Genomic DNA, 243793 nt, shown 5'->3' on the forward strand with positions numbered 1-243793 from the left:
GGCTTTTGATATTCATACAAAACCTAAATGTGACATGTAAACAGGAAGAGAGAGATATAGAGAGGTAATTACCCTCTTATAAGGGGAGGAAAAACAGAAAGGTGGTCACCAGGAATAGCATCTCTCTCCCACTCACAGAAGAAACCCTAGCATTTCCCAAACCTATCTGACCAAATGATACAATAAGTTAATAAATTACATAACAAATGACAAATGATGCAGCATGTTAACACCAAGAAGGGACTCCTTCTTAAAAAAATAAATAAATTCAAGAAATATTGGGCTGGGCACAGCGGTTCATACCTGCAATCCCAGCACTTTGGGAGGCCAAGGCAGGCAGAGCATGAGGTCAGGAGTTTGAAACCAGCCTGAGAAACAAAGTGAAACCCCGTCTGTACTAGAAATACAAAAATTAGCCAGGCGTGGTGGTATGCGCCTGTAATCCCATTACTCAGGAAGCTGAGGCAGGAGAATCACTTGAACCCAGAAGACAGAGGTTGCAGTGAGCTGAGATCTCTCCACTGCACTCCAACCTGGGCAACAGAGCAAGACTCTGTCTCAGAAAAAAAAATATATATATATTGGATTAAAGAAGTCACTTCACTGCAAGATTTATCAGAGCCTCTAATGTATCACTGTGCCTCAATAACATTCCAAGAAAGCAAAGCATGTCTGAAGCATTTCCTAAGTATATTTTACTATGAAACACTTTGTGCACAGATTATGTAAGAAATCGGGAAAAGTTCCCTAGACCTATATGTTTTAAAATCCTATATATTCAAAGTGTTGCATTTTCCCACGATAGGTAAAAATTCAAACATGGAAATAAGCAAACCTGTTTTAGGTGAAAGAGTTTGCATTCTGGATCTACCACCTGCTAGCTAAGTGTCTCTTGGCACTTGTTCCTTTAAAACACACACAGTCATGAACCTGCTATCCCTCTCAGCCTCAAACTCCAGTTACCATTAAAGGCAGTAGTCTATAGCCCGCTGTTATGGGTTGAATCGTGCCCCTCTAAAATTCACGTGTAGAAGTCCTAACCTGCAGTACCTAAGAATGTGACACTATTTGGAGACAGGGCTTTTACAGAGGAAATCAAGTTAAAATATCATTAGGGTGGGGTCTAAACCAATATGACTCTTCTCCTCATAAAAAGGGGAAATTCAAATATACAGACATGGTTAGAGGAAAGACAATGTGAATAGAAAAAGAGAAGACGGCCGTCTACAAGCCAAGGAGAGAGTCCTGGAACAGATCCTTCCCTCACAGTTCTCAGAAAGAACCAACCCTGCTGATAACTTGATCCTGGACTTCCAGCCTCCAGAATTGTGAAGACAATAAATTTCTGTTGTTTAAGCACCCAATGTGTGGCATTTTGTTACTGCAGCTCTAGCAAACTAATGTACCATCTTTACAATCAGCTTTCACTGCATCTATTCATTCATCAAATACTTATTGAAAGCTTGCTAATTTCCAAGACTGTTCTGGGTACTGGAGACACAATGGTGAACAGCTGCAGGCATCTTCCCTGCCATTGTGGATCTTACAGTCTAATGAGAAACACAGATGTGAAATCAAATAATCACTTACAAATGTAAGATTACAAAAAGAAAACAACTATGAAAATAACTAAAAAGAGACAATGAGGATGCTAAATCATTCACATAAGCAGATGCCTGATCTCATCTGGAGTGTCAAGAAAACCTCCTTGAGGCAATGATATATGAACCGGGACTTGAAAGATTAGCAGGAATTGATAACGTGAAAGAAGGATGTGAAAAGTGTTTCCAGTCGGGTGCAGTGGCTGACACCTGTAATCCCAGCACTTTGGGAGGCTGAGGCAGGCGGTCACCTGAGGTCAGGAGTTCGATACCAGCCTGACAAACATGGAGAAACCCCGTCTCTACTAATAATACAAAAATTAGCTGAGCGTGGTGGTGCATGCCTGTAATCCCAGCTACTCGGGAGGCTGAGACATGAGAATAGCTTGAACCCGGGAGGCAGAGGTTACGGTGAGCTGAGATCACGCCATTGTACTCCAGCCTGGGCAACAAAAGTGAAATTCTGTCTCAAAGAAAAAGAAAGGAAAACTGTTCCCAGCAGAGGGAGCAGCAGTACAGGGATAAGAGGGCAAGCCGAAGTGAGTGAAAAGAAGCCAGGGGAATTGAAGTCATCAAGGCTGCAGATCAGCTTTCAAGCAAGTTCTTGCAATCCAATTTTAGAATTTAGATGTTTTTCTTAAGACACTCTTATATGACCTCAAATGAGTGAGGAATTCCATGTCTAAGTACATACCCAAGAGAAGTGAAGACATAGGTTCACCCAAAAACATGTTTACAAATGTTCATTGCAACATTATTCATAATAGACAAAAAGTAGAAAAAACTCAAATGTCCATCCACTGATGAATGGATACACAAAACGTAATGTCTCCATACAATGGAATATTATTCAGCCATTAAAATGGATGGATTAATGATATATGCTGCAACACAGATGAGCTCTGAAAACATGATGTTAAATAAAAGAAGCCAGTTACAAAAGACTAACATATTGTGTGGTTCTACTTATATTAAATGTCCAGAATAGGCGAATCCATAAAAACAGAAAATCAACTAGTGGTTGCCAAGAACTGGGGGAAGGGGAAATAGAGAGTGATTGCTAACAAGTATAGTTTCTTCTGGTGACAATGAAACTGTTTCCATTCAGATAATGGTGATGTTTACATAACTTTGTGCATACACTAAAAAGCACTTTAAAAGAGTGAATGTGGCTGGGCGTGGTGGCTCACACCTGTAATCCTATCACTTTGGGAGGCCAAGGCAGGCAGATCACCTGAGGTCGGGAGTTCAAGACCAGCCTGACCAACATGGAGAAACCCCATCTCTACTAATAATAAAAAATCAGCTGGGCATGGTGGTGCATGCTATAATCCTAGCTACTCAGGAGGCTGAGGCAGGAGAATTGCTTGAACCCAGGAGGCGGAAGTTGTGGTGAGCCGAGATCACACCATTGCACTCCAGCCTAGGCAACAGAGTGAGACTCCATCTAAAAAAAATTAAAACATAAAAGACTGAAAGTTACGCTATGTGAATTATATCTCAATTTTTAAATGTATGAATGAGAAACCCTTCTTTTTTTGGCAGTATGGCAGACTGAATCCATTAGCACTCCCACTGAAAACAAAATGATTCCACTAAAATATTCAAAATATCTTTTCAATATATTGATAAGTTTGCAGGAAACAAAGGAATAGTTAGAGGCCAAAATGAAAATGAAAAGAAGTAAACTGAATATTAAAGTTGGCTCTTCCCTTGAAGTCATTTGCCCAGTCAAGTTACTGATTTTCTGTTTACATACCCTCACAGAATATGGAGGATAGGTGACAAAACCCACAGCCCAACCAACGTGGATCATCTTATAACAAACACTTCTATCTAAAGCTGGGACTTCCCAAAGGTATCCAATTTGAGCATAAGGGTAGACAATTAGGTCGAGCTGTTAAGAAATTGCCAATATTTGATTATTTTTGACTTGCAAAAACAATTTCATATATTTCAACCTACATGTTAGCCCTCAGTGATCCACCTATCCAAACTCCCAGAAATTGCAAGGAAAATTGCACTTTAAAACTTGGAAATGGGTAAAGAGAAAAATAATTCCCTTGAGGAATAAATGTTCACTCAGAATTACATGCTAAGGAAAGACATTTTTGAAAAACAGGAACAAGGAAAGACATTTTCAAATGCCAAACAGATGGACCAACAGATTCTCACTAAAGAAATTTTTAATGAGTGTTCATCCTACAGAAGAAAAGTGAATCCAGATGAAATAGCCAAGGAGAAAAGAAATGTCACTACTATATTAACCAAAATAAAGCTAGTAGAGCTACATTATTGTCCATCAAGATAGACTTTTAGACAAAAAGAAAAACAAAAGATGATCAGCTCATATTATAAAAAGATGCATTCTCCAGGAAGAAATACTGGCTAAATTCTTTCTAATAAAATATTTTTCAAATGTATTAGCAAAGGTTGACAGAAAACAAGAGAAATGAAAAAATCTATCATCATGACAGTTTTTAATACACCTCTCTCTGTAATTGATCGATTAAGAAGACAAAAATCAGTAAGGACATAGAAAACTTGACTAAACCATAAGAAGCTTGATCTATTGAGGACTAACTGATGTATACAGAATGCCACAACCAAAATACCTAATCTTTTAAAAAACACAGAGAACCTTTATGTATTAGACTGGAAAGAAAGTCTCAAAAACTTTCCAGGAATTAGTGTCAAACACACTATCTCAGATCACAATGTGATTAAGTTAGAAATAAATACCAAACAGACGAAACCTCTTATGTACTGAAATAAACATACGTCTAAATACTTCACAAGTTATAGAAGAAATCTTCATAAGACTTACAAAATATTCAGCAATGAACAATAATGAACTACCTCATTTTTATAATTTATGAAATGCAGCTAAAATAGTAATCAAAAGGAAATACATAGCCTTATGTATACCAATTAGAGGATGAGAGAGACGGAAATAAATGAGCTAAGTCTCTCTGCTGATCACTTCTAGTGTACCGCTCTAGACCTACTGGTTGCCCTTCTGTCTGTGATTCTATGCTTCCAAAAGGCTTGCCTATAAAGACTACACCATCCCAGCTACTTTCCTGCTGACTTCCAATTGGGTTACTTAGTGGGTTATACTGATAAGACATCAGAGGTTAGAAAGAGAGATAAGGTTTTTTATTATATCTGCTCCCTCCTTACTGAGCCATGGTTTTAACAGAGGCCTAAGGTCATAGCTTTTTAAAGCAGCCCCTCTATTAAAGTTCTGGAAAGAGTCAACCTTCCCCTCACAATTTAGGTGTAATAATACTACTACTAATAATAATACTATTGCTAGTTCTGGGTAACTCATCTCTTATTGGTTTCTTTAATGCTGACACATCTATGCAAATACTCTCCTCCTTAAACTCTCTTAAGTCTTCCTTTGAATGTGCCATCTATTTCTTGCCAGGATCTTGGCAGACAGAGCATCCAACTTAAGAAATTAGGAAAGGAAAAACAGAATAAACCCAGCGAAGGTAGATGGAAGAAAAAATAAAGATAAGTAGAAATTAATGCAATATAAAGCACATATACAGTAGAGAGGACCAACAAAGACAAAAGTTGACAAACTACTCGCATGATTGAGCAAGAAAAATAGACAAACCCAAATACTATTAAAAATGTAAAGGACATAACTAGACACGGTGTAGAGATTTAAAAGATACCAAGAGAATAGTATAATTTTATGCCAATAAATTTGAAAACAAAGAAATGAATAAATTTATAGAAAATATAATGCAATTTCAATTAAAAATCCAGAAGGTACAGTCCTATAAGTGAGCGTCATGCAGCCATCTCACATGGGAATCCAGGAGTCAATTATTAAGGAATTTGAGGACCTGATTGTTAAACTCTTGGTAGCCTGATGTTGGCCAGGGTGGGAGTACTCACACTAGAAAAGTGAGTGAACATTATAACAATTACAGAATTTGAGTCACTAGTTAAAAATATGCCAACAATAAAAACTTCAGACTTCAAAGGTTTAACCAGAAAGCTCTATGAAACATTCATAAAACAAGTAATTCCAGTCTTCTATAAACTCTTTCATGTAAACAGAGAATCATTTGATGAGTTTAGCATGACTTTGATGTCCAATCTGATGAAGTATGAATGAGAAAAATCACAGGACAATCTTACTTATTACTAACCAAGGGAAAAAAAACACTGAACACAAAGCAAAGCAAATCCAGTGATGCGTATAAAATATAACATGAATAAAATGGATTTTTCCCAGACTTTTATTAGAAGGTGTAACACTAGAAAATCTTTTAATTCTCCACTTAATAATGTCATCATCTCAACAGATAAAAAAGAACTTTAATAATATTCATCATTTTAAAAAAGAAGAAAAACTCCTAACATATCAAGAATAGGGGATAATTTCTTTAACCTAATGAAGAGTAACCCCCGCAAACTCCTCATCCCCAGCAAAAAAATGTGGTAACACATTGAATCCACTTTTTGTAAAGTCAGAAACAAATCATGGGCACTCAACCACTTTCTCTACTTCTATGCAACATTGTGCTAAGGGTTCTAGCTAGCATTTTAAGGCATGAAAAAGAAATAACCTGAATAAAATAACAAGGCTTATTACAAAATATAGCATTGGAGAAGGTAGCTGTCACCATTCTCAAGGAAGAAGTTTAAAACCAGTATCTATACTACAACAAAACTTGAAAGCAAGGAGAGAAGATTTACAGAGAAAGGCCCAAGAAGTCAGAAAAAGCTTCCCTCATTCTTCTTCCATAATGATTTTTTCTGGCAGGTGAAGCCACCGCCACCACCACCACCAGGGAATTTTTTTTTTTTTTTGAGATGGAGTTTCACTCTTGTTGCCCAGGCTAGCAGTGCAATGGAGTGATCTCGGTTCACCACAACCTCCGCCTCCCAGGTTCAAGTGATTCTCCTGTCTCAGCCTCCCGAGTAGCTGGGATTCAGGCATATGCCACCATGCCCAGCTAATTTTGTATTTTTAGTAGAGACGAGGTTTCACACTGTTGATCGGGCTGGTCTCAAACTCCCGACCTCAGGTGATCTGCTTGCCTCCCAAAGTGCTTGGATTGCAGTATAAAGCCAGTGTGCCGGGCCCCACCAGGGAATTATTAAAGAGCCCTGAGATCTCACCAGGTGCCATAGAATCTGGAAGCACAATGAGCAAGAAACCTCATTCCATCATGCCCATCCCAGCCACCAGTAGCCATCCCAGGGTAAAGCAATTGCTCTTTCCCTCCTGGGACAATGAATCCCCTATTCTCTGCCCCCCTTGCATGGCTGGTGGTTTCAGATGTGAGTGTGCTGCAGTGCTGCTCAGAGTGTAGTCCAAAGACTGCTGTAGTTCTACTCTTTGTTACTGGCCACTAACAAGAAAAGTACAGAAATGGAGTCAGCAAACAGAACCTGAATAGCAACTTGACACAGTCATTTCACATCTGTTGAATCTAACAATATTTTTTTAAAACTGTGGCTTATATTTGCAAGTCTTTTTTCTCAATTTTATTTTTCTATTAATTTATTTTTGATGTTTTTTTTTTTAATCAAGAAGGGATTTAAAAATTTAAAACAAAACAACCAAAGAAAACAAAACTGATCCCTCACCTGGGCACTTTTAAAATTCTCAGTGCCCCGCCCACGCCCTGCGCCTACACCTCTTGCATCAGAATCTCTGGGTGGCACCAGACATCAATATTTCTTTATAACCCAGGTTATTCTAGTGTGCAGACAGGGTGAAGCCTTCCTCTCCAAAGCGTGCCTGTGGACCAACAGCATTGGCGTCACCCAGAACTCATTAGAACTACAGAGACTCAGACCCCACCCAGACCTATGGAAACATAATTGCATTTCAATAAGAGGATTGTATGCCCACCAAGTCTGAAAAGGTTGCATTTAGAGGATCGTATCACAGGTATTGGTCTGCTTGTCAAGGTCCCAAGAGCACAGAGATTTTTCTGGAGAGGCAGTGTGAGGTGGGTTATCACCAGCCCTAATATTACCACAAGGACTCCCTAATTGACTATCCTTCCCACTGCTGGCAGAGTGACCTTTCCTAAAGAAACCTGTTACTGCTCTCCAGTGGCCTACAAGATGAAGTCCAAACCCCTGACTGCACGGGACACTCACAATCCCTCACCCCATCCCCAGCATTTTGTCCCCTTCTTATCTGCTCAACCGCCTTCACACACACACATACACAATCCACATACATATCACACCCACTCACACATACCACACACACACCATGCACACACTCCCATACATACCGCATATACTCTACATACATACACATCATATACACACACCACACACACCCTCATACACACCACATATGCCACACACTCACACATATCACACACACATACACACCACAGATACCACACCTACTCACACACACACATACCGCACACATACCACACAGGTATACACCACACATACACTACACACACACCACACACACCCTACATACATATCACACACACCCTCACACACACACACACATGCACACACACACTCTGGACACAACTCTATTCCTCTGCCAATTCCCCTCTCTCTGCCTAAAATTCTACCCCCTCTCAACCCTCAATTAACCTCACCCTCTTGCCTACCTAAAGGACTTCTTTCCCTGGTGGCTCACACCTGTAACTCCAGCATTTTAGGACGCATGGGAGTCACTTGAGCCCAAGAGTTCGAGACTAGCCTGGACAACATAGAAACTCCCTGTCTCTGCAAAACTAAAATATCTATATTTATATCTAACTGGTGGGGTGAGAGCACTAACAAACCAGAAGAGATGCAAACCACATTATTTAAGGTCCTAGGGACTCCTGATGTGCCCGGCAAGAATACCTTGATTGCAGACTGCTGGGTCATGTGGAGCTCTAGCAAGAGTCCAAAGGAAGAGCTAGGCAGCGGGGATGTCATGGGGACAGCAGCTCTTTACCAATCCATTAGGGAAGAATTGCAATATCTTGTATTAATCACATTAACTAAACTGGCCCTTCCTGATACCAAAGTAATACCAGGCTGAGAAATTCCAAATTTTTCCTATTACTCATTATTTTATAAATCTGTTTGACCCATTTACATTGGAAATTTTATTACCCCTCATCCAGACAGAAAACCTAATTGTATCTTATAAAAGGGGAAATCTCCAGACACTGAAATGATTTTAATAGCAATCTGTTGGTACTAGCAAATTGATTACGTTTCATGTGGTACCACCTCCAGTCTTCATGGACAAGAACAGAATCTCCTCTGTAGAAACTGCAGTGTTGTCCAAATTTGCAAAATTGCCAGTTCAAGATAGTGTCACACAAATGCTGAGGGAAATGGAAGGAACAATCTGTTATCTTACTTCTGCTTCAGTGCTTTCATGACTGAGATGGGAAGAGTCATACACTGGCTTGGGCTCAATACTCTTCAAGGTATAATCTAGTCTGGAGCAGTGCTTCACAAAATACAATGGGCTTACAAATCACATGGGAACCTGGGTAAAGTGCAAACACTGATTTAGTAGGTTTGGACTGAGGCCTGAGACTTTACATTTCTAACAAGCTCCCAGCTACTGCTGCTGGTCCAGGGACCACACTGTGCATATCGAGGGTCAAGACTGGAGCAGTTGTTCTCAGTCACACTTGGGCATGCATCAGAATCACAGAGAGAAAACCTGTGAAAGCATACATTGCTGCCCCACCCCACCCCAGAGTTTCAGATTCAGTAGCTCTGACTTGGGCCTAATAATTTGCCTTTTTACCAAATTCCCAAGTGACAATAATGCTGCAAGTATGGGGATGGCATGTTGAGAATTACTGATCTAGACTAGTGAGACAAACCCTTAGAACCATGTCTCCTCCAGCATTTCCATAGACATAAAAATGCTAGCCTTTCATCATGTTAACAAAGAACTTAGATTTCCATAAAAGAGAGAACTCTAGGGCCGGGCGCGGTAGCTCACGCCTGTAATCCCAGCACTTTGGGAGGCCAAGGTGGGTGGATCACCTGAGGTTCAAAGTTCGAGACAGCCTGACCAACACGGTGAAAACCTGTTTCTAAAAAAAAAAAAAAAGAAAAGAAAAAAAAAAAACAAAGATAGATCTCTAATGATGAAGTTCCCAAGGACAGGGACCACATCTTATATTCATTTGGTACAATATGAATATAGTAAGAGCAATTCATACAATCTAGATTTATGACAATTAAATCATGAATTTTGCTATCTGATAGGACCTTTTACCCTTTTAGTGCTTTCTGTCTCAACTAAGGCAAAGCTAATCACTAGGTGCCAACTCTTGCTCTTCATTCATTTTTACAAATTTCAAAGTCTCTTCTCTCCCCTTTTTTCCAAATGAAAAGCCCTAGAAAAAAAGCAACTGGGAGTCAGGGGGTTATGGCTCCTTTGTATACCTCATGCCTAAAAAAGACCTGTCAAAATGTAAGTGCTCAATAAATACTTGAGGAAAAGGAAGGAAAAAAAAGAGTGAAAGAAAAAAGGGAGGAAGGAAAGAATAGAGGGAGGGAGGGAGAAGGGAGAGAAAGAAAGGAAGAAGGAAAAAAACAGGGAGGAGACATATACTCTTAGTTCCAGTTGTAGTTTGCCATTGGCATATCTTGAAAATGATTGAGCTGAATAGCTTTCCAAAGGCAGAATTTTTTTTCATTTCAGTTGGGCCTTTATTCTAGATGAAGTCCTTCCGGCAATAAAAATTCAAATGACTTCTTAATAATAATAATGATAATAAGTTTTCTAAGTCAAAGTGTTATGACACTGTTAGCTTATACAAAACAGTTGGCAACTAGGTCACCATATATAAGCATTATCGATAACATTCTCTTTCTTCTAACTAACTGATACATCAGCAAATCGATTTTCCCTGTAAAAAAGATGGCAACTACCAACCAGACACAATCACGGTCTATTTACCAAGCTAAATAATTAAGGCCAGATGTTTGCCCACAGCAAGTCAACTGCCCCTTAACTAAGATGTTCCAAGAACTGACGAGGCTTCGCTGCCTGCCCTGATGATGAGACCAAGGTCTACAAGCATTACAGGTGCCTACTGCATGCTGGTGATTTCTGGGAGTCGGCGGGAGGGGAGATTAAAGGAGAATCAGATGCAGCCTATAGTCCTAGTAGTTGACAGTTTATCTAGAGAGAAGAGCAGGTAAATAAGTAATGATATTTTAAGAGAAGTATGTACAAAGGCTATGAGATGGAGGAGATAGTGTCAAAATAACTTTTTGGGAGATTCAGGAAAGACTTGGGAAAGGGTGACATTTATGCTGGCTGTAAAAGAAGATATAAAAGTGAACTTAGAGCTGAGAGTCAAGACATAGTGTTTTCTAGGCAGAGAATAGACATGCAGACATATTGTAAGTACATTCTTAGAGAAAAACAAACATCATTAAACCAGGGAGGAGAGGGAGGTATCTTGTATCTCAGCATTGAGCAACTGTCACCTGGGTTCACCCAGGCAGATACTTATAGGTACAGTTTAATTCAGAGCTTAATGACAACAGCAAACAATTCCTTAAGAGTGACTATGAGGTCAGGCACGGTGGCTCATGCTTATAATCCCAGCACTTTGGGAGGCCAAGGTGGGCAGATCACTTTTTGTCTCAAAAAACAAAACAAAACAACAACAACAACAACAAGAGTGACTATGGCATGAAAATCACGTAGAATTTACTGCACAGCTCCAGTAGCATGTGCACAGTTCCATATCTACTGAGATGGGTTTGGCATTTATTTCTAGTTTCTCATCACCAAGGAACTGGTAAAAGTCCTTAGCCACTGGGACTGTTATAACAGATTTCAAATCTTCTTTCACTGTTTACAATCTGCTGATCCACTCTTTTGAGTCTCCTGCTGTTTTTATCCCAATACAATCTGCCCTGTTTTCTTGGACCAGAACCTGAACTTTCAGTGCCTGTTTCAACATATATTAGAGGGGCACTTTCATAACAGAGATTTCGCCAATAGTTTTGCCATGAAGAATTCTCCCACTAACTATGTGAATTGTTGGCCCACAAATGGCTTCTCTCTTCAGTGACAAAGTCCTGCAGCTTTCTCTCCCTGTTTCTTATTTAAACATTTACTTTCCAGAGCCTGCTTGTTCTTAGTGATTAGCAGTCTCCTGTGGTGAAATAAGGAGAAAAACATGACATATCTTGTGGCTTTTTGGTGAAAGAAATACTTTCTTGAATGGATTTGAGCTGAAAATGGGTCCCCCTTGTGGGTGAAGTTTTCTGCTAGGGGAGAAAAAAAACACATGGATTCACTCATTCAACAATATTTACGAAGCATCTTCTACGTGTCAGGCATTATCCCAGGTGTTAAGACCCACTTGTAAGCAAAACAGATTTAAAAATCTTTGCCTGTCTCAACTACATGATGCCCCTGTGTAATTTTGTAAGAGCTCAAGCTTGCACCTTTAAACCATTCCGAGATGACTGTCATGTAGGCTATGCAAAGAAGTGAAGAAATACAAGCGCAGAATGCATTCAAGGAGCTGCAGAAAACCATGCCTATTATTTCTGTGCTTCTCCCTTCTAACACAAGTGCCTGGTATAATTTGTTACTTTAATGTACATTTTAACCTGGAAATGCAAATTTTGATTCATTTGATATGAGAGTGGGGTTGGCTGTGGGGCACAGGGGCTTGGATTTTGTATTTCTAACAGCCTTCCAAGTGATGCCAATGTTGCTGGTTCATGATCACACTTTGATACAATCACCTACCTGGAAGACAGGTAAGTTAACAATTAGAAAATAGAAAGTTGAGGCTGGGTGCAGTGGCTCACACCTGTAGTCCCAACACTTTGGGAGGCCAAGGTGGGCCAAACACTTGAGGTCAGGATGTTTGAGACCAGCCAGGCCAATATGGTGAAACCCTGTCTCTACAAAAATACAAAAATAAGCTGGGAGCAGTGGAGTCCACCTGTAGTTCCAGCTACTCAGAAGGCTGAGGCAGGAGAATTGCATGAACCCAGGAGGCAGAGGTTGCAGTGAACAAAGATCTCACCACTGCATTCCAGCCTGGGTGACAGAGTGATACTCTGTCTCAAAAAAAAAAAAAAAAAAAAGGGAGACAGAGAGAAAATAGTAAATTGATATATAGAAGACACAGGGTAGCAGGAAAACTAGAAGAGGACCCAGAGTAAAAACTAAAGATAGAGAGAATGGGATGAAATTGGTCTCCTGAAATATAACTCTGAGTTCAGTATGAAGGGTAATAAGGGAGAGACTGAAGACATAAGCTAATACTCACACCAATAAGGACAACATTTACTGAGTATTTACATCATGCTAAGCATTGTGCAAAGTACTTTATGGCTGAAACTCACTGAATCCTCTCAATAGCCCTGTGAGATAGATACCTATGGTAGACAGAATAATGTCCCCCAAAGATGCTTATGTCCTAATCCCTGGAAACTATAGATATGCAAAAGAGAATTAAAGTTGTGTAGGAAATGAAGTTTACTTGTTGTTGGAAACAAATGCTTGGGTGCCACAAAGAACTAGCACTCAGGCAAAAAGTTTTCTCAGCAAGGCAATTTACTTCTGCAGAACGGTGCTGCCTACATCAGTCACGATCACAAGAGCATGATGAACAAAGGAAAGAAGGGGTTTTTATCCCTAACACAGTTCCTGTCCCTGTGTCCTTCCCCTATTGGCTAGGGTTGGACCACACAATCTAAGCTGATCCCAGTTGGCTAAGGCTTAAGCTTTTCTAAATATGGTTAGCACACAATTTGTAAGAGAAGGAAGGGATAGGAGTCATCTGTCCATTATGGTACAAGGCATGTCTGGACATGTCTGGGCATGTTAGGGCATAACTAGAGCAGAAGGGTGGTTTTGAGGCTGGAAACAAGAGTGTATAAGGAGGTTGGGCTTCTGAGCAAAGGATAAGAACATTACACAATTAAATCTTTTGAAGAGGAATTTATTATTCCTAACATTGCCATCTGATTTTAAGCTATGGAGAGTATCCTGGATTACCCAGATAGGCCCAATGAAACCATAAGACTCCTTACAGTGAAAGAGGGAAGCCAAAGAAGAGTCTGTATTCGTGTGATGCCATGTGAGAAAGACTCAACCAGCCGCTGCTGGCTTTAAGGACAGAAAGGGGCCATGAACCATGGAATACAGGCAGCCTGTATTATAGTGATGATAATAGCATTCCCTCTGATAGCCCAATGAGACTCAGGAGTAAGCCCAATGATTCTGACCTCTAAAACCATTAGATAATAAATTTGTGGGTTTTTTCATTTTTAATTTTTATGGGTACATAGTGAGTATGTGTATTTATAGGATACATGAGACCAATACAAGCATACAATGTGTAATCATCACATCAGCATAAATGGGGTATCCATCACCTCAAGTATTTATAATTTCTTTGTGTTACAAACATTCCAGTTACACTCTTTTAGTTTTGTTTTTTGTTTGTTTTGTTGTTGTTTTTTTTTTTGAGATGGAATCTCACTCTGTTGCCCAGACTGGAGTGCAATGGTGTGATCTCATCTCACTACAATCTCCACTTCCCAGGTTCAAGTGATTCTCCTGCCTCAGCCTACTGAGTAGCTGAGATTACAGGTGCCTGCCACCACACCTGTTGAATGTTTGTGTTTTTAGTAGAGACTGGGTTTCACCATGTTGATCAGGCTGGTCTCCAACTCCTGACCTCAGGTAATCCACCCACCTCGGTCTCCCAAAGTGCTGGGATTACAGGAGTGAGCCATCACACTTGGCTCTTTTAGTTATTTTTAAATGTACAATAAATTATTGTTGCTTGTAGTCACCCTTTTGTGCTCTCAAATACTAGATGTTATTCATTGAATTTGTATTGTTTTAAGCCACCAGGGTTGGGGTAATTTCTTACAGCAGTCATTGGAAACTACTACAGTATTCTTTAAAGATAAGGAAATGAATGCACAAATGTTCATACTAGTAAGTAGCTAGTTTGGGGTCTGAACTCCGGACTCATGTTAACTACACCATAGTAGACTCCGGATCTAAGAAACAGGACTTGACAGGTTTTGGAATCTAGTATGCAAAGATTCAGGAGATGAAGAAATCTAGGACACCACCAAGGTTTCTGGTTTAAACCACTGTTGGGGAAATGACACCAATCATTGATGGAAATAAAAGAAACAAATGTGCAATTAGTAATTATGGGAGATGCTTAAAACATATTTGTATTTAAATTGCACACTCAAATCCAGATTCTGCCAGTAGTCAAGCTAAACTATGTTAATTCTCCTGAGACATAATATCCTCAGTCTGATCTCTCTGGCTCCTCATTCAAGTTCAACAGATGCAGAGTTGGGATGAGGAGATGCTAAAAACATCATGTGAGATATATCGTCAAACAGGGTCAGCCTTTATCTTTCAAAAGAGGACATCTCTGTGGCGTGAGAATTATTATTCGATTGGCACTTCTCTTCAATGTCATCAACTTCTCTCAAGATCAATTTAGGAAATAGCTGCCTATCAAACATTCCTAATTCCCTCTGCTTCAACCCACTGTACAATGCAAAGATTTGAGGAATCTCCTTTGAAAGGTATTTTTAAATTTTAAGTTCAGAGGAAAATGTCCTACTGGCTAAGACAGCTAAAACTCCTTGCCTGAGCAAAGCTCTGTTGTATAAGCAGGAACTCATATGCTTTGAAGTTACAGTGACTTGGGTTTTAATGTTCGTTCTGCTGCTTACTATCTGTGTGATCTTGGACAAGTTACTTAACCTCTCTGAGCCTTCTTTCCTCATTTTGCAAAATGAAGATATAATTTCCATCTTTTGAGGCCATTATGAGGATTAAATGAGACACATATGTAAAATGCCTGGTACATGAAAGGCACTTAACATTTCCTTTAACTTTCAAATCAGAAAAATCTGTGGTAAAAAAGAGAGGAAAAAAATCTACCTGTAATGTATCATTACCTATTATGGGAAGCCACCTTTACACCGTACATTTTTATCACCTCTAAAATGTGCCTCAGTCTTGGCAGCTACTTACCAAGTAAAATGGAGATCTCTGATATCTACCACTATAACTCAGCTGATTTATTACCCAGGTTTAAATTCTGAGCTTCCAAGCTCTGCAGGGCTGCTGGAATGACAACTTCACTTATACACAAAGACCTGTTATCAAATTTCCCCTGCTCTTCTAGGGTCACTCAACCCAATCAACTCATCAGGAGTAACCCAGGTAAAAAGCAGGTCCCCATGAAGTCCATTCTCAAACCACAGTTGTACCAAAGACCTAAAGTTCACCAGGAAGATAAAATAGAAGAATCAAATATTTTCCTCTCTTTTCTAGATTATCTCTCCACCACAACTACTCATAGCTATGCTATTCTCTCAGAAAGTCACACTTTACTCCCTGACTTTATTCAGGTCTCTGCTCAAGTGTCACCTGTTCAAAGACACCTCCCTGATATCTCTACCTAAGCATCTTTTGTTTCTGTCCTTTATCCTATTTAATGTTTCTTCATAGAACTTGTTAGTATCTAAAACTATATCATAGATTTATGTTTGAGTATTGTCTACTTCTTCCACTCTCATGTAAGCTCTAGGAAGACAAGGTCTTTGTCTCTTTTGTTATAATAGTTATAATCATCATGATTGGCTGCTGTACTGTATACCTAGCACTTAAAACTAGTCTAGGCACATAACAGATACCCAATAAATTTTTGTTAGCTGAATATCAAAAGATCAGTGTTCTTATGTTATGGATATATAACTCAAGTAAAGGGCCAAAGAACAAACATGCTCCAGAAAGGACAGTGTTCTTTTAACCTGACCAGAAGAGCCAACATAGATTGACCGTACAAGGGTCTATTTGGGAACAAGAGAAACACCCTCTCCAAACAATCTGCTTTGTTCTTTTCCAAAAGGCATACAGTACAGATTATTGCTCAGAAAAGTGAGTTCATACTGAGAGCAGAGGGAGTAGACAGCAAACAATAGTTTATGTGAAGGTAACAAGTGAGTGGCTGGAACGAAAGTCGGTACAAAAGCACAAAAGCTTATGGTCACGTGAGGAAAGTAATTTCAAGTTCTGGGGTGGCTTTGCTTAAGAGGACATAGTTTTTCAGACAACAAGGGAGGAAGGTCTGTGAAGCTCAGGGCAAGACGTACAGAGCTAATTTCTCTCTTTTCTGCACACTTTGGGCACACACACAAGTTAGGTAATTATTAGTTTATCTGATTTCATTTGCCTCACTCTGAAATATTTCCCAAGAGTGAATGTGCTTGTTTTTCTCTATATCACCAGCTTCTACTTCAGTGCCTGGTATTCTTGAGGCTCAGAAAACAAATGAAGGCATCAGAATCAAAAGTTTTTTGTCTGGTCTTCTGCCTTCCTGTCTATCAGCTCCATTCTGTCCCAAGGCGGGCCATAGAAATTAGAATCCCTCTTCTCCAAGGCAGTTCATAGAAACCAGAACCCCCTTTCCCCAGTGACAGCCATAAAACCTAAAAATATTACTCTAATTTTCCCTCTGTTTTTATTTGTAAAAACTGGCCATAGAAAAATTACCTGACTTGCTTTGTTTGACTGCAGGTCATGTAACTGCCCAATGGGGTCACCTTGCCCTGCCTAGACAGAGTCGATTTATCAAGACGAGAATTGCCGTGGAGAAAGAGTAATTCACACAGAGCCAGCTATGCAGAAGACCGGAGTTTTGTTATTACTCAATCAGTCTCCCTGAGCATTCAGGGATTGGAGTTTATGCTGGACACAGTGGCTCATGCCTGTAATCCCAGCACTTTGGGAGGCCAAGGCGGGCGGATCACCAGAGGTCCAGAGTTTGAGACCAGACTGACCAACATGGAGAAACCCCATCTCTACTAAAAATACAAGATTAGCTGGGTGTGGTGGCACATGCCTGTAATCCCAGCTACTCGGGAGGCTGAGGCAGGAGAATTGCTTGAACCTGGGAGGCGGAGGTTGTGGTGAGCCAAGATCGTGCCATTGCACTCCAGCCTGGGAAATGAGAGTGAAGCTCTTGTCTCAACAAAAAAAAAGAGAGAGAGAGAGAGGGTCTTGCTCTGTTGCTCAGGCTGGTCTCCAACTCCTGGGTTCAAGTGATCCTTTTCTGCCTCAGTCTCCAGAGTAGCCAAGACTATAGGCATGAACCATGAATGCTTGGCTAATTTAAAAAAAAAATTTTTTTTAGAAACAGGGTCTTGCTATGTTACCCAGGCTGGTCTCCAAATCCTGGGCTCGAGCAATCCTCCTGGCTTGACCTCTCAAAGCGCCAGCATTACAGGCATGAGCTGCTGTGCCCACCATCCTCTGTACTCTTTATTGCATCATCATACAAAATTAATACTTAAATACACACACAACTTCAAATCTCCTCCATCCACCTCCCAGTTTTCAGCTCCCTTTCTTAGCTATTTTTTTCCAGAGTTCTTGTAGTTACTACTTTAACATCTTCAGCTCCCACTCCTTTTTCAATCAGTTGTGATTGTACTTCCATCTCCACCACTCCACAGGCCCTGCTCCCATCAGAGTCAACATGACCTCATCTTGCCAAATCCCGTGGTCACTTCTCTGTCCTTGCCTTTCTTCAGCAAACACTCAGGGCTTTCAGAAAAGCTGATCACTTCCTCATTTAAATACTCTCTGCACCAAGCTTCTGCAACACTTATACTCTCCTGTTTCCCTTCCAAGTTCTTCCTTCAGGTTTTCAGGCCCCTCCTCCTCTGTTTCAGCTCTAGATACCAGAGGACCAGAGGGCTGTGCTCTTGGTCCCTTTTTTAGTGATTTTTTTAGTTGTGTTACCAAACCAAACCGAGTTATGGTCACTCAGTGCAGTAAAGCCAAACATCTACACTAAGGTTTTGCAGCAGGAGGGAAAAAGGCATTTATTTGCAGGGCACCACCCAAAGAGAATCAGGCAGCTCACACTTAAGACCCATCCTCTGCAATAGCTTACAAGCAAGAGTTTTTAAAAGCAGGGGTAAATTTCAGAGAAGCAGAAGTTACAGGCAAAATTAGGTCGGATGCGGTAGGCTCACGCCTGTAATCCCAGCACTTTGGGAGGCCGAGGAGGGAAGATCACCTGAGGTCAGGAGTTCGAGACCAGCCTGGCCAACATGGTGAAACCCCATCTCTACTAAAATACAAAAATTAGCCAGGCATGGTGGTGCATACCTGTAATCCCAGCTACTTGGGAGGCTGGCATAGGAGAATCGCTTGAACCTGGGAGGCGGAGGTTACAGAGAGCAGAGATTGTGCCATTGCACTCCAGCCTGGGCAACAAGAGTGAAACTCTGTCTTAAAAAAAAAAAAAGGCAGTTACAGGCAAAATTTTAAGGCATATATGAAGGTTATACATTGATTTGGCCTAAAAAGGCAGTATATATTGAAGCAGGAACTTACAGGTCATAGATGGATTCAAAGATTTTCTGATTTGCAATTGGTTAAGGAAGGGAAACTTTGTCTAAAAACTTGGGACCAGCAGAAAGGAATGTTAGGCCCATGGGTGTAACGTCCTTTAGGCTCCTAAGGAAGAAATTTAGAAAAAAGAATGGGGTCGGGCGCGGTGGCTCACACCTGTAATCCCAGCACTTTGGGAGGCTGAGGCCAACACGGAGAAACCCCATCTCTACTAAAAATACAAAATTAGCTGGGCATGGTGGCATATGCCTGAATCCCAGCTACTTGGGAGGCTGAGACAGGAGAATCACTTGAACCCGGGAGGCGGAGGTTGTAGTGAGCCAAGATCATGCCATTGCACTCCAGCCTGGGCAACAAGAATGAAACTCCATCTCAAAAAATAAAAAATAAAAAAAAGCCTTCTCTGACCACTCATCTAAAGTATCCTCCACCTCAAGTCACTCACTGTCATGTCACCTTATTTGATTGTCTTCATTGTACTTCTCATTGTTATAGGACCAATGGGTTTGTATGCCTGCTGTGCAGTATCACACGGATAGACTGAGACAGCAGGGTTTGCAGCAGAGAAAGAGTTTAACAATTGTAGAGTGGCCAAGAAAAAGATAGGAGGAGACCCTCAAATTCATCTCCCCAAGGTGTTCTGGGCTGGAGATTTTAAGGGGATCATAGAGGACAAGGGCCAGAAAATTGGGGTCATTGACTGGTGAAGTAAGGGTGATAAAATCATCAGGATGTGGCAATTGCATTCCTTGTTAAGTCAACTTTTCATGGGGCATCAGTGAGGTCCTTCAGACCAGTTGACATCATTAGTTTCACTGGTATGCAGGACCTGAAAGAATATCTCAAATGGAAAACAACATTTCACAATGTTTAAGTAGTTATCTACAGAACATTTAAGGAATGACAAGTCTGTGTGATTCTAGGGTAATTGGCCATGAATAACTATTAGTAGGCACGTCAGAGAGAAAGCTGACCTCATGATGTAATGCTGAATGTGCTGCAAGCTTGCTTTATTTTTATTTATCCCCCTCCCTTCTACTCTGATTAACTTTCTAAAGTCTATAGGGATTGTTTAATCATTATCTGAAATTATCCTGTTTATTTATTTGGTTACTCATGTATTATCTCTCTCCCTGCTAAAATATATTTCATTTTAAAAAGAAACTTATCTATTTTGTTCACTTCAGCATTCTAAGAACCTTGAACAGTGCCTGACACATGTAGGCACTCCATAAATATTTTTTTGAATGAATGAGTATGAGGCAATAGGCATGGAAACAAAACCAGATCAGTTAGATTCTTCCCCAGGTTTTCTGAACTGAAGTTGAAGGAGAAGAGCCCTTTCTTCTTAGGTGAAGCTTAGAGTAGCTTCAGCCCTAGTTTCAATTCGAAAGATACATGGTTTAAGAAACAGAAGCCAAATTAGGAGAGAAGAAGAATAGAATAGATAAACGTCAGTGGCAGTTTTGTTCCAAGTTCTTAATCTTTTCCCTTACTTTTGTTCAGTAACGTGAAGCAAATAATTATTTTCTTTGCCTAAAATGAATCAGATTACATTAGATTTCTGTTACTTGCCTCCAAAGGAATCCTGAATACTGTAGTGGACAACAGGCTTCAAAGAAAGTTCCAACATCAGAGGTTGAGAAGGGGACTCTGGTCAGGAGCCAGTTACCTAGACTGAGATCCCGCTGTTCCTCCCATCAATGCCAAGCCAAGAATATGCAAAATGCTCTTCACAGAAACAACCAGGTAGATGTGATCCTCAGATCTGCTTTCAAAGCAAACTTGCCCGTAAGTTGCAAGGAGAGCAGTTAGCTAACATCCTTCAGTTGCAGTGCCTTTGGGATCTACTGTAGTGTTTGGCCTGAGGCCATGATCTTTTCCAGCAGCCCCAGATGACTGAGCATGGCAGGGGTACAAAGTCTGAGCATTTTTTGCCCGACTCAAGACTCCTCTATTGCACTGGAGCCCCCAATTTGCAGGCTGTCTTTCTCAGGGTTACACTATTCTGAGGCTTTCCCTACGCAATCCTCCTTTCCACCCTCCTTTCCCCGTTATTGGACCTGCATTATAGTCTGAAGGCTTCCCCTCCCTACTCCTTTATCAGCCATTATTCCTAACAAATTTTGTGTTCTTCAAATTCCGTCTTGGCATTTGCTTTCTGGAGGAGCCAACCAGCACACTAACCAAGTACAGGGCAAGGCCAACAGCTCTCATGCTATCTGGGGGCAGGTGTGAGGAAGAAAGCATGAGATACAGCTACAGTAGAAGGAGGGGAGACTCCTGGAAGATCAGTAATTCATGGGTCCACAGCAATAACCTGTTTGTGTTAACCTGTTTGTGTCTACTGAAGGAAAAACAGAGAGAAGAAGCTAAAGAAGACCATTAATAGCATCTATGGTTGAAACAAAGCAGAGAGAAGAAACATCTCCCGGGAACTTTCCTACTCCTTTCTTGCTGGAACTTTGTATAGACCACCATAAATCAGATGTTTATGGCTTGGAATTCATGCACTTTACTTATATTTCTTTAACTATGGCACTGATCCCTGTGATGCTGAAGGTACATTCACATAGCACTTGGCATTTCCTGAGAAAGGAAAGAGGAATTCTCTTTCATTATAAGAGGATGTTCTCTCTGTTGATGGCCATAGACATTCCTCTTAGGAAGCTGTCTCAGAATGCTGAAGACTGACTTGTCCTGTAGTTACTTTCCCCGCTCCAATACATTATGATCTTGTGCTGTTGGTGACATCCCCCTAACCTTCATATTTGTCTCTTTGGTTTCTGTTTCTAGATATCACTATTCCACTCTCTTGTAAACTTTTTTGCTTTGCATGGTAACATAAAAAGAATAAAGATTTTGGCTGTGCATGGTGGCTCATGCCTGTAATCCCAGCACTTTGGAAGGCCAAGGTGGGTGGATCATCTGAGGTCGGGAGTTCAAGACCAGCCTGGCCAACATGGTGAAACCGCATCTCTACTAAAAATACAAAAATTAGCTGGGCATGATGACAGGTGCCTGTAATCCCGGCTACTTGAGAGGCTGACGTAGGAGAATTGCTTGAACCCAGGAGATAGAGGTTGCAGTGTGCTGAGATTGCGCCATTGCACTCCAGTTTGGGCAACTGAGCAAAACTCCGTCTCAAAAAAATTTAAAAAAAGAAAAGAATAAGGATTTTGGAGTTAGACAGATGCCAGTTTGTGTTCTTGCACTGTGCTACTTAGCTATCTGCTTTTCAAGTATGTTGTCAGGATTAGATGAAATTCAATGTGCCATGAGACTGGCACATGCACAGCATACAGTAGGCACTCCTTAAGTATTAGTGCCCTCTCTTCCTCTCTTTCTCTTCTAAGGGGAAACACCTGGTGTTCACCCTCTGACCTTGCCTTCATAATTGCCATTCTGGACCCTTCTGCTGAAGCCCTTGCACAACCTCTGCCCACCTCATCTCCCACCCATATCATCTCATAACCACACCCATGACTGGAGTTTTACAATTACCCACCTGTCTTTCAGTTAGGATGTCCCATATTCCTCCTCCTCCAAAATGAGGAAACTGTAGTAACACCATAATTAACAATGTAGTACTAATGATATAGTAGATCCAGTGGTGTCCTGGGGCCAGTTTATACTGGTTTACAAGAACCAATTGCTAAACTTTCAGTAATTTTGCCAACTGGTTGTTAAATGCAGCCATTATTAAAAATTAAATTATATGTTGAAATAAATTATATTTAAAACTAAGGTAAGAATATTCAAAACTCATCACTTACAAATTATTTTACTGTATTTTATTATCTATGCTCTTGAGGTTATTTACACTTGGGTCTGTATAATGGGAATGTTGTATAATGGTGTGCTTGTCTCTTTGCAACACCATGTAAAGTCACATCATGTTGGTAGCTTCAAGTCAGCCATAATAGGAGTATTTTTACCATGGAAATTGAAAAATACTGCAAATTATAGAAAATTATAACTTTTTTTCAGAGCCAGTTGTTAAACATTTACAACATAGCACCCAGTGGATCCTTTTGAATATGATCCATTAATAATAATAACAGCAACAGTAACAGCAAAATGACCAATGATAGATAAAGAAATGAGCTTGTTTTAAAGAAATTAATCACCATCAAGATATCCCCATCAAACCATTTGCAATTCCCTAGACACATCATCTCTTTCATTCCTTCATGTCTTTTCCACTGATCTAACTACCAGGTTAATAAATGATTAAATGAATGTTTCTCTTCTCAGCAACCATAATATTCTGTGCTTGTTTTGTTGGGTTTATCTCATAATCGTTTATCTTTTCCTACAACATAGTATTCTCCTTGAGGCAGGAGAATACTATGTCTCTCAACTTTGGCATTCCTAAGGACTGCACATGGTAGAAAATCAACAAATGTTTGTTGAATAAATAAAACATTTGAATCATTAGCTTATCTATAGTAGTAGTTCTCAAACATTTAGTCTCCAGACCCCCTTATACTTTTTTAAATTATTGAGGATCCTTAAGAGCTTTAGTTACTATGGGTTGTGTCTATTAATATTTGCAATATTCAAAATTAAAACTGAGAAAATTTTCAAACACAAGAATACATAAGCACACATTCAGCTTGTCGTGAGAGTAATGATGTCATCACATTACATAACTTCTGGGAAACTCCAATGAATCTTCATGAGAGAATGAGAATAAAAATGAAAATAATATTTTAGTGTTGTTGTGAAAATATTTTGACCCCTCAAGACCTCTGACTAGATCTCAGGAATTCCCTGAAAGAGTCTCAGGGGCCCTCTGAAAGCTCTCAGGACCCCCAAACCACACTTTGAAAATCACTGCCTTATAGTAATTCTTCAACTAAATAGACTAACTCAGAAAAAAATATTTCACAGAGTTAAGTACAGTAAATTTGATGATTTAGGATTGAGCACAGTAACTCTATCCCACAGGGAACCTGGTGAAAGGTGGACTGGTAGTCATTTGATATGAATCATTGTTTTGTGGATTAAATAATTTTGTAAAGTGAAAACGTGGTACTAAGCATGTTCATCAATTACATATTTTTGATAGACCTTCTATAGGCTGAGGTATTTTTTAAATCAAGTAATTGGCATATTTTAGCAACTGATATTTCAGGGTGTATTTTATGACTCTTGACCTTAATTTTTGATAATGCTAGAAGCAGCACTAACTTTAAAATTCTCCAGCTACAAAACCCTAGTCTTCCATCAGGCTTGCTGAGACTGAGAAGAAGTGGTCAATAGTGCTTCCTGTGGTTTCCCTTTGAATCAGACTTTTCTGATTGAAACAACTATGTAGCTTTATAATCTGATGTGATTAGCCCATTCTCACACTGCTGTAAAGAAATACCTGAAACTGGGTAACTTATAAAGAGCTTTAATTGACTTACAGTTCCACAGGGTGTACAGGAAGCATGACTGAGGATGTCTCAGGAAATTTACAATCATGGCAGAAGGCAAAGAAGCAGGAGGCATGTCTTACGTGGCGGGAGCAGAAGAAAGAGAGTGAGGGGGAAGGTGCTATACACTTTTAAAGCATTAGATCTCGTGAAAACTCACTATCATGAGCGCAGCAACAGGGAAGTTGCATCTCCAGGATCCAATCACTTCCTACCAGGCCCCTTCTCCAACAGTGAGGATTACAATTCAGACCTGAGATTTGGGCGGGGAAACAAGTGGAAACCATATCACTAATCAAATCACTAATATCAAATCCACTAATGTCTCTATATTACCACAATAATTATTATTTAATTATTTAATTTCATACAGATAAGAAAAGAAAGCCACTACTTCATTTTAAAAAACTGAGACTACAAAAATCTTTTTTTTCCCTGTATCTATATAATATCCAAAATTATGTTAGGGAAGTATTTTTGTTTTTCTCATGCTAAGAATAACAGTTCTGTCTTCCACATTATTTCTAATAAGCAGTTTTAGATAAAGAGTATGAATGTCAAGTTACTCAGTTTCCACTCTTGTCAGACTCTATTAAGTTTATTTTGTAAAAAATAAATAAAATGATATAAAATTGATATATTTAGGATGTTTTGGGTGCCAAAACATTATTAATTTTACTATGACATAACAGGGATGCCCTAATGCCTTATCACAAAGCTTTTCTCATTAATCGTCACAAAGGGTCCCATTTTTTTCTTACAGTAATTCCCCTTTGTGGATAATATATTGCCATACTTCCAAAAGGAGGGTGTATTTATCTTAGATGACACATTCATCTAAGTTGTGTGTGGGGGGGGGGGCGGGTAGAGAGGTGGGAGTAACATCATCATAGAGTATGTACTCCATGATAGGTAATTTAAAATTTTATTTATATTAAAATAAACACACATATCTCAAATTAAGACATGTTAATTTTTCTGATGAAATATGGAATTCAAAAATGTCTCTCCTTCAGCAGATTAATTCTCCCAGAAAACATACCAATTGACAGAAAATAGCAGGGAGTCTAGGCTCAGCAGTCAAATTACTGAAGAAGACTTAGAAAATCACAAAGTTTTGAAAGTCACAGAACCAGAAGACAAAGATTGGCATGACTATTTATCCAAAGCAAGTCATCCAAGCAGGTAAAGTGCCCATCCTTCTGGTAACAGGATAAACAGATAAATACCATAGAGAAATTACAAGGAAATCTCAGAACACGTTGGGATATATATATATATATATATATATATATATATATATATGTATATCACAAAATATATATGATTTTTATGTATACAATATGTGTATACATATGTGTATATATACATATATGCATATTTTGTTTGATTTGATTTGTTGTAAATGAAGGGTTGATAAGTAAGGATGCTCATACTAAAAATTTATTCATTCATTCAACAAATATCTATTGAGCCCCGACTATGTGTCAGGTATTGTTCTATGAAATGAGGACAAAGTAGTAAACAAAACAAGTTCCTGCTTTCATGGAGTTGCATTCTTATGGGGGAGACAAACAATAAACAAGCAAAAAATAAATATGTAACATAATGTCTGATATTTAAAGCACTATAACAAAAATAAAACAGGATGGTATGATAGAGATTACTGGGGAAGCTGCTTCTTTAACTGGGGTGCTCCAGGAAAGCCATCTAAAGAGGTGAAGTGAGAGAATCAGCCCAACTGAGGGAAGAGTGTTCCAGACAGAGGGAACATGCAATGCAAAGTGCATCAAGTGGAAGCACGTGTAGCTCATTTGAGATCTAAGGGATCAGTGTGGCTAAAATGGAGTGAGCAAAAGAAGCCTGACGAGAGGTGAGTTGAAGAAGTCATAGGAGCCAGATTAAGCAGAGTTTATATATCATGGAGGGCTTTGGATTTTATCCGGTGAAATATGTTTAATAGGCCATTGACCTGGTTTGATTTAGGAAATTCTTAAGGACAAACAGGACTTTCTAAATAGTTACTGGGTTTTCTTGTGCTTTCATTCTACTACAAGAAGTTATCTGTTTAAAATAAGACATATCAAACAAAAGAGGAGGGGGCAGGGTCAGAAACTGGAACAGAAGAAAGAAAAAGTTCTCTCTTCAATGGCTTAGGAGTTGGCCCATGTGAAGGTAGGTGAACAGTGCTATGAAGTGAATTTCTTTCTAGGTCTACCTTCTATAACTCTGATACCCACTCAAATGAGAATTATCATGAAGTTAATGCTAGATATTTTACAATTTGTTTTCTGATTTTAATCAAAACATCTATTGATTATAAGAAAAGCAGAAGGAAGAAAATTAAAACACCTATAATCCCATCAACCCCCCCAAAAAAATCACCATTAAAAATATTGGCACATCTCTATTCAGTCTTTGCTTCAATACACCTTTATACAAAATGAGATTACATCATATTTTTGTAAGTTCATTCTGTAAGCCTGTATTAAAGGTGAAATAGCAATAGGCCAACATTTGCTTCCTGACTGTGAGAAAAGCAGCTTTATTACACGCAGGAAGCGTTGAGTGGGGCTGGCTCTATGCAAGTCATGACAGTCTAAGGAGTAGCTGGAGGTCAACTCTATTGAGTCTAATAGATAAAAAGTCTGACCCCCATTCAGTCCTGAGTTCCTCAGTACAGTCAGCCAAAGCTGGATTCATCTCATCCAAGCCTGCATTTGCTTGTAGAGAGAATCAGAGAAAGTTAGATCATTTTATCACAAAAGGAAAAAGTATGTTATCTCCAGCCTTCCAATTCTTAGAGTCATGGCTGGGAATTAGAGTGAGGTGAGTGAGGCACTCACCTTGGGCACAACACTTAAAGTGTACCAAAAACCTGTAAGCAAAAGAAGGAATATTTTAAGGCAAAATTTTAAAAAATAAAAATTAATGTTTAACAATTCTTGATAAACAACATATCAGAACTTCTTGTAATGACAGGATTGGTATTAATGATTTCTCCCTTTTGCCTTAGGCACCATTAAGTCTTAGCAGGACACTTTTCCTTATCTTACCTGAACCCACTGAATCAGAATTTCTGGGAGTGAGGCCAGGAGTCTATTTTATGAAGCTTTCCGGGAAATTCTCACAGATGATAAATTTTATGAAGTCCTGGAAAGGTGATCTCTGAAGTTTCTCTGTTGCCTTAGCTTGCATGCTCTGATGACTCAAACAGGCCTCTTGGAGGGACCCAGATAGCAAGGAACTGAAGGCAGCCTCCATGCTGCAGCCAGCAATTTAGGAACTGGGGCCCTCAAACAGCTTGCAAGGAACTGATTCCTGCCAACAACCACAGGAGCTAGCAGAGGATCCCAGGCCTGGCTAACACCTTGATCTGAGCCTTATGAAAAATCCTAAACAGAAAGGCCTTTTACGTTATACATAGACTCCTGATTCAGGAAAAAGATAAGAAATGTGTGTTGTTTTAAGCCGCTAAGTTTGTGTTAATTTGTTTCACAGGAATAGATAACTTTAATATTCTAAGTTTATATATATATACTATATTTTATAATTAATATTAATTTAGTAATGTTCAAACTGGTTCAATCATGGACTCCATCAGTGTTACATGTAATAGATGTTTATTTATTAAGGATATACTTCTATTGCCATTTTTATATTAAATATTAGAATATTAATTTTGTGGTAAATTATTTAGATAACAGCTTTATTGAGATATAATTCAGATGTCATAAAATCCATTCCTTTAAAGTGTACAATTCAATGGTTTTTAGTATATTCAGAGTTGTACAAGTATTATTACAATCAATTTTAGAGTATTTTTAGCAGTCCAAAAAGAGACCCATACCCCTTAGCCATCACCCTCCACCTCTTTTTCCCCTTGTCCTAGGCAATCTTTAAAAAGTCTTAGGCTGTTTCCTAAGATTTTTCTATTCTGAATATTTTATATAAGTGGCATCATACAAATGTGTAGTCTATTTAGAAGCAATATTAGACTAATATTTTAAAGGTTCATCCATGTTGTAGTAGCAGGTATCAGTTCTTGGATCCCTTTTTAATGACCAAATAATAGTCCATTTTAAAGCAGTCCATTGTGAATAAATTTCCATTATAAATCTTTTTTTTCTTTCTTAGGTAAAAAAATAAACAGAAATAAAAGTTTTAATTAACACTTTTTTTTACCTTTTAAAGTGTTAGACCATTTCATGAATCCCCTAGGTACATACACCTTACTTTGATGACATTCTTATGATATAGTCTTTGGTTTTATGGGGGGATGTATGCCTAAATATCAAACAATAAAATAGTTATTGTATGTTGAGGTCAACAAAAAATCCCACAAAATGATGGTTTGAGAGGAGGAGAATGTTTATTCTAAAGCCATCTTAATAAATGTTGCCTCAAAGCAATTCACATTGTAACAGGCTCTGATGCAATCATTTGCCTTTATATTGACAGTTGGTCAATCAATATTATTGAGTGCCCAATAGTTCATAAGTCCCCAAGAATCAAATAATACAATTATGAAGGCCATAAGAAGCCAAGTTAAACATAGTCTTCCCTGTGGATGCTGGTGAACAGTCATATACTTACTGATGGATCTCACCTCTACCTCAGACTCTTACTGTCAGAGGCATATTTAGTGCTTTCATAGACTGTGATATACTAAGGATCATACATTTTTTTCCTATAAGTGTTCATCATCATCGTGTCTATGGTACACTGCCCAAGTTCTTCCTCATGAACTGAAGGATTCACTGCTCCCAGCTCTTGGAAATTTGTTTGCACATCACTCAGCTAGCAACCCCTTTGGGAATTATTTTGTCAGAGAGAGTCTACTTTTGCCTTATCCATGGTCATACTCCCTATCAGGGGCAGACTGCATCCAATGACTGACTAATAAAAAAGGTCTGCCACCCTCACTTCAGTTCAGGACAACCCTGAAAGGCCCTCTGATCTTCAGAACTTGTAACAGGGTCAGCTAAGGTCTTCAATAATATTGCATTACAAATCAACTTCTCCCTCTGCCCAACCTTGCTTATTTCTCTTCCCCCCACTGGTGTTAATCCTGAGTGCACTCCCTAATAAACTTCCTCCATGCAAATCTCCATGCAAATCTCTATCTGGGGGTCTGCTTTTCAAAAATCCTAACCTCCATTTATGGAACTTTATAACACTGTTCATTAGAACAGCTCATTAGAGGTTGAACACTTGACATATAAAGAAGTACAACAAGAGAACACAAGTGATTCAGTCAGTAAGTCCTACTAATCATGGAAAAGTATTGATACCCTTAACTCTTACATAAAGACTTCCCAGTGTTTTTCCAAATCTCACTTTTGATGTTACTATGATATGGTTTTGCTGTGTCCCCACCCAAATCTCATCTCGAATTATAGCTCCCATAATCCCCCTGATTCATGAAAGATACCTGCTGCGAAGTAATTGAATCATGGGGAAGGGCTTTTCCCATGCTATTCTTGTGATAGTGAATAAGTCTTGTGAAATCTGATGGTTTTATAAAGGGCACCTGCCCTGCACTGCTCAGATGTGCCTTTGCTTCTCCTTCACCTTCCACCGATTGTGAGGCCTCCCCAGCCATGTGGAACTTTGAGTCCATTAAAGTTCTTTATAAATTACCCAGTCTTAAGTATTTCTTCATAGAAGTATGAAAGTGGACTAATACATACTATATCCATATATTTATCCCAGATGACCATTATGTCTTTGCAAAGATTTTGCTGAGTTCAAAGTTCAAGGGGCCACAGAACATTCTAAAACAGGCTTCATCTGAGCTGAAGATCTTTTAGACTCAATTTCATGGTGTTCAGGTTTTTCAAGACTCTACATTTATGATTTTGAATACTTCTCCTCCCCTTATAACTTGATAATCAAAGTGGAAGTGAGGGTGATGACTGAGATAGAAGTATAAACTTGGATTAAGTTTGAGTTGAGATGTATTCAATTCAAGCAGGCTTTTTCTGGTTTTCTCTCAAAGAAAACTTTATTGCTGTTGCCATTCTCACTTGGAGAGCTAAAAGGAGCCCAGAGGAGGTACCACAGAAAAATTAGGATTTGGATCAGGAAGAGGGTTTATCCAACCAGTGCAACATGGCATAGTTAGATTAAAGAATCAGTCATCATCAGGAAGGTCTAATGCTATTGCTAAAATAGTTCCAGACACCAATCTAAGAGTGAGACAAGGAAGGAGATAGAAGAACAAGGACCCAGGCAGACAGCTGAAAAAATAAGACATTCAACAAAATCAAGCACCTGGGACAATTTAAGGACAAATTTGGTTTAGAACTTCACCTGTGAATGGTACGTAGGTGCTGGAGTTTCCTTTCTCAGATTGCCTGGTGCACACAGCAGGGATTAATGTATCAACTTCATGTATGCCCTGGACTGGAAAACCTCCCAATTTTTATTTCCTTTTCCTTGCACTCATTTCCTCAAAATCTTACCCATTAAAATTGACAGTGTGGACTGGCAGGTGGAGAATGTGGAGAATGTAATGGCAAGGAGAAAGTTGCAAGTTCCCTTGAATGTCTAATCCTAATCACACATGCATTTATTATGTGCAGTTTTTTATTTTTTGAGACAGAGTCTCACTCTATCATCCAGGCTGGAGTACAGTGATGTGATCTTGGCTCACTGCCACCTCAGCCTCCTGGGTTCAAGTGATTCTCCTGCCTCAGCCTCCCAGGTAGCTGGCATTACAGGCGCCCACCACCATGTCTGGCTAATTTTTGTATTTTTAGTAGAGACAGGGTTTCACCATGTTGGCCAGGTTGCTCTCGCACTCTTGACCTCAAGTGATCTGCCTGCCTCAGTCTCCCAAAGTGCTGGGATTACAGGCGTGAGGCACCATGTCCAGCCTATTTGCACATATTTCCTTGTATCAGAAGAAGCAACACTTCTCCCATATACCACATTCCAGGGCATCCTATGATCACATAAGAACACAATCCTCCTGTCACAGGTAAGCACAGTGTACCAGGAAACAACTTGTGGGTAAACCATTGTACTCCCTCTGCCATTAGGGTAAAATTATCATGACAAGCAGCTCTGCCCCCAAATCTTGCAAAATCTCAATGTGCACCTCAAGTTTGTATTGTTTTAGGCTATGATGGAACTGACAGTTGGGAAAAATGGAAAGCAAAGTTCCATCAGTCTAGTCTTTTGTGGCATCCCCAAAGAGATCATAGCTGGAGAGGCAAGGATGCAATTCACTCAGAATGTAAGGCTTATGGCCAAAGTTGATGACTAATTACATAGAGCTGTAGGTTTGGGCTTTTTGCTTTCTTAAAAAACTCTATCAGTTTGGAAAGGGACCTCCACTCCTTATTTTTAGATGCCATAGGTAATCTCCAATTGTCTTAAGGTGTGACTAAAATTTTTCAAAATAAGCTTGTTCTTACTTTTTTTCTTTAATTTAAAAATACTTCTATAGGCTACATGAGAGTTTTGGAAAAAGTAGTCATGGAAATACGCCCAAAATATGTCAATATCTGTATTTCCTTCCAGATTTCACTTCCTACAACTTTGACTCCCAAAAGATTAAGAATCTAAGGTTTCTAAAGTTAGGGAAGATCCCTTCCCCAAGTGACAGCCACAAAGCCAACGCTGTATCATACCCCATCTAAAGAAAAGATAAAAGTAAACTGAAAACAAGACTAGAAATGTCTACTAACATGGTCTGTGACCCTGAGCAACAGCTTTCTCCGCTCTTGGCCTTGGTGTCCTAACTTAAATGAAGGAAACTGTGATTGCTCTCAGCTCAAAAATTACACGGCATTATTTACATACCAAACCTGCCCTACGCTTCCTGGAAACTTTACTGCTTATAAGTGTGGCTCCTCCTTCCCTTTCAATCCCTTAATTAAATAGCTTACCCCCTACAGGCTTTTGAAGTGGTAGCAGTTCCTCCTACCTCCTGCCAGAAACAGTGCTCCTCAGCATGAGAGCTGTGCCCCTCCTCGTGGCCAGGGCAGCAAGCCTTAGCCTTGGCTTCTTGCTTATGCTTTTTCTCTGGCTAGACCGAGGTGTACTAGCCAAGGAGTTGAAGTTTGTGACTTTGGTAAGTAGACTTTTCTCATTGCTTTTTCCTTAAAATTGTGTTCCCAGCAGAGACTGGTAAGGCAAGTGTCAGGTTTCATTTTACTCTTGGATTGTTCCCCCGGAGACCAGGCTCTGTTTAGACTCAGAAAGTGAATAATCAAGTTTTGCAAGTTCCTCTTAATGAAGACCTAATGTGTCCTAACAAAAAGGTCTATTTTTTTGGTCGATGTTTTTTTAGGGGTTGCTTTTTATTTGCTTTTGCTAATGTTATTTATTTACTTACTTTATAATTGCCTTGAATTCAGATTCCTTTTGACAGCCATACCAGTCACGAAGAAGCCACAGCTGGTGCTGTTTATGTACTAAGAGCTAAGCTGGCTTCATTCAATTTAATGATTATTTGTTTGCAAGCCAAAAAACAGTTAATTTCCGAATTAAGTAGTCCCTTCACCTTTGTTTATCAGGAAATTAGAACAAATATTTGTAAACAGCCTTGAAGCATAAAAGTGAATCTAAATTTGGAATTTTAGGATGACTTCCTGATATATAGATTTAGTTGATGATTAAAATCATTGGTACCTGTGACCAGTTATGAACAAAAGTGGAGGGGGAGGCTGATGCATGACGTCAGGAAAAGAAAATATACTATTGACGTTGTTTGAAAACAGATGGAAAGAGGGTTTGCAAAGTGAAGGGATTCATCATGTTACCTAAGAGTCTGATTTTCTGTTTCTGTATCTTTTTTTCCCTGTTTCATTCTTTCTCTGCCTCTAAGCTGCTTCTTGTCTTTCCTCTCATTTTCTTTCTCTTCCCTACATTTTTTTATTTGAGATAGTGAAAGTGGGCTGATACGTAGGTACATTTTCTTTCTATAAGTATACTCAAAAATTATTTTTTTAATTTGGAGGAAAGTCACTTTTTCCTTAAAAATTAAAGTTCCATTTTTTTCAGCATAGGATATTCAGAACTTTTACTTTCTACAAAATATATGATAGCCATGTGCTTATCTGAATCATGACTCTTATAGTCCAGCAAATCTTTACTAGGTCATGAGTCAACAATGACAGAAAACCAGAGAAACATACTATTAATTTATTTACAAATGATTCACCAGTTGTCAGACTTCTGTGCTAAAAAAAAATACATATATAATATTGTGTGCCTTCTTTAGGAAAACCCATGCAAGCTAGGCTTGTATTTCTATCAATAGTTTTCTTGCTAATGTGTACATGAAGGAAGTGTAGGGACTGTAGAAATTGTACTGTATCTGCCATGCTTGTAATACTGCAAACCTCTGACGAGCTGGTTGAGTGGCAATCCTCTGAGAATTCCAAGTTACTCCAAGTTCACTGTACATGGTGTATTCCCTCCTCCATATTTTACCCAAGTTAGCCCAGGCTAACTTCCCTTGACTCCCAAATTGTTTTGGGTTTCCTGTATTCAGGGACTATAAGCTAATTATTTCCTAAGGAAAATCAAAATACAAAGCTAGCTCTTTTAGAACTAAAAAAAAAATAAAGAATATTGTACAAAGCTGGTGTTAACTATTTTTTCCTACCACGGCTTCCTTCCATTAATGATAGATGAAGGGCAACTTAATACATCTTTCTTGGTCCTTATAAAACAACTTCCATCTAAGTACTTAAGCCAGAAAACATCAGTTTCTTATTTTTATTGACTAAAGAGAGTATTTGATTATAAGTAGTTAAATTATACAAATGAGAAAATTCTTAGAAAAGTATTAGGGGAACCAGAATTTTTTAAAAAGATGTCCATGATTAAAGTAGTCATATTAATAATAACCAATAGTCAATTGAGTGCTTACTGCATACAAGGCACTGTTCCGAGTGTTCAGTATGAATTGTATCACATAAGCCTCTCAACAATCCTCTAAAGTAAGGTTGTTAAATAAAATATGGGATGATCATTTGAATTTGAAATTCAGAAAATAGCAAATCATTTTTTAGTATAAGTATGTCCCATGTAATATTTTGGCATCCTGTATTTTTATTTGCCAAATCTGGCAACCATTCTACAAAGTTTTGTAAAAGGTATTATTCCTATTTTATAGATGAAGAAATTGAGGCACAAAAAGTTTAAGCAACTTGCCCATGGTCACACAGATGGAATGGTGGAGACAGGATTTGACCCCAGGCTATCTGACCCTGGATGCCTTTCCCTTTATCATTGGACATGGTCTTTTTCTGCTGTGTGTGTATAACCCAGCACCCAGAGCCGGTCTGAGACACCCCTGTAAGGTTTGCTGGATTAGCTTGACTCTGAATCAGCAGGTGGTTCCCTTGCTTCTCCTCTGTGATCCAAGAAAAATAAATCTTCCCCAATTCTGAAAAGCTGTTCTTGGCAGACAGAGCAGGAAACTGTCCTTGGTTCTTGTTCTCTCTTGTGAACAGTCACATCATGATCTTTTAAAACAGACTAACTGAAGTGCCTTGTCCCATGAAATGCTAGTTTGACAAGTTGTTAACAGGTGTGCATGGGGAAAAATCAGTCTCAATAGTCAAGTTAGCTTTGGGAATAGAACTGAGTTAAACTGTGTTTAAAAGGTCTCTTTAATGAAGTACTCCTCAGTCTTTAATATGCTAATACACACTGTGGCTTTCAAGGAGAAAAAATCTAGTGTTTCCCAAACAGTGCTTTCAAAACTTTGATTGTAGCAGTCACCTCCCTCTTTTTTTTCACAGTGTCCTACATAAATCACTGAGAAAATTTACATTTTTGACTTTATATAGAAAGAATACTAAGTATGATGAATCTGGATGTATACATCAACTAGCTTCAAAAACTATCACCCATGCAATCTTGATTCATCTATATACCCACTCGTTTCCCACACACACACCCACTTGAGTTTGGTTTTTTTTTTTTTTTGAGATCGAGTTTCGCTCATTGCTCAGGCTGGCGTGGAGTGGTACCATCTCAGCTCACCGCAACCTCCGCCTCCCAGGTTCAAACGATTTTCCTACCTCAGCCTCCCGAGCAGCTGGGATTACAGGCATCTGCCACCACGCCTGGCTAATTTTTTGTATTTTTAGTAGAGACAGGGTTACTCCATGTTGGTCAAGCTGGTCTCAGAACTCCCGACCTCAGGTGATCCACCTGCCTCAGCCTACCAAAGTGCTGGGATTACAGGCATGAGCCACCACTCCCAGCCACCACTTGAGTTTTTTAAGTTATTTCATGCATCACATTATTTCATCTAGAAACAGAAAAATGTTTCAAAACATTTCAAAACATCCTCTTTCCTTTAAGCCAGAGAAAAACCACAAGTTCAGCTGATCTAAGGCAGAAAAATTCCATCTCGTTTCAATAGTGTTTTACAAAGAAAGGGATGATGAGTTACAAGGTATACACTCCCTTATTCTTCATGGTTGACTTTCTTCATGCAGAATTCTTAATCAATTAATATGATATTCTTGATGAAAGTAGCCTCCAAATTCTCAGCACATAATCTATCCACTGGAATGGGTAACTTTCACATTATGGTGGGGAAAATTCAAATGACACCAGCCAGAACACATTTTCAGGGACAGCAGTCCTTCAGGTTCTTTCCTACTCCCACTCTTCAGGCTGGAAATCCAATCCTATACACCAATAACAGACAAATAGAGAGGCAAATCATGAGTGAATTTCCATTCACAATTACTACAAAGAGAATAAAATACCTAGGAATACAACTCACAAAGGACATGAAGGACCCTTCAAGGAGAGCTGCAAACCACTGCTCAAGGAAACAAGAGAGGACATAAACCAATAGAAAAAAATCCCATGCTCATAGATAGGAAGAAACAATATAGTGAAATTGGCCATACTGCCCAAAGTAATTTATAGATTCAATGCTATTCCCATCAAGCTACCATTGACTTTCTTCACAGAATTAGAAAAAACTTATTTAAATTTCATATGGAACCAAAAAAGAGCCTGTATAGCCAAGAAAATCCTATGCAAAAAGAACAAAGCTGGAGAAATAGTGGATACTATACTAGAAGGTTACGGTAACCAAACAGCAAGGTACTGGTACCTAAACATATATATATACCAATGGAACAGAACAGAGGCCTCAGAAATAACACCACACTTCTACAACTATCTGATCTTCAACAAACCTGACAAAAACAAGCAATGGGGAAAGGATTCCTTATTTAATAGGAATAAGGAATGGGGAAAGGATTCCTTACTTAATAAATGGTGTTGGGAAAACTGGCTAGCCAAATGCAGAAAACAGAAACTGGACCCTTTCCTTATACCTTATGCAAAAATTAACTCAAGATGGATTAAAGATTTAACCATAAAACCTAAAACCATAAAAACCCTAGAAGAAAACCTAGGCAATACCATTCAGGAAATAGGCCTGTTATTAACTTTCTAATACTGTTTGCTAGAATAGAAGTTTAAAGTCACACCTAGGAAAGCACTGAATTTTCATTAAGTCAAGCTCCAGCATCATTGACCAGGTTTTGCCACAGGCAGGTCATTTAATCCAGCTGAGTTTCAAGTTCCACAAAAATAAAGTTGAGGATAAGGATCATAACTATGCTTCCCACTTTATAGGGTTGTCTTTAGGATGAAATAACATGATATACAAATAAAAATGTGAAACATGATACAAATATCAGAAGTCATCAGTCTAAAATGGAAGCTTTCCAACTTTTTGTATAAAATCTAGATGATCATTAATATTTCTTTTCTGTTAAATTATAGTAAAATACACATAACAGGCCAGGCGCGGTGGCTCACGCCTGTAATCCCAGCACTTTGGGAGGCTGAGGCGGGTGGATCACGAGGTGAAGAGATCGAGACCATCCTGGTCAACATGGTGAAACCCCGTCTCTACTAAAAATACAAAAAATTAGCTGGGCATGGTGGCACGTGCCTGTAATCCCAGCTACTCAGGAGGCTGAGGCAGGAGAATTGCCTGAATCCAGGAGGTGGAGGTTGCGGTGAGCCGAGATTGCGCCATTGCACTCCAGCCTGGGTAACAAGAGCGAAACTCCATCTCAAAAAAAAAAAAAAAAAAAAAAATCAAAACTCCATGCCCATTAAACAATAGCTCCCAATTTCTCCCTTCCCCAGTCCCTCGCAATCACCATTCTACTTTCTGTCTCTATGCATTTGACTATTCTAGGCATGCCACATAAGTGGAATCATACAGTAGTTGTTCTTTTGTAACTGGCTACTTAGCATAATATCCTCGAGTTTCTAGATTATCCTTTATTATTCTCGAGCTTATAAATTTAACAGGTGCACATGTATAATTTGAAGGGAGCAAAGAAAGGAGAAGAGAGATATTAAATAGTTACCATCTCTACTAGAGCCTTAGGTTAACTACATAGTTTGTTTGTACTTAAGTCTTCCCCATATGTAAATTCTAACCTGTTTTCTCTTAGATAAACACATTTCTATGTGTCAAGTATGGCTTGAGGGGTAGGGCTGGAGGTGAGAACGCTGAGGGGCTACTAACACAGTTTAGGCAAAGCGTAATGAAGACCTGAGTTGGGTCAGAATGCAGTAGAATTGGAAAGAAAGGATAATTTTTTTTAAATATGTTAAGGCAGAATCCCTGTGGGTTGAATGTATTAAGGAAGAGAGAAAAACCAAATGACCCTGAGTTTTCTAATTTGGGTTACTGGAAAGACAACAATGCCATGGAAATAGAATACATAAAAGTCACTAAATAGTGGAAATTATTAAAAAGGAATGTGATAATATTCTGTACTACATAATATAATATAGCACAAATGCAGGCTCATGAACCAGACCACCTGGGTTTGAATGCCAGCTCAACCCCTTACTATCTGTGATTTTGGATGAGTAACTCTACTTATCTGTGCCTCCGTTTTATCATCAGTAAAATGAAGATAATAGTATCTAATGAAGTTATTGTGAGGCTTAATTGAGTTAATATGAAGAAAGTACTCAGAAGTCTCTCTGGGAAATGCTGCAAACATTGTTAACTATTATTAATATAAATATTCTAACACAATTACCCCTGTGTGTGTTTTATAATGTTCATATAACCAGTTAATTAAAATGTCAGATTGTTTTTAAATTTATTCCCTCTGTCCTCAAAAGGATGAAGTCTTGATACATCTCTGTTAAGTTTGATGAGCTTTCTTTCCAGCATCAGGCCCCTGGCCCAATAAAAACTGGAGAACTGGGCCGGGCGCGGTGGCTCACACCTATAATCCCAGCACTTTGGGAGGCCGAGGCAGGTGGATCACGAGGTCAAGAGATTGAGACCATCCTGGTCAACAAGGTGAAACCCTGTCTCTACTAAAAAATACAAAAATTAGCTGGACACGGTGGCGCACGCCTGTAGTCCCAGCTACTCGGGAGGCTGAGGCAGGAGAATTGCTTGAACCCAGGAAGCGGAGGTTGCGGTGAGCCGAGATTGCGCCATTGCACTCCAGCCTGGGTAACAAGAGCGAAACTCCGTCTCAAAAAAAAAAAAAAAAAAAAAAAAAACTGGAGAACTATACGTTCAAAATGTGACTCCAAGAATGAACTGGATTTAACTCATTGATTTACTGATCCATCAATGTACTGCTCCTTTACTTCATTTTGACTAGAATAAACTACTACTACTACGTTTTATGTGACTTCATCATCACTGTTCATGTTTAAACAATACCTTTGAGCACAGGCATGAATTTCTTAAGCCCTGTAAACCATTTTTTCACTTCTATTGAAGTGAAAATTGCAATTATAGCTATCACATTGTGAGTATCCACCAGATGTCAGGCTCTTTACTTTTCAGATTTTGAATCCTCCAAATTACCCATAAGGCATATAATATTGCCTTGATAATTACATAAGAGTCATAAAAAAGGAGCTGGGGTCAGGTGTGGTGGCTCATGCCTATAGTCTCAACACTTTGGGAGGCCAAGGTGGGAGGATAGCTTGAGGCCAAGAGTTCAAGATCAGTGTGGGCAACATTGCAAGACCCTGTCTTTACCATTTTTCTTTTAATTAGTGTAGTATGGTGGCATGAACTTGTAGTCCTAGCTACTAGGGAAGTTGAGGCTAGAGGATCACTTGAGCACAGGAGTCTGAGGCTACACTAATCTAGGATCACACCATTGCACTCCAGCCTGAACAACAGGGAAAGACCCTGTTGGCTTATAAAAAGATGTACCAGAGGCTGGATGCAGCAACTCACATCTGTAATCCCAGCACTTTGGAAGGCTGAGACAGGAGAATCGCTTGAGGCCAGGAGTTCAAGATCGGCCTGGTAAACATAGCAAGACTTCATCTCTACAAAAAAGAAAAAAAAGATGGACCAAATAAAACTCCACTGAAAAGCAAAAATCAGGTCTCCTCCCTCAGTTCACAAACAGCCTTGCATACAATCTCTCTCTTTTGCTGTATGGGTCTCTAATCACTACAGCCAAGGAACAGCCAAGCTGTCTGGAAACCACAGGTTTTTCAAAGACATTTGCCAGGGACAGCACCATGCACTAAGAGTTGGTGCTGAGCCAGTTCAGTTCAGTTTGCTTACATGAGCTTCTCCCCAGATTTACGCCAATGCATTTCACAAATTTTCAGAGTGCATTTGACCAAGACATTCCAGCCAACCAGGTTATTCCTATGGGTGCTTCAAAGTGTCCTAAGAATAGTTAATTATTCCTCTCAGCCAAGGAAATAAAAGTAAGGAGAGATGATTAGAAATTAACAAAGGTATGTTTTGAAGGAGAGGACTGTTTCCCATTGCTCGATAGGTAGTGCTCATTTGCCCTATATGCCACAAACTATTGCCAGCAGGAAAGAAGGTATATATGGTGGCTAAGCTAAATGTCTGAATATAATAACAAAAATAATTATAACAAATATAATAATAAATCCATATATCAAATGCATCCTTTGTGCTCAGTATTACACTGATGGCTTTATATATATTACATATTTAATTCTCATGATGCTTCTGCATGAGAAATAATGCTTTTTGTGTTTTACAGAGAGGGAAATTGAGACATGCAGAATATTAAGTTAAATCATTTTCCTAAGGTCACCCAGCTATTCGTTGACAAAGCAGGAGTTTGAACCCAGGTCAAACCAACTGAAAACCTAGACCTTTTCTGATATATCATACATCTTCTACACAACATAATGCACAGTTTTTTCAGCTTTCAGTTTTTGTAGGCCTCTGTGTTCTTCCCAGTCTCTGGATCAAAGTCTTGCCCTGATTTCTTCATGGGGAGTACAGAACATATTCTCATGCTGATTTCTTTCACAGTCAGTCAGCTTTCCTTCTAACTTGTGAAATGACACTCATTTACATTACTCAATTATTTTTGCCCAACGTAACAACATTAAGAGGTGGGGCCTTTAAGAGGTGGTGATTGGGCCATGAGGCTCTGCTCTCCTGACGGATTAATGGATTAATAGATTAATAGGTTATCACAGAAGTAGGTTAGTTATCACATCAGAGAGTCTATCATAAATACCAGTTTGGCTTTCAGTGTGCCCCTTCTTGTCCTGTCATGCCTTCTGCCATGTTATGACATAGCACAAGGCCCTCACCAGAAGCTGACTAGATGCAACTGCCTGATCTTGGACTTAACCAACCTCTAGTATTGTGAGTGAAATAAACCTCTTTCCTTTATAAATTACCCAGTCTCAGGTATTCTGTTAAAGCAACAGAAAATGGGCTAAGACAGAGGGGAAAGACAACAAGATGAAAGAAAGGAAGAAAAAAGCACATATAGCATATCTTACTGATAAATAAGGATGACAATCAAAACCCTCATGAAATGAAAAGATTGGAAAGAAATCTTTAATGTACCTGGAAGAACTAGACCCAATCCAAGATTCACCTATTCATCAAAACAGGCTTTTTTTCTGTTATTATTGTTCCAGACACTGTTTTGAGGTTATAGCAATGCTTGTGACAGCAAGGATTCTGCTTTCAAGGAGTTTATGGGGAGAGGGGGAGCCAGATGTTTTAAAGTTTTAGTAAAAAATAAAAAATATCAGAAATATGTCTTCAAAATAAAACAGTGAGATACAATAGAGATTGAGTGAGAGTTATAATGATGGTCAAGAGATGTCTCTCTGTAAAGGTCAAATTTTCAGGACAGACCTGAAATTAGTGAGTGGTGTGTATGCTGACAGAAGAAGCAGAGTTAAGTCATTCAAAGCAGACATGACATCAAGAACAAAGGCCCTGAGACTTGAGCAAACTTAATATATTGGATGTAACACCAGGGGGCCCACAGCTTAAAATGTGGGTAAGCTGAGGACATAAAGGTGAGGATATCAAGGTGAGTAGAAGCCAGATCAGGTAAGATCTTGTGAGTCCCTTGTAAGGACTATGAATTTATGCAAAGAGCAACAGAACATGATATAATGTCTAAAAGTGATGCAGATATAAAAGAAACAAGAATAGCCACATACAAGTTGATAACTGTTGGAGCCAGTGGTGGGCTCATGATAAAAATCTCCACTTTTGTATCCCTTTACATTTTCCACAGAAGAATGTTTAATACAACGAAAGGACATTCAAGGGTTCTAAGCAATTAAGTGACTTCTGATTGACATTTTATAAAGAACATGGGACTGCTGAATGGAGAGAGGGACTAGATATAGCCTCGACTGTACTCACCAGGTCCTCCACACCCTAAGCCACGTTCCAGATTTGTTTAGCAGATTCAGTGGAACAGGGTCATTCATGGGGGCACCAAATCAAAAGTCCTTTTAAAAACAGTTATCTGTGATTTAAAAGGTGAAGTGATTGTAGTGCAATGGGGAAACAGTGGGCCAACTATCATGAGAATTAGGAGAGCTAGACAGTTAGACAATCTCTTTGATTGTGTAGTTTTCTTACTTGCTCAATGCAGCGGTAGTACCAACCTGTCCCCACAGGGGATGTAATAATTAAAAGAGATAGCAGGGGAAAATTCTACAAACCATGGAGGGTTGTGCAAATGTAAGGAACTGTCATTATCTTAAATGTCTTTCTATTACAGTTACCACTACTACTGCAAATAATCCTAATTGCTAACAAGGTGTGTTAGGTTTTTAAAAGATTTCATAGAATATGATTGCTGGACTGAGAACAGAGGTAATAATTGGTGGAGCAGCAATTAAGAAGATTGCTCTACCACAGATTTAAAAGAATGCCTTGGCATAGTCCAAGGACTCCAGCTGAATTTTGAAACTTCAAAAGCTCAAGGAATACCAGCTTCACATTTGGCTGAGGGAGGAGTGTATGCACACATTTTGATTTCCAGCCCCAGAGGTGGGGAATGGTTTACTAAGTGTTTCTCTGGGACATCCCTTCCAAAGAGTTCATAGTGTGTTTGAGCAACACTTAAAACACTTAGGAAACACTTAAAACCTACTGAAATGTAGGGAAATACAGCTTGCCCAAGTCTCATGATTATGTTCCAGTTCTCTGCTCTTTAAAACACACTCAGGTAAGGTAACCATACTTGTTTTTCTCTCTCAGGCCATTCTGTCATTTAGTTGCATAACCTCGGTTCTATTCTTTCAATAATATACATAGTTCATGGTGCCCTCGGGGTAGTTTCTGTACCAAGGTTTTGGTTTTTTCCAATACAAAACACACAAACACACACACACACGCACACACACACACCCCTCTTCCAATCCTAGAGGAAAAGAGTATATTGAGTAGAATTAATAAAGAAGCGTTAGATCCCAGACCATTCAGATTTAGCTGGTGGGACTCTGAGGAGTGTGACCATACAGAAGTGAACCTGTCACAGGTGGTTAAGTATGCTGGTGTTGGAGGAATAGCCTGTGTTTGAATATCAGCTCTACCACTTACATGCTGTGTGAGTTTAGACAGGTCACTTAACTAAGGTAAACGTCATCATTTGTGAAACGGAAATAATAATAGTAACTGCTTTGTGGAACTAATGAGAAGATTAAATCTCTGAAAGGCATAGATTTCCAGAACAAAGTTTCCTGCACGGTTTCCAGGACAAAGCGAGTGTTCAAAAAATGTTAAGGAGTTACCGTTGTGGTTAAAACATTGTAAATTATTTTATTACAATGTCTCTCATCTGACTTCTCTTTGGCTAACTCAGTGGCTCTAAACTTGGGATGATTTTCTGCCCCCAAGGGCAGAAAATTTGCCCTTTTCAGCTGTCACAGCTGGGGAATGCTACTGGCATCTGGTGGGTAAAGGCTAGGGATGCTGGTAGACGAACTACAACACACAGGACAGCCCCCACAACAAAGAATTATCCAGCCCCAAATGTCAACAACGCTAAGGTTGAGAAGCCCTAGAAACTAAACAATGAAGGGTTTGTAATTTATTGAAACCATATAACAACTTTAGTTATTCAAAGACATATTTACCTAGGATCTAAAAAGTCTAAAATGTACTTCAGTTGTGGAAAGAGGCATCAATGATTAACCAGTCATTTCTGATCATGATCAAGTCGCCCCTAGAAACTAGTAACTGCAGGTGCTCACAAAAAAATATGCAGCTGCTCTTCCTGCCTTCAGGGGATCATTCATGACAGTAATTGCTCACCTGACCAAGATGATTGCTTAAGATTTTATTGCATCATTGCCTCTGTTTCTGTAGACTGTTCTACTGGAGTTTTAATTTCTCACTGGTTTAGGGGGCCATAAGATCTGTTTTTCTCAGATACTAGACACACAACCCAAGCATCTCCCACTTTCTTGGAATTTCTTCTCAAAAATGATTAAAATCTGACATTGTTTTCTTATTCAATGTCTATTAAACTGTTTTACAGAATTTCAGAACAGCAGGTTCTTGGCTTACTTTTCAATGGAACATCTTAGCCAGGTAGTATAAGTGACAGGTACAGGTAATCTCAAATGAATCAAGGTGTTATGTAGCCTTCTCTATGTTAAAAATATTTGCTGACATCAGTGTAGACTTCATCTTGTACTTCTTGAGTGTTTTCTTTCCTTATATTTTGCTCATAAGATAGCTTTGTGTTTGGTTTGATAGTCTACTGAGAAAGCATATTAGAATCAAAGCACCAAGATTTCAAAAGTCCAGACTATTCTTCCCAAAGAGAAATGTGCAATCACAATAGCATGATGTGGGTACAAATAGAGAAGTACGTTATTAAAGTATTAAGATTAGCTTTCCTAACCTCCCTACCTGCAATCTTTTACTCCTAACCTCCAAACAATGAACAAATCATTGGTTCAGAATGGTCAAAAATTGTAAGTGGTATTAAAAATCTATTATTTTTTGTTATATATAAAATGTTATAACGGCTGGGCACGGTGGCTCATGCTTGTAATCCCAGCACTTTGGGAGGCCGAGGTGGGTGGATCACCTGAGGTTAGGAGTTTGAGACCAGCCTGGCCAACATGATGAAACCCCTTCTCTACTAAAAATATAAAAATTAGCTGGGCATCGTGGCATGCGCCTATAGTCCCAGCTACTTGGGAAAAATTCGCTTGAACCCGGGATTCACCAATGCACTCCATCCTGGGCAACAGAGCCAGACTTGGTATCAAAAAAAAGTTATACCATTATTACTGTAATCATACTTAAGGGAGGAATACTTCTCATCAGAGTTTGTCTGCAATACTCTTTATGTTCCTTTCTGTCCTAGTTATATACAAACTGATCTCCATGTATGTGTCACCTGCCTTCTAAGGGCTGATCATCTGATTCTTATGTTACCTGAAACATAGTGAAAGTGTTAGTGAGCTTAGAACAGTGGTTCTTAACCAGAGATTTACCCAGGGAGATGTTTTAAATCCTGATGTCCTGGCCACATCCCAGACTAATTAAATAAAAATCACTAAGGTTGAGAGCCAGTCCTCAGAATCTTTTAAAATGCCTTAGGTGATTACAATGGGAAGCCAAAGTTGAAAACCAATGATTTAGGGGAAGAAAAATCTATTATAATGAGCAGAAGCAAAACGCCCAAGTGACGTTTATAACATCACTGTCTCACATCTATTTTCAGGTGTTTCGGCACGGAGACCGAAGTCCCATTGACACCTTTCCCACCGACCCCATAAAGGAATCCTCATGGCCACAAGGATTTGGCCAACTCACCCAGGTTGGTTGGACTTTTAGCTAAAGATTGTTGATAAGGCCAGTTGTGGTGGCTCATGCCTGTAATCCCAACACTTTGGGAGGCCGAGGCAGGTGGATCACCTGAGGTCAAGAGTTCCAGACCAGCCTGGCCAACATGGTGAAACCCCATCTCTACTAAAATTATAAAAATTAGCCAGGCATGGTGGCAGGTGCCTGTAATCCCAGCTACTCAGGAGCCTGAAGCAGGAGAATCACTTGAACTTGGTAAGCGGAGATTGCAGTGAACCGAGATTACGTCATTGCACTCCAGCCTGGGCAAGAAGATCGAACTACATCACAGCAAAAAAAAAAAAAAAAAAAAAGATTGTTGATGAGTTTCAAGGGGAAATGTATATAGAATTGTCTGTTTTGATATTTTTTACCCTTCTTACTTTATTTAAGGGTGTAAAAGATGTGCATGAACAAAGACTATATGAGCTTAGAAATGCTGAAGAGAACCAAGTGGTAATTATAATCAATAAGCTGAATCAACAGCATTGGGATACATGATTCCCCAAAGTGCTGATATTAGAATATGATTTCTTGTCAGCTGGATATATTGGGATTTGACCTTTTAAGTGGTCAGATAAACACAGGGAGCCTTTCTGAAGAGCATCTCTAAGGAGAAGGTGAATTGGGGAGCAAAGCCATCTTGAGTCACTGTTCCAAAGTCCTATTCCCTTTGCTTATAAGATTGAAAGATTCTTCTGTTTGGAGCCACAAGGCCAGGTGCATTGCTTCTGTCCTGACCTGTTTAAATATATTAAGAAAATGTCAAAGAATCTTTAGGGTAGAATGTCTCCAAAACTAATGGGTCTTAATCCTGCCCAAACATTGGAATTATCTGGAGAGGTTTAAAAAATATATTGATGTCTGCCTGGGAGGTTCTTATTTAATTGGTCTAGTATGTGTCCTGGGCACTGGAATTTTTAGAAGCTCTTTGGTGATCAGTTCACTCTAATGTGTAGCCAAGGCTGAGAATTACTGCCCTGACTATATTTCATAGAGGAGAAAACTCCAACAGGCTATTTGAGGCCAGCATCTTCTGTCTCCCAGGTCAGAGCTCTTCTCACCATAGCTTACCCATCTTCTGTCTCTTTGAATGAGAGAGAGGTTACAAAAATTCATGTTTGCTTCTTAATACCTATGGCTCTGTATAGACTCCTGTTCTGCTGTTATGTTTTTCCATTAAAAACAAAAGATTCTTCTAGGCTGCAGGATCTGAGTTCTTCTGAAGAACTTTGATTACCCAAGGATCTGTTCTATTAGGGAAGTATTTCTCAAGCTTCTATGTGCAAGTGAATCACTTGGGAATCTTTTCAAAATGCAGATTATAATTCAGCAGGTCTGATGTGGAACCTGAGATTCTGCATGTCTAATGTACTCCCAAGGATGACAATGGTACTGCTATGTGGACCATGTTTGAGGTGACAAGGTTCTAGGGCTCAGATTCCTACTCTTGTCTAGGTACCTTTTTTTTTTTTTTTTTTTTTGAGATGGAGTCTCGCTCTGTCCCTGCAGGCTAGAGTGCAGTGGCTTGATCTCGGCTCATTGTAGCCTCCGTTTCCCAGGTTCAAGTGATTCTCATGCCTCAGCCTCCCAAGTAGCTGGAACTACAGGTGAGCACCACCACGCCCAGCTAATTTTTTGTATTTTTAGTAGAGACAGGGTTTGGCCATGTTGCCCAGGCTGGTCTCAAACTCCTGAGCTCAGGCAATCCTCCCGCCTCAGCCTCCCAAAGTGCTGGAATTACAGGCATAAGCCACTCCACCCAGCCTTGTCTAGGTACTTTTAATCTGCATAATCAGAAGGTGACGGCTCTCTGATCAGTGATTTCAAAGTGTGGTCCCTGGACCAGCAGCATCACCATCATGCGGGAACTTGTCAGTAACATAAATTCTTTGGCTTCACCCAATACCCAGTGAACCATAAACTTTGGAATTAAAGCCCAGGAATTTGTGTTTTAATGAGTCCTGTCCTCCAGGTGATTCTGTGCATGCTAATGTGTGAAAATCATTGCTTTATGCAGATGACTATTTAAGTTAGAACACAATTAGACCTAAAGTACCTCCTTCTCCACTACTCAGGTCAGGGTACATCATTCCTTTCCCACCTCATCCCCATCCTAGATGGGAGATGATTATAGAGGTGCTCAAGCAAATGACAAGAGTGACAAGCAAATGACAAGTGAGACCAAGACCAAGCAGCAACCACAGTGACAACCTCCTCTCCAGTACCCAAAGCTCTAATAAGGCTCTGGATTAAAGGCAAACTTGAATGCTGGGTTTCCAAAGCATGGTGGTCTACTATCTGCATCTGAATCACTTGGGAGACTTGTTAAAATACAGATGACAGGGCCCCACTCAGGAACTAATGAACTGGAATCTGATGGACATGCTGAGGAATCTGCATTTCAACATGCACCGCCAGATAATTTTGTTTCTGATGCATAGTAATGGTTGTGAACAACTCTGCTAATGCAATGCATCTTAGTGATTACTGTCCATCAGAAGCTTGTTTAAAAAAGATTATTGAGCTCCACCCCAAAAGGTTCTGGTTCAGTAGATCAAGGGTGGGGCCCAAGAATTTGATTTCTCTCAAGTGATTTCTATCAAGTGATTTCTTTCAAGTGAAGCAAATACAGACCACACTTAGAGTAACATGCTCTAATTTTTTATGAACCAGGAATTAATAAACTTTGCAGATAATAAACCCTTGCACACAGAGGTTGAGACTTTCAGATTCATCAAGCCTAATCTCATCAGATGGTTGAACTTCTTCCACAAAATCCCCGCCAAGTGGGTCTCTTTGAATGCTCTACCAACAAGGATCCCACTACACCAGAGATGAACTTAAATCAGATGAACTTAAATCAGATCAATCACCCAGTGATCAACTAATCACTTACTATGTGCAAATCTCTATGTTAAGTGCTAATGAAGACAAATGAGTTTTCTCAGAGTCAGGAACTGTAACTAAAGATTACTACAGCTCTCTTGTTTTATTTAAATATGTGTCATTATTGTGGAACTATGAAAGCATACCATTGTTCATTCTACACATATATGATAAAAGTCAACAAATTTTTATGATAATGTGAATCATAGCACTTACTTTCATTAATTTTTGCTTTTATTTTCTTTCCTGTAGCTGGGCATGGAGCAGCATTATGAACTTGGAGAGTACATAAGAAAGAGATACAGAAAATTCTTGAATGAGTCCTATAAACATGAACAGGCAAGTTGGGGAGCCAAGAGTGGGAACTTTGTTCTTTGAAAGAATTAAAATAATTCTGCATATATAAAAGTGCTTTGCCTGTTTTCCAAGAAACTTATACAAGTCAGGGATCTTGTTTACAAATATATTCTTCTTTATGCTACTTTTTCTTACTAAAAATCTGTGAATATGAGTCAGGATTTTATAAACACTTGAATAAATACTTTGGTTTGACAAGTAGCCACGGCTTAATTGATCTCATTTGTCAATTCAACTATTGGCCAACCAGATTGCTTTGTACCATGATCATAATATTGCTAATTCCTTAACAAGTATTATGATTTTGATGTTACCACAACGTCTGTCATATTTCACTGTGCATGTCCTGTTCTTTCTCTAATACCTTGGCAGCTCTGCAGAAAAAACCTCATGTTCCCTTTATGTTCACTTCTGCTTTGATTTTCCTACTCTAGGTTTATATTCGAAGCACAGATGTTGACCGGACTTTGATGAGTGCTATGACAAACCTGGCAGCCCTGTTTCCCCCAGAGGGTTACAGCATCTGGAATCCCACCCTACCCTGGCAGCCCATCCCGGTGCACACAGTCCCTCTTTCTGAAGATCAGGTCAGTATTCTGGGAAAACCAAGAGATTTCAGATAGACCTAGAATGAGGAAGGCAGGCTACCCGGTAGCTGTGGATTTGGGAATCCGGACACTCCTTGAGCTGTGAAGTTTTAATTCTTTCTTAAATAAAGATACAAAGGACAATTTAGGACATGGAAAGCCCTAGTTAAAGAGAGCAGGAACCAAATTTCTCTTTGGATCTGTATGATCCACTTTGTTTTGCCACTCTTACAACTCTTGATAATTTGCCCCTCATTGTCACACACACACACACACACACACACACACACACACACGGAGGTGGAGTGGGGAGAAAGAGAGAGGGAGACTCCCAGTGTTCTGCCTTCAATGCCCAGAGATAGAGAGAGAAAGAGAGAGAGAGACTCCCAGTGTTCTGCCTTCAATTCCCAGAAATAGAGAGAGAGAGAGAGAGAGAGAGAGAGAGAGAGAGACTCCCAGTGTTCTGCCTTCAATTCCCAGGCTTTTGGTGCCCCACACAGGTTTCTCCTCTCTCCATATTATCCAAAGATCTCTACACTGCCAAACATTCCTCTGCTCATGAAAATCCACATTCCTAGGTAAAAGAAAAAAGAAAGATTTGAGTGCATAATTATTGCCCAACATTTTATATGAGTCATTGTGTTACTTTTCATAACAACTCTGAATAAACAATATTCTTGTTCTCCTTTTATAGTGAGGGAAATAAGTGCTTGGAGAGGTTAAATAACAAACAAATTGGTCCAAAGCCACACTGCTAGCAAGCATCACTCTGGGATTAAAACAGGCCTATTTCATTCCAGAGCAATTTTCTTCCGTATAAAATCGTGATTCTCAGGCTTAGCTGCATATTAGAATTACCTGGGGAATTTTTTAAAAAATCCTGATGCCCAGGGCACTCCCCATAAGAAATCAGAATGTCTGAAGGTGGACCCATGCATCAGTTTTTAAATAATAATCTCCCTCGATGATTCCAGTAGGGAGCCAAGTTTGAGAACCCAGTATTAGAAACCAAGCTGCCTTAATGGGGCTATTTGGGAGAAACTCTCAAATGTATTTGTACAGGGTGGGACCAATCAAGCACTCTTTAACATTTTCAGAGGAACTTATATTTTTAAAGTAGTAATAAATATACCTAATCTTCCAGGTGTGGAACTTAAGGCTATATGAAAGAAATAGTCTGGGACAAAGAATCCCTTCCTAATTTTCCTGCAGTCCCATCATAGGCATGACCATCTCATCTCGCTATGGCTGAAGCTTAGCCTGATTGCTGGACCCAGACTCTTGCCCAGTGACCTCTGGGATAGGTTACTAACCTCTTTGCCCTGCCAGAACCCCTAGAAATTTGACTTAATTGCTGCATCTAGTGACTTAAGGGTTTTTCCCAAATGCTTTGTAGAAAGTCACTGGAGGTAAATCTACTCCAACCACTTTTCTGCTATTTCTTGAAAAGACAGGATGATTTATTTATAGCTTTCCTTTCACAGCATCAGGAGGGAAGTATTATGATTACCAGTGTTCTTAAGCATTTATGAATATTTTATTCCAAAAAGAAAAAAAAAATCACTTTTACTAACCAGCCTTTTCTGCAGAGATGAAGACTAGATAGCAGCACCAAAATTCAGCAAAATATAGACCACAGCAGCTATTTAACCCTTAATCCTGAATAATAGTAATTAAGGTACGCAGAAAGAGAATGCACGTGCTAGTAGAAGAGGAGGAAAGAAACAGGGTGATGGAGGGAGAGAAAGAGGGAAGCAAGGAACATTATCTACCTATGGCTTCCATCTATCTGATTCACTAAGATCTAAAAAATTCTCTCATATCAACTAAGAAATCTAATGAAACCAATCAACACTAGCTTACTCCCAGCATTTAGCTGTGCTGAATGCTGTAGAGCAATATGAGGCCAAGTTTTTCTAATTATTCATAATTTATTTGATGAAAGCAAATTAGCATGTGCAAAATGTGTAGAAGATATGACAAGACAGCAGGCAATAATTTCAAGTACAAGCCACATATGCTGGGTGAAGTCAGAGAATGAGACATACATGTAGTTACCATAGGACAGTCATTCAGGTCTTCATAAGAGAGGGGGAACTTGAACCAGACCTCACGGCAGAGGGAGGAAAGGAGAGGAAGACAGCACAAAAACACGGCTGTGAGTGAATATGTAGATACTAGTTCTTCTGTGCCCTGAGTTCCTATTTAGAAAGAGAAGGAAAATAAAATTTATTACATTGGATTATATTGGACACAGATTAGAGAATCTAAATTTAATAGCCAGAAGGAATCTTGAGTTGAAAGGCAGTGGGATGTTAGAAGAAGGGCTGGATTTGAAGTTGGAAAACCTACGTCTGAGAGCCAACTGCCACTCCAGATAGATGAGCTTGAGTAACCTCTTTAAACCTCAGTTTCCTTTCTGTAAAATGGGAAAACAGCACCTGCCTAACTTCTTAAGAGATTTGTAAAAGTCAAGTTAGTTAAAAAAAAAAAAAATGGAAAACACACTGTAAACTGCAAAATTCTAGACAGATGTCTTGGTGATTATTCTGCTTATTTTCAGCCTGACTCAATTTATGGATGAGAAAATTAACATCCAGGAGGTAATTAATTAAAATCTAGGCCTTTAATGAACAGTCGTGTGCTTTTTCTCTCAACAATATAATTTCTCCTATGGAAAAATTTGAAAGCCATGCATGCAAATTTAGACTTAAAGCAATGGACATGAAAGAAACCTGTATACATTCTTCAGTATTATGCACATGTGGTGATTGGTACTCTTGGGCACCTGCCTGACAATAGCTTGGAAGAAAAAGACACTGGAGCCTCAGAGAATAACTATTGAAGCAATTCTGGAATTAAGAAATGAGGCCTGAAATGAGATGGTAAAAGATGTTAGAGGAAGAGAAGCAAGGTAAGACAAGGTGACACACAGAATCAGAAATGATGGACAGGAAATAACTTTTAAAATAAATGTTTTCTGAGTAGCTACCAAGATGCCAAGCCCTGTGCTGGGCACTGACAAAGACAGACACGATCCTGACTCTCATCAAGTTTACATTTTACAGGAAATAGATGATAAAGAAGTAAATGCAGCCAGCCAAGGTGGCTCATGCCTGTAATCCCAGCACTTTGGGGAGGCCGAGGCTGGTGGATTATGAGGTCAAGAGATCGAGACCACCCTGCCTAACATGGTGAAACCTGGTCTCTACCAAAAATACAAAAATTAGCTGGGGGTGGTGCGTGCCTGTAGTCCCAGCTACTCAGGAGGCTGAGGCAGGAGAATTGCTTGAACCCAGGAGGAAGAGGTTATAGTGAGTCGAGATCACACCACTACACTCCAGCCTGAGCAGCAGAGCAAGATTCCAAAAAGTAAATAAAATAATGCCATACGGTGATGAGTTCCTGGAAATAAATGAAACAGGTTAATATCATAGAGGCTGGTGCAGGGTGGCTGGAAGAGGGGTTGAAATCAATTGGGGAGTGTTCAAGGCAGGAAACAGTTAGTGCAGAGATCCTAAGCCAGTGCCTTCAGGGACAGCAAGAAGGCTCACAGTGTGGCTGGAGAGGAGTAACAAGGGACAGTAATAGGAGAGGAGGGCAGTGCAGTTCCTAGAGGCCAACTCATGCAGACTCTTGATGTGGTCTGTGTGGTGGTGAGTTTGGATTTAATTTTAGGTAAAATGGAAAGCCAATGAAGGTCATGAATCACAAAATGACATGATCTGATTGATACTTTAAAAAGAGTTGCGCTTAAAAAATAATAATAAAAGATATTAGTGTAACTGTTGTGTGAAGAATGAATTAGGATGGCTGAAAGAGTGAACGCTGATTTACCAAATGGAAAGCTCTCACAAGTTATGGTGGCCAGGACTGGGAGGGGACTATGAAGATAAAGAAAGAGATTATGAAGTAGGTTGATAAATTCTGTCATTGGCAGAAGCAGGGAAAATTACAAAGAGGGAAGGGTTAAAAATGAAGTTGAATTCATCTTAGTGATAGAGGTTGGAGAACGATGGCTAGAGGAGGAGCAGAAGTCAGTCGGGGAGTGTTCAAGGCAGGGAACAGTTTTATGCAGAGATCCTAAGCCTGTGGCTTCAGGGACAGCCAGAATGCTCTTGTAACACATGCAAGTTTAGCCCTGTACATGTTAAATTTAAGGAAAAAGAGAAACATCCAAATTAATTAAAATCCAGACCTGTAATGAATAGTCTTGTGCTTTTTCTCTCAACAATGTAATTTCTCCTATGAAAACATTTGAAAGCCATGCATGCAAATTTAGACTTAAAGCAATGGACATAAAAGAAACCTGCATACATTCTTCACTGTTAAGTGCATGTGATTAAGCGGTACTTTCAGGCACTGGCCTGACAATAGCTTGCCGACAATTGCCTGTACTTCTACCAAGGGCTAGAAATACAGGACTAGCCACAGATGGAAAGTAAGGGCAACAAAATAAACTTGAGAGCCACAAACCTGTGGCTTATAGTTTAAATTACAAAACACTGTCAAATTTTAACTAATTCTAGGATGATCACTTTGTCCTAACAACAGGTTTTTGAAGTATATTTTTCTAAGTATTTAACATGTACTCTTATTTTAACAGTCTGCAAATTTGCAAAAACCAAAGTCAATGAGTGGTTAATTGACTTAAGATTTTTTCTAGAATCAAATTCATTTCCCTGTACGTACATGTGTTGCGGGGGGGATGGGGTGCAGATATGCACTTAGTGCAAGAAATGAATACACTTAGTGCAAGAATGAATACACTTAGTGCAAGAAATGAATACATTTAGTGCAAGAAATGTGTACAGATATGCACTTAGTGCAAGAAATGAAAGGGATTGGGAAGAAAGTAAGATAACAGTTATTCACATGGAAGATCAAGAAGAGAAGTGTAAATATTTACCAACAGCACAGTCCTATTACGGCAAGTTTATGAAAGGAAAAAAAGGATTTTCAGTTCTGAATACATATCCTACTATTTTAAGACCTACAGATCATTTCATTCTTTCTCTTCAATTTTGGAATTTCCACTTGTCTCAAAACACATGTGAATCTTTTATTAAGGTTGCTTTGGACCTAATGAGGCTTAAAATATTGCTGCAGCATCTTTAGCAAAGTTTTTCTGACTCATAAAGGTTTTATGATTTTTCTCTTTCCTCAGTTGCTATATCTGCCTTTCAGGAACTGCCCTCGTTTTCAAGAACTTGAGAATGAGACTTTGAAATCGGAAGAATTTCAGAAGAGGCTGAACCCTTACAAGGTTAAAAGCTAGTTTTGTTTAGTGGTGTACTTGAGTGTCAGGGCCAAGACACAAGATGAAGCTTTGGCTTCTGAAAAGTATGGGATGAATGCATCTGTCAGTGGCTGGTTATAGCAATGGGTTAGAATATTTAATGAGGGAAGTCATCACTTCTGGCTTTCGCTCCCTGTACGGGGTTCACAAACCAATAGACAAGTCAGTCCTTTTGAATCCTTTACCCATTGTCTTGAAAGGAACCAGGAGTAAGTAAGTAGCTGGATGAGAATAAATACAAATCTAAAATCACCTGCCTTATTCAGGTTGAGTGGCTGGGACTATTGTCTTCATATACAAAGGACAGTCTCTTTTGTTTCTGTGTTTCTATTTTGCAAAATATCCATTTTCAGCACAATACAAAAGATAGATAAAATGCTGTGTACTTTTTAAAATAATCTTTTTGATGAATAATACATTCATACTGTCCAAAAATTAGAAAATACGTAAAGCAATACAGTGGAAGTCTCCATGGCCCCACAGGTACCCACTAGCATTATTTTCTTATGTAGTCTTCCAATTTTCTTATGCATATACAAACATAAAAATATATTCTGATAGATTCTCCTTTTGTTACATGAAAGTGGTATACTACTCATAGGGTTGAGCCCCTTGATTTTGTTTTGTTTTTTTCCATTTAACAAAATATCTTGGAAATATTTCTATGTCTATATGCAACGAGTTTCCTCCTTTTCTTTCTTTTCCTTTTTTTTTTTACAAATGTGTAATATTTATATTTATGCCATAATTTATTTAACCAGTCCCTACTGATAAAAATATGGGTCATTTTTCAATCTTTCATTTTTACAAACAGCATATATGAATACCTTGTGCATCTAAATAGTTTCACAAGAATACCTGTGGGATAATATCCCAGAAGTAGACATTCTGGGTCAATTTGAAATATTAAGTTACCTTCCAAAGAGATTTTACTACTTTCTACTTCTATCAGCACTGCATGCAAGTGCCCATTTCTCTGCAACCTTGCCAACAGTATGTGGACCACTCTGGGGATTTTTGGAAATCTGATAAGTGGAAAATAATATTACTAGAAGCATCCCCTCTAAAATTAGGAATAAGACAAGGAAGCTCACTATCATAACTATTATGCAACATTATACTATAGTACTTTTTTCTTGTGATGAGTGAGTTTGGGTATCTCCTAGTTAAATGCCATTTTTTGGTTTTTTGGGGGGGTTTATTTCTTTTTTAACTTTTATTTTAAGTTCAGGGTACAAGCGCAGGTTTGTTACATAGGTAAACACGTGTCATGGGAGTTTGTTGTTCAGATTATTTCATCACCCAGGTATTAAGCCTAGTACTCATTGATTATTTCTCCTGACCCTTTCCATCCTCCCACCCTCCACCCTCCCAGAGGCCCCAGTGTGTGCTGTTCCCCTCTATGTGTCCGTGTGTTCTCCTCAGTTAAATGCCATTTGTATTTCCTTTTATATCAATATCCCTTGACTATTTTTCTTTTGGATGATTGATTTTCCTTTTACTATAAGTTTTTAGAAGCTTTTTATATATATTTTAACATTTCTGTCTGTGATATTTTGTGTGTGAAAACATACTCACTCAACATGCTTTTTCCTATTTTTTTTTCATTCAACAACACCAATCAACATGAACAGAAGACTTCTGTGACCAAATATGGGTGATTTCTTCCCACCAATAGGCAGCTAGTTCTGTAGTGTGCACCAGCTGGCTGTCCTCCAATTCAGTTTTGACACCATCTATCTGGAGATAGCATCAGATCCCACAGGTTGAGGGCTCAGGCCCCTAAACTGGCCACCCCCAACCTGCCACCTTAGACACTAGACGCAAGTCCAGACCTCCAAACTTCTGACAGACTGGCTTTAAGTTGGGGTTTCTCACAAATTCCTCTTTGGGTTCAATTAATTTTGCAGGGGCAGCTCACAGAACTCAGGGAAACACAGTTACAGGTTTATTACAAAGGATATTACAAGGAGCTTGCCTGCCTTCTTCAGGACCACCACATTCCAGGAACCTCTATGTGTTCAGCCGTCTGAAGGCTTTCTGAACCCTGTCCTTTTGGCCTTTATATGGAGATTTCATTCCATAGCCATGATTGATTAAGACATAGGCTATTGGCTATCAATTTAACTTCTAACTCCCTCTCCTCCCCAGAGGTTCTGAAGCAGGAGAGAAAGTCCCAACCCTCTAATCCTGGCCTTGGCTTTCTGGTGATCAGCCCTCATCTTGAAGCTGGCCAGGGACTGCCAGCCATCAATCAGTTATTAGCAGGCAAAAAGCCATACTTCGGAGACTCCAAGGATTTTAGGAGTTGTATGGCAGAAAATGGAGATGAAACCAAATATATATATCACAATATCACAGATAATGAATGGCATTTTTAAAAAGTGTTCTATTGACTTTGCTTACTGTGTTCTTGCAATATAGGTTCTGTATCAATTTATTCTTATATGGCTTCTATATTTTGAGTCATATTTAGAAAAGCTTTCCCTACCCTAGGTTATAAAGAAGTCTGTAATGCTTTCTTCTAATTCCACTCTAGCTTCATTTCTACATTTATATATTGAATTCATTTATAGTTCATACTGGTAGGAAGTATGAAGTATGTATCCTGCTTAAGTTTTTTCTCAGAAGATTATCTAATTGCCCCATCATTATTTATTGAATAGTTCATTTTTCCCACTTATTTAAGCTATTATATATTAAAATCCCCATATGTGTGGGGTCTACTTATGTGATTTTTATTCTGTTTAATTTATTAGCCAAAATTTGGGTTTTAATTATTAAGACCTTATAATATGCTTTAATATCTAAAGGGCTAGTCATCCATCATTGCTCTACTTTTTCTGAGCTTCCATGACTATGTTTTAATTTTCTTTGTGAACTTGAGGGTCAGCTTGTCTAGTTCCAAAAGTATTTTTTAATTTTTAGTATTTTCATTAGGATCATATTAAATTTATTTAACTTAGGGAGAATTTGCAACTTTTTACTGTCAAATCTTCCTTTCTAGGAATATGGTACATGTTCCTACTTATTTTATTGTAAAGATTATTTTAGGGTTTTCTTCATATATATCTTTACATTTTTGTTGTCTGTTTCAGGTTTACAGTATCTGCAAATAATAATGGTGTATCTCCAGTTTTAAAAAATGTGTGCCTCTAATTTCTTTCTTTTGCTTATGTGCATTGGCCACTACTAACAGTATAATGTTATGGGCAGTGTTGGTAGTGGGTATTCTTGTCTTATTTCTGATTTCAGAGGAGTTTTCCTAATAAGCATACTGGCTTTTGAACCAAAATAGATACATTTTTATCAAGTTAAGGAAATACCCACCTTTCTTATTTTCTTGAGTGGTTTTTTTAATCAATATATGTTGTTTAATCTCCTGAATGATTGTTTTAACATTTTCAAATATAATCAAATTATTTTTCTCCTTGGATCAATTCAATGATTGATTACATTCATAGATTTACCAGTATTGAACAATCTTTACATTTCTCAAATCAAACCCATTTCCTTTTATGTGACATTGAATTTACTTCCTATTATTTTACTTAGGACTTTCCCATTGATATTTACAAGTGGCATTGAACTAACAGTTTTATTTTGGGGGGCAATCTTTGTCAGTATCAATGTTACACTTAGTTCATAAGAAGTTTTTGAAAGTTTTCTTTCATCTTCTATGCTCCAGAACAGTTGAAACAACATTAGAATAATTTACTTTTGAAAATCCTGGTAGAATTCTTCTATGATAGTCATCTGGCCCTGGAGCTTTTATGTTTGAAGAGATGGCAATAGGAGCTCTATAATAATAATTTCTATTTATTTTATGAAAATCTATTGGGGTTAATATTAGCAAATTGTAGTTCCCTAGAAATTTCATCCATCAGACAAACAATATCTTCCAAAAGGCTTTCCAGAAATGGCTGCCAATTTCAGCAGTCAGATAGCCGAACATTGGGTCTCATTATTGCGACAATCCAAGAATCATACAGAACCTAGCAAAAGATTTGCATTCCATCCAAATTTTATATGTATAGCTGAAGACCAAGTCCTATTTCTGTTGAATTTTCCTGGATGCGTTGGCCTGGAATATGCGTGCCTTTCTCACCTGGAGGTATTTACATGTAAGTTACACTTTACCCACTTCTAAAAAGAATCTGAGGCAGTACACTTCAATCCAATTCCAGCACAAACCAGGAACATGTGGCAGTCAGCCAGCATCTATCTACATTTTAAAAGTAATAATAAGGAATAATCAATTTGTGTTCGTAAAATTCTTTGGAACGGCATCATCGTAACCAATATTACTGGTGCATTTTTCTGTGAAGAACAGCATTTCTCAACAGGGGCACATATGCTTCGCAGGGAACATTTGGCAATGTCTGGAGACAGTCTGGGTTGCACAAGTGGGAGATTAGGAATGCCATTGGCATCTAGTGGGTAGAGGCCAGGCTACTGTGAAACAACCTGTAATGTACAGGACAACTCCTACAACAAAGAATTGTCCAGCCCAAAGTATCAATAGTGCTGAGAAACCTGTGTAGGAATTTTCCTTTCTCTGTTTGTGTTTCAGGATTTTATAGCTACTTTACCAAAACTTTCAGGATTCCATGGCCAGGACCTTTTTGGAATTTGGAGTAAAGTCTACGACCCTTTGTATTGTGAGGTAAAAGACAAAAAATCAAAGGTTAACTTGCAATCTGATTTCATGATTTATGCTGATTTTGAAACAGATGAGTATCTTTTCTTCTACTTCTTTATGAATGTATTACTTATGCTTCTTTTGACATTGAAACATAATTCACAACTTTCTTATATTAACTTAAAAATCCTGACTTCTTTTTTCTCTCTAGTATTATTTATGTTTGCATCCTTTAAAAAATTACAAGCAAAATTGCTTTTCTTCTATGAGTTTCCACTGTGGTTTTCTTCCCCCTTGGATTCAGTAGGAGCTTATTTATTTTGCAGCCACTCAAAAATGCTGGGTTCCTGTCCTGGGTCTTAATGAAAAGGCAATGTTGTTATAAAGAAAGATAGGGGAGGCTGAGTGTGGTGGCTTACGCCAGTAATTGTAGCACTTTTTGGGAGGCCAAGGCAGGTGGATCACAGGGTCAGGAGTTCAAGATCAGCCTAGCCAACATGGTGAAACCCCATCTCTACTAAAAAGACAAAAATTAGCCAGGCATGGTAGTAGGCACCTGTAGTCCCAGCTACTCAGGAGACTAAGGCAGGAGAATCGCTTGAACCCGGGAGGTGGAAGTTGCAGTGAGCCAAGATCGTGCCACTGCACTCCAGCCTGGGCAACAGAGTGAGACTCTGTCTCTAAATAAATAAATGAATGAATGAAATGAAGAAAGAAGGGAGGGAGGGAGGGAGGGAGGGACGAAGGAAGGAAGAGGGGGGAAATTACCTGATTTCTGAATGTAGAAATAAACAAGCAAACTATAAGCCAGTCTATTTGTATTTGCTTATCAAGAAAGAACTTCTTTCTTGCTTTGCGATGCATTTGAAGTATCCTTTGTGGCCAGATAAATGATTGTTTTTCAAGGTTACATGGTGTTTTTCCATCACCATGCTCCACCTTCTGGCCAAAAGGAGTACTCTCTATTCCTGTTTTCCCAACTAGTTCACTAAATACTGGGCAAGATTGTTACTACCCACCCACCTAATTCATATTGACTTCTAACTTTGAGGTCATCATAATAGTCTAGGGGGCAGCAATTACTTCCATAGTTCTATCTTAATAACAGATGACACAGTTTGCCTCCATCCATCTTAGAGTTAATTGACCCAATCACATGCTACTTTCCCATATTTTCACTTTATCATCAGTATCTATTTCAGTGAAAATTCACTGGCCTTGCGAAAGACTCTTCAGTGAAAACAAGAGCCCACATTTTTATTCCAGTCTTGATTTTTTTTCTTCCTTGCTACAGTTTGAACTGAGCTATTCCAAAACGTGGCCATGTTTCGTGATCTCTTTTCCAAATCTCTCACTTATTTCCTCTGTAGGTCACTCCACTCTGGTCTCCTTTCACGAACTCACTTTCTCGCTCTCTCTCGATCCTGCCCTTGAAACTGGAGGACTCCTAATTGACTCTTCCTAATGGGTAATAAATATTGGCACAAGGTCTCTACCTGCCCTGTTTGTACTTATTCATTCATTTAACACATATTTACCAAGTACCTACTGTGTGCAAGGTACAGGCTTTCATCAAGAGTTAGTGAACTACAGCCAGGTGTGGAGGCTCCTGCCTGTAATCCCAGCACTTTTGGGAGGCTGAGGCCGGAAGATCATTGAGGCTAGAAGCTCAAGATGGGCCTGGGCAGCACAACAAGGCCCTGCCTCTACAAAACACTTAAAAATTAGCCATGTGTGGCCAGGTGCGGTGGCTCATGCCTATAATCCCAGCACTTTGGGAGGCTGAGGCGGATGGATTGCCTGAGCTCAGGAGTTCTAGACCAGCCTGGCCAACATGATGAAACCCCATCTCTACTAAAAATACAAAAATTAGCCAGGTGTGGTGGCCCATGCCTGTAATCGCAGCTGCCCGAGAGGCTGAGGCAGGAGAATCACTTGAATACAGGAGGCGGAGGTTGCAGTGAGCAGAAATCATGCCACTGCACTCCAGCCTGGGCAACAGAGCAAGACTGTCTCAAAAAAAAAAAATTTTAGTCACTTGTGGTGGCATGCAGCTGTAGTCCCAACCACTCAGGAGGCTGAAGTGGGAGGATTGCTTGAGCCCTGAAGTTAGAGGTTACAGTGAGCTGTGATGGCCACTGCATTCCAGCCTTGGTGACAGAGCAAGACCCTGTCTCTGAAAAAAACAACAAAAAAAATGTCAGCAAACTAGACTCTGATGGGGGTAGGGCGGGAATATATTACTGAAGCCTCCAGAAATATAATGCCTTTCCTAACTGGCCTCTCAGGCAGCTCATTCATCTTTTTTGGGGAGATGGAGTCTTGCTCTGTCCCCCAGGCTGGAGTGCAGTGGTGCAATCTCGGCTTACTGCAACTTCCGCCTCCTGGGTTCAAGTGATTCTCAATGCCTCAGCCTCCCAAGTAGCTAGGACTACACGCACACGCCACCACACCGGGCTAATTTTTTGTATTTTTATTAGAGACGGGGTTTCACTGTGTTAGCCAGGATGGTCTTGATCCCCTGACCTTGCGATCCACCTGCCTCAGTCTCCCAAAGCACTGGGATTACAGGCATGAGCCACTGTGCTCGGCAGCTCATTCAGCTTTTAAGAAGATTTCTAACCCTTTTATAAAGGAATGAGATATTATTTCCATACTGCACCCTTACTCTACAAAATATGAGCCACCCACTGATCCAGAGTTAAACCAAAAGCTATGGACTGGGTAGGAAAGGGCAAATTCATTTATATAAGCTTCTCTTCTGAAAGTCAATACCACTACTTATCACAATATGAAATTCTCTTAGAAAGAAATGGCAGGACAAGAAAGTCTAGCCCTACTAGTTCTTGTGGGGTGAAAAAGGATAAAATAAGTCAACAAAGAGGACAGTCATAAGCAAAACTACACATACATTTTTCTTCCTTTTTCTTTGCTACAGAGTGTTCACAATTTCACTTTACCCTCCTGGGCCACTAAGGACGCCATGACTAAGTTGAAAGAATTGTCAGAATTGTCCCTCCTGTCCCTCTATGGAATTCACAAGCAGAAAGAGAAATCCAGGCTCCAGGGGGGTAAGTATTAAAAAACGAGAGGAGCATATTGGATTTGTGGTTGAATGATCCGGGTCTGAGTCCCAGTCCCTCCACTAATCAACTGTGTGACCTCGGGCAGTTCACTTAATCACTCTTGTACCCGCTTCCATTCTGCAAAATGGGGATATTAATGATTCCTACTTCATAGAGAGTGAGGATTAAAACGAATGTATGTATTCAAAGGGCTTAGAACAAACAGCACCTGGTATATAATACACTGTCAATAAACATCATATGTTATTATAATTATGATTATTACTCACTTGGGCCCTTAGTTTTCTATCTGGAAAATGAAAGCTAAAGCTAAATGATCCTTTCCATCCCTTCGAGATCAAAGAATCAAGGATCTATGTCTGAGCCCCATGAAAATCAACTGTGTCTTGTGGCCCATAGGGGAATCTCTCAAGTGTGAAGTATAACAAAAGTGGCCTGTTTTCCTAAAACCCTGAGATGGTCCAAGTCAGGTTAACACACATATTCTAGGCATTTTGAGATTAATACAATTGCATCATGATTCCTGCCATTGCCAGACACTATTCATCACAGTATCAGAACAAATTCATCAAACTCCCAACAGAATGCATAGAGGCAAAGCCTACTAAGGCTGAACCAAACTGGGAGGATATTTGCTAAGGCTACTTAACTAGGGAAAGAATTCAAATCACTGACCAGAAAAGGAGTCAATTATAGCTAGAAAAGCAGGGCCGCACACGAGGTACAACGAGTGAGGCAAGCTGTAACCAGGAGAATTAGGTATGAAACCAGGACGGTCAGGAGCAAATTCATGTGAGATGAATAAAGTAGGTTGGGGCAAAAAATTTAGGACAGTGGCTATTAATGACATGAGGGTGTTATAGACCAGCTATTACAGGAATCCTGATTGTATGGCACAGAGACAGACATGGTAGAAATGTGTAAGTCCTTACTTCACATTTAACACATGAGCAATGAGATCTAGCCCTTGAGGAAGGGAGAGGCTCCAGAGAGGAGTCTTAGACCGAACATGGAGTGTTGGAAAAAATTACCAGGCAGGATACAGGCTATGTGTATGGGCAGAACCCAGGAAGAAGCTCAATCGTAACAACAAAAGATGTAGAGGGTGCCTTGGAAGCCACATAAGCACTCAGCCTCATTTCGAGCCCACCAGGTGCCAGCAGTGTAACTCAGTCCCAAGCCCCATCAGATGGTGGAAGTGGACTCTTGATTTATTTCCCCCAACCTAGTTATGGTGGAATTAGGTATCTAGCCCCTTACGACTCAAAGTGCAGCCTACTTTTCAGCATCGGCATCAACTACCACCTAACTAGAAATATAGAACCTCAGGCCCCACTCCCAAGTGAGTTGAATCAGGATCTGCATTTGAATAAACTCCCAACAAGCTTTATGCCAGATGAGAGTTGACAGTAGTCTAATACTAGATGTAGGGATGTGTATATATGAATAAGAAATGGAATTGCTCCATTTTCCTCTTGTTTCCTCTTTTGTTCCCCTTTGGCTACCAGAAGTTTATATTTGAGAGAAGCCACTTCCCTTCTCTGGATCTCTGTTTCACTCCCCGATGAGGAGATTAAACTAGACTCTGTCTGTAAGAGTCCTTCTCTGAGATGTTCTCTGATCTTGGATTCTAAAGGCTGGCACTTGTATGAAACCAGCTGTCCTACTTTCTGGAAAAAGTCCAGCGCCATTGTTAATCAGGAAATTTTTTCCTGTGTGGTTCTGCCAAAACACAAGCTCAGACTATTGTTCAGATCTGGCTAGGCAAGAGAGATTTGTCAGCTACATGCTTGTTGAATGATGACACAGCTGAACACAGTCCTGCACAGAAAACCCACACTGTCTAGGTGACAAAGAGTGGTGTGGAAACATCAGGGCCATATTCCGACCTTCGCAGGTTTTCTTTGTTAGTTTGTTTTGTTTTTGTTTCTTTCTATTTTTTGTTTGTTTGTTTGTATGTTTGTTTTTGAGACAGAGTCTCGCTCTGTCCTCCAGGCTTGCAGCAGCATGATTATGGTTCACTGTAGCCTTGACCTCCCAGACTCAAGCAATCCTCCCACCTCAGCCTCCCAAATAGCTGGGACTATAGGCGTGTACCACCATGCCCAGCTAAATTTTTTTTTAATTTTTTGCAAAGACAGAGTCTTCCTATGTTGCCCAGGCTAGTCTTAAACTTCTGGGCTCAAGCGATCCTCCCACCTTGGCCTCCCAAAGTGCCAGCATTACAGGCATGAACTACTATTCTCAGTCTGGAATTTTTATTTTATCATTTAACTTCAGGGATGACACTGTTCAGTAACACCACACACACACACACACACACACACACACACACACATACACACACACACTCTCCAAAAAAGTCCCTGAGGCAAATTTAGGACCACATGGCTGGTCATATCAGTGAAAAGAGAGCTCTTTTTGCTCGAGGCCAGAAGTTGACAAACTACTGCCTGTATGCCAAATCCAGCCCACTACCTGGTTTTGTAAATAAAGTTTTACTGAAATGCAGCCACACTCATTCATTTATGTATTGTCTATTGCTGCTTTCATGCTATCACCGCAGAGTTGAGTAGCTGCAACAGATTTTATAACCAACAAAGCCTAAGACATTTACTCTCTGGTCTTTTACAGAAAAAGTTTGCCAGCCTCTGCTGTAGACTAGAAGTGAAGGAAGCAAAGTTTATATCTTCAGATCAATGATATGTTGTTTAGTTTATGAAGATTTAATAAAGGATACAACACATAACTTCAAAGCTAGCTTTCCACTATAGTGTGGTCTAATGATTACAAATAAGGGTTTTGAAGCAGGACATGCTAGACTTAAAGCCCTCCTTATCTGCTTACAAGTTGTATAATCTGATTAAGTTGCTGAGCCACTCCAAGCCTCAGTTTCCCCACTTATAAAACAGAATATTGGTATGCCAGAGCCTGAGGAGAATCATGATAGTCACCCCTAATCAATCCTGCAATAAGGGGGTAATCATCCCAGAACCAAGAATTGATATATTCATTACCAGAACTGCAGCCTGAACAAAAGGCACTTGTTGACAAAGGGCAAGTTGCTGATTGCAGGTGTCTGTCATGGCTCCCAAGAGCTTGGCCACAGAGTTTAGCACCAACATGGGATTCTAATCAAGCTAAAGTCCCTAATGCATTACACAGGGCAACCCTCTCTGAGATGAAGGGATTTAGACCTGTTAGACATGTACATCAGATTTTCCTATTCATCCTCAAGAAAATTCCAGCATCTACAGAAAGAGCAGATCACCTACCTCCTTAATTAACCCTTTTTTATACTTACTGGTGTACAGACCTGTCTCTTCTTACTATGTTATGAGTTTTTAGAGGGCAGGGACCAGGTCTGATTCTCCTAGCATAGTATCTGGCCCATCATAGCTGCTCAGTATGTGTTTGCTGAGTGGACTACAGAACCTGAGATTATAGTCCATCTATTAACATCAGTGGCCTGCTCATTACAAAACACATATACATACACACACACACACATACACACATACATTCTCTTTCTCTCTCTCTCTCTCTCTCTCTCTCTCTCCCCCCCCACCCCTCCCCGCTCCCCCGCTCCCCACAGTGGTCATTCTCAAGCCAGGAGAGCACATGCAGGGTAAAGAGACCAACAGACACACCAGATGGTTATAGACATCTCTGAAGCAACATGTCCTTAAAACAGGATCTGTTTTGGCACCACAAGGTACCTCACTGCCTTCAGTGAGGATAAATAGGATAAAATCTGCAAGCTCTGCATCTGCCTTTCACCACCTCAGAAGCAACAGCAGTTAGGTGTTCAGATGTGAAATGTGAAGAGCAAAACATTTCCTCTACTGCAGACAGACAGAACCTCAAATGAAAGCTAAAGATGCTGGCTGTCCCCCTAGTAGTGACATCTAGGGTAACTTGAAGAAATGGTCCACAGAGAATAGTCCATGACCTGTACAAACATCCAGAGAGCTGCTTTCTCCCATGGCCTCCCTCAGGTCTGACTGCCAGAGAGTAGAAGCAAGGGGGTGAAAACAGAGGTGTACCTGCCATGCTGTCATTTCAGGTCTGCTCTGGAGAAAAACATGGGCTAAAAATTCTCTTTTATGATCTGAAAAAGCCATCTGAAGTTCCATCCAAGCTTATCAGCCTCCTAACCAGACCTTTAACAAAACCTGATATGGTTGAGTCCTAGTGTGCCAATCCAGCTTTCCTTACCTGGCTGTGTGACTCACTTAATATCTCTGAACTTAAGATTCCTTACCTATAAATGAGGGTTGAGATGTAGGATTCAGTTAAAGAAAAAAGTATGTAAATCACACTATCTAACACAGAGCAGATGCTCAACAAAATTAGATCTTTGCTCCTCTTCTTAAGTCATGGTGGGGAGAGTCCCCAACTATGAATTGACAAAAAGCTAATAAACTAAAATAGAAGCTTATGTTTGCTTCAGCTTGGTTATTGATTTATCTCCTTTAAGGTGTCCTGGTCAATGAAATCCTCAATCACATGAAGAGAGCAACTGAGATGCCAAACTACAAAAAACTTATCATGTATTCTGCAGTAAGTATTTTTGTCTTCATTTAACATCTATTTGTTCAAGTGTGTGATCTCTTGGAGCATGGGACCTCATCTTCTTTATCTTCATTTTCCCATCACCTTGTATGTGGTAGGCACTTACACAAAGCTTTTAGAATTAAATGCATCATTCCGGCCTTTAAGGGATTTATAATCTAATACTAACAAGAAGACAAATATAAGCACCATACAAAACAGTATGGAAATGCCATTCAGCCAAGTGCTTTGGCACTTCAGACAAGCTAGCCATCCCTTGTGTTCCAAGAGGGTGGAGAAGAGAAACAGAAAAGCTTCTGGGACAAGGTAGCACATCCAACACATCAAGATGAAAGGCGTTAGTAAGTGCTCCTCACTAGTGTATAGGACAAAGAAAGTGAATTATTAGGTCAGAGGTGGAAGGCCAGTAATGTTGCATGGAAAAGGTGGTACGAAATTAGTGGATGCTAACTGTGCTGCTCAATATGGAACCCAGTAACCACAAGTAGCTATTTACATTTAAATGAATCATGATTAAGTAGAATGAAAAATTAAGTTCCTCGGTTATGTTAGCCACATTTCAGGTGTTCAATGGCCATACACAGTCAGTGGCTACTGAATTAGACAGCACAGATATACAACATTCCATCATTACAGAAAGTTTTTAGACAGCCCCTATATAGAGTGTCAGAAGTTTATGCTGGATGGCAGTTGTAGGGCCATCTAGTCCTGTTGCTTCTTTGTTTAGTTATAGAAAGAAGCAAGGAAGCTAGGGATAACTCTCTGTCAGTGTTTGCTCAGGGAAGGCAGGGCAGGGGTGACAGGATAGAAGCAGCATTTTAGAAATTAATTATTTTGTAGCATGACTGGATGTTGGGAACAGGATATGGTGTAGAAAGCTTTTGTGACTGTCTAGAAAAATGGGGGTGTGGCCTAAAAAAATTCCCTAAAATTAGGGAAGCAACAGGAGAGGAAAAGAGGTGAGTCAGGTTACAAGAAAAACTGAGTGTGCATTCTCAGTGATGAATTGGAAGTGGGTGGAGGGCAACGATGGGGAAGGTGAAGCCCCAGATGAAGGCAGGTTTTCAGTTCTCAATGGCAGGAAGGAGGTGGTCTTGGACCAGGTAAATGTACTGACTTGACAATGGGTTTGAAATACCATGGGGCATCCAAGCAGAAAACTCCAGATGGCAAAGGGAATAGAAGGAGGAAAGGGAAGAAGGACTGCAACTCAAAGTTAGAGCTATATTTTTGAGTAGAAATAAAAGAGAGTAAAAGATCTTAGAACAGGTTTTCATCTTGGAGAAGCCAGGGAAAGACACAGTGTTGGGGGAAAATTCTACAATTGTATTATACATTCAAATAGCTGCACATGGAGTCTGGAATGAGCAGGGAAACAGGACATAGCATGATGACTCCTCTCACTCATGTCTCCATGATGAAATGTTTCTCAGCTGTGGCTGGAGAAAGAAAGCCATGTTTTCATTTATGCAAGAAGGTAAAAGAGGTGACTGAAAATACAGAGAAGTTTGTCTATTATCGGGAGCCCTAAATGGTATGGACTAGGGAAATAGCCTCAGGTAGGCCTGGAATTAGTCAATTCTGCCAGTGTTTCTAGTGGTTAATCTGATTTTTAGTTTTAACTTGTGGTATGACTTCCAGCATGACATATCCATAGCTCCTTTTTTTTCTCTCTATTAGTTTACTTCTAGGCCCTTTTGAATATGTGCACATACAGTTTAGGCAGCCAAATGTTATCCCAATTTTGTAGATATGGAAGTTGAGGACTGCCTAAGATTAGATCACTAATCAGTGGCAGAAAGGAGACTGAAAACTACTCCCCTGCACCTTCCAGCCATTCTGGGGTAAACATTTAGCTTTACAATTATTTTTAAAGTGTACCCTATATTCCTTGTATTTTATCTTCCCTAAACATTTAAACTTCATATATTCTTCCACAACTTTAAATCACAGATGATGCTAATCTATAGAAAAAGATAATCTAGCATTAATGTATTTCAAAATATTTCAAAAAGGCATAACACTTAAGGAAACTTGATTCAAATTTACTTTCTTCCATTTTGGGGTTATACAACATTAAGCAAGTTGCTTGATTTCCCTGGGTCTCAACTTCTTTATCTTTTATTATTTTTTAAATTATTTTTTTTATTTTATTGAGATAGAATCTTGTTCTGTTGCCCTCTGAGTGCAGTGGTGCCATCTCGGCTCACTGCAGCCTCTGCCTCCTGGGATTCTCCTGCCTCAGCCTCTGGAGTAGCTGGGATTACAGGTCCGCACCACCATGCCCACCTCTTTTTTTTAAGTAGAGATGGAGTTTCACCATGTCGGTCATGCTGGTCTCAAACTCCTGACCTCAAGTGATCTGCCTACCTCAGGCTCCCAAAGTGCTGAGATTACAGTCATAAGCCACCACACCTGACCAATTTCTTCAGTTTTAAATGGAAATAATGATACATATCTAAATCATACTGTCTTATACACAGCTGATGCTCAACCAAAATTAGTTTATTTCTTTCTCTACTTATTAAGCCATGGCGGGGCACATGGGAAATGTAATTGAATTAGAAGCCATCATGGTGCTCCACAAGTGCGTCATACCTATTGAATGTGAATCTGAACAGGTGATAAAATGATTTGTTTCAAATCTCTATAGCATGACACTACTGTGAGCGGCCTACAGATGGCACTAGATATTTACAACGGACTCCTTCCTCCCTATGCTTCTTGCCACTTGATGGAATTGTACTTTGAGAAGGGGTAAGTGACGAAGTGCCTTTCAAAACCAGTATCACTGGACCTTAGGTTTCATTATTATTATTTTGGGTTAAGGGTTGTATGCCTGTTTGTCTTTGATTTGGTTTCATATTCAAAGGGAAGAATGATAGTTATAGGATGCTAGTTACATCTCTTTTTTCTTTTTCATGAAGACTTTTATTGGAAAATAACATACACAGTAGATGAAAAATTTGAGAAATAGCCTACGCAACAGAAATTACATTTTTTAAAAGGTTAAGGTATTCTAAGAAGTATGCATGTATTGCATATATATTTGGGAAGAGAAAAATTGATGGTTATATAATTTTTTCAATTAAATAATTCAAGCATATTCATTCAACTTCTGAAGATTTATGTACACAAGTCAAGATTATTAAAGTACAACTTCTAACTGGTGTTTATGTCTCTGTAACCCGGTGTGGCCCTCCCCAGATGACCACGGCTTAGCTTGAACCCATAAAAGGGTCAAAGTTAGAGTGGCCAAATTCCCAGTTCACCCAGAACTGACCCATGAAATCTGGTGTTCTCAGAACATGTGAATTTCATTGTTAAAACCAGGAATGTCCTGGAAAAACTGGAAAGAGTTGATTATCACAGTCAAGGTCATACCAAAAATGTTTATCTGCAGTGACAATGGCATTCTCATTGGGAGGAGGAGAAGGAGGTGTTTGGGACAAGTCGCCAGACTTCATGGGATATTATTAGTGGAATAAGAGCAAGGAAAGGGCTGACCCCATTAAAGCAATGACCCCAGAGTTTGTTTCAGGGTTGATCAGGGAGATCTATTTTGCCCTTCCCTCAAGGCATTCAGAATAGCTGCACACCAACCTGACTGTGCAGTTACATGGGGATCTGTGCTCAAAAGAGCCCATGCTGGTTTTAATGATCTGCTATTGCCATCTTTAAACTGTAATAGTTTTTAAACAATGGGTCCTGTATTTCATTTTGCAAATTTTGTAGTCTGGGATGTAGCTTTCTGGCTCTTGAATTTGTAGAATAAAAAAGTGACAGCACAGAGACCTCATTCTCAACCAATATCTTCACTGCTTACTAAGAAAGTGAGTTCTGCACAGCTAGGGAAGGGTAGATACATCCTTTACTGAACCTCTAACTGGGTGCCAGGCACAGTGAACTAGAACTAAAATGTGGTCTTAGTTAACCTTGCTCTCAAATATCTAGAGTCAGAGTGGAGAGGTGAGACCCACAAAATGGAGATTGACCAAATAGAGCAGAAAATGGGAATGAAAGGACTAGAGACATAAAACCCTCTCTTAATAACAAGCCCAGCACAAGTCTGCCCTTCAGAAGGCCAACTCTGGGCACAGAGTTAATAAGTCAACCAGATTCCAGGATCAGCTCCAGTGGCAGGCACTGTCTCCTTCAGGATAAGACAAGAGAAGCTACTGACTCTACTTATACCTTCCTGTTCTCTGGTTTCTGGACCCCAGGGGTCTGGAGCTTGCTTTCTTAGTGCACAGAAGCATTTTCTCCCACGGAATTCCTTCTCTTAACACCTGAGTTAAATCTATATTACAAATCAACTATGGAGTATTTCTTCAAATGAAAGGCAGTGACATACAGAAAAAATTAACCAAGGGCCACGTAAAGGTGAATTCCAATTTGTTATACTAGGATTTCTTTTATTGGCACTCCAGGGAAATATCAAAGGTTAAACTTGATTGCTTTTAAATTAGAAACAAGGAGGCTTCAAGTTAACAAATTCTGTCTAAGCCTGCTTATGACATGATCCTGACTGTGAGGTGGTCTCACATTTTCTTAGAGAAAATATGGAGAGAGACAGAAAGGAAGAATATTTTAGACTTCCAACCATCTTAAATCTGTAAACTGTTCAGGTTGTAGAAAACGTAGCCATAAATATTCTTTAAAGATTTAATTTTGGGTTTGATACAGAGATTTAAAATTGTAGACTATATAAAATAATTCATTAAGTTAATATTGCTTTGTTTCACTTTTACATTTTATAAAACGTTTTTACCTAAACTCTTTGTATGCATCTTTAGCTTGTGTCTTCAACATTAAAGCCAATTTTGAGTCTTTTAAAAATTGTTTCCCAAATATATTCACTAATAAGGGTAATTTTGTCTTCTATACAGATGAACCTCAGACTCTTGAAGGCTTAACTCAGTGAAAATTAATTTCACACTTATCTAACAGTACAGTGCAGGTGTCCTTGGTCAACAGATGTGATTCACACATGGTCATTCCCTACAATTTCAAGAATGCTGTGCTCACTTGCAGGCAGCTTGTAGAAAGCAATGAAAGGGTAGAGGCAGCAACCTGCTTATCAACTACTTCAGCCTAAAAGGGACACATCATTTCTGTTCACTTTCTGTTGGCTAAAATTAGTGACTAGGTCCCACCTAGGTACAAGGGAGTCTTGGAAATGTGGTCACTTCTGAGCCATAATTCAGTTCTATGGGAAGAGAATAATGGAGTTTGATGGAGTATTGGACATCTAGGCCTTATCATCTTAAGACAGAAGATGCTGTTACTGAAAAAGTTATTCTAAGATAGAAGTACCAATTCATATAATATTAGGGAAGTTGTTTACAAGTTTTATAGATATATTATAAGTGAATATTTGCAGTTACTATGTTTATATGGCTTTTTAAAGTGATGTTTTAAAAGGCTTGTTTATAATGACACCCAAAAGTTGCCATTGTAAGGTTACCACCAAAAGAAAGATCATTAAATTTTACTTGAGTTCCCCTCCTGCCTCCTTGATTGGCAAATGGATTCCATAAGCAACTCATGCTGGTTGAACTGAGGTTAGTTTACGCCATTGGACCTTCTCAAATAGTCCATTGTTTTTTGAGATAAAGCATTGAGAGAGCCCTCCTTAACATGACACAATGTAAGGACTTAAACACATACCCACAGCTTTTTTCTGATGGATAATTTTCTGATAAAGTCTTGCTGTATATTCAAGCATTTATGTTATACGTTATTTAGTTCCATATTTGTGGCCTAGTTAAAGAGAGGGGAGATACATTCAGAAGAAGGACTGAAAGAACTATTCAAGTAGGAAAAAAGAAAAGAAAAAAAGGAGCAAATGAGAAAACTAAAAAGAAGGGAGGAGGAGAAGAAAAACCCAACACCCTCACCTGCTTCTCACTTATCCAAAGGCTCAAAGTCACACTCAGCTCCCTGCAACCATCACTTCTCACCACCTCCTCTGATTTAGCATCCTGGTGCCTACCTCCTATGTCCCTATCCCTAACAAACCAGCCCTCCTGTTCCACCCTGCAAATCTGTCCCGCCTGCCCCAGTCTCCCCATTTACACACCTAAATTGACTAAAATCTCCTAGTTCCCATAAGTTTTTCCATTAGTCCCTCAACTAGCATGTAATAGTCCAGGTGGAAAGAAATTTAGTGGCAGTTCAACAACACAGAACTAACAGAGCTTTCTCCTCTACCTTTCTCTGCCAGGGAGTACTTTGTGGAGATGTACTATCGGAATGAGACGCAGCACGAGCCATATCCCCTAATCCTACCTGGTTGCAGCCCCAGCTGTCCTCTGGAGAGGTTTGCTGAGCTGGTTGCCCCTGTGATCCCTCAAGACTGGTCCACGGAGTGTATGATCACAAGCAGCCATCAAGGTACTGAGGACAGTACAGATTAGTGTGCACAGAGATCTCTGCAGAAAGAGTAGCTGCCCTTTCTCAGGGCAGATCATGCTTTGAGAATGTACTTTGGCCATTACCCCCAGCTTTGAGGAAAATGGGCTTTGGGTGATAATTGTATGTTTTACGGACCCCCAACTTCAGGCAATTCCTACCTCTTCACCTGGCCCTGCTCCCTCTTGCCATAAAACTTAGCTCAGTATTTTTTTGTTGTTCAGTGTTAATGTAAAGGGGTATCAGTGCCAAAATATAATGAGAGATAAAACTTAGGTCAAAGTTCATGGAGTGGTCATGAACTACATGACTGGCCACACAGGACCATTTTTATTTAAGGACTCTGAGATTTTGCTTGAGCAGGATTAGGTGAGGCTGTTCTTTAAATGTCTGAAGTGGAACAGATTTCAAAAAATCCACAATCTAGGGTGGGAGCAAGGAAGGAAAGATGTGAATAGGCTAATGAGCAAATTTACCCATCAGTTCCAGCATTCTCTCAAGGAGAGGCAAAGAAAGGAGATACAGTGGAGACATCTGGAAAGTTTTCTTCACTGGAAAACTGCTACTATCTGTTTTTATAGTTCTGTTAAAATATACAAGGCTACAGAACTAAAAATGAAAAACCTTTTTGTGTCCTTTGGTCCTGGAACGTTTATGTTCCTTTTAAAGAAACAAAAATCAAACTCAACAGAAAGATTTGATGCATGTAATACATATAGCAGTTCTTGAAGTATATATATCATAGCAAATATGTCATCTGATGAGAACAAGATATTTGATCACAACACATCAGGGAAGAGAGCACCACATGATGGAGTTTTCTAGAAGCTCCAGTGATAAGAGATGTAGACTCTAAAGTTGACTTAAGGACAGGCATGGTGGCTCACGCCTATAATCCCAGCATTTTGGGAGGCCAAGGCAGGCAGATGACTTGAGCTCAGGAGGTCAAGATCGGCCAGGACAACATGGTGAAACCTTGTATCTACATAAAATATAAAAAATTAGATGGACATGGTGGTGTGTGCCTGTAGTCCCACTATTTGGTGGGCAGAAGGATCACTTGGACCCCAGAGGAGGAGTCTACAGTGAACCAAGAGTGCACCACTGTACTCCAGCCTGGGCAAAGAGCGAGACCCTATCTCAAAAAAATAATAAATAAACAAATAAAAATAAAGTTGATGTAAGAAAGGAAGTATAGGCCAGGCACAGTGGCTCACACCTGTAATCCTTGCACTTTGGAAGGCTCAGGCAGCACAATCACTTTAGGCCTAGTGTGTTGAAGACCAGCCTGGTCAACATAGTGAGAACTTGTCTCTACCAAAAAGGAAAGAAGGAAGTGTTACATATCAGACTGAAACAAAATTAGAAATGTAACTATGTGCTAAGTGCCTCCAAGTTAAAAACTAATTGGAATGTTGAAAGTGTGGTTATGAAATCTGTTAGGAGGACAAAAGGAATGTGTAAATCTTTAATGCTGGTATCTTCAGAAAACCTAAGCAAACTTACAGGTCCTGCTGAAACTGCTCACTTTGCAAGAAAAAAATCATGTTCAAATGGCATTCTTAAGAGTCTTATAGCTTTGCCATGTGGCAGATCTACACATCTAGAGAACACCGTGCTCTATTACCATTATGGATAAAGATGAAATGGTTTCTAGAGATGGTTTTTACTGGATGCCAGAATCTAGAGCAAAGCTGTCCCTGCTCCTGATTGGTCACAGAATGACTGACAAAGACATCAATTGATACGATTCTTTGTGTTATTTCCTTCCCAAGTAAATGTTTGTTCTTGGATCCATTGTCTATGCTTGTAACTGTCTTCTAGCATTGATCCAAATGTAAAACAGGGAATAAAGTCATTATTAGGAAGTTCAAAAGCATTGCCTTTATATAATGAACTTTGAAAAACATATATGTGTGTGTTTAATTAGAATAAAATTCCTCTAGGTAGATTTCAGGAGCTCTCTTTGTGTTGGGGTTTTTGTTTTAATATAACAAGAGGGAAAATGTTAATATAAAGTAAAATAATTTGACTGGCTTAAATGAACATTTTACATTGAAAATATAGTTTGGACTTTTCCACTTCAGATAAAGGAAAAGCTGTGGATGGCTCTGCCTCATCTATTTAAGATGGAATTTGCTGAGGAAACACCCTCAGGAAGTATACAATATGCTAGGAAAGTAAAGAGATACATACTGTATAACACAGAAAAACCAGGGCTATGTCTTATGACTACACAGGTTCCTGTGGGAACAAGTTACCCAAATTTGAAGTGGGGAAGTAAGGTAGGTTGGGAAGGCTTTCTGCAGAAGGTAGCAACTGCATCATGTAAAATCAGTTTGAGGCCAGGCACGGTGGTCAAGAGCCCTTGACCTCTGTTTTCAGCACAGTTGTTTTGGCATTCTCATGTTCCACCATTGCTATTAAGAGCCCTTGTTCAGTGATGTCCCATCCAGCACTGCTCCTCCCTCAAAGATGAGGCCATCTGTTTATGACACCTGTAATCCTAACACTTTGGGAGACTGAGACAGGAAGATCATCTGAGATCAGGGGTTCAAGACCAGCCTCGTCATCATGTCAAAACCCCATCTATACTAAAAATACAAAAATTAGCTGGGCGTGGTGGTGCATGCTTGTAATCCCAGATACTTGGGAGGCTGAAGCAGGAGAATTGCTTGAACTCAGGAGGCGGAGGTTGCAGTGAGCTGAGATCGCACCACTGCACTCCACCCTGGGCAACAGAGTGAGACTTCGTCTCAAGAAAAAAAAAATCAGTTTGGATGGAGGACTTTAATGGTGTGGTCCAAGGTACTAGAAAGGCATTTATCAAATGTCCTATGGCTTGACGCTGGAAAGAAGAGGAGATTACTCATCAGGAAGTTCAGACTCCAAAGAGAGTCCCACAGAGAGTTATTCAAGGGGCCATTTCTAAAAAGAGAAAATATCAGCTCCACAAGGATTTTATCTGATGTGTTCCCTGCTCTATCTGTCCTCAATACCTGGAAGTGTCTGTGCCAGGGATGGACTGGCGCTCAATAAATATTTGCCCAATGAATACATAAATTTGTTACCTTTTCTCCCTTAAGCTATTCTTGCTTAGCCTGTTGAACAGCAATACTTAGTAAGTTAGGAGTTACTTTTTACCCTACTCTCTCCTTCATTCTCCATAGTCTCTTACCTCCTCTTGTCAAATCTACCTGTGGTATATATGTAGAATTCTTTCCCTCAAAACACAAGTAACAACTTAATATTCAGGTAGAGTGAACTATGATTAAGCAGCAAAAAATTTTAATAAAAAGAAACACGTAAGGGTTACACTGCAGTCTGCTCATCCAGATCTCAAGAGTGGAATGTGCACATCGGTTCCCAACTCTCAGTTCAGCAACTTCACTTGGGCAGCTCCAATGCAGCAGAAGTATTTTCACCAAAGAAATTAAATGGTACAAATCTTACCAGCACACCACTGGTTTGGGCTCATCAAAAGCTTGTTAAGAATCTATGACATGAGTTGGCCTCTAATGCAATAAGTTCAATATCTGAACTTCTGTAAAGTAAAGGATTACATTTATTCAGTATGATCTTAAAGACGGATGCTTGCGGCCACAGGTAAAAATTTCAGGGAGACAGATTGTCACTCAGTGTTGGGAAATTCCTGAGGTAAGAGTGCCTGTTAGGCTGGATAGCCACTCACCTTAGAAAAGAGATACTACAGAGAAGGCTGAAACATGGAAGATTGTAGGGTTTGGGTGGCTCATTAGTTGGGCCACCAAATCTAGCAAATAAAAGTACAGGATGCCTAGATAAATTTGACAAATGGCTCTAACTGTCAAATTTCTGTAATTCATTGAAAAAACAAAAAACAGAATACAGAACACTTAGGATGTTCTGAAAAAGGCAATACAGGAAGCAGGACAAAATCATTAAATATAGGATATGTCCTGTATATACAAGATACTTCACTACCCTACTCCTTAGAGTAGGGAGTTTCACTATGAAATTCTACCCATAACTGTAAGCAGTGTTTTTAGCTAGTGCTAGTAGGCTCACTTAGCCAGGTGCCACATCATATCAATTAAATTCACCAGAGTCTTTGCTGGAAAATGCATAAGTCTAAGGCCATAGCATGTTATTTGAAAATAACGAGGCCAGGCGCGGTAGCTCACGCCTGTAATCCCAGCTCTTTGGGAGGCTGAGGCAGGTGGATCACGAGGTCAAGAGATCGAGACCATCCTGGTCAACATGGTGAAACCCCGTCTCTACTAAAAAAATACAAAAAATTAGCTGGGCATGGTGGTGTGTGCCTGTAATCCCAGCTACTCAGGAGGCTGAGGCAGGAGAATTGCCTGAACCCAGGAGGCGGAGGTTGCGGTGAGCCGAGATCACGCCATTGCACTCCAGCCTGGCTAACAAGAGCGACTCTGTCTCAAAAAAAAAAAAAAAACTGCTTCTTTAATTCCAAAATTTTACTAACACATTCAGACTTTCTTCACTAGTGCTCTCCCACCCACTATCTCCATGGCCAACCCTTAATTGTTTCAGAAGAAGGAGACTTAACAGTGGGAAGTTCCAGTTTTCTCTCATTATCTTTGTAAAGTTGAGAATTTACAGTACAAATACATATCTCCAAGATTCAACCTTGAGTTTCTTAAAGGCAGGATCCATACATTTTTCCTCTTTAAGTCTTCAGCCAGTAGACAATGCCTAAAACCTTGTGCCTTCAATCAATATTTGCTAACTGAATATATGTTCAGCCCTGCATACCCAGCCTGACTTCCTTGTGACTGGGCTCAGATGTCAGAAGCCTGAAACTCAGCTGACTTAAAACTAAGAGAGAGAAGCTGTGAATGAGCCTCAAAAGTATACAGAGACCCAATCACTGGCCATATACACATTTGTATGTGCCAACATGTCTGTATTATTTGACCTCTGTTTTCAGCATAGTTGCTTTGGCATTCTCATGTTCCTCCATTGCTATTAAAAGCCCTCGTTCAATGATGTCCCATCCAGCACCTCTTCTCTCTCAGAGATGAAGCCATCTGATTATGACACCTGTTTCCTCATTCTTTTTTTTTTTTTTCTTTTTTTGAGACGGAGTTTCACTCTTGTTACCCAGGCTGGAGTGCAATGGCGCAATCTCGGCTCACCGCAACCTCCGCCTCCTGGGTTCAAGCAATTCTCCTGCCTTAGCCTCCCAAGTAGCTGGGACTACAGGCATGCGCCACCATTTCCAGCTAATTTTTGTATTTTTAGTAGAGACGGGGTTTCACTATGTTGACCAGGATGGTCTCGATCTCTTGACCTCGTGATCCACCCGCCTCGGCCTCCCAAAGTGCTGAGATTATAGGCCTGAGCCACTGCGCCCGGCTGTTTCCTCATTCTTATTGCCATTATCTTCAGTTTCTCAGGATATATCTCATCATTTGCTAAAGACATTGGCAACTTGCTTTGGTATGTTCCGATTTGCTCCTCACTCCACTCCTGCCCTAAATCTAGGCAATTCTGACAGCCATGATGCTGACCTATCCCATACACTGACCACCACACCAATATCTAAGCCTCTATCAAGTCAGTCACATGGTTTTTCAATTCTGATCTGTGAGTAAAGCTGAAGCAAACAAAAATCCAAGCCTATTGTCACCGTTTCAAATGATGAATGTTGACATTTCATTCCACCCTCACTGGGTCTCTCAATGTTTCGTGGTAAATGTATTCACCCCTACTTTTCCTACTCTCTGCAGGAAGGCCTGTTTTTCCCAAATGTCTTATTCCATTTTGTTTTTTTATTCTTATAAGCAAGATAATCCATTGATAACTCCTTTAAGTTCTACTCTCACAACCTCAAAAATATCTCAGTAGCTCAAACCTTCCTTTGCTGCTGTCCCTCAGGAAACCACATTCCCCCCACGTGGGCTGACCTCACTGTGTGTGTGAGCCCATCTCCACAGTCTCCTCAGGACCTCAGTGAATCTCTTGGCTAACTTCACTCTCTTCCTCTGCACTGGCTCCTTCCCTTCTACTATGAAAATGCTCAAATATCCTCTCATCAAAACACCCTTAAGGGCTTACTTCACCTCACTCTCCTCAATCTCAATTTTCTTGAACTAATGATTTATATGTTCTTATACTATTTTTTCACATCCTTCTTATGCCTTAATTATTCTGTAAAATATGTCTACCCTTCTGTCATCTCTTTTTTTTTTTTTTGGAAACTTCTCTTTCAAAACCATCAGTGTCTAATTCAGTGGCATTTCTTTCCTTGTGAAGCAGCTATTAACATCCCCAATTTACAGAGAAGAAAACTGAACCTCAGACTAATAGGGTCAAGATTCAAGCCACAAGTAATAGGGTCAGGATTCAAGCCTAACACTTTCCAACACCCTGTTTCTACCATCATACTCACTTTCATTCCACAATGTCTTACATAGTATTTTCTTAGACCAATTTCCAAAAATAGGGTTGATGGGTCAAGATATCTGAATATTTAATAAGCAATAGATTTATTGAGAACCTATTATGTACTCAATATTTTCCTAAGTATCAAGCATTAAGCTTGCCGAGTAAATAGCAGCAGACGAGAATGCTGTCCCCATGTGGCTTGTGGACCTTGTCGGGGAAGGAGGGGTGGACAAGGAGATAAATAATTAAATCAGCCCTAAGAGCAAAGTACAGTAAATTCTACGATGAAGGGCATACAGGAGAAAACACAGCAGAGGCCATTAGCCTAATGGGTCAGAGAAGGCTTCTTGGAGGAGTGACGTTCAAACTGGAACCTGAAGGAGAAAAGGTACTAAGCAGGTGAATGAAGGTGAGGAGAGAGGAGGATGTTACAGACAAAAGAGGAGAATGTATAAAGGCCAAGAGGCTAAAGGCAGCATAGAGCACTTTGGGAACTGGAAAAAGTTTAGTCAATGTGAGGAGAGCAGAGGCCACAAAGGCGAGCATTAAGTGCTCCATAGGTCAAGTTGAGCAGTTCTGATCATGGAAAGGTTTTAGGCAGAGGACAGATGCTGTAATTGGCTTTTTGTCTTAAGAAGATTCTTTTCAGTCATTACCTGTACTAGATCTCTTTGTAGTAAGATAGAATTGATCATGCTCTTTTCTCAGTGTTTAGGACACTGCTCTGCCAAACTCCTGAAATATTTTATAGTACAAAGGAGCATATCATTTAAAAATAAATAAATAAATAAGTATCACAGGGAGAGAAAGCACGTGCACTCCCCTGAGTCTTTCCTTTGTTCTTGGGTTCCTCATTCTACACTCAGTATGAGCCAGTATACCCAGGCCTCTGTCTTCTATGTCTACAATCCTTATTTCCACATCTAACTGTAGAATTCTTGACCTGTTTTGTCAAGGTGCCTACTGATAGTCTCTATTAGGATAATAACCTGTCTCAATCCCACAGTAGAGACAAAATATATTATCTTCTCGACTCCAATTCTTTTTTGTAGTCCCAAACACAATTTATCTTCTCAGTTACCCAAACAAAAAGCCATCAGATTGCCTTCGCCACAGCTCCTCCCTCACCAGTATATGCAGTCTGTTACTAAAACCTGTTAATTCCACTGCAGGAGCATCACCTCAATTCCCTCCTCTGCATTTCCAGGGCCACAATTCCAGTTCTAAGTCCCCGATGTCTTATCAAAGGTATTTTCAATAGCTCTCTATCAGGCCTAATGTATCTCCACCATCCTATCTTTTCCACAGTTTTTGTTTTGTTTAAACAGAGTGGGCTGTATCACTTCCATATGTAATAATTGCTGATGACTTCCATTTGCCCCATGTCAAACCAAGCACTCTAAAAACTGGACCCTGGCCAGGCACAGTGGCTCATGCCTGTAATCCCAGCATCTTCAGAGGCCAAGATGGGAGAATCGCTAGAGCCTAAGAGTTTGGGACCAGCCTGGGAAACATAGTGAGGCTCCATGTCTACAAAAAATACAAAAAAAATTAGCTGAGCATGGTGGCACATACCTGTGGTCCCAGCTACCCCTGGAAACTGAGGTGGGAGGATCACCTGGGCTCAGAAGGTTGAGGCTGCAGTGAGCAGTGATTGCACCACTGCACTTCCAGCCTGAGCAACAGAGTGACACCCTATCTAAAAAAAAAAAAAAAAAACTGGGCCCCCATTTACACATACGATTTCACCTCCCTGAAGCCTGTGTTCTAGTCATGTGTAACTTCTCATTTTGTCCCAAACATGCCCTTTAAAAACTCTTTCTGTCTCATGGCAAAGTCTTACTCACCTTGCAGGCCAGCTCAATTCTCAGAAGACTTTCCAAACTCTTTCTCTTTCAAATAAAATACACTCTGTTGACTGCAACTTTCTCTTTGTTCCAAAAGCATTTCTTTTGCACCTACATTTTAGTAGTGATCAAATTATCTCATAATTATCTATCTGGTTCTCCTGTTAGACGTTGGGCAGAGATTATGAACCTCAGCACCTAGTACAGCCTACCTGGTACATGTGCGCTAATCACATGTCTTAGTTTTAATGACTTAGAACTTATAGGTTCCCAACTCTTAGTCCAGTATTTTCTCATGATACCAGGATGCTTCTTAGCATCATGATAAGGTGATTTAAAATCATACCCTGAGAGATAATGTCATTAGAACTGCAGATGGATTTAATATAAGTTTAAGGAAACTAAATGAAATTGAAGAAGGAAAGAAAGGACTCAATGGAAATGAGGAAGGCAGATACTAGTGATTCTTAAAAATCTATTTTCATGGCTGACTGTCTGCATTTAGAAATTTATTTTTAGTTACTTTTATGGGCTGTGTTGTCATAGCAGTCCTATGGAATATGCTTTTCTACTTTTCACTTTGGCAGATGGAGGTGGTGGTGGGCAGATCACCTGAGGTCAGGAGTTCATGACCAGCCTGGCCAACATAATGAAACCCCATCTCTACTAAAAATACAAAAAAAAATTAGCCAAACATTATGGTACAGCTACTTGGGAGGCTGAGGCAGGAGAATCCCTTGAACCTGGAAGGCAGAAGAAAAAGGATTGTGGCCAGGTGTGGTAGCTCACGCCTATAATCCTAGCACTTTAGGAGGCTGAGGCAGATGGATGACTTGAACTCAGGAGTTCAAGACCAGCCCAGGCAACATGACAAAACCCCATCTCTACAAATAATACAAAAATTAGCCAGGCATGGTGGTGTGTGCCTATAGTCACAGTTACTTGGGAGGGTGAGGTGGGAGCATCACTTAAGCCTGGGTGATAAAGGCTGCATGAGTCATGATCGTGCCACTGCACTCCAGCCTGGGTGAGAGTGAGACTCTGTCAAAAAAAAAAAAGAGAAAGGATAAAAAGAAGGGAACAAGTTAGGAGGCCGTTGTAGTGATCCCAGCAAAAGATGATGGTGGTTCAAAGCAGGGTGGTGACAGAGAAGAAAAAAAGTCAGTGTTGGGATATATTTTTTGGTAGGACCAATAGGATTCCCTGATAGTGTAAGGTGTGAGAAAAATAAACGAGTTAAAGAAGACTCTAAGAGTTTTATCCTAAGCCAACAGAAGGGAGCTTCCATCAACTGAAATGAGGGAAGGCTCTGGGAAGAGCAGATTTGGTGTGGGGGAGGAGGATGGGAAGATCAGGAGTTCAGTTTTGGACTTGAGATTGAAAAGCCTATTAGCTATCTAAAGAAACATATCAAGCATACAATTGGATATGAGTCTTGCACTTAAGATAGATGTCAGAGCTGGAGATCTATATTTGGAAGTAATCGCCGAATAGATGGTTTTTAAAATCATGGGACTGGTAAGATCCCAACCCCAATACAATTATCTGATTAACCTTAACCAGATTATCTAATTGCTCTGCTTCTTATTTTCCTCATTTTCACAGTGATAATGTCAGGTGAAATCCATGATTTTCACCTGTGTTCTATGGTGCACTAGGGTTCTATAGAAAGAGCTGATGGGATCAGAGAGATGCTTGCTCTCCCAGTGCCTAAGCCAATAAGAAACCTTATATTTTTACAATGAAGAGACATACATTTAGAGATGGTATAAACTGGCATTTATGATGTGTATACTATAGTGGACTAGGGTGTGTGTGTAGGAGAGTAACTTTCCAGATGAAATAATGAATTAGCATCTTATTAAAAATTGGCCCCAAATATCTGCTTTTACTCATCAGCTATCAAAGGAATATGTGTAAATAAAGTTACATATTAGCAATAGCACACAGTTATGCTAAAAATGTTTGCCATAGTCAAAATGTGCTCAAGATCTCCTCCTAACAAATATTTACCTAAAAATCAAATTTTAAAATCAGAAGATTTCATTTCTTTTAGATCCAACTGATTGCAGGTGAGCATTCAGAATTTCCTTTAACCCTGAGAACATGAGCAATTGGTAATTTAACTACAGAAAAATGCATAAAGTTAGTGCTATAAGAGGGCTTAGAAATATTTCAGTCAATTACCCTTCCTTTTCAGTGGGGAGCTGAATCCCAAGGGTCAAAGGTCATGCTGGAACTGGAACCTAGGTCACCTCCTGACTCCTAGTCCTGTGTTCTTTTTACCACACACACAATGCTGATTTCAAGACCTTTTCAGAAACGCTTCTGAAATTTGCAATTAAGGCAGAAAGCAGCACTCATGTGATCCTCATATTTAACTAATGCATTAATTTTACATTAATACTTTTCCTATTTTCCCACAGTTCTAAAGTTCATCTTTGCTGTTGCCTTTTGCCTGATATCTGCTGTCCTAATGGTACTGCTGGTTATCCACATTCGCCGTGGACTCTGCTGGCGGAGAGACTCCTATGGGAACATCTGAACAGACAGCTGGACAAGCCAGGCCAATCTCCTGTGACACAGCATCTCTTAGTGGCGCCACATCTAAAGGACAGGCTTTTGTCATGTGGGCATTGCCGTCCTGACACGCTGCCTCTTGAATCTGCCTAGAGCAGGGTCTGAGCTCACAGTGACCCACAGACAGCTGCTGGACTGACAGATGAACAAACACTCAGGTTACCTAGGTCTTCTTATCATGGAGTGGTAGTGCACGCTGCTCATTCAACTAGAAAGAGGCTTTTATGATAGGATGGTTGTATTCTCTGACACAGATATCCAAAGAGAAATAAGAAGCCAAATTCCAATCAGCCTTTTACCTGCAAAGAGCAAAGGCTAAGAAGGTGGACAAAGACATAGATTAGAAAAACACTGGATATTGGGGGAAGTTAGACTAGAAGTAGTATTATACAGGGTGATTCTTATGAAAGAAGACCCAATCATAAATTACAAATAAACTTTTGATTTAGCTATTAAGTTGGTTTAATACACACACACATGCATATGTACACACACATACACACACACACACACACACCCCTGAAAAGAAATTTCTACCCAGTGTTTGATAGCAGAAAGATTTCTGTATGTGTGTCTGTATATTAACACATATACATACACATATCCATATTTAAAATGCCTTCAGAGGAGGTATTTAATTCTCAGAAACTGTAATATCACCTACTTTATATATGACTTAGGTCACCTGCTCACAATTTCTATAGTGTGGAGTAACTGGAAAATCCACATAGCTACGGTTCTTTTTTTACTTCCACTATCAGATCTGGATATTTTTAAAGTTTCCATTTTTATTGCATTTTAAAATTGTAAGATCTTACTTTGATAAGGGCTATTCAGAGCCCTAATGAAATGATAATGTATTCTAATTGCCAAAAATATGTCTCAATTTTACAGGTAGTGGAGCAGAAAAAAAGTAAACTGAATTTTACAAGTAGTGAGGTAGAAAGAAAAGTGGATGAGGGTTGACAACCCACTGTCTCAGCCCTGCATTGGCTTTGGGCTCATGATTTGGAACAAGTTTTTTTAATATATCTTTTTTTTTTTTTTTTCCAGAGACACAGTCTTGAGTCACCCAAGCTTGAGTGTAGTGGCATGATCATAGCTCACTGCAACCTCCAACTCCTGGGCTCAAGCAATCCTCCCACCTTAGCCTCCCAAGTAGCTAGGACCACAGGTGCACACCACCTATCCAGCTAATTTTATAAAATTTTTTTGTAGAGACAGGATCTCGCTATGTTGCCCAGGCTGGTCCTAAACTCCTAGCCTCAAGCAAACTTCCTACCTTGGCCTTCCAAAACACCAAGATTATAGGCATGAGCCATCACACCTGGCCTAGTTTTTTTTAATATCTTTTACCTTGGTCTCCTAACCAAAAAATGAAGAATCTGGATTAGATGAACATAGAAGTCACAGCTAGCTCTCACATACTGTGAATAATTTTTCACTGTATGCTCTAGATGAGTCATTGATCAAGCAAGCATTGTCAAGGATGGTACTATTGTGGCAAGGTAAAAATTTACACTAAACAATTTTAATCTGCCCTGAACCCCCAGCCATCCAGTTGGTGGGACATTCAATCTCACTCCTCAGTAGCATTCTCTACCTCCTCAGGTTCAACTAAAGGTCCCAGAGTGTAGCTGGTGGGAGGAGTCAGAGTCACAGAAGGGTCCTCTAGACCTCTGTCCATGCTGGTCTCTGTTAAGTTCACCATCCCTGCCCACATGGTTTTCTGAAGGTAGGCAGGGGATATCTGTGCCATTGCTCCCAGGACTATATTCTTGGAGTCCACCAGCCTGAGACTGTGCAATCCTGGGGTGATACTTTTGCCCAACACAGAATCGCCCACCACCGCCTCCCAGAACGCAAGTCCATCTGTTAGTCTCCGGAATCTTCCTCTCCCCTTGGGTCCCACAGCTTCTACCTGTTAAGTTTCAAGCACTTACTTTCTGCATAACTCTCACTGAGCCAAGGTTATTGCAAACAAAAGACTAAGAAGGAGTCATCTTCTCTTGCTTGGCAATGTCTGCTTCCTGATGCAACACAAAAACCCCCTAGTTAAAAACAAAAAGAAAAAACACAAGATGTAGCTAACTTCTTAGCTTGGGGAAAGGGAAAATATATCTACAGCAGCAAGAATAAAGGACAAATTACTGCCTTGATAAAGTAGCTAGCCATATCAGTACCTAAGCCACAATATTTTATGCTAATTCAACAAACATGGATGAGGAAACTACTATTTGCTAATTACTGACCTAGATGCTAAATTATCCATCCCAATTGTGATGATTAATTGCTTGGCTCCAACACTGACCTTCTACAGGGTTGGTAGAATGTAAAAGTAAGAGCTTTCATAACACTTATTCTGTATCTTTATTTTATTTTTTATTTTAATTTAATTAATTTATTTATTTGAGAGAAAGTTTTGCTCTGTTGCTCAGGCTAGAGTGCAGTGGCATTATCTCGGCTCACTGCAACCTCTGCCTCCTGGGTTCAAGCAATTCTCCTGCCTCAGCCTCTGGAGCAGCTAGGATCACAGGTCCGTGCCACTAGACACAGCTAACTTTTGTATTTTTAGTAGAAACGAGGTTTCACCATATTGGACAGGCTGGTCTCGAACTCCTGGCCTCAGGTGATCTGCCCGCCTCAGCCTCCCAAAGTGCTAGGATTACAGTTGTGAGCCACTTCACCTGGCCAATATCATCTTTTAATACTGCTGTCAGAGACATTTTGAGTGAGGGTTAAGAAAATGAGACTGGGATTTGCTGGGCTGCATTCCCAGAAAGTTAGGTTTTCCTAGCCTCTAGATGTTTACAGTTAAAGGAACAAATTAATAATGTTTACTAAACAGACTGAGACTTGGGAGTGTCCAGATATCCTGATATCTGGAGAACAAAGACATTTATAATTTTGCTTTAAAGATAATATTAATTCTTGCAAAATATAGTAATTGGAAAATTAATTCTTTTATCATAAACCCTTGTAGCAGAGCACATCTCCCTATATATACAAGCATTGTGCCTAGGGTGGACGCATTCCTTCTCTTACTTTTGGGGACATCCTACGCTGTCTATGGAGTAGCTGTACTTTCACTTCTTTACTTTCTTTATAAACTTACTTTTACTTGCACTGCAGACTTGCCCTGAACTCTTGTGTGAAATCCAAGAAAATTCTCTTGGGGTCTTGATTGGGATCCCTTTCCTGTATATATTTCTGGCAATCACAGAAGGGACTATAGTGCAGAAACCCCTGGTAAGTGGTGGGGTCCTGTAAGACTGCCAGTGGCTTAAAGAACCTCTACTTTTTGTTAGTTCTGAGGGCTTTTTTTTTTTTTTTCCCTGATACGGAATTTCACTCTTGTTGCCCAGGGGAGTACAACAGTGCAATCTCGGCTCACTGCAACCTCCATCTTCCGGGTTCAAGCGATTCTCCTGCCCCAGCCTACCAAGTAGCTGGAATTACAAGTGTGTACCACCATACCTGGCTAATTTTGTATTTTTTTTAGTGGAGATGGGGTTTCTCCATGTTGGTCAGGCTGGTCTCAAACTCCCAACCTCAGGTGATCTGCCTGCCTCGGCCTCCCAAAGTGCTGGGATTACAGGCGTGAGCCACCGTACCTGGCTGGTTCTGAGAGATATTTTAACATCCTTATTTCTCTTCCTTCTGTCATCTCTTTTGATTATTGTAAAGAAAGCTCTTACTCCCAATTTGGTTTGTTTTTTCTATCTTCCACAGAGCTACTTTGTTGATAAACACTGAAATTGTTTTTCATACTTCATGGCAAAATAAAATATCACAACTGACAAATACTCTATAGTGATAAAGCAGAGAACACGAATGTAGTACTGTAATGTTTCTCAGGAAATAAGTTAATCAAATCACTTCAATAAGAGAGAATGTAAATTCTTTCTGATGATAAAAGTAACTTTTTCAGATGGGTCAGGGATGATCAGTCCAGTTGCCCTGATAATAAATGCAACTTGAAAGACGATCACTAGAGCTGAGGTCACCTCTGCCTCGAACTGTATTTCTCATCTGAAACACTATAGAGGCTTTGAATAGGATGAGAAGGCAGTAATTATCACATCAATGGTGGGACATTCCCTAGCATAAAAAAGCCAGCAATGTATATACAGGAAAGTGCTAAAAAAGAGTTTTAGGTGGGATATCCCTAGCTAGAATGGCACTGCATTAAGAAAATATGATCATAAAAAGAATAATTTGTGCCTTTAGAAGAGTGCAGGCATTAGAGGCAAACATTTTACTGTAAGTCATTCAACTAACAAATCTTTTTTATTTTAGAACTAGTATTTCTTCTCCCTGAATTCAGTCATGTTTCCTATTATCCCAACTTCCTTTCTATCTTGTTCTAATATGTTAGCATTGATTCTTTCTCCACTGCCAGGGAGGTTTCTTGGTAAATGGATGCCAGAGTGTTACCATTTTCTCTTTTAAAAATTCTCTTTTCAGAAATTTCATTTGAGCAATAATGAATATGTGCAACATTTTGGTGTTTTAGACCAGGGCTGTTTAATAGAAGCAGAATGAGGGCTACAAATAAAAGCCACAAATGTAATTTTAAATTTTCTAATAGCCACATTTTTAAAAGGTAAAAATACAAAGATTAAATTAAGTATAATAAAATTGGTTTAACCCAATTCATCTAAAGTATCACTTCAATGTGTAATAAAAAATTGTTAATGAGATATTTTATGGTTTTTTTCACATGAAATATTTAAAATCTCTTGTGCAGTTTACCCTGCAGCACATCTCAAAGCACACTAGCCACATTTCAAGTCTCAATAGCCACATACGGCTGGTGGCTACCATATTGGACAGTTCTGCTTTTGATCATTAGATGACAATCTTTTTGAAGCGAAGAGAATGTGTTCCTTGTTATAATTTGTAAAATCCGCTTTCAGATTATTGCAAAGAAATAAAAATCATTTTTATTATGTGTCTATATCTTACCACTTTTGTGTGTGTTGAACTGATGAAGGATTTTTCTGAAATGCTTTTATTTGTAAATCTATCTTAGTAGCAGCCCAAACCTTTTCCAAAACTATTCTAAACTAAATGGACTAGCTCTTCTTCTTATGAAATGTCTTCAGAAGGAATCTGGTAACATGCTTAGAAAATAAGAATTACTAGATTTGGTGGAGGATGGGTAGATTTTAAAAGTTAAATTAAAATTTTGATTGTGGCTGGGCACAATGGCTCATGTCTGTAATCCCAGCGCTTTGGGAGGCCAAGATGGGCTGATCATTTGAGGTTGGGAGTTCAAGACCAGCCTGGCCAACATGGTGAAACCCCATCTCTACTAAAAATACAAAAATTAGTCAGGCATGGTGGCTGCCACCTGTAATCCTAGCTACTCGGGAGGTTAAGGCAGGAGAATTGCTTGGACCCAGGAGGCAGAGGTTGCAGTGAGCCGAGAATGCACCACTGCACTTCAGCCTGGGTGACACAGCAAGACCCCATCTCAAAAAAAAAAAAAATTGATTGTAAGTAATCTGTATTCAAAACAAAAATAAATGCAGATAATGCAGAAGACTATAAAATACAAAGTGAAAAATATTACTAACTAGTTTCTATCACTAGTGGCAATCCTGTCAATGATATCTGGTTTTAGTTCTAGGGAGAGGCATTAATTTTATAAAACATACCTTTATTTTCTGAAATTTTCACCTTTCCCTGCTTTTACAACCCATGGTGTCTTCCTTCTTGTATTATTTTTTTCATTTTCTTGAGGCAGTTTTTTGAAAGGATGCATGAAGAGTAAGCATTCTGATCCTAACATACCTAAACATGTCTACATTGTGCCCTCACACTTACCTATTAGTTGGCTGGGGATATTCAGGTTGAAAATAATTTTCTACCAAAACATTGAAGGCAGTATTCTGCTGTCTTCCAGCATACAGGATTGCTGATGAGATCTCTATCAGTCCGATTCTAATTCCAATGTAAGTAATCTATTTTGTTTTTCCTAATTCTTTTAAGATATTCTCTTTATACTTAGCGTTCTGAAATTTCACCAGGATATGTTTAAGCATGGGTATTTGGGTTTTTGTTTTCTGTCTAATTCTATATGGCTGGCATGATTTTTTTCCATCTAAAGACACTTGCCTTTCTCCAACTAGGAAAAATTGTGCTCTGGAACTTGAATTTCTTCGGTCTATCCTCCATGCCTCAACTTTTCTCTCATATTTTCCACCATTTATATTCTTTCTCTATATTCTAGTAAATTTCACTTTCCAGAACATTGATTTGGTCTTCAGCAAATCCATTATTCTTTTTTTACTTCCATGTATACTTTTCTTTGATATTTACTGTTGTTCTTTTTCACAGTAGCCTGTTTTTTGTTTGTCTGTTTTCAGAGATGGGGTCTCACTCTGTTGCCCCAGCTGGAGTGCAATAGCACAATCACAACTCACTGCAGCCTCGAACTATTGGGCTTAGGGGATCCTCCTGCCTCAGTCCCCCAAACAGCTAAGATTACAGGCACATGCCACCACACCTGGCAGTCTCATTATTTTATCAGTGCAATCTCCTCTTGAATATTTTTAAGGATACTAATAACTTTTTCAAGTTCTCCTCTGCTCCCTAAATTATCTGTTTTCTCTGGGCTCAGTTGTTTAGATTTATTAATCTTAGACCTTCGGTTTAATGCTATGGTTTTTTCTCAAATTCTTCTAAATCGTAATCCACAAATGAAGAGCTTCGAGGATTAATGGAGATAGTTGGTGTTGGTTTCCTTTTAGCCGTGTATGTGTTTCCTCAACAAAAGTTCTTGAATAGCTGCTTTAAAAATCTCACATGCTAATTGCAATATCTTAGTCGTTTCAGAACCAGTCTTTATTGTCTTTTCTAATATGGGTTCTGTTTTTCCTGTTTCCTTTCATGTAGACCAATTCGGGATTGTGTCTTAGACATTGTGAATAATACGTTGCAGAGACTCTGGATGCTATTCTATTATGTTCCTCTGAAAACTTTTTTTTTTAAAGCCGGCAGTAAAATTGGTTGAAAAAGCAATAAACTGTAATGGGCAGCAACTCAAATTTCAGTCCAATTGTTTTAGTCTTCACTTAGGCTGCTTGGAATCTTCACTGTGTATGGTTAGTTCAAAGTGTGGAGGTCAGCCACAGCATTTAGGCAGATTTTATATAGAGAGTTTGGGGTTCCATTTCCTTCTTACTTTTCAGAGGCAATGGATGCCCCCAAACTCTGTCCTCTGGTATCTCAAGCCAGTAAGATAATGGATTTTTTTCTTTTTTTTTAATTTTTTTTTTTTAAGATGGAATTTCACCATGATGACCAGGCTGGTTTTGAACTCCTGACCTCAGGTGATCCACCCACCTCGGCCTCCCAAAGTGCTAGGATTACAGGCATGAGCCACCATGCCCGGCTGATAATGGATTTTTTTTCAACTGGGTTTTTAGTCATCTGCCCCTCTACCACTGTATGACACAGATGAGCCTGGCCTGCGGCCAAAAGCACCATTCCCTTTTTTCAAATGTTGACTCCCTGCCAGTACCTTCTTGCAACTGCTTTCAACTACTTTCAACTAGCTGTATTCTACATTTTGCCCAAAGTGTACAGTTATCTGTGGAAATGTTAGTCTAAAGAAGGTAAAGACCATTGTCTGAAGTGGATGCTCTCACTTGAATGGAAAGAGCTGGTCTGAGGTTCTATATAAGGGCGGGAGTTATAGCAGCAGGTGCCCTGTAGTGTCTGTGAGCAGGGAAGTGGTATGGCAGCTGGGAACATATCAAAAAATAAAAGCAATTTACTCATGGCTGAGGTGAGTGTTTCTGTGTAAATATCTACTGGGTGGAGTGATTGTAACCTTTTAAAATTTCCCTTCCACATCTGTGATACGAGTCCCACAATGTCTGCTCTGCTTCCTCTTCAAGGCACAGCAGCCATACTAGGAGGCCTCCCCCTAAAACAGCACCCCTTTTCCACAGAGAGCACTCCTCCAGATTTTATCTTGAAGGAGGCTACCCTGTATCTATGGAGGAAGGTGGGAGATGACCAGCTGATAAGGAATGCACCCTTTAATTAGCTACTCTGACAAGTATTCCATTGTTCCCTAGTGTACGGATGAGCCAAGCTCCAAGTTTCCCCAGGGTTCCCTTGGGCATTCATCTGTAGTGGGTCTGACTTCAATTCCCCTGTTTTCACTTCTTCATTGGCTCGATCATATCTGGTTATCTTTGAAGAATTTCTCAAAATATCTGACCTGCTGATGTCCTTCTCTCTATCACTGTTATGATTTCATTCTTATTTTAACCACTTTTCTATTATTTCAGTAAAAGATTGGGAGGAAAGGAAGTTCAGTACAATAGGTCTTTTTACCCTAAATAGGTGTTGTGTCAAATCCTTATTGACTCTTTTTGGTAGAATGACTTATTCTCCTTTGGGTGTATACCCAGTCATTGGATTGCTGGGTTGCATGGTAGTTCTATTTTTAGTTCTTTCACTAATCATCAGAGAAATGCAAATCAAAACCACAATGAGACAACCTCTCACACCAGTCAGAATGGCTATTACTAAAAAGTAAAAAAAAAAAATAACAGATGTTGGTGAGGCTGCAAAGAAAAGGAAATGCTTATGCACTGTTGGTGGGAATGTAATATAGTTCAGCCACTGTGGAAGCAGCTGGAGATTTATTGCAAAGCTGAAAGCAGGGTTTCTTAAAGCACGGTCAGGAACTGCCTACAGTGGAATTATGTGTGATACCTGTTAAAAAGGCAGATTGCTGGATCCACTGTAGGCTTGCTGAATCAAAATTTCTGGGATTGAGGCCTGGGAATCCGAATTGAACACACATCCTAGGGATTCTGCCTGCTCCATGGAGCGGGAGGCCCAGGTCTGCAGCCACTGTTTGAGCGGCTGCAGCTGTGGCCAGAAGAGTGGGTCTCCTGACTCCTGCCTGCTCCGTGGAGCAAAAGGCCCAGTTCCACAGCCACAACTTGGGTGGCTGCAGCTGTGTCTGGGATGGTGGGTCTCCTGCCTGCTCACAGGCTGCAAAAGCACAGAGATGCCCAGATCTGCAGCCATGGCTTGGGTGGGTGCAGAGGCACCCAAGGAGCTCTCACCCTAACTCAGAAGGGGCAGGGCTTCCACTTAACCCCAGCTCCCACTGGCTCTATGGAGCATGCAGTCCTAGGGCTGCACCTTCCTACTGCAGCTGGCATTAGGACTACTGCCACTGCCACTGCCACTGCCACTGCCACTGCCACTGCCACTGCCACTGCCACTGCCACTGCCGGTATCCATCAACAGTGAATTAGATAAAGAAAATGTGGCATATATACATTATAGAATACTATGCAACCATAAAAAATGAATGAAATCATGTCTTTTGCAGCAACATGGATACAGCTGGAAGCCATTATCCTAACCAAGTTAATACAGGAACAGAAAACCAAATACCACCTATTCTCACTTATAGCGGGAGCTAAGCATTGGGTACACATGGACATAAAGATGGTAACAATAGACACTGAGGACTACTAGTTGGCAGAGGGAAAGATGAGGGTGAGGGTTGAAAAACTATCTGTTAGGTACTATGCTTACTACCTGGGTGATGGGATCATTTATACCTCAAACCTCAGCGTCACACACAATATCCATGTAACAAACCTGCACAGATCTCCCATGAATCTAAATAAAAGATGAAATTTAACAAAAAAAGAAAAACTATGCAATAATCCCTAAGGTATGTAGAATGTGCAGGTTGATCCACTTAATCAAGATTTTGTGAAGTGATTCAGAGATCTAAAACTATCTTAATTATGTAGGCATTAGGGTGTGTGTGTGTGTGTGTGTGTGTGTGTGTGTCTGTGTGTGTCTGTGTTTTAAAAAAAAGGAATCATAGAAGTTGGAAATTAGCTCAAAATTTTAAATGTAATCTTAATAAGTGTCACCTGAAGAGCAAAGACACTCAAACAATTAGGCCTGTTTTCAAGTGGTGGTTTGGAGAACAAAGAGTGATGGCTCCTTAAGAAGATCGACCATTCAAAATCGTGGTTCCCAAAAGTCATTTTATTATTAAACGAATAGTTGTATGTTTACTGTGATCATATTTGCCAAGTCCAAATATGGAAAAATAAACTTTAAAAATCCATAACAATTATAACAAATAGAAGCATTTGGCATAGCCTGGAAAATTTAAAGCCAAATTTTAAAATGTGACCCTTTGTTGTTGTAACATCCAAAGCTACTCGCCATCACCACTTCTCTCTTCCACCCCTCTTACAAAGGTTTTACAAAAGAAATCATATTTGAAGTAAAGAAAATGAATGGGGGAAAATATAACTTCTGTATCACTCCTTCAATCTTTAAAAAAAATGTATTTTTGGCCGGGCACGGTGGCTCAAGCCTGTAATCCCAGCACTTTGGGAGGCCGAGGCGGGTGGATCACGAGGTCAAGAGATTGAGACCATCCTGGTCAATACGGTGAAACCCCGTCTCCACTAATACAAAAAAAATTAGCTGGGCATGGTGGTGCGTGCCTGTAATACCAGCTACTCAGGAGGCTGAGGCAGGAGAATTGTCTGAACCCAGGAGACGAAGGTTACGGTGAGCCGAGATTGCGCCATTGCACTCCAGCCTGGGTAACAAGAGCAAAACTCCGTCTCCAAAAAAAACAAAAAAAAAAGGACACAAATCCTGAGTACAGTGGGCTAGAAAATTTTCCAAATTACTTAAAGTCACTTTTTCATCTCCTTTCTCCTTCCTACACAGATGTTCTTGCTGGCCTCTTGAGAGCACCATTCAGTCTAGGATATTTTTAATGCACAAAATTACCACCCTTGGTCTTCTGAAAGACTGACAGGGACAGACTAAGATGAGAAAAGAATGTGTTTCCTGTTTAGGATGAAGTTCAAAACATTAAACATATAAACACATAAAACAATTAGAGAAACCATATATAATGGTACAATCTAATACTGAATACTGTGGCACAGGCTTTAAGCATTATAGATTTCTTCTTTCTGATAGTACGATTCAATTCAACATGCCACTTTTTTGAATAATTATTACCACTTGTCTACCTGAGTGTAACCATGAACACAAGAGGAATTTTGTTTTTTTTTTAAACTCAAACAGTAGAACATTTTCAAGAAATTTCAGAACACTTTGGGCATGGAAAGCATTGTGAAAGATTCCAGAGGGGGAACACTATGTCCTACAAAGGAAAAAGGATGTAACTTCTTATTAGAACACCTAGGTGCTAAAACTTCAACTTTCTGAGAAAAATAATTATGGACCTAACATTCTACCCTCAGTAAAAATATCAATCAAGTAAGAAAGTGAGAGGGAAAAAATAAAGTCACTTTCCAGCATGCAAAAACTCAGCAAGTTGATTTCTCATGCACCCTTTCAAGAAAATTATTTGAAGAGGTTCTCCAGCCAGAACAAGAATTAAATCCAAGAAATATAAAAACTTGAGATCCCAGAACACTGACTCCAACCCAGGACTTGGGTGAAAAAAAGCAAGGATGACAATTTGGCAACCAGCCCAGAGAGCAGCTGGTTCAGATTGTAATAAGAAGTCAGACGGTTCTGGGAACTCCATCTTCAACAATTACATTACATTCCTTATCACAGATGGAATATGTTTAAGGAAGACAGATAATCTTAGTAATTTGATGAAGACATACAATAAAACATTTAAAAAGACACTTTAAAACCATAGGATAGTGAACAATGGTAACACAATCACAATAATAGAAATACTGTGTATTGACATTTTTTATTTTATAGTCAACCAATGAATAAACTATGCAAGGATTAATTATGATTACAGAAGAGATGACAAAAGCTCTGGGGGGTGGAAGAACAGTGCACAAAGAAGAGTGAGAAAATGAGTAGAGAGAAGGAGTCCTAATTTACTCATCTTACTAATAATAGCTAATATTGGGTACTTAACCATGTACTCATTCAGAGATAAACATGAATTAATTCAGCTAATCTCCCAAAATGAGAAAACTGAGATGTATTAGTCAGGGTTCTCTTAGAGGACAGTACTAACAGGATATATATAAAGAGGAGTTTATTAAGTATTAACTTACACAATCACAAGATCCCACAACAGGCTGTCTGCAGTCTGAGGCACACAGAGAGCCAGTCCAAGTCCCAAAATGGAAGAATGTGGAGTCCAATGTTCAAGGGCAGGAAGCATCCAGCACGGGGAAAGACGTAGGCTGGGAGGCTAGGCCTATCTCTTGGCTTTACATGTTTCTGCCTTTATATTCGCTGGTGGCTGAAGAGATAGTGCCCAGCCGATGAAGGGTGGGTCTGCCTTTCCCAGCTCACTGACTCAAATGTTAATCTCCTTTGGCAGCACCCTCACAGACACACCCAGGATCAATATTGCAACCTTCAATCCAATTAAGTTGACACTCATTATTAACCATCACATGAGACATAGAGAAGTACCTTACCTTCTATAATCTATTGCCTTGTGCTTCATAGAAAGTCAGAGAGATACAAAAGATAGTTTGTGATAGATCAGTAAACTAAGACTTGTATATATTATTTATTTATTTATTTTGAGGTGGAGTCTCACTCTGTCGCCCAGGCTGGAGTGCAGTGGCGCAATCTCAGCTCACTACAACCTCTGCCTTCCAGGTTCAAGCAATCATCCTGCCTCAGCCTCCCAAGTAGTAGCTGAGACTACAGGTGCATGCTGCCATGCCTGGCTAATTTTTGTATTTTAGTAGAGACAGGATTTCACCATGTTAGGCAGGCTGGTCTCGAACTCCTGAGCTCAGGCAATCTGCCCACCTTGGCCTTCCAAAGTGCTAGGATTAGAGGTGTGACCACTGCACCTGGCCTGTATATATTATTTCTAAAATCATTATATATCTACTAAGGACATAATGGCATAAAACAGTATGTATATGACCTTGGTGACTTTTTATAACTACAGTAATTAAATCAGTTTTGTACAGGCTTATCAATAAACAAAGCAATGAAGGGAACATAATATAAATTTTAGAAACATATTTAAATGCATGTAGAAAAATTAATATATGCTAAAGGTAGTATTTCAGTGAAGACAAGATGGAGTTAAGCAACTTGGATCTCGACAAAAAACTAGTTTTTAGACGAATCATATATTTATATTTTTAAATGAAATGATATACACTATGCCAAGAAAACATAAGTATGTATATATATAATTTTGGAGTAGAAAAAGCTTCTTAAAGTCTTTTTTAAACTTAGAAGTTATAATTGATGAGATAATAAAACTACATAGGTATTAAAAATTAGATCATGGAACAAAATACTATAAACAAAGGTAACAGATGAAAAACCAAGAAAAAAACTGAAACATATGAGAGTGGACTCTTTCTTTCATTACAGATAAGGAGCTATTGAAGTTAATAAGAAGAAGGCCAGCAACCCAATAAAAAACCAGTCAGGGATAGTACACAGAGAAGAATATAGAAGTCCCTTCTGAATAGAAATCTTGTTTGCAGTATGAAATGCAGAAGAACTATCCAGGGAATCAACAACTTTTTGTGTGCATTAGATGTGGCAGCTAAACCAATATTAACAACCCTCCTGAAAGCACCTTCAGTGGTTTGGAAGGAGAAAGCAAGAATCATTGGGATGATAGATAAACTAATGGAGCACAAGAAAGAAAAAACAGGCCAGGCACGGTGGTTCACACCTATAATTCCAGCATTTTGGGAGGCCAAGGTAGGTGAATCACAAGGTCAGGAGTTCAAGACCAGCCTGGCCAATATGATGAAACCCCATCGCTACTAAAAATAGAAAAATTAGCTGGGCTTGATGGATCTTGGATATCAGCTCAACCACAGCAAGACAGGGCCCTGGTCAGAGTTGTGAGGCCCCTGTTCCAGGCCTTGGCTCCCAGATGACATTTCTAGACACACCTTGGGCCCAAAGGGAACCCACAGTATTGAAGGAAAGGACCCAGAGCTCGCAGCATTCATCTCCTGCTAACTGAAGAGCCCTTGGGCCTCAAATAACCAGCAGCAATACTCAGGTACTACATTGAGTGCCTTAGGTGAGCGTCTTAGACTTGCTGGCTTCAGGCGAGACTCAGCAAATTATCAGCTGTGGTACCAGCTGTGGTAGCTACAGGACAAAACTCTTCTGCCTGAGAAAAGCAGAGAGAAAAGTAACAGGGACTTTGTCTTGCACCTTAGGTAGCAGCACAGCCACAGAGGAGTAGAGTACCAAGTGGGCTCTTGGAGTCCCCAATTCCTTGACTCTTAGATGACATTTCTGGACCTGCCCTGGGCCAGAGGGGAGCACAATGCCCTGAAGGGTGAGTCCTAGGCCAGGCAGCATTTACTATAAGCAGACTTAAGAGACCTTGAGCCCTAAGGGAACATCTGCGGTAGTCTGACAGTATTCCTCGTGGCCTGTGGTGGTGGTGGTGGCTATGAAGTGAGATTCCTCTACCTTTGAAAAGGAAAGGGTAAAGTGGGAAGGATGGCATCTTGTGGGATGAGTGCCAGCTCAGCCACAGTACAATAGAACACCAGATGGACTTCTAAGGTCTTTGACTCTAGTTTCTGATTCTGAGATGGCATCTCTGGACACACCCAGGGCCTGGGGGACCTCACCACCCTGACAGGTAGGACATAGGCCTGGCTGACTTTGCCAGTGGCTGATTGTAGAGCCCCAGGGCCTTGAACGAACATAGGCAGTAGCCATGGAATGGTTACAGCAGGCCTTAGGCGGGACCCAGTGCTCTGCTGGCTTCAGGTCTGACCCAGCATAGTCATAGTTGTGGTGTCTACAGGGGTGCTTGTGTTGCTCCACCCCCAGCTTTCAGTGGCTGAGAACAGCTTTAAGTGGCTCCATTTGTTTGGAGGAAAGAGAAGAGAACAAGAGTGCTCTGCCTGGTAATCCAGAGAATTCTCCTGGATCTTGTCCAAGATCATCAAGGCGGTACTTTTATGAGTCTGCAAAAACCATGGTGTCACTGGGCTCGGGGTGCCCTCTAAAGCTGCTTGACAAAATTCAACATCCCTTCATTATTAAAAAACGTTCAGAAAATGGGGATAAAAAGAGCATACCTCGGCATAAAAAAAAGCCATATATGACAGATGCACAGCTAGTATCATACTGAATGGGGAAGAACTGAAAGCCTTTCCTCTAAGATCTGGAATGCAACAAGAATGCTGTCACCGCTGCTATTCAACCTAGTACTGGGATTTCTAGCTAGAGCAATCAAACAAGAGAAAGATATAAAGGAAATCCAAATTGGAAAGGAAGAAATCAAATTATCCTTGTTTGCAGTTGACATAATTTCATATTTGGAAAAACCTAAAGACTCCACAATAAAACTATTAGAACTGATATACAAATTGAGTAAAGTTGCAGGATATAAAATCAATATACAAAAATCAATTGCATTCTATATGCCAACAGCAAACAATGTGAAAAACAGCTTTAAAAAGTAATCCCATTTATAATAGCCACACAAAAAATTAAATACTTAGCAACTAAACCAAAGAAGTGAAATATCTCTGTAATGAATACTATAAAATACTGATGAAAGAAATTGAAGAAGACATCAAAAAATGGAAAAATTTAATGTTCATGGATTGGAAGAATCAATATTATTAAAATGTCCACACTACCCAAAGCAATCTACAGATTCAATGCAATCCCTACCAAAACACCAATGACATTCTTCACAAAAATAGAAAAATCAATTATAAAATTCATATGGAACCACCAGAATAGCCAAAGCTATCCTAAGCAAAAAGAACAAAACTGGAGGAATCATATTACTTGACTTCAAATTATACTATAAAGCTATAATAAACAAGACAGCATGGCACTGGCATAAAAACAAACACATACACGAATGGAACAGGATAGAGAACCCAGAAACAAAGTCACACACCTACAGTGAACTCATTTTCAACAAAGGTGCCAAGAACATACAGTGGAGTTCAGTCTCTTCAATAAATAGTGCTGGGAAAACTGGTTATCTATACACAGAAGAATGAAGCTAGACCCCTACCTCTTTTCATATACAAAAATCAAATCAAAATGGATCAAAGACTTAAATTTAAGATCTCAAATTATAAAACTACTATAAGATAACATTGGGGAAACTCTCTAGGACATTGGTCTGTGCAAAAATTTCTTGAGCAATACCCCACAAGCACAGGTAACCAAAGTAAAAATGGACAAATGGGATCACATCATGTTAAAAAGCTTCTGCACAGCAAAGGATACAATCAACAAAGTGAAAACACAACCTATAGAATGGGAGAAAATATTTGCAAACTACCCATCCAACAAAGGATTAATAACCAGAATATATAAGGAGCTCAAACTCTACAAAAAAAATCTAATAATCCAATGAAAAAATAGGCAAAGATTTGAGCAGACACTTCTCAAAAGAAGACATATGGCAAACAGGCATATGAAAAGATGCTCAACATCATTGATCATCAAAGAAATGTGAATCAAAACCACAATGAGATGTCATCTCAACCCAGTTAAAATGGCTTATATCCAAAGACAGGCAATAACACGTGCTGACAAGGATGTGGAGAAAGGGAAACTTTTGTATACTAATGGTGGGAATGCAAATTAGTACAACCATTATAAAGAACAGTTTGGAGGTTCCTCGAAAGCTAAAAATTGAGCTACCATATGACCCAGCAATTCCATTGCTGGGTATATATTCAAAAGAAAGGAAATCAATATACCAAAGAGATATCTGTACTCCTATATCTGTTGCAGCCCTATCTACAATAGGTAAGATTTGGAAGCAACCTAAGTAGCCGTCAACAAATGCATAGAAAAAGGAAATGTGGTACATATATACAACGGAATACTATTCAGTCAGAAAAAGAAAGAGATCCCATCATTTGCAAACAACATGGAAGGAACTGGAGATTATTATGTTAAGTGAAATAAGCCAGGCACAGAAAGACATACACTGTATGTTTTTGTGAGATCTAAAAATCAAAATGATTGAACTCAAAAACATAGAGAGCAGAAGGATGGTTACCAGAGGCTGGGAAGGGTAGTCAGGGGTGGGAAAGAGGTGGGGATTGTTAGCGAGTAAATAAAAATTAGAAAGAATGAATAAGACCTACTATTTGATAATACAACAAGGTGACTATAGTTGACAATAAATTAATTGTACATTTTAAAATAACTTAAAGAGTGCAACTGGATTTTTTGTTACTCAAAGGATAAATGCTTCAGGGGATGGACATCCCATTCTCCATGATGTGCTTACTTCACATTGCATGCCTGTATCAATACATCTTACGAACCTCATAAATATATACACCTACTGTGTACTCACCAATATTAAAAATAAAAAAAGATAAAGTTTAAAAAAAGGGAAGAGGCTGACATTAAGAAAGTCAAGTGATTAGTTGTGAATTTCAAGCTGGGCAGGGGAAAAGAGAAGTGGAACTAATGTGAGGCTGACACAAAGGGGAAGATGGACAGAATAGTCAGATCAGAGGTTTTAATGAGGTTAAATGGAGTTTTGGCATGCGAAAGCCAAAGAATGAAAGGTTTGGTCAGTTACTGGAACTTTAGACTTTGATTTCTAAGATGATTCAAACTCCCATTTACAAAGCGTAATGCAATGAATGGGTAACTGAATTGAAGTGAAAACACAGTCATTGGAGTTGAATTCAAGCAACAATAATATTTTGGATGGATCAACTGTAGACCATTAGAAGTCTACACGGTAATGGTAGCAACTGAGGAGCTTAAAGAACTAAAACCCAACAGCTGACATCATCAGAGAGGTCAACAGATGACACAGAGAAGGCATTTTTAGCAAGGAATACTTCTTGGAGAAGAGCAGAAGTAAGGATCCTGAGCTTTGCAAGGTTATGATGTCTAGGATATCAGAGCTGGAATTAAACTTCAAATTTTCAAGTTTCTGGTAGTTAATAGATCTACTTACAACATCTATTTCATAAGGTTCTTGTGACAATCCAGTTAAATGACATATAAATAACCTAGTGCAGTGGTAGCTAGTATTATAATTAGTATAATTCACCTTGTTATGAACTCCTGGGAGTAGAGAGGAAACATGTCATTAATCACATCCCACATTTTCATTTGGGGGATAGGATCCTGGAAAACAGACTAAGGGACCTGCTGAATCATGTCACCACAGGTCTAGATTCTAAAACTGGTTCCTTATTCCCAACACTGAATTTAGTTTATTCTGAACAAGACAAGTTGCATTTGTTTAAAAAAAAAAAAAAACCTTCCTAAATGCATACAGGTAAAGAGAAATAAATCTGCTTGAGCTTCACATGGGCAAGAAAACACATCAGTTTAAGGAATAAAACAAATAAAACAAAGTAAGTCCTTAAAAAGTTTTAAGAGGCCGGGCGCGGTGGCTCAAGCCTGTAATCCCAGCACTTTGGGAGGCCGAGGCGGGTGGATCACGAGGTCAAGAGATCGAGACCATCCTGGTCAACATGGTGAAACCCCGTCTCTACTAATACAAAAAATTAGCTGGGCACGGTGGCGCGTGCCTGTAATCCCAGCTACTCAGGAGGCTGAGGCAGGAGAATTGCCTGAACCCAGGAGGCGGAGATTGCGGTGAGCCGAGATCGCGCCATTGCGCTCCAGCCTGGGTAACAAGAGCGAAACTCCGTCTCAAAAAAAAAAAAAAAAAAAAAAAAAAAAAAAGTTTTAAGAAATATAGTATAGAGCTATAAGACAGGATGATATAGCTCAAAATTGTTTTATTGGTCAATTTTACCATCTTGATACAAAATGTACTACTAGAAGCTTAAAAAGAGCATGTCTTTTGAATTTTAATGAATTCTTGTGAAATTTAATTACAGATTGAAGTTAGATAAATGGGTTGGTGGAATACAGGTCTAAATGCTCATTATGTGTCCATTAATTAAACTACTTATTATTAAATTAACTTGTTGATGAATTACAATTAAAATTTTTTTCATTTTGTGATAGACCTAGTTCATGGTCCCAGTTGTATATGATACAGGTAAATACTAATTCATAGCTCAACAACTATCATTTACTCTTTAAAGCATAAGTGTATATTATTCAATGATGTATCTATAAAAGAATTTGTCTTAAACTCACTCAATGGCTATCTTTTGATGCAATAAGGCAGAGACCTGAGCAAAAGTTGATCACTGTGATTGAGGGAGTGGATAATCTGGCTCCTTTTCTTCAAGAGCATCTTTTTTCTTCAACCTCCTCTTCTTCAAGGGCTTTTTGAAGAAAAAAGTCATTATTACTTGAAAAATCACTTTTATATTATTCTTTAATTTTAGAAAAATTGTTTTTTTTTCTTTTTGTGTACAGTTCTCTAAATTTTAACACATGTATAGATTCCTGTATCTACAGTCATAATCAGGACACAAAATAGTTCCATCATCCCCCTAAAAAATCCCTCATGCTATTTCTTTTTGGTCACCTCCTTTCCCATAATTCCAGACAACCACTAATCTGTTCTCCATCTTTATAGTTTTGTCTTTTTGAGGCAGTCATATAAATAGAATCATAGAGTAGACTTTTCTAAGTCCAAACCAAACAGAATCCCTAGGCTAGCAAATGAATGATGTCACAAAATCATGCCATTTATAAAAATGCCATTTTTTAAAGTTTTACTGCCTTTTCCTTACTATATTGCTTGAGTGCACCAGATATTGTTTTTCAATCTAGAAAGTACTAAGAACTCCAAAGACTGCCACTCCACCTGCTTTCTCTCAACAGTCTTAATCACAGACAATTGTCAGTATCTGTAAGATCCACATGTTAGCTTTCATCATGTAGGGCTGAGTCTGGGACGTTTTAGTCACTAAATTAGTATTTCTCAGAGCCCAGGGCCTCTTAAATGTCTCGTTACCATGAGGAGGTATAACTTCAGTGACATCAGTATATAGAAGCTTCCTATTGTTCCAACTCTTGTAAATATCCTTGTTATATATCCTTGTCACAATGGTCTAATCATGGTGACACAGAAGCTGGGGCCCACAGCCTTTCCCAAATGTTTCCGAGGTTGCTCAGAGGATTCAACCACTAGTTTGTGGGTATAGTCTGCCATCTACAGTCCACAGGTGGTCTTTGCATGCTTGCTTTCACAGCAATTTAAAAATGTAATTTGATGTAAATAATGTTTTGGTGTCTCTTGTGAAAGAATGCAATAGTGCAACTGGATTTCTCATCCAGAATCTGATAATCTGACTCCCTCATTCAAAACATTATACCTAGCTAAACTCACTGTCCAAATTCCCTTAATATTGGGCCAGAATTTCGGTATTATTGATCTAAAGAAAAAAAATATTCGGAAGTGAGTTACATCAGTCTAATTCTGGGGTAGCTTACATGGTTTGAGGTTTGTATGTTTAATTTACACACTTTTGAGTTTCAATTAAGGTCCCCAGCTGTTGGGGGAAAAAAAAAAACCTTTTCTAGTGTAGATTTAAATTCTGTGGTCAGAAATGCAGAAGGAAAAGGTAGAAAAACAAGTAGATCAAGTCTTTGCAATTTTATTTCTTTTTTCCTGAAACCTTCTGCCTCCTATTTCTTCACCAGATTCTTTTATTATCAAGATTCAGGCCTCAACTCAAATATCACCTTCTAGAGAGGCTTTCTCTGACCAACTGGGTAAATTGGCTACTCTGCCCTTCTCATCCCCATTACTTTTTAGCCCATTACCCTGATTTTATTTCTTCATACCACTTAGCACTAACTTAAACCATCTGATTCAATCAGATGTCTATATATTTATTGTCTTTATTCCCTCCCCCTCACCCACTAGAGCAAGGGCCTTTTCTTGTTCACTACTACATCTCCAATACTTGAAACAGAACCTGACCCATAATAAGGACTTTAAAAACATTGGTTGAAAAAAATTAATAGATACAATTATTTGGTGACTCCAGCCATCTAGAGATTTGGTTTGGTCTGGTTAGAAAAGTCTACAACATCATGAATGCTCACCTCAAGTATCTCTGAACTATGGGGAACTCCTGAAACCACAGCAATGTACTGGGAAGAGATTTATGAGCAGCCCATCCTGGGAGTTTTTGAGAGCACTGTTTTAATTGCTGGAGGAAAATAGCTTTGTATGCTGGGTTAAAAGCAAATTTGAGATTGTGATCTGATAAAAAATGTTAATGTAAGATTCAAAAACTTGGACTCTGATCCCTAGATTTAAGAGGAGCTCTAACAATAATTGTCCCCAGAGTGCCAGTTTCAGGTAAGAAGGAGTAAGCATGCTTCACACCTTTTCTCACACTGAATATAATTACAAAACCTGGACAGAAGGCAAGAACAAGTATTTGAAGACTGAAAAGTAACAGCAGCCAGATTTTGTAGTATCATTAATCTAAATTTACACATATCAATCATAACATAAATGTAAATGATCTAAACATACTAATTTGAAAATAGAAATTTTCCCTAATCTCATCAAGACACTTTTCTTTTTTTGAGACGGAGTTTTGCTCTTGTTACCCAGGCTGGAGTGCAATGGCGCGATCTCGGCTCACCGCAGCCTCCGCCTCCTGGGTTCAGGCAATTCTTCTGCCTCAGCCCCCTGAGTAGATGGGATTACAGGCACGCACCACTATGCTCAGCTAATTTTTTGTATTTTCAGTAGAGACGGGGTTTCACCATGTTGACCAGGATGGTCTCGACCTCTTGACCTCGTGATCCAGCCGCCTCAGCCTCCCAAAGTGCTGTTATTACAGGCGTGAGCCACTGAGCCCAGCAAGATACATTTTATATATACAAGTTATATGTAAAAACTTCTTTTATGGCTGGGCACAGTGGCTCATGCCTATAATCCCAGCACTTTGGGAGGCCAAGGTGGATAGATCACCTGAGGTCAGGAGTTTGAGACCAGCCTGACCAATATGGAGAAACCCCATCTCTACTAAAAATACAAAATTAGCTGAGCGTGGTGGTGCATGCCTGTAATCCCAGCTACTCAGGTGGCTGAGGCAGGAAAATTGCTTGAACCTGGGAGGCAGAGGTTGCGGTGAGCTGAGATTGCGCCATTGCACTCCAGCCTGGGCGACAAGAGCAAAATTCTGTCTCAAAAGAAAAAAAAAAAACAAAACTTATTTTACATGTCAATCAGACCTCAATAAAGTGAGTTTTTTTTTTTAAATAAATTGACAAAATGGATTTTTAAAAACCATGACCCAACTCTATGCTATTTACAAGAAACACACTCAAATATAATACACATTGATTAAAAGTTTGGATGTGTGCCTGTAGTTCTGGCTACCCAAGAGGCTGAGGCAGAAGGATCACTTGAGACCAGGAGTTCAAGACTGCAGTAGACTATGATCATGCCACTGTACTCCAACTTGGACAACAGAGCAAAACTCCATCTCTTACAAATAAATACATAAAATAAAATGATGGGAAAATCTACATATTCTCAATAGGAGAGTAAACACGTATTCCATATCAAGCAAGTATTACAGCATTCATTTGTGTATTCATTCATCAAATACTTATTGAAAATATACTAGGTTCAAGACGTAATGCTGAACATTTTTATATAACTCATAATCTTAAAAACCATATTTAAGAATGAATTATGTAGGCCGGGCGTGGTGGCTCACGTCTGTAATCCCAGCACTTTGGGGGGCCGAGGCAGGTGGATCACGAGGTCAAGAGATCGAGACCATCCTGGTCAACATGGTGAAACCCTGTCTCTACTAAAAATACAAAAAATTAGCTGGGCATGGTGGCGCGTGCCTGTAATCCCAGCTACTCAGGAGGCTGAGGCAGGAGAATTGCCTGAACCCAAGAGCGAAACTCCGTCTCAAACAAAAAAAAAAAGAATGAATTATGTTAGTCAGGAGACCAGAAGATAGTACCTGAATCAGAGTAGATAGGTAGAAATTGCAAAAACAAATAAATAAAATAAAATAAAATCCTATAATCCAATACTTGAGATAGCTTTTGATCTATAAAGGCAAAATCTCCATATGTGCATCAAGATTGTCAGGCAAATTCATTAAGTGGAAATAAAATGGAGAGAGCAAAATCAGTTGAATAAAGGAAATAATTACACTCTATTGAGTTGTACATCCTTCTTTTAAATAAGGATGTTTAACAAAATCGAAGTAGCAAATACAGTAATCAGTCTACCATTGTCACATGGAAAATAGTATTACAATTGGAGGAGAAGTTAAGACCAAGTTAGGAATCCTCATTGATGGGGGGTATTATGTGTATCCTCTATTCTGTGTTTTGTTAAATAGATATACTTTTCTTTAATGTATGGTTTTTGTTTTGTTTTGTTTTTACCATTTCTACCCCTCCCAGTCTGATCCAGTTACCATCATCTGGGCTCCTAACTAATGCATTCTTAAATATGTCTTTTAAGATTATGAGTTACTATCTAAAAATGTGAAGAACATATCATTATACCTTAAACTTAGTAGATTTTCAATAAATATTTGATGAATGAATTTTCAAATGAATGACATGATACTTGTTTGATATGAAATACATGTTTGCTTTCCTATTGGTACTTAGAGATTCCAGAAACATTAAGTTGGATATTGCTACAGTCCTAGGAGAATAATGGAAAACTCTTTCAAAGCACTCACCAAGTGTCACAGACTGTTCTAAGTGCTTCATAAATATTTACTGCTCTAGTCTTAACAAACATATTAAAAAGCTGTTATTACTAGCCCCATTTCTACATGAGAAAACTGAGGCACAAAGGGTTTTAATAACTTGCTTAAATTCTGCTTTCTTGCCGGGCGCGGTGGCTCACGCCTGTAATCCCAGCACTTTGGGAGGCCTAGGTGGGTGGATCACGAGGTCAAGAGATCGAGACCATCCTGGTCAACATGGTGAAACCCCTTCTCTACTAAAAATACAAAAAATTAGCTGGGCACGGTGATGCGTGCCTGTAATCCCAGCTACTCAGGAGGCTGAGGCAGGAGAATTGCCTGAACCCAGGAGGCGGAGGTTGCGGTGAGCCGAGATCGCGCAGTTGCAACCCAGCCTGGGTAACAAGAGCGAAACTCCGTCTCAAAAAAATAAAAAATGAAATAAAAATTCTGCTTTCTTAAAGAACTAGTATATGATAGACATGGGATTCAATGTCATGTAATCCAGTTCCAAAGTTCCCACTCTAAACTGCTACTGAGTTTGTATTCCAGTAGGTGTCTAAGTTGAAAGTGCATCAGAATCACGTTCAACTTGTTGAAACAGTTTGCTGGGCCCTCTTCACAGAGACTCTGGTTTAGCTGGTCTACGGTTAATTCTGAAAATTTGCTGATCTAACAAGTTCCCAGGTGATACTGATTCTTTTGGTCTGAGGTACTGATGTATACTTGAGAAGAAATCAAATTGCTACTGTGGGCATTTCTTCTGTCTAATCCACTCTGGCTGAAGATAGAGGTTTCTGATCCTGACTGGATATATTCAGACTTTATATGTACACTGAGATATGAGAGCCTAGTATATTTGAGTAAACTAAAGTATGATTCCGTATTCTTTCTCCCTACTATTTGATTTTCCAAGATATTTTCTTCCTTGTGATGATAACAAAGTCATGCCTAGATTCTGATCCTTACCCCCAAATAAAATGATACTATTGATATGGTTTGGCTGTGTCCCCACCCAAAATCTCATGTTGAACTGTAATTGCCATAATCTCCATAATCCCCACCTGTCAAGGGAGAGACCAGGTAGAGGTAATTGAATTATGGGGATGGTTTCCCCCATGCTGTTCTCATGATAGTGAGTGAGCTCTCATGAGATCTGATGGTTTTATAAACATTTGGCAGTTCCTTCTGTGTTCATTCTCCTTCCTGCCACCTTGTGAAGAAAGTGCCTTGTGTAAGTTTCCTGAGGCCTCCCCAGCCATGCTAAACTGTGAGTCAATTAAACCTCTTTCCTTCTTAAATTACCCAGTTTCGGGCAGTTCTTTATAGCAGTCTGAAAATGGACTAATACAACTATGAAATGACCACTGAGGCTTTCTATTGATTTCTTATTACCCATATTTAATTTTATCTAAGCTTTGCAGCAATTAGAAAATGAAAAAATTCTGAAAAATATTTCTTGCTGTTTTATTTTGTTCAAGATCAAAAATTTTGATACTATACAAAAGCACAGTGAAATTAAGAAACTTTTTTTGTAATGCTGCCACAAAATGTTAATTGTGGTAGATTCCAGTATAGTGCTTCTCATCATTTTTTGATTCATGCTTTTTTGTTAGAAAAAAAAGGAACAAGTTATATTAAAGGACCTCAGCAAATTATGTGTGAAAAGACTCACTGGAGATAAAGGTGAGCTGGCCTGAAGTTTCCCAGTGTTGGACTAAGACCCCTTTACAAATTGCGTCATTCAGGACATGACTGTGCCAAGAGGCCTGTTTCCAAAAGACACTGATCAACAAAAGCCCAAGTTTCCTTAATGTGACATTATGAATTTGCTGCTTGTTAAGGAGATAAGAATTATGCTGACTAACTAGTTACGCTTTCAGCCATGAAGAATTTCTCCTATTCTCAGTGTTCAGATTATCTGTCATTAATCTGATCAAAAAGTTTGGAGATATTCAGGTTCATACTAAGACGTGTCTAATGCCTAGATTGTTTTATTAATATAAGCATCCAAAGTGGGCTCTTGCTTTACATAATTTAGCTATCTATAGTAACTTGATCATCAAAATTCCATTTTGTGCAGTGACAAGTAGAAAGTACTGTACAAATTCTCTGACATGCTGGTCAATATCAGCTTTGAACTATAAACCAGAACACTGCCCGTGGCAGCATGAAGGTTACAAAGCAGTGAATCTTTTCCTTTCTAAATAGGCTTCTTTACAAAGAGAATAATTGCACTGAACAGATAGCAATGCAGAACAGAGTAGGAAGAGAAGAGGGTCATCAATGAAGGAAGTGAAGGGCTGGGAGAGAGACAATTATCTACTTTACTTATTTATTTTTATGAATTTTGGTTTTAAACCTTTACTACTGGAGATATTAACCAATTCACATTCTGGCTACTTAAGACTTTCTGATGCCAGAAAAGGGTGGAATAGGGAGAAAACACCTTCTTTTAATTAGAAATAGAAATGTCATATTGGTTTGTTTTCTTTGTTCTTTTTATCAGCAGAGCCAGTGTGCTACTATTGTTTGCTGCCTAACAAAAATGAAAACAAGGCTTTCACTGAACAGTCTGCCAAATGTTGAATCGACAGCCCAGCTTCTGCAACAGCTTGATTTAATGACCCTAGACAGCTTCTATTTGAATCATATACTGGGTTACAAGGAGGAAACAGGGATAACAGAAAGCAGGATGGAAGAGAAACTAAATTAGCGCTTTGAAGGCTATTTGGGCTGTTGTCAAAGCAGTTCCTCAGGGAAGCAGAATCATTTATTAGCTTCCTACTACATGTGTTTTGCAGTTATTTCATGTGTTATGGTAAAAATAAATGTTTTGTAAAAATTCCATCCTTCTCATTCAACAGAGTATATTCAATTAGTCTAAACAAATCCTTTTATGATCTTCATAATTTATCTGGGAATTTTGATTTATTGATTCTTAAAACTGTGGTGACCCTGACTAGTGCAGTCAAAGTTTTTATGTAAATCAGATAAGCAGCTTCTCTTCAGAGGCCTGTTTGAGTCCCAGGTGTTACATGGTTCACCTTGGCTCCACATTAGGCAGAAATGAAATTTGCCACTCACAGTCTGAGCTGCTAGAAACCTAAGTGAGATCCCAGGACTATGAGTTAACAGGAATGATCTGTAATAACGATTGTGGTGTGCTTGCTTCGGCAGCACATATACTAAAATTGGAACGATACAGAGAAGATTAGCATAGCCCCTGTGCAAGGATGACACGCAAATTCGTGAAGCGTTCCAAAATAAATAAATAAATAAATAATAATGATTGTGGTATTCCTAGCTGACCACTGGTGAACCAAGCAGAGGCAGTGAGGCTTTCTTTTGGACAGCCAACTCACTACTCCATTCCACCTGCTTGGTCATACTGGATTCATCATTTCCAGGAAAATATCAGTGGAAGAATTATTCAAGAGCATATCCTGATGAGAGAGCAACAAGGAATATTTGGTTCCCCTTCTCCATGAGAGCCACTCTAATAATCTAAAATTGTATAATCAAAATGGCACTGAAGTCAGCAGACTCTTAAGAATGACATTAATCGGGGTGTTGTTGTAATAAATGTTGGCTGAGAGATGGACTGACTATGAAGGAGGCCTTTTTAACTGTTGATGGTTGAATGCCTTTGATCATTTTCTATACAAAAGTCCCCTTGAGTAAAGTTGGTTAGGGTGATAAAAGTGAGGCAAAACGAAAAAAATATTAAAGCTGGAGACGAAAAGAAAGATAGGTATATTAAACATTTTTTGGAGATAAAACTAGAAATCCCTGCCCATATTTTGTATAGGTCATCACCACTGCTAACTGCCCAGGTTGTAATAGATCCACCTGCTCCCTTCTTAAAATATTGAGAGAGTGTTCCCATTGTTGAGCTAGGTTTTTCCTTCTCTTAAGACATCTTTTACCAAATGGAAGAGGAGGTATGTGAGTTAAGGGGTGAAGCTAAGGGAAAAAAGGAAAGAGCCCATAGCTTCCAGGACCTACCTGATTTCATCATCTACCTGCTGTCACGTAGACTTGGACCTGTGTTCATGTCAAATGATTATGTAATAAATTAACTCAAACACTAAGATATAGCCATGCCATTTTACTTAAAAAAAAATAAACTATGAAAATCCCCTCTTTAATCCATGAACTTCAATGCTACAATTTAATTTTAGTTGATTTTAGATTATTTTGCAGTTTTACTTCCCCTTTGTCATTTATTTGCTTTCACTAGAAATAGACCATTTACTTTCCATTTCTTTCAGTCCTAATTTAGCCTACAGATGGGCTAGAACTGAGGAAGACTACAGATGTGGGCAAGTCACATTTTCTGTTATTTAAAATTTCATACTCATAGACATGATGTTTTTGAGGAGATAATTTATTTGTAGGGCAGATTTTAATAAAAAATATAGTATTCTAAAATTTATATTTATAAGAATAAAACACCAGTTGTAAGTCATGATATTCTGAGAAAATGCTCTATGAACAAAGTGTGAAAGACTTGCACTGTCTTTCCTTCATTTGAGAATCTCAAATACAAGTTTTAGTAGAATGATAACCAGAAGTGACTACTGAATGACTAAGGAAAGAGAAAGTCATGGCTTCTAGAGCTTATGAACAAAATGAAATATAGTAATTTGGAGCATGGACTTTGAAATCCAACAGACCTGATTTGAAAAGCAGTACTGCTGGCCGGGCGCGGTGGCTCAAGCCTGTAATCCCAGCACTTTGGGAGGCCGAGGCGGGTGGATCATGAGGTCAAGAGATCGAGACCATCCTGGTCAACATGGTGAAACCCCGTCTCTACTAATACAAAAAATTAGCTGGGCATGGTGGCGCGTGCCTGTAATCCCAGCTACTCAGGAGGCTGAGGCAGGAGAATTGCCTGAACCCAGGAGGCGGAGATTGCGGTGAGCCGAGATCGCGCCATTGCGCTCCAGCCTGGGTATCAAGAGCGAAACTCCGTCTCAAAAAAAAAAAAAAAAAAAAAAAAAAAAAAAAAAAAAGAAAAGCAGTACTGCTTTCTAGTGATATGACTTGGGGAACACTCAATAACCTCTCTAAAGTATTGGGTTCCTCGTCTGTAAAACGGGGATAATAACAGTGTCTTCCTATGTGTTATGAAAATAAAATGAGGTGATGCATTAAAGTCCTTAGAAGAGTGCCCAGTACAAAGTAAACTGTTCAATAAATGATATATATGAGACAGGTTTGAGGAAGGAGACCCAGGCATCTGGGATCACCTCCCGCCTCAACTTCCACACTGCATCTCAATAGAAGAAAAGACTGGCCAACTGGCACCTCCTGAATCACCTTCCTGTAGATGGCAGGCTTGGTATTGGGGAATCTCTCCGGAAGACACTGTTTTCCCTTTAACAAGATCAAACCCCCACCCCACTCCTCCATCCAGAGACCAGAACCTTTTCACATGTGATTCCTAAAACTGTAAACCCGAAACCCTTTCATATGTGATTTCTAAAACTGTAAACCCGAAACTCTTTATGTGATTTCTTTTTTTTTTTTTTTTTTTTTTGAGACAGAGTTTCACTCTTGTTACCCAGGCTGGAGTGCAATGGCGCAATCTCGGCTCACCGCAACCTCTGCCTCCTGGGTTCAGGCAATTCTCCTGCCTCAGCCTCCTGAGTAGCTGGGATTACAGGCAAGCGCCACCATGCCCAGCTAATTTTTTGTATTTTTAGTAGAGATGGGGTTTCACCATGTTGACCAGGATGGTCTCGATCTCTTGACCTCGTGATCCACCCGCCTCGGCCTCCCAAAGTGCTGGGATTACAGGCGTGAGCCACCGCACCCGGCCTCATATGTGATTTCTAAGTTTGTAAACCTAAGATCCTTTCATGTGTAATATCTAAAGTGTAAGCCTATATAAAGACAGAAACTTTCTTTGTTGGATGAGCTGAGTTTAGACAAATCATCGCCCGGCTCCCGGCCATAATAATAATAAACCCCTTCCTTCCCCATTCAGTGTTCGAGAGCTCTGTTTCTCATGGCCGCTCCTACTACAGGATGATACATGACATATGACATTTCTTTAAAAATTGGCCCCAAACTAACCAGAACTTTGGATTAGCTAGACTATCTTTCCCTTGGTTATATGAGATAGTATAGAAAACTTTAATAAGAAATAGTGTATTTTCTTGGAAAGTGTTCGATAAAGAGAATTTTCCACATTTCACTTGTTTCAGAGCTAAGGCACAGTGAAACCATTGTCCCTTTGAATTTCTCACTGTATGTCAAGGATATTTTTGCTAAACCTGGGTTTGTTTATGTTTTATAATCAATTTGGTTGCTGACAGATTTAAATTCAAAAATAAATGCTATTTCATTTTCATATTTGGAAACAATCTTAAGTTATATGTTTAACATATATAAATACAGAAATAGCTTATGGCAAACATAGTTTTCTAATAGTTACATATTGCTATAGTCTGAGTGTTTGCAACCCCACAAAATTTTTACGTTGAAATCCTACCCCGCAAGGAGTATTAGGAGGTGAGGCCCTTGGGAAGATTAATGCCTTTGTAAAAGAGTCCTGAGAGAGACTCCTTACCCATTCCATGATGTGAGGACACTGCTACAAACCATCTAGCAACCAGAAAGAGAGATCGCACCAACACCAAATCTGCTAGCACCTTGGACTTCCTAGCCTCCAGAACTGGGAGAAATACATTCTGGGCTTTATTATTATCATTATTATTATTATTATTATTATTATTGAGACAGGGTCTCACTCTGTCACCCAGGCTGGAGTGCAGTGTGCCACTGTCACAGCAAACTGCAGCGTCAACGTCCCAGGCTCAAGTGATCCTCCTATCTCAGCTTCCTGAGTAGCTAGAACTAGGGTTTTTTGTTTGTTTGTTTTAGAGACTGGGTCTTACTATGTTGCCCAGGCTGGTCTCAAACTCCTGAACTCAAGTAATCTACCTGCCTTGGCCTCCAAAGTGATGGGAGGCATGAGCCACTGCATCCTTGCCCAGCAAATTCTGTTGTTTATAAGTTGTAAGTTTATGGTATTTTGTTACAGCAGCCCAAGTGAACTAAGACACGGTTTTCCAGTAATTAATGTTTACACACTGACACACAGGTTAAAGAAAACCATATTAAAGAAAGTATATGTCTTCTAAGATTATACAGAAAAAAAGGATAAGAAGGCAATTACATTTAATGATCTGGTATATTTTTAAAGAGTTCCTTAATCCAATCTATTCATATAATTTTTGAAAGATTCTGCTTTCAGATCATAAAGGAGAAGGTGATATAACTAAGCCTATAAATAAGACTACTTTACATGTTGGAAAATCCTTAGAGTGGAAATGATAATGAATCTCAGGAAAAACATAAGTACAATATTTCTAGATAACTATTAACATACACACTTTTTCTTCAGTGGAAATTCTCACTATTTATCACCTTTGTCATCCCCCTAAGACCATCTGTGACCTCCATATGTACACATCTTTTCCCCTGATAGTAATAATAATCACTACACAGTTTATGTTCTAGTCATAACAGAAAATATTAAGATTCCTTGAGGAAGGATCAAAAGAATATCTTAGTCAGTTTATTCCATTTACTCACAGTGTACCATTTGACCTATAAATAAAAACAGCAGTCAGTGGTAACTCTTGGAGAATGCTGAGCTATGGAATCAAGTGGATTTGGGTTCAAATTCTAACTCTGGCACTTACTTGACTACAAGGTTTTGGACAAATCCCATTAGCTCTCTGAACTTTGGGGAGAATCTTCAATTGTACAAACGGGGTTAGCAACAGGTAACGACAGGCCGTTCTAACAGAGCAGGGTGTGTGGTAGACTTTCAGTGTCCAGCAAAGCCTTCTCTTACAATTCTCCTTTGGTCTCTCATGCCTATCTTCAATTCCTGTTTTCAACATAGTTATATAAAGTGTCCTGTTCCATATTTTCACACATTTTTAAAAAATCTCTCCAATTCAGAGCTGGATTTATATCTTTACAGGTCCTCAATTCTATATTCATGAAATAAATGAAGGGAACAACAAAGTTCTAATTTCTCCACCATGATTATTATTTTGAATGCTTTTTATAAAACGTTAATTAGCACATCCTTTTCAAGCTTATTTCAGCTTGAGGGTCCTTGCTTTGCTGGTGCCCTAAACACTTACTTAAACTGCCTACTGCATAACATAGTACTGCTCCAAATGTTGCATTATCTGCTTCTAGAATTACAGAGGAAGAAAACAAAGGGTATATAAGGAAGGGAGAAAGTTAACACTTATGGAGAATGAATGGTGCTTACTAAATGATCCATAAATGTCATTTGCCTTCTACCCTTCATTCTTAGTTTTTAAAATCTGGGAAAGTATTAATTTACTCCCTATTATTAGATAAAATCCCCCTAAGACCATCTGTGACGTCCATATGTACATATCCTTTCCCCTGATAGTATTTCCCTTGATAGTAAGTGGTCTACATAAATTACTTAACTCCTGCAAATGTCTCTCAAGATAGGTATCAATATCCCAAATTTACAGAAGAGGAACTAAGACTCAAAGAGGATTAGGAACTTGCCTGTGATTTTTTTTTAACTATATTATATTTCCTTCAAATGCTGATGACTAAAAATGTCTGAATATTTACTCCCTATTATTAGATAAAGATTTGACACATTTAGACTATCTCCCTCTCCCTTATCCCATTTTTTAGAGTTTATGAGTTTTATTTTTCTATTATGTATATTTGTAATATAAAATAATATTGGTTCATCAATATTAGATAGCACGGCATATTTTCATTCTTGTATAATCTCAAAACAACTGTTTTTGACATGTATTATTACCTTCATTTCATTGATAAAGAAATTGGGCTGACGCGGTAGCTTATGCCTGTAATCCCAGCACTTTGGGAGGCCAAGGCAGGCGGATAATGAGGTTAGGAGTTCAAGACCAACCTGGCCATCATGGCAAAACCCCATCTCTACTAAAAATACAAAAAATTAGCTGGGCACGGTGATGCGTGCCTGTAATCCCAGCTACTCTGGAGGCTAAGGCAGGAGAATTGCTTGAACCTGGGAGGTGGAGGTTGCAGTGAGCCGAGATCATGCCACTGCACTCCAGCCTGGGCAAGAGTGAGACTCTGTCTCAGAAAAAAAGAAAAGAAATTGAGGCTCAAAAGTTAAGTGGCTAAGAAAGTAGAACTGGGATTTGAACATTTGCAAGGTAGAGCAAAGAGAAAAAATATTATGTCCCCTAGTAAGTAAATACATTGTCAGAAGACAGTTATAAATAAGAAAAAATATAATACCGTACTTGCTGTAACTAAACCTGTTTCTTTCTAGTATAGTATACTATTTTCTTTTTTTTCTATTTCAAATATTTATTATGTAGGTAACATTTAGAGATTCTAGTTCGTGCTGTACTCTGGTGAGGAGATTCAAAGGAATACCAAACAAAATTGTACTTTGTTCTGTGAAGCTCATTAATGTGGCTATTTTTATTGGTAGTCTCTTACTATATTGTGCTGAAATAGTAATATTCTACTAATTTCTTGTTATTTGCATGAATAACACAATGACACTCAATAGCCCAGCCCTTAGGAAATATAACATCGAGTGCTGAATTCAGAAATAAAGCAGAAGCCCAGAGACAAGCAGCTCTAGCCATCACAACTATGCTCTGCAAACAAAAAATAAATAAATAAAGGGTGGGGAAAAAAGGACACCTACTTGTTGGGAACCAGCCCAACGCTGTTTGTAGGTGCCCTGTGTTCCAGCAGTGACGAGGTGAGAAAAGAAATAAAGACAAAGACAAAAGAACAGAATTTTACAGCATGGGGTCCGGGGATCTAAGGCACTCTGGCGGGGTGATCTGTGTTGGCATGAAGCTCTGGGCTTCATGCACTTTTATTGGGTGTGTTATCTTGTTAATCTTGCAGGCTGTACGGAGGGGGGTTGAGGAAGAAGATAGCCGGAGGAAGCGCATGTGTCTGCAGCATTCAAAAGCAAACGAGGTTCTCCTAAGAAATGCTAACCAAGGACACTGAGATTTTACCACCCATCGTCTATCCAGGTGTTTTGGGAAGAGAGGTGCAGCAGATAAGGTGCCATAAGGTCTGACCACACACAATGCATCAAGGGGCTTTTATTTCCTGAGCATCATGGACACAGAGCAATCGGAATTGCTCCAACAGCTCCCATCTGCAAAGATCCTCCCAAGTCTTGTGAGCAGAGGTTGCATTACTTCCCAGAGTCTTTTGCATAAACTCCCTTTATGAGAGCCTCACACAAACTCTTCTGTGTTGGGAACAGTTGTGGGACCAAAGCAGTTTTTCGGGCTCTGCAACCACACTGCAGTGTTCGGCCGTTATAGGGTGCTCTCAGATGGTCTTTACCATAGGCCTCCTGTTACCGCTGGATCTCTGCTTTTATTTTACTGCACCATAGTTTGGATATGATCTGTGGCATAAATCTCAGTATATAAAAAGCAAAGCAAGCTTGTAATCATTTAACTATAAGTAACACAGGTCTGCCCCTGGCGATCTCTTCCCAGACCTACTAGTTGAATCTGGTAGCCCATATCAACAATGTCTGCTTACATTTCATTGGCCAGAATTATGTCATCTGTGATACAGTCAACCCAACTGAGAGAAGGTTGACAATGTGGTATTTGTAGGTGGCACATTGCCTCCTTCAATTTGTAAGAAAGAAGAGGAAAATGATATTGGGTAGGCAATAGTATTTACTTTGGAAATAAAGAAGGTTTCTAAAATGTAACATCTTCATACTTTTTTTTAAATTTTACTTTAGGTTCTGGGGTACATGCACTGATGTTATAGACTACTGCTTTAAAAAATTTTTTAGTTTAAGTTCTGGGATACATCTGCTAAACGTGCAGGTTTGTTACATAGATATACATGTGCTATGCCATGGTGATTTGCTGCACCTATCATCAACTGGTCATCTAGGTTTTAAGCTCCGCATGCATTAGGTATTTGTCCCAATGCTCTCCCTTCCTTCCCCCCACCGCCCCCCGCCACAGGCCCCAGTATGTGGTGTTACCCTACCTGTGTCCAGGTGTTCTCATTGTTCAGCTCCCACTTATGAGCGAGAACATGTGGTGTTTGGTTTTCTGTACCTGTGTTAGTTTGCTGAGGATGATGGTTTCCAGCTTCATCCACGTCCCTGCAATGGACATGAACTCGCTGCATAGTATTCCATGGTGTATATGTGCCACATTTTCTTTATCCAGTCTATTAATAAACATACGTGTGCATGTGTTTTTATAGTAGAATAATTTATAATCCTTCAACACTCAAAGTTTGTCTGACAGGCAGATTAGGAATAGAACCAAAGTAACTTTAACATTTGCAGTGACTAGTATATGTGAGTTTCTATTTTATATAAGATTTTTTTTTCAAATTGGCTTTGTTAGTATATGTCTTTTATTTTGGTTTACATTGATTTTTTTCTCAAAATTCACAGTATAGATTTCAGAAACAGTAACTTTACAAGCTGATTAGTTGAACTTGAAATACTACTTCTTTTATAAGTTTTAGTTTCCTTTATGCTAAGTAGGTGGCTGCCACCTCATTTATTGTTGCTCACAAGAAGAAAAAAATAGTCACCGTTTCATTGACAAAATAAAGTTTTGCATGGAAATAGCAGTCATATCATCTTTATATGCTTGAAGACCACAGTAATTTGTGTAATAAAGGTTTATGTTCTCAGATGAACATAATATGATAGACATCCTTTCTTTCTATGTAGTTGCAATAAGCTTTTTTTTTTTTGAGATGGAGTTTCACTCTTGTTACCCAGGCTGGAGTGCAATGGCGCGATCTCGGCTCACCGCAACCTCCGCCTCCTGGGTTCAGGCAATTCTCCTGCCTCAGCCTCCTGAGTAGCTGGGATTACAGGCAAGTGCCACCATGCCCAGCTAATTTTTTGTATTTTTAGTAGAGACAGGTTTTCACCATGTTGACCAGGATGGTCTCGATCTCTTGACCTCGTGATCCACCCACCTCGGCCTCCCAAAGTGCTAGGATTACAGGAGTGAGCCACCACGCCCAGCAGCAATAAGCTTTAACAAAATTAGTGGGAAGTAAAAGCTTTTGTTGCACTTAATGAACTCACCTTGATTTAGGTGTGAATGAGTCATTGACATTCTAAGAACTTCTTCATGGTCAAATTTTGGATCATCATTTCTCAAATATATTGTGACAGTTTAAATTGCATCCATCTAAGTCTCTTTTTGCATTAACATTCACATAACATTCATTAAGCAAGTCAACTCTGTGTTCTCTATAAGAAATAAAATGAACTATTTAGTGATTTTTCATGATAGGAGTATTCAAATATGGTTGTCAAGAATGAACACTTGAACTTTCCCCATTTTGCTAATAATATAGAATGTCTGCTTATCTTGTCATGGTTAGTCCTCTGATGATAAGAACTAGAGCAAACCTGTTTCATTTAAAAACTCAAACAAAAACATGCTGGAGACCCTGATATTAACTATAGTGTGTGCTCAGTAATGAAGTGGTCTACATAAGTTACTTAATTCCTGCAAATGTCTCTCAAGGTAGGTATCTATATCCCAAGTTTAGAGAAGAGGGAACTAAGACTCAAAGAGGATTAAGGAAATTGCCTGTGATTTTTTTAAAACTACATTATATTTCCTTCAAGTGCTGATGACTAAAAATGTCTGAATATAATAATTTCATAGCAAATCGGAAATCTTGTTCACTTCAAAACCCTTTATGGAAAAAAAAACACATAAGGGTCTTAACTTTTCTCAAATCTGATAATACAAGAAGTGTTTGAATTAATTAGTAAGAACACCTGAATTAGAAAACGCTCAGCATTGTATATATTGAAAAGAGCGGCTGGGGTTAAATTTAATAAGGAAAAAGAACACAGGCGTTTTTTTTTTTTAACCAGTTGAAATTTCAGTTATCGTTTAAAATTGTTAGACCACAGTAAGTATTTTCTTTTCCCTCCTCATCCATCTTTGAAAATATAGTCAGATCTAAATAATTTCCTGTAATTAAACGAAAGCAATGTTTTTGTTAGTAAAATGTTATAAATTCAAAATCCTTTATATACGAAGATCATTATACTATTTAAAAAATAATTTTCATTCACATTAATAATAGAACTAGTTCCTGGGGTAGGATTGAGTGAGCCGGGGAAGCCAGGCTATCATTTACAAAAAAAAAAAACAAAAATTGTGGAACCCATATATAGGCAGATACATATGTATATATATCAAGAAATTCTCAGGTCATAATTTGTCATATGTTGTAAATAATTTCAAGTCGATACAATTACAGTATAGAGAAACACAGAAAACTAAATACGTGTGGCCAGATAAATCTTGAGAAAAACTACTAAAGACAACCAACCAACCAACCACATAACAAATTAAAATGAAGTCCAGTAGAAGATTCCGTGGAGGCTTCAAGCTCAGCAACTCAACTCAGGTGTTTCCTGACACTTACTGTTTTTCTGCACAAGGTTTTCTAATTACAGTACTGTCCAAGAGAAATATAATGGGAGCCATATATTTAATTTTACATTTACTAGTAGCTACATTGCTAAAAAGAAACAGGCGAAATTAATTTTAATAACATTTTATTTAACCGAATATACAGTCGTAATATTATCATTTCCATATGTGACAAAGATTCTTCACTCAGCCAAATTTTAATCAGGCTTCTGAACCTTTCCTTAGACCCCTCTATGTGCTTCCTTGAAAAGTCTAGCCTGCAAAAGAACCCAGCTAAGTCAGTTTAGCCAAAATTCTCCATCCTTGATATCTGATCATCCTTGATATGTGATCAGATTTCTCCTCTTTCACCTCCCCCCAGGAGATGTCTAATCACTCTGGCCTGTCTTTAGCAAGAATCTTGTTATGTAAGTTTATCCATGATCACCCCTCACCCCTGATGTAAAATTCTTAGTAATTTTCCATCCGCTGATCCCCACCCCACTGTTCCGTGAAGATAAATGGGTACTTGTCCATGTTGTTTTCTGACTTGAGCCCAATCTTTCTCCCTTACTGCAAGCCCCTGTTGCAGTGGCTCCTGTACCTATTGTCATGGTCCTAAACAAACTGAATAAAATCTTTTTTGTGGGGAGCAGGGGGTTCAGGGTCTTGCTCTGTTGCCCAGTCAGGAGTGCAGTGACACAATTATGGCTCACTGTAGCCTTGAACTACTGGGCTCAAGAGATCCTCCTACTACAGCCTCCTGAGTAGCACTACAGGGGCATGCCCCCATAACCAGTTAATTATTTTATTTTATTTTAATTTTTTTGTAGCAAAGGGGTCCCACTATATCGCCTAGGCTGGTCTCAAATTCCTGGCCTCAAGGGATCCTCCTGACTTGGCCTCCCAAAGCCTTGGGATTACAGGTGTGAGCCATCATGTTTAGCCTATTACCAAGCTTTAACAAGTATCATTACTTTTTCTTTAACACGTGTAATCAATTTAACAATTGCTAATACAATCTTTTACATTTTTTCATAATAATTTTCATTTTATTCTGTATTCAGTAGCCACATGGGGCAAGTGGCTACTGTATTGAAAACATAGTTCAAGCATTGTTGAATGATATGAGTTCTTAAGGATTTATTTTGAATCTGGCCATTAATATAATTAGAAGGGCCAATTTAGCAACAATTCAAATCAGATAAGCAAGTGTTTGACTTTCTTGTGGGCTCTCTAAAGTCTTAGATCACTCCAGCCTTGTATGCTAACTTGGGAGACTGATAAAGGCTATTGGTCTCTAAAAGGCTGTGAAATGTATTTTTTCTCTAAAGCTGTGAAATATTGTAAGTGTACATCACATAATTTGGATTGTAAATTTGATACATCTGCACTATGAAAGTGTCAGAAAGGCTAGTGCAAACTTCAAGTTTGAATAAAAAGATACTCCAGAAAGAGAAGTGTGCATTAGCCACTCTTTTAAAAAAGAGGTGAGTGGGGAAAGGATCAAACTGATTTAACATAATAGGGAAAGAAGAGACAAGTCCTACTCTGACTCCTGTATTTTGTTGTGGCATTTTAAGAATGATTCATTGTACAGATCCAATTAAAAGCAACCAGTAGTTGTGAAAAGGCATGAAACTGCACCTTGTGAACAACGGTTGAAAGCACTTTGAATATGGTTTTTTAAAATGAGTATCTGTGGCAGGGCTAGTTAGAAGGATAAGCGTGGAAGAGGGAGTGGGAAAGAGTGATTAGCTGTGCAGTTAAATTTTTAAATGAATGTCACATATAAGAGGAAAAGAGCAAGAAACAAAGACAAAATAACTACTCATAGAAGAGAGCGTAAGTTAGCTGAAAACAGGAAAGTGGTTTATAAAAATGCAATGGAAAAAGATGTCTTGAGAGGCAGAGAAATTTCCACTAAAGAGTTTAGGAACAGTTCATGATGCCTAAGGCTTCTCTCAACACTGAGAATTGATTTTATTGGTCTCAAATATTCAACAGAGAATCAATGTGAGGGTTTAATAGTTCACTGGCCTTGATGTTACAGGCAGGCCCTGTGTCTTAATCTTAGCTCAACCTTTGGGAGTTACATCACCTTGAGCAAGTCTCCTGGACTCTGGGTTTGCTGCTTCTATAAAACTGAATTAATATAACCCACATTTACTTCTGGGATTGTTGCAAGGCTTTGTAACCACATAAACACGCGTTTTTGTTTCCATGGGATAAGCCAATAAGGCCCCTTAACACAGTCCTCCTGTTTCTTTTTTCTTCTCCTCCCTTCCTACTCTATTTCGGGTTCTGTCTTCCCACACCCAGCTATTCTTGGTACCTTCCCTAACATGCACCTTATTTTACTGCTGCATTACAGAAAAGTCTAAGAACAAACACAAATAGTCTTTTCTGCCCTAAGGTAGGGCAAAGGGTTAATACAGTCAAGAGGTAAAGTCTGTAAAAATCATTTTTCTACATTTTTTCATCCTGCAATCGCTATCTATAAAATGAGCTAACTGCTGAAGGGGATGCCAAGAAATCATAATTTCAGGACTGCCATGAAGAATGAGTATTAAACTCCTTACCAGAGACCTTTAACCCTTACCCATTCAGGTCACCCTACACTGCCTCTATTTTAAAGTTTGCAGCAGAATCACTAATTTTATACTGTGGTCTTTACAGCTCAGATCTGGGAGTGGACATTGACCTTTCTTATTTAAACCATTGCCCACAGATAACATATAATTTCTAGCTGAACCCTTGTTTAGTTCCAATATCCCCTCTTTTCACTGCCCTGATTCCTCTCAAGGGAGGTTCAGGGAGATGGTATCTAGAGAGCAAAGGTCTGGATTCAAATTACTTGAGAGCAAATACCATACCTACTACTCTGAGGCTGGGCCTCAATTTAGCTGCAAAGTGAGGATGATTCCTATCCCAGAGAGTTGAAGATTAAGTAGCTTTAAGTAAACTTCTAAACACCTAATCAGCATACAATCAATGGGGGCTACCAGAACTATCTTTCCAGCATTCCCACCTGCAAATGCCTTAGACGTCGCTGACAATTTGGTCTCCGAGACCTCCCAGAGCACCCGTCACTTAAACCCTTCTCTGCTGTCGTTCTGGGCGTCTCAATAGTAAGTGAACCTGCTGGCTCCCAATCCAGTCAAACCAGGAGATAGGCTGAGGCTTCATATTGCCTCGCGGATGCTCCATGGCACTTGACGGCAAGAGTTAAAAAGAGGTAATTTAAAACAGGATTTCCTCGGGCTTAAAGCTCAAGTACCAAGTTGCGCCTCTACTATCCGCAAGACACAACCCGAGGGGGCGCGGCCCTGAGGTACACGCCGGAGGCCGGAGGGGCGTGGTCATGGCCGCGCGCGCTCAGGGGCGTGACCTTTTCAGCACCCACTGAGGCGCTGATCCCTCCAGCGCTGTGTGGAATCCACATCCCACGGCCGGTGTCGTTACTCCGCGCATGTGTAACTGCTAGGGGGCGGGCCGGCGGGACGCAGAATTTCTGGGAAAGAACTAACTGGATGGGGAGGGCGGGGCAGAAGGCGGAAGAGTTGAAATCAGCTGACTGGGCCTCGTGACGGCCTGGGCGTCGGCGACGCAGGCGTATTAGAGCGCGGTCGCTCAAAGCCTGAGCGAAGATGGCGGCCTCCAGAGTGAAACTCTGAGAGGCAGAGGGAGGAGGCGGAGGGGGCGGGGAGGCAGCGCCGCGGCGGAGCTACAGGGCCCCGGCGGGAGAAAGGGGAAGTGGTGAGGGTGAGGAGGCCGGAGGGCGCCTCATCCCACTCTGGACGCTGAGCCGGCGACTGGAGGAGCTAGGGCTGGAGCCTCTCCAGCCTCCCGCGAAGGTAATGCCGACTCCGGGCACTGGACTCTGAGGCTCTGCCTCACCCCCTTCCCACGCCGTGGAGACTTTGTGGGGCTCAGAGCAGGGAAAAGGGGGTGGTCTTGGCCGCCGCAGCCTGGAGCTGCTAAGGAAGCAGATTACCCTCCCCCCAGGCTGCTGGTCTGGTTCCTTCCGTTGGACCCCCCCAGCTAATGAGTGACATTAGCTCAGGGCGCTGCCGTGTCCAGCCCCATCTCTCTTTCTGCCTGGTTTTTTTGTTTTCTACCTAGTACGCTCCTCCACTGGCCATAACATATCCTTACCCCACACGCTCTTCATTCCCCTGTGGGCTCCGCCCTCGGCATTCCCATCCAGTCTCCTAGTCTCAGCACCCTCCTGCTGAATGCCGGCAACTCTTGTTTCCTTGGGTCAGCGACCCTCCTTCCCCACAAGTCCTGCATAGATTGACTTTCCTTGCTTTGTTTCGTTTTGTTAGGAAATGAGCATCCGCGTCGTCTCTTCTCCAGTACTTTTTCCAAATTATTTTCTCCCCCAAGGCTTTTCCTTCCTGCAAGGCAGTTTATTCACGTGGCCTTTCTTCCACTGCTGTGATTTTACCTTTGAATGTGGCCTTGGAGTGGGTGAAAGACGCTCAGTGAAGTGGCTGTTAATCGCTTATCTGATACTTAACTATGCTTAAGAAGTGTGCCTTCTCTTAAATTTTCTCCTTTTGTAGAGTGTTCCGATAACCACTTTTGTCTTGAGATTGTTTCCTGTGTCCGTTGCTTAGAGAAGGAGAGAAGTAAAGATTTCACCCTAATGTGGCAGTGGTTTCCCAAAGTAATTATTACTCATTTTCCCTCTGCTTTTCCCTTTTACCCCATTCTGATTTCCTTCAAAAAGGAGGTTCTCTACCTGATGCTATTGCGTCTTCTATGAAGGGCTTTATAGTGTACAGTTAAGTTGAGGAAAAAAGTAGTAGTTCAGGACCTGCCCCCAGCAATTCTTACTGTATTTTCTTTCTCAGTTTATGGACTTGATAGGTTTCTAGGTTTGAAAGAACTGCCTGCAGGGAAAATGACTCACAGTGGTCAGGTTTTGTAATATATTACCAGTACTCTGAGTTTATGGGAGTATGAAACAGAATTTGCCTTAAAAAAAGAAATTCATAGAAACCACTTGTCAGAAATTGTCCTGAACACAATTCTTTGGTTTTTGGAAAGTGCTTTATTGACTTATTTATCATATAACATAAAACCTTGTTAACATTTTATGTCATGTGAAACACTTTAAGCTACTATATCTCAAACTTGTGCTATTAATCACAGTGCATTCAGGGAACACACGTCCTTGTGTAGAAATTATTACATTATACTCGTTTGAAAACAGGAAGTAGAACATATTAAGGGAGGAAAAGAGGAGTCAAAGGATTATGAAGAAATAAGAATGTAAAGAACCTTAAGGTTAGAGTCCAGTTCATGGAAAATATCAGTATTTGTATTCCACTAAGAGGCATTGGATATTCCTCTTTTTCTGAAGTGGTAGTAATAAATAGTCTAAAATATAGTAATGTCATTAGTTGCAAACAAAATATACTTAAGCTAAAAAATAGTATGAGCGAATGAATGAATTATTTGGAATAATTTAACTTTATCTACAAATAAATAGAAGATAGTTGCCCTGCCCAGGTGGACTGTAACAATACTAGCTTTATTAGATTTGTTAAAAAGTTGATCGTGGAGTCTGGTTCTCAATAGGTACTAAATTAGGGTTGAAATTGAAAAGATGTGTTTTAACTAATTGGGCTTAATTCCTCAACCAGTTCTGTTTACGCAGGTGAATTTGGGGTTTCTGCTACGCATACCTGTCCCCTGCTTCTGATTGAGGTACTTTAAATTAGTAAATTGAAACAAGGCTGTGCAGATAAACTGCAGCACAAATTTAGTTGCTACAAATAGGTTTTAACCTAAATGTTCACTGTCATGTTTGGCAGTAGTTAAAGGGGAGTTATTGATATTTTGAAAGAGATCCTTGAGTCAGTTGTGTCTCAACTTTATTAGACCCAATAAAGGTTCCCTTTTTATACAAAATAATTAGTAACACCTTCTTTGCTATCCTTAGTTTATAAATAGTATAACCACCTCTGGCTTTGGCCCTGAGACAAAAAGAAGCTTTGCTCTCACTTCTACGACAACAAAAAAAACCGTACACTAAAAATTCATGACTTTTTTGAAATCTGTTAAAGAGCTGAGTCCACAGAGCAAAACCACTGGCTGAAATTTTGAGAGATAGTGCTTACAGAGAGAGTAGATGGCAGTTTCTATTTACCTTCTTCAGACACAACTGGACAAAAAGCATGATAAAGGCTGAACGCACAAGCTTACAAACTCTTATCCACAAGCCTCACTGGGTCTACTCCTAGAAAACATTGGAAAGAACCCGGCAGGGGAATGTCTGTTATGCATATGGAGAGGGAGGGGAACAGCAACAGAACTTATAAGAGGGTCAAGAAACTGCCTGATTCTTCCCCTTTGTCTCTTCTGTGGAAAAAAGCTTTAATCTGGGGGGCGGGGGGCAAAGGGCGTCTCTGTTGGCCTCATTGGTGAACATTCAGCGGGTAGATGAGAACCGGGAGAGAATCTTATGCCTGAAGGAGGGGCCCTGAGCCCAAAACTGCAGCCAGAGATGGTCAACAGAACCAAGAAGTCTACCTTCATGAGATTCAGGAACACAGTGTTTGACCTAGACTAACCCTTAATCAGAACATCAGACAGTATCCCCCATCCCCTGCCACAAAGCTAAAAAGCTTTTAATAACAAGTAACCACAAAATCCTACTAGGAAAGGAACAAGTTTATGCAAAGAGGCACAAAACAAAGAATCTAAGGAGTATTGCTCTAGTAAACCATCCCCCATCAGAGAGACAAACTGTTCTGCAGATACATGAAGGCTGTAATACACTGAGGATAACTATGGCAGTAACAGATCATAAACTAAGTCCAACTCCTAACCAGATTAACACAAACCCTTCACCAAAGGCCTCATAAAGAATAGGTGTGCTCATTTCCAGTCATAAAAATTATTCGCCTCAGTCACTATTGGCCTACACAACATGTCCAGCTTTTAACCAACAATTGAGGCCCATGAAAAAGCAGAAAAAAACTCCCAAGAAAAAGAGCAGTCATGAAGATACATTTGTTAAAAAGGTAGCTTAAGAACAAGAGCACTGTTTTGTACATGTTAAATGGTTAAATACTATAATTACGGGATTTTGCCTTGAAAAAGTTTGCTTGAGGCAGTGAGCATTGGATGGAGTTGCAGTTAGTGAATTACTGTGAAGTAGTAGAAGGAAAAAAGTCGTAAAATGGAGTGGAAAGTTAGTAACATGTGAATGTGTGTGGTTCATGATCAGCTGAGTTTTGTGTATGTGTGTATTTTGTGAATTCCTACATGGCTTAGATCAGTTGGATACAGTTTTCTGCGTTAACTTAGTGTTGGGACAGAATCACTATAAGCAAATGTGAAATTTGCATCATGCTCCTATTGTTCAGTAATATACCAGTCCTGTTAGAATAGATTCACATGATCAAAAAGCATTATAGCAGAACTGACTATATACATTTCAGTATGTAAACAGTTAAGTATGATTATACTAAAATACACAAAGGATATGTCAGAAGCTTGTACCTTTACATGGAATCATTTTGAGTTTTGACAGAAATGTTGATGGCTACAGGTTTGTCACATTGGTGACTCAAATACCACAGTTGGGATTATCATGAGCATTGTTAGAAAAGAACAGGGTTAATAAAGTATAATCTCTTAATTTACATTATAGTTACATTCCTGAAAAAATCTGTGTATATGTATATTAAACCCTCCAAAATGTACTTGGTGAGTTACATATAAAACAGAATTAGATTCTGGGTTTCATTCACTATAAATAGGTTTTTGCCTACATGACTAACCATTTGGACTTTTGGACTTTTTTTTTTTTTTTTTTCTTTTTGAGACCAGATCTCACTCTGTTGCCCAGGCTGGAGTGCAGTAACACCATCATAGCTCACTGTAGCCTCGATCTCCTGGGCTCAAGCGATCCTCCCACCTTAGCCTCCTTAGTATCTTGGACTATAGGCACACCATGCCCAGCTAATTTTTTAATTTTTGTTTTTAGTAGAGAGGAGATCCAGTGTGTTGCCCAGGCTGGTGTTGAACTCCTGAGCTCAAGCAGTCTTCCCACCTTAGCCTCCCAGAGTGCTGGGATTACAGGTGTGAGCCTCTGCCCCTGGCTCACTTGGACATTTGAAAGTCGTATGGTGCAGACAGTACTTATCTGTGGGACTGTAATGTATGTTGAGTATCTAGTCTCATCCACTTAATGTTAGTAGTGCTCCCAGTCATAGTGCCTCAGATGGGATGGCATCGTACATACCCCAACCATTACTTTAGTTCAAAATTTTAATCAGTGGTTTTCAACATATTTTTTCTGTTTCAGCAGTGTTCACATGCTCAGCACGTGCCAGTCTGCAATATGTTATGTGGAGTGATTCTTAATCATAGGAATTCCTTTGAGAGTCATTGAGTTAGGAGATTTCTTTGTAACAAATAGCTAAGCCGACATGTTTATGATCATCTTTGCTAATTTGAGATAGTTACCTGTGCAAAGGTACATTTAGGTGTGGTTCAGTCAATAACACCATATAACTTGCTAGTAATTATTTTCAGATGCTCTTCAACAGTCTACATATGTGAGTTTTACTTGCACTTTATGGACTACTTGTGAAGAAGAGTGAGCTTTAAAGTCAGTGGAATTTTACAGTTTAAGCACTGGAGTTGCCCTTAAAGAACACTGCCTTTTCACATATTTAGCACATGCCCAGTGGTAATCTCATTGCAACTGATTAGTGTTTGATATTTTGATTATCAGATAGAAAAAACCTTTAAAGCAATGTAAAATAATTACTTTAGTTGGGTGCACAATAATCATACCTGTAATCCCAGCCCTTTGGAAGGCTGAGGTGTGAGGATCACTTGAGGCCAGGAGTTCAACGCCAGCCTGAGCAACCCATCTTTTCAAAAAAAAAAAAAAATTCACTGGGCATGGTGGCATGTGCTACTCTGGAGGCTGAGGCAGGAGGATTGCTTGAGCCCAGGAGTTTGGGATTCCAGTAAGCTGTGATTGTGCTGCTGCACTTCAGCTTGAGTGACAACAAGGCCTTGTCTCTTAAATTATTTTGATGCTTTGATTTTTGTCAACTCTAGTTGCCACAACTTAATGGAAGGATTGATAAGGTTATGAATGGAGGAGATATTCTCTAATATTTCATATATTCTGTAATATTTAAATGCTTATACATGGTGTTCTGACTTGTACTGTGTTCCTTAGTCATCTAAGGCTATGGGGTTTCTCTCCCTTTTAGTCAAGCTACAGAATGTATTTTGAATGTCTATCAAATCTTAGAGCAGGTAAGCTATTTTTTTTCCCAAACCTTAGAGCTAATGGCCTTAATTTTGAAACTGAAACTTTCCTTTTTTGAGATAATTTGGTAGTATTCTGTAAACTGTAATGCATTACAGGAGAGGTAGGAATAATAGGGATAGTTCAGAAAGAATTGAACTAGAAATGTATGTTGCTATTTTTCATTGAGTGAAAGGGAAATTGTAGCAAATTAAACTTTTGTCTTTTAATAGTATAAAGAGAACAGTGTTTAGGTGTTCAGGATGCTTTCTGTAAAACTGTCTTCACGTTGTGTTTGTTATAAGCTTAGGAAATTTAGTCCTGCATTATGCATTTGCTGTAGTGATAGGAAAAACAGCAACAAGTTAAAATATAGCTGCTAAAAATTTCTTTTGCTCATTATAGGGCATATTTACCATAGTAGAGTGTGATTATTAAGTGCCTGTTGATAAGCTGAAGAGCTTACAGAAATAGTATACTTTGTTCTTGCGTAAGCCAGGTTACGCTTCAGAGATAAAATGAAATAGAAATAAGGTTTAGAAAGTTACAGTAATATGTATAAACTAAAAATATGTAAATGATTAATAGCAGTGATTTCAAATGCTTAAGTGAACATGTTTCTGTAAAAAACTTTCAGGTGAATATTTTAAGGCATTAAGCTTTGGAAAGGGAAGGGTCATAGTAATACATGTTTCATAGAAAATTTAAAAAATTTTTAACAACAGATAAAGGTTTATTTTGTCAGAAATGCAAATTATTCTCAGATGAGATGAGCATACATGTGGTAGAAATAGAAGAGATGTCTCTTTTTCAATACTTGATTTATATTGTTGAATAGAAAAGGTCAACAAAATTAACTGCCGTGGTATGTATAGTTGTCCCCTCCTCCCATTAAATGTTTCTTCAGATTTAGGGGCTGCTTTTGAATTTCTCTTGCCCTTGTATTTCCTGAATATATACCCAGTTTGTAATGGAAAGAAAGCAACTTTTTAAAAAGAATGGGGGAGATCTCAGATTATTTCAGCTACCCTATGGTAGTGAAAGTAGTTAAAAGTTAATTTTGATGTGGCAGACAATGCAAATATTTCACGATTAAAATTTCTGGGCAGTTATTTGAAGATGTGATTATCAGATGAAATTTGATATTACCACTGGCTTTCTTATTTTTTAACATTTATCTCTGGAGGTATCTGGTTCTTCAGTAAGTTAAGGAAGGCTAAGATGGCAGGTGCTAAAATCTTACTTTGTGATATATTTATGGTTGAAGATTCCTGTCAGTATCATACACATTACACATACTGATGTTCATTTAGAAGAAAATGGTTTTACCTGTACTTGAGTCATTCCTTAAAATGAAGCTAAAATTTAAAAAGAGGGTTAAAGTTCATTTGGCAATTTCCCCCATAGACAGCACATTCTATTTAAACAGTTTAGTTGTAGCTTTGTAATCTGGGTAAAAATTAACCTTTTGTTAGCCATTTATATTTTTTACCATTTATTTGAAACCAGACTAATCTAGTACTATGATTTACTTAGATTTTGAATCCAGTTACAAACAAAACTAGATCCGTAAGTCAATATAAGGGATTCTCTCATTAGTTATTATTTTTTCAAAGGGTTAGTCTTTACATGGGTCTCCTTACATACTCTTCCCTTTTTGGTAAGATATAGCTGTAGAAAGTATTATGCTCGTAAATTAGTTCCTATGATGCGAGTGTCTACTACATTTTAAGTGTGTTTTTGGAATGTAGCATTGTTTCTGTTGTAGGAGAGTTTGATAGAAAAGGCAAACTCCATAATTTTTTCCCAAAATATTCTAAAAATTTTCACCTACAGCCAGGTTGAAAGAACTTTATATTAAATACCCACATGCCCAACTCCAGATTTTTATGTTAACATTTTGTTGTATTTGCTTTATCAGATCTTTTCATCTTTCCATCAGTCCATCTTATTTTTATGCATTCCAAGACAAATTCACATTTTTAATTGAGAGCAGAGCTAATGATGGAAGTAAGTTCTATTCTTGCATTTTACAGACTGAATTGGAAAAATTGGTATCTTACCTGTTCTCTGCAAGTTTTCGTATTTGTGTAAAAAGTACTTACAGTTGATCATGCTAAATACATGCTTTAAACAAGTGATTAGCCTTGATTAATGCCAGTTCTTTCTTTCACTAGCGTATTTTTTCTAAGTGTATTCATCCCTGGTTAAATGAGCGTTCTGTTTGAGGTTTTACTTAACACAAGCCATGCTTATCTACTTAATTTTGATGTGTGTGTAAATTCTTTTGCTTGTAGCTTGGCGGCAATCTGGTCGAGTATCTGTGGTGTTGAGTCCCTTCATCCTGCTTTTGTTCTTAGTGTCAACTTGATGTAGGCTTCTGCTCACTGGACTTTCAAATCCTGTGGTTTTCTGTCACAATTATGTATCTTCTAAAAGATCATTGTCATTTTAACCATAAATGATCATAAATGGTTTGCCACTATTACGGCCAGTAATAAATTAGAGAATTCAAGAATACTGTGTTGTTCGAAAGCAGCACACATTAGTATTCATTGAGAAAGGTGAATCTAGCCAAAATGCCTGTGTTGCTCTGAATTTGTCTTTTTATCCCATAGGGCAGTTCTATAAAAAGAACAAACAGATGTTTCTTTGGTGGTATAATGTCAGGATATAGAATGAAAACAAGTGAACCTGACTTGAAAAATTGGAGATGCTTTCAATGCAATTTAATTACAAAAGTCATTTAAATTTGAATTTTTCCTCATCAGAAAGAATTAAATTTCAAATTACGAGAATTTGAAATATGGAACACAATGGCAGGAATGGAGATGAAATTTTTTTTTTTTTTTTTGAGACGGAGTTTCGCTCTTGTTACCCAGGCTGGAGTGCAATGGCGCGATCTCGGCTCACCGCAACCTCCGCCTCCTGGGTTCAGGCAATTCTCCTGCCTCAGCCTCCTGAGTAGCTGGGATTATAGGCACGCGCCACCGTGCCCAGCTAATTTTTTGTATTTTTAGTAGAGACGGGGTTTCACCATGTTGACCAGGATGGTCTCGATCTCTTGACCTCGTGATCCACCCGCCTCAGCCTCCCAAAGTGCTGGGATTACAGGTGTGAGCCACCACGCCCGGCAGGAGATGAAATTTAAGTGATAGTTCGAGCAGAAATTCTTGTTGTTTTGAATGGCCTCTAAACAACCGGCAGAATGGCAAATGCTAATGATACAGCTGCTACCAAGATCTCATTCAAGATCCCATTCAACTGTTCACATTTTTTAGTTGGACAATTTATGGTTGTTTACAGCATATGCATATACATGACTGTTACTGATATTACCTGCTTGATACTGAGTTTCTGATACTACAAATTCTATAGATTTTTCATCATGGATAGTGGAAATTAATAGTTGCTTAAGAGTTTTTGCCTATAAGCGGTGATTTTTTTGAACCACTTTTAGAGCGTATTTGAAAAATATGTACAGAGGAAATATTAACTGGAGATTAAGTTAATTTTGTGAATTTTTTTTTTCTTGCAAGTTTCTCAAGCCATGATTTGTAGCCATCAAATTTAAAAATATTAGGTTGGATACATATAAGGAAACAATTCTAACAGTTGAAATTTCAAATAACTAAGTGGAAAATATTAAAAATGTAAGATTGACTTGTAATAGTATTTTGTAGGAATAAAGTTGAAATAAAGAGAAGCTTAAGCATTGGGTTATAACTGACAAGATGGTTTTTAAAATTTCATCTATCCTGATTACCTTGGTCGTTTATATGTGTGTGTGTGTGTGTGTGTGTGTGTGTGTGTGCGTGTAGACAGGGTCTTACTCTGTTACCCAGTTTGGAGTGCAGTGGCATGGTGAGGGCTCACTGCAGCCTCAACCTCCCAGGCTGAAGGGGTCCTCCCACCTCAGCACCCCCAAGTAGCTGGGACTATAGGTATGTGCCACCACACCTGGCTGATTTTTTTTGTATTTTTATTAGAAACATGATTTTGTCATGTTGCTTATGCTGGTTTTGAACTCCTGGACTCTGGCAATCTGCCTGCCTTGGCCTCCCAAAGTGCTGGGACTACAGGTGTGAGCCACCGCACCTAGCAATGTTTTTTTCTCTTTAAAAATGTTTTATGGGAAACATAAATTGTAACAATAAACTAATAATGACAGTAGGCCGGGCGTGGTGGCTGAAGCCTGTAATCCCAGCACTTTGGGAGGCCAAGGCGGGTGGATCACAAGGTCAAGAGATCGAGACTATCCTGGTCAACATGGTGAAACCCCGTCTCTACTAAAAATACAAAAAATTAGCTGGGCATAGTGGCGCGTGCCTGTAATCCCCTCTACTCCGGAGGCTGAGGCAGGAGAATTGCCTGAACCCAGGAGGTGGAGGTTGCGGTGAGCCGAGATCGCGCCATTGCACTCCAGCCTGGGTAACGAGCGAAACTCCGTCTCAAAAAAAAATTAAAAAAAATGACAGTAACAATAATAATAAAATGGCACCCTTATGTACATCATCCAGTTTAAGAAATATATATTGTTAGTTATTTTTGAATGGTTAAGTAAAACTGCATGTTGATTAAATTAATAGGATACTGTACTTTTGAAGGTGGAAATTCTAGGTGATACATATTTCATACTAGGAGGATTGAAATTAATAAAAGATTTAGAGAAAAATCAAGTAATTTAACAGAACTTCCCCCCAAAATGCCCTATAAGGTACAAGAGCTGGTAAGTTCTTGAAAATAAGATACAACAGAAATACTCAAAATAACTTTTTTCTGGTTATCTCATTTAGTCCCCCTATAGTCCTTTGGGACAGTTATTATCATTCCTATGTTATAGATGAACTGTAATTCAGTGAAGTTCAGAAACTTTTGTTCAAAGTTACACAGCCAGAAAAGGGCAGTTATAAGAATTCTCCAGCCTTACCTTGGTAATAGATTATTGAAATCACTTTAGTGGAATGTTAATGTAGCTTGTTGTGCTAATCCTTAGTTAACACGTAGCATGTGGAATGGCAGCTCTGTGACCAGTGCCCAAAGGAGGTATTCCAGGGTCTTCCCAGATTGAATGATACTTGACTACTGTACTTGGAGGACCTCTAGGCTTGTCTTCACTCATTTGCCAGTTATTATCTTGAAGTCATTCTACCTCTCACTTTGAATGATGCACCGTTGGTACATTTTGCTGATCTTTGTGCATTGCCATTACCCTCGTTAGTGAGTTATCTATGTGTCTAGAAGTATCTTTATGGTCTAAAAGAGTTAATGCAGTTGCCAGACCACTTGCCATAAATTGGATGAAGCGACTATCGAAGGGTAGTTAAGATTTTACTGAGAATGTAAAATAGATTTACCTAAAAATGTGGATGGGCTAATATTACACTGCTGAGAAACAGATCTCAGCCTCCAATCTCATTTATCTGGCTATCTCTCTCTTTTTTTTTTCCATGTAAAATATTAATTTAAATACAGATGGGGGTCTTGCCTTGTTGCCCAGACTGGTCTCAAACTCCTGAACTCAAGTGATCCTCCCACCATGGCTTCCCAAAGTTCGAGGATTACAGGCATGAACCACCATGCCTGGCCAGTCTGGTTATCTTAAAAGCTCAATGTTGGTTAGAGTAATTGAACTTTCTTTAAAGAGTATCCTGAGATCATATATTGGTAACAAATTTCTGTAATTGTCAGTTTGTTTTGAACACTTCGAAAAATGTCATCCCATCCCCCAGACAGAGTCCTACTCTGTCACCCAGACTGCGGCTCACTGCAACCTCTGCCTCCCAGGTTTAAGCAATTTTCCTGCCTCAGCTTCCTAAGTAGCTGGGATTACAGGTGCGCACCACCACACCTGGCTAATTTTTGTATTTTTAGTAGAGACAGGGTTTCAGCATGTTGGCCAGGCTGGTCTCGAACTCCAGACCTTGTGATCTGCCTACCTTGGCCTCCCAAAGTGCTAGGATTACAGGCATGAGCCACCGTGCCCAGCCAAAAAATGTTTTCTAAGCTTAATAAAGATGGAAATATTTTGAAAGTTTATTTATAGATGATAGAATATTCCAGCTTTGCAGACTACTTTTTATTTCTTTTGTCCTGTGTTGAATATGGTAATTTGTTTTACTGCTTAAAATTGTACATTTCAAAGTTATTTCTAACGAATGCCCAGTCATCTGTCCAGATGAAGATAATCACTGAAACTAGTTCTAAATTATTCCAGGAATTTGCTGTCAAATGATATGTCTTGCAATTACATGGTCAGGGTGGATTTTTTTTTTCTTCTTCTTCTTAAAGTTGAGGGAAGGCATTAAAGCTTAGGTTAAGAACCTTTTTTTTTTTTTTTTTTAAAAGATGGGGTTTCACCATGATGGCCAGGCTGGTCTTGAACTCCTGACCTCAGGTGATCCACCCACCTCAGCCTCCCAAAGTGCTAGGATTACAGGCGTGAGCCACCGCGCCCAACTAGGTTAAGAACCTAAAGTGTGAAGTTAAGCAGGTTGGTCCAAAGTCTGGCCCAATCGCTTACCAGTTGTGTGACCTTAGAAAAGTGATTTAATTTCTCTAACTATCAGTTTTCTTGTCAATAAAATGGGAATCATATCGGTACTGCAGTGTTGTTATGGGGACAAAATGAAATGAAATAAATGCATGGTAAATGCATGGCCTAATCACTAACATGTGATGAGTATGCAATAAAAGTTGTTGCATAATTTCAGGACATGTCATAGATTTTCAGATTAGAGTCACCTTGCCTCCCCAACTTCATTAAAGGCCATCTTTAATGGAGTTTTAAAATGAAAAAGAATTATCCTGATTTCTATTCTGAGGCTAGACAGACACTAATATAGCATTGAATTATTCCACTAGGGCTGACTTGGTACTTAGCGGGATGTCTCTTCCCTCTCTTGCCTCTTAGATATACCCCAACTTAAATATAACGTAGCTGAAGGCAAGCTTTTCAAATGGAGCAGTTTTCTTCCATAAATAACCCATTTTGCTAGGCTTTTATTGGATGCAGAGTAAAACATCACTTTTTAAAAAAATGATTCAGTTCCAATGCAATAAAATATCACTTTTTGCTTTCTTAAATATTAGAGAAAACTATCAGGTGTACTAATATTGGACGTAGGAACTTGTACTGATGGTAGGAACTTCCAGAGAGTTGAAGTACTACTTTCCTCCTATACTAGTTTTCTGTCAGCATTCTAATGTGCATCAGGAATACAGTATTCTCATAAGCCAGGTGGTTGGTAGTTTATTTTTATCTTAATGTGTTATATATCTTCTCATTCTGTTTTTATCCCAATCTAAGGACTCTGGAGTCTGGTGCTTTCATCACCTCCAGGTTTATAGACCTTAAAAAGCCTTCTTGATGTAAAGTTGTTTAATTCATCTCCAAAAAGGTCTTTTTGAGTTATATACCCCCAAATCAGTGATACCTATGAGGTCATTCTTTAGGTGTTTATTTTTTTAAAAAAAAAATTTTATAAAAACATTTTTAAAATTCTTATATTTCTTTTGTTATTGTGAGATTAGTTTGTTCTCATTCTCCTCTACGGGTTTATTAGGGATCTTTATTTCTTCTGGTTCATGCCCTGTGTTTTTTATGGTTGTCATTTTAAAATCTTTATTTTTCTCTGCCTTTCATTTTAATTTTTAGACCTTTAATTATATTAACTAATCTGTACTCAACACATTTTCTTATTTCTCAGTTTTCCCAAGATAAGCCCTTGATACAGAGTCAGTTATTCCAATATCTTCAGTTACGAACTAGGAATACAAACCCCATTCCTCAGTATCAGCCGTTAACCTTTTCTATCTGCCTTTCTCTTCCATTGTTCCAGTCTTTAATTTTATAAGGGAAAAATAACCATATGCCTAATATATATCCTTTTTTTGGTGAGTCCTTGGAGATACTGCCCAGGTTTCTTTTCAGCAATATTGTTTACTGCGAAAGATTCAGAAGGCAGGGATAATGCTTGCTGGGTTTAATAAATGTTAGTTGGGTGTCTTTGTCGTCCCAGGTATAAAATCCAGAAACAGACAGACAAAGCACCACATCAACTGTCAGGACTATATTTAGCTGTCCCTATACTCACTAGTAGGAAGAGATTAGTTGACTGTAAGAAATTTCTTCTTTTTGGTAACAATAAAAGTTTCTGTAAACTTGGTGTTACTTGTGGTTCCTTTTGTTATTTTTTCAGCTGATGCCTTTCCAGAAAGTTTGACAAGACCCTATTTGGGAGTCCCTATTAGAGCATCAGGTTTGAGGTAGACAACCTAATTGCCCATGGTTTTGCTGAATTTTATTCATTCACTCAAATACTTACTTTTGAGTACTGTTTTGTATCAGGCACTCTTGTGGCCTCTGTAGAAACATTAGTGAGCCGAACAACAAAAACAACCTCTCTCGGATAGTCTAGTAGAATTAGGTGAATAATAAATTGCAATTAGAATGTGAAAAGTGCTCTGTGGGGAAAAGAAGTAATAAGACCGAATTGGAAGTGTAGAATGAGGAGGAGGGTGGTTACAATTTAAAACAAGATGGTTAGGGTCGGCGTCATTGGAAAGGTAACATATGAACACAGATTTGAAGGAGAAAGAGGTATAAGCCATATAAATATCCAGGAGATGAGTGTTCTATGTAGAGTACAAAGGCTCTCGATAATTGGTAATAACAAAAACAGTAGGACGAATGAAGAAAGCAATTTCAAAATAAGGGTGTCTTTTAAAAAAATGTTTTTGGCCGGGTGCGGTGGCTCACGCCTGTAATCCCAGCACTTTGGGAGGCCTAGGCGGGTGGATCACGAGGTCAAGAGATCGAGACCATCCTGGTCATGGTGAAACCCCATCTCTACTAAAAATACAAAAAATTAGCTGGGCCTGGTGGTGCATGCCTGTAATCGCAGCTACTCAGGAGGCTGAGGCAGGAGAATTGCCTGAACCCAGGAGGTGGAGGTTGTGGTGAGCCGAGATCGCGCCATTGCACTCCAGCCTGGGTAACAAGAGCGAAATTCCATCTAAAAAAAAAAAAAAAAAAATGTTTTTACCACTCAGGTATATACCCAAGAGAAATGAATACATATACAAAAATTCATATATACTTGTTCATAGTTGTAGTATTCATAATAACCAAAAGGTAGAAATAACACCCATGCCCATCAGTTGATGAATGGATAAACAAAATAGGTATATCCATACACCTGAATATTATTTGGCAATATAAACCAGCATAGCAAACCCATAGTGACAAAGTAGATTAGTGGCTGCCAGGTGCTGAGGCTGAGGTATAATGGGGAGTGACTGCTAACAGAGTTTCTTACTGGGGTGATGAAAGTGTTCTGAAAATAGTGGTGATGGTTGCAGAACTCCAAATATACTAAAAATCACCAGAGTGTACACTTTTAAAAAGAGTGAATTTATGATGTGTGAATTGTGTCTCAAGCTGTTATAAAAATGTTTTTGCCTGAAAAGTTTTTCTAATTACGTAAAAAATACTTGCTGACTTAATATTCACAGTATAAAAAGGCATAAAGCAAGCTTTAACAAACATAATTGCAACTATTCAGTTTGTATTATTAGCGCTTTGGCATATATTCTACAGTTTGTTTGTTTTTTGTTTTTTTTTTTTGAGATGCAGTCTTGCTCTGTTGCCCAGGCTGGAGTGTAGTGATCTCGGCTCACTGCTACCTCTGCCTCCTGGGTTCAAGTGATTCCCCTGCCTTAGCCTACCAAGCAGCTGGGATTACAGGTGTCTGCATGTAAAATTACCATGCCTGACTAATTTTTTGTATTTCTAGTAGAGCAGGGTTTCACCACGTTGTCCAGGCTGGTCTTGAACTCCTGACCTCAAGTGATCCACCCGCCCTTGGCCTTCCAAAGTGCTGGGATTACAGGCATGAGCCACTGCTCCCTGCCTCTACAATATTTTTTAGAGTGTGTTTCTTTCTTTCTTTCTTTTTCTTTTTTTTCTTTACTTTTTTGAGACGGAGTTTCGCTCTTGTTACCCAGGCTGGAGTGCAATGGCACGATCTCGGCTCACCGCAACCTCCGCCTCCTGGGTTCAGGCAATTCTTCCTGCCTCAGCCTCCTGAGTAGCTGGGATTACAGGCACGCGCCACCATGCCCAGCTAATTTTTTGTATTTTTAGTAGAGATGGGGTTTCACCATGTTGACCAGGATAGTCTCGATCTCTTGACCTTGTGATCCACCTGCCTCGGCCTCCCAAAGTGCTGGGATTACAGGCGTGAGCCACTGCGTCCGTCTAGAGTGTGTTTCTAACTATTAAGGCAAGGGAGAAATAGGTAAGTCACAAAAGAAGAAATAATCATATTTAACTTTTATTCAAAATGAAGTGGTACAGTATTTTCAAAATCTTAACAATCTTTCATTAGCAGCTAGGTCCAACAATGTAAAATTAGCAAAGTTTACCTTTTTTTAAAAAATGGATTCTGAATTTTATATACTGGGTTACAGTCAATAAATACTGTACATAATGTGGTCTCACTGCATGTGACTGTTAGGCTGATTCCACATGTGAATCACACAGATTGAACAATGTTGATCTGTTCTATATCCTGTTCAGTCAGAGGAGTCCATTAGTCAAACTGCCGTGAAAGTTTCTAAATGCTTACTCTGTTTCTGTACTTCATGTGGCTTGGAAACAAACCATTTGCAACTATACTTTGAGTAGCCCTGTTCTGGAATATTCATAAAGTGCAATACCATATAACCTTAAAAATAATTTTCTCATAGACTATTTAATTACATGGGGAAAGGTTAATATTCTGTGAAAACAGGTTAAACAGTACAAATGCCAGTCTCATTTAAAACTGATTTTTCTCAATATAAAAAGCTTAAAATGATTATCTTCGGATGCAAGGATGAATGATTCGCTTTCTGAACATTTTAGATTTCTTAATATGGACATCACTTTTATAATGAGAAAATTATGTTTTACTTATTTTTAGAGACAGAATCTCACCCTGTCACTCAGGCTGGAGTATGGTGGCACAATCATAGCTCAGTGTAGACTTAAACTCCTGGGTTCAAATGATCCTCCCACCTCAGCCTCAGAATAATACCACACTACTCAATAGTGCTGATTCAGCCTTCCTCTTCTTAAAAGTAGCTAGGACTATAGGCACATGCTATCATGCCCTGTTAACTTCTATTTTTTGAGATAAGGTCTCACTGTGTTGATTAGGCAGGTCTCAAACTCCTGGCCCCATTGATCCTCCCACCTCAGCCTGAGAATGGCTGGGGTTGTAGGCATGGGCCACTGTGCTAGCGAGAAAATTATTTTTAAATTGCCTCATTTATAGTAGGTCCTCTTTAAAGTGGTAGTGTCAGCAAAATGACTAGCACTTAGTAGCTCACCAAAAACCTTTTGGAATTGGTTTGACACTTGGAAAATGTGTTTAGGTGTCCATTGTATGCCAAGGCATTATTTGGCAATGTGAGATTTAAAGCTTTCTTTATTTGACATTTTAAAAATTCCATACACTGGGGATGTTGATAAATGTCATTTCTGGTCCTCAAGAAACCCAGTTCAGTGTAGGGGAGAGAGTTGGACAGACAATCACAATATGGTGCTAAAGATTATGATAAAGAGTTGAATAGACCAGTCCCTGTCCCTAAAAACCTTACGGTCTTGCAAAGGACGTACAGCAAGCTATGAAAGAGAGAGATCATGCTACCTTTCTTATAGGAGACTTGGGAAGATTAAAAATAAATAACATGTACTAAGTGCCTCCATATTTTTATCTTCCAGGTTTGAGCACAATATGAACATAATTAGGGAGAATAAGGATCTGGCATGTTTCTACACAACAAAACATTCATGGAGGGGGAAGTAAGTATTCCTGTTGGTTTTATTTTTCTGTGCTTCTACAAAACATCATTTTAAACATTTCTCTGTTTCATAATCTTGAATAATGCTGCACAACTCAATAGACTCTGCAGCCCTTCTCTTCTGAAAAACATACATATTTTAAATGTGAACGCTACATTTAAATTATTTTTTTCTTTTGACATTTCCAGTTTTTTATCTTTCTTGGGAAGGAGTTTGGTAAACATTAAAAGCAACAGTTAGATGGAAAGTAAACCAGTTATCCAGCCTCTTGGATGCTATCAGTTAATGGTGAGGTTATGTAGTAGTAGCAGAGTGTAAACCCTACATCTTTGTTACCCAGAGACTAACCTTTCTGTAACTAACATTTTCATATCCGTTTGACTGTCAGAGAAAATACGCCATTCTAGTGAAGTCTAACTTTTTTTTTTTTTTTTGAGACAGAGTTTTGCTCTTGTTACCCAGACTGGAGTGCAATGGCGCGATCTTGGCTCAACCGCAACCTCCGCCTCCTGGGTTCAGGGCAATTCTTCCTGCCTCAGCCTCCTGAGTAGCTGGGATTACAGGCACGTGCCACCATGCCCAGCTAATTTTTTGTATTTTTAGTAGAGACGGCGTTTCACCATGTTGACCGGGATGGTCTCGATCTCTTGACCTCGTGATCCACCTGCCTCGGCCTCCCAAAGTGCTGGGATTACAGGCGTGAGCCACCACGCCCGGCCGAGTCTAACCTTTTTTTAGGCCTGTAATGAAATTTAAAAATTGGGTTTGATCTTTTATTTGGGAGGGAGGGTTGGCATTTTTTAGTAGCTTCCCTAGTCAGACCAATATGTAAGTGCTTCTGTTTCCTGTCTGTAAGATGGGTGGTTATTCCTACCCTTAAGATTGTTTTAAGAATGAAATGAAGTGATATGGCATGTATGATTATACCTTAAATTATACCTTAAATTATACCTTAAATATATTGAATATTCAATGAATGGCATTTGTTGACCATTAGAAAAGTTTAGTCTTTGGTCCTTTTCGTCACTCATGAGTAAAAGGAGCATGTCACACTTTGACAAATCAGTGACCACATTATTCTGAATTGTGCCACAAGGTAAAACGTGACACATGCACAAAGCCAATAAGTGTTTGTTCTCTCAACTTTTTATTTTTTTAGTTACTGGAGAGAGAGGTAACTCTTAGGATGGGGTAACATCTGAGCTCTCTAGTATTTCTGGTTTGCATTAGCAAACTGCCTATAATTTTGGAAGATTCAATTATTTGATTTTGTTGTCTAGTAATTCAATTGTATGAACTCCTAAATTAGAATAATTATTACTCTTGTAGAATACTTGTCTCTAGTTTTATTTTTCCCTAGTTAGTATCAGTGAGTGAAGTCTGGGAAAAAAGTGGCATATTCAGTGTTGTATGAGTCATTTTACTTCTTTGAATCGGTCTTAGAAAAGTATATCTCTAAATGATCCTTATTTTTTCCTCAAGTGGTAGATTACTCTGGTCATCATACTGTAACTTCTGTTTTTAATAATATGATTATAACATACTGACAGATTCTAAAGAACAAACTTACTGCAATGCTTTTTTGCTTTCACAGTGCTTTGTGAGCTTGTAAGTAACTGGTCATAAAATTTTTTTGTAATGTTTTTAGGGTAGTGACTAAGACTTAACAATCCTCTTCTTTCCTCCTTGTAACAAATCGGAGCACAACTGTTTGTGTTCTCTTAGCATAATTCTGTGCCTTGAAACTTTGTTTTGTTTTTATAATAGCTTTAAGACACAATTTATATACCATGAAATTCACTATCTTAAGGTGTACAATTCAGTTAATTTTATTTTATTCATAGAGTTGTGAACTGTCATGCCTGTTTTGAGAACACTTTGATCACCTCACCTTCCCTGCACAAAAATTCCTCTAAACACTGTGTTAGAAATCAGCAGTTAACTCCCTTACCCCCTTCTTTTGACAAGCATTAATCTACTTCCTGTCTCTGGATTTGTCAATTTGGAACATCTTATATAAATAGAACGATACAAAATGCTGTATTTTCTGACTGACTTCCATTAAGCATAATGTTTTCAAGGTCGTCTATATTTTAGCATGTATCAGTACTTAATTTGCTTAATGTCATATAATCTGTTGTATGGATATACCACATTTTGTTTATCCATTCTTCAACTGATGGATCTTTGTATTATTTTTCCTTTTTTACTGTTTTGAATAATACACTGTGAATGTTCCCATATTTCTAGTTCTTTTGTGTATATACCCTAGAGGTGGAGACTGCAGTGAACAGAGATCATGCCACTGCATTCTAGCCTGGGTGACAGTGGCACCCTGTCTCAAAAAAAAAAAAAAAAAAATGTAGCTGACAATTGAGTAGGCATTGCATTGAATCTGTATATACATTAGTGGAGTTTTGCCATCTTAACAGCATTGCCTTCTAATTCATGAACATGTGGTGTTTTCATTTGTTTAGATCTTTTAACATTTCTTTCAACAATGTTCTGTTGATTTCAGTGTATACCCCTTGAATCTTCTCCCTGAAAGAGACATTACGTTTTCCAGATGGTGATAGTTATCATTTTATTGGATTAGATACATTATTCAATGGCACTGAGACTTTTTATTATACTTGCCTATTTTATATGGCCAATTCTAATCTAGGTTTAAAGTACTCCTCAGCAATGTTAATATGAAAAATAAATGGTCAACATTAAAGTGTTTCACTATAGTTAATTGAACCTTGTCCCTAGAAACATGTCTATGTACAACAATTTTTTTATGTGATTTTTGGGATTTAGGTCCTCAGTTTTAAGACACTCCATGCCTATATCCGTGTTGCTAACCTAGCCCCACCATCTTAGAAAGATGTTACTGACAGTGGTAGTAAAGATGATTTTTCTTGTCTTCATATGCCAAAATTAAAGATAACCTCTCCAGATATTCCCCTTGAAGATATTTGTGTTATTTGTGAAGATATTTCTGTTACCTTTGTAGTAGTTTTCATTATACCTTACTTCGTAGCTGCTGAATGCCTTTATTCATGATCTGTTCTTCATTGGTATAGATGCCTTAGCTGGCAGAGTAGCTTCTTCTATGCTTGTCATTTTTCCTACTTGTAAAGTATATACATAATTTAATTGGATGTTTATTCTGAGAGGAGCAAGAAAAGGAGAGTAGATTCAGGGGGGGAAAGGCACTTTTCTTTCATGAAGGAACAAAATTTCTTTTTTGGCCTAAGTAAGCCATTTCAGACGGGAAGGTTCAGAGGTTTCAGTTAAAGCAGAAGTGCAGAATCACTGTGGAAAATTTCAGAGCAATATTCAAGGTACAGGTTCTTTTTTCCGGATAAAAATTTACCCATGGATCACCTTAATATTGCATACGTTAATTGTAGCAAATGCTCTGAAATTAGAATACCATTTTGGTATCTAAACAGGATTTTCACCTCAATGCATTAGGATATGTAATGATCAGTCTATGAAATTTAATGACAGAAGCTCACTACATTCATAGTCTGTGTAATAACTGGTTACAGGAAATTGAGAAGTGCTGAGGGAAAGAGAAGCTGGTGAATTTCTAGTACCTTTCTTATATGTAGGAATGGAGTTAGACAGGAGAAGAGATACCCTTTTCTTTGGCTGCCTGACATTTACACACCTCACCAATCCTCATAACCCCCCAGGAATTCTGAGAGTTTTATTTATTTTCCTTGCTCTTGACCCTGCCAGTCTTTAAACCTCAGATGAGCTGTCCTTAATTCTTTGTGTTTTCTTTGTATAATTTTTTGTAACTATTATCAGGCAACCTGGGACTTGAACATCTGTCACCTAGAAGTGCAAATTGGATCACATCTCCTTTATAGGCATCTTATATTTTACATACAATGTTGTGTTAAAAGCTAGCTCCATCTGAGCTGGAAAAATTATGGACATTGCATCATGGAATTTAAGGCCTTAAAATACTACATTTCATGGGATGCCCTTTTATTTCTTCTGAAATCCCTTACTGAGCTTTTAAGACAGAGATTTGCAGAGTATGTCCTATCAAATTCCTTTTTTTCTTTTCTGAGGAGTACAACTTTTTATCTGAATGAGCCCTCCTAGGTGAAACGGATCTTTCAAGTAAAGTTTTAACCAGAGTATCCTGGCAGTACAACCAGATGAACTATCAATTTGCCCATTAATTTTGTTATTTGTTTTGAATATGAATACACTAAAGCAGTCATGGGCTGGGTGCAGTGGCTCACAGTTATAATCCCAGCACTTTGGGAGGCCAAGGCTAGAGGATCACTTGAGGTCAGGAGTTCAGAACCAGCCTGGCCAACATTGTGAGACCCCGTCTCTACTAAAAACACAAAAATTAGCTGGTGTGGTGGCGCATGCCTGTAGTCCCAGCTACTCAGGAGGCTGAGGTGGGAGAATCGCTTGAACCCAGGAGGTGGAGGTTGCAGCAAGCTGAGATCCTGCCACTGCACTGCAGCCTGGGCGACAGAGCTAGACTCCATCTCAAAAAAAACCGTTATGGCTATTTTAAAACAAATATACTAATTAGAATTTGTTCAGTTATTCTGTTGGAGTTTTGGGATCCCCCACTCTCCATTAGTCAACTAGTTGAATAATAGTAATAGGAATAGCTAACATTTATTGACTGTTTTGCTCATTAGCTGGGCACATAAGTGCCAAGTAATTTAAGTAGATTATTTTTCTCACATTATGAAGTACATATACAGTCATGTACTACATAAGTTTCAGTCAATGATGGACTGCATATATGATCCATGTTTAGATACACAGATATTTACCATTGTGTTAAATTGCTTACAATATTTATTACAGTAACATGTTGTACACTAGGAGCAATAAACTATACTAGGTAGCCTAGGAGTGTAGTAGGCTATACCATCTAGGTTCGTGTAAGTACAAAACTAGTCAGTACAGAATGTTGGGAAGAATCTTGTGATGTTCACATAATGATGAAGTCACCTAATGATGCATTCTCAGAATCGATTCCCATTGTTAAGCAATGCATGACTGTATATATTATCCACATCTTTCAGTTAGGGAAACCAAAGCTTAGATAGGTTAAGGAAGTTAGCAGAGAAAACATAGCTAGTGAATAGTCCAGGCAGTGTGATTTGAGTTGGTGTGCCTAACTGTTAAGCTATAGTGCCTCCTTTACCAGTGCTGACTATTGATTGCCTAAGAAACCTTGTAGATCAGTTATCCCTAATTTCATTATTGGACTAAAATTCTAGTTCAAGTAACTGGATTCTCAAGCTTTTAATAATAAAAGGAAAAATTCTGGGTTCCATGAGGATCCTAAAGGCTTCGAGGAATTGGTGATCAAAACTTATTTTTAAATGGCCAAGGCAACTAGGATGTTCAGCCTAGGAAAAAGAATTCAAATTGAAGGTCTGACTGGCAGAAATAATTAGGTATGCTTTGTGTGCAGCTGAAAGACAGCACTTGGACCAGTAGGTAGAATTTGTGGGAAGTAGGCCGGGTGCGGTGGCTCAAGCCTGTAATCCCAGCACTTTGAGGGGCCAAGGCGGGTGGATCATGAGGTCAAGAGATTGAGACCATCCTGGTCAACATGGTGAAACCCCATCTCTACTAAAAATACAAAAAATTAGCTGGGCATAGTGGCGCGTGCCTGTAATCCCAGCTACTCAGGAGGCTGAGGCAGGAGAATTGCCTGAACCCAGGAGGCGGAGGTTGCGGTGAGCCGAGATTGCGCCATTGCACTCCAGCCTGGGTAACAAGAGCGAAACTCCGTCTCAAAAAAAAAAAAAAAAAAAGAATTTGTGGGAAGTAGATGTTGGCTTAGTTCTAGAGAACAGTTGTCAATATCTGCAATACTAGGACCCAAATAGAACTGCTTTCAGGGAAGGTATGTTAGTTCCCTTGCATCAGCCAGTAGTGAAAAATTATAACTACCCAACCTTGCCTACAGGGTTGTAAAGGTTTCTGCTGTGTATTATGAGGTCTAGAGTGGGTAACATAAAAGCCCTCTTCTAACTCGGATTAGCTCTGTTTGGCTTCTTTGAAACCTGGCTGCATAGATTGTCCACTGAAGGGATTGAGGATCTTGAACTTTAGAAATAATACGGGTACACAAAAATCTTCTGACCTCAAGAATTTGAGAACGATTATTTTATAGTAAACATAAACTTTCTCAGTTTACAACAATGTTGAATTTTCTCTATTATAATACTGAATTACATGGATTTTCTGTGCAGAAGAGTAATGGATATTATGATGGTGACCAGTATTTTTGTGGTATCTCTGTTGACACTATTTTACATGCCTGATTGATAAAAGCTAGTTAAATATTTGAGTTAGAAATTAACTTTCAGACAGTGACAAGAATCTTAGTTCTTATTACTTTGAAGTATATTTCAGATGTCTGAATTAGATAACTAAATAACAAAATCTTGGGAGGAAACCATAAGTCTTCAAAGGACTGACTCTTACTACTGTATTGCTGAACCCAGCACAGTGTCAGATTCTCATTCAATCCATTATAGTACCTTATGCAGTATCTGATCTAACACATTGTTTTTTTTTATTGTGCCTAAAGAAAAAAGCATATAGAAAAGTTATAAAATACCTTATATAAAAAAAATTATGCTATAAAATACCAGATGTAAAAAAAATCATGTCATAAAAAATTGCTGGGTTTTTGGTTTTTTCTTTTTCAAGACGGGAGTGGGGGGTTCTCACCATCTTGCCCAGGCTGATCTTGAACTCCTGGGCTCAAGCGACCCTCCTGCCTTGGCCTCCCAACATGATGGGATTACAGGCATGAGCCAGTGCACCTGGCAAAGAAAATTGTTTTAAAGAGGAAAGCACTATTCATAAGGACTAGAAAGTTAAGAATGCTGTAACATTTTTATTTTCAGGAGTTAAAATAATTCAGAAGTGTTTTAATATAAATTAATATAAATTTAATCTGTTAAAAAATATATGTACCACCTATCCAATCCAAAACTTGATAACATCCCCAGCTTTTGCCTCAGTGGTCTTCCTGTTCAGATGATCTTATCTCCACTGATACTATCATTAGCACAATGTATTTTTTTTCTTATTCTTTATCACCAATTGCTAGGGGAGTAAAATGTTCCATAGTTAAAGCAGTTGCCTCAAACACTTATATTTCTTTAAGCAGCTTTTGTTTCCTGATTCTAAATAACATTATACCTAATGGTAACATAAATTATGTTTCTTAATAAGCTATTGTATTACAATAAGTCTGTGAGTTGTGATAAATAATTCCTGTAGGCATTTCATGATGTAAGTTTAGATCTTGAATAAAAAGAAAACAGGTGTAGTAGGTAAAGTCAATAATAAATATTTTTCAGCTGGGGGCAAAGGTCTTAAAATATTTTTTCACATATATGGCATTTGTTATAAATTGCTCATATGTTCTGTTTACTTAAGTCTTTCATTTAATTTTATATGGCTGTATTTTTCTAATTTTTAGTGTGATAATTTTTAAGAATTAGCCAATAAATTAATCTCGAACTCAGAACAGCAAATTTAATTGTCATTTATAAATGGCAATATTTTTCTCAGCCAATAAAACGTGAATATTTTCTTCATAAAAATATGAACTTAGTCTTTTTCTGATGTTAAACTATGAATTTAAAAATTGGTGTAAAATTACTTGCTATCTGACATTCTGCTTTAAAGGCAAGAGCAGACTAATAGGTCATAGATTTGAATGTGTGTTGACATATTTTTGGATAGATTGTTTTATTTAGCTATTTATTAAGCATTTATTGAATATCTACTATAGTCAGTGCTGGGTACTATGGTAGGAGTTAGCCTCAAAGATGAAGATGACTTGTGCCTCCCTGAATCCATGGAATCTTTGTCTGTTCTTTGACTTGGGACCCTACTGACTTAGTAAAAGATAAAAATCTTGTATTTTTAACTTTGAGACGGAGTCTCACTCTGTCACCCAGGCTGGAGTGCAGTGATGTGATCTTGGCTCACTGCAGCCTCCGCCTCCCGGGTTCAAGCGATTCTCCTGCCTCAGCTTCCTGAGTAGCTGGGAATACGGTGCCGGTCACCACACCTGGCTAATTTTTGTGTTTTTAGTAGAGACAGGGTTTCACCCTGTTGGCCAGGCTGGTCTTGAATTCCTGATCTCAAGTGATCCTCCCGGCTCGGCCTCCCAAAATGCTGGGATTACAGACGTGAGTCATCGCGCACTGCTGATAAAAATCTTTTAGCTCTAAATGTTGTGACTAATATTCCATTCATGTGAGACATTTTAAAGATGTTCATCTCTAAATCTTATACAAGGGGACATTTTAGAAAATCATAAAAGTTTAGTTTTGTTATTCAGGGAGACTTTTTTGGTAATCTTTAAAAGTTTAGGGTTGCTAAAGATGTTTTAAATGACAAATATTTGCCCCATCCTGAAGCGGAAGTTCAAAGACCGCTCTAAAAAGAGAAGAGGCATGGGGTGTACTTACGGAAGGGAATGCTAAGGGAAGGGAATTCTCTTAAGAATTTTTTTTTAAATAGCTTTCTTAGGATGCCTTTAGAACTCAGTATTTATCTGAAAGATATCTCCCAGTTTACTAGTTATGACATTACTCTGCTGGGCCTAGCGTGCATACAACTCCAGGATCCTACTGCTGAAAAAGTGTGAATTCACGTCTCTTACCACACATTTGATTTCATTGTGCAGCTTGCAGCTTTTAAGTTAAAGATTGAACAAAATCTTATTTCTTCGTTTTAGTTCCTATTAATTGATTAAGCCTTTGAAGTTTTGAGACGTTTAAGCTCTTTAGATAGCTTGTTTACTTCACCAATCCCCTAACCCTCACTCCACTTTAAAAAGAAGCAAATGACTACTTTTTTGTTAGAGGGAAGTGCTATTATTCTCTAGTTTCTCACTCCGCTTTAGATATGTAGAGTTAGGAAAAAAAGCATTTACAATGTAGCAATACTTTTTATATGGATATGTGGTAAAGATTAATAAAATCTATAATTTCCTTTTTATCCCAATGGAAATACTTCCTCATTTTTATTATATAATATACTTATTTTAAAAAACACAATAGAAAAATGAAAATGTGAAAGATCTCTCTTGATCTTAATGGGAATACTTTTATTGGATTCCCTGTTGTATTACCTTTGAGTCTGATGATGGTTATTCGTTTAAGTAATTGATGTCTTTTTAGCATAATAATGGTTCAAAAGAAGAAAATATTCCATAGATGTCAAAAAGGCATTTGATTTAACCATATTTCATAATTTAAAAATCTTATTAAAATGCAAATAGATATTTCAACAAATATAACCAATTGTGTTAATCAATTTTTCTAATATTGAAGTGTTTACCTAAAATGAGCCTTCTTTTTTGGTCATGGTGTATTAGTATTTTAAAGTACAACTTGATTGTTACTGCTAATATTAGCTTTAAAAAATTGATTTGTGTATTTTTTTCTTACTGTGTTGTCTTTTTAGATTTTAGTAGTGAAAGAATTGAGAAGCTGTCTTTCTTCAGTTTTGGGGAACAATTTAAGAACCATGAGAGTTACTTGGTCTCAGTTTTCTTCTCCCTTGAAATCATTTGGGCCTGGTGCTTTGGGAGGATGTAATTCTTTGCAGCTTTCTTACATTCTTCCATATAAGGGTTGATTTATTCTTAATTTTCAAATTTGTCAGCATAGAATTATACACAGCATTTTTAAAAACTTTTACCTGTATCTAGGGTTGTGGGAATTCTTTGTTTACCGTAGTTTTTTTAAATATACTAATGTTTTACCCATTTTATTTAGAAATAACTTAATTCTTTTGCTTTAAATAAGTTTTTCTAATTCAATTTCCTCTTTTATGATCATGAATTCCTCTCTCTTCTGAAGGATTCCTGATACCCAAATGCTTTTTCTCCTTCAAATATGTTACTTGAAGGAAAGGAAGTGAAGTGAGAAGTGAAAACTGCTTGTTTGTGGTGTAGGCTTCCTACTTCTATAAAATTGCAACACTGAGATGTAATAGGTAGTTGCTTAAGTAGAAACTATTAAGATTCCAGGATATGGCTATGACTGATCAGTTGCCCCAGGCCATAGCTTTTCCTTCCTTTCCATATGACTTTGTTGTAAGGGTATATTGAAAGCATTGGTGTGCAGTGTCTTTTTTTAAAATAAAACTTTCCCATTTAATGTCTTTCAGCATCCTCAGCTGATGCTTTGCCAACTTAGTTTATACTAACAACACAAGGTTGCTTGCTTCTAAGTCATACTTTTCTACCTAGGTGTCAATAGTTCCTGGTAAGACAAGTGGGTGGATTTTAATACAAATTACATTTTAGAATATTTAAAAAGGTGAGATTATATAACTAAGCTGTATTTAGTCTCCATTAATCAACTAACAAATTTCTGTGTATTTATTGAAATGTTTATTTTGTGTTGATGTTATGTATATTTTCTTATAAAATATCTGTTTAAATCTAAGCACTTGTTTTCCTTTGTAGGTATAAGCGTGTCTTTTCAGTTGGAACTCATGCGATTACTACATATAATCCCAATACCTTAGAAGTAACAAATCAGGTAATCCTATTAGAAGCTGTTACGTGTTTGTGTGAGCTCTCTTTGAATTTTAAAAGCCAGCCTATGACCCATTATCCTCTGTCCTTAGATCGGTACTTTATGATAGAAATGTCAAATCTGAAAGAGATTGATGTGTTGATGTAATACTCTGCTTTGGGGACCAAAAATAAATAATAAAGGAGAAGGGGAGAATATGCTTATTTCTAGGCTCTCAAGGGTATAACTTGATGTTACTATTAGTTGTAGCCACCTCCTCTATGTAAAATTTGTAATTTATTTCTCTGTAATTTTTAAAGGCTTATACTTTTTTTGGTAATAAAAGCATATATAACTCATGAGTACAGTTAGTATAAAATACTTGTCATGGAAGTAGGATTATGTTTTTATAAAGGCAAGAGTAACCTGAACATTTATAAGTAAACATATTTAAAACATATTCTGGCCTATTTTAATTCCAAATTAGGCATGTTTCACAAACTTTTTAGCAAATTTATAAATAATCATAAAATTTCACTTTCCTGTTCACATCACTTTTTTGTTTGTTTGTTTTTTTGAGACAGGGTTTCGCTCTTGTTACCCAGGCTGGAGTGCAATGGCGTGATCTCGGCTCACCGCAACCTCCGCCTCCTGGGTTCCGGCAATTCTTCTGCCTTAGCCTCCCAAGTAGCTGGGACTACAGGCGCGCACCACCATGCCCAGCAAATTTTTGTATTTTTAGTAGAGATGGGGTTTCACCATGTTGACCAGGATGGTCTTGATCTCTTGACCTCGTGATCCACCCACCTCAGCCTCCCAAAGTACTGGGATTATAGGCGTGAGCCACCGTGCCCAGCCCCTCTTGTCACTTTTTAATTTTAGTTTCTTTGTATTAATGTCATCATTAAAATAGAAATACATACTAGATTTTTTTCTCTGACTAAAAACGTTTAAAAGAATTTGTTATAGAATTATTATGACACAACTTCTAGACCTCTATTTTATAAAAGTTTGCTGATTTAATCAGTGATTATGAAACTAAAATGACAAAAATAAGTGTTGCATTTTACTGTATTATAGTAGCACCAGTCAAAATATATATATATATATTTTTAAGTGGCCTTATGGAGACATTTGCAGCATCAGCCCTGTTGGAAAAGGACAAGGAACAGAGTTCAACCTCACGTTTCGTAAAGGCAGTGGAAAAAAGTCAGAAACTTTAAAATTTTCTACAGAGCACAGAACAGAACTTCTTACAGAAGCATTGGTAAGAAGATATCATGTTCATAAACAAAATTTTCTTCTCTTTTTAAAATGAAGTAGTTACATGTAAGTAGAGAAATTAATGTTCTCTGCCCCTGTACCCAGTATGCTTATTTTTTTTCTTACTGACCTTTAACTTGACACTGAAACTTTCACTTTTCTGTAACAGAAAGGCTGGAAAATCTTTTATATTTGAGAGTTTATTAGTTTTTTAAATTGCATATGCAGGAGAAAGCATTGTATGTTTAATCTGTCTTGTTCTTTAATAAGGTTTCATACTCTATTGAATATTCTTTTTTTTTTTTTAAGAGACAGAGTTTCACCATGTTGGCCAGGATAGTCTCAAACTCTTGACCTCAGGTGATCCGCCCGTCTTGGCTTCCCAGAGTGCTGGGATTACAGGCATGAGCCACCATGCCTGGGGTGAATATTATTAAACTGTAACTTGAATAACAGTTTTTAGTATCAAGGTTACCAAGTCAGGATTTTACTTACTTTGAATAGAAAGCACTTAGTCAAGCCTTCCTTACCAGTCTGTTGTCATTAACTTTGGTTATGTTTTCTCTTTCAGAGATTTAGAACTGATTTTTCAGAGGGAAAAATCACGGGAAGGGTAAATATTTAACGTTTATTAATATGTATTTTTATTTGTTCAAATGTTGCCCTTTATTGTAGAAATCATTTCATAATCTGTGTGTTCTGTTTGTAGCAAAGGTAAAGGGAAAAAAGGAAACAAAATTTTAATGTCTCCTGATACCATATTATAGATGATGTAGTTTAACAGGAAACTCAAATATGAACGATTAGATTTAAGAATGTTGATGCTGGTAGATGGGAAAAAAAAATCATCAGGCAAAAGATCCTTTGCAGCATTGAAAACAATACTATAAGCATTCAGGTAGTTCTTATTCAGTATTCCAAACGACAATACTAGTGAGCATGATATTGCTGATAGTGCTTGTTGGAACGTGCATTCGTTGTTTGGTGTAGGAGCTTCTTACTTCAGAAGTATTCAAGTTTTAAGATTTGAGCATATTGAAACTGTCTTCTTACATGTTCTTGCACTGTATCTGGCCCGTACTGAAGCTTGGCATGGTGCACTGACAGCTTTGGAGGAAGCTGTGGTAGCATATTAGACTCTTCTTAACTTTCCCAGGCCTTTTCCAGTAGTGTAACAGCAGCATTTAAACTAAATCAGAGACTTCTGGGAAAGAGGAACAGGAGTGTATGCTTTTTTCACTCTCTTGAAATATTAAATTTCTTCCCATTAGCAGGCATTACTTTTATAATGGGGGGAAATAATGCTTAAATTTATAGCACTGTTCAGAACCCTAGCTTCTGGCAAAAGACAAGAACTGAATTACGATATATGGGCAGCACCATTCTCCTATCTTAAGCCTTCTTTCTTTCTATGAATATTCTACTGCTTGTTTTAGCATCCCAGAAACCTCACTAATTTCAACTCTAGCAATTGGCTGGTTGCACAGCAGCCTTTTAAAATTGTTTAATGGCATCTGGCCAGCTGCTTATTTCTCGTTCCTGATGAGCCATGGTCAAATTTTTATAAATCCTAACTCTGTGTGCTTATTTTAATTGTTCTATATTAGCAGGTGACTTACCTCATCTGTTTGGAAAACATCTGCTTTCAAAAGCATACTTAGAGTTTTTATATAACCTGTGTTTTGTACCAGTTAACTTCAGCCGCTTAATACTTTTCAAAATCTTGTGGTAGAAACGGTATCTCTAGAAGATTCCCTAAAGAATAGTTTACCTAATTTTACATCAGGAGTGAGGGGCTCAAAGTGACACCTGTACTGACCTAAAAACAAGTTTAGATTCTACCCCAAATGCTGTGCTAGCTAAACGGTATCCTTCCTGCCTAAGTTGAATTTGGCTCTAAGACCTCCATTTGCCCTAGATACACTTCTAAATCAGAGTTTCTCAAAGTCCTTTTTGGTTGGCACCCACAATCCAGAAGGATAATGATGTTTCCATCAGCACATCTCATTAATGGCATTTGTTTATGAGCTGGGAGGAATGGAGAATATCCTATATAGTGGGCTTGAGGCATGTAAACAAGCATAGTTTGGAAAGCTGTACCATTTTTGTGCCCTGCCATCTACTCCCATTGCTGCGGGAGAGGTGTGGCATTGATTGATCTTTTAGTTCAGAATCAAGGTTCTATATTCTTTGGTTAATGCAGGCCCTTTGTCTGTCTGCATAATTACTTTTATGGGACTATGTGATGCATAGATCAGTAATGTTGAGGAGACTTGATGACCTGTGAATGTCATTGCTGACTTTAGTGCTGGGATATTGGTGGAGGTATTCATTACTTAGTGCCTCACTCTCTTTTCTAAAACCTACAAGATAATTTCTTATTTCAGTATTAGAAATAGTTGTACTCTAGAGCAACCAATTGATTTTTACCTTAAAAATTGTAATTGACTATGTATCCCACTTCATGTTGATGGTTAGAAAACTGTGGTGTTTGGGTCGGGGAGAGGATACTCATTTCACATCAGAAATTTTGTTATCCTTATTTTCTCTTTGCTTTAATTTTCTTTTATTTGAAATTTATTTTCTTCTGTACCACATCATTTTGCTTAGCAGCCTTGATTAAACCTTTTTTTAAAGACTAAAACTGGATAGTAAATAGATACTGACTGTTCTAATCATTTCTGATACTCAGTTACTTTAATTTATGAAGTAATGTTATCTAAATGGAATTTTACTTGCTAATATGATCAAACTCTTGAAGATAACTTTTTAATTGTGTGATTAGAAAAGCGTTAGTTCAAATGTAGGCTTCAGCTTTTTTTTGGTATGTGGAAATAAAATATACGTTAATATACTGAACTGGCTCAGGTTGTTTAAATTGAATATTGCAGTTTCCCTGAAATGTGACTTCGCTCAGTATTGAGCTTGGATTAAAAGAATCCATCAGAGAAAGTGGATCTTTTTCCCAATAAAACTTTGAGAATACATTTCTATGTATGATTTCCTTTTCTTTTTATAAATTGACATAGACTGGCTTAAAATAGAGTCACAAAAATACTGTAATCCAAAACTTTTGCCAATTAAAAAAGAATGTACTGTCTTCTGTTAGTGCAAACATTCTTAAACACCTCCAAACAGCTAAAATTAATCAAATTTTTAACAATTTGGATAATAGCTCTAAATATTTGTGATGATTAGATTTTTGGTTGTTTCAATAGTGACTGATACATTAAATTTTATTTTATATAGTTTTATGAACATGAAAGTAATACTGTTTCTGTCTCTAGAGATACAACTGCTATAAGCATCACTGGAGTGACTCAAGAAAACCTGTAATTTTGGAAGTAACTCCTGGAGGCTTTGACCAAATTAATCCTGCAACCAACAGAGTACTCTGTTCCTATGACTATAGAAATATTGAAGGATTTGTAGATCTCTCAGATTATCAAGGAGGATTTTGTATACTTTATGGAGGATTTAGTAGATTGGTAAGTACTGTTTTTTTAAAAAACACACACACATTTTAAAAAGGACATGACCATTCAAAGGAAAGCAAAGGTTTTTACACCTTATTTTGAAATTTCATGCGAGTCCTCTGGGAGGAAGAGTATAAGAGTGCAGGTTTTGGTATCAAAGATAACTGAGCTTGAATCCCAGTTTGCTGCTTTCCAAAATGAGGCAGGTGAGGATCTGGTGAGATAATTTATGTAAAATGCTTTACATGCAATGGATGGCTTAGTACTTTTCAGTAAATGGTGATTACAGTTGTTACTTTTATTGATATTACTGTCTGACCAAAAAGTTTCTAAGCTTTCTTTGAAAACGTAATTCAAGTCTGCACGGTGGCTCACACCTATAATCCCAGCACTTAGCGAGGCGGAGCCAGGAGGATAGCTTTTGAGCCTAGGAGTTTGAGAACTGCCTGGGCAACTTAGTGAGACCTCGTTCTGCACAAAAAGGAGAAAAAAAAATGGAAAAAGTAATTTAAAATCTTTTACTTTATGAGACTCTTTCATCCTTTGCTTAGCTGTTTATAATCTGAAATCTTAGTATTCATTGAAACTTCAATTTGGAATTCATTGCATATTTTTGTTTTGAAATTCAGAATTATATGTAAGTAAATTGTGGGGTATACCAGAAGCTATTTACGATGCTGAGTCCCTGTTTGTTAATCAGTGGTAGAAGCTGAAGTATAGATGACTATCTTTTTTTTAGAGATACATCCTGCCTTTCTGTCTCAAAGATGTGCAGTAGAGAAAGTCTCCAAATGGAGAGATTCATTTGAACTTAATTGCAAAATTCCTTTCTCTTGATAATTTTAATTATTGTAGCTACATTAGTTTTCTGGGAATACTGCTTCAATATTTAGTATTTTGTAGGTGAAATAGCCTTTTCTTGTTATCAGAGCCAAAGCAAGCCTAGAACTTTTACATCTATAAGAGAGTAGGTATTAGCAAAAGGGGAATAAACAATGGTGGGGCTAGATAATCTGATGCACAAAATATATTTTGTTCTTCAGAGTTGTAGGCCTTTTTCCACCCTAGATTTTACTTTTTTTCCATGTGATGGGTAGCATTCTAATTTCCCTCATCTAGGAGCACACAGGTAAACCTCTGTGTGTTACCTCTACGTCTAGATCTAAAAGATGATGGCCCAAAGAAAAAACTTAGTTTCTTCTCCCAGCCTAAAGTCTGCCGTCTTAGTGCTATCCATAGACTGTTTCTTCCCTGGCCAGTCGAAATTCGGAATGCTTATCATCTTGTTGGTAAACATACCTGATTACAAGAATATGGCCTGTCAGGCCTTAACAGGGTAACTGTATCACAGTAATTCAAGCCATAAAATAGAGTAATAGATAAACATTAAGGATGACAATTGTTTAATACTCTTCTTATTGACAACATTTTGTATTACTTGGTGGTGGCAAGAAGTTTTAATTTGAATTAATCCACTTTCTCACTGTAAGACACTAGCTAAAATGAATCAGCTTGCTAGAAATATGGTACTATAACAGATTTATTCAACAAATCTTTAATACCTTTTTCATCTATAATGACTGTAAAAAACTGCTAGGAATAAAATCAGGTTCTTAAACATGATGTGATACAGTGTTTCTCAGCAGGAGAGCTATTGACATTCTGAGCAGGACAGTTCTTTTTTGTGTGGGACATTCCTATTCTGCCCTTTATAGGACATTTAGCATTTTTGGCCTCTAGGCATCAATGCAAGTTCAGGTTGAGCATACCAATGGAAAAATGTCCAAAATATGAAACTTTTTGAGTGCCAACATGATGCGTAATTAAAATGCTCATTGGGGCATTTCAGATTTGGGATTTTCAGATTTGGGATGCTCACCTGGTAAGTGTAATGCAAATATTCCAAACGCTGAATAACTCTGAAGTCTGAAATGCTTCTGATCCCAAGCATTTCAAATAACAGATACTCATCCTGTAGCCCATTTCCTTACCTTTGTAAATAGAGGCCAGGAAGTTGATTTGCAATATCAGTAGGCCAATGACTTGTAAACATTCTTCAGCATCATCTTGCAAAAAAGCCTACTATGTAAAACAGATTAAATCAGAGCTGCCTTGGTTGAAACTGGGAATCCTACCAACACAGTACCCATCACCCCACTGACTTGGCTGGGGTCCCTCGGAGGCCCTCCTTGGAAGACCCAGCATGCTATTTTGTACAAGGTAATGAGAACCAGATCCTGATAAATTTTGAGATAATTGCCATTCAGTGAGTTAGTTGCAAGGCTCTTATCCCAGACTTTATGATTTTAATTTGGTAATAGTCTTTTCATTGTAACAACTGCTTATTTACATCTAAGATCTACCTCTTTTTTCTCTAGAATTGCTACTTTAATACATTGCTGTTGAGTTGGTTAGATACAGACACATTTCAGTTGTTTCAACTCTTGACTTTTTAAATTTCTAAATTTGCACAGCATTTATTTGCATCAGAGCAAAGAGAAGAGATTATTAAAAGTGCAATAGACCATGCTGGTAACTACATAGGTATTTCATTGAGAATAAGGAAAGAGCCTTTAGAATTTGAGCAATATTTGAATCTTCGCTTTGGAAAATACAGCACTGATGAATCCATCACGTCTTTAGCAGAGTTTGTAGTCCAAAAAATATCACCTAGACATTCGGTAAGACCCATACATTAAAAATGAAAATTTGTTCATGATTTTGATATTTTTAAAAATAACTGTTTAATATGTCTCAATTTTACTGTTTGAAGGAACCTGTGAAAAGAGTTCTAGCACTTACAGAAACATGTTTAGTGGAACGTGATCCAGCAACCTATAATATTGCCACATTGAAGCCTTTAGGGGAAGTAAGTTTCAGTGTTATTAGCTTAAATGAGATTTCTTTCTATTGATAAATTAGGATAATTTTGTATTTTAATGTTTACTCATGGCTAAAGAATATGAAATGGGTAGAATCTGTATTTAACTCTTAATATATTTATGTTCATTGATCTTAGAACAATGATTACAAAAATTATTTTCTAAGTATATGAAGAATGGAACTTGTTACTCAATAACTGAAAATTTGAATGAGGCTTTTAAGCAGCTTTTAAACTCTGATATCATAAACAAGTCATACCTTAAAATATTGACTTTTGTAAGCTAAGCAATGCATTTTGTAATGAAATACTATAAAACTATAAACTTTTTTTGTTGAAGCCGTTTTTTTTTGTTTTTTCATTAGGTATTTGCATTGGTCTGTGACTCAGAAAATCCACAACTTTTTACCATTGAATTTATAAAAGGGCAAGTACGGAAATATTCTTCAACAGAAAGGTATTTTTTTTCTTTAAGTTTTTGAAGTCCTAGTATGTGCAAGTCAAAGTGCTTGGTCAACAAGAAAAACCAAAGATTTGTAGTTTAGAAATTTAAAATTATTTAACTTTGGAAAAGACATTTTCTTGTATATTTAAAATGACCTTTCAGTTTTCAGAGTTTTTGTTTGTTTGTTTGGAGGCAGTCTTAACTCTGTCACCCAGGCTGGAGTGCAGTGGCGTGATCTAAGCTCACTGCGACCTCCACCTTCCAGGTTCAAGTGATTGTCTTGCCCCAGCCTCCTGAGTAGCTAGGATTACAGGCAAGCACCACCAAGCCCAGCTTTTTTTTTTTTTTTTTTTTTTTTTTTTGTATTTTTAGTAGAGATAGGGTTTCACCGTGTTGGCCAGGCTGGTCTTGAACTCCTGACCTCAAGTGATCCACCTGCCTTGGCCTCCAAAAGTGCTGGGATTACAGGCATGAGCCACCACGCCTGGCTTTTAACTACTGTTTTTATAGTATTTCAAAATGGCAGCATTTACTTTCATTGTTAAGTCATCGGATAACAGTTACAGGTTACTTTGATATAAATACACTTGAAGTTAGATATTTATACACTAATAGGAAGCTAGTTATCAATTTTTCCAGTGGAATATTCTTGCATGTTTTTATGTTACTGTAATATGACTCTTTCTATGAAAACTTTGAGCTGCTATAGTTCGTAAGTTCCTGTAAACACATAAGGTAAAACACATTTATAATACTTTTCTTCTGTGAATGACTGGATCTCCGTTTATGTACAAATCATTGTCATGAGATTGGCAGTTCTTAGATTCCAGATATTTACTTCATGCTGTTTTAAATTGATTGGGACTGAGTCTTTTTTTAAAAACAGTACCAGTACACCACTTTGCCACTGCGTACAATACAGCCTTATAAAGGTTTTTTTCACTTGCTATAGTATGACGAGTAGCTGTTTCTTAACTTACAAAGCTTTCAGTCTAAGGTCAACAAGACTGGAATCTTAAGCAATGGTTATATTTTTTTCTGTTCTGAATTCAAGGAAAAAGAACATCTGAAAAAGTACAGATGTTCTAATCAGCAGAAGGATCTTAACACTCAGTTTGTCAGACTCTTTATGTACATTGTTGTGCTTAATCTTGATGGTAGCCCTAGGAAGAAGGTGCTCTTATTCCCAATAACATTTATATGCAGAAAGTAAAGCAACTTATTTGTGACTTGGTGTTAGGAAAAGATTTCTTAGATATAATAGTAAAAACAGATTTAGAGAAAAAAAGTTAATTAGACTTCATTAAAATTTGGAACTTTGACACCATTTAGAAAAAAGACAAATCATAGAAAATCTTTGCAAAGCATATAGCTAATAAAGGACTTCTATCCAGAATATATAAAGAATTCCTACAACTCAATACTGAAAAGACCAAGCAGCCTAATAGTAAATGGGCAAAAGATTCAAATAGACACCTCACTAGAGAAATACAGTAAATACATGAAAAGATTACAAATCTTCAGGGAAATGAAAATGCAAACTACTACAGAGTCACTAAAATGACTAACATCAAAAAGATTGCCAGTGCCAGGTGATGGCAAGGATATGGAGAAAAGAACTCTCATACATTTCTGGTAAGAAGGTAAAATGATAAAACTAGTTTGAAAAACAGTTTGATAATTTCTTAAAAGATTAAACACATACTTACATGTCTCAGCAGTTCCACTTTTAGGTATCTATCCAAGAGAGATGAAAAGATGCCCACAGAAAGACTTGCACATGAATGTTAATATCGTTACTTCAGCAAAAAACTAGAAGCAGTCCATATCTAGATCAGACAGTGAATGAGTAGACAAAATCGTTGTCTGTTCATACAGTGGAATACTACTTAGTAATAAAAAAGGACTGAACTAATAGATGCAGCAACTTGGATGAATCCCAAAAGCCTATGTATGATAAGTAAAATAAGGAAGACACCTAAGACTACATATTGTACAATTCTGTTTTTATGAAGTTTCTTTAAAAAGCCAAACTATAGATATAGCAGATCAGTGATTTCCTGGGGCTGGAAAGTGTTCTTTTGCAAATGGGCACAAGGAAATTTTTTGGAGTGATGAAAATACATCAGAACTGGATTATGATTATACAGTTGTATAAATTTTTTAAAAATTACCAAACTATGTTTTAATTGGATGACTTTTGTGATTTGTGAGTTAGAACTGAGTGAAGATGTTAAAAATAATCTTAAAGGGAGAGAAAGAGACGTTAAAGTTAATGTTTAAGTAATTTATATACAAGGTCATGTAGCAGCACAGTGAAGAGCTGGTGTTAGAACTCTTCCTAAAGCTCTGCAGTTTGTGTTTCCCACTGTAACCATAGTGTGTCCCTGAGCAGGTTACCTGCTAAAGGGCCTATGCTCATGCTGGATCAAAATTCCCCTTAATCATCAATGCTAAAACCTTTTTTTACCTTTAATCTTTCTTAGAGATTCCTTATTAGCAAGTTTGCTGGATGGAGTAAGAGCCTCTGGTAATAGAGATGTTTGTGTAAAAATGACACCAACCCATAAAGGTCAGCGATGGGGGTTACTCAGCATGCCTGTTGATGAGGAAGTAGAGAGCCTTCACCTCAGGTTCTTAGCTACACCTCCAAGTAAGTATTGATTTAAATATGATTACATTTCCACCCATCTACTTAATAATTTAAGAATTCGAAATTCGTATCTTCTTTTCAAACCTCTTATTGTCTTTACAGATGGCAACTTTGCAGATGCTGTATTCAGGTTCAATGCTAATATTTCATACAGTGGAGTCCTGCATGCAGTAACACAAGATGTAAGATAAGTTTTATAGTTGTTTATTGTTACTAACTTTTGGTATGGAAACTTTTTTGAAATACTCTTTTTTCATCTAGGGTCTCTTCTCAGAAAACAAAGAAAAACTGATCAATAATGCCATAACAGCATTATTGTCCCAAGAAGGGGATGTTGTTGCTTCAAATGCCGAACTTGAGAGTCAGTTCCAGGCTGTAAGGAGGCTTGTGGCATCCAAAGCTGGTTTCTTAGCTTTCACTCAGCTTCCAAAGTAAGTTGTCTTCTGAAACTTAACTTCTCTTAAAGAGTTTGAAGTACTTAAAACTGCAAATAATGAACTATTTACCTCCTTTTCCTTGACTAAACCCTGATACCTTTTTTAATAGGGTGATATCATACTTTATTCATGAGAAATGAAAAAGGAAGGTTGAGGGGAGCAAAGGGGAATATTGGTTTCATACTCACCAGTAATGTTGCTGACTCTTGGTGAATTTGAATAGGAAATTACATTCCTTTTAGTTTTAGTTAATCTTAAAAAATATTTTTCGTCTCAAGGAAAAAACTTACAAAGATTGATAAATTTCAGAGGTGGAATTTAAAATACATCATTGTTCCAGTAATGCAATGGAAAGTTAAGATGACCTGTTTCAATAATATAACAATTTAAAATGTTCTAATGTTGCTATTATATGCTTATTTTTTGTTCCAAAAGGTTTCGTGAGCGTCTAGGGGTGAAGGTAGTAAAAGCACTCAAGAGGAACAACAACGGAGTAATCCATGCGGCAGTTGATATGCTTTGTGCCCTTATGTGTGTAAGTAGTTAGTTTTCTTAAAGACACTGGTTTTTCTTAAGTTGACTGGTGGTTTTGATTTCCACAATCCCAGATTTTCATTGTACCAGTAAGTCCCTGTTTCTGTGTCTCTTAAATTGTTCTCATAGCGTTTTAGTTACTCAAACCTTTGTTTAGCGCATCCTATATACCAGGCAATGTGCTGTGTGCTAGAAATTCAAATATCTTAAGACAAAAGTTCTTTTCCGTTACATTGTTGACAGTCTGGTAAGGTAGGCATATCTATGCAGGGTAAGGTAGTAGGGGCCATAGCATCTTGAAAAGCAGCCCTTTATTTTTGTTTGGTGATGAGGGGAAGATAAAAGATTCTTACTCTGTCTTTCTGGAAGATGTTAAATTTGATCTGAATTTTGAAGGACTGACAGGAATTTTCCAGCTCTGGAAAGGCAGCTATCCTGGGTGGGGAATAGCATATACAAAGGCATGTTTGGAAAGTAACAAATAATTAACTTGGGTTATAAGGTATGTATGGGGTTGTTAATTGGGAGTTACAGCTAGAGATTTATGCAGACAGTAATAAAAATCCTTCTGTATCAGGAGGAGCAGCTAGATTTGTATCCTTTTGTAAGGAGCACCTGAAGGATTTTTATTTTAAGCAAGGTAGCAGTAACGTGATCTGGTTTGAGTTTTTGAAAACTCACACTAGGAGTATGTGGAGAATAGATTAGAAGTAAAATTAGAGGGAGGTAGACCAAATTGTCATAAGAAATGAGTTGCTGAGCTAGGGCCTTGAGAAGAGGTATGTCTGAAAGCTGTTTGAGCAGTAAATATCTAACTTAGTGGCATCTTGTACAGAGGGAGAAACAATTGTTTAGTATAGTTTTGAAGTTTCTGATTATCTCACTTTAGTGTATAGTACCTGGGACTTTTCCTTATATAAAGCGTTTAGGCAAGCTTAGTGGTACAGAACAAACAAAACCTTGCATTCCCAAAAGTGAATTAATTATATTTACTGTTCCAAATAAGTGAGATAAGTAGAACGTAATTCACAATGATGTGGAGAGTTGCTTTTTTGGAGCAAAAGATGTTCCTATGACCCAGTAAATTCTAAGGATAAAGAACTTTGTGTCAGGCACCCCTATCATTCAGGAAATTGCAAAGGCCTTAGGAGCTCTGTGTCAGGAACCAAGGTTAAAGACCAAAATATTGCAACAAAAGATTCTGCTAGTGCCCCTTTCTGCAAGGGTTTTAGGTGCTCTATGTCAGGAGCCAGGGTCAGAGACCAATATATATATTTTTTAATATTTTATACATTCCCTCTGCTCAGAAGTCTTTCCCTGCTCATCATTCAGGAAGAACTCAAAAGTCAGCTTTTAAATGAAACTTACCAAATATACAAATCTACTGTGTACCCACAACAATTAAAATAAAAATTTTTATAATAAATTAAGCTTCCCTGTTCCTGAAGGTGGTGGTAGTGATTTATCCCTCCCTGAAATCAGATTACCCTTCATAAATACAACTTTTATCTTTCTTAGCAATTTCTTCTTTGGATTATTGCTGTTTCTAAATATGATGTGTTTTTCTAAATCTATCAGCTTCCTGAGGATAATATTCATGTTTAATTTTCATTTTTATCCTTAATGGGCCTTGTCAAGCTATTTAATAAACAATAACAACTAATTTTTTCTGTGTTTCAGGTACTATTCTATGAATTTTGCCTATATTAATTTATTCAATCTTCCAATGAACTATAGAAGTTGCTACTGTTACATCTGTTTTATAGAGAAGGAATTAGGGCCAAAGTAATTGGTTCAAGGTCATGTAGCTAGTAAATAGTAGGGGTTGCTTTAAGCCCACATTCTGGCTCCAAAGTTTATACAGTTAGCCATAGTAATGTACAGTGTTTGCTAAATTAACAGAAACAGGAAGGAAATTCCAGCACATGTTGAAATATGGATGAACCTTGAGGACATGATGCTAATGAAATAAGCCAGTCACAAAAGGACAAATACTGTATGATTTTATTTATATGAGGTCAAATTCACAGACAGAAAGTAGAATAGTGGTTGCTAGGGACTGGGAGGAAGGCAGAATGGTGAATTATTTAATGATTACAGAGTTTCAGTTTGGGAAAATGAAAAAAGTTCTAGAGATAGGTGGTGGTGATGGTTGCCCAACAATGTGAATGCTTAATGTCACTGAACTGTTATAATTTAAAATGGTTAAAATGGTGAGTTTTGTTATATATAGTTTGCCACAAAAAGTAAAAAACAATGCTATGAAACAAACATTGAGCCTGCATTACATATTAGGTGTTGGCTATGTATTTTACATGAATTATCTTATCTAAGCATCATAATCTTATATGAATACTGTTACTCCTATTTTACAGCCGAGGACAATGAAACTCAGAATTACATAAAGTAACTTATCTTGCTTAATGTCTCCGTTTTTGCCAGTAGTAAAATTAGGATTGGAACTCTACTCCTAACCATCATGCTGGAATGCTTTATACACTCAATAGTCAAAAGAAAATTCACCTTGAGACAAGCATTTGTTGTTAATTTTAGTACATGATTTTAAATGCTAAGTTTTATTTAAAATTTCAGTTATAAAATTCTGGGTAGGCAAATGTTGTTTGCCTTTTAATAAGATGATGTGTAACTTTTGAGAGAGTACCTTGTGTATATGTTGAGTTAATTGTTGGGCAAATTATCTGTGAAGTCTTACCAAAATCATGGTAAATCATCACTTCTGCCTGCTTATCATGGGTTTCCTTTTTGCCTTATACTTCAAAGGCAATGGTTTTTAATTCTTTCAGTGTGTAATGAATACTCTTTATAAATGACTTTGTGTGACGCTAGAACATGGAACTGCTTATGAATTATCACTGTTTTTTTTTTTTCAATAGCCCATGCATGATGACTATGATTTAAGGCAAGAACAGCTGAATAAAGCTTCTCTTCTCTCGTCAAAGAAGTTTCTGGAAAACTTACTGGAGAAATTTAATTCCCATGTGGTAAGTTATAATTAAACTTGTCTTCATGGTAAATACCATACCGTTATTGAAAGATATTCTAGAATTGCCACATGAATGATTTTGTTTTTTTATTACAGCCCCCAGCTGTGGTCAGTATTGGTCACAGTTCAGCTTGGTCACTGATGATAAAATATTTTGTCTTAGGACCGTATCCATTCATCTGGGAAGGATACATGGCAAAGCCTTTAGATTTTCATGATGATATCCCAAATTTTTGTTTTCTCTTTCTTTAAAAATATCATTATGAAATAAACTGCTCTTAAAAAAAATTAAGCCAGATATTTGTTCCTGGGTCCCTGATAACACTTTTGGAGACGATCATTCTATAGCATCTTGAAGGAACATGAGCAGATTGCTTGAATCTTGCAAGTATTGTCAAAGATTGCTTTTTATGCAAATAAACATTAGCCTTAGTTATATATATTTGAGAAGTCTTGGTCATTCTCTTGAAATTGGAGTGAATTTTGTTTGTTCCTTTTGAGGTATGATGGACAATGGATTCACTGTATGAATAAAGAAGTACTGAAGACTCCAACTTTGAATCTCATTTTGAGAAATTAAAGTCAGTGTTTATGTCTGACATATAGAATAACAGAAAGGAACACTTTACTGTTACAATTTAACTGAAACTCCCTATCTCTTAAGTATTTAAGGCAATTTGTTGCTTTGTTTCAGGATCATGGGACTGGTGCCCTAGTTATTAGTTCGCTCTTGGACTTCCTTACCTTTGCCCTCTGTGCTCCATATAGTGAGACAACTGAAGGGCAACAGTTTGATATGCTCTTAGAGATGGTAGCATCCAATGGAAGAACCCTTTTTAAACTCTTTCAGGTGAGAACTTGTATTTTTCTTACCAAATAACAGTGAATTTAAGTGAACCACTTTTAGGATCACTGTTGCTAAGTTAACATATGCATACTTCTATAGCAGAGGTGTCGAGCCGCACTGGAAGAAGAGGAGTTGCCTTGGGTCACACATAAAATACACTAACACTAACAATATCTAATGACTGAAAAAAAGAATCGCAAAAATGTTTTAAGAAAGTTTATGAATTTGTGTTGGGCTGCATTTAAAGCCATCCTGGGTCAGCCTTCAGTAAATACAAGCATCCATGTAGGCTGCAGGTTGGACAAGCTTAATCTGTAATATTGACAAATAAATGTACCTAGTATGTTATCATATTGGTACATTTTGAACGCACAGATTTATTGGTGGTTTTAAGTAGAGCTCTGTTGATGGGTGTTGACTGCAGTTTTGACACTCTGCCCATCTTCTCTATCTTGCTTTTTTATTTTATTTTTTGAGGCGAAGGTCTTGTTCTATTGCCCAGACTGAAGTGTGATGATGTGATCACAGCTCACTGCAGCCTCAATCTCCCAGGCTCAAGTGATCTTCTCATCCACCTTGGTCGCTGAATAGCTGGGACCAGAGACACGTGCTACCACAGCCAGCTAATTTCTTTATATTTGTTCTGTAGAGACAGGGTCTCCCTTTGTTGCCCGGGCTGTTCTCGTGTTCCTGAACTTAAGCGATCCTCCTACCTCAGGCTCCCAAAGTGCTGGGATTACAGACATGAATCACTGTACCTGACCTCTATTTTAGTAGTGAAAAACTCATTTTTCTGTGGTAGGCCCAAAATTCCCTTTTCTTTACAAATTCCCCCTCCCCCCCAAAAAAATGAGCTTTAGCAGGGCTTTTCATAAACACTAGAAGACATTTATTTTATATAGTATTATGGTACATGTTAGGTACGTACATGCATATGTGATATTTATATTTTTATTAGTATCATTGATATGTATCATTCAAATAATTATAATCAAGTAAATGCTGGGTGCTTTCTACTAATGTAAATTCTTTATGTATCTGTATCTCTAAAGCTATATTGTAAGAATACCTAAAATATTTAACCAAACTGACTTTGAGATGTATCCTTTACTAATTTTATGACTTATACCTTGTGTAGAACTGTCTATCCTTCTTAAGAGTAACAGCTAAATATGTTGGAACAAAATTCTTTTTTATCTTTTGATACTCTTTTCCCTTCACTTTAAAGCATCCTTCCATGGCAATAATAAAAGGAGCTGGGTTGGTTATGAAAGCAATAATAGAGGTGAGAGAACAATTTTGAAATTTTAACCTTACTTGAATGTTAATAGGCTGTTTTAATTGAAGTTGACAATATTACCTTTCAATCTTTTTTGGGAAATACACATTTCGCTGGGTAAGAAAAGTAATTTTAAATCTTTATTTAGAAATTAGTTTTAAGCTAGTTACAGAAACAATCCGTAATAATAAAAGTTATAATTTCCTAGTAAGTGAAGTTGTGGAGTAAATAAATCTGTTATTGTATTATTCATTTTATTTAAAGGAATTAAAAGTTAGCATTCTATCTCTTGCTCTTTTTTGGAAGCATATTGTTGACAGTGTTGAAATCTTGAGATACTGAGATTACATAGAAATCTATTGATAGTTAGTTCACAGCAAAATGATGCCAAGTAAGAAAGGCAACAAAAAGTTCTTGGTAAAGTGTAGTTGTAATTGAGCTCTAGAGATATGATCTTGTTGAAGATACTACTTTTTTTTTCTTTTTCTTTTGCTGTTTTTGAGACAGAGTCTCGCTCTGTCACCAGGCTGGAATGCAGTGGCGTGATCTCTGCTCACTACAGCCTCTGCCTCCTGGGTTCAAGCGATTCTCCTGCCTCAGCCTCCCGAGTACCTGGGACTACAGGCATGCGCCACCACACCCAACTAAGTTTTGTATTTTTAGTAGAAACAGGGTTTCACCATGTTGGCCAGGATGGTCTTGATCTCTTGACCTCGTGATCCACCTGCCTCAGCCTCCCAAAGTGCTGAGATTACAGGTGTGAGTCACGGTGCCTGGCTGACACTTCTTGTTTGAGATAGTTGCTTTATGCTTCTATATTTTTTAAAAGATAAGATTGTGGCTATGAATGTCTGTTATATACTATGATGTTTACAATGATATGTCTAAACAGCTTTTGAATTCTTTTGTTGTTATAGAAGCAATTTGAATAAAATTTAAGAATTCTTTTTACCAAAAAATTCATCTATTGTGCATAAACATGGCACATAATTAAATAATAAACACAGAATTAGTATGCCCTTAAGTAGCTGTAAATATGTACTTAGGCATTGAGCTGGGCGGAACATCAAAGTTTATTTGCATTTTTAATGTGTATATACAATCAAAGGCTAATTTTCTCCCTTTGGCTAATGGGTTCTTTGCTCGATATTAGCTACCAAAGTATTCATCTTTTACAGAGCTTGCAGTAGCCAAGCCTCTCCTTTTTGTTGGCAGGTATACACGCAAGGAATGAACCTAGTTTTCATATTAAGTTTAGCAAAGCATAGTTTATAAGGTAAATTTGTCTGGAAACATCTCAACCTTACTCCAAAGGTTTAAAAATTACCTATGCTGTTACTCACTTATGTTATTTTTGGGTAACTGGAAGATGCATTTTAAACTTTGATTACATATGAGTGGTTGTTTAATTTAAAGATGTAAAAATAGTTTTTTAAAGTTTGGATAGCTTGTCCTGGATTGCCACTTTAGGGATCATCTTTACCTTTTTTCCAAAGGAAGGTGATAAAGAAATTGCGACAAAAATGCAGGAGCTTGCCCTAAGTGAAGGTGCCTTACCTCGACACTTGCATACTGCGATGTTTACAATAAGCTCAGATCAAAGGATGCTTACAAATAGGTAGGTTATTTAATTCAGTTTGCTATAAATTAACTTCTGGTTTAGAGAACCAATTCAGATATTACATAAAACTAAATGTGTATTACACAAATGTAACATTTTTTTTGATCCACCTAGTTCTTTTCCTTTCCTTACAGAAGGGTTTTTTCCAAATGATCACTGTCCCTACCTGTGGATAACTTAGGGGGAAACACTGTTTACTTTTTGTCCCCACCATCCTTTTATCAGGCTCTGACACCACAGTCATGTGACCAGTATGGAAAAGAGTACTTAGAAGCTTATGGAACTAGAATCACATGCCCAAGCCTTTCCTCCTTATATTCCTGTGACCACCTTGCATGCACATAACCCCATGTGAAAACTTCACATAGTTGATTTTTAAATATCTTTAGTCAGTTAAGTACTCTACTGTAAAAACCACAGAAAACCTTACATATCCAGCGTAAGCTAGACTTAACCTAAATCTCTTGTAATTAGATTCCCTTTTTCCTAATAGTCATTCAAATATAAACATATAAATTTATTCCACACTACATGAATTCCAGCCCTTTTAACCCTCTTTGTGGTTTCTAAGATGTTACCCTTTCATCTATCTTAAGCATACCATATTATGACTCATATTAGTAAAAATGAGTATCATAAATATTTTTTTTTGACTTTAATAGCTGAGTTAAACATTTAGTTTGTTACAATACTGTACATTATCTTTGTCACCTATGTGCAGTTATTGTACATCATGGTATGCTGTCTTGCTAGTGATTTCTTACTCTTTGTATTATTAGAAGAAACTATCTCCCTCACTTGTATTAACAACAAAAGTAGTCTTAGAGGGTAGAAAGATAAGAAGGATGTTTTCCTAGTATTATTAGCAGTGCTAGACACCATCTGCCATTAAAGTAGAGACTATAGATATCTTATTCCATTAAGCCCTCATGTTAAATTCTTGATTGTTGTGTTCCTCTTTAGTATAGTTAATCAGTTAAATTCCCTACTGTGATCAATTAGTGTATTTATCAGGGAAGCATTTTAATTTGGAGAATATTCCAAAAGGTTAGTAAAATTTGAATTACACTATTAAAAATCTGTCAATGTATAATAGAAATATCACTATTTGTATTGCTTTATCTTTTATACCTTGCTGTTATAAAATGTTACCTCTTTTGTCCCTAACTAAAGCCTTTTTAGGAGTCACTGATACACCTACCAAATGCCAGTGAAGGAAATTACAGTTTTAATTATTTCAGTATGTTAGCTTTCAAATTGGCACAGGAATGAATAGTTTTAGTAGCGTTCACTTTCTGGTGACAAAGTATATTTTGGTTTTGCAGTTAAATTTTGTTCTTCGGTAATGTAACATATAGAAAACATATGTCTGTAGGTGGTTATTTGGTTATTTCCCTCATAGGTTTCATGACCATTCTTATAGCTATGGTAATTGAATCCCCACCAAAGCACAGAAGGGTCACTGGTGAGTAAAATAGGATTTCTGCTTATGAGGTGCTTTCAGTTAAGGAGACAGGTATTAACATGGGGATTAAAATTAGTAAATGACTAAACCCTAGATTGAACTTGGGTCTTAGATTTTTCACTTTGAATTAAAATATATGTTTATAGCTTTTAAATGAGATGAGTAAAATAATTGGCTATAAGTGGTTTAGGTCTTTGCCCAAACTCCAAAAGTGAAAATAATTTTCTGTCTCTGACCTTGCCAGAAAGGTTATATTAGAACATAGTTGTTGACTTTTGCTTGTTCAGAATTCTAAAAAATGCCAGCATGCCATTGTCACTATATTAGTAGGACTTGTTATATGAATTAATTGTGTCATCAAGTCTAATTGTTTTTTTCTTTTTTAAATGGGATGAAAACTTTTTTCATATTCAGGTTTATTGAAAATTAGTGTATTTTTTTAGGAAAACACTTTAATTTTTAGAAAATTTCAAAATTTTAATAATATTTGAATTATACCTTTCCACATTAAATTATTTTTAATAACTATTTTTAACATCAGAATTTTTTTACTGTAGCCATATTTTTTATAATTATGTGATATTTTGTTCTTAAAAATTCCTTTCTGTTCTAGCTGAGATAAAGCAGCAAACCTTTCTCAACGTCTGCTTTTTTCAGACAGCTAAGTAGACATTTAGTGGGACTCTGGACAGCTGATAATGCAACTGCAACAAACTTGTTGAAACGCATTTTGGTAAGTTAGTTGAGAAATTAGATATATGTACTGCCTAATAAAATTTAGTTGAACAAGTTATCTCTACTGTTAAAAGGGGATGGATTTTGTTTTTGATTGAAAAGGTATTCATCATAGGAGTTTTACCATAAAGTTTTTCCCTCAATAGCTAAGTCATAGTATTAATTTATTTGGGTTTTTAAGGCTAAATTTTCTTTTGCACATTGTTTTGAAAATGGATTTTGTGTTTTGTTTTTAGCCGCCAGGTTTGCTGGCGTACTTGGACAGCTCAGATCTCGTACCTGAGAAGGATGCTGATCGGATGCATGTTAGAGACAATGTGAAAATAGCAATGGTAAATATGATTGTCTCAAGTGTCTTTTTTAGGAGTAAGGGTACTATTTTATATATATAGTCTTTTTTTTGAAACACGCTAAAAATTTTAGAAACAAAGAATTCATTGCATTGAATAGTAATACTTAACTATTAATATCTTTATATCCTGTAAAATTTATCTGTTTTAAGTAGACAATTTGTGGTATATTTATAGAGTTGTGCAACTATAACCACAAATTAATGTTACGGATAGTGGTCATTTTATTCTATGTTTTGTTTCTCTAATTCAACTTACTGGTACGTTCTGGAGTACCAATAAGTGTATACATGTGGTGTTACACATATGAGATTGATAAATGTTGGTAAAAGGGGCTGACCATGAAAAAAGTTATAGATAGGGTTTTTTCCCTTACAAGATCTATGTTAATTATAAGGGTTGGGCCATCCATGAAAAAATCAAACGTCTTTATGATACACTACTATAATAATTTCTTACATGTATTCTTTTTTCTGTCATCACTGCTTCTCTGTCTGCACCCAGCTCCCACTTGCATCTTGCCCCCCCTCAAAAAGGAATCATCTTGAAACCTAAGTAGAAAAGTTAAAGTTTCTTAATTTGTACAAGTTTTCAGTTTGTTTCTTCACTGAACCATAACATCCAGTGTTTACTTTGTAAAATAGATAGAATGACTAAGCTTTACATAGAGTTTTAAAATAAATTTGCAAACAGACATGTAATAGATTTCATTATTTTATAGGATCAATATGGAAAATTTAATAAAGTTCCAGAGTGGCAAAGACTAGCTGGAAAAGCTGCTAAAGAAGTTGAAAAATTTGCCAAAGAAAAAGTGGATCTTGTACTGATGCACTGGAGGGATAGGATGGGCATTGCTCAAAAAGAGGTAAAAATAAAATTTTCTTCCAAATTTCTAGCACTTCTATGTGTCCTAGTCTACTTTAGTTCCCACTCTTCACAGAGATAGTATTAATATATTTCTTGCTGAATACTTGAAGCTTAAAAATGAAAGTTACCTATTTTTGTATATATTTTCCTTAGTTCATAGTTTTATGAGTTGATGATTAGGTTTTTATTTTGATATTGAATATAGAATTCGACTCAATTTTTTTCCCATTCCAGTTTTTGTTCTTTTTTATTCATATGTATTTATTGCCTTTCCTTCGTCTCTGGGATTTTGTTTTGTACCTATAAAAATAAAGGAGCACTTCCTGTTAACCTTTTTGTTCAGAACTAGCCAGACAAGTGTTTTGGAGATAAGATGCACATTTTAAAGTAAATTTATTGTGTGTACTTAAATTTTGTAGTATTTGTTTCTCAAATCAAAGATCCAAAACAGTTTTAGTCTCATTATTCAGCATGCAGTATGTGCTACAGAACTTGATTCAGTAATGCACATTCTTCTATTTATAATGGGTTTTGCAGTAGTTAAGTGTGAATTAAGATGTCCTGTAGAAGCAGTCTTGATCTCAGTTTTTACTGATCACACATACATTCTTTCTCTTTAACCTTCTCCTTATTTATGGTAGCTGTTGCTTTATTCAAAAAAAATAACTTAAACATCTTAATAAAACAAATGGGTTTCTTATGGATTACCAGAATATGTAAGCATAGCAGAACAAATATTATAGTCTTGTGTATCTATCTGAAATTGGGACCAATGTTTAATTCTTTAGTGCTCCAGCATAATAGGTTACTGCTAATTTGTATAAGTGATGTAGTCAGTATAAAGAATCATTAGACAGGCTTTCAAGTGACTATGCAGCATAGTAAAGAGAATACTGAACTTTGAATTGGTTAACTTCTGAGCCTGATTTCAGTCACTTGTTAACCTAAGTTACGGGTTTTTAGAACCTTACTTTCCTCTTTCTTTCTTTTTTAATTTTTGTAATTTTAGTAGAGATGGGATTTCACCATATTGGTCAGGCTGGTCTCAAAACTCCTGACCTCAGGTGATCCACCCACCTTGGTCTCTCAAAGAGCTGGGATTACAGGCATGAGCCACTGCGGCTGGCCACTTTCCTCTTTCATAAATCAGAGTAACAATACCTCCCTTCTCTATCTTACAGGGTTGCTTTGATATGCAAGCAAGATAGTAGCAAAGGCACTAGATACATATCTGGTCAGGATATTAGTATAGCATTTGAACAGTCAAAAAATCTACATATATGAATGATTTTCAGTTATTAAAAATTATAAGCTTCTGGCTTCAGGTAGTTAAACCCATTTCTAAAATAACAGTTGTTTCAAACTGTTGAATATAATTATTGTACTGCAAATAAGTTTTTGGCATCAGACTTCATATGTAACATTTATCCAACATGAGTATGAACACAAAGCTGTTTTAACTAAAATTAGAGATAATCTGCTATTTTAAAACAGTAATTGAGAGGGAAAATAATATTTTTAATATAAAAAATGTTTTACTGGTTTGTTGGTATCATTTACATGGAGTATTACTAAGGTTTTAAGCAAATAATGATGCCAGATAAATGTTACTCAAGAAGATCTTTTGGTGAGCATCAGCGGTTTATCCCCTTTTGCGTGGGCACTATTTTTAACATTAATTTCTTTAGGGAACAGCAAATAATCTTTGTGAATAGAAACATTAACATCAAAGTTTGGAATGATCTTATGCTGCAGTTAGAGTCTGAAAACTAATCATTGTCAAGATTGGCGATTCTTAAAACAATACGCATTTCTTATATAACCAATGTTTATGAAGTCAGTTCCATTTGCAGCTGATGCTCTGTTGGATTAGTAGTAACCTTTGGCTAATGTGTAAGATTGCTTTTTCTTTGTTATTTTCAGTTTTAGGGATTTTTTTTTTTTTTTTTTTTTTTTTGAGACGGAGTTTCGCTCTTGTTACCCAGGCTGGAGTGCAATGGCGCGATCTCGGCTCACCGCAACCTCCGCCTTCTGGGTTCAGGCAATTCTCCTGCCTCAGCCTCCTGAGTAGCTGCGATTACAGGCACGCACCATCATGCCCAGCTAATTTTTTGTATTAGTAGAGACGGAGTTTCACCATGTTTACCAGGGTGGTCTCGATCTCTTGACCTCGTGATCCACCCGCCTTGGCCTCCCAAAGTGCTGGGATTACAGGCTTGAGCCACCACGCCTGGCCTGGATTTTTTTTTAGATAGTTAGGGCTGTTAGCCTAAGTCTCCAATTCAGTCACTTAGCCTATAGAGAGCTTTTTGTCCTTTTTCTGTATAGTATTTACATTTTCATTACTCTGAGCTGCCAGCCTTTTGTCCTGGAGGGGAGGAGAGATTGAAGAAAGTACTTGTTAATTAGTTTAAGGAAAGGTTTGTCATTAAACCAAATTTTGAATTATTTATATACTCTATTCAAGCCACCTTGCATTAGTTTTCATGATAGTGCACGGAATTAAAATTTGTAGGAAACATTTTGTTATATAACTTATAGGCTTTATGTTTCAAACAATGTTACAATTTATTTTACCTTTTTTCTTTGTCATCTAGTCTGGGGTTTTTTTCTTTCTTTCTTTCTTTCTTTCTTTTTTTTTTTTGGCACTTTAATGAAATTAGACTTCTGTGTTTTAATCTAAACCACTTTCTACTTTTTGTTTCTATCACAATAAGGATTAGTATTTTCATGTCTGACACATACATATAGCTTTCATTTGGAGCAGAGATTCTTAACCTCTGATCCAGGTACAAATTTCAAGAATTCCTTGAAATCTTCTCCAGTTGCAACCTTACGTATGTGCCTAAGTCTGAAACAGGGACCTAACTCTCTTTGAATTCTCAAAGAGTTTATGACTGCCTAAAATTTGAGTCACAGGCTTAGAGAAGCAGATGCACCTATTTTGGTCTTAAAGTGAAGATAATTTTATATTGATGTATAATAGATATAACTTCGCAGATCCGGGCTCATTCTCTTTTTATTTTCTTCAAATTTTTTTCATTTTTACGATTAAATTCAGGATAAAAACAATATGGTGAGTGTAAGTTCCTGTTATGTCTGTGAAATGCATTAAGCTGCCTGGCATGTGGAGTCATCTTTGATACTCTTTGTTTAATAAATTCAAGTCTTACTTCACATGTGTTTGAACGTAGACACATGTCTTCTCCATTAGCTATTTCAATTTGTTCTTGTTTCTCTTGGCTTTGGTAGCACTTTAACAACCTGTAATCTTTTGCATTTATTGTTGTCCCAAGACTTCTGTATTAACTGCATGTAAATGTTTGAAGCAAGTCACTGTTTTTGACTACTACAAATTTTATTAATCACTGTAAACTTTAAGAAAATTTGGTGTAGAAACAGCTTTGAGCTACATGGAAAATACTCGAGTAACACAATAAAAATATATACTGTCAAATTATATGTGATAGAATTTAATATCCTATATTTATATTCATGTTTTATAGATTTTATTATGTTAATTTTGTTTCTATCAAAATTTGATGAAAGAAATGTTTCTCATCACTTATAAATTGATGATCTTGTGACTAAGCCTATTTGGTAGCCCCAGATTGAGCACTATGAAGTTTTTTTCTATTCCAGAACATAAATCAGAAGCCAGTAGTTCTTCGAAAGAGAAGACAAAGAATAAAAATAGAAGCAAATTGGGATCTCTTCTATTATAGGTAAAATTTGGCCTCTTTTCCAATAAAGATTAAATTTACTACTTCCGTGACAGACATGTTTTTCTTCCTTGAAACTATTGCTTTATGCCACAGGTATTTTTATGCCATCACGTTCAGGAACTATAACTGTTAAGATTGGGGTGACTAGAGATGCTCCTAAAATTAAGGCTTTTCATAGAGTGATAGTCAGAGAAACTAAAATTAAAGATTTTTTAAGGCTTAGCAATGATTACTTTAAAATACTTTATCACGGGCTTAGAAATAATTGGAAACTTCCCAGTTGGAGTCTTAAAAGAGGCAGATGATAGTAACGTAAGACTTGTGAGAAAGAGTGTACAAGTTAGCTGACTTCATACACTCTCTTTCCTATCAAATATGGTAACCCCTTCCTTCTTCTTATCCACTAATCTCACCCTCACCCTGCACCTCCCTCCCCAACACACACTCACACACACACACCCCCATGACGATGATGACGACAGGGAAACAATCATTTTGGGGAGTTTGCAAAGCTTCTTTAAGATAACACAGTACTCACTCTGGAAACTGACATATCAATTATACCTTGGCCAGTAAAGAAAAATAAGTCCTTTGAAAACTCCCATTACTACTTTTAAAGTATACAGTATGTATATAGCATATCCTTAAATGTATGCCCTGGATTTCTCTCTTAGTTGTGTTGCGCCCCATAGAACTTTCTTGGAACTCTGAAATGAGACTTTCTAGGCCGATTGCAGATTCTAAAGTAAGCGTATGTGAAGCTCACTTATCCCCAGTTAGACTTGGACCCAAATGTTTTACAATGGTTTCTCCAAGCGTATGAGGAATATACTTTGAAAATGCTCAGTCACAGCCTGGCAGCTTGCAGTATTGTTTCTTGGGTAGTCTGTAAAGTACTAATATTTAGAATGTTGCTGATTCCACATGCTTCACCCAAAAGTTCAACAATTCTTATCTCCCCAACCTAAAGGTTTGTATCTGACAATAGAATTGTTTTCTTAACTGGAATTTGTATTAGCAATAAAATTCTAGTTGAATTAAAATTGAAGTTGAAATACCACCTTTTTTAAATTAATTCACACAGATTTATAGTGTAGGTTCCTTTTTTTCTTCAACTTTTTATTAAAACTTTCAAACATAAAAAAAGTTAAAGAATTTTGCAGTGAATATCTGTATACCTGCCACCAAGATTCTGTTATTAACGTTTTACTCTGTTTTCTTTACACAGATTTTATTTTCCTTACTTATACTTGCTACATTCTATTCCACTGTTTTTTTGGTTTTGTTTAGTTTTGTTTTTGCTTATAAGGTACGTAAGGGATATTAATAGATTTTAAAAATGCATTGTGCATCCTGCTATTTTCTGATTATATGTATGTCTAGGTTTGGTCAAGACCATGCCAAGTCCAACCTTATTTGGAATTTCAAAACACGGGAAGAACTGAAAGATACTCTTGAATCTGAAATGAGAGCATTTAATATTGATAGAGAACTTGGAAGTGCTAATGTGATCTCTTGGAATCACCATGAGTTTGAGGTAAAGTTTGATTTTTCCTGTATATTAATCTTAAAAAATAAAGCATGTACTATTTGGGGAGTGATTTTTTAAAAAAAATTTATAATTATATAACTTGTTTTTACCTTTCCCCTTTAATGTTAAATAGGAAATACTGGAAAACTTTAATCTTTGTGTCAAACAAAAATAAAAAACTAAATTTGTTAAGTAACTCAGCTTTGTACCTGAGAATCACGTAGTAGGAGTTTTAATAATTCTGTGCATTCCAAATCTGTGCTTTGCTTCCCCTCCCTCCTCGCATTTCTGGGATCTTTGAGTTCTTTTTTCATTGAAACATATCCTGTTTGCCTTGTTCCTTGTAACTTGATTTTTGTTTTTCTGTGTGTGTGGTAATTGATTCTGAATTGACTGTATTTTGCTATTATATTGAAATATTGATGTGAAGAGCAGGAAAAACAAAGATGGTGGTGGTAGATAATTTTATATGTGTGAGCGTATATATAATTGAAGTATATATATAATATATATGATTTAAACTATTATAAGAGCTTTAAATTTGAAAATGTGCGTGATCCTGCATGCTTTGATCTTTAACCCAGTTTCATTTCCAAAACATGTAATAATTTGAATATGACCATTCTTAGCAAAATGAAAAACTTGTCTTTGTTTTGGGAGTCTGTATTCTCCTGGATTTTCTCTTTTTTCACTGTCTACTTCTCAAGCTGTCTTTCCTTATTTTTCTTCATCTCCCTGACTGTTAATTGTTGGCTGGCGCCAAAGTTTCAGTTCTTTGACCTCTTTGATTTTTATTTGTTGCTTCAATGAAATCATTAAGTTTCAGGGCTTTAAATGTTTGTCTTTTTATTTTTTTGAGACAGGGTCTTGCTTTATTGCCCAGGCTAGACTGCAGTGGTGCCATCTTTGCTCACTGCAGCCTCCACTTCCTTGGCTCAAGCAATCCTCCTACCTTAGCTTCCCCAGTAGGTGGGATCAGAGACGTGCACCACCACACCTGGCTAATTTTGTGTTTTTTGTAGAGACGAGGTTTCACCATGTTGCCCAGGCTGGCTTTAAATGTTTTTTATTTGCTGATGGCTTCCAGATTTTTATCTGTTGCTTAGACTTTCAGCCCTAGACTTCATACGTTTATCTCATAATTGAATATCTAATAAGTAATGTAGAACTTTTCTCCAAAATTGTGCTCTTGTTCTTCCCCTGAGCCTACTTCTCTTACAATCTTTCTGATCGTAGATAATGACTACTCCTTATTTTCTCGTGAAAACCCTTGAAATTATCTTTTCCCTTATACCCCATATCAAGTTTTATAGCAAATTCCATACAGTGCACCTTCAAAGTTTATTTAGACTTTCTTCTTGCTATAGATTACAACAATATCACTGCTTCAACTCCTGCCTCCATGGAATCTTATCAACATAGCAGAGTTACCTTGTTAAATAGCAAGCAGATTATTTCTGTGCTCATAACCCTTGGTGCTCTTGTGGTTTCCCATCTCAGTTAAAATCTGAGTTCTTAAAATGACTTCAAGCCAGGATCTGTGGTACCCCCCACCAATGCTAAGCATTGTTTCTTTTATCTTATCTCCTACTCCTCTCCCCCTCTCTCACTCTTTTTCAGCCAAACAGGCTTCTTAAGAAACACCAAGTTCACGTTCTTGCCTCAAGGTCTTTTTATTTGCTATTTCCTCTGCTTAGAATAAAGTTTTCCCCAGATAGCCTCATAACTTGTTTTCTCATCTTCAGATCTTTTGAATGTCCTTGAATGGGGCTTCCCTGGCTACCTTGTTTAAAAAGGCAGCCCCTTTTATCCATACAAACATGCTTACATATACATTCTCTCTCCCTATCCCTGTTCTCTGCTCTGTTTCACTCTGCAGGACTTCAATCACCCAACTGTCAAATATATTTCACTTTTTTATGGGCTTCACCTGTGAGGGCAGAAAGCTTTGTTCAACTGCTATCTCTCCAGTGCCTGGAATAGGGGGTGGCACACAGTGTATGCTTAATAGAAATTGAATGAATTGAATGCTCAGACTTTATAGAAAGTTAAATGAAGATACATATTTCATTTAATATAATTTATATTTTTAGAAATCAGTTATTTTAGACATTGGAAAAAGAATTTTGATTATTTGATCTGGGAATTACTTTTTATAATTGCCTGAAATCTTTCCTTGAGACACACTGCCTGAGTGCAAGCATAGGTGGTACTGCCTCAACTCCTGATCTGTGACTTTGCCCTCATTTATTTGTCACCTCCATTTAGTAGCATGGGGTGATTTGACATAGAAGGAATTATTTATAAAAATGTAAAAGGAAGTTGATGCGTTGGTTTTAAGTCTTGGCAAATCGCCAGTGATAGAGCTGGGGTAAGAGGGAAGACCTGAAGTAGTATATGTGTGTTGGGCAAATTATGTATGATGCAGGACCATCTACTCCCTGGTTTTTTATGCCAAACCTGGAAGGGAATAAAGCAGATTTCATTCTTCCTTTTTTCATTGACACCACATAGTGCTGTGACAGTTTTTATCAGCAAGTCTTACATTTATAAAATTGGTATGTAATTCTCAACATTTAGCTAAAATAGTCATGTTAATATTTAACAGATACTTTAAGAAATGGTAAGTTTTGAGCAGAAAGAATTATAAGAAACAATTATTAGAAATTGCCAGAATCTGTTGTAAACTGAAATAATGTAATTTGCTTTTGTTTATGAAGGTTAAATATGAGTGCTTGGCAGAGGAAATTAAAATAGGAGACTATTACCTGAGATTACTATTGGAGGAAGATGAGAACGAAGAAAGTGGATCAATTAAGAGATCGTGAGCTACTCTGTATATCCTTTTGCATTTGTTTTCACTGTTGGTTTCATGGTTATTTCTATTGTGAACTTTTTTTTTTTTAATCTAGGTATGAATTTTTCAATGAGCTTTATCATCGCTTCTTGCTCACTCCAAAAGTAAACATGAAGTGTTTATGTTTACAAGCCCTTGCTATTGTTTATGGCAAATGTCATGAAGAAATAGGACCTTTTACAGATACCAGATATATCATTGGAATGTTAGAGAGGGTAAGGATATCATTTAAGGAAATTACTATTTGATAGTGTCTCTGGGGTTTATGTTAAATTTAAAAAACTAAATTTAAATTCCGTTTGATCACATTATTACTGTAGCTTTCTGCATTCATTTTTCTGTAATTTATACTTATTTAAATCTGAGTTAGATGAACAGGAAAATGAGTAAAGGGTTAGAATTTGTCCATGTCAATTTACTGTTTTCAAACGACTTTAGTTGATCTACTTGTCAGTCTTTAAGTATGGATGAGTTGAACAGGTGTGTATAAAAGAAATAGTGACTTCTAGATTTGTGTGTACCTTTTTGGTTTTCCATTCTGGAAAAATCTAGAATGATGCTAGCATACTACAGATAGTAAAAACCTTTTAATACTTCAATGATAACCCTCCAGAAAAAAAAAAGTTGAATTAGTACTTTAAATTATAAAGTTTGTCAAATAAAAAAATTAGTGGACGTGGTGTCATGTACCTGGTGGCTTACCTGGAAATGAGAGGATCACTTGAGCCCAGGAGGTTGAAGCTTCATTGAGCTGTGATCACACTCCAGCCTGGAGGATAGAGCAAGACCTTGTCTCAAAACAATTTTTTTTTTAATTTAAGAATTTGTCATTTAACACTTGAACATGGTAGAGGGGACAAGTTAATCAATTTGTTCATCATGCAGCTCATTTGATTGTTTCCTATTTGTTGCAGTATGTATGTTTTATACTTTCAATTGTGTTTATTTTCCTTTTACTTAAAGTATCATTTGGACCAGTTCACTTATTTCAATTTTTACATATCTCCTTAAAGCCAAATATTAATCTGTGGACTTTATCTGCCTTTCTAGGGAAATTAGACAAGTTATATAAAGTTATAGAGAATGTAGTTTTCTGGATTCATCAAGGAATAATTGACAGATTTCTATGATTTTTCTTCTTTATCTATTCACTTCTGACCAAATTCTCATTTATTTCAATAGTGTACAGATAAACTTGAACGAGATAGGTTGATTCTCTTCCTTAACAAGTTGATCCTTAATAAGGTACAGTAGTTTTGCGTACATACGTTGTTGTTTTCAAGTCATACAAGTAATTGTAAGATAAATTCTCACAATTTGAGTTAATTATCCAGGGAGGGTTGTCTTCTGTCTTCTCTTTTCTGTCTTTTTAGGCAGGAAGTTCTGTGTGCTCTAACCTCCTGGAGGGAAAGGTTTTTGCCAATATCCCTGTATAGTCGTTCTTAATATTACAGGTGCTAAATGAATTGATGATAAAATTCTGAATCAAGAATAATGATGACTTTTAAAACATTAAAATGATTTTTAATAATAAAAATTATTAGCTTACTTTTCTTTAGGGACTCTTTAGGGTTAAATTTTAAGTAAAATACATGCTTGACATAAAGTGGAAAGTTTTTAATTTATCAGTGTGCATTTGGTTGATAAAAAGTAGTTGGAAGTTGTAAGATAAGTCACTTTACTCAGTATTTTCTTTTTAAAGGCCTTTTAATAGGTTCATGCTAATTTCTAACAACAGGAATTCATAGTTGTAGTAACAATTTACTATTTACGTTGAAGTTTAAGCAGATTTTCTTTTCCTAAAGCTTTGATCTAATGCCAATTTGTGTAGTTTTATTCTTATAGTAAGTAATGCAGATGTTTTAAACTGAAACATAATTGTAAGTACAAAGAAATTTTAATTGAAATTACAATCTCTTCCAAGAAATTACCAGTTATTTCATATTTATGAAAACTGGAACACTGAAGGATTTTTAAATATAGCAGACTTTATTTCTGATACAGAATAATCTGTTTATTAAAAAGACCTTGGCAGAGTAATTGTAAAACCAGAGTTTATCACGACAGTCTTCAATTTGTTCACTCTTATTTTTGTGGGTTGTTTTTTCTCAGAATATATTTCAGCAAAAATAAGTGCTCTCTTTAATATAGTTTTGCCCTTTTAATCAATTGAAATTCGGGTTCCTTGAACACAAAATGCTGAAAAGACCAAATAATACCAGTCATGTTAATTATTTCCAAAGATTCCAAGCATTCTTTTCTTTGAGGACCTCATAGGTAGCAGTACCTATTGGGAAAGGTACTGTAGGGAAAGGATTTAGATTATGACAAATAATTAGATTATGAAAAAATTGTTTCCCTCTTCCAGAAAAATGTTAAGGATCTCATGGATTCAAATGGAATTAGAATCCTTGTGGACTTGCTTACCCTTGCACATCTCCACGTAAGCCGTGCTACAGTACCACTGCAAGTACGTATGCTTGTATATGTTTTACAAACTTGACATTTTTTGAGTATAGTTTTAGAGTCAAAAGAATCAGGAATCTGAAAATACGTGGTCAAACACATATTTCTCCAGTAATTACAGTAGTACTAGTTCTGGGAGATTCACACAGAAAATGTGAAATCAATGTAAGAACAATCCAAAATGGACAGTAGCAATTGAGTTTTGTTTTGTCTTTTAAAGTAACTGTATCTCTAATGTGGCTTATTTTGAGGCAGTGTGCCTTTTAGGATTTAAACTGAATTCATTAGATATGTAACTAGTACTTTTAGCATTGGCAAGCATTAAGAATATGCTTTGCCTTAAAGTAGTCTGGACACCTTATTAAAACCAGCCAAGAGGACAAATAACTAACTTACAGCTCGTTAGTTTTTTTTTGTTTTTGTTTTTGTTTTTTTGGTGTTTTAATTTCCTGCTGTAAGGAGATGTGCCATGTTAGACTTTGTACAAATTTGTGACCACAAGTGCTATCCGAGTATGTAGTATATGGCGTATTCTGTTATATACCATTGCAATAGGTACTGTTCTGGTACACATAAAATACATTGACTTTTTGAATCCCCCAACAGCCCATTGAGATTTTTATCATCCACATTTTACAGATGAGGAACTAAGGAACACTGTGGCTAAGTACCTTGCCCAAGGTCACTTGCTAAGTGGCAGAGCTAGAGTCAAGACCCAGAAGTCTATATGCTCCTAACAACTTTACTGTACCTCTCTATATGAGTCTAACTGAAAGCTGATAATTATGGCAGTATTTAAAAACAGGTTATTTCATTCTCAGGTGATTATAAGAAAAAGAACAGGCTGGGCATTGTGGCTCATACCTGTAATCCCAGCACTTTGGTGGGAGGATCACTTGAACTCAGGATTTCAAGACTAAGCAACTTGGTGCAACACCTATCTTGACAAAAAAAGCCAGATGTGCTAGAACAAGCCTGTAGTCCCAGCACAGGGGCTAAGGCTGGAAGATTGCTTGAGCCTGGGAGGTCAAGGCTGCAGTGAGGCATTTTTGTGCCACTGCACTCCAGCCTGGGTAACAAAGCAAGACCCTGTCTCAAAAAAGAAAGTAAAAGATGTTGGGGAGAGATAGCATGGGGAGATTTCAATGCCACATATAGGTGAAGGGGAGGAAGGCAGCAAATCACACTGCCACATATGCACCTATGCAACAATCTTGCATGTTCTTCACATGTACCCCAAAACCTAAAATGCAATTAAAAAATAAAACAAACAAAAAAAAAAAAAGAAAAAAAAAGTAAAAGAAGAATCATGTTGTGATTAAAAAACCAAACTACATGAAAATTCTAACCTAGATTCTTATAAAACATTGATAGAGAAAATTGTAAGAATTATTTGTAGTAAGGGGAATAGATAATAAACTGAGATTAAGTATATAAAAACACTGAAAACTAACTTTGCTGTTAGCATTTTAACTCTTTGATCTCAGGTACTTATTGAAACTGTTAGTTGGAGTGAGTTTTTCTCCCCAAAAGAACTTTGAGCGTTGTTGCTTAAGATTAATGATATATATTTATTTACATAACTATTTGCAATATTCTTTACTACTAAAATGTTAGTGTCCTGGGCATGTATTAATGACCATGGGGAATATAGATACCACTGAATTTAGCTTAGATTGCTGACTGAACTTAGGAAACCATTTACCTGAAATATGTATTAATAAAGAAATAGCTTTTTTGGACTGTTAGGTTAGACATTTTGTCCTAAACTCTTAAATCTTAAAATAAGGCCACTTAAAATTTCAGGTTAACTTTTAGATATAAACCCCTTCAAAGTACTGCTGTGCAACTTGTATGACACCTGCTCTCTCTTAGATTTTTGCCTTAGAAAATAATTTAAATCTTTTTTAAACTTAGAGCAATGTAATTGAAGCTGCCCCAGATATGAAAAGAGAAAGTGAAAAGGAATGGTATTTTGGCAATGCAGACAAAGAAAGGAGTGGCCCATATGGATTTCATGAGGTGTGTATCTTGGAGAAACTTTTTGTGAAGGTCTTAGCATTTCTTATGCCCTCCTGCTTAGCACTTATTGAGGTGTGGAATATTTTTAAACTGTCATTTAAATACCTGTTATTAGCTCCAAGGACCCTACAACTCAGTTTCCACGTGAAAAGTTGAGAACTAAACATACATGTAAAATTATGTCTTCAAACCTTGTTTAATAGCTGTTGTTATGGAGGTCGCACTTAGGTTTTTAGTGAATTTTATGTAATAATTTCTGACTAGGTGTAGTGGCTCACACTTAAAATTCCAGCACTGTGGGAGGATCACTTGAAGCCAGGAGTTAAAGACCAGCCTGGGCAAGATAGCAAGAGACTATCTCTACTAAAATAAAAAACAATTACCTAGGCATGGTAGTATATACCTGTGGTCTCAGCTACTTGGGAGGCTGAGATGGGAGGATTGCTTGAGCCCAGGAGGTTGAGACTGCAGTGATCACACCACTGCACTCCAGCCTGGGCAACAGAGAGCAAGACCCTATCTCTAAAAAATAAAAATAAAAAGCTATCTTAGTATTTATGTCAGATTATAATGTTTCTATAAGGTATGAACAAGTAAGCTTTGCTATGCAGTCTAAAATTTATGGAAAATTGTCCAGTCCAAGAACTAAGGACAGCTTTCCTCTTTCTCTTGATACTTGATCTTGTCTCCAGTCTTCAGCCTCCCAGGCTCATTTGGAATTGTGGCAAAGAGTTTTTTAGAGGACGAACCCTTCTACTCTAGTATAATTTGATTATTTAGCCCTCCACCTACCATTTTTACTCTTTCCAGTATGCCTTATGTTCTGCAGGTTGGCCAAGTGGTTGTGTTTTTTTGTATTATCAACCAAATTTGTGTTCCCAAAGGCCGGTTAACAAAACTTGGTGTTTCTAAAATAGTGTACTTGCATGTTTGTTTCATAATTTAGTATGTGTTTACTATAAAGTAGAAAACATTGGTGAGATTTTTTATTTTATTTTGTCTGTTTGTAATAATGCCTTTCATCCATTAAGATGCAAGAATTGTGGACCAAAGGAATGTTAAATGCAAAAACCAGATGCTGGGCTCAAGGCATGGATGGATGGCGACCACTTCAGTCCATACCCCAGCTTAAGTGGTGTCTCTTAGCCAGTGGACAGGCTGTCCTGAATGAAACTGACCTTGCTACCCTTATATTGAACATGTTGATCACAATGTGTGGCTATTTTCCAAGCAGGTAAAATGCAATTGCATGTTTCCATGGATAATTGATATGCTTCCTTAGTAACATCATAGTATCAGTCTGGTGATTTAAAACAAAGATGTCCTATTTATGGCCTTGGAGGAATGCTGCTTTGACCTTTGGAATTTTTTGAAACAGATAAAAAGAATTTGCAAATTATATTAATAAAGTAGCTAAAAAAAGCAACTTGCTCTAGGAAATTTCAAATACTACAAAACTGAAACTTATCTGTACTTGCAATAGTAACAATTTTATAATTTATGGCAAAGAATGTTTTGAATTACACATACTGCAGCCCATAGACAGTGGTGAATGCCAGCTGTTGATCTGTCAGGCTAGCTATTTCTGCTATAGAAGGCGCGTGTAGGCCTGCATCTTGGCCCACTTGACCAGTGAAGGTGAGAATGTGTTCTCTAGTAACAGTCATAAGTATAACACTTGCATGGAGCTTTTCAATCTTTATGAAATATTTACATATAAATCATTTTGATTAAGATATCTTGTGATGGAAATTACTGAGAAACTGTCACATATTTTAAAACACTTGAAGTTTTCATGGTTCCAGTTGGACTCAAAACTATAGTTAGCATTTAGAAATAAAGTAGTATTAAAATTAAAGCTATACTTGGAAAATACAAAACATAGTTAAATCAAGGTTTAAATTTATGTAACAAAGTTTGATATGCCCTTTGGGGGAAAATACCACTGACAGTGTGTTGGACACCACCAAGTTTAATCAATTAAATAATAAATAAGAGTCTTTGGCTCTTCTAGGGTACTGTTTTTCAAGGAAATCTTATGGAAGGAAATGAAGTCATATTAAGCAGCCAAATAGATTTAAACCAAAATACCTAATCATGTTCCCAGCTGTATGAGAGCTTAGTCTTCATTAACAAAAAAGTAAGGTAACTTGCTTCATGCCTAGTAGAATGTCATATGCGCTGAACATACAAATTTTAATAAATATATTAAATGTTGATGTGAAAAAATATTTTCTAGGGATCAAGATAATGCCATCATTCGGCCTCTACCCAAAATAAAAAGACTGCTATCAGATAGCACCTGCCTTCCCCATATCATTCAGGTGAGTTATTTGTATGTTATCAAACTAGGAGCAGTTTTAAGAATCATTTTCTCTTAATTATCAGTACCAGTTTTTGTTTTGTTGCAGTCTATTCCATTTTCAGAAAGCCTAAACAGGCCAGGTGTGGAGGCTCACACTGTAATACCAGCACTTTGGGAGGCTGAGGTGGGAGGATTGCTTGAACCCAGGAGTTCAAGACCAATTTGGTGAACATAGGGAGACACCATCTCTACAAAAAAATAAACTAATAAATTAGCCATGATGGCATATGTCTGTAATCCCAGCCTCTCAGGAGGCTGAGGTGGAAGGATTACTTGAGCCCAGGAGGTTGAGGCTTCCATGAGCTGTGATCATGCCACTGCACTCCAGCCTGGGCAACAGAGCAAGACCCTGTCTCAAAAAAGAAAGCCTGAACTTTGAGTTAAATTCATTTAACCTTTTTTTGTTTGTTTGTTTTTAAGACAGTCTTGCTCTGTTGCCTAGGCTGAAGTGCAGTGGCATGATCTCAACTCACTGCATCCTTTGCCTTCCATGTTTAGATGATTGTCCTTGCCTCAGCCTCCTGAGTAGCTGGGATTACAGGCATATGCCACCACACCCAGCTGATTTTTTTTATAGAGAAGGAGTTTTGCCATGTTGGCCAGACTGTTCTCAAACTCCTGGCCTTAAATGATCCATCTGCTTCAGCCTCCCAAATCATGGCTGGGATTACAGGTGTGAGCCACCGCGCCTGGCTATTTCACTTGCTCTTGAGTTACTGAATATGCTGTAGAAGATTGAGCCTAACTATAGGAAGTTTCCAGATTCCAGAATTGTTCTAAAAGGGTTTTATTTATTACCTATTTTAAAAATCACACCACTTGAATACCTGAAAAGTGATTTAATCCAGTTTGTGGTGTGTGTTGATTTGTTAAGACTACTAGAAAGTACACCAGCAGGCCACAGGTGTGAACCATGGTGGTTTATATCTCAACAAGTAATCACAGTCTCACTACCTTCTGCCCTAGATTTTGACTATTCTTAGTTAGGTTTTCATTGATACCAACTGATGCAAAGCATTGATTTGGAATTAACATAAGATACACGAAAATATCTTTTTCTTTTGTGTTATTCTGCTGTCTTGGAATTAAGCTCTTTAAACTTCAGATTAACATTAAACCCAAATAAGTCAGGTCCTAGAGATTTCAGGTAAATGTTTCCATTAAGTTCTATGCCAGTAACTTGTGCCATTTGTACCTTTCAGTTGTACGTTGGTCTGCAAAAGGAGAGAAGAGTTATTTACTCAGTTAATATATTTTTACATTCACTTATTTACTACCTAAGTGCCTATGTAAGTCATTGATGAAGAAGACTTCTAAATACAGTAATGCCCTATCCCTTTTTTTTTGCCAATTTCTGTTATTTAAGCATACTCACATTTTAAAATATCTGTGCTTTTCTGTTGCTGGTATTTCCATTCAGATCCTTTAATGAAAAAGCACTGCAATTATTGAAGGCTCTAAACTATTACCACATCCCCCTCCCCCAGGGGGCCAAGTGGCTGCATATGTGAGGTGATGCAGAGAGAGGAATTTGTTCTCTCTGGTAGACCCTCTCAACATGTGGATAAAAAACCATGCCCAGAAGATCAACCTCTCCAATTTTTCTAAGTCTTACAAAACAGAAAGGAAAACGTAAACACAAATGGCATTAAATTTCTGGCTAGGAAGGGATGATTGAGAAACTCAAAAGAGATTTGCTCAGCATAACATGAAGCTTGAGGGAGGGAGGCTTTCTTTTAATTAACCAAAACTTTTTGGTAATACCTGAAGAAAATGATTGAGATTTGTATTGATAAATCTTGAGTCTTTGAACAGTGTATGACTTATATTTTTTTATATTGAGTGTAAAAAATATTTTAAGAAGTTATTTTTGTTTTCCTCATAACTTTTTATGTTCTGGGAGACCTGAATCTTGCTAAAGCACAGTTAGGTAGCCATAGCAGTTTCCGGGAACATTATCTTCATTGGTTGGGAAGGGATATCTGTATTTCATTTGACTTAAGAGCAGCCATCAGTTTTACTATCTGAGAGAGCTTCAGAATTTTTATAGTGGTCCAGGGTACAGTGAGTTAATGATATAGGTTTTCTATTATAGTGACAGTTGGAAATACTCTTAGGGGGTGGAGGCGTGTGTGCATGTTTGTGCCTGTGCCTGTGTGTGTTTGTGTTTGCTGCTAATTCCCATAATGTCAGGTCTTGAACTGCTGCCATTAACACTAGGAAAAATCTTCTATGACTGTATTTTTCCTTTTTAAAATTTGTAATAGTGTGAAATGCTTAATCTAAATATCTTGTGGAATAGATAAGACACCAAAGCACAGATAAATTTAAGTTATTTACTTAAAAGAGACATAGCTGTTAAGTCTCACATAAGAGTATAGAACTTTGGCCTCCTAATCTGAGCTACTTTCTGTATTGTAATTTTTTTTTTACTGGTAGCATTTGACCCCAAATTAAGGATTCATTGGAAGCAAGTGTTTTGGAATGACACATTTATTAAGCTTCGTAGCTAAAACATATTAAATATGTTTATCAAAAGTTTTTTCATAGCAATTCTGTATGGTTTTTAATTAACCCAGATTTATTAGAGTAATCCCAGAAATTCCCTTCAGTATTTCTAGTTCAAATTTCTAGAGGCCACAGATTTTGGCACTTATTGGTAGCAGATGTACTAACTGATACTTGTTTGCCCTCTTGCCTGTTAACTACACTTCTGAATCTACTTTTTAGGCTGTTTCATTGATCATTATTTTCTCCTCTGCTCCTTGAGTTCTCAAGTAGCCCTCAGGGGATTCTTACCTCAGCTCAACTGAACTGAAACAAGCACAGAAGTCTTTTTAGGAAGATTCTTGCACATGAAGCAATGTTATCTGTAACATTATGACAAAACTAGCTTCAGGCATGTTTGGGCATTTTCTGAATATGTTTTGATCAATTCTCAATTGATTTTCTGCATTGAATGTTGTAGAAAAATAATGTGAATTCTTTTTCAAATCTGTTGTGGGTCTGGTAGATGAGCTTACTGACTTCCATGGGTTTTTATTTTATAACTTACATAAGGAGCTATAACCTAAGCATATGAAATAAAAAACCTAAAATGAATGATGATGCAGGTTTTTTGCAACTCAATAAAACATTTTAATTCTTTTTCAGCTACTGCTGACCTTTGACCCTATCCTTGTTGAGAAGGTTGCTATTTTGTTATACCATATCATGCAAGATAACCCACAGTTACCCCGCCTTTATCTGAGTGGAGTATTTTTCTTTATCATGATGTACACAGGTTCCAATGTGCTTCCTGTTGCTCGGTAAGAACTTTAAGGGTAATCTACTTAAAAGTATTATTTGAGTTGTACATGGACTGATGTAATGAAGTTATAAAAGCTATTTAAGTACATGTCTAAAGACTTGGAAAGTAGAATGGGGGAATATTACTCAGAATTATACCACTATACCCCATCTAGCATAAGAATATATTATTTAGTATTTAAGTGTGTATTTAATACAACTATATTCATATTGTACATGCAGTTTTCATTTTGCTTTTTCTTAAAATTTAGTAATTTTTTTATATTGTCACAAGCTTTAATAAGACTACACATTAAAAATCTAGTTTATTTAAGGTCTTGCTTTAATCAGAAATTAAATTTGGGAATGTGGGTTTATGTGAGTTGCCGTTTGTGACTTTTATTTAGCTATAAAAGATCTAGTCTTGATCCTTTTGTAGTTCATGAACATGATGATTGGGTGTTCATACGCTTGTGTGAGATATGCCACCCTTGAACCTTGTTATGACGTCGGCACATTACTCATCTGACCTGGGGGAAAAAAAAAGATCTAGTCTTTAGAAAATTAAGGTTACAAAAACTAAATCAATTTCTATATCTGATGATTAATTTTTCTTTCTAGATTTTTGAAATACACACATACCAAACAGGCTTTCAAGTCAGAAGAGGTAAGCCAGATTTCTCTGAATACTTAACCCTGGGTAAGCTGTTTTGGCACTGTAAAGTTTCCTGAGCTGTATGTGTTTACTATATCACAAGTGCATGAGGGCAGGTATTGTTTTAGTCCATTCTTACATTGTTTGTGATACCTTGCGCATATAAAGTCTAAGCTAGTATTTTTAAAGTCCATTAGACTTAATATTGAAATTGCAACTCTGAATTATAGCCTGACACCTCCATGAATATAAGTTGTTCTCTTTGTATAAGATTTAGATTGGTGATTTTCACAAATAATTCATTATATACCTGAGTCTTGCATCATCAGCTAAGATTCAGGAAGACTTCAGCCTTTTTGTTAAGATTCCAAGGTGGCAGAAGTGCTAGGTTTCTTTTTTGAAGCTGCTTAATTTTCCACATGCTCTCAAGTGTTCTTGTCATTTTACTGAGGAGTTAAGCTGGGAATTAAAAAATAGGAGACTTATTTAGGTAGTTTTGACAACCTAAACTTAATGCCTACATTTTCCAAAGAGATATTGATTGTGAAAAGAAAGGAAACTAAAGGGTGTTTTGAAATATGTTCAGCTTTTCATGGAGCATTGACTTTTTTGGGGGATCATATTGAGCAAAAGCAGACCACCATTTAGAAGACTAACAAAGGAATGTTGCACCACCTTGACAGACACTAAACTGTATGTTTTATAGAGCAGCCAATGAAGTCCTAGAAAGTGACCCATTTGTCTAAAGATGCCTATGGCAGCATAATTTCCACAGGTTTATACAAATAGAAAATGAGAATATAAACAAGTTTAAAAAGTCTTCAGTGATAGTATCTTAATGTAGTATTAGACATTTGGGCATTCTTTTTCTTCTTTATATCTGTGCAGCTATACATAACGTAATTTTTTCCAAATTTTATATTAAAAATGATATCATTTCAGCTAACAGTATTTTGAATAATTATAGCAGAACAGTGTATAGCACAAGTCTAGATGTAGGAATTACCAAATGATAGTATTCAAGAATGTAACTAGCAATTCTTTACCCCAAAGTTTAACAGATAGTGAATTTGTTACTCTTATTAGTAGAAAGCCTGAAAATGTTCATCTTCTAATTTGTCTTTGCACAATGTGATAAAACCGTACTTGAGTTTTTTCCCTTGTCTCTTTGTTTTATCTTAGAGGAGTAAAATGTCTTAAAGTTGCCTAGAAGGAAATAAGAAAAGCATTTATTTGTATAAATCCTAGGCCTTGGGATTTTATTTTCATTGAGTAAAGAAATGAGTTTAAAATTGAGTATGATCATTATCCTGACTCCATTTGGCCTGCCAGAGGATAAGGACTTCTCAAAGCAGTTAATTATAATTACTTTTAAGTAGAAATTCTCCATCTAAATCCTAGCTGCATTTCATGAGGAGAGGCTCTTAATGATCTTCTAAATTTATTTTTGGAAACAGAAGCAAGTATAGGTGGGACCTATCAACAATATAATGCAGGATAATTGATGTAAATCTTCTTGGCATATTCCTTCTGTTGTCCATGACTGTTACACATGGTCAAAGACCAGTTGTCCTAAATAATATTGGCAGCTCCTGACATTTAACGCTGAGACTACTGCAGGGCCAGAGGCTGTTGGTTCTGCCTTAGAGCTCATGCCAAGCCAGTTTGTACTAGACACCTTCCACTTCACATTTTGCTGTTTCCATCAACATTCCCGAAGCATAAAAGCAATTTGTTCCAGTTGTGTTCTTTTCTTAAAAATGTTCTCTAACCATAAATCATTTATTAGAAAATTGAAAGATAACTTTAGTGTTTTTGACTACCTTTTGTTTTGTTTTGTTTTGAAGACAAAAGGACAAGATATTTTTCAGAGAAGTATACTTGGGCACATTCTACCTGAAGCAATGGTTTGTTACTTAGAAAATTATGAACCTGAAAAGTTTTCTGAGATTTTTCTAGGAGAATTTGATACTCCAGAAGCAATCTGGAGCAGTGAAATGAGGTAAATAATCAGTTGATTGATTGATTTGTATTTTATAATTAAGTCTTTGCTGCTTGCCATCTGGTTTGACTTCTGTTAAAAGAAATGTTTTCACTAGTTTTATGATCTAAGATGACAGTAATCATTTGTGCCAAATCAAATGATAAATTTTCCTAAGGCCTTAAGGTTTTCTCTATTCTAAAATTTGACAAAATTGCTGTTACCTTAATAGAGCTTTATATATTGGTAGTATCTACCAACCACTGGTAAGTCTTAAATCAGTACATAGAACTAGTAAGATTTTAGGTAATGAACCAGTAATATATATATATGAGGAACTGGGATAAAATCAAGGAAGTAGTACTATACTTCACTAAGTAAAAACTATGCCCATATAATTTGGGTCAATGGATCAGACTAGAGATAGCAAAATTATTCTAGAATGTGGGCTCCCTTACCAACACCTTTTGTCCTTAATCTGGAGGTTAACATTCCTAAAATATGTCTTTTTGCAGGGAAATGCCGTAGGAGAAACCTGTGGAAACACAAAAAGGAAAGGTTCAGAAACAGATGACAATGCTCAGCCAGTCTCTGTTCAGAAAAGACTTGACACTTCATAGTTCCAGTGTCAAGTCTGTCTCTTTTTGGAGAACCCCTCAGTTCTCTTAGCTAGATGGCATTAGATCTTCTATGTCAATTACTGATCCTTATCAGACTGACTTCACACTCTCCATGCCACCTGCTTGTTATTTGACTTCTTGACCTATGGGCTTGGCATGTATTAGCCACCAATTTGAATATATTCTGTATGGCAGTCATATTTTTCATTGGGAAAAAAATATATAAGAATATTAATAAATTAGCAACACAGTTCTTCTGTGTAATATTTTTTCCCTGAGATTGGCTGATATAAGGCCCCATCTAAAAGATGTATCGCTCTATGTGCTGATAAGTTTCTGCTTAGCTGAGGCGAGATCCTAGACTACAGTAAGTTAATTGAAATAAATACCATCTAGTGACCTTCTTTGGATATTAGCATCCATGAGTTTCCTAGCTACACCCTCACACATTCAGATTCTGTACCTTTTTTGCTCTTCTAATGGCTGAATTTTAATAGGAAGGACTGGGAATATCAGCCCTTTTCTCTATGATCTTCTTTACAGATAAGTATTATAGATAAGTTTTTTCCATTTTTATACAGTAAAATGCCCTGAATAACATATTTAAGACCTCTTATTATAGGACAGTAATTGAGTTATTCTGTAGATGATTCATGTAATTATCTTGCATGATTACCTATCTTAACCTCTTTTAAATGATCCCTTCATAAAGCTTGAATGGAGGTTTTTATGATTGTAGGCGCCTCATGATAGAGAAGATTGCTGCCCATCTTGCTGATTTCACACCTCGTCTTCAGAGTAACACAAGAGCACTTTATCAGTATTGTCCCATTCCTGTAATCAACTATCCACAACTAGAAAATGAACTATTTTGTAATATTTATTACCTCAAACAACTGTGTGATACACTCCGGTTTCCAGATTGGCCAATTAAAGACCCGGTAAGTCAGCAGTTTAATTTGTGCCGCCTTAAGCCATTAAAATAGTATCTAATCACTTCTGGATATTTTGTCCTCCTGCAGTAAAAAGGATAATAGCTTCCTTAAGTATTCCTTCTTAAGCGCCAAGCACTGTGCAACTCTGAGTGTAGTTCATTATATTTGGATAAATCTCAAGCTGAAAGGTAATTTTTTAAGGCAGTATTAAGGATATTGCAGTCTTGATCTTTTGTGACAAAGAGGAAGTAAACTTCATGCAGATAACATAATTATATGTTCATAGTATTATATACTATAATAGCTTGGTAGAAGCTTGTCTTTATAACAGGTTGATTAAGCTCACAGATGTTGGAGTTAGCCAGTCTGGGACTGAGTTTCAGCAGGGCCATTAATATTTAATAACTCTATTTAATATGCAGTACATTGCTTAATTTTTCTAAACCTCAGTTCTCATCTCTAAAATATTGGTGATAATAGCAGCTATCTCTGGTGGTATTTGTGAAGCTTACTAAGTATTTACATAAGCATAATTCCTGGCACACATACGAGGCAATGAATGTGACCTGCTCAATTGGAAAGCAGTGTCTGCCTGTCCACAGTGCCCTTGGGACCCCTCTAACCTGAGTCTTTGGTTATCTGTGGGCACCTGTGCCCATGTTGTTCTGTTACCATGGTGGAACTTATACCGTTATCATTACCATCTAAAAATTTCAGAATAATTGCCATTTGTACCACAAGTCACTGCTTCTTTACAGTGCAGTGACCAAAGAAGACGCGGGTACTTATTCAGGATTCAACGTGATGTACTAGATATGGGCTTTCTAGTCAGACCTAGGTTTTAATCCACCCCTATCACTTACTAACTGGGAAATACACAGCTAGCTCTCAGAATCTCAGTGCTTTCATTTATTAGTGAAATTTTAGACAAGAATTAAATTCGATAGTGTGTAAAGTACCTAGCTCCTTGGCATGTAGGCAGGCAGTAAATATTAGAGCTTTTTTTTTTTTTTTTTTTTTTTTTTTTTTTTTTTTTTTTTTACCATTTGCTAACCAGACTCCCTTGTGTTCTCTATCCTTTGCATTTGTTTGAACGCTAGCATACCCATAATTACGTTAGATCACCTTGAGAAGCATACTACAATATACTACTTGCTTTCTTACCACAGTGTATCATCTAATTTTGATGTCTTCCATGGTTTCTGGACGCTTTAAAAATTAAAGGTACATACACAAATAGGCAGAGAATTAAAACAATTTTTTAAATAGAGAAATATTGCCTTGTAACAAATACCTTGCTCTGCCCAACTATACAGCAGTGTTCAGGTGATTTTGTTTATTTGTATTTCAGAAAGCTGTTAATTGGACAGCTGAAAGTATCCATTTAAATACAACACAGTAATTCTATAACTTAAAAATTATACTCTGAAATAGTTTTACTTTGATGTAAATTTTAATCTTTTATCTTTAAGGTTAAGCTTCTAAAAGATACCCTTGATGCCTGGAAGAAAGAAGTAGAAAAGAAGCCACCTATGATGTCAATAGATGATGCTTATGAAGTGCTTAATCTGCCTCAAGGACTGGGACAGTGAGTTGTTTTCAGTACAATAGCAAATGTCTGCCCCACCTTAAAGTATTGATATCAAAGACTAAATTATATTTAAGTCAACCATTTTAAAACCTTTTGCCTATATTTTGATGTATACACCTTGGGAATAACCATATGTAACTATATCTGTGTGACTTTCATTTATTGCAAACTTAATAAGCAAATTGTATCCTCCTCTTGCTGGTACATTCATTTCTCTATTAATTGGAAAAATGTATGCAGAGTACCTGGCACAGAATCTGACATACGGTAGTCATTCACATATTCATTTTTCCCCTTCCTTTTGTAATTTGTGTTATGCATGAGGAAGAGATTTGATGGCAATATGCCTAGAACACCAAATGACAGATCATGAAAGAATGCAGATTTATCTTACTATCAGTGAAGTTTTATAGTAGACCAGGTATGTTATAGAAAAATGATTCGAAAGACTTAAGTATAGACTAAAACTGTATATTTTTGGCAAGACTCATATAACTTAGAATTATAGAATTTGAAATTGGCATTTTGGACATTTTGACAAATTTATTGAATTTTTTAAAAAATGTTTTATAGTTCTTCCTACTCAAATACAATTTTATAATTTAAAGTAATTGATAACCTTGTGTAGGGAACTTTTAGATTTTATCTTTTATCCGTAAAGATAAAATGTAAAAAAAAAAATTTTCCTGGGTTTAATTTGAAGCCTAATATATAATCATATACAATTATTTATGTAAGTAAGATTCTTAAAATACCATCTTAGATGATTTTGTAAATACTCTTTCTTGTGCCTTACTATACTCATAAAACAATTTTCCTGTTTAACAGGCACGATGAGAGCAAGATTAGGAAAGCTTACTTCAGACTTGCACAAAAGTACCACCCTGATAAGAATCCAGAAGGGAGGGTATGTACTGCTGTTGGAATTAGGGCATTGGGTTAATTTCCTCTTGCTTTTATTATTATTTAGTAGGAGAAAGTATATTACCCCTGTCCCAAGGGCACTGTGGACAGGAAGTCACTGCGGACAGGCAGTCACTGCTTTACAATTGAGCATTCTTTATAATTTCTGCATGGATGGTTCTCCCTCAGTTTACCAGAAGAGTGGCCTTTATGACTAGTAACTTACCAGTTTTATTGTTTCTCCTTATCTATGTCTGCTTGAGAATTAACTGTAATGGGCAATCATAAGAATAATTGAAAATTAGGAATGCAGGTGAACTTAATTCATTTGTAGTTTGTAGGTGACACCATTGCTATTCAGATTGCTTTTGGCAATTTATGTAATTTTTTCTTAAGACATCCAATTTCGTATCACTCTACCTGAAGAAATAGAAAATTCGGTTCAGATTTTAAATCATCATCATTCCCTGATGCCGCCTCATCCAATGAAGTTTCATAAAAGATGAAATCACGTAAGAACCACCAAAACCAGAACTGATAGTCTATTGCTAGAAACTTGGAATAATTTCCACTGATTACAAGGTCAGTGGTTTTTACTGGAAACAGAACAGAGGCAGTATTCCTTAATGAGAAGACGTGACATTGAAAAGATCTGACTTTTATATGTTTAAGGTATTTTTCATCAAAACCCCAACCGGTTTTTTAAGAGTCTCATATTCAGATTCATCTAGGAGAAAATGCAAGAAAGGAAGAAATTTTGAAATCACTTTTAAATTGCTAGACTTAAACAGATATTAAAACACTTCATAAAGCTACCTTAGTAAAACAATCTGATACTGACAACATAGAGATCCACCGAACATAAAATGTAACAGTTTAAAAGCATGGTATTAGGAGACAGACCTGGCTGTACCTCTCAGCGCTGTCACCAATTGAGTTTGTGTCCTTAAAAAGTTACTGTCTGTAAGTTGCAGTATCCTCAAGTAAAAAATGAGGATAATGCTGCACACTTTACAAGGCTGTTTGAGGATTAAATGAGATAATGACATTTAGCATAGTGCCTAATAAACAGTAGCTCATAATTTTTGTCATATAGACGTAAACCATCTCTAGTATATATGTGTTTAACATGATATATTTAAGGATACATTTAATATTTTTATTTGAAGAATTTTTCAGTAAATGGTATTGAGATCATTAAACAACTATTTGAAAAAGTTTCACTTTGGCAGTATACCAGCTACTTTACAGTTGAAATGAATTACTTAATACAAAAAAATTAAAAAATAACTGAAGTTACTGATAAAATATAAAACAACTGTGTCTTGTTTAAGTCGAATTTTGTGATGTTCCAGATTAAGATGAAATTATCTTTGGTTGCATACAGGACATGTTTGAAAAAGTAAATAAAGCATATGAATTTTTATGTACCAAATCAGCAAAAATAGTGGATGGACCAGATCCGGAGAATATAATTTTAATTCTAAAAACACAGAGCATCCTCTTCAACCGTCATAAAGAAGGTAAGATGTCTGTTATTCTCAGATTTTAATTTGTCCTCCAGCTAATCCAGTACCATACTACCTGTTTCTACGGCATATTTTAATAGATTTAGAATTGTTGCAAAAGACTCTTGGAATTACATTTTAAATAAAGGAAAATGTAGTTTTCTAAAGAAAGGCCTCAAATATTTTATATCTTCCCCTTCATACCTATGTTTTTCAGTATTTTGCATTTCTAACAAGGTTTTATTATTCCTTCCTGAATGACATCTTCATTCTATGGAGTTAATTGGTTAGTTTTTGTGTTTTAGCCTTTTCGCAGCAAATATGTTAAATGAGATCTAGAGTGGAATCTGGAATTTAAAGATCATTTCATGTTTTTCTTAAATGACATATGACAGCCTCTGAAGGTTAAAAACACTGAGAGCATTCAGGTTTTTTAAAAGCAGTAGAAACTTTTCTATTTCCTGTTGTAGCTCTTAGGACCCTCTTGTCCTGTGGGACAGTTTGAAGAACACGGGTATAGATGAATTGCAGAGCCGTTTGTGGCAGCCCTAACAGTAGCGGTCCAGAAAGCCAGGAGTATGTTAATGTTTGAGACTTTGTTGGGGACGAGGGGTTGGGTTCAGTATAGCAGATGTCTATTGGTTTGGGAACTGAACTTGACTTAGAGCACAAAGTGGGGAGCCATTTGGTCTGGGATCTTGGGAGAGAAGGAAGAGGACTATGGGAATTTGAGATAAGCATGGAAAGATGCTAACTAAAGATGAGATGGGGTTGCAGTTGTAGTATTGGAGGGGACATCCTGAGGATCTAACAGTTGGATTATTGAAGAGAGTAGTGATCAGTTGATTACATATGGATTTAACAGAATACATTTACAAAACATTTTAGTTCTGTGGCATTTACTACTAATCAGAATGAGTTTAGAAACCTTTTCCAAAACCCTTGGTTGTTTTTTAATGCTGATAACTAAATTATTAGCCATGTGTTACAATTATGGCCCGTAATGGTTTCTCTGTTATCAAGGTCATCTTTAACTTTTCCCGAAGAGGGTTTATACCCAAGAAGTTCTGAGGTGGGAGGTCCTGATCTGACAGGACTTGGTTATTCACTGTTCTTTCTTACCATGTATGTGTCACTTTTTTTTTTCTTTCTAAGAAAAATTAGGACCTGTTCCAAGGGATCTTCTTTTTAAAAGCCAGTTTAGAAATGAGTTTTAAGGCAGATTATTGATCAGCCTTAAAAATCAAAAATATTTATACTGATTTCAATTGGAATTACAGGGATACTTTTAAAGTTACAGGCAATTAATTTGCATATCTTTGCCTACTAGGATAGATTAAAAAGAGAAGATGGAAAGAACAGAGTAATTAGGCATGTATGTGTACTAGCTTTCACTTTTAAATGTACTTATTAAAACATGTAATGAACAAAATGTAGTTTAAAAATTAAAAAATTAACTTTGTCTTGTACTTTTAGTAAGAAATTGTATTCAGTATTTTCAAAGTTTATTTTAATACAGCTGAAAAGATAGAAAAGGGCACTTGTTATCCAGAAAACTTACTTAAAGTATTCACCATCATTTAAATAAAATGTATTCTCAGTCTTTTTTTTGTATAAAGATGTGTGTATAATTGATATTAGTAGAATTTCTGGTGCATTTGTTTTACCTTGCGGTCTATGAAGAGGTGAAAAGTTACAGAGATCACTTGGACAGCATAGAAAGTAGGTATTCTGCAAAGGATCAAAACAACTACACACCAAGTTCAGTTAATTTACTAGAAAATGTTATTTTTCTAGTGAAAACATTTTAGAAAAATCAAGTTTACTAGAAAGGAAAGATCCAAGGGATTTTATAGTAGTTTTAATTTCTTTTTTATAAACTGGAATTAGACATTTAAGATGTTAAGATAAAATTTTTTTAAGGCAGTGTAATTGGACATGGTATCAAAATTGAAACTACAACATGATCAATTTTGTTTTTCTAAAACTAACCATTGGTTATTTCAGATTTACAGCCTTATAAATATGCAGGATACCCCATGCTTATCAGGACTATAACAATGGAAACTTCAGATGATCTCCTTTTCTCAAAAGAATCACCATTGTTGCCTGCGGCTACAGAACTTGCTTTCCATACCGTCAACTGTTCAGCCCTCAATGCCGAAGAGCTCAGAAGAGAGAATGGACTAGAGGTAATACGAAGTGACCTTTGTGCTTTTTAAGCCAGTTAACACACATTTTATGACTCTTGGCAGTGAAGAATTTAGCAAGTACAAATGCAGATGATTTCTTTTAACTTATTCCAGCAGATAACACAATATTCTCTATATTCTTATACCAAATTAAAGGTAGAAATGGAGCTTTATTTCATAATGTGAGTTGGAAAGTATTGGGTTCAAAACTGGTAACAATAATATTGCTTACAAAGTAGCTTATTAGAAATGCTTAAAAAGAAACTTTTAGGAGTCCTTTGTTTACTATTTAACAAGTGTTGATCAAACATTCATGCATCAAATATTTAACAGAATAAGAGTTATTTATATTACTGCTAGAAAAGACCTTTCACATGGTGTCTCACACCTGTAATCCCAGCACTTTGGGAGGCCAAGGAAGGTGGATCACCTGAGGTCAGGAGTTCAAGACCAGCCTGGCCAACCTGGTGAAACCCCACCTCTACTAAAATAACAAAAATTAGCTGGGTATGGTGGCAGGTGCCTGTAATCTCAGCTACTCGAGAAGCTGAGGCAGGAGAATTGCTTGAACCTGGAAGGGGGAGGTTGCAGTGATCCCTGATGGCACCACTGTACTCCAGCCTGGATGAAAAAGCAAGACTCTGTCTCAAAAAAAAAAAAAAGAAAAGAAAAGGCCTTTCTTCATACTTGAAGTCAGAATGGAGAGTTAATAGCTGACTTCTTCCTCTGCAGGTGTTACAAGAGGCATTTAGTCGCTGTGTGGCTGTCTTGACTCGTTCTAGTAAACCAAGTGACATGTCAGTACAGGTGAGGCTAAAACCTATGGGTCCAAGAAAATTGCACTAGATCAGTGGTTCAGAGTTTAACATATGTGAGAATCAACTGGAGGGCTCATTAAACTGTGGGTTGCTGAGCTCTACTCCGCCCCAAGTTTCTAATTTAGTGGGTCTGGGGCAGTGGCCTGAGAGTATGTTTTTATAACAAGTTTCCAAGTGTCATTGATGCTGCTTATCTGTGTACCACATTTTAAGAAACTGCATTAAACTACTTGTGATCTGTTGGCTTGTTTTTTATCCTAGAGAATAGTTACTGAACCCATATGTTTCTGTCACCCAGCTTTATGCTATTCTTGTTTCGCATACCTTCCATCTCATTCTGCTATCCCTAGTATTTTAATTGGCTTAATGTTTAAGGTTATAAGATAGGAAATTCATCAGGAGTTCATTAAGAGCTTTGTAGAACATGTCTTTTTATTTGGCCTTTTGCTTATGCCAGCAAAATTCAGAATATAAAACAATTGAGTACTGGCTGTTGAGTTCCATCTTCTATTTTGAAGTGCACTGTGTAAACAGAATTGTGATATTCTGCTGTGTTAATAAACTATACAAAAATAATTTAATCCAGAGACCAGCAAACTTTTAAAATAAAGGTCCGGGGAGTAAATATATGAGGCTTTCAGGCTTCATACCGTCTATTACATTTTCTTTCGTGATTTTTTTACAGCCCTTTAAAAATCTAAAAACCATTCTTAGCTCCTTGGCAGTACAAATACCATGGTCAGTTTTGCCCATGGGTTGTAGTTGCTGTGGTTTGCCAACTACCCCAGCATTTATAGGAAATCTTAATGAGAAAGACTAGGGATATAATAAAAACGTTCTATTTAATTTTGGAGCATTGTGTATATCATTAAGCATTATTCAAAGATCCTTGGCATTTCTAATGTCTTAAATAAGGAATGTCCATGTGACTGTACTGGTGTTTTGCTCTGTTGTGTTGTCTGCAGGTGTGTGGACACATAAGTAAATGCTATAGTGTGGCTGCTCAGTTTGAAGAATGCCGAGAGAAGATCACGGAAATGCCTAGCATCATCAAGGATCTCTGTCGGGTACTATATTTTGGCAAGGTGAAGTTAATCTTTAATGCTTTCTGCATACAGAGAAAAAACTGTCTTTTTGTCAAATAGCCACTTCCTAATTTATAAGCACATTGTTTTCCCAAAGTTATTTGTAAGTAAATTATTTTGATCTCTAAAAGTGTTTTTCACAGAAGCCTTGTTGTAAATGGAGACTTTGTTTCTAGGTTGGCCTACAAAGAATAAGACTGAAGTGATATATCTAAAGGGAAGTGGGTCACATTTGAACATAAGAATGAGCGGCAGAGAGAAAAGAGAAGCCTGGACTAAATAAGTCTATTAAAAGCAAAGGCCCAGGCCAGTGCGGTAGCTCAACCCTGTAATCCCAGCACTTTGGGAGGCCGAGGTGGGCAGATCACCAGCCTGGCCAACATTGCAAAACCCTGTTTGCAAAAAATACCAAAATTAGCTGGGTGTGATGACGTGTGCTTATAATCCCAGGTACTCGGGAGGCTGAGGCATGAGAGTTGCTTGAACCTCGGAGGCGGAGGTTGCAATGAGCCTAGATTGTGCCACTGCACTCTAGCCTGGGCAACAGAGTGACTCTATCTCCAAAAACAAAAAAAGGTTGGGGGGCACGTAAAACCTGAAAACTGGAGAGATCACGCACTCCTTGGTGGGAAAGGCTTTAGGGATCTGAGAACTTACTATTTCCTTCCAATCCAGAACTGCTGAGGAAGGTTGACTGTGGGTAGATGTGGTAGGTGACTGACTGGGAGGGTGAGAGAGACGTCTTAGGTAACTGGGCAGAGTGAGAGTTGTCTTGAATAAAACAGGATTGAGATGCTAAATACTTGGTAAATACTTCATTACTAAAGAATCAAGAAGTAAAGGAACTAATGAAAGTATCTCCTCACCTATACCTACTGGATGTATACAGCATTTGATTACAGAATAGAAACTCTGATATAAATAAATCCTTACAACTGCACAAAAGATATCGTTGGTATGTTTAAGATTGTGGCATGTAAGTTGCTGTTGATGCCATGTCACTATTTTTAAAAATTAAAAATACAAGAAATGAAACAGGAAACTATTCCCAAGTCTTCTGACACTAGCCTTAAAGGTAGTAATTCTGGTATCTCATCATGAGGTCACTTTTTATTTTAGGCTTTAAAGGATATAGGATTCAGATTTAAATTAGAATTGAAGATAGAAGAAGAGGTAAATATCTTACAAATAAGGTGGTTAGCTTGACATACATGCATAACTAGTTCCTCTTAGAAGCTTTTTTTTTTTAAACTGTATGACAACTAACTGTCTCATTCTTTTCTCAGAATATTCCGCGGGTAGCTGCTCTTGGAGTAGAATGTGTCAGTTCTTTTGCTGTGGATTTCTGGCTACAGACACACCTATTTCAGGCTGGAATTTTGTGGTATCTTCTTGGTTTCCTGTTTAATTATGACTATACCCTAGAAGAGAGTGGCATTCAGAAAAGTGAAGAAACAAACCAACAGGTAACTTTATTGTTGCTTTAATACTGAATTTGAACCCAAACCATAGATTGGTGCTAAAGTAATGCAAAGGAAAGCTGCAGCTATCCAGAGTCCCCAGAAATAAACTGGGGAAAATTAGGTTTATTGTTCTTTAAGCCCCAAAACTTTTAGTCTTAACTGCTTATGCTTAAAGATTCAAGGCAGGGGAGTTTGCAATAGCATATACTGGACATAATTAAATACTTTGTTAATTACTCAGAGTCAGCTTTATGATTGCAAAATTATGGTTGTGTAACACAGGACAATATAATGTTACCATCAGGCAATTGAAGCTAGCTCCCCTAAACACTTGAGTACTTGTCTGATTTTTATAGATTTTTTTTTTGGTTCTATGTGCTCTCATTTATTGCTCATATTGTAAATGTGCGCTCCTAGCAGGCAGGGCTGCCTACCTATCCCCACCTTCCCACATTACCATCAAATGTGCTGCTTCCACACTGCATTGGGTATAAATTAGTACATAGATTCTCATGGTCCTTCTTATAAAAAAGCAAGCCCTAACACATAAACTTTCTGATATCAGTGTTAGGTACTTTTGTGCCCTTCTTTTGGTTGACTTTTTCCTCCTTAAATATGTTCCGTATAGTTTGATTTCATAGTTGTAGTATTACCTATGTAAGATAACAGATCTCTACTTTAATGACTTAATTTTTTTATAACAGGAGGTATCCAACAGCCTTGCTAAACTGAGTGTCCACGCTCTGAGTCGCCTTGGAGGGTATTTGGCTGAAGAACAAGCAACTCCAGAAAATCCAACCATAAGGAAAAGTTTAGCTGGCATGCTGACACCCTATGTTGCTAGAAAACTTGCTGTGGCTAGTGTGACTGAGGTATGTGCTTCAGAGGTAGCCTTGGTTTTAATGAATAGTGCAAGATCCTTTAAGCAGTACAGTAATACTATAATATTGATATAGGAAACCTAAAAATTAAGAATGTTTACATGCTTGTTCTCTCAATCAAGAAATTCACTTGATGATGGATTGATGCTAATGATGTCAGTTCTACAAGTCCAGTTTTTACAAGGGCAAATTAACTTTCTCAGCTGTGGAGCTCATCATAAGTCTTACCAACCTTGAGTCACAACGGGACAGGACAAGAGAGTGAAGTTGGAATGGTGTTTCACAATGGCAGACTACTGGGAGACATGAGACCCAGAGTCTATTTCAAGCTGTTTATTGGAAGCCGTAGCTTATTCAGACACAGGGTTACAATCCTGAAAGTAAATATATACACATATACATGTATACATATCTATGTACATACATAGATGCATTACAAAAATCATACAGATCTCTCGACCTCTTTTAACTTCTTTTGCAAGGATTGTAGAGAAACAATCTTAAGAATATAACATTAAAGAATTAGATAAACTATAGAAATCCATTAAATATGTTACTATTATCCTTTAATTGTAAAAAGAGTACTGAAAGACACTAAAAGATTTTAAATGAAACACTAGATCCTATTTTTGGTATAACAAAATGAATGGATTGATTGATCTGTACCAATATATTAACTGTAATTATTCCTGAATGGCAGAATTACAGGCTATTTTTCTTCTGTTTTCTCTAATGATGAACTGTTACTTTTGTAAGTGAAAAACTCCTCACGTTTCCAAAATATAACTTAAACAGCTTATTTGTTTTTAATCCAATCTGATTGAGTCCAGTTTTCATTCCCCAATGTGTGAAAGGCAATAGCTCTAGATGCCACTGTTGGTTTTTTTTTTTTAAATCTTGTTTTTGTTTTTACTATTTTTCCTAAACACTAGACTACCAGGGACCACTCTTGATCTTATTTTCCTGGACTTTGTGCTCACGAATGTGATACATTTTGCTGACTAAAAGCATTCTCTCCAGAAATGCCAATAAGGGATTAACTTCTATAGCCACTCCCACTGAAAAATTTTATAGCATTTCAAAATTAAATGTTGGCATGAGGTCCATTGTGATTTAAGAAAATGCTTATTTTTAAACTTCCAGGTCTCAAAGTTTTGAGATTTTCCTTTTACTTAACTAGAAGTTAACCTTTTGAAAACAAGACTTGTATGTCTTTGTATAAGATGGAGGTCATATTTCTCTGTTTTCCTATTAGCAGTAGACCTCTGTAAAAGTAAAAGATCTTTATTCAGACATTCAAGGAATTGTGAAATGTCTGTGTTTACATTTATAATTGAGGAGAGCTCAGCAATAGGAAAGCACATCAGATGCCTAAGCAGTCGTAATCTATGCCTGCAGAGCTAATACACAGCCTTCAATATCAGGGTGTGGTCAAGAAAATCTGACTTTCTCCCCATAAATTTTATTTCCCTTCGTACAGGTATGCTTCTTAAAGACTTAGGTTTTTTTTTCAAATATATGTGTTTTGTAAAGGTATTATGTTGTGATTCTTTTCAAGCTTATACTCACAGTGTGTTTATTAAATACTTTAACATAACAATACTGAATTTCACCATGGCACACAGACTTTAAGAATGTTGAAGTCAGACTCAATTTCAAATCCCAGTTTCACCAGTTATCAGTTGTAAGACTGGGACAAATAATTTAATGATTCGCAGCCTTGGTTTTTCTTAGCTGCAAAATGGATCATATCAACAAACTTGTTAGAATTATTGAGATACTTATTATTGAAGTCCATTATACTATAGCTAACTATTATAGTGTTTGGCATATAATAGACATTATTAGTAAGTGATAATGTCAATTTTTTTTCACTAAATTTATAAAACAGTAATATTGTCTCCTAGATTTTGAAGATGCTTAACAGCAACACAGAAAGTCCCTATTTGAAATGGAACAATTCTACAAGAGCAGAATTACTTGAATTTCTTGAATCCCAACAAGAAAACATGATTAAAAAAGTATGTTATTGTTTTATAAATTTATTGGGTAATTTATTCTGATGGGAGCTCTGGAAATAGAGCAGTATTGATTAGAACAGAAATTCACCTGTGACCAGGTGCAGTGGCTCACACCTGTAATCCTTGCACTTTGGGAGGCTGAGGTGAGTGGATCACCTGAGGTCAGGAGTTGGAGATCAGGCTGGCCAACCTGGTGAAACCTTGTCTCTACTAAAAACAGAAAAATTAGCCAGGTGTGGTGGTGCATGCCTGTAATCCCAGCTACTCAGGAGGCTGAGGCAGGAGAATTGCTTAAACCTGGGAGGTGGAGGTTGCAGTGAGCCAGGATCGGGCCACTGCACTACAGCCTGGAGGACAAAAGCGAGACTCCGTCACCAAAAAAAAAAAAAAAAAAAAGGCAAGCCTCTATTTCTCAGTTTAGTGTCAATCAGTTTGGCTTTCTGCTGCCTAATATTTGGCCCATTTAAGAAGACCATTGTGTTGTATGTAGTTATACATAAGGATTTTTTTGTTGTTGTTAATTTATTTGCAGCTGTCTTCTATTTTAACCAGTTTTTGAACCCAGAAAACTTATTTTAGTTCACTTCAGCCTCTTTTCCCTAGTAAGTGAAAATTGCTTTCCGTTATCAAAACTGAACATTTTTTCTACCCTACCACTTTCTAGCGGAGAAGCTGTTACTAAGCTGTGAAAAACACAAAAGTAGTAGGATTGGCAATAAGGAGAACACCTGGATAATCCACACACTAGATGGTTGAGCCTTGATGATTTTGAAGATAATTTTGTTTGTGGCTTTGGAAATTAGAGTAACTATTACTGTAATATCTCAGTTTTTTAGTCACCTGGACCTCCTTATAAGATAAAATTTTTGACAATTGCAGAGCTAGGGAGAAAAGGTCTCACATTTCTGTACATTATCTTTTTTTTTCTTTTTCTTTTTTTTTGAGACGGAGTTTTAATCTTGTTGCCCAGACTGGAGTGCAATGGCATGATCTCAGCTCATCGCAACCTTTGCCTCCCAGGTTCAAGCGATTCTTCTGCCTCAGCTTCCCAAGTAGCTGGGATTACAGGCATGTGCCACCATGCCCAGCTAATTTTGTATTCTTAGTAGAGACAGGGTTTCTCCATGTTGTCAGGCTGGTCTCGAACTTCTGACCTCAGGTGATCCGTCTGCCTCAGCCTTCCAAAACGTTGGGATTACAGGCGTGAGCCACCACACTTGGCATTCTATACATTATCTTTTACCAGAATCAACACAAGAACATCTTCTCTTTGTTTAGCATTTTATAATTCATTGTATACTTTCATATGTTATGTTAGTTCAACCTAAACTCCTTTAGGTTTCAGTCTTAATCTTCATTAGGACTGTTTTTCTCCCATTCCTCTTTTCCTTTTCTTTCTTCTTAAATGAAAACTTCTTTATTTTTCCAACTACATAATTGCCCTTTTTTTTAATCAGAGATTGTTTCCCAGCACTTTTGTTAAGTGTATTACTTTTTAAAACCCAGTCCAAATATGCTCATTTCTCAGCTCTGTCATCCTTCATCTTACTAGGTCTAATGTCTGCTGAGTTGAGTGAGAAGAATAAAGTGTCATACTTACTTCATATACTCTGCCTTCTAAGATCTTTGTTAGCTGACCTCTGTGATCCTTTGAAATTTTAAAATGAGTTAATAATAGTAATATTTGGAACAAAAAATTGTAATTCCATGCCTATTCCGAAGTCATTTTATTGGTTATTAACATTAACATTGCATTAAGTGCTATGACATGTATCACACCACATTTTTCCTCTGGAAAATACATAGATCTCTTGAGCTATTTGTTAAGTTATTAAACTGAACATGGATAGATTTACATCTAACAGTCTCTTTTCATCTTTTAAAAAGGGTGATTGTGACAAAACTTATGGATCAGAATTTGTCTACAGTGATCATGCCAAAGAACTTATTGTAGGGGAGATTTTTGTTAGGGTGTATAATGAAGTCCCAACTTTCCAACTAGAGGTAAGCGCTCTGCTTTTAATTTTATCTGATACCTTTGATCATTTGTTACTGAAGGTTACTAGTTTATTCACACTGTATAGGGGCAAACTTCATTTTATTGCGCTTTCTTTACTATGCTTCTTTTTTTAAAAAAGACAAATTGAAGGTTTGTGGCAACCCTGTGCCAAGCAACCCTGTTGGCACCATTTTTCCAATAGCATATGTTCACTTCATGTCTTTGTCTCACATTTTGGTAATTTAGTATTTCACGCCTTTTCATTATTACGTCTGTTATGGTGATCTTTGATCAGTGATGTTGCTATTATTGTCTTATGTAAACAATAATAGCAACATGATGAAGTTCATCGATAGTGAACTTCATCAGTAATGTATGTGTTCTGAACTGTTCCACCAACCAGCCGTTCCTCAGTCTCCCTCTCCTCTGGCCTCCCTATTCCCAGAGTAAACAATATTGGAATTAGGCCAGTTAATCACCCTACAGTGACCTCTCAGTGTTCAAGTGAAAGGAACAGTTGCAAGTCTCTCACTTTAAATCAAAAGCTAAAAATGATTAAGCTCGATGAGGAAGGCTTGTCAAAAGCTGAAATAGGCCAAAAGCTGTGCCTCCTGTGCTACACAGCCAAGTTGTGAGTGCAAAGAAAAGTTCTTGAAGAAAATTAAAAATGCTTCTCCAGTGAATACATGAATGATAAGAAACTGAAACAGGCTTATTGCTGATATGTGGAAAGCTTTAATGATTTGGATAGAAGATAAGCCACACATTCTTGTAAGACAAAGGGTAATTGAGAGCAAGGCCCTAACTCTTTGATTCTGTGAAGGCTGAGAGAGAGTAAGGAAGCTGCAGAAGAAAAGTTTGAAGCTAAGGGAGTTGGTTCGTGACATTTAAGGAGAAAAGCTGCCTCCGTAACATAAAAGTGCAAAGTGAAGCAGCAAGTACTGATGGAGAGGGTGCAGCAAGTTATCCAGAAACTTGGCTAAGATAATTGAAGGTCGCTACACTACAAGTTTTGAATGCCTTCTGTTGGGAGAGGATGCCATCTAGCATTTAGCTACAGAGGAACAATCAATGTTTGGCTTCAAAGCTTTAAAGGACAAGTTGACTGTCTTGGTAGAGGCCAATACAGCTGCTGACTTTTAAATTGAAGCCAATGCTCATTTACCCTTCTGAAAATCTTAGGAACTTTAAGAATTATGATTAATATGTTCTCACTTGTAAGTGGGAGCTAAACAGTGGACACTTACGGACATAACGGTGGCTACAGTAGACAATGGAGACTACTAGAAGGAAGAGGGGGTGGTCAAGGTTGAAAAACTGTTGGGTACTATACTCAGTACCTGGGTGACAGTCATACCACAAACTTCAGTATCCCAGGTAACAATTCTGTACATGTACCCCCAAATCTAAAGTAAAAGTTGAAATTATTAAAAATAAAACTAAATCTGCTCTGCCTGTGCTCTATAAATGGAACAACAAAGCCTGGATGACAGCATATCTGCTTATGATATGTTTTACCAAATATTTTAAGCCCACTGTGGAGACCTCCTCAGAGAAAAAGATTGCTTTCAAAATACTACTGCTCATTAACAATGCGCCTCGTCACCCAAGAGCTCTTATGGAGATGTACAAGGAGATTAATGTTTTCATACCTGCTAATATAGCATCCATTTTTGCAGCCCATGGATCAAGGAGTAATTTCAACTTTTATACCTTGTTATTTAAGAAATACATTCCATACATCTGTAACTGCCATAGATAGTGATTCCTCTAATGGATGTGGGCAAAGTAAATTGAAAACCTTCTGGAAAGGATTCATCATTCTAGATGCCCAAGAACATTTGAGATTCATGGGAGGGGTAAAAATATCAACAGGAGTTTTGAAGAAATTGTTTCTGGGTCTCATGGATAGCTTTGAGAAGTTCGAGATTCCAGTGGAGGAAGTCACTGCAGATGGACTGGAACTAGCAAGAGAAGTAGTTAGAAGGAGAGCCTGAATATGTGACTCAGTTGCTGGAATTTCATGATAAAACATAAACAGATAAGGAGTTGCTTCTTGTGGATAAGCAAAGAAAGTGGTTCTTGAGATGAAATCTCCTTGTGATGATGCTGTGAACGTTGTTGAAGTGACAACAAATGATTTAGTATATTACATGAACTGAGTTGCAGCAGCAGAGTTTGGGAAGATCAACTTCAATTTTGAAAGAAGTTCTCCTGTGGATAAAGTGTTGTCAATCAGATCACATACTACAAAGAAATCTTTCATGAAAGGAAGAGTCATTGGATACAGCAGACTTCATTGTTTTACTTTGGGAAGCCACCCAACCTTCAGCAGCACCACCCTGGTTAATCAGCAGCTATCAACATCAAGCTGACACTCCCACCAGCAAAAAGATTGACTTGCTGAGATGATTGATAGTATTTTTTAGTTAAGGTATGTACATAGGTTTTTTTTTTAGATATACTATTGTGCATTTAATAGACCACAGTAGAATATGAAAATAACTTTTATATGCATTGGGAAACCAAAAAATGTGCTTTATTTTGGTGATTTGGAACTGAACCCAGACTATCTCTAAGGTATGTCTATACATTGAAATAATACCTGAAATAATACCAAATGCTTGTGATGGGGTGACCACTGAGAGCCTGTGAACCTCTTTATCTTGATTGTTGAAGAATTCAATTTTGTGAAGTTTATGAATAAGAAATTGTTCCTTGCCCAGCTGTTCCTTATATTTTATGCCTACTGCTACCCCACTGGGTCATGTTTATTTACTTTTAACTCACTAGTCCTTCATGGATGTACAAGGCCAGTTATAGGCTCATTTCATCACAGGGGATATCACACCACCAGACATGAGGCCTCCTCTGGCCAATATTAGGAGAAAATACAGGTTGAAAATAAAGATTTTTTTAAGAAGATGACTGAAGTCACATCAGATCATCTTTTGTGGTGATTCCTAATCACTTCCAGAAGCAACTGAGGAGCTTCTTCTGAGTACTTGGGGATCATATAGGAAGTTTTTGCTGTCATTTTTTGTTTCTTTTCTATTGAAAGAAGGGGGTCTCACTATCTTGCCCAGGCTGGTCTCAAACTCCTGGACTGAAGCAGTCCTGCTGTCCCAGCCTCCCAAGTAACTGGGATTATAAGTGCAAGCCGCTGTACCTGGCTTGTAGGAGGTGGCAAAGAGGGTTTGGTGGTTGATTTGTTTGTAAAAAGGAAAGAAATGAGGCTTTGTTTTAGAATTTGCTCCTAGAAGAAAAATTTACTAAGCCATAATGTATATCACTTACCACAGAATAATGTATATATATATATGTAAATAACTGTTAAGCAGAATGAGTTAAATGACTTGTGAAGTCCCTTTGAAAACTGTACTTTGAATTTATGTTCTAAATTTTATGTAACTTCTCGTTATAAAAATACAGTCAAATTTTAGAAGTTCTGTATCATACTATCAGTTACTTCAGTTGATAAAGAGAGGAGGTATTCTTATCTCTGAATTTGTTATACTGAGATACTAATCAGAGTACATCAGATCTCTGGAAGTTGAGAAATACTTTCTAATGTTTCCTGCCCTCTACATCCCGCCCCCCCATAATGCACAGGTGTATTCATATGTATGTATAATTTAATCATGTTAAATTATTTCTTAGGGAACCCATGTTTTTAAATACTCATCTGCTTTGATTTAGGTTCCAAAAGCATTTGCTGCAAGTCTCTTGGATTATATAGGCTCCCAGGCCCAGTACCTGCACACATTCATGGCCATCACACATGCTGCAAAAGTGGAGTCAGAGCAACATGGAGACCGCTTACCGAGAGTAGAAATGGCTTTGGAGGCTCTGAGGAATGTCATAAAATATAATCCAGGTATGTAACTACACCTTTGATCAGTAAGACCCATATAATACAGGAGCCTTAAAAATTCCAATAATCAATTTTATCAGGGAAACTCAGGGAAAATTATACTTCGTTATAATGTATTAATATAACATTACAGGGAATTGACCCTGTAATATTTTTACAATAAAAGGTAAGCTGAGGAGAGAGGTCAAGGCACCATGTTTAGAAAAATTCGTATCTTTATGAAAATGTGTCTAAATGAGATGAAAAGGCAGAATAATTGAATAGTTTGATGGTATAAATTTCACATTGATGACATAAGTGCTTGAATTAGATTTATTTAATACGTGATCTAATTTTTGCCTCCTTTCTGGTCCCTAACCAGTGCCTTGTGCATTTGGGCACTTGTGTTTTTGAAAAACTGCCTGAAGTTTTTGGTGTATACAAATTGAAATAAAGAGGTGATAGTTCCTACTCTTCAGCATCATATAGAGGACATTTCCAAAAATATTCCTGTAGCCTGACTTCAGGGAGTTGGATGAGTGGAAACCTAACAGCTTCTTTCAACTCAATAATAAATACAGAATATAAGCCTAAAATAATGCAAATTCAATTTAAATTACTTGGTGTTTTTCAATAACACTGAACATTATCTTTCAGGTCCATTTTTACTCTTCTTAGTGTGTATTAAAGTACTATTAAAATTCTGACTTTTGGGTTATTGCCAAAAAGTTATTAAAATAAAATAACCAACAGTAATTAACTATTGGGAAAACTACTCATTCACAAGATGTGTATTGGGATGTTAATAAAGACAGTGTTATAAAATCTGAGGAAAACTTTGTCTTTTATTGTTTGGAGTTGTCAAAGTGTAGAATATTACTAGTGGTATGTTAGGTACAAAGAAATTGTAGTAGAGCAGACTATTGATTTGGAACTTGTAAAAAGTTGAAGAAAGGCCTACACAGAAATTCTCGTATCTATAAAGTTTATTAGAATTAACTCTCTTGTAATTTAGAAGTATGGTTTGTGTGTCATTGATGTCTTTTGACAGTTATTCCCCATTAAGAAGTGGTTTGAAATGAGTTTAAAAGCAACGTGTTTATAGAATATTCTCAGACTCTTTAAGTTGAAGGAGTCCTACTGAGTTATCTTGAGTCCTCAAAAGATTACGAATTACACTGTATGTTTTACTATCATATGGAAGAAGAAGAATATGCTGAACAAAACTCGTTTAATGTTTTTATAGCAACAAAATGGCAATAAATATATGGGATTAGGATTTGAGGTAGGTAGGAATGGAAATACCATTTCATTTTATATATTTTCACAAGGAGGGCTTTGTATTTATACCAGTTTGTTTGTATTATACTTAAGTGGCAGACTTCTAACTAGTTTTATTTAAAAGCCAAATCATGTCAGAGTCTCCCAAAATATAATTAGGTTGAGGGCATAACCCTGAGGTCTGAAGGTAAAGAGTAAAATTATTACCTTGTACGTTAGATTTTTGAGCTATATTTGGATTGTTTATTTGATAAAGCTGTTGTGTTTTTAGCCTGAGGGTTAGAGGTGGGGATGGGAATGAAAACAAATAAACCCAAGAAGCTCTAATACCTTTTTGCCTTTTAAGACTTGTTGCTTAGAGTTCCTCCACTTACTTCATGTCACAGATGTTTAGAAAGGGTTATCAGAGACTTAAAATTGACAGTAAGCAACAGTGTATATTGGTTTTCTGAAGTTATATAATTTGAGACATCTCTTGGAAATAAAAAACCATTTTATTCTTAATCTCTAGGTTCTGAGAGTGAATGCATTGGGCACTTTAAGTTGATATTTTCTCTTCTCCGAGTTCATGGAGCTGGTCAAGTGCAGCAGTTAGCTTTAGAGGTAAAAAATGTTTTGAACTAAAGCATGTTACCTTTCCTACCACTTACCGTGTGTAATTTGAGTCTTGATCAGTCATTATCTGAAGTTGAAGTGTGCTTTTTTGTTTTTTTATTTTGCCTATTAAGCCACATCAATATGTTTTTGAAATTTGAATTAAGATGCTCAGTTAGAAGAGTGAATATTGCACAATGTTGTTCAAAGTGGTTCTCTTTCTGTCATGCATTAGGGCTTAGGATAGTGTTATACAGCGTCAGGTTTGGGTTAAGGAATGTGCTTTACTGGAGAAGCTTAGAAGCCACACATCAGCAAGATGAACATGCAGGTTTTCCCTGAATACTGTGTTCCCATGGAGAGACATATTGAGGCTATATCTGTTGGCTGCATACTCTGGGTTTGCATTCTAGAGAAGTGATCCTTGTCCCTCCCTCTTAGCTGATCTCCCTTCTTCCAAATCTAATACAAAAGCTACCTTTTCTGTGAGGATTACAGACAGGCACCTGGGTGTGCTGCTCTTAGGAGTTGCCTAAAAAAACCACTATGAGTCTTAAGAGTCCAAGAGAAGTTGGAGTCCCCTTATTGAGAATATTGAAGCCACTGGTCCCATGGGATGCCTTTTGGCTGTAGCCTTTCCTTCTGAGAGAAGCAGGAAATTTCTAGTCACAGGTAGTTGTTTGCCAGGCAACCCAGAGTTCCCAGGATTATTTTTGAGATCTTGCTCATTGTCACACAGTTTATTACAAAGAACACCAAATGCAACCCTGTAGTAACAAGTATGTTGGTGGTTTACAAATAATTTGTGTAACATGCTCTTAGATAAAATTTTGGCTTAAAACAGATTTTTAATAGAACAAAAAACTTGAAATTGGTCAAAAAGCCTAAGAAGCAAGTTATTTAAATTGAAAACCTTATTTCCCTACTTAATTCCTTCAAGCATCTTGTAACTTTTTAAATCTAGAATATGTTACGTGAGATGCTGACCAATGATCGTTAGATGTATCCTCTAAAAGATTTGAATGGTCATCCTTTCTGAAAGAAAAGTGTACGTGTTTCTTTATAATCAAAAGATAACCCTGATCTGTTGTGCTGAGTACTGAAGACATTTACTTTTTTTCCTCTAAAAGTTAGAAGAAAGTCCTAGTAGTGAGAATCATTATTTTCCTAATTACCAGCCCCTACCCAAAATCTGTAATCGGAAAACACCACAGTATATACCTTAGTTCTGGAGCATGTATGGGTATAGGATTGAAGGCTTCTTAGAAATCTCAAGGTATTATTTCCAAAAAGATTAAAGTAATTAAGACAATCTTTTAAAATTAAACCCTTATCTAAAAATTAAGTGTTTTGTCCCCCAAGCATTTGTCTCACTTGTATAGTCTATATGACTTGATTTAGGTTCAAAATTATTTCTGAAATTTTAATATCCTTTGATTAATTTTCAGGTAGTGAATATAGTGACATCTAACCAAGACTGTGTCAACAATATTGCTGATTCAATGGTTTTGTCCAGTTTATTGGCTCTTCTACATTCATTGCCATCAAGTATGTATACAGATGTAATTTGGGAAACAAGATCAGCCCATGGAAGGGAGTTGTTGCATTGTTGATATAAAACCTCAAACAAATGCCATCTATGTTTAGTTTTAGAAGTTTAGTTTTGAAGTGTTCTTTACACTAGGTTTGTTTTCCTAATTATGTTTCACATAGATTACTATCTTGCATTTTCCATGTCAAAAATTGAAAGTTGGGGGTAAAAGAGGTGTTCAGTTTGTTGAAATCTACACGAGTAATTGAGAATTAACTAAAATTTCATATTTGTGGATGATAGAAAACATTCTTAAGCTACAGATGGCCTTTGTACTCAGCTTGATGTTCAATTTTGTATACTTTGTCTTTTACTGATTTGATATTAATAAGAAAATACCAAGGTGGTTTAAAAAATATACCAACCTTATTTCCTTAATACAGCCCACCCTAATCTGGTTCCTCAGAAACTATACAATTATCTAGTATAATAGTTTGTAGTTGTGCTAAAACCAACCCTGAGATTGCTTTTCAAAGGCAGGAATATTGCATTTATAGGCAACTATACAATATAACTCCAATTTCACCAATAACTATCAGAATACATTGCTTAGTTGGCTTTGCCATTCCCTTTGAAGTCATGTCAATCTTGATTTCATGTCTATCCACCTCCTTAACAGTAGGAACCTTGTTGTTCATCTTACATACCAGTGGCTTGCTTATGTTTGGCATTTATGTTTGGTAAATTGAGTTGAATTTCCGTGGAAATTTTTTTTTCTTCAATACATGATATACTTGAAATAGCTCTTTAAAATGGCAGCTTTGTAAAGTCATTTGCAGATTATTTTTATACCTGCAACCTTAGTTGATTTTTCTTTTTTCTTGGTTTACAATAGCTTTGTGAGACTTCAAACAATGCAAAACTAAAATGGTTGGTGAAGTAAATAATGTTATGGAACTCATAATTTGAAAGTATAACTTTATATAGTCCAGTAAATGTTTTAATCTTATAGTGAAAATAGCTGGCATCCAGATATTTCAGCCTACTCTCTGTGTCATTCAGATTTCAGACTATATTATACTGTTTGCTCAGGTACATTGTTATTGTTCTTGTTTTCATCTCAGCCTAATACTTTGCAGCCTCTACCTTATTTGCCAACACGTTATTCCTTTGGCTACCTGTCATTCTCATTTGATTCTAGAAGAGTTAAGTCAGTAACCTATACTTGCATATAATATGTATACTTGCATATGCATATATTGTATCTTCTTTGTCCAGAAGGATACAATTACATCTTAGAATGGAAACCGGTCTTATGACTGTTACTTTCTACATTTTTTCCCCCCCAAGACAGTAGTGCCAAGTAAAAATCTTAGATGCCTGATTAGAGTATCCTCTGGGTATCAGGAAATTAGAAGATTTGGGGATGTGCAGTGAACAATGAGGTAGGAGACAGGTTTTCATAGTAGTTATGAGTACGGACTTTGGAGTCAGGCCTGCATACAAAACTCAGCTATAGCACTCACTAGCTGTGAGAGCTTGGGCAGGTTAAACTGGGCCTCAGCTTCCTCACTTATAACATGGCCATGAAAATACTTACCTCACTGGTTATTATGAAGATTAATATGATATCCTGTGCAGAACATCTAGTTAGTTAAGTACCTGGCACAGATTTGGTGCCAAGTAAATACAAGCTAACCTGATAATGCATTCCTTGAAATGTCTTTTACTCTGCAGGTCGTCAGCTTGTTCTGGAAACTCTCTATGCTTTGACATCAAGTACAAAAATCATCAAAGAAGCAATGGCAAAGGGTAATGTATAGAGCGCTTTCTTAGCTAGTCATGCACCATATAATGAAGCTTATTTTGAGCTGCATTGTACAGTCTGATAAACTAGAAAAATGCTTTGGAATGTTTAGTTTTAAACTACAGTGAGTTGAAATATGGTGGAAAATGAATTCTGAGTAGAAAAGTCAAATTCTTTATGTATAATATCAGCACTAATTCTCTTATTCCTTCATAGGAGCTTTGATCTATTTACTGGATATGTTCTGCAATTCAACACATCCACAGGTTCGAGCCCAAACAGCAGAACTTTTTGCCAAAATGACAGCAGATAAGCTAATAGGTCCAAAGGTAGGCACAAAATAAGTTCTTGAAAGGAAATTAATTATTAAAGCTCTGTTACTTTGATGCTGATTTTGTAAAGTTTACTAAAACTGAGATGGTGAGGATAAGGCAATGATTTGATGTGAAAGTTGGAAAATCGACATTCCTGAAATTGTTAACTAGATGTTCTACACAGGATATCATATACTGTTCAGGGAATCCTGTACTGGAATTGAAATGTCTTAAGAGACTGTTTGGATTATGGTGATAAATTGTTCATCTCCCTCGCAGAGAGAACAAAAAGTATATCAAGACTATGACAGAAGATAAGTTAGATTTTCAGAATGCAAGGGTTGGCCTGTGGAAATAACTAGTGGGGATGGTGGTTTGTGTCTTTTACATTCCACACCTGAATTATTAAGGACATGCCACCCTCAGCAGTGAATTATTGTAGGGACATGAGTGTAACAACACCTCTGCATCCCAGCTCTGCAGGCAGACCTTTTATTCCAAATTTGGAGATAACCGGATCATCTCTGGATCCATGGTTCAGTTTGGAGAGCAGGAACCTGTTAAAACAATAGTTGAATAGAATTTCATTGAGACACAAGTGTTATCAACGTCCCTTTATTTTGTTACTAAATCAGTTTCACAAGTATTGCTCACTGAAGCATCCTCTGTGTCTGCCCACAAAGCACCTCAGAATCATAGGGGGAACCATGAAATAAAGGCTTAGGAGTCCCAGAGTCTGATTCAGTGGATCTAGGGTGGGGCCCAGAAGTCTCCATTCTTAACATGCTTCCAGAGTGATTCTTTTGAAGCCTATTAGGACTGATATCTAGGGATCATTATTCAAGCAAGTCCACAAAGGCACTTTGGGTAAGGAGGCGGCTAAGATCCCCTACCTCCACCTAAAGCCAGAGTGGCTTCCCTTGTACACGTTGTGCCTCCATGTAAAGATCAGTTTGGGGAAAAAAAAGACCAGGCTAATTAAACACTTTTTTTTTTTTTTACATTAATAAAACAAACTGGATTCAGTTCTGGTTTTCTTGCTTGATCTTTCAATCTCAGTGTTGAGAATCTGTTATAGGACCTGAAACAGTTTTACTTCAGTGATAAGTTAATTGTCTTCAGCAGGGTTGATGAGACAAGGGACATTACATTTGGAAGCCTACAGGAGGGTCTATAAAATAGCTAATATTGATATTTAATAATGAGTTTTCTTCAATCGAGAGGTAGGTAGCACGTAACTGTAATATGTAATATTAGATATTTTTTCAATAGTGTTTTAGATGCTTAAATATGTACTGGAATTGACTGAACTTTTCAATTATATTTCTGACCTTTGAAATACATGAGGGACAAATTTTATCAAGCTGTTTTTACACTGAAATTTTCTGTCTAGAAAAAACACAAGTATCAGCTCTTTAACTGCAAGAGATTTTAGAACTGGGGTCAGTAAATTTTTTTGTTTTTGAGACAAGGTTTGGCTCTGTCGCCCAGGCTGGAAGTGCAGTGGTGCAATCTCAGCTCACTGCAACCTCTGTCTTCTAGACTCAAGCCATCCTCCCACCTCAGCCTCCCAAGTAGCTGGGACTACAGGCACGTGCCACCACACCTGGCTAATTTTCGTATTTTTTGTAGAGATGGAAAGGTTTGGCCATGTTGCCCAGGCTGCCCTCAAACTCCTGAGCTCAAGTGATCCACCCGCCTTGGCCTCCAAAAGTGCTGAAATTGCAGAGTGAGCCACTGTGCCTGGCCAATTTTTTTTTTCCTCCCCATTTTGATAACAGTTTTCTTGAGCTAATAATATCATTGATATGCCATACAGTTCACACATATCCAGTGTACAATTCAGTGGTTTTTAGTATATTCACAGATTAAGCAACCATAATTTTAGGTTTGATTTTCATCAACCTAAAAAGAAACCCTATTTTCATTAGCAGTCACTTACTCTCCCTTTCCCCTAGCCCCTGACAACCACTAATCTATTTTCTTCTGGATAGATTTGCCAAATACTGGGCATTTTGTATAAATAGAATCATATTATATGTGGTCTTTTGTGACTGGCTTCTGTCTGTTAGATTAATGTTTTCATCTATGTTATAGCAAATAGTAGTACATTCCTTTTTATTGCCAAATAATATTTCATGTTTTGCTTATCCATTTATCTTGGTGGACACATGGATTGTTTCTACTTTTTGGCTCTGCTAAATTATACTATTGTGAACGTTTGTGTGGTTTTTGTGTGGACATGTGTTTTTATTAGTGGAATTTCTGGGTCATATGGTAACATACTAAACCTTTTGAGGAATTGTCAGATTGTTTTCCAAAGTGGCGATACCATTTTACATTCCCCCAGCAAAACATTTCTCTTCTTCTCTAACACTTGTTATATCTTTTATTACAACCACCCTAGTAGGTATGTGTGATAAATCATGGTTTTGCATTTCCCTGGTAGCTAATGATGTTTTCATGTGCTTATTGTCCATCTGTACTTTTTAAGAGAAATGTTTATTTATATTCTTCACTAATTTTTAAATTGGGATTATTTATCTTTTTTATTATTGAGTTGTAATTGCTCTTTATATGTTTTAGATATTAGTCCCTTATTATAGATAGGATTTGCAAATATTTTCTAACATTATCCTGATTGTTTCTCTACTTTCTTGGTGGTGCCCTTTGAAGCACAAAAATTTTACGTTTTTAGAAGGTCCAGATTCTTTTTTGTTCAGCTTGTTCTTTTGAGGTCATGTCTAAGAAATCGTTGTCTAACGCAAGGTTACAAAGATTTATGGCTATGTTTTCTCCTCAGTTTTATAGTATTAGTTCTTATGTTGGTTTTTGATCCATTTGAGTTAATTTGTATCCATGGTGTGAGGTAGGGTTGGGCCAGTAAAGTTTTTCTATAAAGGGTGTATTAGTCTGTTTTCACGCTGCTGATAAAGATATACCCAACACGGGGCAATTTACAAAAGAAAGGTTTATTGGACTTACATTTCCACGTGGCTGGGGAGGCCTCATAACCATGGTGGAAGGGGAAAGGCATGTCTTACATGGTGGCAGACAAGAGGAAAGACTGTGCAGGGAACCTCCCCTTTTTAAAACCATCAGATCTTGTGAGACTTACTATCATGAGAATAGAACAGCACGGGAAAGACTTGCCCCCATGATTCAGTTACCTCCTACCAGGTCCCTCCCACAACACGTGGAAATTCAAGATGAGATTTGGACTGGGGACACAGCCAAACCATATCACAAGGCCATATGGTCAATATTCTATCCTTTGTGGGCCATGTGATCTCTGTTACAAATACTGAGCTCTTCTGTTGTGACAGGAAAATAGCCATGGATAGTAAATGAACAAATAGATGTGGCTCTGTTCCAACAAAACTTTATATACAAAAATAGATGGCAGGCCAGATGAGATTCCTTGTTTGCCAACCTCTGTTCTAGAATAGCTGAATAACCTGAACATAACTGAAGGTTTATGGCCAAAGTATTTGCCTTATGTAAGTTTTTTGCTCAAATGTTTAATAGTATATACACCAGTAAGTAATAAAGTTATGTACTTCTTAGCATTTGAAATGCTTTAAACGTCTTGGTAAGCTTTGCTTTAATACTGCTTTTTACAGATGAATAGACTTGGGTCATTCATTAAATTGAATTGAAAGCTAAAGAAGCCGGGCGCGGTGGCTCACGCCTGTAATCCCAGCACTTTGGGAGGCTGAGGCAGGTGGATCACAGGATCAAGAGATCAAGACCATCCTGGTCAACATGGTGAAACCCCGTCTCTACTAAAAATACAAAAAATTAGCTGAGCATGGTGGCACATGACTGTAATCCCAGCTACTCAGGAGGCTGAGGCAGGAGAATTGCCTGAACCCAGGAGGCGGAGGTTGCGGTGAGCCGAGATTGCGCCATTGCACTCAGCCTGGGTAACAAGAGCGAAACTCCATCTCAAAAAAAAAAAAAAAGAAAGCTAAAGAAGCATTCTCAGAAATGAAATAGGAAGAGACTTGATTTTGTACAGCTGGTCAAATAACTTAATGTGCCTTTTTTAAAAGTATCGGATGACAGTAGGTTAAATTTAGAAATGAAGGGACTCAGGTTAAGACAGTTAACCTAAGTAAAATTAAAGTTTGCTTTCAATTTGATAATAATCATAAATATAGCTCTTAAATAAGACATTTGAAATTCATCTAACTGGTCTAGATGATTTCTGTAGCAGTCGCTCACAAATACAGCTTATTACAAGTATATAAATGGTTCATTTCTAGAAAGGTTATTACTTCAAATTTATCTTGCTTGCCATAAAAATTTCAATTTTTATTTCAAGCTATAAAATATTTTAAAATAGCTATTAGGGGTTCTTTTAAATACTAGTATATAATGAAATATGTTAAGACAGATCAGATATTTCTGCCCCAAAATTTATGTAGAATGATTTCAACAATGTTCTGTTAGTGTTATGTTACCTTCACAGTGATTCTTATTAGACAGCCAAGTATGTTTCAGAATATGATTTTGTTAAAACCTTTAAACACAACAGTCAGATCACAGTGACTCATGCCTGTATTCCCAGCTGTTCAGGAGACTGAGGCAGGAGGATTGCTTAAGTCTAGGAGTTCAAGACCAACCTGGGTAAGGTAGAGACACCCCCATCTCTTAGAAGGTTAGAAATTAGCCAAGCATGGTAGTGTGCCTGTAATCATAGCTATTCAAAAGGCTAAGGAGGGAGGATTCCTTGAGCTTAGGAGTTCGAAGCTGCAGTGAGTTATGATCACGCCATTGTATACCAACCTGGTGACAGAGTGAGACCCTGTCTCTAAAAATAAAATAAATAAAAGACAATAAGCAGTTGTATTAAAGGTGAAGTAATTGGCCTGGTATAGCAAGATGGCAGCATGATATTCTGAGCAAATATCTTCTTTTATGGATCACAGATCACTGACTTAATGACTCTGGGTAACATGTCTGTCTTTAGCTCCACAGTGAGAAAATGAAAATAAAGGGCCTTTAAGTTCTGCTCTGACTTTTAGGTGCTTCTTTGACATGTATTTCTCTGGTCTTTGTGAGAATAAGCTACTAGGGGAAGATACACCACAGTGAGCAGGTCAGGCATGGTTCTTATGCTCAGGGAGCTCATGACCAAGAAGAATAACTTTCTCTACCTTCTCTTGTCCTCTGTAGAGTTGAATTATATTTCAGCATGATGCTCTCATCATACTTAGGGAATATAGGAAGAAATAAACCTGTGAAACCTCTTGTTGATTTCACTTTGATGGTATTATTTAATATATAACAAATGCCCTCCCATGGGAACCCTAGGAGAAATTACTTTTTTCTTCCAGAAATAGTTGGGTGTCTCTGAAGCAGCTGACATGCTTTTACTTTGTGGGTGTTCTGTTATGTAACTGAAATTTAGTTCATTGGCTGCTAGGAAGTTCAGAGCTGAATTTATAGTATATCTTTAGCAGTTTATGGAGCTTTTCGTGTTTCTTTTGTGTACTGACTTCATGTTCGTCCATTCATTCAGGTATTTAACCATCTGCTATGTGCCAGGGCCTGAGAAATACAAGCAATGAGTAAGACAGACTGGACCATGAGGGTTTCCATAAGATAAGATTTGAAGCCAGAATTTGACACAGAAGAGATAAACGTGATGGTCTAAAGGAAAAACACTTTTCCAACCCTCATTTTCCCCTTTGTCCCTGTGCCTCACACTAATTTTTAGTTTGTCTGTATCTGTGTCCTAGATATTTTTTTCTTTTTTTTCTTTTTTTCATAATACAGCTTTAAATGTCTGGATGGTAGATATATATTTTTTTAATGCTGCTTTTAAAAAATTTTTATACTTTAAGTTCTGGGGTACATGTGCAGAACGTGCAGGTTTGTTACATAGGTATACATGTGTCATGGTGGTTTGCTGCATCCATAACCGTGTCATCTACATTAGGTATTTCACCTAATGCTGTCCCTCCCCTAGCCCCCTACCCACTGACAGGCCCCAGTGTGTGATGTTTCCCTCCCTGTTCAACTCCCATTTATGAGTGAGAACATGCAGTGTTTGGTTTTCTGTTGTATTAATTTGCTAAGAATTATGGCTTCTAGTAAAAGTTGCTTTTTAAATCTCTTTTTGGAAAAAGACACAGTATAACATAAAGCATAGAGTAAAATAAATGCACTAGAAAATACTTTTAACAGGTAGAATGAGAAAAATCAGTTTGTGCGGGCAGGGGCTATAAGGGAGAGTTGGAAGGGACTAGCCTGGCTAAGGGCATTCTGCATATGTTAGGCAAGACCTACAAGGTGTGCTCTGGGAACTTGACCATACTAGTGATACTGAGGCAGGGGGTGAAAATGAAACCTTGTTTTGATCACCATGGCAGAACAGAGAAAATGAAACTTGATAGGTAAGTAGGATCAGGTCATAGTGAGTCTTATTTGAAGGTACCTTTGTATAAACCAAGGATTGTCTTTTCTATTCCAGAACTTGTAGGTAATGGTTATGGCCCACATAAGTCATAAAACAAATTATATTGATATTCTACCTTATTAGCAAAATGCAAACAAATGAAATGTTGAGGTGTTTCTAGTAGGTGTCTTTTTCATTCTCAAACCTTCTCGTATAGGTTCGAATTACGTTAATGAAATTTCTACCAAGCGTTTTCATGGATGCTATGAGAGACAATCCTGAAGCTGCTGTACATATTTTTGAAGGAACTCATGAAAATCCTGAGTTAATTTGGAATGATAATTCCAGAGATAAAGTGTCCACAACAGTTAGGGAAATGATGCTAGAGTAAGTAAAAACAATGGTAATAATTTATCCTTTAAATAAGATCACTGGGAAGGGCAAACATTTCTTACTTTGCCTGTCACCTCTAAAACTTATGGTAAAGGTTAATGAAAATGTATTTTGTACTGAAGTTTGATATCCATCCCTTTTCTTCCCCAAGGCACTTTAAAAATCAGCAAGACAACCCTGAAGCAAACTGGAAGGTAAAATATACTTTTATTTTACGTCTTATTTTCTGTTGATTTAGTTGTTTTAAGTTCCTACTGAGTCAGTTTAATGCCAACTTATAACTACTTTGTAATTAAGACTCTTGGCTATCCCCCTGGAAAATAAGGCTTCAAACATAAAAATTGGAGTATTTAAACTTTTGAAGTTAGTAAGAAGAACACCCTTTCTGAACTTTATTAGGAAAAAATAAAACTCATAATTTGATTATATTAATGGCTATTTGTGGACTGGTTAACATTATAAACAATTCTTTAATATGGTGTGCATTTCTAGCTTCAAGATGATTAAGTGACTTGACTGTCATTCTTTCTCTATTTAAAGTTGCCTGAAGATTTTGCTGTGGTGTTTGGAGAAGCAGAGGGTGAACTTGCTGTTGGAGGCGTCTTCTTGAGGATCTTTATTGCACAACCAGCCTGGGTTCTAAGAAAGCCTAGAGAATTTCTTATTGCACTGTTAGAAAAATTGACTGAGCTCCTAGAGAAGAACAATCCTCATGTAAGCTCGAGTCATCAGCAAAACATTTCAAAGACTTTGTTAACTAGACTGATGGTGTGTCTCTTACAACCTTATTCACAAAGACCATGACTTAGGAATTGGCCATCTCTTTTAGTATAGCAGCCGCATTTAAATTCACATATGCCCCTTAATCATTTTTTTGCCAGTCATGTTCAAAAGTGAAGCTCTTTAGTATGTTTGTGAACCAAAGTTAGAGATACCTATATTGAGAGGATGCTATTTCTAACAATTACAGAAGCTCCAAAAGGTTTTTACTATACATCTCTAATGAATATGTAATTTTAAGAAGAAACCAAAATGTTCAGTTTTCCTCTGAGGCGGTGTTCTGCTTGGACATGTGCTTCACTCCACTTTGTGTATATGGCAGGGATAACCCTAGTCAAAGAATTTGACAGAAGAGTAGTAACTATGTGGTTGAATCCTGTACCTGTGCTCAAAACCTGAGGCTACCAGGGAAGCAGAAGTAAGTGAGAAGGTAGCCTTGGTCTTGGTTTGGCAAGCCAGATACCCTGATAGTATATAAGATTTTGCTTTTCAAAGTCTTTTTTGTTTTCAGAAGTTTTACTATTTTGTTGAGATTGAAGACAACTGACCTACATGATTGTCGTTGAATTAGGCTGGCTACGGAATAAGGTGATTAGGAGCCTGAGTTGTGTTTTAGATGGTCCTGGACCTCAGTCCCAGCCATACCACTGACCAGCTCTGTGACCTTGGGCAATACCTCATGACTGCCTCAGTTGCTGCATTTATAGAATAATCATAGCACCCACCTCTGAGGCTGAGGTTCTAATTACTTAATATATATAGAATACTTAACATAATGTATGGCACATTTCAAGTGCTTAGAAGTTATTAGTTATTATCATTAGCTTAGTAAAACATATTTTAGAAACATGATTAGTTTGCCGAGTATTTACCAGTGTTACTTTCCATAGTCATGTTCCTCTAATAGGATTTTTACTAATACATAGTTTGCTTGGAAAATGCAGTTGTCATAAGCTAAAATTTAGGGAAAGCACATAGCAGTTTCCTCCTATATCACCTTTCTTTTTGGACACATTCCAATTTTAATGTTAATTTAAGATGCATTTTATTATGGTTCTAGATGTTTGCATCTAGTGGTATAAGCTGAAGGTCTGTTATCCACAATAGAAAGTGCTTTGTGGGAGCCAGACATGTTAAACAGTAGGATTTTTAATGAAACTGGGAAAAACATTTCACTAGTTCGGCATTCTCCTGGATTAATTGTTCTAACAGTAACATATCTGCAACATTGTCTAAAAATTTCTAGTAATATCATTTGGGACATGATCTCTTAAACCTGCAATAGAAATTGGTATACCTAACCTAGTGAAATCCTGCTTAGATTAAAATAGCACATTCTTAAAGTTCTTTGGATTCATGCCTTTTATCAAAGAAAATGAGAAGTTCATTCTCTTAGGATTCGCGAATCTATTTTTAAGTATCAGCACCTATAACTTTTGAATCCCTCGTTTTGAACACCAAATACATTACATTTGATATTTAGGACTATATGATAAATTTATAGTTCATTTTTTTTTGTTTGTTTGTTTTACACCTGCAGGGAGAAACCCTGGAAACCTTAACAATGGCAACAGTGTGTCTCTTCAATGCACAACCTCAGCTGGCAGATCAGGTCCCACCACTGGGCCATCTTCCCAAAGTTATCCAGGCGATGAATCATAGGAACAATGCCATTCCTAAGAGTGCCATTCGGGTTATCCATGTCTTGTCTGAAAATGAGGTATTGATGAGTCCACTTAGTAGCTTATAAGCTCCAGAATTTATCTGTACTATCTTCTTGACTGATATAAGTTGTAGTATTATATAAATCCCCTTTCTGCCATGTGTCTTTTTGCATATGAACCACATGGTATTTTATTAGTTCTGGGTTACCAGAACAAATAGTTTTGATAAATACCAGTTTAGATGTATTTATTTATTTGATAAATACAAGTTTAGATGATATAATTAATAGAAGATTGAATTTGGTTCAGTTCATTATTAAGCTGAAAGTAAAGGATTCTTCTTTACTCATTTTGTTACAGTATTTACCATGTTATATAAATATTGCTACTCTACAAGTAACCTTCTCTTTTGTTCACTTAGCTGTGTGTTCGAGCCATGGCATCTTTAGAGACCATTGGCCCACTGATGAATGGAATGAAAAAGCGAGCAGATACTGTTGGTCTAGCCTGTGAAACAATTAATCGAATGTTTCAGAAGGAGCAGAGTGAATTAGTAGCACAAGTAAGTGACTTTCTAGATTTAGCACTATTTTAGGAAAGCAAACATGCCAAATAGATTTTTACTTACTTGGTACTGATTTGGTTTCCTTGACTTAGGGTTGGTGAGAGTTAACTTGTGAATTTGTATGTGTACAATTTTATATTTTATATGTACATAGATATACAGTAGTGTGTATAATGTGTGTGTGTATATATACACATAAAGAAAAGTGGGGCCAGCTGCCAACGGTCTTACCAACTTGAGAGTACTTTTATGGTGTATCAAATTTAAATTTTGGCTATCCATTGTGCAATTAGCTTAGCTTAGCTTGCTTAGATTGTTTTGTAAAATGTGCTTCATCCTTTTTGGAAAAATTTATTCTGTTTATTTATTCTTTTGTTTCTTAAGTCATGTTTAAGAAACCTGCCAATACATTTATTGCTTTTTTCTTTTTTTTTTTTTTGAGACGGAGTCTCGCTCTTGTTACCCAGGCTGGAGTGCAATGGCGCGATCTCGGCTCACCGCAACCTCCGCCTCCTGGGTTCAGGCAATTCTCCTGCCTCAGCCTCCTGAGTAGCTGGGATTACAGGCACGCGCCACCGTGCCCAGCTAATTTTTTTGTATTAATAGAGACGGGGTTTCACAATGTTGACCAGGATGGTCTTGATCTCTCGACCTCGTGATCCACCCGCCTCGGCCTCCCAAAGTGCTGGGATTACAGGCTTGAGCCACCGCGCCCGGCCCATTTATTGCTTTTTTCAAAGATACTGTCCACCTAATGAAAGCAGGACTGTCCACCTAATGAAAGCAGGTGAATATCCATGTAGATAGATGTTAAAGGAACAGAACAAATTTAAAAACTTGCAAAAGCGATCTTTCTAAAATGTAACTCAAAAAACAAATATCACAAGATCTGACTTGTAAGTGGAGTGTAAAACAAAGTCATAGAAGCAGAGAGTAGAATGGTGATTACCAGAGGCTGAGGGTGGGGAGAATGTGAAAATGCTGGTCAAAAAGTACAAAGTTGCTGTTAGGAAGAATAAGGCTTTTAAAATCTATTGTAGTATGGTGACTATAGTTAATAATACATTGTATATTTCAAAATTGGTAAGAGTAAATGTTAAATGTTTCCACAGATAAGTATTTGTAATGGTAGATATGCTGATTAGCTTAATTATTCTGCATTGTGTGCTTGTGTCATCACATCACTTTATTTCTCATAAATACATACAATAAAAAAGAGTAAAGTATTTAAATAGAGTTCTGAAATATAACCGAGCCATTCTTCATCTTAAAAACCATTCAGTAGTTCCCCATTACCTGCCAGATGACTAAGTGACATCTGGTATCCTTAGCCAGAATATAAGGTCCTGCATCTTTATTATCATTCTCCCAGCCCCTCACCCTCATTGAGGCAAATAGAGCTATTGGGTACATCTCAAGGAGATACTAGATGCTCTGTGGTTCAGACTTATGACTGGCTTGAGGAGTCTGATGTGTAGGAAACAATAGGAGTTGGTACTACCACTTGTTGGCTGTGTGACCTCAGACATGATATTTAACCTTAAAATGCTCAGATTCCTCATCTGTAAAATAAGGTTATGACTATCTCAGAGGGTTGTTATAAGAATAGTACCTGAAAAAAAGGTGCACTCACTTAAATGTCTTTTATTTCTACCTCCTCCCTCTGAGTTTCAGAATGGATAGTAAAAATTTTGATACTAGACTATTATTTAGCTTTTATAAGGCTGATATGAAATGTATGATGACCACAAAGGTTGATGTTTGAAGAAAATATCAAAAAATACTAATATATTTCAGAGAATGTTGCCTATTAATACAGTGTCACTAGAGCAGGCAGCCCAATATAGAGGCTAAAAGCCTAGGTTCTATATTTTCTGGCTCTAAATACGTATTTTAGTACTGCCCAGGTCTGTGATTTTGAACATATTTTTCCACCTCTGTGCATTGATTATTCCATCTGTAATAATAATAGTGCCTACCTCATTAGGTGTATGGAAGATTGAATAAAATAATAGATATATAGCATTTAGAATGATTGATGGCACAGAATAAGATCTTATCAAATAAAAGTATCATTAGATACTTAAATCTGTATATGGCATTAGAATATGGTGCAACAGGCTGCCTTCCAGGTATGGTCCCAGGGGTAAAATTATTTCTTCAGTGGATGATTTGCATTTTTTCCTGTTTGTTTATATATGCTTAATATTTCTTGTAGGCTTTGAAAGCAGATTTGGTTCCATACCTCTTAAAATTACTCGAAGGTGTTGGCCTTGAAAATCTGGACAGCCCAGCAGCCACTAAGGCTCAGATTGTTAAAGCTCTCAAGGCAATGACTCGAAGTTTGCAATATGGAGAACAGGTGAGTCTGCATAGAGGCAACTTGGTATCCTAAAAGCCAGGGTCTTGGCCATGGATGGTCCATGTACCTGTGTCCAAGTTCCACTTACAGATATGGTTATGTTGGCTGTAACTGGAGAAGATCCAGAGACCAATAGAAGCGTACTGACGAACAAGCATAAATCATATACTCAGTAGTTATTCAGGAGGATTCTTCTGTATGGTGATGGCATGTTGTACATTTCAGGAAGAAAATGCTGGAAACCTTTAGCATAGGATATGCAGCATTTAGTACTGGTTAAGATTAACTTTCAGCTCTAGGAGTTACTCATGGGTAGTAATAACCAAATTCATTAACTGTCCCATAATGCCATTTTAAAAGATGTAGAACATAATTTTTTGTTTTCATTTCCTCTTTCTGGTGCTTATAAAATGGGGTGTTTTTTTTCCCCCTTTTATTGTGACTTTGTTTTTCCTATATGTATTAATGTATTTCACCTGCATGTATTTGCTGACTTTGGGCCTGTTCAGTAATTTAATTTTCCTCCCTGGTTTTATTTTTATTTTTGCCTCTAAGGAGTTCCTCATTCAGTGTTACTAAGTAGCCCCATCTACTAATGCTCATTTCTTTTTGAGATGAAATTTACATAGCATAAAATTAACCATTTTACAGTGAACAGGTAATTGGCATTTAGGACATTAACAGTGTTGTGCAAATACCACCATAACTAGTTCCAAAACACTTTCATCAACCCTGTCCCCATTCAGCAGCTACTCTCCCTTTCCTCCTCCTCCCAGCGTTTGGTACCCACCAGTCTGTTTTCTGTCCCTGGATTTACCTCTTCTGCATATTTCGTATAAATAGAATCGTACGTATGTGACCCTTTGTGTCTGTCTTGTCACTTAGATGTTTTTAAGTGTCATCCATGTTATTGATGCTTCATTTTCATGTCTAAATATATCATTGTATGTAAATGCTCCCATTTGTTTATGCATTCATCTATTGATAGACATTTGGGTTGTTTCCCCTACTAATGTTCTATAGCTTTTAATTGACTTCAACTACAGCTTTACTGTAGTGAATTTACTCAACTTGTATGTTTCCAGTAAAGAAACATTTTTCATGCCATTGTCATTCTATCAGTATGATCATTTAAATGATTTAAAATGATATTAAAGAAGAGAGGCAGCATATATTGCTGCAGTCATTATCTGGTGTGTTTTTTAAAGTATTTTCTTGGTTTTTGCCTATGAGTATTCTAAATGCCAAGCAAAGGCTCTCCTGCGCACCACTTGGAGGCAGTTGTCTTGTCCTTAACTTGCCTCAGGATTCCTGGTAATGAAATTAGCAAAGTAATCTTGACATCCACTTTCAACACCCAAGGGAGGGGAGGAAAGACCTATAGTAGTTTCCAAATAGGAACTCCCTTACCAGCTTTACAGCTAATCACTTCCACTATTGCCTCTTTCCAAGGCTGGAGCAGGTGCCCCCTCCCTTGGACTCACATGGTCCCCATGTATAACCCTACTTTAATTCTTACCACAAAATTATTTGACACTGTTTCCCCTACTAGATAGAGTCTGACAGACTGTTCAGAGACAGTCTGTCTTTTTCATCTTTGTGTTCACTGTGCCTGCCACATTAAGAGCTGCTCGATAGGCCGGACGCGGTGGCTCACGTCTGTAATCCCAGCACTTTGGGAGGCCGAGGCGGGTGGATCATGAGGTCAAGAGATCGAGACCATCCTAGTCAACGTGGTGAAACCCCATCTCTACTAAAAATACAAAAAATTTGCAGGGCATGGTGGCGCGTGTCTGTAATCCCAGCTACTCAGGAGGCCGAGACAGGAGAATTGCCTGAACCCAGGAGGCGGAGGTTGCGGTGAGCCAAGATCACGCCATTGCACTCCAGCCTGGGTAACAAGAGCAAAACTCCGTCTCAAAAAAAAAAAAAAAAAAAAAAAGAGGTGCTCGTTAAATATTTGATAAGAACATTGATGTCACTAAATTGGTATTTCTTGAATGTTTGCTAGTGTCACACAGAAATGTCTTTCATCTTAGCTTAGTGCACATTCCCACATATGTATTATTTATACTCATATATGTATGTATTTCAAAGAATAGTAGCCATTTTACTTATGATACTCTGATGCTTTCTATATTGACCAGTTTTACTTTTTCAAGCATGCTGTTCACAACCCTCCTGATTGTTTCATAAACCTCTTTAGGTCACAGCTTATAATTTGAAAGACTGCTTTAAGTTTTAGCTCAACTTGGCAGTATCTTCTCCCCAAACTCCTTCCTTGGGAATAGCTCATCAGCCCATCACTGTCAGTCATCACTGTCAGTCATCTGTTACTGTCATAAGAAAATACTCTGCATAGGAATCTTTCTGCTTGGATTACATATGTCAGTAATTGTAGGTTCAAATAATAGAGTCAGCTTTAAAGGGATGACTGACTTGAGGACCTCTTTGGGTCTGCTTTAATGAGATGTGTCTGGCACAGGGCCTGCTATGGAGTGTTTGATGAATGCTAGTTATTGCTGCATATTTGGGTCTTTCCTCACTGACTGCCTTCTTTGTGGCTTTGGAAGTTGGTTTTTCTTTTTGTCTTCCAACATCCAGTCCTTAATTTTATGTTCAAAGGGCTTGCTCTACTTTCCTAGGTGAATGAAATCCTGTGTCGTTCTTCAGTCTGGAGTGCCTTCAAAGATCAGAAACATGATTTGTTCATTTCTGAGTCACAAACAGCAGGATACCTCACAGGTAAGCCATACCTAATTGGTTATTGTAAGACACCTGAGAGAAGCCACCTGGACCTTCCTTTTCCCCTAAATAGACTTAAAATTGTGTTCAGAGTGTTTCCTAGGCTACTAGCTGACCTTTCTTAGAGGTGCTATGAGCATGTAGTAGACCTCTGGTTTTAGCTTTATATAGCATGCAAACTGTTAGGTTGAATCGGCACTGACTAAAGCCATGTATTTTGCTCAGTTTTGATCCAATTAATTGGGTCATAGACTATATTTGGAGTATGTCTGTATTAAAGTGTTTATCTTGTAAAGAGAATGAATACCTGCTGAGGAATATCAATATCAGAAACATGTCATTGTTCCATATCTGTCAGAATAACAGATTAAAGCTCCAAATATGTATAATTATATGTATGATACTCTCCTAAGTTGCCAGTAGTTCGTTTATGGTTTTGGTAAATAATTAGGATGTGAATTTTATGGGGGTGGAATCTGTAGGTATCATGAATGAAAGCATGTTTTACTGCTTTGGTTTCAAAAGATCTTAGGTTTAAAACTCAGAACATTTGTTTGACACACTAATTGCATAATTGTGGAATAGTCATTTTCATATAGACTTCAACATAAGAAAGTCAGACTATTGCTGAGTGCTAAAGAGGCAATATCTTGTCTCGTATAAAAGTTTTTAATTTGAAATTAACCTTAGGAATATGAGGCGCTTTTTGCTGTCTGCCTCAAATTGTAGTATATAAAAATATATCAGCCCTGCATTCTCTCCTAACGAGAGATGATAAACTAAGAGAAACCAGAGATTAACTAAGAGAAAAAATTATCACCCAGCATTTCTAAGCCATTGTGATTGTTTTTATAATCTTGATTGCTAGTATAGAAGTTTATAAAATCATGAAGACTCGATCTTGAATATTCAAAATTAAGGACTTTGGAGGAAGTTCTGCCTGGTTTTAATTTTAAGCTTTTTTTTTTTCTTCCCCATGACCTCTAATATTAACACTCCAAAAGTTGGAGGAGAGTCCTAAATTTTATAAACATGCAGTGCTTTGGTTGCAGGTCATGTCCTATTCAGAACAGTGTCATAGGTTTTCATTTTAACTTTTTCATCCCCTACCCCTCATATATATGGAGAAAAATACCTAGTGTGTGGTCTTAGTCTATCCCATATCTCTCTTCAGATTTGGTGTTAAAGCTGTAGCTTCTAAGTAGGAGTTTGTTCTTATACGTACTCTAAAAACTTTGTCCAAAAGTTTACATAGCACATTTTCATGGCATTACATTAATTACTTTGTGTATATGATGGTATGATTGGAAAAAAATCTGCCTTATTTTTTTTTATTTATTTTGAGACAGAGTCTTGCTCTGTCACCCAGGCTGGAGTGCAGTGGCACAACCTCTGCCTCCTGGATTCAAGCGATTCTCCTGCCTCAGCTTTCCAAGTAGCTTACAGGTGTGCACCACCACACCCAGCTAATTTTTCTTTTTCTTTTTTTTTTTTTTAAGTAGAGACGGGATTTTGCCATGTTAGTCAGGCTGGTTTCGAACTCCTGACCTCAGGTGGTACAGGCATGAGCCAGCACACCTGGCCTCTTTTTTTTTTTTTTTTTTTTTTTTTTGCAGCAGAGTCTGGCTCTGTTGCATAGGCTGGAGTTGAATGGCACAATCTTGGCTCACTGCACCCTCTGCCTCCCAGGTTCAAGCCATTCTCCTGCCTCAGCTTCCCAAGTAGTTGGGATGACAGGCATGCACCACCATGCCCGGCTAATTTTTGTGTTTTTAGTAGAGGCTGGTCTCAAACTCCTGACTCTTAGGTGATCTGCCCACGTCGGCCTCCCAAAGTGCTGGGATTACAGGTGTGAGCCACCACGCCTGGCTTCCCCCACCGCCCCCGAGATGGTGTCTTGCTCTGTTGCCCAGGCTGGAATGCTACAGCATGATCTCAGTTCACTGCAACCTTCACCTCCCGGGTTCAAGCAATTCTCATGCCTCGGCCCCCCAAATAGCTGGAATTACAGGTGTGCATTGCCAGGTTGGTCTCAGACTCCTGGCCTCAAATGATCTACCCGTCTTGTACTCCCAAATCCTGGGATTATAGGTGTGAGCCACTGTACCTGTCCAGCTTTATTTTTCTTAACTAAGAGTAAATTGGCCCTGAAGAATACTAATGTATAGATTATAAGCTTCTCTACAGGAAAGCCTCTTCTAATTCTTTTAGTTCTGTCTTACCTAGCATTCTTTGACTTAACTTGATGAAATAAAAAACACGTGTCCTTTACTTACTGATGATATGAACCAAAAGGTCTGTGGTTAGAATCCAGAAGAAGCATGGGTTTATCTTCAGAGACCTGGACTTCATTTGGTCCTAACCCCCATCCACATGCCCTAGTAACTACAGGGAAAAGGTACAGGGAGTAAAAAGCTTCTTGTCTGTGCCTTTCTTTTACTTGGATCTGTGGGGCGCCTTCTGAATAAGATATGAAAAGTGGTTGTGAAGGGGTTGGAAGAAGGTTAGGGAAAAAGAAAAGCTGGGATACACAAATTTCTTCTCATTCCTGGGCTGCCTTAAAGGGCAGCAAGTTCTGTACAGGCCTGGCCAAGTGGGGAGATGGTATAAAACCCTACTGGGAAGGGATTTGGGAATAATGAGTCTTTCAGATGGTATTACTGAAGCCTGCAGACACGTCCATGTAGAACAGTCTGAACAAGCTGTAAGCATCGTTGGCCCCAGAATTGTGAAATCTTGGGCACGTTATCAATCTGGGATGCTCTTTTGTACTGATGTTAGTTGCTTGAGACTTTTTCATTAGATCTAGTCTGTCCTGTTTGAAAGGACTAACTTGCTGGGTGCAGTGGCTCATGTCTGTGATACCAGCAACTTTGGAGGCCAAAGTGGGCAGACTGCTTGAGTCCAGGAGTTCCAGACCAGCCTGGGCAACCCAGCAAGACCCCATCTCTACAAAAAAAAATACAAAAATTCAACCAGGCATGGTGGTGCATGCCTGTAGTCCCAGGTACTCGGGAGGCTCTCTTGAGCCTAGGAGGCAGAGGTTGCAGTGAGCTGAGTTTGCAATATCACACTCCAGTCTGGGCAACAGAGCAATACTTTGTCTCAAAAAAAAAAAAAAATGAATTAGATTACATTAAAAATGAGAAAACTAACTCCATTTCAGAAGTTAAAGCTCCTAACTCTTGCTGTCTGCCTGAAATTGTAGTATATAAGATGTCAGGCCTACATCCTCCTCTACCAATGATGTAGGCAAATTAAGAGATAAATTAGGTAAATTTACCGCCAGTTGGATTGATGTGTGCTCATTGCTTGAGTTGCCAAATGTTTTTTGTGTTTGAGCTTTTCATCGATGTATTGTGCATCACGTGTTTGATAAAAGGGCCATGTAGTTTTAATAATGATAAAATACCATGATGTGGACCTCCAGGAATTTATAGTGTTGTGTTTAATTGGAATTACATTTAATTAAAGTGTACCCTGTGCTACTCCCAAACTTCAGAAGATACAGATTGTACCCACCCTTCTGTAATCATTGAAATCAGGGTGCTGTGACAACACACATCATCAATCCTTTCTTAGGATTGCCAAACTCACCAATTTTTAGGTGAGTTTGGCAAATTAGGTGGATTTTGTTTAGGACATGGAGAAAGATAAAGGAGTTAATTACCACTTCAAAGTAAGATCAAAATGACCAAAAGTACATTTTCTTCTCTCTGGCTGCTGAGTAAATGTCATTCACTCACATGCTCAAGATTTGGGAAAATTTTAAAGCCCTAGGTAGGATTATTCAACGTTGATAAATTAGACTACATACTTCCATAGGTTCTCTAGCCTGGCATATTATTTTGTTTTATGATAAATGCTTATTTAAAATTTCCTCAGTGGAATTTTTCCTGTGATGCACGTAAATTGTGGTTGCTCATTATCCAGGGCCCTTGATTACTTAGTCATTTATTAGGTTCTACACTAGCTTGGTGCTGACGGTTCAGGGCCCCATAAAAATAATTTCAACAGTGAAAATTCTCAAATTACCTCACCTAGAAAATCTGTAGCAAAAGAAGGAACAACAGGAAAAGGAACAAAGGCCAGGGTGAAGATGCTTTTAGGAGCTAGAATTGGTGATGAACTTTTGATGTATATACTTTATCATGGTAACCAATTCATTTCTGTGGGATTCTTTGTAAATTTTTCATCTTATTTCTCTGAAGTCCAGCCTTGTGAAATCTTGCCACATGTCCATTCCTGGCACCCTCTGCTCTTCCCATCTTTCTTTGGAGAGAACACAGCTGCTCTTTTTCATGCTAATGACCAGGCGACACCTTTTAGCCCCAGGAAACCAGACACATCCTCAAGGAGAGGCCAGGGGCCTGGGGAGAACATCTCAGACTTTGTAGAACTATCCAGAAATTGATTTTGATTTACCTTTCCTAAAGAGGCAAATGATGGTGCTAAAAATACCTAATAAGTTTATGAAGTTACTGCAAGACAACTCAAAAGTAGTTGTTTGTATGGTAGTCAGCAGATGGCACTGTGTTTCAAATTTAAAATACCCAGCAGTTAGCTGGGCGATGTGGCACGCACCTCTGGTCCATGTGGACAGGCCGAGTCCAACTACTCAGTAGTCTGGGGTGGGAAGATCACTTGAGCTTAGGAGTTTGAGGTCTGGACAGGGGAGTTGCTTGAGCCTAGGAGTTCAAGGCAGCATAGTGAGACCCCCATCTCTTAAAAGCACACACACAAAGATGGGCGAAGGGAATAAATATCCAGCAGTGCTCCAGCGTGCCTCAGCACACAGTTTGAGAACTGCTTCATTAATCCACTTTTAGACGTAACATTCATGGTTTGATCTTAGAGCCTATTTTGATAGAAACCAAGTTGAGCCCACAATCAATTGCTCAGAAACCACACAGTCTGGAGTGTTTGAGGTCTTACTGTTAAGGATTACGTCTTTGATGAGACCTACTATATGGTTTTGCGGTAATCATGCTACAGCCTAAAGTTCAGAAAATGATGATGGGTGGGAAATGATCACGGGGTGCTGCTGTAGCTCTGAACTGCGTTGCCAGTGGGGGTTGCTGACCTGGTGGCCTTTTTCCATGAGCAGACTGTGAAAAGGCTGGCATCCTGATTGGCTCAAGGCAGGAATTGATAGATGCAGGCCCCCACACTACCTTAAAAAGGGGAAATATTTTTTTGTAAGTTCTACTAGTACAAGGGTTTTATAAGTACAGCGTTCCAAGTAGCTGGGCACTCTGATTGGCTTCAATTACAGCTCACACAGGCTGAGTCATCTCTGCCCATATGTCTGAATAAGCCATTTCATATCCACAGTACCAGTACTTTTACCGTCAAAACAAGATGAATCTGAATGGTGGCCTTTTGTCCTCCACCAATCCCTATTTCTGCCTTCATCAAACTACTCTGCTGTTTGCAGTTCCTCACAACTTCCCTTGCTGCTTATATTTCTTTTTTCCCCTCAGGTGTCTCTCCTTCCCTTCTAACTGGCAGCAGCCCCCTTCACCTCAGGAGCGGGCTTTAGATCCGCTCTGCCAGGCAGCTTGCTAACTTCTGTGTAGCTCTCTGAAGCAGGTAGAGAAACGTTTTGCTAAATGCATGCCGTTCCCACTGCCTTTCTAGTCCTAACCCTTCAATGTTTAGTTGTTTGCCTTGTTTCCTACAATTTCAGCTAAAACTATTGCTCAGTATGCAATATTACGCTACATTGTCCCTTGCAAGTACTTGTTGGTTTGTGCAGTGCTTCTGAGATGTAATTAAATGTTTATGCAATGTGTAAACTCTAGAGGGCTAAAGCCATTACTATGCCCATAGGACACATCTCAATAAATGCTGGCATATATGGCATTTTCATGCAATAGAAACTTAGAATCAAGGGAGAAATAGAAGACTAAAATATCAGTACCCTTTCACATAGCATTCTTGTTTTAACCTATGACAGATGGATATCCAGAGCCTGCCTTTTCTTTCTCAGAGTCCTTGGTGTAGCAACCCTTGTTCATTTGGTGTTACTTGTTACAATAGCATTTCTTTGCACCAAATGAAAATAGGTTAGAGTGTTGACAGAAGTGTTAATGCTGAATTTCATCACAGGACTTTTGGATGGACTGAGTGTAGTTTCTTTTGTCTGTTTCCATTTTTCCCATTTGACATAGCTCTTTTCAGTGCTCAGAATTTTTTGAAAGACTGAACTTCCCAAATGTAAGAAGGAAAATTTTTTTCCATATTTCCACACCAGTGTTACTGTCCAGCATACATTTTGAAACGATTTCTAGTCTATAGTATGGGCAAACTTGAAAATAGTACTATGTAGCTGTTAAGGTATAGCTGTACATTTAGGTCATCGAAATAGATTATTAGTTTCATGTGATGGAGTGCCTGAGCAGGTTCTGACATTATTATAAAGGTCAGTGTTTGCACTAGACTCTCTCTCTAGAGGTGTGTGTTTTCCTTTCTCTCTTGCAGGACCTGGAGTTGCCGGCTACCTTACCGCAGGTACATCCACATCAGTCATGTCTAACCTGCCACCTCCTGTAGACCATGAGGCAGGTGACGTTGGCTATCAGACTTGAAATATTCACAAGAGACAATAAACGCTGAAAGGCCAGTGCCGAGTCCACATTCCTCCAGCTGATATGTTGAAGCAAACTCTTACTGCCTTTCTCCTGGTTTCATGACAGTGTTATTCCTTTTTCTATAAATATATTTTTAGGAAAAAAGTCAGTGATTGTATCACATTATAAGAAAGCACTCTGTGGATCAACGTAAGTGGGTACACAAGAATTTTTTTTTTTCTTGGTGTATGTAAGCACATTTTGTTCCTTTATATCTGTTTACAAAACTGTGAATCAAAAAGACAGACTTTCCTCCTAGTTTTTGTAATTTTTTTTTTGAATTAGCATGACTGTAGGGTTGAGCTACAGTCAACAAAAATTGGGCTAAGTCACTTTTCCCCAGGAAAGAATAGTTTCTTCTCCTGCATCAAGTCTATGTGACCATCCTCCTCCCACCATCCAAGACTATTAGGTTTTGTCCCTGCACCCCTTCACTGGTATCCTCAATCATTAACCTGAAAGCTCACAGTACTCATTAGTATGTATAACTGGCTTTACCAAATTGAATGAAAAGGAGCTTGTGCAAAAAAATTTCAAAGTGGATGTCAAGATGTTATGTAAGAGATTAGTGTAATTGTGAAATGTTCTATACACTATCAAATATATAAAGCTTTCTATATTGAATGTATATTATACAGATCATTCATATGTGTACATAAAATTTTAAAAATAAAGGGAATTGACTGCTTTGTTAATGATATATATCTGTTCTAGTTTAATCTTTCCCTTTGAAGACCTCATATCTTTATTTCTAAGATGAAGTATTAAACAGACTATCTTACATTTGTGTCTCCTCATATAGACAACTGCATTGACATATCTAATCATTCCTAACTAACTTACTTTAATATTTCAGCCACATCTAAGTTTCCAAACACAGACAGCATCTCATTTATTTTTCATACAACATTCAGGAATGGGTCAGGCTGTTAATAATGTGTGAATTAATGTAACATTAATTCTAGTATTTTTTAAGGACAATAGCCAGAAGATTTTTCAAATAACAACTCTCAGCACATAGCTTTTCTAATGTGACCACAAACTGCAA

General features: G+C 37.7%; 2 protein-coding genes and 2 non-coding genes across 6 annotated transcripts; all 4 read left to right on the forward strand.

The window, feature by feature from the left end:
* Nucleotides 1-32365: 32365 nt before the first annotated feature.
* ACP3 (acid phosphatase 3) lies at nt 32366-117957 on the forward strand. 2 transcript variants are annotated; one of them, XM_012451235.3, is made up of 12 exons: nt 32380-32535; nt 45464-45559; nt 48727-48813; nt 49266-49418; nt 54586-54684; nt 59291-59383; nt 62298-62430; nt 66926-67008; nt 69674-69777; nt 73247-73416; nt 90169-90217; nt 117815-117957. In XM_012451235.3, the coding sequence occupies exons 1-12, from the start codon at nt 32416-32418 to the stop codon at nt 117897-117899; spliced, it is 1272 nt and encodes a 423-aa protein (XP_012306658.2). In that variant the 5' UTR covers nt 32380-32415; the 3' UTR covers nt 117900-117957. The 2 variants fall into 2 exon arrangements, with proteins under 2 accessions (XP_012306659.2, XP_012306658.2); XM_012451236.2 differs by lacking the exons at nt 90169-90217; nt 117815-117957 and adding an exon at nt 84104-89211 and having other exon boundaries at nt 32366-32535.
* LOC135275916 (U6 spliceosomal RNA) lies at nt 111040-111146 on the forward strand. Its single transcript, XR_010343506.1, has one exon. It is a non-coding gene; the product is annotated as a U6 spliceosomal RNA (small nuclear RNA).
* Nucleotides 117958-124985: 7028 nt separating the features above from the next.
* Nucleotides 124986-243445, forward strand: DNAJC13 (DnaJ heat shock protein family (Hsp40) member C13). Of its 2 annotated transcripts, XR_010343451.1 has the most exons (57): nt 125083-125222; nt 142428-142508; nt 153004-153079; nt 154173-154322; nt 154890-154931; nt 157606-157806; nt 160269-160475; nt 160568-160663; nt 161041-161132; nt 163607-163773; nt 163876-163955; nt 164035-164204; nt 164646-164745; nt 167639-167746; nt 168443-168598; nt 169824-169880; nt 171371-171492; nt 173618-173693; nt 173932-174027; nt 174767-174910; nt 178555-178637; nt 180021-180174; nt 182889-182992; nt 183081-183240; nt 184208-184270; nt 185394-185495; nt 187409-187513; nt 188545-188747; nt 189753-189837; nt 193032-193186; nt 193788-193833; nt 195669-195823; nt 197162-197363; nt 198830-198945; nt 199777-199855; nt 201239-201374; nt 203367-203551; nt 204284-204358; nt 205335-205454; nt 206741-206920; nt 207622-207789; nt 209706-209819; nt 211707-211823; nt 215518-215695; nt 217464-217555; nt 218995-219094; nt 220815-220889; nt 221101-221213; nt 227822-227991; nt 228149-228191; nt 228538-228711; nt 230318-230497; nt 230863-231003; nt 233225-233368; nt 236014-236113; nt 241597-241705; nt 242597-242681. XR_010343451.1 is itself a non-coding variant. In XM_064378695.1 (56 exons), exons 2-56 carry the CDS (start codon nt 142441-142443, stop codon nt 242701-242703), a joined length of 6732 nt encoding a protein of 2243 aa, XP_064234765.1. In that variant the 5' UTR covers nt 124986-125222; nt 142428-142440; the 3' UTR covers nt 242704-243445. The 2 variants fall into 2 exon arrangements, 1 of the variants encoding a protein (XP_064234765.1); XM_064378695.1 differs by lacking the exon at nt 241597-241705 and having other exon boundaries at nt 124986-125222; nt 242597-243445.
* LOC135275969 (small nucleolar RNA U13) lies at nt 193594-193697 on the forward strand. The gene has a single exon (XR_010343549.1). It is a non-coding gene; the product is annotated as a small nucleolar RNA U13 (small nucleolar RNA).
* Nucleotides 243446-243793: the final 348 nt, after the last annotated feature.

This window comes from Aotus nancymaae, unplaced genomic scaffold (genome assembly GCF_030222135.1).
Source record: "Aotus nancymaae isolate 86718 unplaced genomic scaffold, 86718_ANA_hifiasm-v0.15.2.pri h1tg000019l, whole genome shotgun sequence".
NCBI lineage: Eukaryota > Metazoa > Chordata > Mammalia > Primates > Aotidae > Aotus > Aotus nancymaae.

Bases quoted from the DNA above. Each gene is read 5' to 3' on its own strand.
- ACP3 (XM_012451235.3), top strand. From the start codon at position 32,416: ATGAGAGCTGTGCCCCTCCTCGTGGCCAGGGCAGCAAGCCTTAGCCTT. The intron at 49,419-54,585 runs GTCAGTATTCTG...CTCTTTCCTCAG, and splicing joins TCCCTCTTTCTGAAGATCAG to TTGCTATATCTGCCTTTCAG. The intron at 90,218-117,814 runs GTAAGTAATCTA...TTAATCTTGCAG, and splicing joins AGTCCGATTCTAATTCCAAT to GCTGTACGGAGGGGGGTTGA.
- DNAJC13 (XM_064378695.1), top strand. From the start codon at position 142,441: ATGAACATAATTAGGGAGAATAAGGATCTGGCATGTTTCTACACAACA. The intron at 168,599-169,823 runs GTGAGAACTTGT...TTCACTTTAAAG, and splicing joins CCCTTTTTAAACTCTTTCAG to CATCCTTCCATGGCAATAAT. The intron at 180,175-182,888 runs GTAAAGTTTGAT...TTGTTTATGAAG, and splicing joins GGAATCACCATGAGTTTGAG to GTTAAATATGAGTGCTTGGC.